Here is a 288,358-nt window from a genome sequence, read left to right as displayed (position 1 = left end):
AATTAGTGCACAGTAAGAAATATTTTTTTAATATTTTGTACCCTGCTTATACCACACCTGAATTTAGCTGATCTAATTTCACCCACTCAGTGTGTTCATGATAATGTGTGGCCAAATGAGACAACGATCAAAGAAACACATGTGCTGCTTCTCTGCAACATCTTCACTGAGAAAAAGACTTGAGAAAAGGTCACTTGCACTCATCCCCACACTAATAGAGTTCCCATTAGAGGCGTTGGACTATCATTACTGGGGTTGTTGGTGCATTGCTTGTGTGCAGAATCCAGAAATAAATGACTGACATGCAAACCGAGGGAGTGAGCTCTTTTGAAAACAGCCTTGTTCACCTTAAAATACAAGTGAATACATAATGCCATACAATGGAGATGTGCTAGATAGCCTTAAATGTCATACCTGGGCCATTAAATTTAAAACTGCCATGAGGTGAGTCGGACAGCTTGGTGCCTGAAGACAGAAAACTGCTTTACAGTGTATTTAATCATAATCGAAATATATTTATGTCTAAATGACATATCACAAATCACATTATATTATAAAATCTAAAATGGTCAAATTAAGCTTTTTCTTTTATTCAGTTAGCCTTCAGATAGCAAACGAACAGCTTAGTTTATTTAAAAAATTTAACAGATTACCAACATATTATGACGGTGGTAAAAATTGTCAAATTAAAGGTAGGTAGGTGATTTTGGAGAGGCTAGCAATAGCAAGCTAGCTTTGAAAGCGTAAAATCTCACCCTCCCTGCAAATCACTCTCCAAAGCCACACCTTCCCCAAAACACATGGTTGTGCACAGGCAGAGCAGAGGCTAACCAGCAACACGAGAAGTGCTCTGAATGCAATGCTGTCAGAGAACCTCATGTCTCATTCACCAGTGAGAATACAATTACAATACAAAGCCCATTATATTACAATAATAACACCTTCCATTCACGCTCAGTATGCAATAGTGTAAAGGAACAAGCTGATGGCGTATCATGTCGAACAGGGTATGTGGAGGAATGCAAATACATTCATTGACAGGCAGGTAGGACAGCCTATCATAGCCTTCAGACCGAGGAATATGATTGGATAAACATTTTATGGTCCTATGCCTTCCAGACGATATAAAAGGGATCTTATGAAATTGTTAAAAAGAACATTATTTTGTGGTTTTGGTGTAATACAGTGTGTTTATGCGGTTTAAGGTAAAAAAAAAAGGCTTATACTGTCATTTTATGCATTGTTCAGCATATCGCACCCCCTAAACATAAAACCATGTCTGCATTTGTGATCAGAGAAATAAATGACAAACAAATGCTACTCTACAGTACACTGCTCAAAACTCGCGTTTGAATCATCAGTGCCAAATTCTTCAAATATGAAAACGTACTTACAGACTGTGAGTCAGAAGCGCCAGACTGTCCTTGCAAAGCTGGAATTGCCCCACTTAGAAACAGGCTTCCCAGAATCAAGAAACAGTCCTCCGCAAAATGTGCTGCAAATGTTCTTGCAAATTTAGGGGCCCTATCTATGCACGAACAGCTTGTAAACCCCACAAAGAGAAAGGAAAACTTCAAATCGCATCATATGACCACTTTAATAGCCTACATATAAATACATTTAGACCATTTAACATATGATTGCTATTGGGATCTGAAGAAACTTTCAACCATCATAACAAAAAAAAAAAACATTTTGAACCAAATCACCTACCCTGCCTCTAAATATTTCCCTGGATTTGTTTTCATTTAGACTTTAGTTAACAAGGTTAGCTTAAATGAAGGTAAGATAACAGCTTAGCTTATATATTGCATATTCTATATATTACAGAAGCTAAAATTTTCACAATTACACAATTGTAAAATTGTGTAATTGTGAAAATTAACCATGGTTTTATTTGTAGTAACAAAAATAAATAAAATACATGGTTACTATAGTTAAACCATGATAACCACAAATTAACCATGGTTTTGCTACATTAACCATAGTTTAACCATGGTATTTGTAGTAAAACTGTGGTTACACAAATGGCAAACAATGCACCAAAAATCATGTTTAATGGTTAATTTTCATAAGGGACAGAAGCTGAATTTTGTTTAAGATGAGAACCACTAGGGTATAAGCACAAATCCTAGCATAGCTAAAGATAAAATACAGTTTGGTGAACTCAGTGAATCCCTTTTTGAAACCTCATTATAGCATAGCTAAACATGATTTTGTGCATTCCAAGTTATTGTTCATTTTTGATTATCTGATTAAGCTTACATCAGAACTTGATTTGTTTCACTGCTCTTGTCTGGGTGCAGTTTGTGTCTGTTTACAAGCTCAAAGACATTCATGTCATTGCTGATAACGACAAGCAAGAACAAATATTTTGTGCGTGATTGCCTGATTACCTGATTTACACAATTTTATTCATCAAATAATTCATAAAAAATGATGCAGGCTGCATTTATGATATTCAGCCTCACTGAATTTGCCCCAGAGTCTTTGCCTCAGAGGCTCTCTCACACACACACACACACACACACACACACACACACAATCACAGTTTTTAGAGGTTATTAATATGGATTACATCAGACACTTACTCAATTTCTGAATCAAATGCTTTGCTCACTGAGTCCTGTAATGAAAGAAGATATTTTAGTGCTTTGGCAGAACACAAAGTCTCAAATGCATGTTCTTTTGACAGGCAAATATTACAGATGACAGCAGATCTTGACCTTCTCAAGTAATATGACTTGAGGACATCAGATCATATGTATAGATTACACATTTCTCTATTTGTATTTGTTACTCTGTCTCATCGAGCATGTCTCTCTAAACACTGTTAATGTCTATATCAAAGTATGCATGTCCCCAGTATGCTTTATCGCATTAACTCATAATTACCAAGATGCTGCTTTGATTTGATATTTTACAGCTTATATCTCCCCAAGATGCTATCAGCTGCCATGTTCATTGATCTATAAACGTCTCTTATATCCCCTCCAAAAGAATTTAATAGAGCCATCAATTCCCTCCCCATTTACAGCACTCATGGCTTCATTATTATTGGGTAGTATGTGATTTTCATATTTTTCTACAAGACAATGATTATGAGCAGCTTCAGACCCCAGAGGCCATGAGTAATGGAAATGGCACAATAACAGGTAGTTAGTTCAGAAGCAGGAGACATCTGTGAGTTTAAATCAAACAAAACTCTCGGCTCTTCTGATATTACACACTACACACACACACACATATACACTCACCTAAAGTATTATTAGGAACACCTGTTCAATTTCTCATTAATGCAATTATCTAATCAACCAATCACATGGCAGTTGCTTCAATGCCTTTAGGTGTGTGGTCCTGGTCAAGACAATCTCCTGAACTCCAAACTGAATGTCAGAATGGGAAAGAAAGGTGATTTAAGCAATTTTGAGTGTGGCATGGTTGTTGGTGCCAGACGGGCCGGTCTGAGTATTCCACAGTCTGCTCAGTTACTGGGATTTTCACGCACAACCATTTCTAGGGTTTACAAAGAATGGTGTGAAAAGGGAAAAACATCCAGTATGCGGCAGTCCTGTGGGCGAAAATTCCTTGTTGATGCTAGAGGACAGAGGAGAATGGGTCGACTGATTCAAGCTGATGATGTTGAACTTAATGTGTATGCGTAGGTGCGTGCGTGCGTGTGTGTCTGTGTCTGTCTGTGTATGAGAATATGTGGCCGCAGCTTGTCACATAGATGCATTCTGACAGGAAATTGAGGAAGACATGCTGACTGTCAACATTTGACTGTCAACGCAACAAAATAAGGTCATAATTATCTGCTGAAGAAGTTTATTGTGCTTATAAAGAGTATCAAGACCAACCCCATTACTCCATCTAATCTACTCTAAGAGCAAAAGAGCTTATATCCATTAGGAATCATTTGCTGTTCACTTGTTAAAAAAAAATAATAATAAAAAATTTTTTTTTACTGTGGATTCCGAAAGACTATAAAAGAGAAACAAAACGAAAGAGATAAACCAGTTCCTGTCTCTCTGGTGGTGTAGCTCACTTCCTGTGCCTCTGCTGCTTATGTTTGACTCTCTCTCTCTGTTAAGACTGTTGTCCCCACAGATATGGATTTTTTGATGGCACAGCCACCTTATAAACTTCTTATCTTTTTGTGCATGATACGAGGTAAGAGCAGCTTGAATTTTTATTTATATCTAAGAAAAGGTTTACTAGCTTTTAAAATGATCGGTGTTGTGGTTAGGAGGTCTATGACATGACACATATTTTTGTCCTATTCATTTACTTGAAATGCATTCAGAATGCCATTCATTCAAACAATGATGTAACAAATAATCCTATGAGCTTGTTTTTAATCTCTGTTAAAATAAATAAACGTCAAAGTTCTGGTTTCATAATAAAGACAAAATATTGAAATATTGGACAATACAATCTTTTCTCACAAGGCAAGATTTGTTCAAGCTGTAATGATGATATTTATGGATAAATGATTAATGGCATTTGTAATATAAAATAGATACATGTATAACCTTTTATCTTGAAAAATAGTTTGAACTATTTTAATATATTAAATAATGATTAGGATGCATCGACATGCATTTAAGATGTGAGGAAAATACATTGCTTTTTCCTTGATGGTTACATTTTTTTCAGTCAGTAAATATGATCTTTTCTTGACCTCTCCAATAAGTTGTCTATACATAAAATGAAATACAATTATACTACAGATGACACTGGTGATTTTCTAATGCTTCAATAACACATGTCTTAAAATAATCAACAACACAATCAGACTATCACTTATGAAATTGGTTTATCAGGAACGTATGGAGTGCTTATACAATATAATGTGAACGCAACTGCTGTGGTGGGACAGAATGTCAGTCTGCAGTGCATTGTGGGAGAGGAGCGTGACGTCACAATTATCCAGCTGGAATGGATTAAACAGCATAAAGAAAATGAGAAGAGCGATCAGAAGATTGTTGTGTTTCACCCTCAGTTACCAATACATTATTTTCAATCTGGTCCTCATCTGGAGACAGTGACCAGTTTAAAAACTAGGAAGTTGCAGGGCTCAATCCTGACCCTGTATAAAGTTTCAGTGTATGACAGTGGAAACTATATTTGCGAAATTACATCTTATCCTAATGGCTCAATTAAAAGAACCACAAAACTCCAAGTCACAGGTAAACTGCTTACTGTTAACCTACATTCTCACATTTAATTCACATTTAAAAGAAAATAAGTTTGATCTGTCTGCTAATTTTAGAGCCTCCAGCATCAGTGAAGATGTCATATCCATATGGATTCATAAAAGAGGGAGATCACGTGAAAATAACTTGTTCAGCTATCCCTCCACCACTCCGTTATAAACTTGCAAGGTCAAAGGTGAGTCAGGTGGAAAAAATACACATTTCTATATGCCCCAATTTATATAACTATTGTGCTGATCTCATTCGTCTCATCAGAACAAGATTTTTTGGCTGGATAGCCCAAATGGAGAGTTCACTTTACCACATGTCACTAGAAACGACAGCGACGTGTACATCTGTTTACCCGAATGGGACTCATTAGTACAAAATCAGCAAGGTCTCAATGCCACCATGGAACTGACTGTGAATTGTGAGTGTTTGTATTGAGAATATAAATCAGTTGCCCCTAAAAATATATTTACAGTTTTTTTCAATTGCTTAAGCACAATTTTGAAAACAGGGCCCGGTTTTTCAAACCCCTTCACACAATTAGCACAACACTACACCAAAGTAGCACAACACCTCAGATCATTTGCAAAATGAAACACTTTTGTCAAAACTATACAATGTCTTATAAAAACCTTATTTTGTTGCCATAACATAAACACAACCATCATATGGTCTGACTCTGTTTGAATCAGTTAAACACTCCTGTGCTCAACCTAAAACACTTTTAGCGTTTACACAGAAAGTGTAAAAATAAATTCACCAACACCACATGACACCAATTGTGCAGACTGATGAAAATATTAATTTATTTTCATGTACTCAAGTCAGTCAATACTGAACATTTCAACAAAACATTCATAAAACATTTTCCAGTTTTCATATTTTACAGTATTACTGAACGTACCATTGTACTCTAAGCTTACAGTAATACTGTAACATAAATTACATATCCAGTTCAGTACCAAAAAAAAAAAACTGAACATCTCTCCGCCTAGCTGGATCTGGCCACAGGGCCTCGTCAACATCACTGGCTATATTTTCATTTGCAAGGCAACGTGGGAAGAATCTTTTCGAGTGACGAATCCACCCTTGTATGGATGCTGGTTCAATTTGATCACATGCTTCCTCCATAGCTTGAATGAGGGGCATCTGGACATAGGGCTGGAGATCATAAACCTTCCACCACTATGTTGAGAAGAACTCCTCGATGGGGTTCAGGAAGGGGGAGTATGGCGGTAGGTATTGAACTGTAAATTGTGGGTGTTGTTGAAACCAGTTTTGGACCAGAGCAGAATGATGGAAAGCTACATTGTCCCAGACGACAATGTATTGCATCTGGTCCCTTTGGTTTGCTGCTGTGATGATATTGTGCAATCTGTCTAAAAATGTAAGAATGAGTTCAGTGTTGTAAGGACCCAAGTTGGCATGGCGGTGGAGGACCCCATTCTGTGTAATGGCAGCACAAAGGGTAATGTTACCCCCACGTTGTCCTGGTACATTGACAATAGCCCTGTGGCCGATGATGTTTCTTCCCCTTCTTCGTACTGTTGTCAGGTTAAATCCAGCCTCATCAATGTAAATAAACTCATGCGGGATTTCCTCCGCATCCATTTGCAAAACTCTCTGAAATACAGCAAAAGATCACATTGTGTAGATCAGTATACTGTAGGTCTGCTATACAGTAAAATTACATGTACATTAAAAAGGTTATGTGTGCAGTACACAATTCTACAGTCAGTGAACAAAACGTACCACCACATATTCACGCCACAGGACTTTCACCCTGTCTGAATTTCTTTCAAATGGCACTTTATACAGTTGTTTCATCAGAACTTGATGTTTTTTAAGGATACGGGCTATTGTTGACAGAGAGACCTGTTGGACAATATTGAAAATTAGGTGATCATTGACAATATGGGCTTGAATTTCTCGAAGTCTGATTGCATTATTGGCCAAAACGAGGTTTATGATCTCTCTCTCTTGCTCCTGTGTGAATATGGGGCCCCTCCCTCCTTGGTGTTCACGACATTCAATCCTATGTTGGCCAAACAAAATACACAGCTTACTATAAAATGATACATACAGGAATATATACAGTACCAAAATATAGAGTACATATACAGTACTGTTGATATAGTACATGCAGTAAGCAATGGATTTTCTGTTGACTGAAGATAAGTTTCTCACCTGTGCTCTTGACGAAATGTCCGAACTATTGATGCCACTGTGTACCTGCTTAGGTTAGGCTGTACTCTCAATCCAGCCTCACTCAGTGTTAGTCCGTGGTTTATTACATGGTCCACAATTGTAGCACGAATTTCGTTACACAGATTTGGTTGTCTTCTTCTTTGTGCATGTCCTACCCCTCCTCCAGGTCTTCCTCTCCCTCTTCCTCTTCCTCTTTCTCTTCCTTGGCCTCTTCCTCCACCTGGTACTCTCTGGATTCCCCCTCTCATCCGCACTCTCCCTCTTCCTCTGACACCATCCATTTTTGTTGAAGACAGGTGAACTTACCTGTTGCCTTTTTATAGTGCTTTAACCTGATTGGTGTGTCTACAATTAAGCACCAGTGTGTGTGCACACCTGGTGCCTGTGTTTAACCATTTGGTTCATGGGTGTGCTCAGTTGAAAGCCTTTGTTTTGAAATTGCAAGGAAATTACATCATGATAAATTTCTGTGTCAAATGCATACAAGTGTGTTTAGTGTTTTGCAAATCACTGTGTGTAATGTTTTGCAAAAAGTGTGAAGCTGACAATGTGCTTACAGTTGTGCAAATCTAGGCCGGTGTTTTGCTCCCTGAGTGTAAGGTTTTGCTAATTGTGGGAAAGTTCTAATTTTAGTGTGTAAGCAATTGAAAAAAAACTGTAAATACCATTACCTGTTGAATAAAAGCTCTTACAAATAAACAAATCCATATTAAATCATCCCTACTTTTTCAAAAAGTTCTCGATGGCATTGAGTGTAACACAAGCAGCCCTTTAAACGCCAGTGTGGGTGAGGATGTGATCATTTCTTGTAAAGCAAAAGCATCACAGTACTTGCAGTATAAGTGGATGAAGGTAATATTGTGAAATATTAAGAGATTGAAATGACATGTTATAGCAGTATTGCTTTAAATAAACCATTTATAGTCTATTAACTGTCTAAAATGACAAATCCATGTGATGATTTTTAGGGTGACACAGCACTGTCTCTGTCAAACACTTTGTCTCTGACCTCCATAACATCTGAGCAGTCAGGAACATACAAACTGACAGCTGTCTTTCTGAACAATCAACTCCAGACAGACATGCAGTTTTCTCTCCATGTTCTCTCAAAGCAAAGCCAAGGTAAGAATTTTTATTTTTATTTTTTAACTGCGATCACAAGGCAATTTAAAATTCCTTTGTAAAAAAAAATAAAGAAAGAAAGAAAACTCTTTAAAGTGAATAATAAACAGTGAAGTCCCATTTTGCCCAAAGGAAAGCACACCGCACAAACAACGGAAAAATAAAATACCACTGAAGCCTTTGGGAATTAATTATACATTTTGGAACAGAGGTTAATTGATAAATTTCCATCTTTTGAAGACTTCCGGGACTGTTTTAGGAAAAGCTGTAATGGTGTTTTTGTGTGTGGGGGTTAGGTTTTACCTGCACTGTGGGAACTAAATGTCCCCACAAGGATAGTAAAACCTGAAATCATCCACATTGTAACCAGCCAACGGTCCCAGTGTGGAAAATGCCCTAATAAACATGCTAAAAAATCTTAATGAAAATGTAAAAATGCAGAAGGTTTGTATGATGGTTCGATTTAATGGTAGGGGATAAACAGTATCATTAGCTCACAAATGTGTGGACTGTAAGAAAAAAAAAAATATGTAGAAAAACATTAATATGCTGGTGACATTCTGCCAGGACATTATCTGTTAAATAGACCAATATAAATCCTGTCATTATTCACTCATCCTCGTGTCATTCCTAACCTGTAGGACTTTCTTTCTTCTGTGGAATATGAAAGACAATATTGTAAATTAGTAGCTAACCAGAAAGTTTCCCAATGACCTCCATGTTGTGGACAGTGGACTGAAACTATAGGTTGGAATGATATGAGGATGAGTAAATTATGATAATTCAATTCAATTCAAGTTTATATGTATAGCGCTTTTTATGATACAAATCATTGCAAAGCAACTTTACAGAAAATTAATTTCTACAATATTTAGTAGTGGCTTATAAGTGTTGACTGTCAGTTTATGTGCATATGACAGCAATTTTCAGAAAAAATAATACAAGACATTGCCAATAATAGTTTAAATTTTTTACTAGACTAACCCTTTCAAGTTTACTGACATTTCCTTTAACCCTAAAACACAAAACAGTGCAATTCATGATTTAAATATGGGTAAAACACTGGAGTAAAATCAATACAGAAAGTTTTGTCCTGTTTTACAAAATCTTCTTAGATTGTCTGTGCATCATATACTGTTCCACTGGCACACATTTTGGTAAACCCACAGGTGGGTGAGCATTTTCTGTGCATGTCAAACTAAATATGAAGAGAATAGAATAGAATAGAATAGATTAGAATAGAATAGAATCATTGTATAAACTCTATTTACTGTAACTATTTACTGTAGGCTAATGCTATAATACAATACAATATTCTTTTCTATTATATTATATTATATTATATCTTTTTCTAAAATACTTGACATATGTAGGTCTATATTATTATTGTAATATGTACTGTAGAATGTAATTGTAATATATCTTAATTTACATTATGTATATATCTCATTTTCCCTTCCATTATGATTTCTGCTGAAGAAATGACAACTTCTTTGCCAGTAAGAACCACCAAACATCTGAGCAGCTTCACCTCCAATGGGACCAGCTCATGGAGCACTGATACCACTGTGTCTACAACAGAATCTGGGCACTTCCTAGCTAGCACAATAAAACCAAATGCCACTATGACAAGCCTACAACCCAGACACAGCAGTCATCCCACTGGCAGCTCTTCTGCTCCACCTGTTGGCAATGTGTCTACATTACATGCAAGCACTGTAAAATCTACAGGTACCTCTACAGACAGTTTGAGCACAACTCCAGATCCAGCTACCAGAAGAGAAAGAGTATCCACTGGTATAACACAGAAAAACATCACCACTGTTATAACACAGAAAAACATCACTGTTACAGCACCAAAAGGTAAATCACACACAAATTACTCAATAAATTCAGTATTATAATGTAGATTCATTTTAAATTAACTTAATGAATTTAATATTTGAGTTTGTATAATACAAAAAGAAGAATATTTTGCCAAGCCCTGCCTAACAGTTAACACACAATAGCACAAATTTTACATAACATTAATATTTAATAATATTGAATTATTTCTAGATTACATTTGATAGATTTCATTTTCATTTAAATGACTAGTTTGTAAACGAGGCAATCAACTCTCATTTAGACTTAATTCTATTCTGATAAGAAACACCAACTTTTCAAGACCAAACAATGCATCATGCGACAATAATTATTAAATAAAGTAAAATAAACTTACTGTAAAAAAAATTCGTATCATTTAATTTTTTTCTAAGTAAATAGTGTGAGCAGTACAGCATATAATGTTTTATATAGCCTAAATTCAATCAAAATCAACTTATCGTGTATTAGGCTGTAACTGGAATATTCCCTTTGAATATTGTTTTAATCTGTTTCATACTTAGGAATTACAAATGGTCATGTTTTATGTTGATTTTAAACAAATTCAATACACACAATAAAGTAATCTGACATGTTTTTTCTCCAATGCATGTTGGCCACAATTATTGGCACCCCTAGAAATTATGAGTAAAATATCTCTGAAGTGTATTCCCATTTGTATTCATAATTATTTAACACACCAGGGTGACTTTATGAGCATGAAATTGTCCAGCCATGACTTTCTATTCCACAGGATTATAAATATAAGGAACACAAAGGCCAACTTCCCTTAATCATCCATCACAAGAAATAAAACCAAAAAATAGAATTCTGATGTGCAGAACATTGATAAGCTTCACAAAATAGAAAGTGGCTATAAGAAAATAGCTAAAGCATTGAAAATCCCCATTTCCACCATCAGGGCAATAATTAAGAAGTTACAGTCAACTAAAGATGTTACAAATCTGTCTGAAAGAGAATGTGTGTCTATATCGTCCTAATGCACAGTGAGGAGGAGAGTTTGGCCAAAAGACTCTCCAAGGATCACAGCTGGAGAATAGCAGAGATTAGTTGAATCTAAAAAATATCCTCCTCACTCATCCAAAAACAAACTGCAACATATTCAGCTGTCAGACACGAGTGAAACTTCAAATGGGACTGGCTTCTGGTCTGATGAAACAAAACAAAAAAAAGAGCATTTTGGCATAAAACCAACCAGATGAGTTTGGTGCAAACAGGGATAAAAAAAAAAAAAGTCCCCCGTTGTGGGCCTATTTTTCTGCCGGAGGTCCTGAAGATCTTGTTCATGGCATCATGGAATCTATCAAATACCAACAGATAAAAAAAAAAAACTGACTGTAATCTTATAATGGGCCATGGTTGGCTCTTCCATTATTACAATGATCCAAAACAAGCATAAACATCAACACAAAATTGTGTCACTGAGCTCAAAATGAATCTTCTGCCAAGGCCATCTTAGTTCCCTGACCTGAAGCCTATAGAAAATGAGTGGGGAGAACTGAAGAGAAGAAACACCAGCATGGAGCAGGGAAAGGATCTGGAGAGATTTTGTGTGAAGGAACGGTCTGTGATTTCTTGTCAGATGTTCTCCAAACTCATCAGGCATTATAGGAGAAAACTCAGAGCTGATATCTTTGGTAAAGAACGCTGGGTGCTAATAATTGTGGTCGTGACCTAAAGAAAAACATTTATTTCATAATGAGATTTTCCCACAACTTTCCATTGTTTTATGTCAGTGATAGGTTCGAATTGTTGTGAATATTATTGGAAGGCACTGTATATGACGACAAGCTGTTTGATTTAAAATGTGTGATCTAGAGAGGACCGAGAGCTGTGGGAATAGAGCAAGGACGGTGGAATAAATGATAATGAGTGGCATGTGCGCCACTCACCAGTCTCGAGTCCCACGGAGGGGAGGTCCCACTGCTATCAGCCCTGCCCCACTTATCACAGATTGATATCAGAGTTTTTGTTCTCAAACAAACATGCACATGACAGTATAAACAGGATATCAATTTGGGTCAAGATCTGAGCTAATTATAAAACCAGGGCTTTTATTGGTTGACTTGTCTACATATATCTTGTGTTTTTCTTTCAGCCTCAAAAAGCTCAGTATATATCGCCATTCCGATTGCGTTGTTGTTACTTGTGTTGATTCTGCTTCTATTCAGAAGACACCAGAACCAAAAAAAGTGAGACAGCACATCCTCTGTCCTTTTACATAATCACATCCTACACATTTTCAGTCCATTTATCTACATTTTTGCTTTTTCTTTTCAGAATGGATATGCCACCTCCATTCAAACCTCCCCCTCCACCAGTGAAATACACATCAGTGAGGAACCATGATGTCTACATTACTGATATTCTAGTGTGACTGTATCATGTACTTGACAGCCCACAAACCGTGGGCCACAAATATGCTGACATGGACGATTTTTGCCTCAAGGCCTCACCAAAAAAATTGTTTCATCAATTACTCATCCTTGTGAACTTTTGTTCAACGTCAAAACGCAAATGAAGATACTTTTACAGACAGAGATTTCTGTCTTTCCATTGAAAGTCCACGCAACCAGTAATTTGATGCTTCAAAAAGTTCATAAAGACAATGTAAATGTAACACACGTTTAATTCAAGTTTTCTGATGAGGCAGTCACTTTATATGATGAACAGATTTAATTTAATTTTTTATTCACATGTAAACATCGATCAGTACATAGAGTACATCAAACATATTATTTTTTTTTTTTGAAGTTTTATGGATTTATAATTTTGGGGTGAATGAACTCTGTAACATTTTATTTTGTTATATTTTTGGTTATTGCGAAATCACTCTCATTTTCATGTTTTTGTGTGTTTTTTAAGTATTTTTTTCACTTATTTACTTTGTGTTTCTGAACTGCATCAGATCTGTTACTCTTATAATAATTAGATTTTGTTATTTTTTAACTGAAAACAAATGTGACTGAACTTTGCTAACTATGCTTTACCGACATTAAATATATTATAGAATATCTTGAATATCTTGAGTTTTACTTGGCACACACACTGCTCCCACATCAGAACTATGTAAAAAATGTTCCCTTAAATGTGTGAATTTTCAAAAACAAAAGTGTGTGAGGGTGGGGTCAAAAACCAGGTAAATTCCAGAAATATTAAATATGAGTTCTTAGAGTTTAATAATTCACACACACACACACACACATATGTGTGTGCCAACACTGACCTCCTGTTGTGGCTGCGTGCTCAGTTAACAAAGCAAAGGCTATCATTGTTTCACTGATTGTTTCAGGCCTCATAAAACCTCAGTTTACACCTCAGATAGTCGAGACAAACCAACTGCCAAAACCACATCAGACAATGACCAGCAGAGACGGTGTGTATCATTAACCTACAAATACAAATTCCAGCTCTGGTCACTATTTATTATAACTTGCATAACAGCACGCCTGGTGGTTGTTTATACGGTGCTAAGAACAAAGCAGAATTTAGTTCTGTTCATGCTGTTTTTACACCATCCGGCATTTTCAAATGCAGTTTACACCTGAAAACAAGCCTTCATTCAATGTGGGAGAAGATGGAAATGAAAGGCATTTCTGATTAATGAACACAGACATGTGACTATTAGAAAGTATATGTGTGTTAAGACAGAGAAAACTAGAAAGAGAAAGAGAGAGAGAGAGAGAGAGAGAGAGAGAGAGAGAGAGAGTTGCTTTTTGTACTGAGTTTTGTGCATTGTGGTTCTTTGCTACAACAGCGACACATTTATGCAGAGGGACGCTTCCTGCTCTTGCTTTTGTGGTCGGAAATGGAAAATTCTGAAAAAAAGGATTGATTGTTACAGTGTTAAAATCATCTGTATCATGCGCTGTATACAATCAGGTATCCAATGTACTATTGTACTTCATGATGTATATACATGTAGGTCATTTACCATTAATGAATGAAAAAAACAATCAGTTGTGTAAAAAAAACTTCTATTGCCATTTATCTTTTTCTGCCATATGCACATAAAACAGTCACCACTGATAAGCTGCTACTAAATATTGGAGAAACTTGCTTTGCAATGATTTGTATCATAAAAAGCACTATACTAATAAACTTGAATTGAATCCTTGCCTCACAGAATAAAGTACAGTGCGTGAAAATTCAGTTATACAGAATACAGAATGTAGAAAATTTCAAATCATGTGTTTTTTTTTGTTTTGTTTTTTGGAAAAGTGAATACTGAAATCACTTGAATATTATAATAATTTTTAATTATGAGAACATTTGTTTTCATAATAAGTTTCTCTTTTGACTTTGACATGTTTGCATTTTTTTTTTTTTTTTTTGTTTAATATTGTAAATTCAAATGATGATTTATTTATTTTTATTTTTTTATTTATTTATTTGTTGTGTTTTACAATAAATTGCTGTACAACAAAACATTTGATCTCATGGATGTAACCAAATATTCAAGACTGGGGTAACAATGGTAAAATGATGAGAATTGGTCATGGAAAACCCCATATTAGTCAAGTGCTAATCTAAATATTGCAGCACTCTCAGTGTCTGTGGTAGATACGTTTGATTTTGTACTTTTCACCTAATTATACTTTTTTTTTTATATAGAGTCTGCTCACGCTAAATAAATGCAAGATAAAACATAAAGGCAATATACTTTTTAATGGAGAAAATCAAGATAACAAACACAACAGATTTAACAAATTTCACAAAAAGTAATAAGGAACTTTTCAAAAGCAAATTCTTTCAAAAACATTTCACACTTACATTTAAATAAATACACTGACAACCATAAAAATTAAATTCTCAACAATAGAGAGCGGTTCATGACACTACGCAATGTAGACTCCATGTGTTTCTTGTGATGTGAATGCTTGCAACGAATAAGGTAGCTGCCACATTTCCTGTTTGTAACCGAAAACGTCAAAAGACGATAAAAATAGCACCAACATTGGTGCACTTCTTGCTGAACATGCTCACATACAGGTGAAAGGGTTTGTCAGACAAGGATATATTGGACATTTGACCCTATAAATTCAGGATGGCAGGTAAAAGGAAAAATGCTTTATTGCTTTTGTATTGTTCTCTGCTGACGGTATTCTAACACACTGAGTTTAAATGAAAGCTGTTTAGTTGTTTCAATCAGTAGTTCATCCTTCTAATGGCAGACCCAAAGTGCATTTTTTCTTTCATAATTGTATTTTTGCATGTTTTCTTTATGGTTCTCAGTCATTTTTTGTTCTTAAGGCTTAGAATAGTGATGGATTTAAATCAAACCCTGATGTATTAAACTGATAAAAAAAGAATGATACAGTAATTCATCTGGACAAAACAATAACAAACAAAAAATTATTAATGATATGAATGATAATAATTATTTGAAGTGACATTGTAATGACATCTACGCAAACTCAAACAACTTTCCTTACTGCAATAATTTTCTATATAAATAAATAAAATTTTAAATTGAAATATAAAAATATTTATTGAAATTAACTAAAAAAAGAAGGAAACGATCTGTAACTTTTTTATGTAAATAAAACAATATTCAGTTGAAATATTAAAATATTCATTGAAAGATATTTTTGAGAAGAATTAAAAAATAATTCTAAAATAAAGATTGCACCAATCGCTTGTTGTTGTTTCAGTTTATATTGATAAAATTTCAGGCAACATAATGGCTATTGTGTAGCGAAATTATTATAAAGGGTTGTGATATAAATATTAGATTAGATGTAATGCGAAGCCAATGCAATATTCATTTAATCATGATCTGTTAATTCTCTCTTTAAAACCAGAAAAGTGCACAACTCATTATGTGGCCATTGGTCTGACATTGACTGGACTGCTGATATCTGTGTGTTTCAATGTTGTATTCTATTTATTAAGGAGAAAGAAAAAAATATATTCAGGTATGCTTCATTCATTTGACTTTTATAGAACATATAAAAAGATGAATGAATTCTGACAAATCTACAACAACAACTTGAGGTCACAGTTATAACCTTTTTTACTTCATTTTTATTATATTTTTTTAAATCAGCTAATGAAAACATGTTGGAATATAGAGATGAGCCATTACGTCAAGATTCACTTCGGTCTTACAGGTGATAACAGCATTGTTTGAATTACAATTTTGTTTTTGTTTTGTTTTTTTACAAAAAATGGGGAAAATGTTTTGACTTAAATTGTAATAAGCAACAGCCCTTTGAATCATTTAAATACATTTGGTTATGTTTTATTCAGGTTTGAGGATGATGAGATGGAAAGACAGGAAAATCCCATTTATGGAAATATCTGTTTAGATGGTGGAGGTAAGTATAGTTCATAAATACAGTAATCCAGTTTATGCCTACTAGTTACTGCTTATAATTATGCTGTTATGATGCGCAGAACCTTTTGAAATGTCTCCGGAGGTGTGCTATGAACAAATGTCCCATGCAAACACAGCAAAGCAGCAATTAAAGGTATGGCCATCAACAAATTTAATGGAAATTGCAAACATCTGGAGGCATTCAATGCACATTATTAATGTACAATCATGTTTACATGCATTTTTACACTACTGATCTACATTAGTTCACATAAAATATATTTTAAAACAATGCGTATTAATCCATTAACCATAAAAACATGGAACTTTTGTACGCTTAATCAATTTGCAATATCCATCCAAATACCAATGCCCTTATTTATTTATTTTTCCAATTATCCGTTTATTTGTTTGATGGTTTGTTTATTGGTTGGTTCGCTGGCTAGCGTTGGTAATTTGATGGCCAACCTTTAACAAATCACACATTAATAATTAATAATTTTTTTTCAGGGTCTCGGTCTTGTCTTATGCAGCAACCATTAAATTGAATATTTTGAAAGTCAAACCTGCTGGTTGTTGCATAACTTGTAGTATTTTTCTAACACGTTTAAAATTAGAAAGCGCGTCTTCATATATTAGTCTGTATTGTGTGAAATTTTTCATAATCACTTCAATGGCTTACTGGTTTAAATTTAAGACGTTCACAGAGAAGGGGTGCGTGAGAATGCATACTTGATAACTATTTTAGGCATGCACGCCTACGCTTTTTACAGAATTCTAGACACGTGTGTAGAAACAGGTCTTTTAATGAACGCAGCTGTGGTCAGAGTTCTCAGACCACTCTACAGCAGTATGTGTGTCACAAGCTACTTTGTTATGCCACATAAATAGCTCGCCAACTGAACATTCATGTGCAATGTTGTTACTTCTAAGTCAAAGTCACCACCTCACCAAAATTGAGATTTAAAAAAAAAAATTATATTGCAGTGTTTATTATAAATGATTCATCTTTGCACATTATTTTTTCCATCAACCTGTTCACCGATGAGAATGCAGGACAATAACAACTTCTCTTCAGTAACCTTGTCATTGTAAAGACAACAATCCAATTAATTTCCAATGGACAAAATATTTTTCTCGTTTGAGAAGCCGTTTCACTCAGATATGCATCACAACAGGAAAGAAAACACGATTATAACTTCTGTTTCATGCTGATTTTAAAATGTGGAATTGAGTTTTATGGTGTTTTCGCACATTGTTTCGCACAGCTTGTTTGGAGCATGTCTTTCGCAAATTGGCACAAGTTCAGTTCATGTTTATACAGTAATAATGCTCAGATTCACATCAAATTGATTGGTCCAAGATCACCTGAACGTGATAGTCTTGGCCCAACTGCAAACAAACAGGTTCAGTTTTGCTGTATAATAATTAATAATAGGAATAATAATTATAAGCTGTATAAAAATTAATAATGGGAAATGTACATAAAAAGCAGAAGTCTGATTTTCTAGGTGAGCATGTTGAGCACATTAGTTATCACAGTTGAAAACCAAAGAGCACCTGATAAATATTATATATATAGGAATAAAGTTTGAATTAAGTTTGTGTGACGAAAGCTATATTTATAGACTTGAGGGTTGCTTTACTTATACATGTGACTTGCATTAACACAATTTTGTGCGCTTTGAAATATTGTCGTATGAAAGCAAACTGAACCAAATAGAAAATGCAACCATTGTCACAATTTGCTGTTGCGGAACACACACAGCGAACAATCTACAGGTCTAAAAACGCTTTTAATCTATTTCAGCACTAAAATGATTTCAGTCATTTACTGGCTGAGACTTAGCTATACTACTAGTATTGTGCAACTTATTGCGCAATTCTTTTGATGGCCTTTGTTGTGTTGCAATTTAACCTGAAAGCCAAACTGAGACACGGTACACTGAGTTAATCTGTTTTGTTTAGTTTTTTCCACTGCATTGAATGTGTTACATCCTGAAAATACAGCTTATGTTTGTTATTATCTCACAGGTCCAGCAGGGGGACGTGTCCTATGCCTCTCTGGATCTGACTGCCAATAAAAAGCGTAGGAAGAAGAGAAAATACCACAAACAGGCTCAAACTCACCAAGCCCAGAGACATCCTCAACCTGCATGCCAGCAGGACTGCATGGATGAGGAGGACGAGGCTGATGTCATCCTCCCGTCCCGGAGCAGCAGCCTCATGGTTTCACGTGATAGCATCTACCTCAACAGTCATCAAGTAGCCCTGGAGGCAGAAGAGAGGGAGAGGGAGAGGGAGAGGGAGAGGGAGAGGGAGAGGGAGAGGGAGAGGGAGAGAGTAAAAGAGGAGGATATGGAAAGAGAAAGAGATGATAATGCAGCTATAGAGTTTGAGATGCACAGAAATGTGCATGAAGACTTTGATTACTCCCTCAGTAGATCAAGACAAAGTCTAGAACAGGACAGTTAACAGTTTTAGACTGTTAGACTTTAGCGTCTTAAAAGATGAAACATAGGCTACTGTGGGGTGGTGATATTTAAAGCTCATCGCTAAAGTAAATAAGTCACACCCCAAATCTTAATTTCTATCTGTTCAAAAGCATGCAGAGGAGACCAGCTATCTGTTCTTAGGTTGTGCTCAATCGAGACACATCTAAATCAGTTTATCATTTCAAATATGCTTTCTTGTTTCTTGCATTTGAAGGTTGGTCTGTTTGTTGTTGTATTCAGTAGGAAGAATATGTTAACAAATATTAATGTTTTTTTTTATTATACTTTTCAGGATCACATAAATGTATATTTGTGCAAATGACGTTGACTGATGACTCAAGTCATTTGATGTACGCCAGGGGCCCCCAGACTTTTAATATCACGTATTCGTCCCCCGCACTTTTTCGGTCACGTGTGTTCGCATAGGGGTTTTAAAGAGCTGGTGTGAATAAATATTGATTTAAACTCAAACACACAAGATAGTCTGCGCATGACCTGATATTTTATTCGGACCCAGGCGAGATGAACATCACTGAGAACTAAACACTCCTGCAGTGTGTTTAGCTCACTGGAGGGCGCTCTCGCGCAGAAAACTCCTAATATGGACAAAACGTCCAGCTATCACTGTATTTTCACAGAAAAACCAGAAGCGTTTGGAAACATGAAGACATTCAACATATGATTGTGACAAGATATGGTTTATTTGTTTTTCAAGTCATCTCCAGGTAGCCTAATAAGCATATAATAAGTAGCCTATATGAACAATGCAGTGCTGATTGACATAGCATTTATTACAGTATAGAAACTATACTGCCTTATGTGGTTAAAAAATGTGTTTGTAGTTTATAAACAAATCATTAGCCTATTCTTGGTTATTGTCCAGCAGTTATAGATTTAATATGCCTTTAAATACTACCAGTCAAATTTTTTAAACAGTAGGATTGTTAGTTTTTTAAAGAAGTCTGTTCTATTCACCAAGCCTCCATTTATTTGATCTAAAGTACAGCAAAAAAATTACAATTTTGAAATATTTTTACTAGGCTATATTAATTAATGTTTTTCTATTTGAATATTTTAAAATATAATTTATTGTGATTTCAAAGCTATTTTTTAGTATCATTACTCGATCCTTCAGAAATCATTCTGATGTTCTGATTTGCTGCTCAGAAAAACATTTATATATATATATATTTTTTTTTTTTTTTTCAGGTTACTTTTATAAATAGAAAGTTCAGAAGAACAGCATTTATTTGAAATATAAATATTTTGTAACATTATAAATGTCTTTATCACCACTTTTGATCAATTTAAAGCATCCTTTCTAAATAAAAGTATTCATTTCTATAATCTCTTTTTCTAAAAATGTAAATTATCCTGACTCTAGCTTTTGAATGGTATAGTCAGTGTATAATGTTACAAAAGCTTTGAATTTCAGATAAATTCTGATCTTCGGATCTTTCTGTTCATCAAAGAATCCTGAAAAATGTACTCAACTGTTTTAAATATTGATAATAATAATAATTTTAAAAGGTTTCTTGAGCAGTAAATCATATTAGAAAGATTTCTGAAGGATGTGACACTAAAGATTGGAGTAATGAAGCTGAAAATTCAGCTTTGATCACAGAAATAAATTACATTTTAAAAGACATTCAAATAGAAGCAGTTATTTTAATAGTAAAACTATTTCACAACATTTCTGTCCCACTCACTTCTGAAATGATGGCTACGCAGATGTACCTGTGCACAAGATATTAAGCCCTTTTTTATAGCAATTATTCAAGAGTTGTTGCAATATTTATATGGCTTTGTCCTGATATTAAAGGTATTGATGACCCTATTTTTGTATCTAATTGTTTATTTGAAAACTTTGAAGAATGTTTCTCATTTAGTTTTGCTAGGAACTGTTACATGAAGAAGAAAAAGGAGATGGATTGCAAAAGCTTTTCTTACACTCATTGGCCTTTTGTTAAAAAGAAAATAAATAAATAAAGTTAAATGTAATTTCACGTACAGAAGCGACAGGCAGGGAAATGCACCAGCACAGGCTCACTACAGCAGCGAGCTGAGGACATTTTGCAAATTTCCGTTGCAAATATTCATGACGGGTTAAGGCGAGAAGGGATACAGCTGCGGCTACTGGGCATGCGCACATCAATTTTGCCTCATTTTTTGTCACACTGAACATCAGTAATTACTGTTTTTGCATTATTGTAAGGGAAATGTTTAGGGTTTGGGGTAGGTGTGAACGTTAATAAAGCAATATAAAAAGCAGACATTTTATTTATTGTTAACTTCTGTCCGTAGCGGTATCCCTTCTAGCCACAACCGTCATGAAGTTCGCTCCTGTGGTCACGTGATGGTAAACATGGCCGCGCGCAGTTGAAAGTCATGCGATAGCTCTTGAATATCGTTACTTATTTACATCTCGTTGAATTAAAATTTATTTGCAGTTATATAGACGTTTATCTTGATATATACTGCCAACGATATTGTTATGGACCCTGCCGGACAACTACGAAATGTATGTATAACAACCAGCGCGTACAGTCCTTGTATATATGAATGTGACAAATATTTCATAATATTGTGATTTTATTGTTATTTTGTGATCTATTTACTGTTTGTGTGTGTGTGTGTGTGTGTGTGTGTGTGTGTGTGTGTGTGTGTGTGTGTGTGTGTGTGTGTGTGTGTGTGTGTGTGTGTGTGTGTGTGTGTGTGATCTAGTTGCGGGACTTTCTGCTCGTTTACAATCGCATGACGGATATCTGCTTCCAGCGATGCACAAGCAATTTCAACTACAGAAATCTGACAATGGATGAGGTAAGGCAAATTTATTTAGATTAGATTAGATTTACAAATTTTATGTAAAATGAATATGTAAAAGGCAACATGTTAAGCTGTACAAAGTAGTAGTCCAATGGACATTAAAAAGTGCATTGAAAAATATTCCCGTGTGCAAATGGATCATTCAGTAATCTGTATGTACAGACAGTAGTGCAAGTAATAACAAGTGTAACAGGAAGAAGTGTGAAGTACAATGAAAGTTTCATTTATTTTTTTTAATTAATTATAAAGTGATGGTGATCAGTTGGAAATTATATTTTCAATATCTGAAGTGTTGCTAATACAACTCTTTTACATTAAGAAAACATAACAGTGTGTTCCCCATCAAACCTTCATTATCATTTTAATCACTATGACGGTTATATAATGTCTTTTGTTTGTGTTGTTTTACCAGGAGCGATGTGTGGACAGTTGTGCTGGCAAGTTAATAAGGACCAATCACCGTTTAATGGGCACCTATGTGCAGCTGATGCCCGCGATGGTGCAGAAAAGGATGCAGGAGATGGAGAGCAAGGCTGCAGAAATGGCTAAAGCTGAAGCTGCAGCACAAGAGAGTTCATCAGCATTAGAAAATCCATCTACTGCCATTCCAGCCACAACAATACTTGAGAGCACACAGATACCTTCAACTCCTAATAATCCATCAGATAACAAAAGCTCATTAGTGACCGATGTCTCAGCTTTTGGACAAACACAGTCATTGTTAGATGTGCACACAGTCCCAAACAACACACAAACCTTAACAAATGAGTCTTTAGAAGGACTAGTAGTGCCATCGCCAGTGATCTCAACATCTTCTAGTGTACTTAAAGTAGATGGAGATCCCGTCTTGAGTGCAGTAGAAAAACTCAATCTGAAGCCCAGCAGTGTAACCACCACATTAGTTCCTGAAGCACGGTCTGAAAGGGGAGCAGGACCGAGCCCCCAAAATCCATCTTGATGGCGATGTGCAGAAAAGAGACATGGACAATAACATATGTTTACAAGATTTTGTTTATGCTGCATATTCAGTCTTAACACCTAAAAGTCACTTAAGACTTTTAAGATGGTTGAACATGGAATGGGTTTCATAAATATTTAATTACCTCTATTAAAACATTAAATAACTATCTACCTATGTGTCTTTAATGAAATTGCATCATGGAAAGATAATTTATTTGACTTCTTTATTTATTAATAAATCTGTATTTGGTATTTTTAGGATAAGTGTTTTGTGAATTTAAAGTGGCATATGAGTAAAGATTATACATTATAAGATTAAAAAAATATTAGATAATTATAATTGTCAACACTTAAGCTTTGTTCTTGTTACTGTATTTTTAAAATATATTTTTGTTTAAGCCATTATTTTATCACATCACATAAGTATTGTATGAATATATATATATATATATATATATATATTACAAATACAGATAACTTTTTAATTAACATTTTATTTATTTTTATTTGTTACAGTACTCATGCTTGTGGATGTAGATATTAAATTATTTCTGTTGGTGAATTTGAATAACATTAATTTTTTAAATAAATAAATATATATATATGTGTGTATATATATATATATATATATATATATATATATATATAAATTGTAAGCATTTGTGATAAGCATTTTTTTTAAATAACCTTACAACCAGTTTAAGGCTGACATTATACATTAAATACATTTATTGTACCTCTTTTTGTCTAGCCTTAAAATATACCATGGTAACCAACATTTTTTTTTTATTATTAATATATTATGATATTTCATAATAAATATAAACCAGGATGTGGATTATTTATTTATATATTTAATAAAATTATTTGATAACAAGTGGCTACTAAAAGGACTTTTTTTATAGTAGTAACTGTTGTATTTATATGTGTAGTAGAGCAGTAGACCTTTATTCAGCTCTAATATTGATGTAACAGCAACAAAAGAAAAGTACCATGCTTTTATGTTTGGGCTGATTTTGGGGAAACTGATGTATATTACAGAAAGTGTTGGGCTCGTTACTCCAAAAAATTAATTCATTACTTGTTACTAGTTAGTCCTTTCATTATTACTTAGCTTATTACTTTCTGGCATCAGTATTTAGTTACAATACTATGCTCCACAGAAGTTATAATTGTGCATCTATGCATAAAAATTTTTACTAACAGTTTTTCTGCCTCATCATTTGACCAAAATCTAAATTGGATCACAGTCAGAAGTTATTACAAACACTCAGTGATGATTGACAGTGACTTTTAAGTAAAAGTGTTGTATTAATTTTCATTGTTGGCTTGAAGCTTATTGTATCTATAATTTATGTTTCCCATATATATTCCCATATATATTTCATTAAGTAATTTAGCAAAATCACATAAGTTCATACGATTTTTAATTATAGTAATATATCGGGATCAGAGGGGTGTGGGTGGGCAAGCAATGTAGCCTAATGCCAGAGTGAAGTAACACCGCATTTTACGCATGATGTGTTCAGATCAGCTTTTCTCCTGACAAAATCAGTGTAATTGCAGTATTTCCATCCCCTGAATATAAGCTTTTCAATATTCCAAGCTTTCCTGGTGCACTGACTGGTGACTTCATGTGCCTGTACGAATCGTGAAAATAAATCTAGGAATTATTGGATTTCAAATCAGTAGGGGTTGAGGCATCAAAAGTAACTAGCCTAAGTAACAAGCTGTTTTATGAAGGTAACTGTAATATTTGTACTGATTTCTTATCAGTAATTAGTTACACTACTAGTTACGGCAAAAGTAATAATATTACTCTAACTACTTGTACTAGTTACTTGCTGCGCTATTACACCCCACAATACAGCAACGGTTTACCATGGTTGAAATAGATTTTTAATTAATCAAATTAAGACACACGGATGAGAGGGAGTACGTCTAAACACTGCGCAGTGGTCCGAGTAGCAGTAAAGGAGGCCATCAACGTCGCGGCCACGCCAAGTAATGACGTCACGACGCCTAAACCCTATTCATAACCCCAGGCATAATCCGGAGGGTGAGAAAATCGTGTCCCGAGGCGCTTGTTTTCTTCACTCTCCAGACGGGGGCGCTGCGGTGGTGTAATTAGCGGGGAGTGAGTGTGTGTCTGTCGGCGGGGAGGAGATCACAAACTCGGGCTCTAGTAGTAGGGTGTGGACGCTAGAAGAGTGTCGGTCCGGACTGTCCCAGTCATCACCGTTGGTTCACTCCAACTAAAAAGCGGCCATATAAACAGGTAATGATGGTTGTTATGATCGATTGAGTGTGAGAATCGTGTGTCCAGTGACTGTGGGCGTAACGTTATATGTCTGCTGCTAACGTTAGCGGCATTAGCGCTCTAGCTTACAACAGTACAACACTACTGTTGTATAGCCATAAATAAAGTGTGGAGTCAAAAAAATATTTCATTGTGCATGATTAAGTAAGATATAATTCATATTGTGCGTTTTTTTCTTTTGGTTCACCCATAGTTAAAAGTCTTTAGTCACTCTTTTGACTGGAGTGTCCGTTAGCTGCGCGGCTAATGTCACTTACTGAGAGAAGAACACACGTACGTTACCTGTATGTCTGTCTGTCTGTAAATCTGTCTGCTGCAATTATCTAGCTAGCCATCTGTCTTGCCTTCTGTCAATCTTGCTTTCTTTCAATCTTCTTGAACAAACACTCGCCCGCTTCATTTTGAAGTGTATATCTGTAACTTATATTTGAGTCTGTCTGTCTGTCTATCTATATGTCTGTCATCTTATTCTGTTTGAAGACTTTCTTTTCTCTGTCTAAACATACCTGTGTCTGTTCATCCATATACACACCCTTCTAACTTGTTTGAACCATTCAATCTGTCCAGCTGCATTGCTTTAATTATATTTCGATATCTTGTTGTCGGTCTGTCATTTGAAACAAAATCTGACATCTACCTGTCGTCTGTTTAAACTCTCTTTTTTCAGTGTAGACCTGTCTGTCTCTTTCTGTGTGTTTAATTATTTTCCTCTTTCTGTGAGTATTAACTATCATGTGTACCTGGCAGTGTCTTTGTGAGCGGATGCATATTTAACTGAATCAATAGCAGCCTGCTCTTATCTAATTTGTCTGTCATTTTCTCTAAGTGAACGCAGTTCTGAATACAGTTCCTTTATGACTGTATTTGTTCTGGTTTTGAAAAAAAAATCTCTCCTGTATCCCATCTCAATTCACTTTGCAAAGTATTTCTTTCTTTAATTCTCTAATAAAACAGACAAGTAGTTTTTCATGAGTAAGACGGGTCTTTGCGAAGACCTCTTAACTGAAGTATGAGTGATGTCAGAGTATTAAAGAAACGCATTCTGTTGGCAGAGGGTTGTTTTTGACTCTGTAAGGGAGTGATATGTGTGTTATAACAGGCCAAAACCTGTACAATTACACAAGTATTCATCAGCTATCAGCATTCAATGAACAAATATTTAAACCCTTTGCATAAACCTGAAGTGAAGAGTTCATCCAAAAATTAATATTTTGTAATTTATTAACCCTCATATCATCCTAAACCTGTGTGACTTGTATATTATATGTATGTCTGTTCTTTTGTGGAGCATTAAAGAAAAATAGTAGTGTCCATTATTAAGAAAAGGCATTTTTTTTTCATCCTTTTAGTTTGGTTTCACGTGGTTTTGAAAAATGTAATTTAAGTTAATGACTCTAAAGAATGTCATGTGTTATTTTCTTTACAACAAATGCATTTTAAACGGTACGTTTCAATTTAATGTATTAGTAGTTCATAAATATAATTTATAAAGTCTTCTTTGGAAATAGTTTTATAAACTTTTTTTTTTTTTTTAATGAGGAAAAAATAAAGTCTTTCCAATTATATAATGAATAAATTAATAGATAATTGAACTTTTCATTTCTGGGGAACTGTTCTTTGAAACTACTTGTTATTTTTGTGTTTTAGTCACTGTTCCCTGGTGACCTGAACTGTGACAGTATGTTATGTGCAAGCTGTGTTCAAGACAGCTCATCTGAGCTTCCTTCTTCTCGTTTCTCTGCAGTGTAGCGCAGACACCAGACACTTGCCCTGAGGCTGTGAAGAGACTGTCCCATCTACCCTTCCCGTGGCTGGATGTTCTCTCAGACCCTCGCCTGTCATCTTTAGGGTACAGCAGCATCAGACGCCTCTCCCAGGACACTCCTGGTAGGGGACGAACGATTCCGGTAGCGTGAGAGGAGAGAGGGTGCCGAGATGGATGACATCTTCACTCAGTGCCGTGAAGGCAACGCGGTAGCCGTCCGCCTCTGGTTGGACAACACAGAGAATGACCTAAACCAGGGGTGAGTGTGTTTTTGACCATTGTATGAATTTGAGTCATAATATGAATTTAGTCAGAGCTGTTATTAGGTAAATTGTAGTGTGCTTGTAGAGACATGTTTGTCAAAGTTGAACTTGGATGCTGTCAGTAGGGAGTGGATTCTTTGGTGTCCACGCACCCCCTCCAAACTTTGGGAAATTCAAAATGTATTGTGAAGAAACTGTCCTGTTTGTGAGGATCTTCTGTCAGGCCTTGTCCCTTTGTTCACCCCTTACTTTTATCTGTCTCCTAATCCCTGGGCGCAGTGGAGCAGGGACTCAGAAAGACAATGAGGGTAGATTGTATCACTTTTCATCTGTGTTGTGGATTTCATTCAGTTTTTTAGCTTGTCGTGGCATACACAACTTTAAGATCTAAATCAGATGGTTTTGAGGCATTGACGATTTCAGTACTAGGTTATAATTCCTGTATAATTCTGCTGTTACTATTTAACATTTGATACCAGAAAAAACAAGGTCTTTCACCCATACAAAACATGCCGTCATATTGTGTTCTAAGTGCTTTTTTTAAGTTGTGCCTCATGGTTTCAGTGGTGTTCTGGGCAGTTGCTAAGTAGTGACCTAGGTCAGAAGAGATCATTTTCATGTATATATAATACGGGTATGCAAAAATAGTCGAATGATCTATCTGTAATTATTCTTTGAAAAATAAAAACACTAATAAAATTTTACTACGTGTTGCTTGGCTGGTGGTAAATGCAGGAAATGCATGATAAATCCTAAGCACGTAAACTAAAAGTTAGTTATAACTAGTTGCTCTGGTGACGCTGTGGAGCATGTTAATAAGTTGATTGTATTTGATTATAGAATGTCATCATCTGCCTCACGAAGTTCAGAATTATTTTTATCTTACTAAATGATCTTACAAAATAGAATTTACTTTGGATCAAATGAATCAGTGAAACGGAGTTATCATAATATCTCCACCACAATGAGAAATCACATGAAATCCAAACAGTAGTCGACTGAGGAAAGCTCATTCGTTGTTTAAGAACAGAAAACACAAAGCGCTGTAAGAAACTCTGCTTGGCACACATTTATCTTTGTGTCTCTGGAATGTTTTTGCGTCAAACATTCTCATTGTTATCGGATTGAGGAGCCAACTTTCATATGGATATTAATGTTTTTCTCAACATTAACATTAGTAGTCGACCGATATTGTTTTTGTCTGACTATGCTGATACCTCGGAAAGCAGGGGGCCGATAACCGATATGAACTGATATAATTATAATCTTTTGTATTTAAGAAATTTGAAATCATTTGATAATGTAATAAAAAATAAATGTGAAAAATTAACATACTTTATATTTTGGATGACAAAATATTTTTCGCAAATAAATAAATATTTAATAAAAATATAATTTAAAAGGAAGTAAACACTGTAACCATAAGGGCACATTTAGTATTCTGGGATGTTTGTGTGCACTGGGAATCATATTTTTCAAATAAAGCCAGGGTAACCCTCATTTTACATACAGCATGACATAACAATGACATGAATTTGACAGCGGGCAAAAGCATAAAGCACAGTTTAATTTGAAATCATGAGTTTGAAATTTTAAACATTAAATTCACTCGGACCAACGTCACACAGAGAACACGCGATCATGCTGGATAAAAATGCACACTTCACAAGATCTCACAGCTGGATTCAACTAAGTTGGCAAGGTTTGTGAAATTAAATGTGCTTTAGCCATTCAAAGATTTGTTTAAATTATATAAATGCATATTTGCTTAATGCTGACAGCAAAATGAGAAAGTATTATTATGTTTGCCTTTCTGTTACTAATAATAAATAAAAGCAGTCGTCAGAGGTGGAAAGTAACGAATTACATTTACTCGCGTTACTGTAATTGAGTAGCTTTTTTGTGTACTAATACTTTTTAAAGTAATTTTTTAAATCTGTAATTTTACTTTTACTTAATTATATTTTGTTTGAAGTATTGTACTTCGCTACATTTTAAAACGCATTAATTACTGAGTAAAAAAAATAAAAATAAAAAAAATAAATCGCTCCCTGGAAACCACGGCGCAGTAAATAATGGGCAGGAGGGCAAACTGGCGCTAAAATCACGAGAAAGATGCAGACGGACAAAATAGGCATTAGTGGTGCAGACACCGCTGAAAACGAAACCCTGTCATATTCTGAAGTTTAACTCGAAGGAAATGAAGTGAACCCCTGGCCATACTGTATGTATGCTCTATTATGCAGTGTAAGCTGTACTTGCCTAGGAAGACCAAACTAGCAGCTTATAAAATCTCGACAAGATATCAACCCTTCGCAAGAATGTAGAGGTAAGCTAAATATTTGCATCGTTGCATTGGTGGTTAAAATGAAGCTTTCACATTTTAGCAAGAGGTTTTGCACAAATTAGCCAAAAAGACAGTGGTGAGGAGTGTGCTATTTTTGTTTTAATGATGTGCGCGCGCATTTATAGTGCGTTCTTTCACTGTGTGATTCAGTCTCCTAAAATGCATTTAGAATGATCACAAAATTGAAGATATAGGGGCAGAAAATTCACATATTTATATACTTTCATATATTAAATCAAAATCACACAAAGAATGCCATCTTTTCCTCCAAAAATCATCATGAATATATACATACATATATATAACAGTTCAGTAAACAAGTTAATTAAGAGACTTGCGTTTTAGACACCATATTGTCTTTTTTAGCTCTATTTCTACAACAGAAAATAATTCCAAACACAGCCACCAAAGCACAGTTTTGCGTCTCTGAGCAACGTGACAGTGTTTCGTTCCTGAATGAATCAACCGTTTAAATGATTCGGTTCAATCGCAATGACTCACTTATTAACAGTGACTTGCTGACACATACTGGCCATTTTAATTTCACATTTAAAGTATCTTTTGATTTTTTTAAATAATTAATTTCTTATCATTTCAAATGAGTATTCAACTTGTATATCAAAACATTATTCATGCATTTGTAACTGCAGGTTAAATGCATTCTTGTCCTGCACTAAACAGTGTGTAAATACATCTAAATGCCACTTCCAATGAATCTTCTGCATTTCCTCTGCATTAAAAGATGAGTTTGTTGATACTGATTTGCCTGGTAACAGCCCAAATGTTTTATTATTCTAAATAACTGATTCCTTTAATTAAAAACAACTAGTTTGAGATTAATAGGCCTATCCCAGGGGTGTCAAACTCAGTTCCTGGAGGGTCGTAGCCCTGCAGAGTTTAGTTCTAACCCTGCTCCAGCACACATATCATGTAGTTTTCAAATAAACCTAAATGATTAGATTAGCTGGATCAGGTGTGTTTAATTAGGGTTATATCTAAACTGTGCAGGACTGTGGCCCTCCAGGAACTGAGTTTGACACCCTTGGCCTGTCCCATTTTTGACTCCCTCCCACTGTTAAAATGTAACTAAGTAATTTTTACTCTGAGTAAATTTTAAATGAGCTACTTTTTACTTTTACTTGAGTAGATTTTTAGACTGGTACTTTTACTTGTACTTAAGTAAAATTTCAATAATGTAATGGTACTTTTACTTGAGTAAAATATTTTTGTACTCTTTCCACCTCTGGCAGTCGTTATAATACTTTTTGTATAAATTAATTCCGTTCTATCTGATTATTAGACAGACTTCTATCCGTACTAGACAGAACTGTTAATGACAACAGTAAACAAGAGAGAGTTTGTGAGCACTGTGTGCGCTCAGGTGCTGCCGCTCTCAGCGCCGTCAAAATAAACGTCCTGCCTCGAACACATCGGCCAAGCAGAAAAACGTATCGGCCAATGCCGATATTTGAAAAATGTATAAATAATGTATAGATATAAAGGTTTACCACTTATTAACATGATGTGAGACAATATAAACACGACAAACATAGTCCGACTAGAGTGTATGTAAGTTCTGCACTGTAAGTGGCACAATTTGCTTTACTTTATCCGTTTGCTCTGCTTGCGCTTGAATGCTTTTGTTATATTTTTAGTTTACACACATTTTCAACTAAAAAGAGAAGCATGTGATATAACGTAACATTGATGTGTGTAATGCCTAATCATAAGCTTCCTTAGAAATGGTGACAAAAACGTGATCATTAAACATCTTTCTCGATAAATGTCATTTAAAGTAACAAATATTTGGATATTTGTTTTTTTTATGAGCCCAAATATTCAAATACAATATTTAGAAAAATGGCCATTTCTAATGTATGATATTGTGGTGCCTAGGTATGTTTAGGCTATTTCTTAGTTAAAATTATTTTCAAAGTTAAGTTTCACGAGTTTTAGGAAATGTTTTCAGTATGTGTATATTATATTTAGTATCCAAAGCTTAAAATAGGTTTTAATTTTTTTTAATTTTATTTTTTTTCTGTAAAATCCAGGGAGGTTTTTTTTTTATGTATAATTTATTCAGACAAATTAACATATAACATAATACTGACTTTTCCTTTTGGATTTAGTTGTGCAGCCCTCCTGTGAAACAATGTCGTTAGCCTAGTTTTAAAGAAATAAGTCCTGAAATATGCGTCTTACAAACTAAATGAAAAACATTCCACACGTGTTGAGGAACAGAATTCCATTTCTAGCCCTATATGGTGTAAAGCATACACAGAGTTGAGCCATGCACCCTCTTCAAATACCTCCACCTTTGCCAAACTCCCTCTCACAAACACCCTTGACCCTCCTTTCTTCATGAATACATCCCCGAACAGCTGGGAAGCATAAAAGAAAGGGAAAACGTCCTGGTCGATCTCCAAGAACCTTTAAGGATTCTGATCTGGATGGATCTCTTGCTGTCAGCCACAAGATGTATAACTGAAAGGAATGGGTCAGAGACAAATGGTTCGTCAGTGCCGAACGGGTCAGAGACGAATGGTTCACCAGTGCCGATTCAGCACAGAATCAGCAGATTGCAAGCAGCGGCTACTTTAGTTGAAGCGTCTGATGTAGATCACCATCTTAGGTTTCTCTTGTGCTCTTCACATGGCTGAAGTTGTGACTTTGAAATTATGTGTCAAGGAAATGTTGGACTAACTAGAGAAACTGCCAGCAGGGGGGAAACACTAACTCAACTAGCACAAAACCAAAAAAATAAGACCATAAGCTTAGCGTTCCCTACTCTAAACAGCAATGGATCCTCTACAAATCTGCCGGTTAGGCCAGTGTGAGTTGGAGTCTATGTCTAATTTGTGACTCAGAAGGCGGGGAGGAGGGAACGGTCTGGGCTAAAATGAAATGGTTGGGATGAATAGTTTCCATACGATGAGCTCACCAACCAAAGCATGCTGACTTGAGCCATACGGTCCTCTCTGTGTCACTTCTCTCTCTCGCTCTCTCTCTGTCTCGCTTTCTCCCTCCCTTCTTACCAGTCTCAAAGTGTTCTCCTTTTCCAGAAATAGAAAAATTCCAGCTAAGGGATTCGCCTTTCGCTTTTGCCTAATGTGGGTTGCCTAATACAATGATTTTGATCCTTTAAGAAGAGTGGATGTTTGATTCAGTTCTTCTGAAGGGCCATGAGGAGTTTCAGCATGGCTTGAGATTTTACAACCTTAACGTGTTTGTGGGTGGAGACAGGAAATAGCAGACATACACGGGCGTTGTTTATGCTTAGATCATTTGAAGAATGCTGGTAATCAAACAGTTGCTGGTAGCCATTAACGTCCATAGTAGTGGAAAAAATACTATGGAATCAATGGCTACCAGCAATGTACAAGCATTCTTCAAAATATCTTCTATTTCTTTATTTTCTTGTGTTCAACAGATGAATGAAATTAATACAGGTTTAAAATGTATTTTTGTATTTAACCTTCATACAAACAAGAAATGTGAAATCATTGTCAAATAATCGTCTCAGACTCCAATAATTAATATTAATATCTTTAACTTCAAACTATAGACAGACATACACTACCAGTCAAAAGTTTTTGAACAGTAAGATTTTGACAGCCACATTGACAGCCACCCAGAGAGGCTGTTTTTATACCCAGTCATGTTCCCAATTGACCTAATAAGTTGCAATTTGGTCCTCCAGTTGTTCCTTATATGTACATTTAACTTTTCCGGCCTCTTATTGCTATCTGTCCCAACTTTTATGGAATGTGTAGCTCTCAAGAAATCCAAAATGAGCCAATATTTGGCATGACATTTCAAAATGTCTCACTTTCAACATTTGATATGTTATCTATATTATATTGTGAATAAAATATAAGTTTATGAGATTTGTAAATTATTCCATTCCTTTTTTACTCACAATTTGTACAGTGTCCCAACTTTTTTGGAATCGGGTTTGTAGAATACTTTGTTACATTGTTTGTGTTTCAAGTTGTTTTGCAGATCGGATATTTGTATCAGCATCCAAAATTTTGCATCTGTCCTTCTCTAGTAGTGAATGCCATCTAAGTTGACTGTGAGTCTGCTCTCAAATTGTGACTCAAAGAGGAACTGACCCACTTTGTGGCTGTTTTTCATTCTTGATGTTTGGACGGGAACTCCGAGCGGTTATTGATAGTAGAAGAACAGAAGACTGAAGCAAACTAAATGCTAGGTTACGGCTGTGTTTGTTTCTGTGGCTTTAAAACAGAGACTGAAGCTGCTGAAGCTCAGGCCAATGAGAAGCATTTTCAGTGTTTGGGGTGAATTATTTACTGCTAAAAATATTAGCTGTATTTTAACTTCTTGTGTTTAGCTATACTGTCTAAAAATAAAACACTTATACAGCCCGTTTTAATGTCTGTTTTTAAATCGGAAGGTACCTCTTAAATGTTAACAATATTATAAAAAAAAAATGTTTTTGTTACATTTCCTGTCACATATGTCACTCTGGCCCACTTCACAAGCCTGTTAGCTCAGATACAGTTTTAGACTGTGGCGCCTCACTGATGTGCGGTTTATGATCTAATTCAGTATGAGCTTTCACTCAACCAGATTGTTGCTGAAAGGTAGAAACCTGAACTCAGATGTGGAGTTGTACTTTTAAATCATCACTGAATGAAACCCCAGAACAGTTTTTGCCCAGAGGAAGCTCTGAATATCTGCTTTTCAACTCTTTGATCATATAACTGCAGGCTCTCAAGACGTAATCTTTCAGCTGTGTGACTCCAATATCATTGTTTACATAGTCTGTCTTTATACGTTTGTAAGTCTGTTGGCATAAACGTTCATTGTGTGTGTGTGTGTGTGTGTGTGTGTGTGTGTGTGTGTGTGTGAGAGAGAGTGTGTATGCTGGATAACAGTGCTTGCTTCACGTCCTTACATGGACAAGAGAAACTAACTGGATATGAATTGTCCAGAACACTCACAGAGGTGAAGGGAGGGAGCTTCTAGCAGTGGAAGAGAGCGTGGAATATTATTTCCTGTGTTTCCAGCTCTGGTTTCCGCTGTCCGTCCCTCCGCTGTGTTGGAGCACTGCTGAAAGTGATGTGACAAGTGTCACCACAGATAGCTCTCTTAGGACTCTCCTTTTTCTTCTTTTTCCCTCACTTACTTTATGCTTTCTTTCTTGTTAATTTCCTGTAGTTTTGCCGTTTAGCTTCCATTCTTTCCAACCTTTTTTTCCTTTGTTTCTTTTTCTCTTCCTTCCTTGAAATGTGCAGTTTGGCCAGATATAAAGCACATTCTGGAATTCCCAATGGGAAGCTCAGGACTTACTGTCCAGAGGACTTCCTGTCTATTTGTCTTTAACCCCTTCAGTTTTGACTAAGCCACCATAAGACTGTGTGTGTGTGTGTGTCTGTGTGTGTCTGTCTGTGTGTGTGTGTGTCTGTGTGTGTCTGTGTGTCTGTGTGTGTGTGTGTGTGTGTGTGTCTGTGTGTCTGTGTGTGTCTGTGTGTGTGTGGTCTGGTCTGATCTGATCTGATCCGGCCGGACATTCTGAATAGTTCCAGCAGCTAGCCTAAGTTTAGCCGCACTACTGGCTTTATCATTTACCCAGATACTTCCTACTGTAGTGCACACACCCAGCCCTTCAACAAACACTTCATTATTGAAGACAAATGCTTACAACTAATTACTGTGGGGATGAGCACGAGCACAAGCTGCATTTCCTTCATTTATTTATAGCAAACTATCAGCAGTTGCGTTCCGTGGTTTAATAGTAAAACCCCCATGTGGTTCATTCACATGTGCTCTCAGTAGCAGCACTAATGCACAGGCTCTGATCTGATCTCAGTGTTGTTATCGTAACTTTAGGGTCACCGTTGACTGTAAGTGCGAGTTTTACTGTGGTTTTGAAAAGGAAATAGGAAAGCCTGAGTACAGATCTCGGACACAAACGGGAGGGGGGTATACATGATCTGAAGGAAAGGGCCAGTTAACTGCTGTTTATAATTAACTGGCTGGAGACAGACAGCTGAGAGCGGGATCACCAGCCGGACTGGAGACAGTTTACCACCAAACACTGCAGCAAAAAACTGTGTCTTGATTTAAAGTCCACCCAAATTACAAAACTTCTGTCATTATTTCCAAACATGTATGCACTCAAAAAATATTTGGGCCTAAATTTAAGATGTATGCATTTTAATGCATATGAAATTTCCATGCTGTTGGATTACACAGTTTTAACATAAAAAAATAAACTTCATGATGCACACATAAAATAAACAGGCAAGATATAAGACTGTTTTAACATGAACTATTATGTTAAAAATGTATAATCTAAATTAAACGGATGGATACTTTAAATGCAGTGATTAGTGATTGTTTTATAATATATTACATTTAAATTCAAATGCATAAAAGTAGAATTTAACTTTTTTTAATAGATATGCATGTGATGATAATGATATGCTACTGACACTAAATATGCTGACGTGTTTATTTCTTGCAGGGATGATCACGGGTTCAGTCCGTTACACTGGGCGTGCCGTGAGGGCCGTTCAGGTGTTGTGGACATGCTCATCATGAGAGGGGCGCGCATCAATGTCATGAACCGCGGCGACGACACACCCCTGCACCTGGCTGCAAGCCACGGCCACCGGGACATTCTGGCCAAGGTGCGAACTGATTGTAGCAGATAAACGCACACACACACACACACACACACACACACACACACACACCAGCACCTGAGCAACCACAGTGACCACAACAGTCACGGGATTGTGTAAACAAACACACAGCTGCTAACAGCAGTTCAAAATATCCACACATGCAAACTTTAAACCCTCGAAAAGGAATACGGAACTGACAGTTTCCATTTTATACCTTTTAGTTCCATTAAACAGATTTTGAATGGATGTTTTATTATTTGCTGTTTTGGGTACTGAATCATATTGTGGTTTGTGTTGTCTAGCTGATCCAGTGTAAAGCAGATACCAATGCAGCAAACGAGCACGGCAACACCCCTCTCCATTACGCCTGCTTCTGGGCCCACGACCTGGTGGCAGAGGTTGGTTTGAAGCTCCCTCTGCTGGGAAAAAAGAGAAACTTGATTGTTTAGATGTTGATTTCCATGCAGTTATAATGAATGGGGACTAGAGCTTTCAAACACCATAACATTATCATAAAAGTGGTTCTTGTGCACTATATTTTTCTGTAGTCTCCTGAATCTATAGGATAATATATGTGAGTAAAATACATAAAATGATTTTTCTTCTGTAAAAGAGAGATATTTTTTCAAACGTTTAGGTTCTTGTAGTTTGGTCTGTTCCTCACATAAAGCTTTAGTAGGTTTTCAGAAAACCTGGAATATAGCACACCAATATAGTGCTAGTCATATTAACCACATATGTGGTATTTTTATTGACATAGTTCCAGTTCATTTTTAGTGTATCAATAACAGTTTTCTTGTTATTATTAACTAAGAATAAAACTATTAAAATCACTTTCGTTGATTGAAAGACAGCGGAAATAATGTACAATATTAGATGGAAAAAAGCAACAAAAGAAATTAGTTAATGAAATAAATGGATAATTACAAAAATAAATAGAAAAATAATAATTACAAGTGCAACCAAAATTACTAGAATTAAAATGGAAACTAAATATATAAAAATAATAGCTAATTCAAAAACAATAACATAAATAGTATATAAATGATTCTCGAAAAGGGCAACCACTACATTACCTTTTTTCCTTTAACGTTTGAGCAGAATTACCTTGGAGATGTTTAAACATTTGACATTCAGTGCTGTTCAAAAGATAACAATGTTATTTTAGTCATACTAAATATGTTATCATTCATATTCTCTCCAGGATCTGGTTAATAATGGTGCTCAGGTGAGCATCTGCAACAAGTATGGAGAAACTCCACTGGATAAGGCCAAACCACCGCTCGCTGCACATCTGAAAGGTAAACTCTCTTCTTTAATAATGTAGCAAATGTAATGTACGCAGTAGATTTGTTGGAAGGCCTGTTTGCTCACAGACTCAAAGGTCTCTTTCTGTTATATGTTCCATCGGCCATAATAATTCTGTTGTGTTTATGAATCAGAGCTGGCGGAGAAACAGGGACAAAGCCTGGCCAAAGTTCCTTTCAAGGACTCTTTCTGGAAGGGAACCACTCGAACACGACCACGTAAGCACCCTCAGAACGTCTGATTCTCATTTACATTCATAATACTAAAGCATTTTAGTGTCATTCAGCATTACTGTGTATAGCAAGGTTTGATTGTTGTATATTTTTTCCTATGATGCCTGCAGGTAATGGCACACTAAATAAACATGCTGGCGTAGATTATAAGCAGCTTTCCATGCTGGCCAAGATCAATGAGAACCACTCTGGGGAGGTGAGCTCATCTACCAAACCACTACTCATTTATTCCCAGTGTTTATGGCAACACTGATGTCTCTGCTCTCCTCCTGGCAGCTGTGGAAGGGCCGCTGGCAGGGCACAGAGATTGTGATCAAGATGCTGCATGTGCGGGAATGGACTACAAGAAAGAGCCGTGACTTTAATGAGGAGTATCCTAAACTAAGGTGATGAACCGCCAGTACAGTGTGCCTGCATTACACAGATTAAAAGACAGAAGTTTACCCAGAAATTAATAGTGTCATCATGTACTCGCATCATGTCGTTCCAAATCAGGGTAAATATAGTTAACTAAAACCTTAAAAACTGATAACTGAAATAAAATATTAAATACATTTTCTTTCAATTATTTAGGTAACATTTTAATAATTTAATTATTTGCCATTTTCATTTTAACTTGATGTATTGAAGTATCTAAAATGAAAAAAAAAAACTTAAGTTAGACTCAAAAGAGTGATTAGTTCACAAAGTAGGCTGATTTGGAACTAAAGTTTTTCACTACACGATTGTCAAGGACTGAAGAATTTGCGATAATAAATTGTGATCTATTCCCGCTAAAATGTCATTTAAAAAAGGGGAAGATCTTAGTGAACTTTTGAATCTGTGAAACGTCTCCGTCATGTTAGTGGTCTGTGGTTTCTGTGTGTTCATGTGTCTCTCTCCACCTTGGTGTTTCCCCTGTTGTAGAATCTTCTCCCATCCAAACGTGTTGCCCATGTTGGGGGCGTGTCAGTCTCCACCCGCCCCTCATCCAATCATAATTACACACTGGATGCCCTATGGCTCCCTTTACAATGTGCTTCACGAGGGGACCAGTGAGTAAAACATGTTACTGTCTCACACAGACCATTTGTTTTTGTTTTGTTTTTAGCTTCATTTGAATGTTATTGAATGTTAGAAATATGCTTAATTGCTCTTTAAATTCTGGACATGACAAAAGAGGAAGTCTTTTTCCTGACTGGAGTTAAACCTAATTCTTAAATTTAACTTGAATTTAAGTTAAACCCACTCAATCCTTCTCCTGTATCTTCCTCATTCTTTTATCCATCTAGACTTTGTTGTGGATCAGACGCAAGCGGTGAAGTTTGCTTTGGATATAGCGTGTGGAATGGCTTTCCTGCACACACTTGAGCCCATGATCCCTCGGCATTATCTTAACAGCAAGAGTGTCATGGTGAGGAACTTAAAGCAGACATTTCCTGCTAATCTTGGTTTCCAGGGTGTCTATTTTTGTTCTACAGGAGAACATGTGTATAGTTACGGGCATAGCTCTAGATTCATTTCCACAGACTTTACATACTCAGGGTCAGCTGGTGATTGCAAAACACAAGTTCAAAGTTTGTTTATTTGCTGTCATGGTTTGTGAAACCGATTCAGCGGAACTTGCCCTCCATAAATTTAGTCTCAGTGGATAAACCACTGTGAACAGAAACGGTTCTCAGTCTCAGTTCTCTGAAGTGTCTGTGCATCCCGTCCCTAGTTCAGAGTTTCAAATTGTGGAGTAATGCAGTGAAAGTACATTCTTTGGTAGTGGTTTTCTTATTGCCTCTTAAGATTTTGGTGTAACAGACATCAGTGGTCTGTAATGTCCCATGAAAAAGTCAAAATGTTAAGGTCACGATCAGTTTAAAAGCACAATGGTCAAGTAAAGCCAAGCCTCAACCAAATGACTTCTCAAAATACTAATAGCTGTACTGATTACATTCCATTACACACCATCAACTCTCTGAAGCTTTACCTAACTGACTGTTTCATGCTAACATCCTAATGAATCTGTTCTCATTGGTTCATTGACATCAGATTGATGAAGACATGACAGCCAGGATAAGCATGGCAGATGTGAAGTTCTCCTTCCAGTGTCCCGGCAGGATGTACTCTCCCGCATGGGTGGCACCTGAAGGTACTGTCCCTTTCCTTCACACTTAAAGATTTTACATCATCCACTTTATTTGTCTAAGGTATGATCACACTAGTGAAATTTCTATGAATTTTCTCAGGCAAAAAAAGTAACATTTTCTATTGCCAGTGGTGTATAAATCAGTCAGTGCTGCAATACTGCATGACCAGCTTGAACCCATTGTGAAATTTGCATGGGGAAACATTTAGTTGTTTTTACGATCAGTGGATTCCTTTTGAAATGACTGGATTTTGCCTGTGGAATTTAGCATGAACCGAGGTAAATGTGACCACACCTTAAACGGGACATTTTGATTCACTGATAGCTTAACATCTCGCTTCACGTCTCGTCTCAGCCCTGCAGAAGAAGCCAGAGGAGATTAACCGGCGCTCTGCAGATATGTGGAGCTTCGCTGTGTTGCTCTGGGAGCTTGTCACCAGAGAGGTGCCCTACGCTGACCTCTCAAACATGGAGATCGGCATGAAGGTGAGAAGATTATATGACTTTGGAAAGCAAGAGCTGAACCAAAAAGACCTCAGGGTCAGAAATGTAGGGGTGCTTGGGGCAAAAATTCCCCCAAAATAAACAAAAATGCTCCCCAAATTCAAGATACAGTTAAACTAAAATTATTACGGTCATCACCATTCTTGTGTGAGTGCTGAACAGTTAACTAATTAAGCACTTCAGTCATGGAGTATATTCTTTGCTTGCTTTCTGAACAAAATGTATTCACAAATTTGTTGCTAAGATAATCGGTTTGAAGAGATATGTAATAAATTCTGTTAACCAACATTACCAATAATTATTACAATATCAAGGGCAGTAATTGACAATGATTTTTATTATAATATTCCAACCTTTCACTGTTACTTTTCTGATTGGTTGATGTAAATATTTAACAAAAGTTCAAATGCACTAGGAAATCACTTTAAAGATGCAAATATTGACCCTTGAATAGTTTACCCAAAATGATAATTTGCTCTCCTTCGGGCAATTTAAGATGTAGATAAGTTCATTGAAAAAGAAATGTAGTATTACATCACTTGCTCACCAGTGGATCCTCTGCAGTGAATTCAAAGCAAAAAAATAATAATAATAATTTCTGACCCTGGCTATCCCTTCTTTCTTCATTAGGTGGCACTAGAGGGACTGCGGCCCACCATCCCGCCAGGCATTTCACCCCACATCTGCAAGCTTATGAAAATCTGCATGAATGAGGATCCTGCCAAGAGGCCCAAATTTGACATGATTGTGCCCATCCTTGAGAAGATGCAAGACAAATGAGACGGCCCTGCTGGAGGACCCCCACAAACACTGAGTTCACAGTATTGCCTTAAAATTCACCACTCACCAAAGTGCTCTATGCCACTGTAGCCCTCTGCTAAAGAAAAATGCTTTTATGGAAACACTGTTGAACATTTTAAAAGCCACATTCTCATTATCGCCTATATTCTTATATGCAATCATTGAATAATGACATGTGTTTGTGCATATAAATGTTCATCAGTCCATTTCGTGTTGTGTTTCGTGAGTGTTTACAAAGCAACATTTATCCTTTCAAACCTCTTTTCTATAGCCATTAAACAGGAAGTGGTGGCGGCAACAGTCCTTCGAAGCAGTGAATGTAAAGTAAAATCAAGTTTTAAAATCCACACCCACATTTTATCCATCCTTTTGCTTACTTGCTTCATTTCACTCCGTTAAAAAGACATCACAGATCATTTCATCAGCTCAAAATCTAAATAATTTGCAAATGTGTGTAAAACAGTCGCTGTTAGTATTTTTAAAGCATTGTGTCATTGTCTTTCACTGTGCGTTTTCTTTGGATTGTCACTGAAAATGAAAGTCGATAGGCTGAGTTTGCCTGAGATTTGTTAAAAAAAAAAACAGTGCAATAATGCAATAGCTAATGCCAGTTTTATGCCTTACGCAACAATTAACCAAAATATGAAGTGCCCATAATATCATGATTGTACTGTCCCTCTCATAGCAGGGAGATACATATTATAAAAACATGTGATGTTAGATTAATGTACCATAAGTTCAAAGAAAGAGCCATTTACACACATCACATCAAATGCGAGAACTCGTTTGCCACGTGCATCACGAGTCATGTCTTCTATCCTTACTCCAGAAATCTACGTATTTACTTGATCCATACAAATGCATGCTTGCTCCGTCCTATGTTATGTAACTAACACTCCCACCTGCCCCTGTATTCTAATTTACTTTACATGTTAAGCATGTTACATCTGAGAAATTTTTATACTGTATACATATATTAGTGTTTTTTTCATGGGCAATACATTAGGGAGCCTATGAGTGCCTTTATTTTTATTTTTTCTAAACACTACATCTATTTACTTCTTTATTTTTCTGTTACTGTGTTCCTTTTTTCAGCTAGCCATTGGGTAATAGGAAACCAAGAGACGAAAACAAGCATACTTGACATGCATAAATGTATCCTTTTTTTATTTCAGTGTTTCTATTTACGTTTTGAAAAGCAAACAGCGATGATAATGACAAACAGACTGATTATCTAACTTATGCTTACTGTTTTCTGACCCTGTGTTAGGTTTTTAATGGAACTTTATGTGGCTTTTCTTTATTCTTTATTTTGGAGATTTGGGCTGTTTATATTTTATTATTGTGATAACGAAAGTTTACTAAAAGAAAATAAGAACAAATAAAATGTCTTGGCCATGCTGAATGCTTCAATCTGTGTTCATGAATTAGTCAGAAAATAAATTATTGGGTTTTTGACATGACAATATCGAGCAGTGACAGCTGTATGTTGCGATGTGATGTATAAGCTGCTTCTAAATAAAAGGCGCTTTTAAATATTAATTTTTGTATTATGGGAAGGAGTCGTGAATTGCATCTTTCTTTGCCTTCTATACATTAATAAAAGAGTAAAATTTGAAGGTCATGTTTTTGGAACAAAATTTATTGAATTTTACACATACCAAATGGCAATATTATGTTTAAACAAAACTGCTTCACTTATAGCTTTAAATATTTTAAAGCATGTGACACCATTTTCAATTTCAGTTCATAAGAATTTTAAGAGAATTTTGAGAGTCTTTTAAAATATTTTTTTTTCACCATATGCAATCTCTGAACAGTCTATTTTTTAATAGTTGATTAGAACCAGCGTCGATTTATTGTACTACATGGTAATATATAAAATATCATCTTTGTTACGTTCATTTTTACAAGAGCGATCGGCCTGGCACGTGACTTGTCAGCTGTGTTGTCAGTATGTCACGTGATCCGTCAGCTGAATGTATATAAACTGCTCGGGACGTGTATCGTCAAAAGAGTCAACTGACGGACTTCTCAAAACACAGATCACTATTCACGACTACCTTAAAAGACGAGGATTCGCGGTATTCTGATTCTTGTTTTATTAATACATACAGCCCAAGCATACCACTACTTATATTCAATAATAAAGACGGTTTCCTGGAGTCGTCGACCGAGTCTTCCTATGTTCTGCCGGGAGACTGAGGAGAGTTTACCGCAGTGTAACGTTAGTTCATCACGCGTTTAGGATGAAGCGTCTTGTGTTCGGGGTCTGCGCGGTTCTCACAGTCTGGACATTATTTTCGGCGCCGTCGGGTTCCTCACACCCTCTTGAAGGAGGAACAGAATCGGCGAAGCTGAGGTTCGTGGAGGAGTTTGATCGGTTTAAGCTTGGGTTCGGCTGGCATAACGTGTCCTGCGCGGTGTGTAAAGCGATCTTCACCATGCTTGACATCGCGCTGCTGGTGAGGCGAACCTTTACTTTATCTGGTTATTGTCTGTTAAAAATTCCCCTGGCATTATGTTGAAATGAAAGTCGCATAATTTGCTGTCATTTGCAAAATGCGATCACAGAGTAGGGTAGACTGAGACACGGCAAAAATTTATATAACATTATATTTCAGATACAAAAATATTGTCTTAAATACCTTAATGTTTAAGTATTATAATATCAGTTTATTATTATTATCGTTATTATTTATAGCCATTTTATTTATACTTAATTTATATCTTGATTTTATTGATAAACCGATTATTTTTAATACACTATATTATATATATACTATATTATATATATATATAATATGTGTATAATGATTTTATTTTTGTATATTACCACTTTGTTTATTATAAGAATTATTATAAGAGTTATTATAAGAATGATAAAGTATTTTATTTATATATATATATATATATATATATATAACTTTTAATATGTATTTGTATAATCTTTAAGTACATTTGTTTACTAATATATATTTTACATTTCTAAATAATTTTATAATAATTCATATTTTTATGCTTTAACCCAAACCATATTAACAGAGTGAATCAAACATGGAGCGTGTGGCACATGCTTTGGGAGAGGCCTGTGTTCGACTGCATCTGACCGAGCCTCAAGTATGTCGAGATATCACTGAGCTCTTCCGAGACGATGTCATCCGTGCGCTCCAAGAGTCCTTCCTCTGGCCCTCGGAGGCTTGTGCTGTACTGGTTGGACCTACATGTGGCCATTTTGATATTTATGCCCCCTGGAATGTGTCCCTCCCACGGGTCCCCAAACCCCCGGTTAAACCGCCCGATCCTCCTAAACCGGGGTCTCCACAGAGCAGAATCCTCTTCCTTACAGATATCCACTGGGATGCGCAGTACGCTGAGGGCAGTCTCGTGGACTGTAAGATGCCACTGTGCTGTCGGAATGAGTCTGGAAGGGCCAGTTGGAAGCACACTGGAGCCGGATACTGGGGCACGTATGGTGACTGTGACCTGCCTCTGCGCACAGTTGAGAACCTTCTCCAAAACATAGCCAGATCTGGCCCATGGGATTGGGTGTACTGGACCGGAGACATTCCAGCACACAACGTGTGGTCTCAGACCCGGGCACAACAGCTGAACGAGCTCGTCACCATCACTAGACTCATACACAAACACCTGGGGCCTGATGTACCCGTTTACCCAGCGGTTGGGAATCACGAGAGCACACCGGTGAATAGTTTCCCACCTCCGTTTGTACATGGGAACCGGTCGTCCCACTGGCTTTATGACACAATGGCAGAGGAGTGGGCATCCTGGCTGCCAGAGGACGCCTTAAAGACGATACGGTAAAGTACTGATAGAAAAGACTTTATAAAATTGTATAGTCCTTATAATAATTGTTCTTAATGTTATTTATTATTTTTGTGAGTTTTATTTAATCATGTGACTGTTTGATATGTATGCTCCTGGAATGCATCTTATTTAATAATAAAAATATATACTGTATGTGTGTGTGTGTGTGTGTGTGTGTACTGTGTGTGTACACATACACAAACACATATAATCATGTGGCCATTTGTTATATTTTGCCCCTTTGGAATGTATCTTATTAAATCATTATTGCCATTTTAATTTTTTTTTTTTTTTTTTTTGTAATATAATATGTGACCCTGGACCACAAAACCTGTCTTAAGTGAGATTTATACATCATCTGAAAACTGAATAAATAATATTGCCATTGATGTATGGTTTGTTAAGATCGGACAATATTTGGCAGAGGTACAGCTATTTGAAAATCTGGAGTCTGAGGGTGCAAAAATAAATCAAAATACTGAGAAAGTCGCCTTTTGAAGTTCTCCAAATGAAGTTTTTTAGCAATGCATATTACTAATCAAAAATTAAGTTTTGATATATATATATATATACAGTAGGAAATGTAAAAAATATCTCCATGGAACATGATCTTTACTTAATATCCTTATGATTTTTGGCATAAAAGAAAAATTAAACATCTTATTTTACTATTATTGTTATTGTGGTTATTACCATTTAATATATTTTTTAAACTATTTTATTATTACTACTATCATTATTATTATTTTCTACATACACTTTTATTTATTTATATATATGTGTGTGTGTGTTTTGTCTTCTCTAGGCATGGAGGGTTTTACACAGTGGAAGTTCAGCGTGGTTTGAGGGTGGTGTCTTTGAACATGAACTTCTGTGCACGAGAGAACTACTGGCTGATGGTGAACTCCACAGACCCGGCGGATCAGCTGCAGTGGCTCATTCACATACTGCAAGAGTCCGAGAACAAGGGAGAGAAGGTACAAGAAATTTACAGAAAGAAACCAGCAAACATCTTATCTTGTATTAAGGACACAGAAAACAAAAAGATGTTGAAGCTGTTTGCTTGCTGCAGCAGTTTAACAAGTTGCAGCGTTAGTGTTTGTGGGTTAGGTTTAAACATTCAGGCAACTGATCTCGCATCAGACCAGCTTGAAGCGGATGTGTGACCATTGGTTTTTGTGCTGTGTGCAATTTAGCTGTTGCACATTTGTTTGAATTTGGCCATTATATATTAGATGCCAGTGATCCTTCTATAGCTAAATGTTACTTCAATTATTTTGTAACAGACTACAACTTTTATTTTTATTTTTATTTTTTAAAAACAAAACCGAAAATCTTGGTTTATCTTATTTTAATTAGCATTTTATTTTTTTTATTTTTGGTGGGGTGGGTAGTTTAGTTTTAATAACCAGATCTAAGCAAAGCTCTGTCCATCTCCTCTGGTCTTTCTCAGGTCCACATCATCGGTCACATCCCCCCGGGACTCTGCCTGAGCAATTGGAGTTGGAATTACTATCATATAGTGAACAGGTCAGTCACTTTTCTGTGAACACATAGCATGGCCAGTCCTGCTGTACAGTCGTGGCCAAAAGTTTTGAGAATTACATAAATATTGGAAATTGGAACTTGCTGCTTAAGTTTTTATAATAGCAATTTGCATATACCCCAGAATGTTATGAAGAGTGATCAGATGAATTGCATAGTCGTCCTTTGCCATGAAAATTAACTTAATCCCAAAAAAACCTTTCCACTGCATTTCATTGCTGTCATTAAAGGACCTGCTGAGATCATTTCAGTAATCGTCTTGTTAACTCAGGTGAGAATGTTGACGAGCACAAGGCTGGAGATCATTATGTCAGGCTGATTGGGTTAGAATGGCAGACTTGACATGTTAAAAGGAGGGTGATGCTTGAAATCATTGTTCCTCCATTGTTAACCATGGTGACCTGCAAAGAAACGCGTGCAGCCATCATTGCTTTGCATAAAAATGGGTTCACAGGCAAGGATATTGTGTCTACTAAGATTGCACTTAAATCAACAATTTATAGGATCATCAAGAACTTCAAGGAAAGAGGTTCAATTCTTGTAAAGAAGGCTTCAGGGCATCCAAGAAAGTCCAGCAAGCGCCAGGATCATCTCCTAAAGAGGATACAGCTGCGGGATCGGAGTGCCACCAGTGCAGAGCTTGCTCAGGAATGGCAGCAGGCAGGTGTGAGCGCATCTGCACGCACAGTGAGGTGAAGACTTCTGGAAGATGGCCTGGTGTCAAGAAGGGCAGCAAAGAAGCCACTTCTCTCCAAAAAAAACATCAGGGACAGATTGATCTTCTGCAGAAAGTATAGTGAATGGACTGTTGAGGACTGGGGCAAAGTCATATTCTCCGATGAAGCCCCTTCCCGATTGTTTGGGGCATCTGGAAAAAGGCTTGTCCGGAGAAGAAAAGGTGAGCGCTACCATCAGTCCTGTGTCATGCCAACAGTAAAGCATCCTGACACCATTCATGTGTGGGGTTGCTTCTCATCCAAGGGAGTGGGCACACTCACAATTCTGCCCAAAAACACAGCCATGAATAAAGAATGGTACCAAAACACCCTCCAACAGCAACTTCTTCCAACAATCCAACAACAGTTTGGTGAAGAACAATAGATTTTCGAGCACGATGGAGCACCGTGCCATAAGGCAAAAGTGATAACTAAGTGGCTCGGGGACCAGAATGTTGAAATTTTGGGTCCATGGCCTGGAAACTCCCCAGATCTTAATCCCATTGAGAACTTGTGGTCAATCCTCAAGAGGCGGGTGGACAACCAAAAACCCACTAATTCTGACAAACTCCAAGAAGTGATTATGAAAGAATGGGTTGCTATCAGTCAGGATTTGGCCCAGAAGTTGATTGAGAGCATGTCCAGTCGAATTGCAGAGGTCCTGAAAAAGAAGGGCTAACACTGCAAATACTGACTCTTTGCATAAATGTCATGTAATTGTCGATAAAAGCCTTTGAAACGTATGAAGCACTTGTAATTATATTTCAGTACATCACAGAAACAACTGAAACAAAGATCTAAAGGCAGTTTAGCAGCAAACTTTTTGAAAAATAATATTTATGTAATTCTCAAAACTTTTGGCCACGACTGTACACCAGAGTTCACTTTCATCTGTTATAACCCGTGGCTGAATCAGCACAGCTGCGTGACTGCAGCTTAAGGGGTCATAACGGCTCCACAGTGTCTTTTATGATCACAAGTGTCATAAAGTTGTAAATATGAGTCATGTTGACTATTAACTGCCTGGTTTCGAGATAATTGTATTTATTTGCCATATGTACCCGGATGTGTATGTAATGCAGTGGTTAATGGTTTAGCAGTCAGTCTGGTTCCTTGCTCTATAATTCTCTTTTTTTTTTCCCAGATATGAAAGCACCATAACTGGTCAGTTCTTTGGACACACGCATGTCGATGAGTTTCAGATGTTCTACGATGAAGATACATTGACACGTCCACTAAGTGTGGCTTTCATTGCCCCAAGTGTGACCACTTATGTCAACCTGAACCCAGGTACTCACTAAACCATATTAGTTGGTGTGTGTGTTTGTCTTTTTTTTTCATTGTAAAATCAGTTTATTATTACTATTATTATCATTATTATTGTTGTTGTTTGTTTTATTTTTATATATATATATATATATTATTATTTTTTATTTATTTTTTTTTTTTTAATTTACAGGAATGTAATACTTTTATTCAGCAGCTATGTACTAAATTAATCAAAAGTGACAAAAAAAGTTACAAATACTGTATTTCTATTCATAAAATAATCATTAATTGTATAGTGCTTTCTACACTATACAATATATATACAATATATTTGTCTATATATATATATATATATATATATATATATATATATATAATTTTTATTTTAGCATTTAGTTATTCACACAAAATGGTGGCTTATTGCTGTAATATGCTTTTATGTTCAGGATATCGTGTGTATTACGTGGATGGAAACTACGCAGGCAGCAGTTGGATGGTTTTGGATCACGAGACTTTTATTCTTAACCTGACTCTTGCCAATAACCTGCGCTCAAAACCTGACCCCAACCCGTCATGGAATTTACTGTACCGTGCATCTGAGGCCTACGGTTTGTCCACACTCTTCCCTTCAGACATGGATGCTTTGATCAAAGTCATGAAGAATGATGACCGTGTCTTCCAGCGCTTCTGGTACCTCTTTCATAAAGGCCACGTCTCAAAGCCCTGCACAGACACTTGCAAGACGTCACTAATCTGCTTCCTGCAAAGTGGACGATACGACCTTCTAACGCATTGTAAAGTGCTACACGGAGATGTTAGGAAGACAATGTGTTGAGAAAATATGAAACTTGCCATAGAGTTCTAATGGGTTTAATACCACGCCGACGTCACAGACTCTTGATTCATTTAGCACTTTCGTTTGAACTTCTTTTTGTAGCATTTGTTACTTTTTGTCCTTGAGATCATCAAAAGTTGACTTGATATGGACATTGTTGATATTAAAAGCCATAAGCCATCTGGTCAAGATAGGGTTAAAAATCTGCAGTTCTTGTGAAGATGTGTAATTTAGAGCAGAGAACCAAAGTATAATTGGTTGAAAGTGGAACAGGTAGTGACTTCACTGAATCATGTGGTGTGTTAGTGCCTCAGAAAAACCACAGCTGCTCAAATGTCTCGGTCCTCATTCTCACTTATGTTGTTCAGTTCTCATTCTCACTTATGTTGTCTGGTGTGTTTTGCGTCATTCTCGAGTGATCTGTGGTCTGTCACTTTAGAGGTGTTTTGTGTTCTCACTTCCTGCATTGACATGTAGTTTGCACACTGGAGTCTGTTGAAGGCCAGTTGTAAAAGATAATGGTTTATTATCGTTAAAAACACAATTGATTTAATTTGTAATGGAATGATGTTATCTGAAGAGACTGTGGTCGTGTGTGTGTTGTTTTTTTTTTTTTTTTTTGTGAACTGTCGCACTTGCTGAAAATGAGTTTGCAATTATAGCGGGATTTTACGATTGTTTAATGGATTGTCTGAAGGTCTTCATTAAAGAAATATTTTCAAGGTGATTTGTTTGTAGATTTAAGTCATGTACTGTTCAAATGTTTGTCATGAATATATTTTTGTTGTTGAAAAAGCTATTTTATTGAGCAGCAATGCATTAAAAGAATCAAAAGTGACAATGTTATCACAAATTTCTGTTACAAATAAATGCTGTTCCTTTCAAAATCCAATACATAATATAATTTTCCAAACAACGTATTGCAGTGTCCAAAAAATGAAGGATAAATATAAAATATAAAAACGACATATAAAAATGTTTTGTAATTTAATATTGCCATTTTTACTTTTATAAATATTTTTAAAGCCATATTTTTATCAACTAAATACAGAATTTGTGAGCAGGAAATATTTTCTGAAAAAAAAAATAATTTAAATGTACAGGTGCATCTCAAAAAATTATCATGGAAATGGTCTTTATTTTTTGTAATTAAATTTTAAAAAGCACACTTTATATTCTAGATTCATTGCACACAAACTGAAATATTTCAAGTGTTTTTCTGTTTTCATTCTGATGGTCATGACTTACAGCTTAGGAAAATTTATAATTCAGTATTTCAAAAAAATTGAATATTCCATTCTGAGTTTGATTAATTTTGAGTATTAATACTGGGTACCTGTTGGGCTAGTTTAGAACATGCAACCACAATTATGGGAAATACAACTGACTTGACAGTTGTCCAGAAGACAATCACTGACACCCTCCACAAGGAGGGAAAGCCACAGAAGGTCATTACTGAAAGGGCTGGCTGTTCACAGAGTGCTTTATCAAAATATACAAACAAAACAAAAAAACTCTTGAAATATTTCAGTTTGTGTGCAAGAAATCTAAAATATAAGAAAGTTTGCTATTTAAAATTAAATTACATAAAATGATATGTAAAATGATAGTCACATTTTTGAAGATGCACCTGCATTTAAATGATTCTCATTATTTCGTATTAAATCGATTTAAGATATGGCATTCAAATTCTAACTTCAGAGTCTGTTGAAACTGTAAATTGGGTCTGATGACTGCTGTAACTCAGTTTTTTCGAATATAAATATTCGAAATCATTCAATGCATAAAACCTGTATAATGGGATGCAGGACAGTACCACTAGGGGTCATCACAGATCATATCTAATGACAGCATGTACTCAAGAAATATTTAAACATATTTTCAATGTGAGCAGGTGTTTGATATGTAAATACTTTCCTTCTGTATAATTTCCCCTTTTTTCATATAAAAAGACAACCAAGGAAATACAAAGTAATTAAAACATTTTTACACAAAAAAAAAAAAAAACATTTCGATCTTATATATCTGTAGATTTATCTGGAGTATTTAAATTGGCTTCAGTTTGCAGCTCATCATAACTATACCTCAAGAGACACATTTACTTATAAGAAAAGACTAAAATGGTAAACATCATCCACTGTCAGAAAATGTACTCAAGAGTCTGTGAAAGACGTCTTAATTAAATGCTTTTCACTTACACATTAACTTCTTTGGAATCTAATCCAGGATTAAAATGCACGGATGTAATTTTTACTGGAAAGTTTTGAATTTCTCTCTGAAAAATATTAATAGTAAATAAATAAATATATATATATATTTTTTATCAGACTTTTTGTCCAGTCAAGCAAAAAAAAAAACACATTTTATAGCTATAGCTAGAAGGCTGATTTGCTGTAGCTCGACGTACTGTATATTATTATTATTATTATTATTGAGAACATTAAGATGATAGTTCGACCTGTATTCTACTACTGCGATTCTTTCTAATGATGCAGTAGCCTAACTTACTGCAGGGGAGAAAAAAATCCTCGGTCTATCTGTCATTAGGTCCTTCAGACATAAAATATTTTTGCGGTAATGTGACCAAAAATATTTAAGACCCATCGAATCTGAATTTAAGACATTTTAAGGACTCCCTGGAAACAGGTGATGTGCTCGTCTTTCCCTAACATTACTTGCTAAACACTACCATAATATGCTGCTGTTAAGTGGAACCCTAGCTAACTTGTTTCCCAGTAACCCTATTAGTAATTGGACTATTACCAGTAATTCATCTTGTAAATAATTAAACAAAAATAAAATGGAATTAACAACAAAAACATTTGCTTGTAATCTAATTATCCTTAAGTCAATCTTATCTCCATTATGTACGTTACTGCCATCATGCTTCCTCTTTTCCCCCTCTTGCATTTTTTTTTCCACTTCTGGCTGCCAGAGGGATAAATCTTCTTCATGGTCAAATTAGCAAATGCACGAGTAGGCGCTGTGCTAGTTTGAAAACGGCGGCGTGGCACATCACGAGGAATAAAGCAAGCACATCCTGCGTAACGTGAGAGGGGTCCCCTTAGGGGGGATGCAGATATATTGCTCCATGTTATATTAAAGACATTTCCATTTGTTCAAATGGTCAGCTGTCGGGCCCCCTCAAAATGCTGTATTGCCTGCCCGAGAGCCGTTGAAAAATTGATATTTAATGGCTCTGGCCTGCCTATTGCTACTCCTCTGTGTAGGCCTATTACTTTGCTGATCATAATATTGAAGGTTTTGTAGTGAACATTCAACACAAATTATAAAGAAAACAATTGTAGGATGTTGCTTCTGGTATGTGTGGAATGGGGGCAGATGAAGCATCTTTGTGACCCAGTGGACAGTCTAATGTGGACCATGTGGAACCAGCAGTGGCTGTAAATATTAGAAATGAAAGTCTGAAGGGCACACAGAACACTACGTTCCCTTTCAGTCGGTCATGTTCTGCATTATGTCCGAAAGAGACTGACGAATGGGTTCTCGCCCGATAGCCCAATCACCTTCGAGTGGTAACAAAACAAGCCAATGGTACACAGAGTACCTTGGTCTACGGAATTTGCACCGCAAGGTCCGCCCCGGTGTGCGGGTATTTAAGGAAGAGTACGAGCAACTCGCACTCAAGCTTTCGCTTTGGAGCTGAGCACATCGCTTGGTGCTTTCACCTGAGTGTTTACTAGTGAGTCAGCTGATGTTGGTGTGATGGCACGATTCAGCGGTTCGTCTGGGCTTCCTGCATTCAGCTCCCGCGTTCCGCTGAGAACTTCAGCACCACTGAAAGAGCTTTTTTCTCTCACTAAAAGAGTGAACGGGTTGAATTTGCGTCTTTTTAAAGATGTCATTTCGCCCGTGTGTTTCTGGGTTCAGCACGCTGAGACTGCGTTCGTGGATGACTCATGTTCTCATTGCGGGGACATGACCATCTCGACGTTAAGATCGAGACCGATTACCTTAAAAGGTATAGAGTCCCCTCTGCCGCACCCCGTTCTACCTCCTTCCATTTAAGATGCTAATGCCCAAGTGCATTTTCGAATGTATTTGTCCGCTGGATTGGTTTGCAGCAATCAACCTGAAGGACGCGTACTTTCATGTCTCCATTCTTCCTCGACACAGACCGTTTCTTCGGTTTGCTTTCGAGGGGCAGGCATTTCAGTACAAAGTTCTCCCATTCAGATTGGCCCTGTCTCCCTGTGTCTTTACGAAAGTCGGGGAGGGAGCCCTGGCTCCTCTCAGGGAATGAGGTGTCCGTATCCTCCGTATCCGTATCCTCGACGACTGGCTGATTCTAGCTCACTCTCAAGTGCTGTTGTGTGAGCAGAGGGATCTGGTGCTCAGACACCTCACCCATCTTGGTCTTCGGGTCAACTGGGAAAAGAAAAAACTCTCCCCTGTGCAGAGGATCTCTTTTCTCGGTATGGAAATAGACTCGGTCGCCATGTTCGCGCAGCTTACGAACGAGCACACGCAGTCACTGTTGAATTGCCTGAGACAATTCGAGGGCAAGAGAGCGGTTCCACTGAAACTGTTTCAGAGGCTCCTTGGGCATATGGCATCCGCAGAATCCTGGGTTCCTCCAGCACTGTTGATATCCAGCACTTGCGTGCATGCCCTATTGGTCAGCCAGTTTGGGACTAGGTGCCTCCATGTGTTGTGATTCCCCTTTTGGCCAATCCCATGTGTATATTTCCATAGTGAGTCTCTTAGTAGCATGTGTCTTTCCCTTGGCAAGCACCTTGCCAGCTCTGTCATTGAAACTTCCACCCTGCTGGCTGGTACCTCAGAGTTCATGTGTATCACCAGCTTTCGGTTGATACCGGCCTTTGTAAGTCCTCCTACAAGCAGGCAGCCTGCTGGCATATGTCCATCTGGAATATGCCACCCAGTGTATTCTGTGTCAGCTATAGGCCCTAACTCATGCTGGTCTCACGATAGGGTGCTATCACTCACACAGGTCACTGGAAGACAGCCATGTTGCATTTTGTAAGGGACCCCATTCGTCAGTCTTTTTCTGACAAAACGTAGAACGTGACCGACTGAAAGGGAAAGACTAGGTTACATATGTAACCCTTGTTCCCTGAAGGAGGGAATGGAGACGTTATGTCCCTTTGCCACATCACTGTTCCGCTGAATTGCCGGGTAACTGGGCTCAGCTCCTCAGCAAAGACTTGAGTGCGAGTTGCTCGCGCTGCTCCTTATATACCCACACACCGTGGCAGAGTTCGTGATACAAATTCCTAGACCAAGGTACTCTGTGCACCATTGGCTCGTTTTGTTACCACTCGAAGGTGATTGGTCTCTCGGGCGAGAACCCATTCGTCAGTCTCTTTCTGACTTAACGTCTCCGTTCCCTCCTTCAGGGAACGAGGGTTACATACATCCTAGATGTTCTGTATAGATTTATATTTAGTAAACCTTTATTGATATTTTGTTAAAATATATGCCTGCATTGCTTATTTTTCTACTTGCATATTTTTTTTAAATAGTTGCATTTCTAAACATTACAATGTTTAATGTCTATGTTTGCTATATTTTATGTGTTTTTATTCTTGGACAACACATTTCTCCATTTTCATGTAAAGAATATTACATGGTCATGTCACAGCTGGTGTTTATCTTAATGTTTCATGCTGTCACATTTGTTTCTTTAAATATCAGTAAGCTTAAACAGAATTTATACAATATCTAGACATTACGTAGAAAAACAGCCAAAAGCAGAAGAATAATGTTGCTTTTGAGGCATGGGAAGAATGCCGAATATCGTAGCCTAAGTGTCAAAGCTGAAGGAAGAGATTCGTAAACTGAATAATATATTGCTGACTGGAGAATGGAAAGTTATGCATCTGCATAATCACAGACGCGTCTAGTTGGTTCCTAACCTGGAACTATCAATGGAACACAAGAAGACCTCTGTAAACAACACTGAAACCTCACCCACCCTACCAAGTCCTGGAGGCTCATTATTAGTTCATGACAAAGGTAATGTTTATACTTTTCTAAGAATCCTGTGCATGTTGTTAATTTGTGGTTAAGCCTTTTCATTATTTTATGAGAATTTATTATTTTCTTAAATTTGGATAAAACACAGATAAAAGAAAGTTTATGTCAAAATATTTAAATTTATATGACAGACTAAAACCAGAGAGCAGATTCTACAGGATTAAACCCAAACTGTCACTTGAACCATGTATTGTATACTGTGGAAGATGGAGGGGGCTGGACTGTGACTCAGAAACAGATCAATGAGAAAGTTGATTTCGACAGATAAGTCTAATGTTTTTTAAATGGCTTTATAATAGTGAATATTTTTGTGGAAAGTTTATGTTCTTACTTTCAGACTCACATAAAGATAAGTATGATAAAATCAGCATTTCTATTCACAGTAAGTGGGAAGATTAATAAAATGGATTTGGCTATCTTCAGTCAAGCAAAGATGAATTCTGGCTTGAGAATGATTGTAGTCATACCCTGCTCAGTGATGTTAAGATTTTTTATACACGTGGATCAGTCTGCTTTTCTGCTTTAAAATAAAACTTTTTAAATTCTCTTTAGGAGAAAATGTGATGACAATTGAATTGATGGACTGGAAAGGAAAGGAGAAACATCCTATGCCATTTTTTCCTACCTTTAACACGTTAATGCCAGTCTGTGCAGGTTTCTAGGAGTTAACAGTGATGAGAAGTGATGGTGGTATAACAGGTAATGCTGAGGGCTTTCTCAATTTCTCAAATGTTGCTTACTTACAGGTGTCATGCAGCCAATCTTAATGGGAGAGTTTTACAGAGGTGGAGAGTACAAAGCCAAGTAATGGTGTGGTCTTGGGGACCTGGAGAGGACTGTGGTACTCTCTCAGATGCACAGCCATGAAAGTATGGCCCAGTTCCTACATGGACAACTTAGGGAGTGGAGGAGGACCTACTGAGTAGCAAGACAGCTGAACAGTCTCATCATGCACATATGTGTATTTTACAGTATACTAACTATAAGATTTACTGTGGTTTAATAAATCTACCAACCAAATGACTGGCAATCCTGTGTGCCAAATGCAAGAAAGAATCTTATATGGACAAAGGAAAAATCTTACCTTGGTAAACTGAATAAATACATTGACATATCTTTACAAAATATTACAATTTGATATTAAGTAAAATACTATGCTTATTATTATATGTGTAAAATGGTAAATTTGCATGCATTCATGCATATGATGGCATAACGTATGCATACCATAATAAAGCAGCATGTAAACATACTGAAAGTCTTGACTGAGATTCTAAAACTGCATCAGACTATTTTCTCTTCCATTGTATATATTTAGCATAGCTGATAATAAAAGAAACATTCATAAAATAAATCCATAATTACTGTATGTATTTCCATCTGTTCTCCAAAACCCTGAGAATTTACATTTTCCAGTGTACAAACAAATCCAAATGTGTACAAAATATTTTTTTGGATGAATACTGTCCATGTCCATGACAGTGGTTTGCAAAATAATAAAAAAAATTCAAATTAATAGAACAAAAACATAAATAAAAATTAAATTGATCATAGGTTTCATTTGAAGTCTTGAAAACATTAATATGAAACAAAGAGCTTACAAAATCTTATATGCATGTCCACATGGAGCAAAATAACCTCCTACTATTAAATACAAGCACTTAATTCTATTAAGACTTTTATTTTGAAGTTTGAGTTTGCTTTAGCAGAATGCAGGAACGCAGGTTTGATCAGGTGAGTTTATGAATAGTCAGAACCTCTACTCCATTATCCTCACCCAAGTATCCAGAAATGTCCATCATGTGCTGCTCTGACTCTGTGAGAATATATGGGGAGTTGCTGTAGTCTGCAGAGAGAGGAAGGCTACGACAGCGTCCCCTGCTCTGCTCTGAGGTAGAAAATGTGGAACTGCGTTGCCTTTGGCCAGTAGATGACTTAGCCTCTCGTAGCTTTCTGGCTAGTATGTTCCTCTGGATCGGAGAGGGACCTCTTCTGCTCCAGTTCTGTTCTGCCTGTTCACGTTGGTCCAGTGCAGAAGATGGGCTTCGAGCCATGCAGTGACGATCCATCAAGGGCTCTTTTGTTGGTGTCACTGGAACTGAATCTTTCGAATTTGACTGAGACCGGGGAGTGTCAACCCATTGTCTTCTCCTGTGGTCCACTGAGCTATCAGTTATTCTAGGACTGGAACAAGACCAGACCTCAAGTTCAGGAAGTGTATGCTCCCAGGGTCTACTTCTACAGCTCTCCTCTGGTAGCTTGCGAGGAGTCACCTGGGTCATGCTTCTTTCTCTGTAGGGTCGGGAAAGGAGCAGCTGCTTCTGGTTGTTCTCGTGGAAGCTTGAAGTTCTCCTGAAGTTGGGATTCTTGGAGTATGGCATTCTACTGCGCTCTACCATCTCCACCCAGTCTGCCGTACGCTCAAGACGATGAGACCTGGCACTGAATGAAGACTTCGTTGGACTCAGCAACAAGTCCACCTTTTGTCTGTCTGATAAAGCGTTGTTTTTGGAAGGCCATGTGGGTTCTGGAAAGGGAGACCTTATGCGGAAGTGACTGCTGCTTGACTCTTCTGGGCTGTCAAGTTCTTGGGGCACTGGAATTAGACCAGAAGGGGTTGAAGCCATTGTCTCTAGCATGGTGTTGTCGACTGGACTCTGGGACACATGGTAGACTTGAGTGGCCTCTTTTAAGCCCTTCTTTTTCATCTCCTTGAGCTGGTGTTGAGCCAACCGGTAGCCAAAAATAGGGGGAAGAACCTTTTGGCCAGAAGGAGACATCCTATCCGGGTCTTGAGAAAGGGGAAGAGGAAGGGACATGTTCTGTTGATGAGCCAACACACCTCGGTCTGAAGGTCCTTGCTTTGCAGGCAAGGTAAGTCCCTTCTGGAGGGGAGCTGCCTGGAGACTTTCTGAGAAACTGGGTCTCTGCATGCTGTGACCATAGATAGAAGCCTCATCAGAGTACTTCCGACCACTGGGAGAGTGCAGAGAGCCACGTTGCATGGAGCTGCATTTTGGAGCACGGCAGAGTTTTCTCCATACTGTGATAAAGATGGTGGCCAGGATCACAGCCAGGCACAAGAAGACCCCAGCTACTACCACTAAATTCCCAATTAGGGGAGAGTTCACAGCTGGCGGAGGGGTGAGAGGTGGAGGCAGGAGCTCCTCTACATAGAGAAAAAACTGTTTATTCTGAAATAATTTGTTCTAAAAACAAAAAATTTAAATCGATGAAAACATTCAGATGGTTACCAGTGCAATCTTCTAGCGAACAGTGTGACTGCTCCATAACCATCCCAGTGCATTGGATCCCACCACTAGAGGGCAGCAGACATTCACGAACACGCTCTCGCACCCCTTCCCCACACGTCACACTACAACCACTCCATGGCTGCCACGGTCCCCACATTCCTTTAGAGCAATGATACAGTATTATAGAAACAAAAATAAAAAATACATTGAAAATAATGGATATCATGCATACACACACCTTAAGCAGCATTAGTAAATAGATTTTGTCTCAGGAAAATGTAAATGATGCTTGACTGTCAAAATCCTTGCTAAGATGCCAAGGTAGTTTCTAAGACATTTCCAGAGTGTTCTTGGTTATTTTTAACTGGTTGCAATACTACGTTTAATACTTTAGTTTAGAGGTTAGGGCAGGGCCGGGGTGTCCTGTGCTACCCCTGGAGGGCCACCTTTCTGCAGAGTTTAGCTCAAACACCTGCCAAGAAGTTTCTAGTGATCCTAAAGATCTTGATTAATTTGTTCGGGTTAGAATTAATTTAGGCTGGAGGTAAACTTGGTTGGAAAGTTGCCCTTCGGAAGTAGGACACCGCTGGGTTAGGGTTAGAGGTTCAAATCAGGGTTAGGGGTTCAAATCATTAATCCGAAGTATAAATAACAGAAATAGTAATAAATGCTTTGTTCAGCACTACATAGTGAAATTAGCTAATTAATTAGCAAATACAAATAATTTGCTTTGTGATTCTGTCAGGCCTTAATCATTAAACTAAGAAATAAACAAACTGGTGCTGAAATACAGATTAAATTAGCTATGTTTTGTACATGCTTAGATAAAATCAGACTCACGTGTATGTCTTTGCACAATAACACAGGTGTGTGTCAAACTGGGAGCCTTACTGTAGACAAGTGTGAAATGGAAGCAATACTTATTCCTGCCGGGGTCAAAGATGGAGCAGTTAAACTCAGTCTCATTCTCCGCTTGCGTGAGGAAATTGAACGCCAGGTGAGAGGGAGCAGCCATATCATTATTCTCTTCTTTATAAAGCAGAACTTTTCCATTTGTAACCGTACAGGGAGGAGTGATTCGACGAACAGTCACGGCTCCCTCACAGCCACTTTTGTAAATGTTATCCACAAGAAGCTTGTAGGAGAAGATGCTGGACAGGTAAAGGGGACCAGAGGATTTTAGTTCTCGCTGGGTATGAGGGGATTTTAGGGAAATCTGGATGAAATCACGCTCTGTCAGAGGGGATGCACATGGCATCTCCACATGTTGTGACCTAACTACTTTAATATTGTGCCTTATCCGGTTCTGCACCTTCTCAAAGGTGTTCCTCCCTATCTGGACTTGTTCCAGGTAACTGACGTCAAGGAAGAGAGTTGAAGCTTTGTTGCTCGAACAAGGATGGAAGTTGTTGTTAGTGTACACTCCAATCCTAAAGTCATTAAAGCTCCTGTTGTTGCTGCCACGATCAACAACCAGGTGAAAGGTGGGCCAATGCACATGTAGAACTGGACTCCACCACCAGACGGCACTCATGTTAGACAAGGCGAGGATGTGCTTCTGCTCAAGTCTGAATCTGAAATTACCTGCATACAGGAAGCAAGAGCAGTTGAACTCCATTGACCCTTCTGACTGGTTAAAGGGAAGTGACCTAGAGAGTACTGTAACATTCCTGTCAATGTCAATCAATGACACTGTCAGCCTGTGGACGGTGAAGTTGCTTTCAGTGCTGTAATCCACAAACACACTGGCATTGCTCAAGGCGATGTGCAATGATGGCCAGAGATGGATACCAGCCATTGCTTTAAAAGAAATAAAATATAAATTAAAATCGATCTGTAAACCTAAAGCTTAGGAAGCAAATTTGATGAAAAGTTTGTATCTGTGCTATTACCAAGTTCCCTAAAGTAGCATAACATAACCAGGAGTGAAATTTTAGTGATTCTTAACCATGCAATATTTTTTGCTTTATCTATGTGTTTGCTAAATGATTCTGAGGGGTTGTTAGCATGTTGCTATGCGGTTACAAGGACGTTCTATTTACTGTCCCAACACTTAAGAGCCCACTCTCAAGTTGTCCTTCTCTGGCTCAGGAGCTTTTTGCCCCTTTTATTTTCCGCTAAGGAAAAACATTATAAGACTGCCAACTACAGAACTGGAAGAAATTTCACAACATTTTCTTTCTTTTCTTTTTGGCTTTATTGACACTTTTATTGACGGTGACTAGGACAGAAGGTAATGGGGAGATAAGGAAGAAATAATCTTTAGAATACACTAACTCACCAACGCCATTATATGCACCACAGTCTATTGTGACAGAACACGAGCCAACCATTTTTTTTTTTTCAGACATGGATTAGACCCGAGTGCCAACCTCCCACTCTCTCTCGTGAGGCCAATAAGGAAGTGACTAAAACTGCAATTCATCGACTGGCCGCTTGAGGCTGGCTGCAAAAGAGAGTCAGTCCCATAGACTCCCCATGTTAAAATGCCCAACTTTACAGCAGGAAAAAACATGTTTACAGCCTGGTTCAAAAAATGATTTTGGTCTAAATAGCTAATTTTGCCCTTCATGACAACTGTGAGGGGGGTGAATTTTTTTATAACTCATCCGTTTAAATTATATTAAGACTTAAAGTTCTGCATAATTAAGGGCGTAGCCACTTGAGTGACAGGTGGATTGCCGACACTGCCGTCGTGCTAGGTGGGTGTGGCTACAGCAACTAGCTCCCGCCTTTTTGCCCATTTTTGATTGTCCGGGAGAGTCGCACGGTGACGCGCTGCCAAGATGGCGACGGCCCGCTCTACACACTTCAGGCTTCAAAAACACACTTCAGGAGTCTACGGGTGACGTCACGGACACTACGTCCATGTTTTTATACAGTCTATGATTAGACCTCATGGTTGGCCACTAATATTACTGTAGATTTTCACATTTAAGGTTGTGCCTTTTGAGCCAGATGAAAATATTATGTTATACTACTTAATAATAATGCAACACTGAAACACATTCAAGTTCCTAGGTTAATTTTTCAAGTTTTAGTTAAGTTCTACAGCTGTACAGTACTGTTGTCTATTCCTGCAGTATGAGAACTTGAGAAGGCTTTGTGATTTATGAACGCTGCATGTGTGGGTCACTTCCTGCAGAAAAAACAAACGCATCCAGGGGAAGAGAGCGCAGGAAAAGTCAGTGACCCCCCCCCCCCCCCCCATTTTCCTCTCCAACTGAACCTATTCACCACGGTGCACTTGAAACTGCCAATCACTGACCTTCATTTAAACTCTATTTTGTATGAGAATCAGAAAAGTTGGATTATATAACTGAGCATTTGTGGGGCTGTCAAGATTCCTGCGGATGTAATGAGAATCCAATGGTTTTACTACATCCGTTACATTGTAGATTTGGAGTTCCTTGCCACAGTCACCTATGGTTTGCACATTCTGCTGGACATTAAGGCATGATTTTCTATAAAGCTGAAGGCATAAGGCATACAAATAAAATCGATTTGACTAAGCTCCAAGACAGACTTCTGACTTCTGTTCTTTAAAATGTAAGGACATCTTCTCACCAAATCCCATCAGGAAGAGCAACACAAATGGGGTCACTGTAGGGAAACCCTGTGTCATTCCGACTTCTGTGGCCTCTTTTTCTTTGTCCACATCACCCCAGTCCACCTTCATTCACTCTGTCCTGAGACAGACACAATTCAGTCAGACACAAGGGATAAATTAAGTACATTTATTCTACCTCCATACAACACTTATTTGTTTTGGCAGTAGCCTGACTCTTTCATTAGACTATTAATCGGTAAGGTGGAAATATGTATTTGAATATCTTCTTGATAATCTCACATTTTAACACATAGTACATAAACTATTCATTACATACATACAATACAAAGCCTACAATTACACTTAATAAAAATATAGGCATAAGGCAAAATATCTATTAAAACACATTTTTCAGTATATATATATATATATATATATATATATATATATACTGAAAAATGTGTTTTAATAGACATAGACTATTATATATATATAGAATTATTAAACAATACTATATATTATTTTATTACTTTAAAATGAAATTGGGTTTAATAGATGTATAATGACATTATGATGTTGCTGGAACACAATTGGCAACATTTTAACACATTCCCGTTACTTTGTTACTTATAACTTCTTACTCATATTTTCCTGAAATCTGTTATCCTTATCTTATACAAAATAAAATAAAAACTCTCATGCATTACAGATATAACCAAAACCAGTCAATAGCTTACACTTAAATGCTAAAATTAAAAGTAAATAGCCTAAGGAGGTAGATGATAAAGTATTTTACTTACAAATCACATTGAGTCGGACGAATACGGTATGTTCTTGTATCCTGGTCGAACTGAATGACACCGCGTTACCGTCAGTTTTGTTTTTTAAACGTTAAATGAATGAACGTCAAGGAGCGACACCGCTCTGAGGCACGCTCCCACGAGCGCGCTCTCATGTTTGCAGACCGTGAGCGCGCGTTCCCTTGCTTCCTCTACTGGCTGTTTTTAGGGAAATTAAGTTAGGTTGCGGTCTGATCTCCAAAAAAAAAAAAAATTTCAGTGTGAATCACAAATTTCTCAGCGACCGTGCAGAGAGCTCTGCTGGCTCTCTATTAATGCAGCCAATTATATACTATAGTTCATGTTACCAAACATAAATGTCAGACGTTAGCGTTTAATCTCTTCTGCTTATATATATATATATATATATATATATATATATATATATATATATATATATGAGAGAGAGAGAGAGAGAGAGAGAGAGAGAGAGAAGATTAAACCTATCCTCAATAAATCTCATCACAATGAAGAGGTCTATCTCAAGAGGAGCTTGGCATTTCAGTCAAAATGTTAAGTAATATATTAAATTAATATATATTAAATTAATATATTAAACTATATCTAGCAACAATCTATGCATTATAATCGCAGTTGTCATTACTGGCTCACATGTTTCCATGTTTCCATTAATGCTGGTGAAAAACCTGCTATAACACACCGGATTGAAAAATGCCAGCAAAACCCGATAACACACTATAAATAATCAAGAAAGATAAATGAACAAATGAAAGAAAAATGTTTTTTTTTTTTGTTTATTATTTTTTTAGATATATTATTTTCACACAATGGTCCAAATTAACTGTGGAAGACTTTATGCTTCCATAAGGGGAAATGTAGATTGCTTTCATTAAGGGTCTCTCTGAATTATTTTGATGATTTGATGATTTTCTGGTTATTTTGCCTTTTTTTTTGAGTTTTAATACAAATTTCCTTACATTCTTCCTCATGTGTTTACACAACAGTTTGATGCATATGTAATGCACACATATGTTTATGCATTAAACATGCGCTGGAGTCACAATATCAACATAACTGATTTAAACAAGAAAACTGTCCTCAGCATCCTCATGAACATTTCTGTCATCTCCATTTCATTAAAGGCTGTGGAAATCACTAAGCATGTTAGGCACAGAAAAAGAAAAAAAAAGATGTGGTAATGTACGCAAGTACCGTAACCAGCATTTATGAAAGACCCTATTGACAAATACAGTGGAAAGTAGGTGCCCACTAAAGAGTTATCCGTTCTGAGAGGGATCCGTGGGCCAACAGGAGCTAAGAGCCAGCTGGGTTTGATAACATATCGGCCTCATGCGTCAGAACAGGTTGGGATAAAAACGCAGGCCTTCTACTGAATCGTCTCGGCACAAGTGACCCATTTTTTCAGCTAATAACAATCTGTAAAAGAGAGCGATACATCAAAATAGTGAGAAGGCACTTGAGGGATGAATTATTGATGAAATAAGGAAAAGGCTGTCTCCTGTACCTTTCTTTAGAAAGCAGAACTGACAGTCCCAACAGCTTGGCAAACTCTTCGGCTGTGAGGGAGCCTTTATCAGACACCTGGGAGAGGAAAAAGAGAAGGAAACCTCAATTAAACCAGATGGATGCCCACCAAAACCACTGCTCTCTGTTGTGGGGGAATTGCCAAAGCTAAAAAAAATATAAACAACACTATGTTGAGATTAAGGTAAATGTGTCACAGTGAGTTTATACAATGCATGTCTCACGCTAAAATTGAAAGGGAAAACTTGACAAAATGAATTTTTTATTAATTATGACAATTAAGCAGTGGTGGGCCGTCAGGGCCAGCAAAGCCTTCTCTGCTGGCCTAAACTCTATCAGAATCACTGACTTAGTTTTAATATATATTTGTCCATGAATGTGTATTAAATTATTTCCAATAGCCTTTTATCTTAATTTCATAGCTTTTCTCTGGATTGCGCTGCTTCAAGTAGTGTATATTTTCATTACAGCTTTTATCCAATCATATTTCAGCATTCAGGTTGCCAGGGTCAAAGAAATCTGCCTAAGGTCTTCGGAATCAACAGTGCAGGCGCCTGTAGCTTAAAATTAATGCCATTGAAATAGTTGCTTTAACCAATCATATTTCAAGTTGGCAGCAGATTGCGCCAGATTCACCTATATAACAAAATTAATGGCTGATTCAATATGAATAGAGCAATAAATGCCATCCCATGTCAATTGATCTTCAAATATGCTTGCTTTGTTTTTTTTGGAACATTCCTCTCCTTTACTCTTCAGGGATGGAAATGTCTAATCTAAAACACCTCTCCTTCCAGCTCTTTGACCTAAAACACCACACCCAATCACATCTGCTAGCTGTGTCTTGTCCAAAAACACTTTGAAGGTGGTTCAATTCATGTAATTTCTAGAATGAAACAGGAAACTTCTCTCACTCTTCTAGCCCCAACCATTTAATAGAAGAGGAAGAAATTGGCAGTACAAGTTTGTGGTTATAAGTCTAATCCAATATCCACTCTATGAACCTGTAATTAAACATGAAAGGAAGTTTCTGCATGATCTTTGAATGGCCACATAAGTGATCTCACAGATGAGGGGAAAAGGATGGCACGACACTCACGTTATCTCGAGCTGAGGCAATCATTTCCTCTTCACTGTGGGACTGGAGCTGAACCACCATAACGCCGCTGTCAAATACTCGCAACCTGACAGGGAAAGAAAATTTATGTTAATTCTGGTAGTTACTTAAAGGGATAGTTCACCCAAAAACGAAAATTACCCCATGATTTATTCACCCTCATCCTAGATGTATATGACTTTCTTCTTGCCGAAGAATACAATCTGAGTTATATTAAAATATGTCCTGGCTCTTCCAAGCTTTATAATAGAAGTGAATGGTGGTTGAGATTTTGAAGCAAAATAAACTGTGTCCATCTATCATAAAAAGTGCTTCACATGGCTCCAGGTGGTTAATAAACGCTAATATATCCATATTTAAAACTTTATAAACCTTAATCTCTAGATTCCTCTAGCTGTTGTGCGTGTGTTCATGAGAGAGTCGTGTTCCAGCGGATGACGTGTGATGTGGGAATATATGCTACTTTCATGATAACCAAGTTTTGTTTAAAGTATCAAAGGATGCAAAGTTTCCTTTGTTTAGCAAAGTCTCCTCTTGGCTTATATCAAAATCCTCCGACATTTTTCTTTACAAATCCTCGTATCATTCAAATTCATGACCAGTGTTTTGTTTTGCTCTCTATTGTGTGCATCCGTGTTTATCACTTTTCACTGGAGCTTATGCCGTGCCTACGTCATACGCTAAATGCCACTGTCTCATGTACTTGCATACAACAGTTGGCGGAAACTACAGATTGATAAGGTTTTAAATATGGATATTTTTCTTACACAAATGCATCCATTCTGTTCAGAAGGCCTTTATTAACCACCGTGTGCCATTATAAAACTTGGAGGAGCCAGGACATGTTTTTACTATAACTCTGACTGTATTTGTCTGAAAGAAGAAAGTCATATACATCTAGGATGGCGTGAGGGTGAATACATAATGTGGTAATTTTCATTTCTTGGTGAACTATCCCTTTAAGAACACAAGAAGAAAACATTGCTTCGTAATCTAACCGTATGCAACATAATTGTGGTTTGTGAGTCAAATTGTTGTTTTCTTTTGAAAGGTGGAAAATGCAGCCAACAGACAGAGGGCGGACATGGGTCCTGAAAACAGGAAGTTTGCCAGGAAGTGGCTGACCGATCCCACACTGACCTGCTTTGGCCTGCAAAGACTGGCTTGCACAGTCCACATCCACATTTGCTCACTTTAACTCACGCAAACACACACACAAATATAAATGTTCACACCCTTACCGTAGAGGAAGCTTCAGTGATTCAAACATCTTGCAGGCATTGACTAAGTCCTCAGGAGAGAGAAGCTGAGAAGAAATTAGCGAGAGACAGATTATACGCCTTGAAAAGATCCATCCAGAATGTTTCAATTAATAAAAAAATAAAAGTATAGCCTGAATGCACTGTAAGTCGCTTTGGATAAAAGCGTCTGCTAAATGTAAAATAAATGTAAATATTTATGTATATTTCAAAGAAATGACCCTAAAAATTACTTTTCCTTACAAAACATATTTGTGCCCACATCTTAATCATTAAAAAAAAAGTTTTTAGATGTCAATATGATTCTTTTTTTAAAGAAATTAATACTTCTATTTAGCAATAGTTTCAATAATTCAGTTGATCAAAAGTGACGGTAAAGACATTTAGAAGTCTTAAGAACTTTATATTCATTAAATAAATGTATGATGGTTTCCACAAAAATGATTTAGCAGCACAATTGTTTTCAACACTGATAATAATAAATTTTTCTTGAGCAGCATATCAGCTTGTTAGAACAATTTCTGAAGGATCATGTGACACTGAAGACTGGAGTAATGATGCTGAAAATTCAGCTTTGCATCATAGTAACAAATTACATTACTCATTACATAACATTAAAACTATATTGTAATATAAAACTTACAATGTAGAACTTTAAAAAATGCACCTTAGTGAGCAAAAGAGACTGCTTTCAATAATACACTCTATGTATATATATATATATATATATATATATATATATATATATATATATTAAACATAAATATCATTAGGTTTTGAGGAGTCACACAAAATGACATTACTGACCTTACTGTCAAACCTTGATCAAATCATCTTTCATATGACCTTTATTTGTCAGACAAAAGTTTTTAAACATCAATAATCCATTTTATTACATTTCATAAACATTTTAATATATATACTTTTCAATTATTTAAATGGTTAAATTCAATGCTAGCATACCCCTGAGATGAACCTGAGGGCTATTTATACTAAATGTGACAACATTCTGCTAGATGCAAACTAAACCAATGCCATCACACTCTCTACTCTGCCATCATCAGCTTCACTCTAAATGCTGCTGGGAAGAAGATCAGGATCTGATCTGATTAACTCAATAACAAGACATACCGATGTGTCCAGCTTCATCTTACCTCCATTCCACGGGCTCGGTTCACCAAACAGTACACTTCAGTGAGGGCCATCATTCCTCCACGCTCCTATAAAGAGACAGAATAACAAAGAACAGCAGATCAAGAGTAAGGAAGGAAGAGTAAGCCAACCTAACGTTATCATATCATTTATGTATGCAGGTGGCCATGCAAATCTGTTTGGTAAGCATAAGAAATATATAAAACACACAGTTTATTACCTCCAGTGGGGCCTGCAGTATGTCTCCCAGCTGTCTGGCGAGTTGGATGTGGTATTGTGTGCCTGAGCCGTGTGTCTCTCTGGTCACTGGGTTGGCTATACCCATACTCAGCAAATAAGACTTGAAGCGGATAGTCTTTTGCATGGCAAAGAAAACAAACATGACAAATTTAATTAATTAATTATTGGCTAATGTCAAATATCTCGGCTAATCGCATGATAAAACACTAGTGCTTCAGGGTCTTAAAGCTCACCTCATCTTCTGTGATGTCACCCTGTTTGTCTTTGATTTTGTTGGCAATGGATTTGGAGACCTCCACCATTTCTTTGGCCTGCAGGAACAGATAAAATTGACCATGGCTGTACGGTGCATGATAACAGGACGACCCACCAACCTACTGAATGACTGACCTTTTCCATCAGTTTACTGAGATCCTCAAAGGCCTGAAAGAAAAGAGAGATGTTACAATAGAAACATGAAAGAAATGATATACAAAACACATCTTTATCAAGTACTGAAATCACCTGTAAATTACTGGGTGTGCCCACACCTAACAGGATACTGTATACAGGATACAGAACACTGTGCACTCTCTTCTTCTCTTTCACTATAGCTGTGCCAAGAAGTTAATCAGAGCTATGAAGTCATCTAGCATTAAAAACAGGGTCCCGCTTGCTTTCAACATCAGGGGCCCCTCACTGCCTGATTGTGGCCAACAGCTTTCCTGATTATCTCAAGCTGGGATTCCTGTGCTGTGTGTCAGATATGACTACCTGTCAGTCTGTTTCTCTGTCTTACCTCAGAAATGTTTTTATCTGTCTCTTTTCTCTTCTCTTCCAGCTTCCGTTCAATACCCACAATCCCCACTGCACGTGTTCTTCCTGCCTACAGAAGCACAGAAAGCAAGAGAGAAAAAAATGAGCCACATTCTTTGTTAAACGTGCACACGCACAAACAATAATTCAAAAACAGGGAAACAAATCACAAAGGAACAGGAAGGGAAGGGTTTGCCCAGGGGTTACTGCTTCAGGGCCACAGCCTGTTCTTTAAAAGAAACAATCATAAAAAAAGCAAGCTAACTATTATGTATAATAAATCCACATATCCAAAGTAAAACAATTTTTTTTAAGTATTTGAACAGTTTTATGTCACAAATGACAAGTGGCAAACAACATTACGCACCATATGGATGTAATAAATACTGCATCATTATTAATTCAAAACTGAATTAAAAGGCAATTCACAAAGATTAGGAAACTGACCAGGGGCCACTAGTATAAATATTTATTGAAAATAATTTGTTATTTTCCAATTAAGAACAGCTGACAAAAATGTATCTGGTAGTTATGCAACTTTATATACACATATATATATATATATGGTAAGAAAATTTTTAAATTAAAAGTTTGTTTTTGCAATTTATTGAACCCAAATTAATCAAATTAAATAAATAAATCATGCCACTAATTGAAAGAAAATAAATAATAATAATTCTTGCATTATTCAGTTATTCACAAAATAATATTTACGATTTAAAAAATATATTGCTACACTAAGTTAAAACTAAAAATCTTAAAACAATTTTCAGTAACTGACATAAAATAAAATAAAAATATAAATATTTGAAGAAAAACTTTAAATGAAAAAATAAATAAACAGAAAAGTTGTTTTAGCAACTAACTGATGTAAATAAAGTAAAGTAATAGTTTTTAGGAATTTACATATTTAGGTAAAAATTATTTTAGTACATTGCCAAAACTAAAACAGATATAAAATGCTGATTTAATAAAAAAAATAAAAATAAACAAAGTTAATGTAAAATGAAAGCTAAATAGAAATATTAAAATGAAACAAATTAAAATGTCAAAAGTACATAACACAAATGCTAAAACAAACTTAATTTAAAATTAAACTTAAAAGTATGATAATAAAATTTAACCAAAATGTTAATAAATATTTTAAAATCATAAACTAAAAATATATATTTATAATATGATAAAATAACCAACTAAAATATACTAAAATAACATTAGATATGATAACCTAAGCCATTTTATTTGCATTTTTTTATATGTATCCAAAACTATTAATAATATACATTTATACAAAAGAAAAAAAAGTGTTATTATTATTATTATTATAAAAAAAAAACTATGAAATTAATAGAAATATCAAAAACAAAATCCAGTTGCATCATTCAAAGTCGGAGTTTAAGCTGACCTTGGGTCCTACTCCTGTGGGGATGGGCTGTGAGACAGGTGTATTCTCCCATCGTTTCTGAGTCATCTCTTCAGTTAGACGTCTGTAAAACTACACTCCACACACAGCACAAGTTACCTTACTTACAGCTTCTATCACTTCTGCTCCGTTCCTCTCGAAAATGTCATGACTGCTTATAGTGCCACTTCAAACTGTAAGCCAGATTTAGTGGGGTAATAAGCTCCATGTACGTGGAAGCAGAATTAATCTATGCATTATCATCAGCTGAAATATTTCGGTGACATTACTCCTTAAATAACTGACCTCAATCTGCCCATGTTCTTTGAAGGACAGCTTTATATAAGAGTACTTGCTCTGCTGGTAGGGGCCCGGCTCCTTATTTTCCGGGACAGGATGCAGGTGAATGACAATCTTGGCACTGCGGGTTGGAAAGGTAACGATTCATAATTTCCAATATTATTATGCCATGCTACACAAGTCAGATGCATTAATCGCACACTAATGTTAAAGCGCAGTCACCTCTTTCCAATGCCTGCTGCTTGCTCCTCAAAGAATATGACTTGTGACAAGGGTATGCATATACAGCATTCCTACAGAGAAATTAGAGATTTCAGACTTTACAGACAAGCGTAAAAGTGTAAAAAGAAAAAAAAAATCTGACATAAGGTTTAAAAAATTGACATAATGTAAGAGCAGTAAAAAGATACATTATTTTTCTGGTCCCTCCAGAGAAGGCGATGGGTGCTGAGAAGAACAACTCCCACATCAAGTTTAGCCTGTCAATGAGGTAACACTATTATAAGGAGCATTATTATACACTGTCTATTCAAGTAATGCATATCCTATTATTGCATTTTGTAAAACCCAATTCCCGATTCTATAATGTATTTCTAACAGCACTAATAAGCAACATGAAAACAACCATGTAAAATATAAATGTGTTTAGCTGTAATGTTTACATCATTGTCAGGTCAGTATCTTACACATGACTGTCATGTCAAAACTTTCAGTAGAATCCAAACTATCTTTGGAAAAATATATTGAAAAAAATACCTTGTCTTCCCCATCGTAAAGTCTCACTCCTCTTTGCTGAATTACTAACGTTTCGTCCATCTCAAGTAGCCCATTTGTCCAAAAAAACCTGTCCATGTTTATCAATGTAATAAACCAAAAGTGAATAACAAAACTAGAGCATATATTACATGAAGCTTCAGCTGTTTACTTCCGCCTAAGTGTCCGGTAATGCGCCTGTTTGAAAAACACTCCAATCCCAACAAAACTTCACTCTCCGCTTTGCTTTTAATGTGTGTTATAAAAATCCATATAAATAAACCATAATAATAATAATAATATTTGTTTAATATTAAATAAAATATAATGTCAACTGCTCTTGGGGCGTATTTGGAAACAGACTCTTTCATGCCGGGGTCTTGACAAAGGAAGTCGCACACGAACTGCAGCCTTTAGCATCTCTGCTAAACCTTACTGTCTATGGTAAAACCCAACGAACAGCGACGATATATAAAAATGATCAAAACTAGCGCGTGGACAATGACCTTCAATCATTTCAGCGAAACATGTAAATGTGAAAACATGATAAAAGACTTGCATGTATGTGAAGAATGGTGCATTTGAGCAGTGTGTGATTTAGCATTGGACTATTGTTGTTCCTCACGTCATGCCAGCCTGAACTTAAAGAGACCGCCGCTCTTCTTTAATACATGCTGAACCTCTCCGAAATGATTCTTGGTTCACTAATAGGATAAATCATATCCAAAAAGTTGATGAATTCTTACATTGATGCTGTGAATAAGTATAACAGGGTTACTGCGTTAAGCACCAGCAGGTGAATGAAGAGTTGTCAGTGAGATGCTGTAGGAGGAATTGGTAATCAACACAGTGATCGGAACATCGGCACAGAAGATGGACAAGAAATCCTTTGATATAGTATTGGACGAAATTAGAAAGGTATTGGATTAGTTATATTTACCTAGGTTTATATATTTTTATAGGTTGCCTTTTCTGGAAAGAGGCAGTTTCGGTCTGTTTGGGTGATTATGATTATTGAATATGCAACAGAGAATAACATGAATACTGTCATTTTTGTTTGTTCTGAAGTGTGTTTTGACAGATCAACGTATCAAAGCTATAGAGCAGGTTCATGGGTATTTCTCCAGTGAACAGGTATGTTGAACTAGCAACAGTAGAAAACTGTAATTCCACAGTTTCTTACATCTGCTTACATGTCAAACTTCCTTCCTCAGGTGATTGACATGCTGAAATACTTCTCTTGGGCAGAGCCACAGATAAAGGCAGTCAAAGCCTTGCAACATGTAAGAATTCTGCTTCTTATTTATTTAAATTTTTAGTTGAGCTAAATGACTTTATTTAACAGCATCACATGTTTTTCCTGTAGAAAATGGTTGCAATACCTACAACAAAGGTTGCAAACATCCTTAATTGTTTCACATTCTCAAAGGACAGAATTATTGTACTGGAACTCATTGCTCTGTAAGTTACACACTACAGAAATTATGCACATCAACAAATATCCAAACAAATCAAATATCATGCAGCAATGCAATATGTAATATATACTTTACAGAAATATTTCAGATGCCCAAAATTTCCGTCCTGTGGATGATGCGTTCCGTACTCACCTCGCTGAGAAGCGGTGTGCAAGAAGAATCCTAGAGCAGGTAAAACTTAGACGTTCATGTGAATTTGCAAGCTGTATGCTATGGCCAAGTGTAGACTATACTGAATGAATGAGGATTTAATTGCAGTACATGTCTGTAATTGTTTAGGTGTGTAAGGTGGGATGTAAAGCTCCAGTGGCTATGATTTCATCCTGTGGGATGATCCCAGGCAACCCTTACCCCAAAGGCAAACCCAGCCAGGTCACTGGAACATTCCCTGTAAGTTCCTTCATGTAATAAATCTGTTAAATACCCTTTAAATGCATATTGTTTCATTCAGCTCTTTAAAATTAATTGTGGCTTTTATTGGAACTTTATAGAGAATTCCTGCCAAAAAGGATGGAGACGATACAACCCTGGATGGAAAGGGCATTGCTGCACGTATCCTTGGACCAAGCAAACCAGTATGTTTTAATGGACTTGTGTTATTGACCAAACATATTTGTTCTTGGAATATCTTTCAGTAACACCTAAGGATTTCTTATTACATCCATTTTTCTTTTTCTGTAAGTCACCATCAACGTACAATCCACACAGACCTGTGCCATACCCCATCCCACCATGTAGGCCACATGCAACTATCGCTCCAAGTAAGACCCTTTTTTTCACATTAGAAAAAAATGACCAAGAATAAATTGTATGAGTAATAATCTCCCTAATGTACAAAAATAGTAGACTATGCATATGCCAGCAATATGTCTGTAGGCAATATGGAAGTTAATTTGGGGGACTGGATGCAGAATGTTCTCACCTTTTTCTCCGGATGCTGCCCAGGTGCATACAACAATGCAGGTCTGGTGTCAGTGGGTGGGGTCATCACTGCCAGTGTGCCACCCCCACCCTACCGAGCCACTCCCAATTTGGCAGGTACAACGTACAGTTGCTGTTGCTAGCGCTGTGTGCTGCCTTAACTGCTGTGACAGCACTGCTGTCTCTAGACGCTACCTCACCATGGCATGCTCTAAATCTGCCTGCAGCACCTTTAGCATGCATTTTGATCGTGCTTAACACTCTCTCCGGGGTTTCTTTACTGATCTAACAGAACTAATATGGTAATTTCCATATGCCATAAAATGCTTATAGAAAGCACAGATTTTAGAATGCGTATTGAACACTTGCCATGCTCACTAAACAGCATTTTAGATTTTCCGGAATCCATTCATGAAAGTAATGTTCTGGGAAAAAAATGGCTACTTTAAGGCACTTAAAGAAAAATCAAAATACGCACATCCAAAAAAGTCTTGACCAGGTGCAAGATCAAAGGATGAATCAAGAAATAGAAAAAGGATCTGCACACTGTTATGCTCCCTTTATTTCAAGAAGTTAAAACCAGCAGCGTTTTAGTCAAAGACCTTCGTCAGGCAAACACTTTATATAAGGCACTTGCAATAGAAGTAAACCACACAGTTTCAAGTTTGAGAGTAAACGTGCAAAAATCACAATTTCTTAAATCTTTGTGGTGAGACTAATATTTTAGACTTGACTCAGTAATATGCCTAAATTTAACATCAGTTAAATTTGACAAGTTGATTTTTTTATTCAACCCAGAAAATTAATTAGTATAGGTTTACAACAACTTTCCCTAATTTCTTTTATCTCAAGGGGGCACTATGACATGTTGTATATTGTCAGTCCATGTTTTCAGCATGAATGCTTGCTCTGCTGCATTGTGTTTCTTATGGTGCAGCTAGTGGATTGGGAGATTTCCTAAATTCTCTCTGGCTTTCTAATGCGTCTTTCAAATCAAACACTAATAAACTTAGTCATGTGGTACCTTTGTCTTCATTTCATAGGACTTTCTTCCTTCTAATATTTAATTGTGCTGATTGTTTCATATTTTCAGGTTACAGCCAACCTGTTGGGCAACAAAATCCAACCTCCAACATCTCTGGCACACCTGCTATTTCTCCTCATAATTCCACCGCATCCACTCCTGCCACCTCCCAGCCTCAGCCTACCACACCAATCACTCCAGTTTTTCCTGGCATGGTCCCATCCCAGAACCCTGTTACCCCCTCCCCTACTCCTGCCCCCTCGCCCTCAGTAATCAAAGGGCCTCCTGCCCCAGCTGGCTCTCCCCAAGTTGCCTCAAACTCTAGTGGCCACACCACGCCAGTTCCTTCTCCGTTCGCTGGCATGCCCCCTTCTGGTCGAAACACCCCTTCAGTCATCAGAAGTCATACCCCATCTGGAACACCCTGTGGAACACCTGGGCCAAGTGCAAGCATCCCTCCTTCTCCCTTCCACAGTGCTCCCCGCTCAGAAAGACCTACTGGTGGACTCACATCTACTCCCAGGGCAACTGATGATCCCTTGACTCCTCATGGAGCTATGGGATTACACTCAAAGAAGGGGTACCCACCCTCCTCAGATTCCCAGTCAGCACTTTTGCTCCCTGGCACTCCCTCCACCCAGTCACATTCAGTTATCCGTAGTTACACACCCTCAGGGATGTCCTCCCTCACTCCTGGACGCTCTACTCCAAGCATGCAAGGTGTTGGTGGATTACCAGTGGCGTCCAGTCCTAGTCCTAAACCCTCTCCTGGACTGACCTCTCAGACAGCCATGAGTAGCCCTGCTGGAGCTTTGTTTATGGACCAACATTCTAGCTCCATGGTCCGGCAAGGTGGAGGTAGTGGAAGCAACAGTCCTGTCCCTTCTGCTTTTAAAGGTCCCTCCTGTTCTAGCACTCCTTCTCTTAGCTCTCTAGTTATGCCAAGCTCTGCTGTTCTTGCCCGACCCCTTGGCATTGCTCATGGTGCTGCTTCACCACAGTCTTCTTTGCCCAGCACTGCTGGTGTATCTGCACTACACAGTCTTTCCTCGGTTCTGGGCTCTCAGTCTGGAAGCAGCCCTTCTCCACATTTTCCAGTGTCTCCTTTCTCTGGAGCCCAGTCCTCCATTTCCACCTCATCCACTTCTACTCCTCCAGTCTCATCTGTATACTCTGGCCTGGCCCACTCTAGTGCTCCCTCGCCCTCCCCCTTTGGCCTGGGATTGACCACAGCTCCCTCCGTGTTCCCGGGTCTTCCTTCCGGCCCAAACCCTGCCTTCCAAGGTTTTGGAGGCTCAGGTCACACTGCAGCAGGTAGTCCGGTGCTGTCCTCCTTAATGGGGCTTCCAGGAGCCTCTTCCTCAGTAGCCACCGTTGCACCTCTCCAGGCAGCAGCAGTCGCAGCAGCTGCTGCAGCAGGAATCTCCTCCTCTTCTCCTGTGCTTCCTGGATTTGCCTCTGCATTCAGCTCTAACTTCAACCCCGCCCTTGTTGGCCAGGCTGGGTAATTTTTTTTTCTTCTATTTAATTAAGTTGCACAAATGTATAAAGTATTAGGTAGAGAGGTTTGAATACTATTCTAGGGTTGAATTATGGCTGGGCTACCAAACCCTGCTCCCAGAGGACAGACTCCAGTTCCAACCCTGCTCCAATACATCTGCCTGTTATTTTCAAGTAATCCTGAACACGGCTTATTAAGACTTGATTAGCTGATTCAGGTGTGTTTAAAAAAACACCTGCCAGATGGTAGCTCTCTAGGAGCAGGGGTGGCTACCCCTGATTTAGGATTATTTGAAATAAGCAGAAAGTGCTAAACCAGGGGTGTCCAATCCTGTTCCTGGATATCTACCTAACTGCATAGTTCAAATCATCTGTCTGTAATTATCAAGTGCTCCTGAAGATCTTTTCTGGAAGGTAGACCACTGGGAACGGGATTGAGCCCCTCTGTGCTAAACTAATATGGATCATCTGCATTGTCAATCGTATGGAAAAATCAGTTCCAAAACCAATTGAGCTGCCTATTCAGCTAGCAGGCTTCTCTAAAATGTAGGAAGTTTAATTATGCTTAATTATTTTAAGATGATTATGTATATATTTCATTCAATATTGAAAAGTATCTAAATACATTCCAGCCTGTGTTATGTATTTTATGTGTATTTAAGTATCGTACTGAAAGCTTAGCAACACGGTAATGGGAAAATTTATAGGAAACAAATGAGTATAAAGTAACTTTTGAAGTTCTGTCTCAGGATGCTGCCTTAGAAGGCCGATGTAGACTGCAGTTAGCAATGCAGGTCACTGGGTTCTTGATCTGGTTATGTCAAACACTTTCTAGTTGACATGTTCTGCAAAGTCTATGTTTTATTTTCTATGATATGTGTTCCTCGAATATATGGTATAGCCACAAAACTATTTTAGGGTCATTTGGCTGATTAACTTGAAGTTTAGATACCAATTCTGTCAGCAACATATAGAACATGTGAATTATTGCTGTCAAGAAGTAGTGAGCACATATTTGTGATAGCTTTTCAGGTAGCACACTTACCTTTGAATTTAGTTTTACATATTATAGTGAAACTACAGAAGTGCAATCTATTTGTGTTAGTAAGATGATCATTAGAATTGAATTATTAATAGGCTAATGCAATGCTGCTTAATGTGTTAATTAGGCTAACTGGTAGTCTCCAGGCCCCTGGAGGTGCAGCTTTTCCAGGGTTGCTGTCTTTCCCCCCAGGGATGCCCAGCTTCTCCACGACAGCATCCCCTGCTTCCCTCTCTGGTCTTCACAACTCCGCCATGCAATCTGCTCTTTTGCAGGTAACTATATATTAATTGGAGGCTGTGGCTCTTTATTTGATCATTAAAGGGCTACTGGAAATTATTTCTGTGCCTGCTATTATGATTACGAGCAAGATTTTTAAAAGAATTTACTCTATGCAAATGTTAATGTATGTTTTGTGTGTGTGATTGCAGGCTCACTCTGCATCAGCGCTTGACAGTTACCCTCCCCAGCCAAATGGATTCACCAACTACCCTGCAGCCGCAGGCTCGAGCTTCCCTTTGCAGCCAGGCCTGCATCCACAACTGGGTTGGCAGTAACTCATTGTGAGTTACAGAGTGCAGGCATATCGAAAACTATGTGACATTTTGTGTGAAGCGTGCCTAAACAATGACGAACATTGTGGACTGTGGTGCTCTGCATGAAAAAAGATGTCATAATTGTCATAACACAATTATGGGTAAAATTCAGAAACTAATGTGGAAACTCTACTCTCCAATAATTTCCTTTAGAAGATACAAGTCTCAAATCAAGACGAGCTTGTGGTTTAGCGCACTGCATTAGTAGAACATAATTTTGATTGACTTTTGAAGGCTGGACTGTATTTGAATTAAATGAATACTGTTCTTTAGTATTATTAAAATTTTTTTTTGGTTTGTAGAAGTAATTAGGGCTTAACTCTGTTTAAGCATCATAATTAAAAAAAGAATAAATGCTAAAATTAATTTTAAATATACACCATTAGAGTAAATGTGAAAAGTGCGGGTGTCTAAATTTTACAAAACTGTTTTTCCCTATGTCATGAAAGTAGTGAATTAATGGACCTTTTCTACAAATGTCTGTCAAATGCTGTACATGTGAATACCCTTTGAGAATGGGTAAGTTAGTGTTTGATATTTGTACTGTAGCTGTTCTTTTTTTTATTACTATTATTATTTTCCTAAGTTACCTTGCAATCTTCTCTAAAGAAGTTGAGTTGTGACTATAGTGTTACGTATTTTACACTCTTGTGCAATTTTGGTGATATTAAGGACAGAACCATGAATTTTACATGTATACAATGTAGATCCTAGAGTCTACAGTACTCACATTTGTTTTCATTTTATATTATAAAATATAATAAAGAATATGTTAGGTTTAGTCTAGTATGTTCGAACAGCATCATGAAATAAAAGTTCTTTTCTTAGATTTTCTTTGTTGTTTGTCGTTATTCATAGCAGTAGGTATGTCACTTTACCCTTCACCTGTTCAGGATTTTCCAGAATGACCACTAAACCTACAGCAACTTTCTAAATTGAGATACATGCAATGTAAGCAGACACTACAGACAAACCAAAACAAGTTCAAAATGATTTGCTGCGCGAATTCCAGTAATACCAGATTAAATATAAAAGATTATTGAAATTAGTTAATTGCAGTTGGTTTTTAGAAGGCTGCTATTGCTGGTTATGTATTTATAGAAATGTGATGTTAATTTACCATAGATAATGTACTGGAAGGAAGTTTGTGTTGTATTTGCTGATTTCTCCTTTTTTGATTGTTAGAGAAAACCTGACAAAGTAACTATTGTGTTTGCTGGTGAACTTTTTCAGAGAACTGAAAAAGTTGAAAATAGATGATTTTTGATGTTGATTTACCCTGCTTATACTTTTGGTCACACAGTGGGATTGAAATAATTACTTTAATCTTTTCCACAACATGAGACTCCTGCCATTACTAGTTTCCACGCTTCGATCACTTACCTGGTGTTTGCAATCCTACCTATGAGTTCCTGCATGTAAGCGATGGATGAAATTCCTCATTAGATATAGGTAATACAAAATATTTATATAGTAAATACAGTTATAAAAGGATTAGAAAATATAAAAAACATTTAGCCTCAAAACCCCCCATAGTTTAGCAGCAACGTTTGATTTCTTTAGATAATCATGCTTTACTGATATGCAAAGTTTAAATAACTAAACGTTTTTATACTATTTTATAAATCACTTAAATGGTTTATTAGTTGTACTAAGAGTAAAACAAGAAAAAATTGTTGGAAAAGGCATTCAAATCTTGAGGGAAAAGCACAATTGCTTGATAGCTGAAGAATAAAGCATCTACTGTAGGTCAAAAGCAGACACAGCTGATGTTTCAGAGAAAGCTTGATTAACAAACATCAAGCTCATATTGCACAGTGGATGGTGTCATAAGACCATTAGGGTCTCTAAAGATCTTCTAATTGCATTGTAGACAAGGCCACACCCTTCATGGGAAGTGCTTTTGCAGTACAAATATATCCCTCAGTCACCCACAAAGCCAGCGCCGTCTTCTACACATCTCGTGTAGCAACAAACCCACATAGAAATGGAGTCTATTATGGAGCGAGGAACCCAGAGCAAGCAGAATCTAATCAGTAAGATGTTCTCAACTTTTTTTCCTCTCTCTCTTTTGTCTATGAGCATTGGACTTTAACAAGTAATGTACTGAGAATATAATATAGTAATTGTCTTAACTAAAACTACTACAGGAGTGTTGAGATTGATTGAGGTTGTATTCTTTAACTATCATCAGTTAGATTTGTCATTTGCATTAGTGTTTGGTTTGCAAAGCAGTCAGTTTCCCACACCAATACACAATTGTGCTTGCATGAGGAAAGAGGAAGAATGAAATATGCAGTAAATATATGAAGTCAAATAGCTGTTTGTGTTATTTATATTATTCATAGTCAGAAACTGTTTAGATATAATCACCAGGAACAGACGAGAAAGGTTAACTAAGTTTATGTTGTGTCAAATTATCTAACAGTACAGTAACTGCTGGACTATTTAAAGGAACCTCAAAAAAGCTAAAATGGTGAAAAAGAAATGGTGACAGTCACAGAACACTTTACCCCTTTTTATGTAATTAAATGTTTTTAATAATTTTGTACTAAAATCTTGATGTTGGATTCACAAAAAAGATTCACAAAAGTCCATGCTGAGCATAAAAGAGTATGATAGAAAGGGCATGAACATAAATATGGCCTTGGTTTGAAATTGTTTGGTGTGTAGTATGTGTGTGGAAAAATTAGCGTTAGGTGTTCACCACCCACCCACTCATAAAAGACCACCTAGAGCTGATTTATGATGAAGAGGGTCTTCCTGATGAGACGTTTATCTGAGCTACTGCCGATCCTGTAATTGGCAGATATTGAATTTTTGGTGTAAAGTGCTTTTATTAAGGGTTAGGGGTAAAAATAAGGTGTGGTTACATTATTGTAGGTCCTCTATGCCCCGCCTCTCTCAAAAATGTATTTTTCTACAAAGTCCCTCCTTCTGACAAGCGCAGTCTGCTCTGATTGGCCAACTGACACAGTGCATTGTGATTGGTCGAACACCGCAAGCACTTGTCGGAAATGTAATGCCCCTTTCCATAATCCTGAGCTTCATCTTTCACAATAAATGTAAAGACAGTTAATAATGTCCTTAGTTTTACCATCAGTTCAAGCGCGAATGAGGAACAGAGCCGCGTGACAGACACAGTGATGAAGCTCGTATTTGTTTGCAGTACACAAGCCACGGACGGTTAAAACAGCTGACTCCGCTGTGTGACCCTCTCTCTCTCTCTCTCTCTCTCTCTCACACAACGCGCAAAACTCCACATTTAAACAGTCAATAGCAAATACTTAAACTGATAACAAAACATACTTTCAGTAGCTGATTCAGAAGGGCCAGGTCGTCGTGGCAAAGTCAGAATTACCTCCTCTCCTAGGTTCATAAAACGGTTGTCCTTAAAATGCGTTGCTGTTCTGTTGTAACTTGAGTAATCCTAAAGATTCCTAAATGCATCTACTTTCGGAAGGTCATATAAAGTGGTTTTGCTTTTGCCTAGATACACACAGTTGTACAATCTTGTAACTCTCCAAAGAGGAAGGAAAACTTGAAATCACATCATATGACCCCTTAAAACTAGGATGTGGGGAAAGTCCTGAAACTGGATGGTTCCGTTTTTCCATAAGACTATAGCCTTTATTAGTATAACTTCCATGTGAAGCATCAAATCACATTCAGTATGCACTGAATAAAACATGTAATTAGCATTGTGTTCTTGAACAATTTCACCTATTTATCTTCATGTTAGTCGTGTGCTGTTTTTGAGAACAACACCATTTTTTGTGACTGCAGGTGAAAATAACGGGAGTCTGGGCTGCTTTGGGTGGTTCCTTGTGATTACCTCTGCATTTTTCTCCATCTTGTTATTTCCAATCAGCATTTTCGTAAGCATTAAGGTACAAACCACAACAGGACAAACGAAAAATGTTGTCATGTTGAAAAATACTATTACTAGGCTCTCTTGGACTCATGTTATTTCAGTATAATTTTTGTCATTTTTATTACTATTTTGAATTCATTTTATTTTTATATTTTTCATTTTTATTTTTAAGTTTACCATACAGACGACTGGTTTCTTTTCGTTTCATGACTCTCATAACACAGCTGGCTTTCTTTTCAAATAATAAAATAAATTGCATTTATTCAAATTTAAACTTAAATCAGTATTTTATGGTCACATATTCATTTGACTATAGCTATTTATAATAATACATTATTTTACAATACAATATTTTACAAAATATGATAACTAAATACTTAACTTAAGTCTTGCACTTTATCATGAAGTTACATTAGGAATGTTTTACACCCGCAGTTGTTGTTCAAATGTTTTATAACCCACTTTATATGTTTGATTACTGTTTTATAGATTGTGAAAGAGTATGAGCGTGCCGTCATATTTAGACTGGGGCGGATAACAGCCCGAAAAGGCAAAGGACCAGGTAAACAAGAATGTTCAGTATTTAAGTATACTGCCAGTCTCTAAGATCTTCGATTCAGTAGATCAAGCTAAACAAATACTGAAGGCTGAGGAGATTAACATAACTTGTTCTTAAAACAATAATGTGACCTGCTAGCTCAACTCCTGTACATGGAGTTTAGTTCAAATAACTCATTAATGATATATGACACAGATCATATAATAACAAATATAATTCTAAAATGTTACCTGTGTCTAGGTATCTTCTTCATCCTCCCCTGCACGGACACTTTTGTCAAAGTGGATCTTCGAACCATCTCATTTAACATCCCTCCCCAGGAGGTAAACTAAAAATAGATACTCAATAAATGAGAAGTTAATATCGAGTAACTTACAATTAACAAACAATAATGGCAAAGCAGAATCAATTGCTTTTCTTTCGAACAAATCTTTTCCTTGAATGATTCAATGACTCGGTCATAAAAGCAGTCTTGTTTCCTTCTTAAGAGTCGCTGAATATGAAGTTTGAGTCTGAATTCGGAATAACAATAAACAGTGCTCTTATTTGTGCCACGTATATACTGTATGAGAAAATATTAAGAGCAGAATGCTAGTATGCTATTTTGCATAAAATTGTCAGTAAACTGTAGTCTGATGTTTAATATAAAATGTCCATGAATTCATCCACTTAAGACTCGCAATTAGTATTTACTTATGGCATTTACTAAGTGGCCACATTTTGTTTTTTTGTTTGCATTTAGATCTTGACCAAAGACTCAGTGACAATTTCTGTGGATGGTGTTGTGTACTTCCGTGTAAATGACCCTGTTGCCTCAGTGGCAAACGTGACTGATGCAGATTACTCCACTCGCCTACTGGCCCAGACCACCTTGAGGAACGTCCTGGGCACCAAGAACCTGTCTGAGGTCCTTTCTGACCGAGAAGGCATCTCCCAAAGTATGCAAGTGAGTGTGATAATGACAGGTATAATTGTATCGCTTGAATTGTCTGATTCAAGTAGCTGAAAGTTTGTCCTATGATTCTCCTCCCTGCTGTAGATGACTCTAGATGAAGCCACAGAATCATGGGGAATCAAGGTGGAGCGGGTGGAGATTAAAGATGTTAAACTGCCAATGCAACTGCAGAGAGCCATGGCAGCCGAGGCGGAGGCGGCCCGTGAGGCCAGAGCGAAGGTGAGTATTACTGCCACACATTACTAATATATGCAAATGTAATTTACTGCTAATTTAATTAACAATTGTGTGATGCCACACCCTAACAGAATGGTTTGTGATGAAACAGGTCATTGCAGCAGAGGGTGAGATGAATGCATCCAGGGCTCTGAAGGAGGCGTCTCTTGTGATCTCAGAGTCTCCATCCGCCCTTCAGCTCAGATACCTCCAAACACTCTGCACCATCGCAGGTGAGAAGAACTCTACCGTCATCTTCCCTCTACCCATGGATGTCATAAGCCACTTCATGAAGAAATGATCGCTGAATATTCCCAAATTGTACACAGGTTTACAAATGATTTATTAAAAAAAATACAATATCAATATCATATTTTAGAACATATATCAACATGTAACAACTTTCAAATGTCAATTTTATGTACAGTGTATGCATGAAGTTAAATAAACTGCAATAAAAACTGATTTTATATTTTTTAAACATTTAAAGTCATTTTCACCCACGTGTCTTCCAGCTGTTCTTCATCTAACCTTAAACAGCGATTCATTTTGATCCCAAAAAGAAACTAAGAACATCTACACTCATCAAAGTTCATGGTTCCAGATTTTTCACCTCTCCTCTGTTCACACAAGTGTTTTCTAAGGTTCCACTAGAGGACACTATTGTGCCAAAGAGTTAGAGGAAATCAGCTCCCAGTGTCTGTCCATCCATGTTATGGTGGTAGTTCTAAGATTCCTGGGTGGTTCTCCATCATCTCTTCTGTCAGTATGATGGATTCCTCATACACATCCAGACGGAGACAAAGAATAACACTAAGGGGGAAGTATGTGTCGATGTGTTACAAAATTTTAAATAACAAACATAATAATAGCAACATTGAATTATTAACACTTAAAAATGTACATTTGATTTGCATTCAGTTACTACTACAGAAAGCTTGATATATAGTGCACAGGTCATGTGGACTACTTTTTTGCAAGTAACTAGATTCATCCCAGTGACTAGAATCTTTTGAACAAAATTACCAAAAGTATTAAGAAGCGTTCACTGATTTGTTCAGGGAATAGAGTTGATTAAATTACTCTAAAAGAGTAATTACTAATTTTCAACAGTGTAATTAGATTACTGTACTAATAAGGGCTACTCTCTCTAAAATGTGTTGCATTCACTGATCTATATTATAGATCAGTGGTTGCATTACTAATTACTAAATACTTTCTTAACCTCGACCAGCTGAACAATACAGGGATAGATATGAAACTGCTCTTTTAATTCTTTCAACAACAAAAAAAAATATATATATATAATTAAATAAGTTATTATTGAACTGATCAAATTAATCAAAATTGAGACAGTAATATTAAAAACATACATTTCAACATTAGATGTTATATTGTTCTATACAGAATTGTTCTATAGTCCATACACTATTTGATGTAATTACATCACATTCGTGATTAAATTGCAGAAAAACTGAGAGTAATCCCTTACTTTTACTAATTCAAGGAGGGTGGGGATAAAAATTGTTTTTTGTTTTGTGTGTGTGTGTGTGTGTGTGTGTGTGTGTGTGTGTGTGTGTGTGTGTGTGTGTGTGTGTGTGTGTGTGTGTGTGTGTGTGTGTGTGTGTTATTAATAATATGCTTGGTCAACCAATGAAATGCTCCTTCACAGTCCTTACTCGAATGCTATTGGCGACTTGAATGAAAAATAGTGCTGAAGTAAAGGAAACTGATTCTTTTAAATGGACAACAACACTTTTTGTACAGTTTAAGTGAATTGCCATTGTGTGGCAGGAGCTATAGTATGTTTTAATTATTCATTAATTATTCAGATTTTGACATTTATGTTCTACAGACAAAAACAACGGCATTTTAAATTGGAATGACATGACTGAATCACAGAATTTATGATTTTGCCTAAACTTTTTCTTTAATAAAACCAGATGTTTTTCACAAGTAAAATGGATGCAGTTTAGGAATATAGACCTAGGGGTGGCCTACTTACCAGATCAGGGTGGCTGGTATGAGAGTTAGGCCTGCAGCCAGCAGGAAACTAAATCCAGAGAACCAGGACAGTGTAGCTGCATAGATGCTGCTGAACATTGTAAATGCAACACCAACACTCAGCATCTCCACAAAGGCTACACATGCAAACATGGCACCTGTACACAAACACACAGCCACAAGGAACAACCGTACAGTCATCAATAATTCAGAGTTCAAGTGAATTGGGAATGTTCTATTTTTTGGGAACGCCTGGATTTGCTTGCTGGGAATGAACAAAAAACTGTAACAAATACAATTTAAATTAAAGTTTTTCTATTCTATTCTATTTTATTCTATTCTATTTTACTGTGATTTTTACCTTGCTCAGATCCAGATACTATTTTGGACATCATGGATCGTAAGACAGGAGTTGGCATGATGGATAGCAGCAAAGGCAACCTCACTGCAATGAATAAAACATACACAATTGTTCCACCTGGAAATAGACCATCCAGCCACCCGTTAGAAACTCCATAAATGGCCAAACTCAGTCTTACCCAGGAACATGAGCAGAGTAGACTTCGCAAACGCTGCCATGATGAGGCCGGCTGCCACAGACATCAGCCCCAGTAGGATGATGTAGGCGTCAGGCAGATAGCGGGACAGCAGCGTCACACCGGCGAAACTCACCAGATAGATGGCAGTGGAGAGAGCCGAGCCATAACCCACAAACACCTCACTCCAACACAGAGGAGTGTTCAGCTCATACAAGATGAAGATGGACATGCCACCCTGCAGGGCTACCTGTGAGAGACACAGTAATGATAATTATCATCATCATCATCTTAAATAGGTTTAATCACAATTCTTCAACTTTGAATTCAAACTTAATTTTATATATATATATATATATATATATATATATATATATATGTCTATATGTCTATGTATATATATATATATATATATTTATATTTATATATTTTATGTTTGTAAAACATTTCTTATCAATATTGAAAACTATACTGCTAAATATTTTTTGTTCTTTTTTTTGTGGAAACCATGATGCATTTTTTTTCTAGCATTGTTTAAAGAACAGAAAATTCATAAGAGTAGCGCTTAATTGAAGTAGAAATATTTTCAATATTGTCAATATAACTTGTTTGGAAGCATCCATTATTTCTTAAATTTGTGGGAAGTCGTGGCCTAGTGGTTAGAGAGTTTGACTCCTAACCCTAGGGTTGTGGGTTTGAATCTTGGGCTGGCAATAACACGACTAAGGTGCCTTGAGCAAAGCATCGAACCCCCAACTGCTCCCTGGGCGCCGCAGCATAAATGATGCTCACTGCTGTGCATGTGTGTGTACTTTGGATGGGTTAAATGCAGAGCATGAATTCTGAGTATGGGTCACCATACTTGGCTGAATGTCACTTCGACTTTTTTTTTTCTTTTTTTTTGGTTTGGTGCCACTAGAAGCACTTCACTGTGACTTCTGATGCCAGAATGATCATAATCACCCTGAAAAAGGCGAAAGCAGCCAGCATGAGCAACAGCACAATGTTCCTTCTCCGCTTCGAGGCCGCAAATAGCAGGTAGACGCCCTGCAGGCGTACAGTAAGTGCTTGAGACTGGCTCAGTCGAGGGGCTTCAGAAGCCCAAGATGAAGACAAACTGGGATTTGGAAGAACCAGGGACTCCTTCAACACCACCAGCACATAGAAGAGGTTTATCAGATGCAGAAAGGCCGCGGTGAGGAAGGGCCAGGTGAAGCCGGCAGCTTTGATGTAGAATCCAGTGCACAGAGAAGCTAAGCCAGTCAAAACCCCTAAAATCATGTCCAGCCGAGCCATTCGGACAGTCTTCTGTCCTTCTAGATCTTCTCCGCAGAGGTCGGCCACATAGGCGAAACATCCACCGATCAGAGTGGTGGGGCCGCCCATCAGGCCCGAGAGGAAGGAGGAAGCTAACAGGTAATTGAGACTGAAGGAGAATCTACTGACCAAAACATAGCAGAGGGCGAACAGAGTGTCGCCCACCAGAGGAGGAACGATGGCAACTTTACGCCCGCAGTAATCACTGTATGAGACCAGGAGCAACGCGGAAATGAGGCTGGGAATGAGAAAGCACAGTTCACTCTTGAAGAGAAAAATTGACGTCTCCTTCTGCACTGCCTGAGAGAGGAGAGTGAAAGAGAACATGAAATAAGACACTGCTAATTCAAATATATCAAATGACAGGCAGCTTGTGAAATGAAAAGGAATTTTCTGACACACACAAGGACTACAAACAGAAACAAGTACAAAACATGAGCTCAACTAAAGCAAATATAACCGGTTCTGCAGAACTCTTTTATTGAAATATGAACATCATCAATGTAAACTTTAGCTAACAAAGCAAACAGTTTAGCCTCATCCTCAATCTATTTCACCTTTTTAATATGTCTTTCTCTGAGCTGTTTCATTTGCTGGCATTTTTTTAAAATGTTATTTTAGTAGTATTTATCTTGTTTAGTAAATCAGTAATTTACAGTGTATTTTCTAGGAACTCAATTGGAAGTTCAATAAGAAGCTCAATTGGTACATATTAAATCAATTTGTAATTAAAAAACAAAACAAAACAAAAACAAAGAATTACTGTCCTTAACAGCTGTCTTCATCAAAACAGAAAACAATTACCAAATACTGTAGTTTATTATTCATCAGAAACAATCCAATTCTTCTTCATTTTTATACCTTTTAAAGTTATAGATTCAAAGTTAAAGGTGGCTAATTTGTTGTGTTATTTAACTGTCACACACCATCACACAGATCTACAAAACACATGTGATAAATGGCTTCACATAGAAACAGAAGAAGATTTTGAGTCAGAGGTGGCCATGACTGAAGCAGCTAAAGGCTCTGACCTGGTGAATGGTGACATAGCTGTGGTTGTTTGAGCAGTGAGACAGACTCTCAGCAGGGTAGGTCGTGCCACTCAGCTCAAACCACAGCCTACGGTACACATACTGCTGCAGCAGAGGGTAGATCATAAACATGGCAAACGCATACAGGCCAACTGCCGGCTCGATCAGAAGCACACGGCCCATCCCACTTCCTGCTCTACACCGGCAAAAAAACCGGTAGAGATGCTTGAGAAAACAACCACTAAACCAATGGAAACCAAAAATAAACAGTAAGAAAGGAAACTGATCATGTATTATGAATATATAATGAAAGTCTCTTGGTTACAGCTATAGATGGACTTGGTGATTCTTACCTGCAAGTTATGATAAGAGAAATCGTTCCATATTTTTTTCTTTCTTCAAATCCACTCAAAAAGTCACAGGGCACGGTGAAAAGAAAGATCTGTTTATCCGATCTGATTATCCATTTGGGACTTCAGAGCCTGGAAGACTGAGACTTCCACTCCTCGCGTTTGTTTGTCAAGACTACAAATCCTCAAAGGAACACACACCCTCAGAACACGTAAGAGTGTTCGTGTAGCAGAATGAGGGAAGAAGTGGAAACGAGTGAGGAGGAGAGTTGGAATAAGTACAAGAGGTGCAAAATGCATTTGGCCAATTAGAATGTCACTGTGTTTGGTAAAATACCAAACCAGTGGCATTTATTCACAGCAAGTGAATTGAAATAACAGAAGAATTCTGTTCTTCAAACACATTGACTTCAGAACTTTGACTAACGTTCTGGCAAGGTTCCCTCTGAAAAAACTTTCTTCCAGTAAAGTTATTTAAATGTTCATCCAAAGTTACCTGCTCTTAAATAATGTTCTCAAACTGTTGTGATTATATTAATAATAGTTTTAGGGTCATTTTTCTTAATTATTATGCACAAATAAGCAAAAAAGCATGTCATTTTTAAAATATTTTAATATTCATCCCCGCCCCCCTAGTGAATACAAATGAGTTATATATAAATTCTTTCCATTCCTTGTTATTATATTCTCTATGCTACAGTTACAGTATGAACCATTACAAGTTAAAAACATTCACAGGGAAGGAATGATCCGCCAAGACAAACATGCATCGATTACTGTGCACTACAACACAATAAATACCTTACAAGCAAATGTAAATCCAGTCAAAAAAGACATAATAGAAGTCAAATGCTAGTAAATAGACAGATGGACAAATTTCATTCAGTACAATAAGTGACTCCATTACTCCTAGCTTACATTGACCATGTCTGTGTTTTCAGGGGCAAGTTGACATTCAGTAGTTTAGATGTCCACAGGACAAAGAGCCAGTGCTTCTCAGAACGTGATTCTGTTGTCTTTCTCATTCATTATAATATATGGAGTAATGTCATAGTGAAGGTCATCTTGAGGGGCATAGAGAAAAAAACTAAACAATGAGCTCTTACAGGAATTTGAAATATACAAACAAACACACAGTTTCTCTTTTTTGTATATAAATGTAGATTAGTAACAATTTTGCACTTTATAATAAATCATAGCAGGTGCAGACTGAGGTTGCTGAGGTTTTTTGTTGAGACATTAATTTAGTAAATGTGTTCTAGTAAAACCAATCAAGTTAAAAAAATAATTGCTGAAAAAACTAAATAAAACATAATAAGCAAACAAGTATAAAAAAAGATCTATTTATTTTCTTTTATCAAACCAGATATTAGGAGCATATTACCTGTTTGTTAGGTGGCTATAACATAATAACCTTTTCATTTTTGCTACTTTGCACAATAAATGAAGGCACATTCCTGAAACATTTATGTAATTGTTGTAAGTGAATCAAAACTATTCAGAATTTTAGACAAGTTACTAATGTAAAATGGTTTGCTGTTGTTTGATAAAAAAATATATTTAAAAAAAGGTGCTATTACATTTATTATTATTATTATTATTATTATTATTATTATTTTAAATGGGTTGGTAATGTGCTTGACGGGAAACATCCAGAAAACCCCTTAGCATCTGTGCCAGAGTAGCAAAAAATGATCAACAATAAATAATTTGTATCACAGTGACAGAAACAAATTAAATTAATTTAGAATGTAAAGCTACATAATTAAAAAATGCACTAGAATTAGAATAAAACATAGATTTCACAGTAATTAAAAACATTTAAAAAGTAAACAACAGTGTCTCAAATGAATAAAAACATCTACAAATTCATACTTGCTGTGTGTGTGTGTGTGTGTGTGTGTAGATTGCTTGTCTTGTATAGCAGAGTATTGGACTTCTGTGTATGCTACCCTGTACAAGCACCAACTGATAATACTTTAGAAAAAAAATATTATAAGTAAAGAGTTTACAAAAATTCTCATTCGTATCAAAAGTGTCAAAGGTTGCCCATTGAAAGATGTATCAATTGTAAAAAAAAAAAAAAAAAAAAAAAAAAAATTCAAATCCAAGATTTGGCCTCTGTTTTGAAATATCAAAACCCACTTTAAAAGAGGAATGTGTTGTTATTTTTCTTAAAAATAAATAAATAAATAAAAATTGAAGACTGTCTTTAAGACAGAGCAAAATATTTTCCCTGAACTTTACCCTAAAACAATTAAAGACAGTTACATTCTGTTCTAGTTCACTCATACAGAAAAATCTCTCTCTAGGTTATGCTACACTCTACAGAGGTAATACAAGAGTTAACCAGCATTACAATAAAGATTAAATCCAAACATACATTTAACTGCCATATTGTACCTCTGTAAAACCTTTACACATCTGTAACATACCTACAACACACCTCTGACAGGTGGAGCTCATTAAGACAGTCCTGTTCTATTAGTTATGGGTAAAATATTGTCCTCAAACACTAAAAAAAAAAAAAAAAATCATTAGAGGCGGAAGCTATCATCCCCAGGAGTCTGAGTATCGATGCTAACATGACAACTTCCTAAAGTTGTCAAAATCCTAGGATTCACATTAAGAATGGAAGACTTACATCACATGCACAAGTAGCAAAATGTCCATTAAATTACAAAGTACTAATAAAAATTACAACTACAATTTACAACAACATTTCCAGTAGTCGGTACCTATACGTTTGCTTGATTTCCCTGTTTTATGTCATGCATGAATTTTGTCAGTAAGTAACGAAGAACAGGAAGAACAGACTTGATGCTGAAGACTTCTTTTGTCTTGTTAACCAAGCAACCGGTAAAATCCGGCACAATGAATCTGTGCCAGTGAAGGTTTCATGTCATGTGGGCAAGCAAACTGCTCTGTGTATGAAGAAACACTTGTTTGTAAAAGCTGGTTTTGATATTAGCTGGATTAGTCTTTCGGAGGGTTCAGGAAAGGGTGCCTTCCACTGGTGCATGAGCAGTTTTTTTTTAAGACAATGTGAAGATGCCTTTACACTGCAAAAAGTCATTTTCAAAAACAGGATTTTGTTTAGATAAAATTATCTAAACATTTTAAAATATTTTTTATTATGATTGTGCTATTCAAAAGCTTGGGTAGATTTATTTGATTTTTTTAAGAAAATAATTGTTTTATTCAACAATGATGCATTAAATTGATCACTTAAAAGACATCCATAGTCGAATAAATTAGATTTGTTATAAATAAATGAAAAAAAAAAAATCTCAAATAAAATAAAATAATAACAAATGATTTTGAGCACCAAATCAGCATATCAGAATGATTTCTGAAGGGTCATGTGACACTGAAAACTGAAGTAATGACGCTAAAAATTCAGCTTTAACATCATGGCAATAAGTTACATTTGAAAATATATTAAAATAGAAAACAGTTCTTTTAAACTGTAAAGATATATCATAATAGTATTGTTATATTGTTTATTCTTAGTAAACAGTGGTCTGCATAAAAAATGTTTTTTAAAACATTACTCCAAACTTTCTGTGTGTGTGTGCAGGGGCGTCGGACTGGGGGTAAAACCAGTACTGATTACCAGGGCCCCAAAGGAAGAGAGGGCCCTTGAAAAGTCTGGAATATATATTTTGAAGGGGAGGGGGCCCATTAGGACTGCCTATGCATAGGGCCCGGGATCTTTTGCAGCGCCCCTGTGTGTGTGTATATATATACAGTATATATATATATATATATATATATATATATATATATATATATTTATAAATTGCCCATGGGGATAAGATAGATATCCTATAAATACCGTAGTGCTCATGTATATATGTCTTGACTAATTTGAAACATTCTGAATCAAAACTTGGGAGATTTGTAAAATCAGAAGACATCTTGCATATAAAAAAATAAACCAGATCACAAAAAATGCTGGTGCATTTATCTGTAGGAAGAAGGTAGGGCAGAAACCTAAAGTGCTTTTTGTTGTATAAAGTTCTCTTATGTAATTCAGAAGAAACTACAGACATTAGTGTTGGAGTCCAACAGCATGTTTAAGAGTCAAAGACGAGTTACTCCATGCACACCAAGCATTGTTGGCAGCACATCATTAGCATTAGCATTAGCATCATTAACTTTTTCATTCTGATGCTACGTGTTTACGTGTTTAGTCCGATCATCTGAGACAAAAAACTTTTCCATGTCTCAAAGACAACAAACGGAAGGGACATAGGCTCTGGCAGTTGGGATTGACAAAATCTTCATATATAGAACTTGACGTTTTTCAAAGAACAATGTGCGGCCTGCACACCCAAAAAAAAAAAGCGCTGCTGTCACAAGGGACAGTAACAGAAAATGGGCAATGCGACTGATGCAGCTGAGACTCAGCTCATCTGGGTGAATTGTTGGCGTTTGGGATCCGTGCAGGGGACGAGCGTGCTGCTGGTGAGCCTCTGAGGGTGGGTGTCCCTGGGGCCGGAGACGCCACCTTGTGAGTCGGCGTACAGGGGCCAGGAGAACAGGTGTGTGTGGGGGTCCCTGGACCTGGAGAGTAAGGATATGGAGGGATATCAGGACCGGGGAAGAAGGCTCTGTGGATGGGAGAAGAGGAAGGCGACAGATGGGGACTCATCTGGAGAAGCCAGAGCAGCTCTTCATTGTTGCGGCTCAGCCGTTTCTTCTCGTTTGTCTCCTTCTCCACATACTCCTGAAGGTTTACGTTCTCCTCAGACAATTGTCTATAAATACAGGATGAAACAATCAGGATTAGTCAAAAGTCTATGGCTATGCAGGACCTTGTTTCACTCACCCTCAGGTCATCCAAGATGTAAATGAGTTTGTTTGTTCAAGAGAACAGATTTGGAGAAATTTGATATTACACCACTTTCTCACCAATGGATCCTCTGCAGTGAATGGGTGCCGTCAAAATGAGAGTCCAAACAACTAATAAAAACATCACAATAATCCACAAGACTCCAGCCCATCAACTAACATGTTGTGAAATGGAAAGCAAATAGTTTTTTTTTTCACCAGTATGTGTACTAGTAGTGGGAATTGAACCCACAACCTTTTGCGATGCTAACACAATGCTCTACCACTGAGCCACAGGAACACATAATAACACTTCCTCCAAAGTTCATACTGTGTTGTCCACTCACATCAAAATCCTCTGATTTATTTGTTTAGAACTGTTTTTGCTTGCATATATTGCTTGTTTCTTTGCTTGCATATATCTCTCCTGATTCAGGCCAGATTACTTTTTCACTGGAGGAAGTCATATTATAGAGTCATATTTTAGGATTTCAAATGTTTTAATGATGGATTTGTTTCTAACAAATGCTTAGTTTTTGCACTTCACAAGATGTTAACTGATTAACTGGAGTCATGTGGATCAGTTGTGGATTATTGTGATGTGTTTGTCAGCTGTTTAGACTCTCAGTCTGACGGCACCCATTCACTGTAGATGATCCACTGCTGAGGTTTCAATCAATTTACAGCTAATTTACATTTTTAAATGAACTACTACTTTAATTCAAATTCATACCTTGACACAACAAGATGGCGGTCAATGCGGGCCATCAGGTCTTCGTTCTGCTGCTGAAGCACCTGGACCCGCTCCTCCAGATAAAGGTTCTTTTGGGCCTGCTCGAAGGATCAAGTTAACACAAAGCTCGACATTAAATTTTCACACAAACTTCCCATCCTTGAACAAGAGGGGACTGTAATGTGTTTTATGTGATGAAAAAACAATTTGAGAATATCATAAAAGCTGAAATGAAAAAGTAGTAAAAAGCAGCTCTAAAATGGATTTCCAAAATTATAAATAATATAACATCCAAAACAGCTGGAAGGAAAAAGAAGGTTTTAAAGTGGAAACTGATTCAATATCCAAATCATAAATAATATACTGTAACAAAACAACAAAATGGACTTTCTAAACACAGTACAGAATAAATACAATACAATACACTATATACAACACTCTTCAAGGTGTGAAGTGGAGGGGGAACTCTGTCCTCTTCTTTACTTTAAACTGCAGAATTCTCCTGCACAGTGTGTTTAGTCTGCACACCCAATCATTTGGAGCTTACCACTTTCTCCAGATGACAGATCTTCTTCTCCTGGTCATGAATTTGCTGGTTCTTCATCTCCAGAACCTCCTTCAGACTCTTCAGGTCCTCCTCAATATGCTGATACGGGGCCAGTGCATCCTGCAAATACATTTACAATACTTACTCTCAGTGTTATTGTGCCTATATCCAAGCATCCCTTTATTAATGTCTTAAAGAAACACACCACAATCTGTTCGTCAGTGCTCTTGCTCAGGGCCTCTTCAAAACGCTTGGCTTTGTCTTTCAGAGTCCGGTTCTGGAAAGTCAGAGTGTCCACCTGGTCCTAAAGGAAATGTACCTGTTACTAATGAATTCGCTTTGGACGAGTAGCTTGATTTAGTAAACAAATCACCTGAAGTGAGAGGCGCAGTTTCTCAAAGTCCTCTTCTAGACTCGCCTTTTGCTGCTCATGGGCTTTCCTTAAGTCTAAGGGAAATGACATGAGATGGAATACAGAATTTAAGTTCTTCTCCACATTCTGTCAGCTGGTTTGTAGTGGTATTACTAACTGGACCCTCACCCCTCATGGTCCTGGCATGCTCCTCCTGCAGTGTTGACATAGTGATGTTGTGCATGGTCTTCAGGTCTTCAAGGGCGGCCTCATGGTTGGCAGTCAACTCTTCGATCTAAACACAAAACACACAGTTAAATATTCATATTCATGCCATCTTAAATGTATTTCCCACCATCCTCAGCCAGACGTTCTGACCTGTTCCTGGTGCTGTGTGTGCAGCTCCTCCACCTCTGACTGGTGCTCCGCTCTGAGATGGTCTCTGTCTGAAGCGTGCCGTAATCTCAGGTTCTCCTCTAAGGTAGCGAGTTCAGACTCCTGCTGCACCTGTAACTCTCTCAGCTCCCTCTCAAAACACTCATCCAGCTCTCTCTTCTCCTTCTGAAGATGCTCCCAGCGAGCTGCATTAATGGCTGGGCAATATGAGGAACAGAGCAGACGGATTTAGATAAAACCTGCTTTTGTCTTAGTAGTTTATGGGCACACATATAATTAAACCTCTTTGAACTCACCCACTTCATGCTGAATTCGACTGAGTTCTTGGGTCAACTCTCTCTCCTTCTCCTCAGCACTTTCATTCTGAAACACACACACACAAATAGAAATATGCATTTACTCATATCCACTTATAACAATTAAATATAACTTAAATAAACTTTTCTATCATGGTGGGGATTTTCCATTGAATTCTATATGTATTTCCTAATTACACCACAACTTTTATTTTTTTTGCATTGCATTTTAAAAAATGCATTATTTATGAATTACTTATTTCTGAATTATTTCATTATTTATACATATTTATTATCAGTATGTATATATGTATAATATTCATTATAATTACTATTACGTTTATTTATCTGCTGTTTATTGATCTAGCTTCTGAAATGAAAGTGATTTCAGGATTTACCATTTTTGTAGAGACATTTGGTCCCAACAATATCAGGGTAAACAACAAATAAAACATTTAGAAATGTATATATTATGCCCAACTACTTCATGGTTTTTGTGATTTTACTAATTAATAATTAAAGAATCACAACTATAAACAGTGTTCCAATGTACCCTTACACACAAAACAAAAACTATACTTTTTCATTGCTGCTTGCTTTTGTAGTGACTAATGTGGACTACATACTGTAGTACTGCATACTGCATTTAGTATTATTTTTACGGCCTAAATAACATTAACATGTAAAAACCCAAACAGTGTTATGTTTGAAACTGACAAACAGTATTAAACACATAGACATGCCTGTAAATGTAATATAACAAAAAAAGAACTGATGCAATTCTGCAGAAACATTATCACTCTTGTGTGCATTTGACAGTACAGAAAATGTATAGTATACCAACCTGAGTATGAAAAGCATTTAGAAATAACACATGCACTATATAAACTAAAAATGCTTCATGTTGGCAGGTGTGGGAGAAGTTGGCTGAAGGTTTTAGATGTGGATATATATTTTAAGCCGTTGTGTTTCTGACCCCACACTGACCTCTTTAAATTTGTCTTGAGTTAGTTTGAAGAGGCATTTCAGAAACAACTGTGCATCTGCAAGATGAATCTTAAAGCCAGTCATTCACCAATGGACAGCAGGGGGCACTGCACTTCTAAAAAATGTCTTTATTTACATCATCTATTCATTTAGCAAATGCTTTAATCCATGGCGAATTACAAATATGGATGGCAAAACGTGTAATTCCTTTTTAGCAGACAGCGATATGCTTGTGATTCTGTGTATGTGATTCAACGTTCTGCTCTTGCACACGGTTACCTCATCCTTACATTCATGTTAGATAAAGGCTGTAGTTTGTGTTTTTGTTTCTTGTTGTTGAGTGCCCAGTGGTTGAGATAGATGGATGTGTCAGTTCAAGGCGGCAGTATTTCAGTAGTGATAACCTAGTGGTTGAGGCTTTGGCAAGGTAACACAAACATCTCATGTTTTGGTGAAATGTGAAGGCTGTAGAAATCACTTTGCCCTTGAGCAAATTATATGATCGCAGGGTTTGTACCATAAGGGATGTTGCTGTAGTTAGTGTGCTGTCAATCATGTTAGATAGAACATACTGTATCAGCTGAAAAACAACAAATTTAGAAGAAAAAAAAAACCAGCATCTTTATTGCATTAATTCTCAAAAATAATATAGTATAATATAATATAATGATGTCTTTTATGACTTTGAATAATGAAAATAATAAAATAGAAATAAATTATTTATTTAATAGTTTTATGACTTTATTATGATTGTAATGTAATGTAATTATAATAAAGAAATAGTATGTCAATATAATAATATAATACATTATATTATAATACATTATATTATATTATTATAATAGCTTTAAGACTTTAATAATAAAATATTTGTTGTGATGATTTTTTATAATTCTAAAATGTATAAATTAATAATACTGAAAAAAGGATGTGTCGATATAATATGATATCATGTTTTTATGACTTTGAATGATAAAATATAATAGTTGTTTATTTAAATAATTATAAAATCTGTAAAGTAATAATAATAATGAAGAATGCACACGTGTGGCCAAACAAATTATTAGCTGCCTGTGATCTTTAATAAAATACCTTGAGGGAGAAGTGCTGAGTGCAGATCACAAAGACCTCCAGTCTCATGCTGGTTTTCTTTAGTTCTGTCTGAAGAGCCTGTAGTTGCCTGGCCTGTTCTTCACACCGACCCTGCAAGAGCTGCAACTCTTCAGGCCTCTCTACTTTCTCTAGCTCTTTTTCTTTCTTCTGCTCTTCATATTTTTTCTTCTCTGGGTCCGGAGAGCCAGTACGAGGGAAAATTTGCATGCTTGAGCCTTGGACTGCCACTGTTGCCCTCTGTTGCCTCTGAAGGACTAAAGAGGGAAACACGAAAGAAGAAGCACATAAAATCAATTTCATTAAACTCATCTCAGAACGGCACAGTGTGAATAAAATGGCCTCCATAATGCAAAGACACCCCAGAGAGTCCTGTACGCTTAACAACCATGAAATAATTTACATAAAGCTTTACCATAATTTCTATACCTAACTGGATTACTTGAATCAATTATAAGTAAAGCAAAGGGACTATTCAAAGACTTTTTTCATTATGTAAAATGAGGTATGTGACCCAAAGCTAATGGAACAGTGGCTAAACAAATCATAACAAATCTTATAGTTTAAATAAAATAATGGAAAAATGTTACTCTATATATTTCCTATTCACAATAAATGTATTGTATTACAAAGGATATACGGATTAGTCACACAAAGACAGTTGAGGCCCTCATGGAAGTTATATATAGACATTATCAATTAATGCTATTTAAATAAATGTATACTTGTATACTAAGTCAAGGATTTTGCATTAATGAAATGTAAAATCAAGGCGTGATTTATCTTAATCTGCTTCAAGATGAGCAAGCAACCCAAAACACTCATGCTAATGCTAACAGCAGCTAATGTTTTGCTAACTGCAGCCTTGTTAGCATTCATTCAATGATAGATTTCATAAACACATTGAGCCAAATGGAATGACAGGATGATTTACAGCTATCATTAGTGTACAAACTAATCTTCAGAAGAAAGACTGAATGTTTCAGAGCTGCTAATTGCTATGACAGAGTCACTGCTGTCCTCAGTGTTGAGTGTGCAAGCAATTTGCTTGTAAATGGCTAGTAGCAATTTTTTTTCAGTGGCCTTTACTGACGTATTAGGCATTGAATTAACCTCTGTATACATCTTAGCAAGCTATAGCTGTGCTATGTACAGTGGAGACTGCATAGGAATGTGGAGATGAACTACCATTCAAAGATTTGGAGCTTTTTTTTTAATTCGTTTATTCAGCATGGACACAAGTGACAAGAAAAACCTTTATAATGTTTTAAATAGATTACTAAATGCTATTCATCAAAGAATACTGAAAAATGGTGCAGCATCATGATTATATTTAATTCACATTCAAATCATTTCTGAAGGATCGCGTGAAACTGAAACTGCAGTAGTGATGCTGAAAATTTAGCTTTGCAATCACAGGAATAAATTACATTTTTTAAATATATCATAAATTATTTTATTTTTTTATAAAAATATTTCACAAATTTACTGCATTTTTTATTAAATAAATGCAGCCTTGTTGAGCATGAGAAACCTTTTTCAAAAACATAAAAAACTGCAGTAATGTACAGTATATAGTGAAAATCTCCTTAATATCTGACAAAGTCAAAATCGAAGAGCTTTAATCTTAATCAAAACAGTAACCATAAACACACTCCTGTACTAAACTGATATTCATTTAAATAAATATTTTTTTTTTACATTATACTGACAATCCAGTCCACCACACACATACACAAACCAACCGCCGGCCTCTCAGAGTGACTTAATCTTTAGCCTGAGAATCAGTCTCTATGACAACAAAGAGAAAATCTGCTTTTTCAGGAAGCAAGGTGGGCGAAAATGATGTTAGGATGTCGATTCCCTGCTCATCAGGAAGACAATGACAGCAAGCGGGCAAGATGCACTCTGAAGCCTCCTGACACTGTATGTTTACATTTTTCAAGAAACCCAGCATTTTTTTAAATGTCCTTTAGGGGAATTCAAGCTCTGTTTAGGGTGTCTGACTCCATAAAACCCATAATTTGCACCTTAGTACTGTTGTGGTAGATTGGGTGACTATATACTGAAAATTGTTTCATTTAGTCCATGACAACATGACAGCAGAACTTGACCCTAGTGGCCACACTGATTACTTCCTATATGAAGTTCTCTTTCATTGAATGTGGTGTGTGTGTGTGTGTGTGTGTGTGTGTGTGTGTGTGTGTGTGTGTGTGTGTGTGTGTGTGTGTGTGTGTGTGTGTGTGTGTGTGTGTTTGAAAGAAAGAAAAGTAATATCTTGGGTTGATCTTTGTTCTGGTTGGTTACCTGGAGACTGTGGTTTAGGAGACACTACAGCGAGTCTCTTAGGGGAGGACAGAGATGAACGGGTGCTGTCAGAACTCTTCTGGAATTCCTTACGGGATACTATGGATAAAGAAGGACATCGGTTACAGGAGTTAATGGCAGTGCTCAGGAGATTACCTGAATTAAAGATATTCGCTCAGGAAGCATATAAAGGGCAAAGGAGTACAAATCCAAGAATGAAATTCGCAACAGTAACCACCACCCCCTTTTCCGTCTCTTTTCGTATCGCTCTCCTCTTCCATTGAGTCATAATAAGGTCTCGGCGGTGCGTGAATCGATTCCAATAAGAGGCAGTGAACCACAAAAAAACGCAGCTGCTAGGGTCCACTTGCCACACGGGCTGGACGATATGACTTTCTGAGAGGCTACAGGCATCCGTGGACAAACAGAGTGTAAATATATTAAATTAAAATAAATAAATAATATTCATCTCACAATATTTCTAGTAATAACCCTGATGTACATAATAATATAAAATGAATATTACAATAATAGTGCACTGCACATTTCAGTTTATCTATTAACTTTACTTGAAAACCAAAAATGGCAGTTAAGGTAACTTAGTATATTACAATTTTCATAAATGTAATATATTGAGCAAACTTAACTTGATTTTTTCTGAAGTTTGCAAGATTTCAAGTAACATTAACATATTATAACACTGACAAAATATAAAGTATATTTACATATATATATATACAATGTTATAATTGTATATACTTGATGTAATTTATATATATATATGTACAGTAATTTGTTGTGTTATGCCAAAAAATTAAAAATGAAGCAACTTTTTTTGAATTGACACAATACAATAAATAATACATTAACTATACAATATTAATATAGTATATTCTTTTAAAAAAACAACAAAAAATTATTTTATATATATAGACATCTTCAATCATTTCCTGTATATATATATATATATATATATATATGAAATTATTGAAGATGCTGCTGGGATCGGAGCATGTTTCAAATCTTCCATCTCACAACACTTGGGTGCCTATTTTTTGGGGTTGCTGCTTTTGGCTTACTTTCACCAAACAGAGTGCACACACAAACATCACACTGCAACAGGGGTCCCAGGGCACCTAATTACTGCCAGCTTATTTCAACGTGTAGCAGACAGCCATAGACACCCTTCTAGAATCCCAGTGGACTCCCTCCTCCCTTGGATCCCACTGCTAACTCCACCCTCATGCTGAGACAGCACCTACAGCATCAGAGACATCGGTACATCATCGGTGGATGCATGTGAAGATGTTTGACTCTAGTATGGTGGTGTACAGCCGGTGTTGTATAAATTCTGCTTCCTTAGATCCATGTGAGTAATGCGAGAACTGGACAGGATTTCTGAACTGTTTTCAAGCAGCCGGGTCTCATGAATTTTTGTCATCGCTCACTACCTAGACAGCATGATAACAGTAGATCGGAAGTCCATGATGGGCCAGCTGCCCCTCGCAGCCGTTTTGTGCCTCCAGGGTGCTGGAGATTTTGTCAGGATGACAAAGAGGGAAGCAGCAGGCAGAGATATAGACTCTCCGAGCTGTGGTTAAGGATCAGCAAATGTGGCATCGAAAATGGGACAGAACTGATAACAACACTAAAGAGGGGGACAGGTTAAAAAGAAAAAAAGAGAAGAATGTGGAGGAAAAAAAACTTACAGGGCATTTTAATAGCCTCATTATGCTTTAGGCGGGAGCAAAATGATTGGTTAAATGAGAACAGGCGAGTTCTGATTCGACAGACTTTACTTGGATGATCGCTTCTAAATGATCATCCTAATTGAGCTGAGATAAATAAGTGATTGTAAGAAAGTGTATTAAATTATTTACTACAAGAAGTATGCTCCAAACAAGATTCATTCCACCAGGATGCACTACAGCTAGAGTGATCTTTAACCAGTACTACAACAATCGTGTTTAAACATGTATGCACTACAAGAGCTTTGCACTACTAGAAGTAGTTTATAGTTTTTTCAACCATTATGCATTACACAAATATGTACTTAGCATACACCATAAGAATGAACTTCTGTAGTTTACATTACATACGTACAATATGTCTCTCTATTAAGTATGCACTATAATAAGTTTGTCTCTCTATTAAGTATGCACTATAATAAGTATAATAATATGCAAGTGTGCACTATAAAAACATATGGACTTTAAACAAGTTTAAACAACTTGTTTAAACAAGTATGCACTACAAGACGTATTCATTTAAACCAGTATGCATTATATGCGCTTCAGCTAGTATAAGAAATAGATTTTAAATAGTTTGCAATAACTGGCACCCCAATAAGTATATACTTCAACTAGTATGCACTACAAAAACCATGTGCTTCAAAAAGTGTCCACTTTTGTAAGAATGCAGTACAAGACGTATGCTCTAAGCAAGTCCAACGGAAAACACTACAACTACTGACTGTGATCTTCAAACAGTACTACAGTATGCATGTGTATCAAGCACAGCACACCAAGTAGACAAGCCTCTTTCCCTGTGCTGGGCTTAAAGGTCCCATGACATGGATTATTTCCTTTTCTTTAAATGCTTTTTAATGTTTCCTTAGGTGTACTTATATTGTTAGTATGATTTTTACATTTAAAATTTAGAAATAAAAAGCATTTTTATATCCAGATATTAGCCCTCTGGCTTGAATGCTCTGTTTGAAGGGGCGTGTCTGCTGTGAGACTCCGAGTAAACGACAACTGTTGTGATTGGCTGACATCTTTGCATTTGAAATGCGTATTACATGTGGAACCCCTCTCAAATATATATATATATATATATATATATATATATATATATATATATATACTGTTACAGCTGTCGAGATTAACGAATCGTGGATTTGTTGATTATATAATTATTTTTTCGATCTTTTCCCATCACATGAAAGGCTGCAGTGATGAGCATTGAATAGACAGAGTCTGTTTATCGCTTGAATGCAGTGATCTCGTCATTATTGCAACACGTTTTCTCTCACAAAATGCTTTCACCACAACTAACAGCAAACACATGAATGCATCACATGAATACAGTAAGAGCTCCGTTGTGCAGCATAACAGCGTCATTCATTGTAACGCCAGTTTGGGCAAGTGTGTGAGAGCTCCGAAAAAAAGGGAGCGTTCTTTGATCGCTCTCTGTAGTTAAATCACAATTTAAATAACAGATTTGTTTCATGCTACTAAGAGAAACAACGTGAAGTTGATCGTTTAGTCACTGGCTTGATTCACTAATGCATAAACAGTATTAAACGATTTAGAAAGAAAGTCTGTGTGAACTTTAATAATTAGCTACACATCAGAAATCACTGATCACAGATCAGGCATTAATGAACACTGTTACTCACTGTTTGTGCCGGTGCTGTCGAATCCATATCATAAAAGTCTGTTTGTAACGCATTTGCTGACATTGCGACTGAATTATATGTAAATATTTGGGCGGGCAAAGCAGAGCAAGGGGAGGTAACAATTCTCCTTACAACGTCACAAAGAGGAGATTCCAGATCAGCCCGTTTGAGCTTCCATTTTCTCAAAGGCAGAGAAAGATAGCAAAATCTCGATTTGCACCGATTAAAATTTCTAGAAACTTGGGGACCAGATACAGGCTAGGGGAACTCATATTAATGTTAAAAAACCTCAGAAAGTGAAATTTTCATGTCATAGGACCTTTAAGATGAACAAGCCTGGATGGCCTGAGAAAGGATGTTTGTTCTCAAAGCAAAGTGAACATTTCAGTCTTGGCTAAACATAGGCTGAAATGTCCCCCAACAGGATTGTGCCATTTTTCACACACGCAGAGGAGATTAATGACTCTGTAGAGGACATGGACAGGGAGGTAGTGCTGTTTACTTATGCCTGACAAGTATGCTCTCAGCTGTGTGCCGGTGCAATAGTTGAGGTCAGCCTTCAAACTGGAGCTGCTATCACAGAATTCCTCAAGACATTTGACAGGTCACATCTGGTGCTACAGAAAGCATGTAGCCTCTGTATTCTGGTGATCCATCTGAAATAAACTCAACCTGGATTCAACTTTCTTATACAGTGTTTACTAGCTAAAGTATTGATTGAATTGATTGAATACTTTATTGAACAACAACAATCAACACAAAGTGTTCAAAAGGATAAAAACATAAAAAGCCCATAGGCTTATTTCCATTGTGGTCTTTAAGATGGAAGATGAGTAACAGTACATGTACTAACAACATTGAGGACAATGAAGAAAAGGAGCATAAAGAATACATATAAATAAACAAAAAACACTAATAAAAACACAATAAAACAAAAACAAAACAAAGACTAAATTCCCAAAAGACAAGCGGACACACAAGCAGACAATATAGTATTCCTACTACTTCAAGGATTTCTATTTCATTACTTTTTTCTTTTTTTTCTCTTTATAAGTTTAATAACCAATTTTTTATTGAAGATTTAAAATGATAATAGGAAGAGCTCAACAGGTTAAGGTTTAAAGGTAAACCATTCCATAAGACAGCTGCAGAGTATAGGAAAGAGTACTTTCCTGTCAGGGTTCGGGGCTAATCACCTGCCTTTTGGGGTTGTGAATGTGTGTTTGGATGGTTTGACAGCGTCTCCCTGTTTGATTTTAGTTTTCCCCGCCCTCCTTGTTTCTCCGTTGTTAACCTTAATTGTTCGCAACCTGTTCTCAATGTTCTACTAATTTGTTCCCTTTATAATTCCCTGTGTTTCTCTGTCCATTGTCAGACTGTTGTAACTCTTACCAATAGCTCGAGCTGGTCTGTGTACTCACCTTGTCTTGTCTTCAGGCTCCAGTGTCTTTTGCTGTTTTGCTCTGCCTCTTGTTCTCACGAATGCGGTACTCCTAGAAGATTCCAGCTCTCATTTCTCTGGGTCTCGGCTGTCGAACGAGCTAAACTGTGGAACGATACTCATCTGCCTTGTCTCATTTGCTTTCAATAAAGCTCAGTGTAACCCGCAACTGAATCCAGCCCGTTTCTCCTGACAGAACCGTCTGGCCAATTATGGATTCAGCGGGATCTGATCCACTTCGCTCGGCTCTCGTACAGCAGGGAGTAAGATTGGGTCAGCATGCCATCCAGCTCAACACCATTGCGCAGGATGTGGACGCTCTTAGTGCCCGAGTCTTCGAACTCCTCACGTGGTTGGATAGCCTTCAGCGAGAGGTGACAAGCCACACTGATGTTGTCAAGTGTCCAGAGATCTCTCCTGTCTTGTCCACAGATATTGTCAAGTGTCCAGAAGATGTTGTCAAGTGTCCAGAGATCTCTCCTGTCATGTCCACCGACGTTGCCAAGTGTCCAGAGATCACTCCTGTCATTTCCACAGATGTTGTCAAGTGTCCAGAGATTCCTCCTGTCATGTCCACAGATGTTGTCAAGTGTCCCGAGATCACACCTTCAGAGGTTGCCCCTACCTACTTTGTCTGTTTGGCCATAGAGATTGTTCCTGTCTTGTCAAGTTCTCAAGTGTTGTTCCTGCCGGTCACATCTGGGCCATGTAAAGTGTTCCTGCCTGTCCTGTCAGACCTACAGAGGTCATTCCTGCCAGTTGCATCAAGGCCGTAGACGGTGTTCCTGCCTGTTAAGTTATGGTTGTTAAGTTATCCTGTCGGTCTGGTTATGTCCTGAGGTTGACTTTGCCAGTTGGGTCATGGCCGTGGAGATGTGTTCCTGTTTTCCTTGTCAAGCCCGCGGAGGTTGTTCCTGCTAGAGGTTGCGACCACGGGATCATACCAGACCAGCTGTCTGCTGCTTCGGACGAGTCCCTCGGAGGATGCTCCTGCTAGTTGTCAGCCATCTGAAGGGGCTATCCTGTCTGTTTTGTCCTGTCCTTTCTGTTTGTCTTGTCAAACCCATCGAGGTGGGCCCCTCTCTGGAGCGTCGGGTGACGCTCCTGGGAGAGGGGGTACTGTCAGGGTTCGGGGCTAATCACCTGCATTTTGGGGTTGTGAATGTGTGTTTGGATGGTTTGACAGCTCACTGCGTCTGCCTGTTTGATTTGAGTTTTCCCTGCCCTCCTTGTTTCTCCGTTGTTAACCTTAATTGTTCGCAACCTGTTCTCAATGTTCTTCTAATTTCTTCCCTTTATAATCCCCTGTGTGTCTCTGTCCATTGCCAGACTGTTGTAACTCTTACCAATAGCTCGAGCTGGTCTGTGTACTCCCCTTGTCTTGTCTTCAGGCTCCAGTGTCTTTTGCTATTTTGTTTTGCTCTGCCTCTTGTTCTCACGAATGCAGTACTCCAAGAAAATTCCAGCGCTCATGTCTCTGGTATTCGGCTGTCGAACGAGCTAAACTGTGGAACGATATCATCTGCCTTGTCTTATCTGCTTTCAATAAAGCTCAGTGTAACCCGCAACTGAATCCAGCCTGTTTCTCCTGACACTTTCCCAAACAGCTCTTAAAGCGGCAGGGCCTGTAATCTGTGGAACTCCCCCTGGTGCAGTAATTCTGCGTATCACTAATTTTTTTTTTTTTTTAAAGTAATCACATAAATATTTGGGTGCCAGATTATTTCTTATCTTCTAAACTAAACACAGTTTAAGTTAAGAAACCCTCTCCTCCACTCTGAGCCACCCAAGACTTGAGAAATGGTTAGGATGAAGATGAGTTCTAGGATGTAATTTAAGGATCACTCTGATTAGTTTATTTTGACAGATCTGTAGCTTGTCTTTAAGACCTTTAGTAGTGCCTGTGTACCAAGATGTACAGGCATAGTCAAGATGACATTGAACAAGCGCATCAGCCAGGATTTTTTATGTTTTACTATCTAAGAGGCTGGATATTCTTGCCAGGAACTTAGTCCTTTGGCTTACCTTTGAGAGAATTTTTCGAGCCATAAGCTCCCCTGATAGTTTGTTATCTAATATACAGCCCAAGTAAGTAACTGCTTCCTTGGCTGTAATTTCAACAATACCTACGACTACCCTGAACCCCATAGCCTTTTTCAGTTTATCTCTGGACCCAAAAAGAATTGATTCTGTTTTGCCAAGGTGGATAGACAACTTGTTGTCTGTTAGCCAAACACTGAGGTTAACAAGTTCTGAACTAAGCAGCCTTTCCACCTATGATTTGTCTTTATGAGAGACTAGAATAGCTGAGTCATCTGCAAATAAAAACATATAACAATTTATAGCTGACGACATATCATTGACATAGAAAAAAAAGAGGACCCAAATTACTCCGCTGGGGGACTCCGCAAGTTAATTTAAGTGGTGAGGACAAGGACCCTTCCACATCTACCACCTGTTCTCTGCCCACCAGGTATGACCTTACCCACTGAAGAGATGCAGGAGAAAATCCTAGGGCTTTTAGTTTGTTCAAAAGGACATCATACTGAACCGTATCAAAGGCCTTTTGAAGGTCTATTAACACCATGCCACAATAATTCCCCTTTTCTACCTCTTTCCTAATAAAGTCTGTAAGATAAAGCAGACAGGTATCAGTGGAGTGGGCCTTTCTAAAACCTGATTGGAAGTCAAATAAAAGGTTATGTTCTGCTAAATAACTGTCTATTTGCTCATAAATGATTGAACACAAGATAGATACAGGGCGAAAATTTCCAGGATCAGATTTGGGCCCCTTTTTATATAAAGGTATCACTCTTGCCACCTTAAATTTCCTGGGGAAATGATTTTTTTTCAATAGATAAATTAATAAGATAGGTTATGACAGGAGTGATTTTTTCAGCAGCATCCTTAAGAAATCTGACAGGGGTGTTGTCAAACCCAGTAGCCTTGGAAAGATTTAGGCCTTTGAGTTTTTTTAGTACCAGCTCCTCTGTTACTTGTTTGAAATAAAAAGTATTTGGCTGAACTCCCTTTTCTTCATAAAACTTATGCACTCTCTGTGGATCACTAAAAACACCTGACGCAGATGGAAGCTTCTGCACCAGATTACTTGCAATTTTTGTGAAGAAACTATTAAAAGTATCTGCCACCACTTTTTTATCATACCATATGAACCCATTAATATCTAGGCCTATTTTACCTTGTTTCTTGCTCAGGGTTCTCTTTTATCCCCAAAGGCCTAAGAGTTGACCATAATTTCTTGGGATCCTTTTTATGCTCCTCTATTTTAGACACAAAAAAAAATCATTTTTCCCCTCATCCACCATTCGCTGAACCTTATTTCTAAGAACTTTATATTCTTTAAAAAGAACAGGCAGTTTCGTTCTTTTAAACTCACTTAAGATTTTATCCCTCAAGTAAATGGTGTCCAAAATATAATTATTTATCCAAGGCTGTGATCTTTGTTTAATCCTGGTCTCTTTTAATGGGGCTATCTTGTCAAGTATTTTCAAGAAAATAGATTGAAAACAATCCCATGCTGTATCAACATCACATATGTTAGTAATTTCCATCCAATTGATATTAAGTATGTCCTGAAAATTATTAACATTATACCCTTTTAAACTGTATAGTGGACCTTCTATATTCAAAACATCAATATTATTATCTGCCATTAAAATGACTTCCTGGTTTAAAAAATCATGACAGCCTGCACTAACGTATTCCAAGGTTTGGATGAAGTCATTTTGATTTGGAGGTCTATAAACAGCACCACACAAAATTGGTTTGCTTTTTGGAAGCAAAATATCAATCCACACAGCTTCAAGGTTAACATTGACCAGGTCCTGTCTTATATTAAAATCAATATCAGACCTCACAAATATGCAAACCCCACCCCATTGTCTGTTCCGGTCTTTGCGAACGATAACAAAGTTTTCAATTTCAATAATATAATATATATATATATTCAGTAATATAATTATCTAACCATGTTTTTGATAAACATAGTATACTTGCCTTGATTTTCCTGGCCAGCTCACGTACCTCCGTGAACTTTGGCAGTAGGCTGCGAATGTTTAGATGAAAACAATGCAAACCATTCGATGCAAAAACGGATATTTGTTCCTCAGTGAAGACCAAGTTGTTACTTCTCACAGTAGTGGCCTTCAATGTCGATTTTGTATCCGATACTGGTGCCTCAAGACAAACACAGTGCGTGTCCGCATCCTCACCTCCCCCGGGTAGCAGTCCCGTCAGTGTTGTATGTCCTCCAGGTGCCAGAGACTCCGTTGACTGCAGCCTTCCAGTCCTCGTCCCCTCCAGCGCCTGGTGTCTACTGGCGTCAGGTATTTCAGCCTCAGCAAGGCAAGGTGTACGCTGGCGCGTTTGGCTGCCGCTGCCGCTGCTCACTGGGACTAGAGCCCTCATTTGGATTATTTTATACCAATCAAAGTTTGACCAACCCCTCTGAAAGGACCTGAAAAGCCATCTTTCATCGCTTTCACGAACTTGATTTGGAGTTATTTGGATTTGTTATACCAATCACAGTTTGACCAACCTGAAAATCCCTGTATCTCCGTTTCCACAAACTTCCATGAACTTGACTGGAGTCCACCGTGAGAGGTTTTCTTGACGGCTGCTCCATGATCTGGGCTGTCCTCCTGTATCTGACTGTTTTCCGTCTGTGGGACTTGTGCATGGCGCTGGCTCGCATAAGCGGGCTATCGGCAGACAGGCTGCCTTGTCGGCCAGCGGTTTGCGAGGCTGCGTTGCATTCGTCCTTGTTTGGCATGGCGTTCAGTTATTCCTCTTCACAATTCCGTGGACTCAACCCTGCATTCACTCCTGGACTTAACATCTCCATTGTAAATAAACTCAGAGTTCTGTGTCGCTCCCGTTATGTCCATCGGAGTACACGCAGATGCTTTGTTTACCATCAGCAGCCTGAGCACTGCATTCCGTCGATCTGGACACGTCATCAGAGCGCTGCCACCAAGAGGCTGTTTCATTCCAAGCAGGACAGAAAACGCGGAGTGGATCACAGCCTACTCCGGCCCCTACAGAGACATTCTGTTATCACAAATCCAGCGTCCCCTGTAAAAATTGAATTTTTAAATGCACAATCCCTTAACAAGGCATCTTTTATTCATGACCATATAATCAACGAGCAGATACACTTCATGTGCCTAGTTGAAACCTGGCAACAACCAGAAGTTTATTCTAGTCTCAATGAAGCCTGTCCCTCTGGCTACACCTACCTCAGCAAGGCCCGCACCACTGGCCGAGGTGGTGGCCTTGCCGTTGTGCACCGGGTAGATTTTGAGTTGTCCTCCCTTTCCCTGCCTGTCCATTCCTCTTTTGAATGCCTTGCATTCAAATGTAAACCGCCACTTTCCACTACAATGCTTCTGATTTACCGGCCTCCAAAACCGAATCCAGCTTTCATTTCCGAGATGTATGATCTTCTCACCACACTTTACACAACCCCAGGGAATATCATCATACTTGGTGATTTTAATATTCATGTAAACGACTCTTCTTCCTACTCTGTAGCTGAATTTAATAATCTTCTTGACAGTCTTAATTTCACCCAACATGTCAATGTCCCAACACACTCCAGAGGCCACACTCTTGATTTGTTGATCACCAACTCTACCTCCATCACCAATCTCTCGGTGCACGATCTGGGCATGTCAGACCATAAGGCCATCACATTGGAGTTACCCACTCTGTTCCCCATCAGTAAGCCCAGCAGAAAAATCAGTTTTAGGAACCTTAAAAATATCAACCCAGTCACCCTGACTACTGACCTCTGCCATCTCTTTGCTGCAAACCCCCTTTCAGTCACTAATTCTGTGGATCTCTACAATTCATCACTCAGCTCACTTCTGGACCGCCATGCCCCAGTCAAGTCCAGAACCGTCACCTTCACATGCTCAGCCCCCTGGTACACCAAGGAGCTGCGGCTACAAAAGAGAACAGGGCGTGTCCTCGAACGGCGTTTCAAGGACTCAGGACTCGCTGTTCACAAGCTAGCCTACCGGGAACATCAGAAGGCCTACAGCAAGTCCCTCAGTGACACACGGTCCCGGTTCTACTCCCACATAATCCACAATAGCCCTGGAAACTCCAAGCAATTTTTCTCAACTGTAAATCATCTCCTCAAACCCCAGACTCCCCTATACTTCGATAATATGCAGGAGCGGTGCAACAGCTTCATCCGATTCTTTAAAACAAAAGTAGGAAAGATACGCTCCATTCTCTCCAGCCCCCCCACTGTATCTGCTTCCCAGCCTCCCCCCCCCCCCTTCTTCACCCTAGTTTTTCTACCCCCCCCCCCCCCCCCCAGTAATATCCACTGACCCTCAATCTGGGACTACCCAGCTCCTCTGCTGTTTCAAGGATATCACTCAGCATGAAATGGAAGTCCTGCTAAGGAAGATGAAGCCATCCACCTGTGACCTGGATCCATTTCCCTCAGCCCTGATAAAAAGTCACTCTTCTGCAATAAGTCCCATGATCACCAATATCATCAATCAGTCTCTTCAGTCCGGCCATGTCCCCACGTCTCTGAAAAAAGCGGTCATCAAGCCACTACTCAAAAAGCCCAGCCTTGATCCAGAAGTTCCTGCTAACTACCGCCCCATCTCCAACCTCCCTTTCCTGTCAAAGGTGTTGGAAAAGGTAGTTTCCGACCAACTCCACAACCATCTCATAACTAACAGTCTTTATGAGAAGTTCCAGTCTGGTTTTCGCTCTGGCCACAGTACAGAAACTGCCTTGGTCAGAGTCACTAATGACCTACTGATGACGGCTGATGCTGGATCTCCATCACTTCTCATCCTTCTCGACCTCACTGCAGCATTTGACACCGTGGATCACCATATCCTTCTACACCGCCTCCACTCCTCTATTGGACTCTCTGATACTACCTTGGCTTGGTTTACATCATATCTCATGGACAGAACAGAGTATGTTTCCCTGGGTGGTGCTAAATCGGACACACACTCTGTCACTTGTGGTGTCCCTCAAGGATCAGTCCTTGGCCCCACCCTCTTCGCACTGTACATGCTCCCCCTTGGTTATGTCATCAGCCGGCATGGAATATCTTTCCATTGCTACGCTGATGACACTCAACTCTACATTAAAACAAACCCAAGCCCCTCTGCAGCCCTCTCCACAATTTCCACCTGCCTGGAGGAGATAAAGGCGTGGATGACGGCTAACTTTCTGCAACTCAATAGCTCAAAAACGGAAGCCATTCTTGTTGGCACTCCACATCACACCCGGTCATCCACCATCACCAGCATCACCTTCTCCGGCCATGACATCCATCTTTCATCCTCAGTCACAAACCTTGGTGTTAGAATGGATCCTCACTTGACCTATGAGGCCTACATAAAACAGCTATGCAAAACCTCATTCTTTCACCTCAGGAATATTGCAAAACTTCGTCCCATACTCACTCTCCCTGATGCAGAAAAACTTGTCCACGCCTTTGTATCCTCCAGGCTGGACTACTGCAACGCACTCCTCATCGGGATCCCAAGTAAGAACATCCAGCAGTTGCAATACATTCAGAACTGTGCTGCGAGGATCCTGATGGGGGTGCGGAAGTACCACCACATCACACCCATCCTAAAATCCCTCCACTGGCTTCCTGTCCAGTACAGGATTGAATTCAAAGTTTCCCTTCTGACCCACCAGTGCCTCCATGGAACTGCCCCCTTATATCTCAAACAACTCATCACCCCCCTTTCCTCCTCACGCCATCTCCGCTCTGGACAGGCCTACCTCCTCCAGCCTCCGAGGACTAGGCTTCGAACTATGGGCGATCGCGCCTTCTGTTCAGCTTCACCCAGTCTGTGGAATGCTCTCCCTGTCCATCTAAGGGCCCCACAAACTGTTGACTCTTTTAAAAAAGGACTTAAAACCCATCTTTTTAGAAAAGCCTATGGCTAAAAGTGCTATTTTTATGTCTTTGTTTTCTTTTTACGCTAATTTTAAAGTTTATAGTATATAGTTTGTTGTTTTATGTGCATTGTAGCACTTTGAGGTCATTGAATTGATGTAAAGTGCGTTACAAATAAAATTTATTATTATTATTATTATTCAGCAGCACACTGCAGCCCCAAACTCATCCGCCTCGGCACCCGATATTCGCTGGTTCTTGAGTTTACAGCTGCGTTCACACCAGACATCTCCCGCTGCGACTCCTGCAGCTGTCCGTGTCCATTAGCCGCATCCAGCAGACCCAAAGACAGCCCATCCACCAGGTCCACGCTCTCGACAGCAGCAAGTTGCAGGTGGCTGTTCGCTTCCTCTATTTGTGCCTTTGTTGGAAGGTTTCCTCTGAGTGCAGTCTCTGGACCAGGGCATCGGTGTATATCGCCAGATAGCAACAAGTAAAGTGAGATTATCAAACCGTTGTTACTTTGGCGTTTGCTCACGGTTTTACGCTTTTGCCCAGTGTGCGGATACTTGGCCCAAACGCAGGTATAAATTACACCCCTTCCAAAGCCGAAATGTTTATAGCCTGTGCTCGTTGTTTTTGAACTTATACTGATATGGATTTCAACTCCTTGGCATTGGGAGGAAATATTTTTCCTGTTCAGATTAACTTCAATGCTATCAGATGGATTTACACAAAGGCTTGATAATAAAGCATACAGTAAGAGAGCTGCAAGCACACCTGTCTCACCCACCCCTATTTTGTTTTGATAAAAAGCTAAATGTTTTCAAAGTACATAGCTGTGTAATGCAGACTAGTTGAAATGAATACTTCTAGTAGTGGATACCCTTTGTAGTGCATACTTGTTTAACCGCATGCTTCTTGTACTACTGGTTGAAGATCACTCTAAATGTAGTGCATTTTGTTCGAATGAATCATGTTTAGTGCGTACACTACTTCTTGTCGTGCATACTCATTGAAAAACAAACTAGCAGAATTTCACACCCATTAGTGCATTCCTAATAAAGCACATACTTTTTGTAGTGCATAGGAGAACAAATGCAAACTTATCAGAAACAAATGCAAACTTATCAGAAAGTTAAGTATCATTTGAATCTATCTGAAATTCATTAATACAGTGTACACTATATTTGTGTAATGCATGCTTGTTGAAATATACTTATAGTCGTGCATACCTCTTGTAGCTCATACTTCTTTAAACACATTTGTAGTACTAAAGATCACTTTAGTTGTAATGCATACATCTTGTAGTGCATATTCACTAAAATGCATACTACTTAAATATTTATCGAAGGGCAAACTGTAATATAAACTATTTGAAGTCCATTCTTATTGTGTACACTAGCTGGAGTACATATTTGCATAATGCATACTAGCTATTATAGCAAACCTCTTGAAACACAAACTTCTTGTAGTACTGTTTGAAGATAACATTGTATTCTAATGCAATTAGTTTTGTTTATAGCATACTTCATTTAGTGCATACTCGTTCAAGTGCATACTGGCTAAAAATATGAAGGTTCGGTCCACTTACCCACAGGAGAGCTTTGAGGAGGGGGCAGCAGGGAGCGGCGTGTGGGTGCAGGAGTGTTGGGGGGTTGAGGGGTGCTTTGAAACAGTGCTCTGGATCCATCTCCAGGAGGCGACGTGGTGACATGGTGAAGTGGTGGCGGCTCATCATTTACACTGTTGGGACCTGAAAATTACCCCAAAAAAGAGCCAAACTTCACACCCAGCACTTCCATACAAATCAATATTAGTTTGCTTTGAAAATCTCTGAATGTATCTTTTTATGTTTGCCAGTTGAACTGCATATAATTCATTGTGCATCATACAGTACTGAATACTGCAGGCCATTGTCTAGTTCCCTGATTTACTGTGAATGCTTAATCAGACTGTGCTCATCTCACTTGAGCACATTATTCATCATTTGTGGTGGATGAGAATTCATCTTACTGCTCATTAACCCCACAATTGAACCCAGGCCAACTGTTCATCCCACTCTATGCTTGATCAATAACCTCAGCACGGCTCAATAAGACCAAAGACTGCAATAAAACGAGAGTGCTTGCCACGTAAAAGAAAAAACTCAAGACATGGCATCTATTCAACAAGCCATAACCAATTTCACAAACCACACAGGTACTTTTATATAACTTGTCCTTTGAAAGACACTTTCCTCTCTACTTTAGCTTACTTTCAGACTGTAAGGCCAGACCATTCTCGGGAGTCTGTATAGAATGCTGTTCTGCCGCTGATATCGCTCTGATTTATGAAGTGCTGGGAGAGGACTCCACCAACAGAAAAGAGTAGACAGATGCAGAAATGCTGACAGTACACTGTCATAAGTGCTTTTAAATACCATATTTTAGTACTTCTATGTAACCTGTGGAGAAATTTAGAGACAGCAGCCGACAACTGCCATTAATTCAAAGAGATTTTGTTAGGATGAACTACCCAGCCTTTCAAAAGGAATTAAACACAGCCACACAACAGAATCACTTATTTTCAGTTATGGTAAGACTATACTGCAGTAAATGCAGGTTGAGGGTGATCTGATAAGGGTGGTAAAGATCTGGGAGAAAGTTTTGGCAGCTTTGGAAACAGTAGGAAGTGCCACACAGCCCTCCAACTCTTGCAGCAGGAGAAGCTGAGGTGCAGAGCAGCCGAGAGATGCGTTTGATTGGCTGCTGGGAAATAAACCTAGCTGCTCATTGGTGGATTCTCTGTCAAATCTCTGTGAGAACCAGTGAATTGTGTGCATTGTGTGGAACTGGGTTAGTAGCACAGAGACTCAATCCTTAAGATTTTTTTTCCAGTTTCATCAGCGCTCTGGATTTACATAATCACTCAAATGATGGGAGCATTATACTTGTGTGGGTTGGATCATATTGAGCACCTAAAATAACTGCAATTAAAAGTCTGTGGAAAGCCTCACATTTTGTATGCATCACTTTTCGTGAACAAGGTATACATTTTGGTTTTAAATTTAGTGATTAAAATAGATAAATACATTAAAATAAACAAAAAATAACAAAAACTTTAAAATATATATATTTTTTATTTATCCTTTTCCGCAAACGGACAGAAAAGTTTGCAACTCTATTACAAAATTTGGAAAAAATGATTTTGTTATTTTCCAGAATTGAACATTAGATTTAGATTTCGCCTAAATTAATAGTTTAAATGTCTTTTAAATTACAACTATAAATTAAATTAAATTAAAATAAATATCTTAATAACTTTGGCAACACAATCTGAGTCTGAGTTTGATGAATGGAATCAGCAGTAACAGTAACAGTTTATTAAGAAATATATTTTCTGAATGTTTAAAAGTCTATCTGTGACAAAAAATAACTGGCAGTGCATTGTAGAGACAAAGAATTACAGGATTTACATTCTGATTTATGATGCTAAGGGATTTAGCTTCTGTCTCTCTCTAGTTCAATGAACATTTCCATTCACATATGCGAAATACTTTTTGTATACTGAACCCAACTATTATCTGCAGGTGTGTTTATATCATTATCATTTTCTAGTGTTTACTAATATGTTTTTAATTAAGGGAAATCTCAAATGAATTTGATTTAAATGTTTGTTTAGTTTAGCAAAAATAATTGGCCAGTAAACACTGGTAAACATGGAACATATGGTCAAAGATCACATTAGTTTTTCTTAAAAAAATAAAAAAAATAATCCCCATAAAATAAAATGCCACACATACACACACACAGATTTAACGTCCTGGAAATACAATGAAGCAATTCCCACATGCTGAATTTAAAATGCTGACATTAATGAAGACAAATGTTCAACCAACATGAGTAATAAAAATATACAATTCAGTTTGAGCTGAATCATTTATCATACAATGCACCAGAAAGGAATGCAAAAATAACAGAAGACTAATTTAATGCAGCGCTGGTGTGGATAAAATTCAGCTTGTGAAGCAGGCAGAACCAAACAATCAGCACTTCTCTTCTGGTCTCCTGGCCAGTTGAGACATACGTAATGTGACAGGACAAGAAAAGAAAGCAAAGAAAGTATTCTAGAAGAGACGGAGCAAAAACATTATGTTGGAAAGGAGGAGAAGATAGGAATGCACCCCATGTTGGGCGCCACTATTAGAGAAATAAATGTTGGGCTAGGGAAGAGTTAAAAGAAGGGGTAGCTGGTTAAATCACCACTGACATGACCACTAGAGAGAAAAGGAGAGAGACAGACAGAAATAGAAGTGAAAATAGATAGCAAATGGATGCAAACAGAATGGCATGGCTTATAGAAGGACAGAGGAAAAGTGACGGGAACAGATGCTATTCCTATTCTAGTAACATTTAGACGGCACAGAGAGCGAATCAGAATGAAAAATCATGCCTGGTGAACACAGCAGTGACCCATTAAAAGACCACACTTGCAATGCATTATTAGCACAGAGCATCAGAGGTGCACCCGAGGATGTCAGGAAGTAAACATTATGCAAATCCAGCCCCTCCACTCACAGCCATATGTCAGGATGGGTGCCACTTCAGTACTAATACCATAAGGACCTGAGAAATACTGACTCACTGCTCAGCACTGCTTGCAGGAAGTGGACAGATGGGTCAAAATGAACAACAAAAGTAATATTTTAGCTAGTGTGCACTAAAACGTCCAGACATTATGCGATGTGCAATAGGTAGTGTCCTACACCTACAGCAGTAGAGTACTAGCACGAACAGTAGTCTGCAATAGGAAATTAGGTAGTGTGCACTGTATTGTGGTATGTGTGATTGTACAAAGTATTGTGCACAAAAACTTGCATATCAAGTATATTTGCATATTTCACAGCACTAGTACAAAAGTAGCGTGCAGCAGGACATTAGGTAGTGTGCACTACATAGTTTAACAGAGTATGAAATCACAAAATGGCGTGCAGTAAACAATATCATGCTAACTGTGCAGTAGATAGTGTTGTACAAAACAAGTACATTAAAATACTATTTTTGTAGTGAAGTGCTAAAATAAGTACTGTGCACGGAAATTAGCATATTGTGTACCTACAGTATGCTCTACATAGTACACTACTAATATACTAAATCTAGTGTGCACTAGATAGTGTACTGCAAGTACTAGTACACTGGGTAGTGTGCACAATTACAGATAGTGCTGTATTGTAGTACGGTGTAAATGCACAAAAGTATTGTGCACTACAAAAAACATGCATATTCTGTAGTGTGATATGCATAATAACATTAATACATAAAATGTAGTGTACACTAGGTAGAATAGTGTTCACAAGGCAATGCAAAATAATGTTATGTACATACTTAATAATGTTAAGTAGTGTAGTACGGTGTGAGTACACCAAGCACTGTGCACTAAAACACAGGCATATTAGGTAGTGTGCTCTACGTAGTACTAGTTCAAAAGTAGCATGCAGTAAGACATAAGGTAGTGTGTACTAGGTAGTGCAGTAATACAGTAAATCACAAAGTGTTGTGCACTAATACGCTAATATGCAACATTAAGTAGTGTGGACTAGAAAGTGTAGTACAAAACTATCACACATGGTAGTGTGCACTTAAGCATTAGGGCACAATGTAATGTGCAATAGGCAGTGTGTTCTATATAGTACAGTACTAGTAAGAAAAGGTAGTGTGTAATTTAACATTAGGCAGTGTGTATGATGTAGCATAGTAGAGTACAAAATCACAAAGTGTTGATAAAACAATATCAAGGGAAGTGTGCTCTAGATATTGAGTAGTACAAAACTAGTACACTGGGTAGTTGCCACAAAAATACAGGGACAAGCATTTAACCTTTTTCAGGCCAAAAAAGTAGATCAAACCATAACTGGGCGACCCTCTGTATTTCAATCATGGATCCAACAAAGGTTGCAAAGAGTGATTAAGTAGTGTGCACTACTAGTAGGGTGCACTATTGTTTGGGGTTTTTCTTAATTTTTTTAAGCACTGACATACTTTGAGAAGATACTTTTAATTTATCAAGCTGACCACGATAGAGATTCTTGAAGGTTAATGTTTTCTAATTAAGAAATAAAGACTGGAATAGCAGAAGCAGCACTAAACAGGCCTGGCAGAGCTTTGAGAAACACACTCTATCTTGCTCTCTCTCTGGGAGGCTTCAGAGGGATAACGGAAACCGAAGCTTGCTGAAACAGAGAACTGATTATTTGCTTGGGATTTTGAGGAAGGAAAGCCTGGTCTGACTCTTCATCTAAAGAAAAAAATCCTATAAAAGCTTTCAGGGAAATAGACAGAATGGGATTAAGGCGTGAGGTAAGCAGAACATCATTATCAGGCTCCTATGAGGTTAGCAAAGAGGAGTGAGCAGCTCAGTGCTAATGTGGGCTGGCATACTGCCATTCAAAATCATCACTGTGCCATATTAATATTTAAGAGTAATACTTAGCAGCTAGTTCTAGGCCACATACATTTGAATCTGACCTATCTGAGCTTCAGATGGCACAGCCTGCATAATGTGAAGGCAGGAGTATACCGACAGCCCGTATGGGTAAAAACAGAGAAAAAGTTCCAATGTGAAATCTGACAATCAGGGAGATGCGGGATTAAGAAGCACACTCAATATACATACAGATGAGACAAAGATGTAACAAACCTGTAGTGAAACAGTGTATACTTCAGTGTGTGAGAATGTTCCTGTGTGTGTAAGTGTGCATGTTTGTGTGAGGAACCATCTGTTCTCAGCAGTGTGCATGAGTCAGAGATGGGCTGGAGTGATGGCATCTGTGCTCTCACACCTCCCCCTTCACTCCCTTTCCTCACTTCCAACACTTTTTCTGTTCTTCTGTGTGTTTTCCTTTCAGACTAGATTGTGTAGTGCACACAAGTAAGTGTGTACTACAAAACAGCACAATAGGTAGTGAACTAGAATTGTTTTTAAATTACAATCTGTGAAGTATTCAATTATGAGACATGCATTATCCTTGTCCAAAATAATATGTGAGATTAAATAACACAATCTCTTCCATCTCTCTTCTTCATTCTGTTGGTTTTTCTTGGGTGGTATTGTATAAATGGAAGGAAACAAACTGAGTTTCAGATGACGGTGAAACTTTGTATTTAGCACAGATGATTCGAGTAAAGTCCCAGCGCCCAGCTAGACTCTCTAGTGAGGTGATGGTGGAGATGGCTATAGCAGAGCTGAGCTGGAGCATTCTCTGAAGCTGTACTTTTATAGGAATTTATAAAAATTCCTTCATGGACACAATGTACAGTACATTAAAACTGCATGCAAATGGTGTTTGGATAATTCACTTTTAGTATTTTTTTTCTAAAGATTGTTCTAATCTCTAATATTGACTCACTACCAGTGTTTTTTTTATTTTATTTTTATTTTTTTTTACTAAAACTAAAATTATTTCAAAATTGCTTTCTCCAAATGAAATAAAATAAAATATAAATACTATATTACAAACTCGGAAATGTTTCCTGTGATACTAAATACATGAATATAAGTTAAAGTATTACACTTACTAAAATTAAATAAATAATAAAAAATAAATAATAAAACTTGAAAATATACAAATAAAATCTAACTCAAAATGTTAATACAAACTGTAAATAATACTTAACTGTAATATTATTTTAACTTTGAGATAATATTTTAGTTCCTATTAACATTTTGAATAAATTTAAATTTTTTAATTCTTATTTAAACTGTATTTAAGTTTCAGTTATTTTGATGTGTTCAAATGCCTACATATTTTTTCCGCTTCAGTTTCAGTTATTTGATCCATCTATTCAAACAAAATGAAAAAAAAAAATATACAAATAAAATAAGTTTAAGCTTTTTATATGCATTTTTTTTCATTTTATTTAACATTTATTTGAAGTAACAAAATGTGTTTATAGTTCTAGTTTTCTGTAATAATTGTTATAACTCTGGATAGTATCAGTATGCAAAATGAGATGGAGCCAATATTATGTCATGTGCAAATGGTAACATGTACTACAAAATGAGCAAAATAGGTATTTAGTGTTCTACAGAACTATTAAAATTCATACTCTACCAAAACTGGAATACTAGGTAGTATCCTATCAATTAATATATAATGTACAGTACAATTAATATACACAATATATTGTAGAGGTGTATTGCAAGTGTACTAATTAGTAGTTCACTTGTTAGAAAAGTAAATCTGTGGGTGACTAGGTAGTGTGTATTACAAACCAATCCAAGCACACTACTGTAGGTAACACTAGACATTCCACTATAAAAGCAGGTATATTCACTTCAATACTGATATTCTATCTCTCATTTTCTCCACACTCTTGTCAACTGCTGTGCAAGTCGTGCAAGTTTCCCAGTGCAAAACACAATGCTGATTTCAAACAATATTACAGATTGTTCTCAGATTATTACTTGTCTTGGTAGGACTCAAAACCTCTTATATGGACAAATGGCTGAACTACAAAACCATTATAGTTACAGGAAGAATCTTTTACGGTCAGACACAAATAAACCTCATCTAAAAAATGAGAGATCATACAAATGAAAATCAATAAAAGCAGCATCACCTTGACTGAAGGTCATTGTCTTTGCATTATAGTGTATGTGACTGTGTCTGTTATCTCCTCGGCTTGTTATTTACTTTGCTGTTGCTGCAAAGGTCACATCTGAGATTGGAGCTTGTTAGTGTGCCTCAAGTTGATAGTGTTACTGCACACTGTATGAAATGTATTTTTTATAAGCATCTTAACTAGAACAACTTCAAGCTTGTGACTTGAAAGTTCAGACTCTTGGCGATTTTATTTGAGGAGATCTGAAATATCCCAGAGACCAGAGGATGAGTCATATTCGAGGAGAGGCTGTCACTGAACAAATCCCCTTTAGATAGTGAACTGAGACTCCGACGAAGAAGAAAAAGCAAGAATTAAGAGTTTTTGGCCTAATCCCGCCAGGCTGCAGCATGAGATCACATCCATCAATCCTGCATGCAAGCTGGGAGCTCACACCAACAAACTGACAGTTAGCAATCTCTAGAGATGAATTACACCAAGACAGATAAAAAAGAATAAAAAAGAGGATATGTTGCACTAGCCAGAGAGAAGGATAAGAAATGTGATATTTGAAATAGTTGAAAACAGCATCTTTTATTGCGCTCTCTCTGAGACTGAAGGTGGGACTGCAATCTCTCTCTATAAAGAAACTCTGTCTGGGTCTTTGTTCAGGTCAGATGATGCTGGGTTTCTCAGAAGCTCTCAGTCAGAAGCCAACAGCTTCAAACGGAGTGTTGCCTTTCAGCACAGTGGCTATATAAGTCTGCTAGTAGTCATTCACTACTGATACAAAGAGGACAAAGTCAGACAGAGACAAAGATAGACGAATAACAGATAAATGTGTATTGCGAATTTGGTTCTATAGCAAAGTCCATTTACTGTACAACATACTGTAATAGTTATCACTGTAATATATAATTGTTCACTTCTTCTTAAAGGAATACTTCACAAAAAAATTACAGTTGTGTTGTTGTTGTTGTTTTTACTAACCCACACATCTAAAAACTTCCAAAATGCTAAGACTTTCTTTTTTTCTGTGGACATGCAGCTCTTTTCCATAGAATAAAAGTGAATGATGTGGCCAAACATTAAAAATGCTTTACGATATAGCTTTACATGAGAAACAGAGTAAATTAAGAATTTAATGTATTTTCATTAAAATATTATCTCTGCTATACTATGTTGTTATTGTAAACTAAAACTGTTAAAAACATTTTTTTTTTTAAAAAAGGGGGAAATTAAGCTGAAATAAAATATTAACAATAATTATAATAATTTTATATAATTCTTATAAACATTAGATTAAAAAATGCAGTGAAAATGAGAAATTATGGATTGCTACTAACTAAAATAAGTTATAGTAATAACAACACTAAAACTAAGACAGAAAAAAACTTTATCAAAGCTCTCTCTCTCTCTCTCTCTCTCTCTCTCTCTATAGCCTTAATAAAGTTTCTTTTCTGTCTTAGTTTTAGTGTTGTATATATATATATATATATATATATATATATATATATATATATATATATATATATATATATATATATATATATATACATATATATAAAATGACAAAGGCATATAACAAAATTCCCAATCCAATCCTTAATTTTCAGAGCTCCCCTTCTCCATTTACTTTCATTTTATGGAAAAGAGCTGCATTAGCATTTCACTTAATATCTATTAATGTTCTCCATGTGATCCAAGTAATTCATACAGGTTTGGAATGACAAAAGTGATTAAATGACTAGAAAAACAGAGTTGTGTTTCTTTGGGTCGACTATCCCTTTAATAGTTTCCTCCGATATTTCGGACAACATCAAGCCATGACATGAGACTAACAAAGGCCATGTGACAGATATAATCTCTTAAAAAAAAAAACAATCACTTTGCTGACTCTACACGAGGATGAAAATGAGAGCCAAATATTGATATGCAGCTCTTCCTATATCCAGCAGCTCAAACACTAATGACAGCTTAATAAGTCCAGTAGCATTTGCCACCATCATTCACGCTCTCCAATTCAGCCAATTACAAGCGGACTGGCCTCAATCAGTCAGACCTGAGAAATCGATAACTGTCTGTGACATCCAGTCACAGGAATCCTAGGTCAATATGTCAAACTGATTCAACACCGAGCCTAAAGCAACAGTCAGTCATTATACCAGTAACATATACGTACAGTACGTCCTGCAAATGCCCTTGTTTACCTAAGTGGACAGGTGATAATGACACAGGGGGAAAAGGCTCTTCATAAAATTCATACACTTATATTATAATATCCCACAGTTCTATTTATACAATTAAAGATCATCAATATCGGCTAACAACAGTCACATTCTCAGTCACAGCTAAAGGCTCATCATTTTATCTAGTGTTTGACTGCTTTTTGTATTTGGTCTAGGACTCCAGACAGTCAATATGCAGTTGAAACGCCATCAGATCTCTAATCAGCCCAGTAGCACATTCAACACTTCAGAGTGAGAGAGAGAAACACTCATTTGCACTTCTGACTTACATATTACATAGTGTGGAAGGATTGTGAAAATATGATGGCTATAAACCGATTTGATATGTAAATGCATTGCAAGTATGGATAACACAGCTGTACTGAATAATATGAACACAGAGTGGAACCCTAAGCCCTAATTTTAATGAAGAATAATGAGCTTCGCTATGGAAATTTCAGTAATGAGTTCTACAACAGACTCACAGTATGTCAAGACACGACTATGGTGAGATAAATGATGTGAGAAATTTTGTAGATACAAAACACTGTTTGGAATGACCCCAATTACATCTGCAGTGGCCCCCAAATTATTTTGACACTTAATAATGCCTGCATGTCGTGGTTTAGATAACAATATATCAAACTAAGTGTTATCTCCATACATATATATATATAAATAAAAAGACATACGTTTTGCTAATTAGTTATATAAACCATTTTCAATACATTTTATTTTAAGGTGTACTTAACAAAGTGTTAAATATATAATTAATTACAGAGTAATATTAATTAACAACATGTGCTTAACTATAGGTAAGGATTAGGTTTGGTTTACAGTTAGTTTATTTGTAATTATGCATAATATACCATTATTAAAACGGTAAGTACATCCAACATGTGTAACAAGGACATTGTTAAATAAAGTGTTACCAACATTTTATATAACGTTTTAGCATTTTAAACAAACTTTACAAGTATGCTGTCCATTTTTAAAATACATGTTTACAAAATGAATGTATATAAAACTGTCTTGGGGCCGCTGCAATGCACAGAACATGGCACACCGACTTCTTCCCTCTTTCTTTCTCTCATGCATCTGTTTGCTCCATACATACAGGACTGTGAACTGTGAGGGATTCCTCTTCCCAAGTGATTTCAGGATAAAAAGACTTGATGACATGACTCATCTAGGGACGCATGTAACTCTGGATGCCAGAATCTGACGCCACGTCAGCTGTTACCAGGAGAAGACCAGCCAACATCACTTATGTAGGTCGTATTCAAAACACATGCGGTGCATGCAGATGCCAATTTTCAAAGACAACCCCTTCTAAGAGCAGACTAGAATCTACTTCAGCAGAACTGAGCAGCTCTGATCATACTGAGGATTATTCGTGTTGACTCATGGAGCTAGTTATTAAAGAAGCCCACTTGGATCAAACACAAAGATTCTTTCATGACCTAAAGCAAAGACCAACTAAAAGAAAAGTCTGGTTTTGAAATAAATAAATAAAAAAATACTGTGTTTTTGGTCTATTGTGCTGAATATCCCATGATACCACATAAGAGCAAAGGAGTTATGAGCACAATATATTAATGAAAGGGGACATGCATGCTGCTTGTAGGTGGAGTTAATAAAATGATGCAAATAGCATTATAATTAACTCTAAAAAGTGGAGCATTACCCTTTTATGTAAACTACTACAGGGATCTCGCTTAACAATGCACTCAGCTACAAGATGGCACTGCAGATGGTATATTAAACTGTAGAGTGTACAGATGTTCATTGGTCCAAAGTATGACACAACAAGTGAAAATGCTTCTATTTTAAATTTGTTCTATTTTACTACATTCAAATGAAAAATTAACATGAATATCATAATGCCTTTTGCTTCAATGACAACTGACAATCCTTAAAAACAGATGTATCAGTTTTCACACATATATTCAACATTGATAATGATAAGCAATGCTTCTTGAGAAGCAAATCAGCATATTAGAATGATTTCTAAAGGATCATGTGACACTGAAGACTGGAGTAAAGATGCTGAAAATTTAGCCTTGCACAACATTACATTTTAGAAAATATTAAACTAGAAAACAATATTTCATAATATTACTTTTTTAAAATATTACTTTCAGACCCCACTGTAAATTGTATTCTACATTTATTAATCTGAATGCATGCGTGTTTGTGTTTCAGTAACTTACGGTAGGTGGGGCGGCAGGGGTCACTCCGTGTGCTGTCGGTCGAGTGGTTACTGGACACAGAAGAGACACTAGAGCTTCGAACAAACCCAAAGGTGGGCAGACGAGCCGGCGGGAGGCGCGAGTAACCGGGAGGACGCAGGACAGAATGAGCTGGCTTCGGCAGGAGGGATTTAGCAGCTAACCCAGTCGCCACTGGCTTTTTTTGATCTGAGGGCAAAGAAGACTATGATTATTATTCAATTCAATTTGTAAAAAAAAAAAGAAAAAAAATGTTTTGGGAAATAAAAGTCACATACTGTTTTTCTTGTATATGTCAATATGGAGGTCAACTATGCATAATATATTCTTTTAATACTGCTGTGGCAAAATGAGGCATACATGATCACATGACTAATTCAATTGAGAAACAGATGGAACACAAGGAACAAAAAAGTGAGTGCTGTGTCCTGAAATGAACTATGTCTAAGCTGACGGGCCTAAAAGAGACTCACAGTAGGACAGAAAAAGAAAGAACTGTAGTGTTTTTACGACCTCTCTCTGGTGTGAGGTAAAGATCGCATTAAAAGAGCTCCTGAAAGAATCATAAAGAGGTCGGCGGCTGTCTGCCTCCTTTGACCACAGCAGGTCATGGCCATTAATCAACATCTATACCACTGTAGTATTCACATGGAGAAGAGCGATGAGTCACATTTCTCATCCACTCAGGGAGTCTAATTTAATACCAGACGTTTGCCAAAACATATCATTTTAGATGGCTCATAAAATCCCAATATGAGCTTGAAAAGATTTAATATAAAACTGAACAGAATAATAATTTTATCAATTTATTAATTATGTGAAATGTAAGTGTGTGGATGGTTTCTGGCTCTGGGCATACTCGCAATCTTTGTGCATAAAGTATAATTTTGGAAAGCACAGGAAAAGTATAATTTTGGAAAGCACAGGAAGTAGAGTGAAGTCGCAAAAAAAATACATAAATATGCACATGCAAAGAGCTACCGTGGTGTGAATTTAATGACCCACTTCAAGGCTTGCTTTGAACTCCTAGACTCCCCCATCCCAATGTCATAATTTGGGGCAGGTGGAGAGAATGATCCCCTCCTGCTCTTAGACATAAAGCACCTCAACTTTCCTGTCCCCAAAAAGCTGTGACTGCGGCAAAGCGTAACACATACTAAAATTACAATCTATAGTTTCTCATTTTGTCTGTCGAATTCTCAGATGTTTATTAGACTGCAGTATCAGCGATATCTTTCAGAGATGCACTCTTCACAAATGAAAACACGCATAAACAATCAAGCAAATGCACACATCCATCCCTCTCATCCATTCATCTCTAATCAAAGTTGCCCCAGCTCCACCACTCCCCGCAGCAACCCCCCACCCCAACCCCTGGCTTCTCCTCCATGTGAGGGTGATCATTAAAGATAAATGTGTTGCTGTTCTCCCCCTCTGATTTTTTGTTTCTCCCAAAAATCTCTATTTTTCTCTCTTTTGCATTCCTTCCAGTTCCTACTTCCCTATATTTCCAGACTTGCCAAGATCACACTAATTAGTCACCCATCATAGCTGTGATTTAGCTTATTTGTTTAATTTTAATCATGCCATACAATAAAAGTGAATGGTGACCACAGCTGTTCCCGCTCATTTTTACTGTAACGAAAAAAAAGAAGCTCGCAACATTCTGCTAAACAGAAATTGACACAATTTTCATCTATGGGTGAACTGTCTCTTTAACACCAAAGGGGTGTCATTTTCCCAATCTGTTTTGGGAATAAATAAGAAATGTGTGTGTGTGTGTGTGTGTGTGTGTGTGTGTTTGTATGCAAATTAGGGGTGTAACGATTCACTCGTTTTCTCGATGCATCGATTACAAACCCTGTCGATTCATATGCATCGATCTTGAAACATGATTTTTGAATCGTGAATCGCCGATCTTGGACCGTAATCGATTCAAAATGCTAAGAATCGAATGAATCGCGATTTCTATAGCGATTCAATGCTTTCAAAATGTGTACACATTAAATTACTACACGCATGAATTAATGGAGACCTTGAAGAGTGTTCGTGAATCGTGCCTCTTATCTGTCCTTCACGCGCTCCACTGTTTACCGCCTGAGACTGTCACAGGATTGCGCTCGCGCTCCGTTCGTCTCTGACGCAGCTGACGTGTGATCTATAGGACTCGTGGCCAGTAATGCTAACGTGAAGTAGTTTTACTTTTCTGTAGTTTGTCAATGGCTCTCTGCATCTTACCGACGGAGTTACCGGAGCCGTCGACAGCTGTATTTATTGCATGGACGGAGCAGAAATGTAAGTGTCTAAATCATACGCACAGTTCCATTGAATTATAAATGTGTTAAACAATGCGGATGAACCGAATATACAAAGGAAACTTTTAAAATTAACCACAGCATTAACAACGACCTTTAAAATAAGAGCTCGAGATTTATCTGATAGTATGCATGAAAGTAGCGTTTGTTTCATTAGCAAACAGACATCTGGCGCGTTTTCTCTCAGAATCATTCGCTGATGGAGAGGAAAAGTTAAATAGAGATGAAGACGTTTTCACACTGAAAGAGAAGCGATCTCGCTCTCATAGACGTGCCAGGCTATATCTGCAGCTAAACTGAATAAAAGCAGAATGAACTGATGAAACCCACAAACAATTTATGAATGATTCAGTGCTAATTGACATTTATTACAAGTACAGAACCTATAAAGTATATTTTCTACCTTATTCTGTGCAGAAAATTTAAATAATTGCTAATTAAATGTAGCCTAGTATATAAAACAATCATAAAATTGCCATTAGGAAAAAAATATCGATTACAAATGATTGATTATTGTCCAGCAGTGTATTTGATTTATTACAGCTAGTTAAAAGTAATTTAAAAAGAAGATAATTCCTTGTAAAAAAAAAAAAATATTATAATTATTATTATTATTATTATTATTATAGGCTACATACATAAAATGATTGTATTTGACATTTCTGTCACTTCTGAAATTATGGCTACGACCCTGGTGTGACAAAATGTTAGCTTATACATAATACTCTTTAAGCTCTTTTTTAAAAACTTGGCTTACATACATTTTTACGTATGCCATGTCGCATAATTAAACTATCATTTAACAATGGACAAAAGTTTTTTTTTTTTTTTCTAACCTATGGTTCTCTAACCATAAATGCTACTGTAATTTTCCCCGACTAAGCATTTAAAGAATTTAGTAGAAGCATTTAAATAATCCCATGAATGCACTTAAAGAATGCAGAATCGTTATAATCGAATCGAATCGAATTTAATTGTAAATCGAATCTAACTGAATCGTTCTAAATTTGCAAAAATCGTTCTTGAATCGAATCGAAAACCTAAGAATCGTAATCGAATCGAATCGCTGCCTTGCCAAAGATTCACAGCCCTAATGCAAATGTATTATTATGGCTTGCAGCTCAAGAACTCATTGATTTCTTACTGAGTGTTAAAATGCATGAATACAATACTAGAGCACTTTCATCAAGCCCTCACTTAAACAATGATAGAAACCGCATTAAAGGTGCCATGTGCAAAAATTGAGGTAAAAATATCCAAAAAACGACCTACACGCATCAAAAGAATGAGAAGAAATAAGGGCGATGATGTCATTAAAAAAATGTCAAGTTATAGTGCTGCAGAGATATCAACCTTAATTAGCATTAGCATTACTAGCCCCGGCCCGACAGGTGTCGTAATACCAGTTTCGGCCATGGGAGGCGGTATGCGGGCAACATAACCACCAGCCAACCAAGTTATAACATAGAAATGTATCGAAGGCTGTTCTATAAACGTGCTAATGTTAGCGATGGCTAACCGTAGCTGCGTTTGATAATTAGCTAGCTATAACTTACCCATTTTTTTATATCATAAGTAACCTGCTCTGTCTAGTCTGTTGGTCTCCGTGTCCTCTTTGCTTCGTGGTTTTTCTGTACGTGAGAAAATTGATGTGCGGCGTGAAAGCGTGTGAAAAGAGTCAATTGCGTGTGTCTCACGGTAAATGCTTGAGAGTTGGCAGCTCTGGTTACGTTGGTTGGCGCTAGCTTGGTCAACATCAGCTGTCCGATGTTGACCAATGATGTTGACAGAATGCTGTCTGTCAAATTAATTTAATTCAAATAATGTTTATATACAACTCAATGTAATATGAACAAAACGAATATGAACATATTCACTGGTAAAGGTGAAGGGGAGTAGCTTGAAGATGTCATGTTTCAAAATCACTTGACATCACCCAACGTTCCTCTGGAGGCAAAACGTCTTCTTATAGCAGCGGTTCTCAATTCCAGTCCTCGCGCCCCACTGCTCTGCATATTTTGCAAGTTTCTCTTTGTTAACACACCTGATTCAGATAATCAGCTTGTTAGAAATGAACTCCGTGCATGAACTGTGTTCCAATTGTTCATTGTTCCCTACTCTCTGAGCAGGGGAAATCTGTTGAAGTTTACCTCACATCGAAACATTCATTCACTGATTTGTGCTGTGCAGCATCTTTAAACATGGACAACTGTGACATCATATACCTCTGTAAATCAATACAATTTAAATTCACGTCTTGCACACTTCAATGCACTTTGATTGGAACATATAGCTACGTTCGCTTCGAACTGGAATCATGGCTGAATATCCTGTGATGTCCACTTCGCAGGACACTTATGTTCAAATAGAACAAATGTCTGAAGCGCTAAGAGAAACGTTCAAAATGTGCAGAGCAGTGGGGCGCGAGGACTGCAATTGAGAACCGCTGTCTTATAGGCTTCGGCTATGGCTGTAGGGTTGTTTTGAAGGTAGGGGCGGAGCATAGAGACTATGCCGTTTCTCGTTTGTTACTCTAGAGTAGACCAATTCACTTTATTGAGGCATACTGCCCCCATCTGGTATGGAATGTGGAGTATGACTTGATTTTTTTGCCAGACATGACAGATGGCACCTTTAATGAAAAACAAAATACTATGTCATGTATGTCATGTTGATGAAGACCCAAAAATACATTGTACAGTTAAAAAGATGGTACTCTGTCTGTCTCCATAGAAGTTAACCTCTGATTTTAGTGACTGCTATTTAAAGACATCAGGGATTCTTCGACATTGTTCTCCAGTTTATTGTACTTCACAGCATTAGGCAATTTCCAAGAAGATTTTGATCACAGTGTTTCAAAAGAAGCCCAGTGTCCAGAATTAAATGTTTCCATCGTTTGAGAGTAGGAATAAATAATGTAGCATGAAATGACCAATAACTACAGTGGGTACAAATTTACCAATTTTAACAAGTCTAATCACACCAGAAGAGGTTAACCTACTTGACTTTATATTTTTATATTGCTTCAGGAGTAAAACTCAAGCCTACACACTAAACTGTCTCTTTATCTATTGAAGCATCAGCATCTTTACACCATAACATTTATATCATGTTTCAACCACAGTTAATAATTGTGACCATGCATAGTTATTGGCATGAATTAACTGTTAATTGCTTTGCACTTCAAAGCATCACAAACAGGGCCAAACAGCGAGAAATTGCATGCATTAATGGAGACTGTCATGGGTTTTCAGTGAGATAGCAGTATGCAGATAGACAGATACCCTCTAGAAAAAATGAGGAGGGTGACGGCAATGCTGGTAGTGGATTTAAGATGAATTAATTCATATCTTCACCTTGGCAGGCAAAGTTGTAGGAAATGAAGTGCGCTTTAGAAATGGAGAGGAAATTTTTAAGCTCAAACAGAACTCCCTCATGGCACATGATGAATGTGAATTTTATTTACTGAATGGCAGGAGGTAAAGTGTATTTTACACTGACTAGAGGCTGAGATGAGTTTATCTCTAACAATCACAAATGCATAGCTGACAGGGATGAAAAGACTTCATATGGCATTCGCTTTCTTCCTTCTATTTAAATCTATTCATCTCAAAATACTCCAGTCACTTCTGCCCTTAGTATGAAGCCTTGGTGTTTCTATCAGTCAAAAACAGTTTCTGCTTTGGCTTGGGTTTCCACTGAACTTACTCCAGTGTGGAACATGAAGCATTAAATTTTACTTCCTGAAAATATATGTGTAAGGTGTAAAAACAATACCATTTGACTAATTTTACCATGCAAAATGAACTATTGATCTTACCTTGAGGTTCCTGAGGTGTCTGAGTAGTAGGATTTACTGTCTGCATTGGCTGACTGAGGGTCAATGGTGATTTCGGCTGGCCTGTTAGGACCATCCTGTTCTTGGCAGATGGAGTGGGATACCTGTTAACAGCACCAACGCCAAGTTGGGGTCTTAGGCCCCGTGGTAAATGAAAAAGACTCCCCATATCCTGTGCTCCAATAAGGGGTCCAGAAGGGTCCTCGGCTCCAGAAACTGGAGACCCATGGGCTAATGGAGATCTGCCTGCCTAAATTGACAAAAAATATTAACACACATTACAGCTGCAGTCATTAAACTGTTAAAGTTCTACATAAACGTGTCTACTGAAGAAAAGAGTGTCAAAATGTAAAAGCTTACTAAAATATTGACATTCCGTTCACAAAGCATTCAGGGAGTAGTCTGTTAAAGGGATAGTTCAACCAAAAATTAAAATTCTATCATTAATTACTCACTCTCATGTTGTTCCAAACACATAGACCTTTGTTCATACAACACAAATTAAGAAATTTTTGATGAAAACCAAGAGCTTTCTGACCCTTCATAGACAGCAAGGGAACTACCACATTCAAGGCAAATAAACGTAGTAAGGAAATCATTAAAATAGTCCATGTGACATCCGTCATTCAACCGTCAGTGACAGGGAAGTGAAGAATTGTTGAATAAAGTTGTTATTGCTGAATAAATTCAATATTTTTTTATTTCTCTGCACACAAAAATTGTAGCTTGTAACATGGACTATTTATTTTAACGATTTCCTTACTACCTTTCTGTGTCTTGAACATACTAGTTCCCTTGCTGTTAATGCAGGATCAGATAGCTGTTGGATTTCATCAAAAATATCTTAAAGGGGTCATGTGACGTTGCTAAAAAGAACATTATTTTGTGTATTTAGTGTCATACAATGTGTTTATGTGGTTTAACATAATTTTTTTAACACATATTGTACATTATTGTTGCTCCTCTATGTTCGGCCTTTCTGAAACGTGTCGATTTTACAAAGCTCATCATTCTGAAAAGCGAGGTGTACGCTTATTTGCCAGCTATCAAGTGAGTTGTGATGGACTGAATGCCTCAAGCTTGTGACGGAAATGTTACACCGTTTACCATACTGTGATGCCATCTATCAGCACTATGTGACAAAACCAATAAAACCCATTACAAACTAGGCATTTGTTGCATTCAGTGGGGACATAATTACTGATTATAATGACTTATACTGTCTTTTTACGCGTTACGTTGCGTATTGCACTCCGTATTGCACTCCGTAATCATAAATCCATGTCTGCATATGTGATCGAAGAAACGACATACAACAAGCCTACTCTACACTGCTCAAAACTTGCATTTGAATCATCAGTGGCAAATTCTTTAAATATGTAAACGTACTTACAGGCTGTGAGTCAGAAGCACCAGATTGTCCTTGCAAAGTTGGAATTGCCCCACTTTATAGAAACAGCCTTTGTGCACAGAAGCATTGTAGGCTACTGGTTAAGGAAACATCCTCTGTAAAAAGGGCTGCACACATCTGAATATTTATGTTGAACTCTTCTGGAACAGTGTTGTAAATACAACTTAATCACTGATTTCTAGTTTTGTCCTCATTTTGAAGGTCAAACAAAGAAGTTTCGCTTTCACAACAAAACACACAGCACACAACAAATACACAACATGAGGACGGCAGCAACAGCGATAATAAAAGTTATGCCTTATTTCTTTGTTTGAACATTTGGATGGCATTATGCAAATCTTCCCACATTGTGACATAGTCATGTGGGGGCATGTTAGAATGAGCCATTTTAGGAGGGCGTGGTTGACTTTTAACTCTTGTAACATTCCAAAGAGAAAATACAAATTGAAATTGAAATTGCATAATATGACCCCTTTAATTTGTTCCAAAGCTGAATGAAGGACTTATGGGTGTGGAACAACATGAGGGTGAGTAATTAATGACAGAATTTTCATTTTTGGGTGGACTATCCCTTTAAATACTCCACAACACGCGCACACCATAGCATTATCAAAGCACATGGTTTTACTGATTTAATCATGTAATAGAGCTTACATTTAATTATATTTAACAAGAAATAGATATAAAAGCATTTAACCAAAGAACAGCATATTGCTAAATGTTTGGAAGGATTGGATTCCTTACCGCGGCAGACAGAGGCTTGCTGAGAGACCCATAGAAGCTGTCCGCTCTGCCTGCCATTTTATGGGGCATGGTGTTTCTGGATGGCTTAATACCAGACACCATGAGTCCAGGCGAGAAGAACCGGACCTTCTGCATCTCTTGTCGATACTTATCATAGAGTAAATTTGAGGCACTCAGCACAGTGGCTTCTCCTTGATCTCTGACCTCTGGTTTGGCCTCTGTGGTGCTATATGTTGACAGTCTTGTAGGTGAGGATGACACCTCGTAAGTTCCCTCAAGAGACTGGGGTTTGACCTGCGGGGTCTTCCGAATGTATGTAATGATTTTGGGCCGGACACTTTTCGGTTTTGGCAGGCACTTGCTTGGAGGGGAGGTCTCCATTGAAGCCTGCTGTGGTGGAGTTTTATGGATGCTTGTGTTGATAGTGGTTTTAACTGGGGCTCTTAAACCTGAGCTGTACCCAGCATAACCCAGGTGAGGAACTCGAGAAGGTAAAGTCTTGATGGGTGATGAAGAAGGCTGTCTTTGAGGGGACCTTGTTGTCTTTGGGGATGGAGGTGTCGAAGGTCTAGTCGGACTGCTGTAGGCCCGCCGGCCAAAGTGAGTCTTCCTTTCTAGGCTGGAGGGACTTTCAGCACGATCTGCTGAGCTTTGCCTCTTCAAGTGTTGGGCTTCTCGGGTAAAGGTCTGGTTGGGAGGTGTTTGTGAGTTTGTGTTGGGATCGCTTTTGACTTCTGTAGTTGGCAGCACTTGTGAATGGCTCTGACCTGTCTTTGAGAAGTGGGATTGGTGCTGGTCTGCATGAGTGTCTATGCTAGGGTATCCTGAGGATAGTTGCTTTTCAGTAGAAAGAGGGCGGACTAGCTGCCTACAAGAAGGTAGCACCCTCACTATACCTTTTGGCACCTCGGTTGACATCCTTTTCCCAGCATTCTGCTCTGCTTCCATTTGGAATTTTTGCAGCTTTACTGCTCCATTTGAAGGATATACTAGCTTACTTCTGTCATATTGTGGTTCCTGAGGCAGTGTGGTAGAGTTATGGTTTTGGTCCAAATCCCTGGCAAGCTCCCTGTTTCTCTCTGAGTGGATGTAGGACTTGGTAGTAGCTTGATGCTGGTTCCTGCCTTTGCCTGAGGTAGACTTGGTGGACTGGGAAGAGAGAGGCTGTGTGCGGCCTGCACTGTCCAGGGCACTGGCTAAACTTCCACTGAGGCTGGTCACTGCAGATAGAGAAGATGAAAAGACATTGCTCTCAGAACCACTGCGTGCATCTCTCAGGGTGCGGTTTGCACCAGAGCGAGAGCTAGAGGTCCTGAGGTCAAGGGGCTGAGAGTTCTCATTTGCATCCCCGCCCACACTATGGTTTTCATTGTGGTCTTTCCAACGTGAGCCAACAGTGGTGCTGATGGCTTTGGAAGAAAACTCTTTGTCACTGAAGTTCTTTGCTCCCTTCCTGCTTCTTTCACTCTGCATGTCTAACTGTTCTTCTTCTACAACAAATGTTTCTAGCTCTTGACACTCCAGCAGATCAAACTCTTCAAGCACAGGGTCTTCAATCCGAGCATGTGTTCCCCAGATAATGATCCTCTCCTGGGCTTCGGAATGCGACACCAGAGGGGGTAGTTGGCTGCGATGCTCTCTGTCATCTGAATTAATTTTTTTGTCTTTGGTGATTTGATTGGCATTGGCGTCTTCCACTGTTTCTGGCAAAGGCTGCTTGTCGTCGTTTTGTATTTCTTCTTGTTGGTTGACTTCACTGGCTTGAAAATTGCCTTGCACATTCATGTTGTACAAGTCTGAGCTTCTCTCTCAAAAGCTCCTCGATAATCCTGGATCCATCTCAAGGTCTTGTTCTCTCACTTGCCTTTACCTAGACTTTTAAAGTTTACAGTATGGATAGAGTGCAGAATCACAACCTAATCTCACATTCTTTGCATTTCTACTCCAAGATACCGCCAAAGGACTGAGCTGTGTTTGTTCTTAACAGGGCAATGCACTTGATGACATCACATCAGCTTTGAGCACCTTGAAATGCCTTGTTCATTCATCTGGTGCCAAACCTGCACAGAAAAGACATCACATTTTGTAAGCAGGGCAGAGTGTGTATCAGCAGAACCTATCCTAAATGGGCTGTTTATTTTCTATCACAAGATTTGCATGTATTTAGATGAATTTTTAAATTCTCAGCCTTTGGGGTAAGAATGCACAGAAGAACTTCATTCTTATTTGACTGAAGGTTAGATCCCTAAAAGCAAAACACCATTCTTATTATATTGAAGGTAAGAAACATGATTTATAATTATTGTATGGCTGTTTGCAGCTTCATTGCATTTTTTCAATGAATATAAAACAGTTTAAAGGCATGCAATACTTCTGTAAACTGAGCAAAGAAAAAAGGTGTGCATTTACATTTGTACCTTTTCTTCACTGAGCAATGCATAAAACTTGTTTGACTCAAATAATAGCTAAAAATACTGGAGACAACAAAAAACATTATTGCATATTTGGCAACATTTTCAATAAGTCAGAATTATTGGCTCCTCAACAAAACGAATGGTCTCAGTGTAATATTTCCTCAAGGTTCTTCACATATTTCATGGCATCCTCTGTTAAATCTTCAGTCTTCGTGCCCAGTTGAGACTGACTACAGCAAACATATTTTCCCCCCAGTTGGTTTCAGTAAGCTACTAGGTTTCTTATATTAATTATGAATATTTCCCAGAACAGGTAAAATGCCCCCACCACCAATATTCTGTGAACAATATTCTGGGGGTGGAAACCAAAATTAAAGCATTGTATTGTTTCCTACACCTAATGTGTTCCTCTTTAAAGAACCACAAATTGGCAAGCCAGTGTAATGAATAAGTATATTGATACAAAGTAGTAAAATGTTTGGCTCAGTACTTTAATAACAGAAGGCAGTATCTCCTTTTGTCTAATAATTACATTTTCAAATCTCCACTGCTGAGAATTATGTATAGCCAAATTAAGGAGAGTGTGAAATGACTTGTAATAAAAAAACACTGCTCGCATGGGATAAAAAAAACAAAACCAAAAAACAGTCAGTCAGTTGGGGGGTAGAAATAGAATATACTTTTTTTGCATTCTATAAAACATTGACAAATCAGCTGTTTGCCAATAATTATGATTAAGACATGAAAACAGAAAATAAATGCTGTTTCGTTAAGTAGATACAGTATGGCCCAAACCAGAAAAAGGAACAAAATTGGACATTTTGCCAATAAAGAAAGAGGGTGGGCTATAGTGACTTAAGTGGGCTATAATCAATCACAACAGATTTGTAAGAAGAGAGAGTTTGCCTTTTTATTTACATCAACTATAATGGTTTTTGCTCCTACAGACTTGACAATTTATGCTGGAATAACAGAAAGAAGTGACCACTTAATAATTTCAGGTGTAAGATGCAAGTGTACATGATTGTGCAGGTAATAAGATAGGAGGTCCATGGAAGACAGACAGCCCATACAATCCATATCACAATAGGTTAAATGGGCAACAATAGCCAGCGTCGTCGCCAGGAGTTCAAGGCCCAGTGAACTGAATTTGGGGCTATGGGGCTTCCCTAAAAATCAGAGAGAGAGAGAGAGAGAGAGAGATATAGATAGATAGATAGATAGATAGATAGATAGATAGATAGATAGATAGATAGATAGATAGATAGATAGATAGATAGATACAATAGCAAATAAATATTATGTCATTTTGCAGGAATGTAATGTGATGATTGTATGAAGTAACATTTATCTATGGCAACATTATTAAAGGCGACATAGAATGCAAAAATCACTTTTATAAGGTGATTGAACACAGTTGTGTGACCGCAGTGTGTGAAAACAACCAGCTTATAATGGTAAAAAATCTTATAATCTTATATATCTCCCCACACTAGCAGTTCCAGACTATGACGTCATACTCCGTGAAAGTCCCGCCCATTTGTGACGCTCTCTGATTAGCATATTCCCCTGTCTGATATTGGATTGTGTATTCCGCCTTTGATTCTCTGCGCCTGCCCTGACTTCTGCTTATTTCTGTTTTCGATTCTGGATATCCCTAACAAACCTGACGCCGTTACTGATTACTGCCTTCCTGACCTTTCTGTTAATAAAGAACAGCAATTGGATCCGAACGTCTCTGACTATCTTCGTAACAGAAGACTTCGCCATAACAGGATCCAGCAGCCCGTAATCCTCTTGTTACTGAGATATCTATTCCTACTTCAAGGTCAGTATGTCAACTCTCCAGCTCTATCATTGACCTAGTAGATCAGCTATTGCACCTTCATCAAGGAGCCCTATCTATTGAAGAATATGTTCAACAGTTCTGTGAGATATCATATCAAGTACAGTACTATGATGAAGTTTTGTTTAAGGAATTTTTGCGTTTTGGACTCAATGAACCAACTAAATCACTGTTACCTGGATGGGAGTTTAAGGGCAGATTAAGGGACATCATGGACTATGCGCTGATATTATGTGACTCTCCGTTCACTGTGGGAGAGGCAGAGGACAGCGTTGAAGCCCCAAAGTCTCTCCACGAAATGGCTGCCAGCCCGGAGACTGTTCACAAAATGGCCGCCAGTCCAGCGTCACGGCACAAGATGGCCGCCAGTCCAGAGCCACTGCACAAGATGGCCACCAGCCCAGAGCCATTGCACAAGATTGCCGCCAGCCCGGCACCACTACACAAGATAGCTGTCAGCCCGGCGCCTCTGCACAAGATGGCCGCCAGCCCAGCGCCTCGGCACAAGATGGCAACCAACCCGGTGCCACTGCACAAGATGGCCGCCAGCCCAGTTGGTCTTCCAGAGTCAGGTCAGGTCCCCGTCGACTTTCCAGAGTCAGGTCAGGTCCCCGTCGACTTCCCAGAGTCAAGTCATGTCACCGTTGATCAGGTCCATGCTGATTTCCCAGAGTCAGGTCAAGTCACCACTGACCGTCCAGAGTCAGAGCAAATCACCATTAACACCCATGAGTCAAGTAAAACCACAGTTAAACTTCATGATTCAAGTCGGGTCCCCGTTGACTTCCCAGAGTCAAGTGAGGTCCCCGTTGATCAGGTCCCCATTCAAATCACCATTAACACCCACGAGTCAAGTCAAGTCACCATTGATCTCCGTGAACAAAGTCAAGTCACCAATGATCTTCATGAACAAAGTCGCCACCAGTCTTCGTGAACTAAATCAAGTCACATTTGATCTCTATGAGCCCAGTCAAATCACCACGGATCTTCCAGAGCTTCATTATGTCTCAGCAGCTCTTCCAGGATTTCATCACGTCTCAGCAGATCTTCCAGAGATTCAACATACCACAACAGATCATCTAGAGCCTCGTCACGTCTCAGCTGAACTTCCAGAGCCTTGTCACGTCTCAGCTGAACTTCCAGAGCCTTGTCACATCCTGCATCCTGCATCACGTCTCAGCTAAACTTTTTCAACTTTTATTTTCAAAGGAAATGTATGGGATCAGAATCCCACCAAATGTATTGCAGCCACAGATCGAAAAATAATAAGCAAAGATCAAATATTTAAAAACACGTGTAAAATAATAATGCACAAAACCGAACAAATGCAATGTTTTTTTAATAAGCGTAAATCAAAAATGTAAACACATTTAAAATGATATTGCACAAAACTGAAACTTTTCCAAATCTCAAACAAAATCAGGTTTCCTGCTCACATGTTATTTTTTTGTGTGCTTGTGGTCTTTTCCCCTTTGCTCTTGCGTTCCTAAATGTTGCAGTTAGAGTTTCATGTAAATCAGGGCAGGCTTCAGCGTCACCATTGGCCCACAAGTTCTAGATTGAGATTCCCTTTGTGTGTTATGATATTTTCTGCAAGCTCTATGTAGTCTGAGTAGGCCGATATCTAGCCTGTTAACACGTGTCTTGTTAGTTTGGTTTAGTGAGCAATACTTTATATTTTAGGCAGTAGGGCTGCACGATAAATCACACACAATATTTAATTTATATTTTCAGTAAAGCCGGTTCTGTAATCAGCGGTAAATCTCCATCACCTGCGCGCTTTTACATGGAGCAGCATTAGGCGCGTTCGAAGAAGCCACTAGAAGAAGCCGTCACCCCTTGTGCCCCGGACTGAAGAGAGGGTGCGTGTGCGGTTGCCGGACTCCGCCTCTTACCTGGACCCTTCCTCCATGAACACTGCCCGACCCACATGAACGCACGACGAGGACAACAGATATCCTGTTTATTTTGGACACTCTCCTCTTTTAGCCACTTTTATTCCCTCCTTTTGTTTTATTTTCTGTTAATAAAAGCCTCTTCGAGGCCTGACGCCACGCCCACTGTGTCTGTCGTTGGCTCCTCCCATTACACAATGCATTCTATGGCACCTTTAAAATAAATAGCAGATGGCTCAGTTTTCACAAGCAAAAACGTCATCTCAGGTCAAAACATAGAGAAAACACGCATTTTCAGATTTATCTGAATTATTGTGGACAAAGCCTATATTGGAGGCTTGTGAAACATCCATAGACAGTTAAAAACAACAATATCAACAAAGTATTGGTAGAATTGGACAATAGCATTATAGTAATACCATGGTATTCTTCAAATACCTTGGAATGTGTACTATGAATAGAGTAACACATCATATATAGTAAAAGTACAGTCACATCGCTATTGCATCTGTTATTTTGACTGTACCATGCTAGGTCACAGTTTCTGATTTGTAAGGTTGTACATGACTAAATCAACACTATTACTGTGTGAAAAATGTGTCTGATTAAATCACGAAGAAAAATGCATCTTTACATGTAGCTCTATAAATGTAGATGTGTACGACAGTAGTAAAAGCAAGCTGTTTCAAAATTAGCGCAACAGAGATTCTCAAGTCTCAAAAAAGGGAATCATCTAAGTTTGGGGAGCTAAATTCACACCAGTGCAAGATGAACACCCCCATTCACTCATGATGAAAGAACACAGTAACTGTGAATGACAACCCAGGTCTATGATTAACCTTTGAAGAGCAGTATGTATCAGCCTTCTCTGTAGAGGGTAAAAACACCAGCACAACCCTAATGACATATTTACCCTCAGGTTTTCAAATCCTGCAACTTTCTACAGCTCTTCCTTTTCATCTTGAACATATTTTTGTACCTTGCAAAGAGATACACAAGGTGAGAAGAAGAATGTTTGTTGATATCTCTCAACTTTGATCTCTGTCAGCACAACTTTTGAAGCCAATTTAATTGTACGTTTTATTATTTTACTTGTATATTATTCATTTTCAATGTCACAAAAAAAGAGACACCAGCAAGATATACACACTTCTGTAATGTATACTGGCATTGCAGAAAGACTTCTAATACTATTTAATAATAAACATTTATATAATAATTAATATAATAACAAAAATAATCTAAATTTTAAATATATTATTTATATATTACATAATAATAATATTAATAAAAAAAATAATGAGACATTTAAATACCAGGTGTAAATGACAATGCTAATCGGAAGTGTAAACATAATAAATGAAGAACAGTAATTAACACTTTCCGGTTTAAGTTATTAAGAAAAAATGGATATCACTGCAGGAAAATCTTTTGTGTAGATAGGCATGGTGTCACTATGTCAGCTCATATGATGTTCTTGTGTTGCTGTATCTCTGCTGTTGTTAACTGAAGTAACAGCTGGGCAAGGAAGGTTTAGATAGACGAGCAGGTTTGCTATGGTCTGGAGGCTTGTTCTGGGCCAATGGGTGTTTCTCAAGCCCCCTTTGGAGCTAATTAACCTAAAGCCTAAAGATAGCACAGAAGAATTCACGACTTCAGCATGAGCCAAAGAGTCTGTTTTCCACTTCAGGCCTGTCAACATATTCATTTAGCAGTTTATCATTTCCTCAAATATAGTTTATGTATGGCCGAAGTAGAAAATACACCCCATTATAACATATGAAAATGTGAAATGTTGCTTTGGCAACTAACTGAAATAAGTAAAGAAATAAGTTTAAACACCAAAAATACGAAATACATCATACAAACAAATAGAAATATATAAAATCTGGCAATATTATACATCAAAATAAAAATAGTTATTATATATTATAATAAATGTATATAAATGTGGGGGGGAACAACTTCATAAATCATGAAAAATTCTATGTATTTCTATGCATTTATTATTTATTTAATTCATATTCAATTGTTTTATGCTGCTAATACTAGCAAAATCTGTCCCTCACAGCAAGTGGGCACAAATGTATTTATTTATTTTCTGAGGAAAAAGGAATCAATGCACCATGAGGAAAAGCATCCTCAGTGTTGTGTTGGACTCGATGTGCTCTGTAAGCAGAAAAAACAGCACCAAACAACACCACGAGGCTCCTCAGAGCAGCCAGACGAGGCAGGAACAGATGCCTGTGTCAGGGTGAGCCTGCCAGCCAATCTTGAAAAGAGGGTTTATCAAGTGTGAAACTGGGGCATGGTGGATTGTGACAGGACGTGGCACCAGCTCTCCCGTCCAGCACTTAGCTCCTAAAAATAACAGAAAATGAACAGCAAGCACCCTCAAATTACTCGAACAAGACAAGGAGCTGAAGCTGAAGCAGATGGGCTTAATTAAATAAAAAACACAACTGCTTTGGGAATCATTGATGCTTCGTGGTAATCATCGGCATATTTGTGCTGTTGCTTGGCCACGGCGGGGGCGATCAGGGACAGACCTGAAGAGAGGAAGCGGAAGGCGGCTCAGAACACAGGCTTAATTCAGTGAGACTAATGGTACTTGAAAGCCCTTCTCTTCCTGTCATGGATTGAGGATGTGTGTGTCAATCAAGGTGCAGAGCAAAAATCAAAGGCCACTGAGAAAAAATAAGAAGTATGTGGAAGAAGTGGAGTTAACAAGGAAGACGAGAAGTATGTTTATCCAAGATGTGCAAATATTTACCATATATTTACTTTGTGTTCCACAATATAAATTAAAACACATTCATTATAAATATGTAAATAAATTGTTGTAAATAAATATACAAAAACAATAAAAATCGCAAAAGAAAAAAAACATGTAGATTAAAATATCTAAAATATTAAATGCAGATATAAATTAAACACAACTACAACTAAAAAAGTACTCTCCAGGAATATACAACATTTTCAAGGGCCAAGTAAAAATTTTCATACCAGCTGTATTGACTCAGGTGACCCCTATGAGTTCAGACCTGATGAGCAACTCATTTACACTGATATTAAAAAACACTTCGCACAAGTGACCCGAGAGATTTCGCTTATGGAAAATTCATGTCCTTGACGTATCAGCAACTAGAAAATGTTGATAGACTTCCACTGAACGGGATGCAAGATGTTTCTTTACAGTTTGTCTGTCAAGCTCCTCTCGCTCCTCCGCTGGGGCAGGGTTTGACAGTGCCTCAAAACATTGTGACAACTGAGTGAGATTGTAGTCACAAACATTTTGAATGCATTTTAAGGAATGGCTGGAAATTTGCTTCACTTCATTCAGCAATCATCAAACTCTCATTACCACAGACACTGATTCACTTGCCTTAAGGCTTATTCACTCCAAAGACAGTAACTGTAAAGATAACAATAAAGATATAGTTATAAAGTTATATCTCTTAAATCTGATCTTCGGATCTCAACACCAGGTGTAAATTAGGCACAAGAGTGGCAGCTGTGACACACACATCTGTATTCTGCTTTAAAGATGCTGGTAAAGAACTACAGGTACAAAAGAGATCATTGGAGGACTGTTACATAGCAGAGTAAAAAATGATAGTTAATTTGAGCTGAAAAGGTGTGATGGAGAGTGGGATGTAGTGTGGAAAGTGGTGAGAAAAAAGGTAAATATATGGATACGCAGAGAAACAGGAGTGAAGTGTTAAATTGGGGGGTTAGTACAAAGTAGTGAGAGTCTCACAGCTGTCACATCACCTGCACATGGAGCACCTTCAGTTCAGCTCCATTCAGAAATGCCCCAAAAAGCTTCAATTGAACTGCAATTGGGAGAGATGATGTGGGAGCTGCTGGTGCAGACAAGGATCTCATCTCAAAGCTAAGCTAATACACGCTCACATTTATACACATTCACTTTGAAAGGAACCAGAAGGGAAGGTCCACCTAAAACTGAATGTTGGATTAAATCCTTCCTTTCTTCCAAGTAACACAAAAAGAGATGTTTTGAAGAATGTCCATGCTGCTCTTTTACATATATTGAGCAGAAGCTATCATGCTCCCAAAAACACCATTAAAGCAATCCATATGACTCATGTGTACAGTAACCTAGATCATCTAAAGCTATATGACAGATTTGTGTGACAAACCAAAATAAAAAAAAATAGATTAAAAAAGTTTAATCTATTCTGCTACAGCTTTTCTGACTCTTATTACATATATTGTATTTTTTTCCTGAGAGTTGTCTTGGTGTTACAGGTCAGGAGCAGGGTGGAGACAGCTGCAGGCAAAAGCAACATGGTGAATAAAATCAGCACATTAACAACACAAGTGATGGATGACGCTATTCAGCCTCAATATAAAGTGATTAAAACAGGCTATCGGTCACACATACAAGATAGGACTGGATGTCATATATGACACAACATGGCTGTGTTACAAATGTCTATAATAAGAGTGTGTTTTGTATGTGCATGCTTTGTGTATTCTTAATTTGCACGTGTGAATCCCATGGGCTCTGACCTCATCAAGGAGACACGGTTGTTTATTTGCAGGAAGGTTATGAAATGTGATGGAAAATTACTAGAAAAAATAATATTCTAGAAGACGATCAAAGAACTCGACAAAAAATTTTTTTTTGACAAGAATACAACAACCTAATTTACAAACAAACAAATAAATAAATAAATTAATTAATTAATTCTATGGTAACCATGGTTTAAATACAATGGAAGTCAATGGGAACTGAAAATGTTTGGTTACCCACATTTTTCAAAATATATTCTTTTGTGTTCAGGTTTCATAGAGGTTTCGAATAAAATAAGTGTGAGTAAACAATGACAATGACATACATCTTAAGCCTGGTTCACACGGGACGATTTAAAAATTGTCGGCCGATTTTCCAAACCTGAGAGACCCCACACACGGCGATAAAAAATCACGGGTCTAACAGTTTTGGTCGTACAGTGTGTGGTGTGCAGCCACACGGCAAAATCAACACATCACACACGAACCGATTTGACTCCCGAGCATTCCCAGGTCAGGCGGGAAATCTCGCAAAATCCCTCGAGATCAAACGTGACTTCAGAGTAAACAATCATGCCGGATGAAGAGGATGCAGTGGCCATAGTTTGTGCTTTGTTTGTAACCGAAAAAAAAAACATAAGAAAAACAAGAAAAGGCGATGGTCAAAGAAGTGGAGACAAAGTCCACCATCTCTGACGTCCACCGGACTTTCTGGTGCGCCAAGCCGCCGGCTGTTTTGATTTTGTTTCCCGGTACTTCCTCGCTGCCTCGTCACCTCGCTTTCTGATTGGCTACACGCCACAGTCCACAGGCTGCGTGATCGTTTGTCCTCGGGGGACACCACACACGAGAAGAAATCGGGCTAAATAAATCCAACATGTTGGATATCCCCGATTTGAGATCGGAGCGGTCCCGACGTCCTTCCGAGCGGAGGAGAGCAGTCTTAAGACACCACACACGGCAGGAATATCTGATCAGATTATTTTACTATAATCGGAGCATCCTTAAGATTGTCGGAAGGTGTCAATCGGGGCTAAAATCGGACTAATTATCCTGCCATGTGAACCAGGCTTTAAAGCATTTAAACGAAACGTATTAATCATGTTAATCACTGAACAAAAAAATAACTGTATTGTATTCTGGAGGAAATTGATGGTGGTTACCATGGTAACATTCATTAAAGGTTATTGTCAGAAAGCTTGAGGGAGGAGGAAAAAATGAATTCCTTGAGCTGAATATTATCAGGAAGGATGATATCAGACAATGAGATTATGCAGTAACACGGTCATTATGAAAATAATTCTTGGGAAACTACAGGTCTAGTCCCGTTGCCATGACAACCCTATCTCACAGACTGCTGGAGAACTCTTTCTTCAGTGTGTGTGTGTGTGTGTGTGTGTGTGAGTGTAAGGTGAGGCAACAGCCCGACTGTCCCGATCATTGCTCAACATTTGTGGTTTTTTTTTTCATTTTCTCTATTCTAAGACACTTTACAGATGAAGAGGACAGCTGAACATATAAATAGGCCCATTAGGTAAATAGGTGACAGTTATTGCTGAGTTCTGGCCAGTCATTGAACAGGTAATGTCTAGTCCTTGGATACGGTGGCTGGGATAGAAACAGGTAATTAGTGCCACACACACACACACACACACGTTTGTTCTTGTGAAAAGTGGGGACATCCCATAGGCGTAATGGTTTTTATACTGTACAAACTGTATATTCTATCGCCCTTCACTAACCCTACAGCTAACCCTCACAGAAAACTTTGTGCATTTTTACTTTCTCAAAAAAACTAATTCTGTATGATTTATAAGCATTTTGGGGACATGGGTTATGTCCTCATAAGACACCCTCTCCTTGTAATACCTGTATCATACCCATGTCATTATACAGAGCTGTGTCCTGATATGTCACAAAAACAAGAGCACACACACTCACACACACACTTGAGGTGGAGCATGCTCACTAAAATGTCCTTGGCTGTACTTTGCTTATAACTCAAAATAGCTTGCAGCAGCTATGTGATTTGAGTATCTTTATTTATCTGAGTGGAATGATTATTCAGCCCTGGAGGAGTCACCTGGAGAGGTACGGCACGGCCTCTTCATTTCTGATGGAACTTGGTCAAGGAGCAATATGATCCTATCAAGGTAAAAGATAAGCATCATAGTCGCTCTATTGAGTGTGCTGAAATCCCTTCTTATTTCTGAAAATTCTATGCAACTTTTTGTCAGATTCCTTTTTAAATCAGATATGATTTAAAAAGGAATCTGACATGAGAGGTTTGAAGAATCTATCTACTGTACACATACACACACCAGCACACACACACACACACACACACACACACACATATATATATATATATTCTTATAATAAACAAATGAAAGCAAAAATAAAATACAAATATATAATAATTATAAAAAATGTATACATACTTAGCTTTTAACTTATACACAGTATGCATAAATTAATTCATATAAATAAAAAAAATCAATTTGTAAGTCTAATTTATGTCACTTATATAGTATGGCATGTACTGTATATACAGTACAGTAGACATACCATAACAATAATATGTACATTTGGTACATGATACATGATACCAATTTTATAGGATAGATAAAACTATTTAGATTTCTGACAATATCTTGACAATATTTAAAGGATATCTTTTAATATTTTTCATATTATACTGTCCCTGACAAGCAAAGGCAAAAGACATTCGCTTATCGGACCAAACTGTCGTGCAGTTTGAAACCAAATCTGATCGTTGGGCTTTTATCTGCTTTTGGTAAATGACCGTCTCCAGAACAAAAGGCTGAGTACGGCAGCAGACCTGAGGAACAGAAAGCAATATTCTGAGACAAAGATGAATTATGCAGGACTAAGGAGACTGACACCGAGGCATGGAGCACTCAATCTGTCTCAGACAAACATAGCAGATGACAATGACAACTCACCCACAACAAATACTCATAAACAGCACTACGGTCTACTAAGTTTTTTCATTATTCTTGTTCAGAATCAACAGGAAATATGAACATACGCTACTTTAAAATGATGAGGGCATAGGCAGAGATTGAAAAAGAGGGTGAAGGAGATAGTCAAAGAGAGAGAGAGAGAGAGAGAGAGAGAAAAGAGAACGGATGAAAGAATTAGAAAGCCACTTAGAAGAAAGTCTGTTCATCACACAGCCCTCATAGAAAGTGGATAAACACAATGTGGGGTGGGAGATTGAATTAAGGGTGAGAGAAAAAAGAATTGAGACTTTCTAAATCAAATTACTCTGCCCCCAAAAAAACGAGTTTGTCCACAGGAACAATGAGTGGGACAGAGAGGCTTATTATTGCTTGGGTGGAGAGCTGCTGGGCCAACAATTGCAGATCACTTCCAAATCCTCCTGACCTGCAGTATCAAGCCCTGCTGAGTCTACCCACAATGCCAGTCTTTGTAATTGACACACTACACACACACAGGCTGTCAAAAACTAGCATAGCTCATGACCCACACACAAAAGAACCAATTTTGTAAACAAATTAGTCTTCTAACTTTTAAAGGTACACATACTGCACACTTTACCATTAGTGCACCAGAAGGGTTTAAGATTTGGCTAGTAGTTAGCATGGTTAACATGCTCAAGTTTAGCCCATCTTTCTCCTTTGATACCCATTCAAATGTAACTGTGAGATTATTATTTTTATTTTTTTTTGCTGACAGATTGTATTAAATGTCCTTCTATATCACCTTTAAAAAACTATACAATCATTGTTAAATGCTTAGGTTTAATTAAGGTTATATCTGATGGTTTGACTGTGTTACAGTATATCACATGTGACAATTTGGCAAGCTGTGCTGAGGTGAGAAATGGCATATTGCTGTAAGGAAATTCAATTTTGGGACAACTGATCATATGAAAAGCAAAAAATCTCTGTTCATGATTCTACATATAAAACTTTTTTGCAGAGTATAACCAGGTGACACTGATACTAAGGGATAAATTGGTGCAAAATCTAGGAGTTCTGGACATCTTACACACTTTCTAGTGCCTGGATCAACATTTACTTTTTCTAGCCCAATTAGAATGAGTAATATGAAGCATATGTTCCCTCTAAGCTACACGTGTGCACGGCTGCACACTTCTTATATCTTGACCGTGTAGAAGAATAATATGCCGCTCACAGGACACACACACAAATTAGTTGGGAAAGCCATGTGATTGAATTCTAATGCTCAGGCAAACTGCTATAGAGCTGATGTCTTTTTTGAATTTGAGTTTTTTGAAGAATTTCTTGGAAAGTAACAGCACTGCAAAAAAAGTATATTTGAAGCCATTAAAATGTTTTCCATATAACAATATAACTTGCAGTTTAACTACCATAGTATGTTACTGAAGAACCCCCCCCCCCAAAAAAAACAAACAAACAACAAAAATATAGTAATTTTGTCACTCAACCATCATTGAAATCATTCACTGTTATTAAATGACGTTGTCAAGCAAGAGGTTGAGTTAAAACTTTTGCTAAATAATTAGAGCACAAACTAATGTCAGATTCTTGCTCCAAATAATAAACTCTTAAATAATTTTTTTATTGGCATTGATGGTTCTATGAAGAACGTTTAATATCTATGGAAAAAAAATCTATGGAAAAAAAAACATTCTTTTCACTGTTAAATATAAAGGTTTCAGAAGGATTTTTTTGTAGTCATGCCATATGAACAATGAACTATGTTGGTAACTATGGAACATAGCAGACTAACAATGGTTTTGGGAAAAAACACTGATCTGATTGTGGGCGATCTGGGTGGGTGTGCGTCTGATGCTGAAAATTTGTAGTGGTGCCCCAAAACTGCAGAAACCCCTGCAGATTTCCCACTAATTGACCCAGATTCCCACCTTAAATGTGAATTTGTTTACTGCAGGTTTGTGAGTTGTATAATATCAGTGTTTCTTGTGCTAAACCAGTGCAGTATGGAGATGCAGAGAGGGATCAGATAGAGACAGGTCTTGGGAACAGAACTAAAAGCAGCTTCAGCACCTGCAGTGCGGCTAGGTGGACTCATCGTTTTGGGCTACATTCAGCACAAATGCAAGCAGTATTGCCCCAGTTCTCCAGGGCTAACAGGTGTCGCTACTGTTTCCTTAAACCTCTCTTGCGCTGTTTAGTTGCATGTTGATACGCCAGTGCAGTGGAGATTTATATGTCGAGCTGTGGTGCACATATGGGAAATACTGATTTGAATACGCCTCGATCCTATTCTGCTTCTTTATTGCTCTCTTTAATACTTTCTTCTACCCTTTTCTCCTACTACAAAACACACAGGTGGAACTTGAGAGCTTGGAGGCATGTTGTTCATTCAAATCTCCACAGGTATCTGCACAACTGAGAGCAAAACACATCCCACACTCCTCATTAGCTTCTTGTGCCGCTCAGATTTGGGGAACAGTCATATTGCGGTGGTAGAATAAAAAAAAAAAAAAAACAATCCCTCCCATTGTCTCTAACAAGATTTCTGTCTTCAGCTTCTAAATGAATCCCTCCTGCTGAGGGTTACGAGCCAACTGCCTACTGCACCCCTGCCACCAAATCCATCCTAATTATGTCACATGTAAATCCATTTGTCAGATGCATAATCTCCGATCCATTTATCAGAAGGTCAGGAGATTCTGAGGAAAATAGACAGAGTTATTACTCTGTGACTCTCAAATAAGATTTCAGCAGAATAAACAGATCCTGCGGACTGAGGAAGAGATGTGAATAATGAGCAGATATGCAGAAGACGGGAGAATCATTACCCCTCTTTGAACACCCCCGCACCCTCCATAACAACATAGGTCTGAGGAAATCCACTTAGCTACCACCTTTGTCATTTCAGGCTAACCAAAGGCTGATGAGATGTGTGACATGCAGTGTAAATGTCTTAAATGGTATCTTAGGAGGCTGTATTTTGACAGTAATGATGTGAATGAGATATAAAAGAGATTGTAATAAAGTTCAAGAGAAGAATGTTCTTATAAGCTTGTCAATCACAATTCTTAAGGGTATATAGAGTCTCTTACTCTCTTTTTCATAGCAAAATATTACATCTTTCCATACTTCCCATATTAAGTATATTAACAAATGGGCTTTCAAATGATATTCAACTGGATGCAAACAAGAAAACAACTAATTGCTGTTATTTCTATTCATCTATTAAAAAAATTGTCTTCATTAAAAAAAATAATACCGTTTTCAGCATTTATAATAAGAAATGTCACAAAAATCAGCATATTTAATGATTTCTGAAGGATCATGTTACACTGAAGACTGGAGTAATGATGGAAAAATGTCAGGTTTACATCACAGGAATATATTACATTTTAAAATGTATTAAAATAGAAAACCTTTATTTTAAATTATAATAATATTAAAATAATATTAATAATACACACTATTGTATATATGACTATTGTACATTTTACATTACAATTAATATGACCATCAAAGTATTATTTAATTTGGTTTGAATTGCTGGTTTAGGTTTATGGAATACTCAGCTTGGCCAGATTTGGAGACCAGCTAAAACCAATGTAGGCTGATTTAAGCAGCTTTCTCAACAGAAACCACAAACAGTGCACAGCTCTGGCAAAGCTCTTGAAAAGCCCTTGAAATTTTTGAGGCCACAATTGACATACAATATCACCAAACACAACGAACAGAATAAACTGAATGATACATGCTGAGACACAGTGAACAAACCCCACTTAAAAACCGACCAAATGACTGAAAGACTACTATTGAGCTTATACCTACTGACTTTATTCTGTATATCTCTAAATCTTCCCTATCTTCATCCCCCTACATCCTGCCAAACATCTGACAGCAAGAAACACATAAAGATAGCAGAATAAAAGTCACAATAGCATATTTCCTGTGGCTACACGCATAATGCAGAGACATTGATGAGAAACTGACGTACAGACATATCACTACATTTAATTACACGTAAATTCTTCAAGAGTCAACCAATATACAGCATGTTTATGTTTCCATCCTGAAGCAATTATGCCTGCATGCTTGATAAAACACACACACACACACACACACACATGCTCAGACGTCACTCACACATCACACACAAGCTTGCGGCAGCTTATCACGCCAGCACTCCGTGCTTAATTGCATTGCAGCTGGTTCACACACAAACACTTGGTGTGATTGACATTTGACAGAGCAGGAAGTCAAGCACACACACATATAAACACACTTACAGCGCAAACCAACACATTGACCAAACAATTACCACCCCATACACACCTCACAGTGATAAAACGACATTTAACCTGAGACTTTGCGCACACACACACACTAGCACATTAACAAACACATCACGCACAAATATGGCCAACAAATTCACACAAACATAGTCTTTGCCTCTCAGTAAACAATCATATTGTACACATTATATCTTCAATTTAATAATAAATATTAGGACTCTTACATTTAAACAATTCATTAAATGTTTTAAGTAAATTTTAAGTAAGGAAATCGCATGTTTATATATAGATGTGCAGTGATTACATAATAGCATTATAATATACAGTACCTACTTCTGTCTATGCTGTTAATATGAGCCATACAATATATATATATTATTATTATTTTTTTTTTTTTATCACTCACTGCTCTTGACTGAATAACTTCTGTAGTGTGAAGCTCACTTTGCTGATACAGCAGTGTCCGTCAACAGTGGTGGGTGGGGCTTGTAAAATGTAATGTTACATTGTTCAGATTCTGCAAACAGCTTGTTATGAGACACTGATTATGATGTTTTTATGGGGATGAAAAATAAAAGGAGTTGGTTGATTTTCAGCATTTAACATTTATGTTCAAACCCTATGTCAACAAAAGTCAAAACCAACTGTAAGATGAAGTCAACAACAACATATCTTGGTTCTGTTAAACAAAGCAAAACCAATGTTACTCATGTGTTTGGCAAACATAAGGCAACAAATGTGTCCATTTTCAGGCTTTCCTGATGTCTAGGTAGTGTTTACGCCCCCCTATTCTTGATTGGCTACAATAGTGTTGTGTTGCTGTCGCTTTGCCAGGACTATGTGAAAGTGACATGTACTCCTATATTCAGAATTTGTGCTCTGCATCTAACCCATCCAACTGCACACACACGGCAGTGAGTAGTGAACAAACAAACACACACATAGCATTTTTTGCTGCAGTGCTCGCCCAGGGAGCAGTTGGGGGTTTGGTGCCTTGCTCAAGGGTCTCACCTCAGTTGTGGTAAGAGAGTGCTGGTCATTCACTCCACACACCTACAATCCCTGCCGGTAACAAGACTCGAACCCGCAACCTTTGGGTCACAAGCCTGACTCTCTAACCATTATGCCATGACTGCCCCTACAAACACCACATTTTTTTAGAACACACACCTAGCAAATATTCACAAAATTGTTTGTTTGGGTGTTGATTTCAAAAATCATTGGTGTTTCAGAGGAATGGACTTTGTAATACCTATGTAAAATGTTGCAGTTATTGAACTGTGCTGATCCTTTTGGGGCTTGAAATGAACCCCACTATCTCCCCTCCTCAACCCTCTCCTCTCTTTCTAAAAAAAGCTGAAACAGTAATTAATCCTGCAATCTCCCAGTACAGGACAGGACAGGATGGGACAGGGCTCCCTGCACACAATGGGGTTTTCATGAAAAATGGAACAAAGAAAGAGTGGAACCCTTCCCCCAATATCCTCTCTTTCTCTACCTCCTTTTCTCTCTCTCTCTCTTCCCCTCACCACCTCTGCATTTTTTTTACTCCCCGACCAAGCAATGCACTCACTCACTCTCTCTCTCTCTGTCACAGGGTGAACAGGGTCGGCTCTTTGTCTAGACTGCATATAGAGAGAGTTCTACACACAAATACACAAGCATGCATTTTTTTTAATCCCAACACAAGGCGACTGCATCTGTGCATCGCTGCCACAAGTGCTGTATCTTTGTCCTAATGTTAATTCCTCTATCCCAGCAGACACACACACACACACACACACACACATCTGTCAGTCGAGGTCCTCTGATCACATACTGCAATGCAATAGAGACTCCTATAAAAAATATAGACTCTATAAAGAGTAATCCGATCTCAAAGACAATTGTTAAATATTTTCTATATTTTGTTATGGTTAAAGGCAGGGTGCATTTTTCAAGCAGATCATTATTACTGGTATTTTATTTTATTTTCATGTAAATATGTTTATTTTGAATTTGCATTTTGAAAAAAGTTGAACTAACAAGGAGCAATAGCATATACATACATTAAAATTTTCAAAGATGAATAAATGCTGTACAAAAACCTATAATAATAATCATATAAAGGAATAAAATAACAAAATATCAAATATTTATGTGTACATTTCTCTATCAAATATTCCAATTAAAAATGTATTAAAATAAATGGTATAAATCCATACATACATTCTTGAAATTAATGAAAATAAAAGAAATATATACATAAAATCATGTTGTTATTATTATTGGATTATCAGATTTGTGATCATTTAACAATGTTAAATTTCACAGTTTAATTCCCTGATATTTCCATGTTATTTATGATTGTGTGGACCTTAAATATAGTATATTATTGAAGCTACAATAACGATAACGACTGCTTGTAAAACTAATCCTGTATCTTCATGATGCTAAAATCTTTATTTCACACCTTATATTAGGTCCGAAAACATTCTATGTCATCACAAAAACAGCATATACACATGTTCTATTAAGAACAATGGTTGCAGTAATGAGGTGTGAGATTATACATCTTCTTTGATAGCTATTTGAAACAGTAATCACTAGACAAAGGTCCCTGACTCTGTCCTAGGAGGATGGGAAGAGTCTTATCCCTCCCTCGGCACAGGTGGAATGTAAAACAGATTGCCTGAAAGGGTTAAAATATTCTGCAGAGCGTCTAGAGAGTCACCGAGGGAGGAAAAGGGGGTTGGCAGCAGGTCTGAGCCAATATCTGCACAGATTTATCAGGATTATTCCACTGTCATTATAGTGTCTTGCTTTCATTAGGTATAGTCAGCCACAAAGTTCATTTCATTTTAGGACAACCACTACATCTAGTGAGGAAATTTTGATTCATTTTCTCTGTCACTTATGTCATCTTTCACTTATGTCATATGTCATCTGTCATTTATGCTCCTCTCTTGGTTTCTTTCTCCTCTTTCAAAGGTGAAAGCAAGCTTTAGTGTCTTTCTTTGACTCTTTCTCGTTCTCTCCATCACGCGTCAGCCTTGTAAACAGAAAGGCATGGTTGAGTACACATACAAAGCATCGCGCGAAACAGCGTGAAGGGGAGGAGTGACAGGATACTGCAGAAACCCCACCTCATACGCACGCACACGAACACACACACACACACACACACACACACACACAAAAACACTGCGTCCTTTCTCATCTTCTCTTCCGTGTCCAAAAGAAACTATGAAGGAATGTGATGTTCTGGCCATCAGATGCACCTATAACAAGAGAAATCCACCTCTCTTTAACTTCTCAGTTTGCACCTTTAACCTCTGATTCACCATCAATAGAGACCAATCAATCACAATCTCCCATAAATCAGCATTTTTGCATCAGGTTTTCCACACTTGTTACTTTGACAAAGGCAGGCTTTAATATGAGCAGAACTGGTTTTAGATGAGTGTGTCTGTGGTCAGAGTTTTTCATTACCACACTGACACCTGGACCATGACAATAGGCCGAAGAATTACAGTGACGTGATTAATGAGACTGAGAGATGCAGCTTCCTATTCAGACGCTAGGCAGAGAGGCTGTAATTAATGTACGGATTTGTTGTTCGGTTATCATCAGTTATTAGTTGTGTTCAGTTTTTAATAATGGTTCTTCTTATTATGCTCTATTTTTTTGGAAACTGTGACATTTTTTTCTGAATTCTTTGATTAATAGAAAGTTTGAAGCATTTATTTGAAAGAAAAACTATTTTTAACATTGTAAATGTCTTAATTGTCAAATAAATATTATAATTATTTTTAATCTTACCTTAAACTTGTTTGTATATATATATTTATATATATATATATATATATATATATATATATATACAGTACAGACCAAAAGTTTGGACACACCTCATTCAAAGAGTTTTCTTTATTTTCATGACTATGATTCACACTGAAGGCATCAAAACTATGAATTAACACATGTGGAATTATATATGGAATTATATACATAACAAAAAAGTGTGAAACAACTGAAAATATATCATATTCTAGGTTCTTCAAAGTAGCCACCTTTTGCTTTGATTACTGCTTTGCACACTCTTGGCATTCTCTTGATGAGCTTCAAGAGGTAGTCACCTGAAATGGTCTTCCAACAGTCTTGAAGGAGTTCCCCGTGAGATGTTTAGCACTTGTTGGCCCTTTTGCCTTCTGTCTGCGGTCCAGCTCACCCCTAAACCATCTCGATTGGGTTCAGGTCCGGTGACTGTGGAGGCCAGGTCATCTGATGCAGCACCCCATCACTCTCCTTCTTGGTCAAATAGCCCTTGATGCCTTCAGTGTGACTCTACAATTTTCATAGTCATGAAAATAAAGAAAACTCTTTGAATGAGAAGGTGTCCAAACTTTTGGTCTGTACTATATATATATATATTTATTTATCAAAAGCTGACATTCTAAGACAAAATAGAGAAGAATTATTAAAAAGAATATATATATATATATATATATATATATATATATATATATAATATTTGTCCCACTAAAAATAGCATAATATGGGTTCAAAATGACATGACAGTGAGAATATAATGATCAAAAAAATTTATAATTTTTTCAATAACTATTCATTTAAAGCCATCCGTGATGGTGTGATCGTGTGAAAGAGGGCGAGGGAGGAAGAGTGGGATTCTTATAAATACTTCAGGGCATAAGAAACCATAGGGTGATGCTACTGTGAGGTGGACTAGGAGTATCTAGCTCCTCAGGGGGTAAAAAAATGTTCCACAACCCTGAACTGACCTGCTGTTTTATATAATAAAACAGATTTTCCAGCACTGACTAAGTTCATTCTCCACGCCGCGCTCGAAGAACATGTCGAATGGATGTAGCACAAGCAAATAGGAGTGAGCGGCTGGGTTGATGGTTTGACGTGCAGCTGAGCTATCAAGGTCACTGTGGAGAGAGGAAGTGAGGTGAGCCGTGGGTTGCCATTACCGAAGCGCCCCTGGGAAAATACCGGAAGCTTTCAGTCAGCACTTATGGGCTAGTCTCAATTTTCTTTCGAACAGAAAATGAATAATAACCTCAGTGAGAAATGACATGCAGGCTTTACTCTGCATAGACGACAAATATACATGAATCCGTCTATGAAAAGGCTCGGACAAACAAAGCACTCTTGACTTATAGATTATACACTAAGCACCTGTCTAAACACAAAAACAACCTACACAGTCATAATACTCCTCAATGAACAGAACTGAGTGCTACATAAGCACATAATCAAGTCAACTGAGGATAAACATTTTGTCTATGCGCTATGCTATATGTAATTATCAACGTTGAAAACTGTTGAATTTAGAGGTCCCCCTTTGTGTATAATGTGTATTCGAATGTTAAAGTGATTCTAACCCTCAGATTTCAAGACTCAAGAGTAAGTGCTCCAGTCCTGCCCACTCATCGGGACATTTTTGGAGATTACAGAGCGGCTTCCCGCATCGGTCCTTGCCAGGCTTTTAAAGATGAAAGGCCATGAGATTCTGCAGAGATAAACAGAGAAGGTCCCAAGCTCTTCAAATCGCTTCAATTTTTATTTTTTTTCATTTCATATCCAGTCCTTAATGACACATCACATGCAAATGAGAGCGTGGTGTCTGGGAGCACACTCCATAGGAGTCATTTTTCATAGAGTCAAGCGAGCCAGTTTCGCTGTAGGCAATGCAATGCATCAAATTGGTTTACAAACCACACTGAGAGTTTTAAGTTACATAAAATACAAAACAACACCATTACATTTTTCATGAAATTAAAATAATAAAGCCTCGCGTTTGAGGCAAGGAATGGATGATGATGCTTTTCTCCATATGACTGGTAAGCAGTGTATGTAGTTGTTTGATGAGATAACTAACGTTAGCGTGACTTATTAACCATTAATTGAAAGGCCTTAATCACAAAAAACCTTTAGGCACAGGCTAAGCATCAGAAAAAGACTGTTATTGGCTGATGTTTCATTACAGGCCTTGTAATCTGACTAGAAAAAGTCTTACAATATCTTAGGATTTCTACCCGTATGGCTTACTACTCCTTTTGAAGCTACACTTACACATTCAATAGAATTATCTCTATTAGTAACAAACCAAGGCTGATAACAATACTTAAAAACTTAACTAGTAGAAGTAATAAAATCATGCACTTCTTAAGAGATTGAGGTCATTTAGATCTTATTTATGAGTACCTTTTTTTATTACAGCAAATACATAAATTTTGGAACTTCATTACTGTGGACATTACATAAAATCCCACTATTATTGTCAAAGTTTGGTATATATATTTAAAGATTATTAAGCTTTATTTTTGCAGCAGTGCATAAAGTCATAGACTCCCATTCATTTTCATTCTGAATGTTTTATTTATTCAGCATATTTATTTATTTTATTTTATTTATTTATTTTTTATTATTATTATTATTTTTTTTCAGATTGCATATCTGAAAAAGTCACCAAGTTTTGAACAACAACAAACAAAAAAAACAAAAAAACAATATATATATATATATATATATATATATATATATATATATATATATATATATATATATATATATATATATATATATATATATATATTGGTCAAAACATTTTTTAGGGTTAATGAGGACATGGGTTTATGCGACTTAGGCTAATGCAATTAAATCAAACCAGCTGTGATATAATCTTTGACATATTTACAAAAATTGTGCACTATGAATTGACAAAAACAGTAGATAGTTTTTTTCTGTAGAACTCACAGAAAGAAAAGCTAACATTTGTACTAATCAGCAAAATCTTAAATAGCTAAATATTGGCTATAAATTTATTTTATCTATGCCTGAACAAACAGATACATGTTAAAACACCTAATTTAATAACTACCATGTGAGGATGAAGAACAATGAGTTTCTAGAGGATTATTAAAGAGGAACTAGACAACTGGTGATGATAGCAGAACAAACACATACAGTATAAAGTACTAATGCTTCAGACACCACTTCCTCTCAGACTCAAGAACATTCATCATCTCATGTAGGTCACATTTAGAAATCAATCCCAGGCAAAAAAAGCAACACTACAGCTTCCTGACTCACTTTGCATTACAAAAGCAGAGCTCAAATCATGCATGTTTGACTATACTAAATAAATTAAAACCATGGTAGAAACCCAAATAGTAGCGCAGGGGGAGGATAGACTGATCCAGTTGAAAGATCAGAGCCTTCCCGTGCGTCTGAGAGCTGCCAGATGAAGACAGGCCGAGGAGACAGAGAGCAGGGTACTTTATTAGACTTCTCTGCAGGAGAGGGGGATTTAGGACAGGTAAAGTGTGGAAAGTGAGATGTTCTCAGCGGGTTAGAACTATTGTAAATCTGTGATCCACACCCAGAGGACAGGAACAGACGTTCTGCTGTGTTACCGGAGGATTTGTAAAAGTAGAGCGAAGGATTCACATTGATGGCAGGAAAAACATCCCAGTAGAGACGTTTTCCAGAGGTAACAGACAGGTCACACTCACAAGCTGTTTATTGTTAGACTCAAAGCTTAATATGTCAATAATCACCGGCTTCCCATTTCAACAGACAACTAGAACTCTCACTTGGATTCCTGTCCATCTATATTAACTGACAAGTGGATCACAATTCTGTTTGGGAGGGAAAGCCTAATCGACAATTGGAATAATTTATAAAAACACCTCATTATTCTTCTCCACCCATTTCCCTTACATCAAACCTCCTTTACAGTTCAACACGTCTATTAACCCCTCGAGACAAACTTCAGCTTTTATCAGATGTGTGTTTGTGATGCTGTAACCTTGACAGGGTTCTTCACACGTTCCCTCCCTCTACTTCCTATTTTTGCTCTATCTGCCAAAAAAGGGCCATAAAAATTAATTTAAGGGGTTTCTGTAAGTAAAACTTTATTATACAAAAACATTTATTCCTATAGGAGCAGATGCCGGCATGCACTGATAGTCAAGTTCATTTCCAGGCTAAGCAAGTCAGTTCTTAGCTGCGCCGGAGGCTCTGCCTTATTTTGATACATCCCATAGACAGCAGCGGCTTTCATCTAGACCATTTAGAGGGATGTTTACATCTTGATCTCATCATATTAAAGCATGTATGTACATCGAGTTTAGAGCTTTGAGGGGATGTTTATACTTTCTTATCTCGCCACTTGACAGTAGGAACGTGTCTGTGCATGCATGTTCTCTATCTATCTATCTATCTATCTATCTATCTATCTATCTATCTATCTATCTATCTATCTATCTATCATAAGCTGGGATGCTACATCACAACTAATGTGGAAAATTACAGCAGAAATAAAAATGTAAAAATATAAAAACAGCATATCTAAGTCTAGTAGATTATTACAATATTTCAAAATATTTATAAATGTGTCTATAATAGGAAATACAATAATGCAAATACATATTTAAAAGTTGCAATATGCAAAAAAAAAAAAGTCAGTCTGGAATCTGCCATCACATTTTTTATTAATGTTTGTCTATTTAATGCGCTTGAACAGCAAAATAGCATCAGCTCAGCCGTACATGTTTCTCCATCACAAGTCACAAAAGCCCATAATTCCGTGTATGAACACTCACCTTAGAGAGCCACAGGTTCAGTCCGCCCTCATTCAGCCCGCTCACCGCCCTCTCTCTCCCACAGCAGACCCGCTGACTGCACGATCTCGCTTCGGCGCGATGCTTTGAGTGAAGCATCTCTCTCTTGTGCTCACCTCTCTCTCTCTCTCTCTCTCTCTCTCTCTCTCTCTCTCTCTCTCTCTCTCTCTCTTTCTGATCAGGGATGCTGCAGGTGCAGTGTGATATCCGGTAACTCTGCCCCCTGCCGGCCAGTGCGGCGAACTGCAATCAGACCACAGTTGCGCCACACGCCGTCACCAAGCGACAAATATGGGATCAGAATCCCGTCAAATGTATTACAGTCACAGATCGAAAAATAATAAGCATAAATCAAAAATGTAAAAACACGTGTAAAATAATAACGCACAAAACCGAAAAACAAATGCAATTTTTTAAATAACAAACAACGCGGTCATGGATCGAAAAATAATAGCCTAAGCGTGAATCCAAAATGTAAACACATTTAAAATTATATTGCACAAAACTGAAACATGAATTAAAAAAATTCCAAATTGCAAACAAAATCAGGTTTCCTTCTTATATGTTATTTTTTTTGTGTGGTTATGGTCTTTTCTCCTTCGCTCTTGATTTCACATTCTGCTCTTGCGTTTCTAAATGGTGCAGTTAGAGTTTCATGTAAACCAGGGCGGGCTTCAGCGTCACCATTGGGCCACTAGTTCTAGATTGACAGCGGCTCCTCTAGCCAATCAGTTCAAGGGGGAGTTGACTTCACTCCAATGCGACTCGTGGCTGCTGTGGCAGGTGTGTGAAGATGGGTCAGCAGGCAAATGCTGGACAATCTCAGGTAATTAGCCATAAATGTTTTGTTAGTGGGTGAAAGTTGAGATGTTTGTTTTGTGAATTATGCCAGTTTTGAGGATATCGGTTTAGGTGCAGATATTTTACTGATTGATTTAATTTATATTGATCGTTTTACTCAGTATTTCATTTATATTCACAGGCAGTGTCAAGACTGCTTTTAGAGAGACTCTTGTCACAATTACAGAGATCTAGATACATTCACTGATGCATGGAATGAACATTCTATCCATACAGAGCAAAATCTGTCCCCCAATCAACTGTGGGAAATAGGACTTGCACAGAATCAAGCCAATGTTTCATGTGACATAGAGATATCAGTGTGAAAAAAAGCGGCGGGGTGTATAACTGATGTGGTAAATGTGATTAAACACCTTTGGCATAAAATTAAAACAAAACCAATGACTTTTTTTGTGTGTTTTTTATTATTGTAATCAACATTGTCAAATACCTACTGGAGTGGCAAACCTCTACACCAAGGTTCTCTTGGAAAACATGAAACTTATAAATGAAATGCAACATCAGTACCTTAAAACAGATATAAAATCAGTTAATGAGAGCTCTACAACAGAGCAGCTTGATTTGAACAATTTGAACTGCAAATGCAAGTTATATATCTTAAATCAGATATAAACTACAGAAACAGCACTCTAACGGAGGCTCACTAAAAAAAAAAAAAAAAAAAAGAAACATTTCAGAAAAGAAAATGTAACTTAAGTGTCTTAATGTAGATCTAAAAGTACTGCAGACCATGTTAAACTGTAACACTAAAAGCTATGATTTAAGAGATCCAGATCTCAAATCCAGCAATATATTGTGGGTGATATTTAAACCCTGCTAAATACTCCCCCTGATTTTATGGCTTGTACAATGATGTATATGTGTGCTACTGGAACAGAGGACTGGGAGAATCAGGTTTTATAGCAATACTGTAATAGGAAACATTGAAAAGACTGTACAAATCTCATTTTCTAAAAGTCTCGTTTTCCTCTATCTCAGTTCATTATACCATTTTTTATGAAGAAAGTTATATCTAGGACAGCCTGAGAGTTAGTGTTATTCTATTTTAATTCACCTTTAATTTCTTGAAGGAAGTCCTGAAAGTAGTTTATGGTTTTGCTCTCTACCGAAGCCCTTGATGTTCCTCTGTCACTCATTTCAGGAGCAACATTGCTGAGAATATAGTCTGCATCTGGCTTTACTGACAAGATGCGCATAAACTATCGCGTGCAATTTACTGCTAAACTACTAAAATATAAAGTATTGCTTACTTAACTAAACTAACAAGACAAGTGTTAACTGGCTAGATATCGGCCTACTCGGACTACATAGAGCTTGCAGCAAATATCATAACACACAAAGGGAATGTTTCTGTCACCCACTAACAAAACATTTATGGCTAATTACCTGAGATTGTCCGGCATTTGCCTGCTGACGCTGGTTATCCATCTTCACCATAGACAGTAAAAGAAATGGACACAGTGACCCCATTGGATTCAACGGAGACAAGTGAAGTCAATTAGAAGAACGCACTTCCTGGGGGTCGAGCATACTGCGCAGACTCAAACTGAGCTTGATGAAGTAGATGTCATGTTAGCAACCTGTCTGAAAATTGTCTTCTAATCGCTGTGTCAAGAAAAAACTGAATCACTCATCGAATCTTGCAGAGAATGTGAGCGTGAACAGGAGCAGATTTTGGTAAGTATTTTGATAAATTATCTCCCTTGACTTTATGCCTCCACGTCCCCCCGATTGCCTCATAGACAGTAAAAGATTGCCTGCGAGCTTCTCCTCCTGTCCATACGGTAATTTCTCTGCTGTGTGACAGAGAGTCGCAGGTTATGACGCAATCGTTAGCCTATTTTTTACAAAAACTGCTTCTACGGGGCCACAACGTAAGATACAAGGTAATGGAGCCTTTTATACATTTTCGTGTTTCTTTAGAAATAATTAATGGACAAATGGAGTCTTTAAACGCCTCAGATGTAAAGTTATTCGCTGTCAAAGTGATGCAAAATGAATGGGAGTCAATGGAATGCTAACAGCAGGTGGGGGTCCGCTAGCCAATGGCGGCGCCCGGGGAAGCTCCAATAAAACATGAAACCCTGCCCCCCTGATCTTCACACATCTGCCACAGCAGCCACGAGTCACATTGGAGTGACGTCAACTCCCCCTTGAACTGATTGGCTAGAGGAGCAGCTGTCAATCTAGAACTAGTGGCCCAATGGTGACGCTGAAGCCCGCCCTGGTTTACATGAAACTCTAACTGCACCATTTACATTTATTCATTTTGCAGACGCTTTTATCCAAAGCGACTTACAGATGAGGACAGTGGAAGCAATCATAACAACAAAAAGAGCAATGGTATATATTAGACATTTCTATACATTTAGAAATGCAAGCGCAGAATGTGAAATCAAGAGCGAAGTAGAAAAGACAAAAAGCAACAAGCATATACAAAAAATCAAATATGAGCAGGAAACCTGATTTTGTTTGTGATTTGGAAAAATTTCAATATATGTTTCAGTTTTGTGCAATATAATTTTAAATTTGTTTACATTTTTGATTCACGCTTATTATTTTTCGATCCATGACCGCATTATTTGTTATTTAAAAATAAAATTGCAATTGTTTTTCGGTTTTGCGCATTATTTATTTTACACGTGTTTTACATTTTTGATTTATGCTTATTATTTTTGGATCTGTGACTGCAATACATTTGACGGGATTCTGACCCCATAGACAAAGACCGATAAAACAATACGTAGAACAAAAACATATTTTGCAGCTAAAGGAATGTGTTTTAAAAGCTTAAAGTTTATTAAACTACATTTTATTTAAAGTAACAAATGTCATAAAACATAATGAAAATAACAAACATAAATTCCACAAATGTATTTTATTTACAGCATCAGGTGGAAACTGTATATAGTAGCCTGCTGTGTTATGCTTAATGAAAGCGCCACATTTGAAATGGTCCAAAAAAATGGGTAAAAAACTATTGGGTAAAAAAAACTCAGATCATCTTATTTATTATTATTTTTACTACTTGCCTCATTACAAATGTATTATTCATATTGTATTTTTTATTAATGTGTGTTTATGTAACTATTCAAGCAGTTGAGCATTTATATGAATATACATGTAAGCAATTTCATTCTATATTGTAACTGGAAAGTTTCAAGAGCTCAAAACAACCATGTGAAATGTATTCACAAACAGCAACATAGTCATTTCTGATAAGAAAACATTGTAATCTACTAAAATCTGTGTAACCAAAAACGTGAACAACACCTCTACACATACATTACTTTTCAGCATTAAAAAGAGCATCATTTGCCATTTACAAATCACTTAATCAATGGAATTTCAACAAAGAAAGATAGAATATTGTTTGATTGATTGACTGATTGATTGATGGATGGATTGAGAAGCATCAAGTCTGTATGATGCATCAATGTGCTGCTTCAGCAGGTAAGAATAAGGGAAGAAGTTTAACTAGAATGTATAAATATATAACATATAATCTATAATCTTAATTATTCTAATCTTTGGTAGACTACCTCTGGGATAAAATAAATGATTCCAAAACTCTTTAGATTTATTTTTTACTTTGTAAAATATTTCGACTGACATAAATACAATGCGATATACGTCCAAACACTGTAAATGACCAAAACATGCATCTAGATATCAACTTCTCTCCAAATATCCTAAAAAATGCCTGCTTATGCAACATTAAGACACAACAGGCAGACTCCATCTGCATAAAAGACACAGTAGCCAGCACTGTGACGGATAAAAGCAACTAACACCGGTGACTGCCCGACCACTACAGCAGGTGGCAGTACTACCTGAAGATCTAATCAGGGTGGACCAGAAATAACCTACAAATTCTGGATCCGGGCAGTTCAAACCAGTCGGAAAAGGTTCTTAAATGGGACCTCAGACAGGAGAAAGTACTACAAATTCAAGTCAAGCATGATTTGATTTCTTTTTCTTGTAAAGGCACGTTCAGAAGTAAGACAAAAGGCACAAGTTCAAACATAAAATACTGCAGCTTACAGATGCCTACAATATTTATAATTTTTTTTTTTTTTTTACTCCACAACCATTCAATAAAAGGTCCTGTGCCTGTTTTGGCTTCTTCAAGATTTCTGAAGTAGGAAACAAAACCATTGAGTTGTGAGAATAATCAAATACTTCCACCCATGTGTAGTGTGCACTTTACAAAGCTCTTCTTGACAAGGAAACGAGATTGTTAAAAGGATCATTGAGCTCCATCTGATTCAATTCCAACGGCCTGTGCTCCTCACAACCTCCCGGCGGTGTGCTTTCATGCAAAGTTTGAGCAAATAATGTAACACTGTTCCATATTAGAGATCTTCGTCAACTCGAGAACCGTTACAGAGGAAAGCCTCCTTTTCCGGGGTCACACTGTCCCTGTTTAGACTGCAGGTGGGTTTGTACACACTCAGTTCCTCTTCCATACTGGAATGGGCCAGTGTGGCTTCAGTGCTGTGCCAGATTCCATAGCCAAAGTAGATTATGAGTCCTGGAGAGAACAGAGGGATAATAGAACAAATTATTGACCGCATACGTGCCAGGAGGCCCACCAGAGGACATTTATTTAAGTAGCAAAACTTGTATTTACAAGCATTTTTTTACAAGCATATACTGGTTCATGCAGGAGTATGTGCTGTACCTATAGACATCCAGATGGCAAATCGTACCCAGGTACCCCTGTCCAGCTGCATCATCAGGTACACATTGACAAACATGCTGACCACTGGGATGAATGGAAGTAAAGGAACCTGTTGGAAGACATGAAGAAGTTACTTGTTATTAAAAATGACTGGAATGTGTAATTATATGCAGTGGTCAGTAATGTGTAATGGTCAGTGAGTGTCTAAATGTTTGATTAAAAACCTGTATGAAAATTAGAAATGTCTTGGCAAGTTGAAGTACAACAATTACTATATATATATATATATATATATATATATATATATAGTAATTGTTGTACTTCAACTTGCCAAGTCATTTCTAATTTTCATACAGGTTTTTAATCAAATATTTCCATTTTTTATATTTTATTTATTAAAGTAAAAAAAAAATAGTATTTAAATATCCATAAGCTGTGGAGTTAAACTATTTAAAAGTAAATCACCAAGTTAAAATATATATTGGAAAAACAATATATTCTTAATTGTAATATCAGGACAGATGTATTCCCCTGCCATAAAAAAAAGTAATATTTTAAAAAGGTCCATTCAATTAACTGTGTGTATAAATCACATTTTTTAAACAAATGAATAGATCTCGAAACAAACAAACAAAACAGCATCTTATCAGTGAACCACATAATAACAGAAAACAGTATTTGGCTTCCTGCGTTTAATAATTAATCTAACATTAGATTCAATGAAACTAAATCTATAAATAGAAAATCAACCCATGATTTAGATGTTCATGTGCATTATGAGGTCTAACCTTAAAAGAGAGCTTGGTTTTACTTTGAGGTTGTCTCCAGATGATAAATGTGACTATGACACAAATGCTGAACAGGACACTGAGGATGACAATATTCCACACTGCACTTCCACCCAGGACGGCCAACAGACTAAAGCTGAAGATCAGCAGACCTGGAAAAGATGCCGTTTAGAAACCTCCAGAAAACAGCTGAAAAAAGTATTAAATCTGTCTTAAAGTGGATTTCATACCAAGCAGACTCGCACAGATGTTAACAGTGTAGCCTGAAAGGTTGGAGGGTTCAGTGATGTTGGGGAAGAGCAGTGCTTTGAAGCTGAAACGCTCTTCTATGCCGGGAAGAATCCCCATGCTAGGTGTACTTATGGTCTCGCTCATTTCCATCTCGTCCTGTGTGTTGGCTATGTGATATGTTTGAGGAAACTGCTCGGGCTGGTACCTGTAGTTCACAATATTATTTTGCAATCAACAGCCAAACTGTAATGACACAAATTTAGAAATGCCTTAATTTCACATGCATCTGCCAACCTGAGTACTAGAACACAGGCAGCGACCAGCGTGTAGGCCAAAAGAGTTCCTATAGACATCAGATCAACCAGGTCCTTCAGGTCAAACAGGAAAGCCATAATAGCTGCACAGGAATGGAAAGGATCGATTTATGGTCATCTGTTTTGTTGATAGGATGATATTCACAATAAGCAGTTGAATTCAAAGCTTTATATTCTACGTAGAGAACATGCATACTGTGTAGTACTATTTAGGCCAACATTACTTTTACATTTCTAGGTAAAGAAAATATAACAAGTTCATAAGCAGTGTTCTTCAGTGAGCAATTAAACAAATAAAAACTAATATTTTTGCAATCAGAAGAGTCATTATTAATGAATTTTCAGCTGTTACAAAACATTTATCAACAATATTAAATAGTATAAATTAAATAGATAAAAAAGACACTTTACGCAAACAGGGTATTACATAATACCACATTACTTTTAACCTTCAAATGGATCAAGGGGGGTTTAGAAATATTTTATCAATAATAACAAATATATGTTTTATGAATTCCTTAAAAAAAAAAACTGTGTCATTTTTCCTTTTCATAGGGGATAACCTGTATTAACCTTTATTTAAAATAACTTGTATTTATTTCCTTTGGATTTAAAGCAAAAAAAAAAAAACACAAAATGTCATTTTCTCTAGAGACAACTGCAAGATATTATATAAAAAAATGCAATATAAAATTTAAATACATTATAAAGAAATTATAGAATGTAAAATAATATTTAATTTAGCCTTCCTTGCTGAAGGCTTAGTGATTCCTTAAAAGAGAAAGAAAGAAAAAGTGTCCCGTATTTGGACCCTATTCAAGGAAAGTGCTAAAAGCATAAGATGGTTTCAATGGATGAAACAGAAATACACAAAACTATTCACAATGTCAACAGACTCTTTAGTATGGTAAAACTGACATCATGATATCACGTCATGTTTGCACAATAAACCAAATAATTCACAGCAAAGTCTGTCTTACAAGTTTATGTTCCAAGAAACTACTAGAATCATTTAGAAAAAAAAGGAAAACAAGAAATACCCTTTAGTTCTAGCAATTACATGTAACTGCTGTGTGTTTTATAAACAGTGAATTTACAGCCTCCTTCCTATCGATGTGTACAGGCAACAGCAACAAAAGCAGCCCACTGGAGCTCCACCCTCCAATCCCACACTGCCCTCTGCTCTTACCAGCAATGACCCCGGAGGCCAGAGTGGACACGACGGGCGTCTTCTTCTCGCTCACTCGTGCCAGAAACGAGAAGAGCAGACCATCTCGGGCCATGGCAAAGATTACACGTGGGAGGGGGAACAAGGACCCCAAGAGACTGATCATGGGATGATCAAAAAAAAGGAAAAGAGCAGAAAAGAAACACATAAGCCAACTGGGCAGCTGCCAGAGGTGGTGTCAAAGGCAGAAAGGGGATACATCTGTTAAATGTACAGTTAAATGAATCCCCTCGTAGCTGTCGGGGACAGGCTGTGCCACCCGGACCATTCCAGATAAAGGTTCAGTGTGACGAAAATGCTGTTTTTCCATGCAACATGCTCTAGGTGGATGGATGCGCGATACTGCGAACGTAACGCGACGTCAGTGGATTAGTAGCATTAAAATTCGCTCACCTGCGACAAAGCCTGCTGTTATAGTGGCGTGTATGGGTGTTTTTGTTCTCTCGTTGATCCCAGTCATGAATTTGAAGAGCAGGCCATCGTCAGCCATCGCCCAGATGACACGGGGCATGGGGAACATGGCGCCAAGCAGGCTGCCGTGAGAGATGGAGAAAACAAACCATGCCATGCAAAAAAGAGACACAGACATAGTGCATTCATACACTGCTGTGGTGTTATTATGAGAAAGCAACATGCCACAAACAGGCCACCCCCACCAATCAGAAAGTGACATTAGACCAGCCAGAAAGAAAAAGAAGAAAATATTTGCAGGAGCATAAGGATCAATCTCTTGGCATGAATTTTTAATCATTAAAAGGATTACTTTAAAAGATGAAGCATGTCATTTCTGAAGTACAAGTGGCATTGCAAAAATAATGATAGTTTCCATATTTACTTCCCACCCTTTCCACCTCAGATGACCGCTTAAACAGAGAAATATTTTGAAAGCACCAAATAGTCATAGCATTTGCTCTTCTTGGAAATCAGCCTAGCCTACAAATACTTCGCAACACTTCTAATTTAATTGGCTGGTTTAACACAACGTCGGGTGGATTTTGATAGGCTGTTAATATTTTTATTGTTCGTCGGCTGGAAAACATCATTCTGAAAGTGATTTCAACAATTGTTCCTCTGTGTCGTTAACATCATAGTTGTGGTATGGCCTTCCCTATTCTCACAGAGGTAGAAAGATTCATTTAAAATGTTATAATTACAGTTATAAACATTATATTTAAGTTATGCATATAAACACATTATGTATGTATACACATTTACAGAATTAGTTCAAATTTGAATATATTTGTTTTAAGTTTGTACACTCATTAACAAAAATTTTTTTTTTGTCAACTGAAATTAATTGCTCAAAATAAATAAATATGGCATGACAGAACTTGACTATTACTGCAAGCATTATTTGCAGCATTTAGTAGCAAGTAAATCAGATACCCATGAACAGAATTTCATATTGCATTTTTTTTTGGTTGGTTGGTTGGTTAATTTTGGTATCAAATTCTATCAGATAAATCCTCTCCTTAACAGTAAGAAAAAAATGTATGTGGTTGGTTACACATTGTTTAAGCAATCTGTTTGTGTCTAAATCGGCAACAGTTCTCAACAATAATAAGCTGCAAAGTGGACCAGATTTCATGCCGATAGTGAAAAGTATAGGAAGATATTTAAATATATAATATTTACAGTATTTAATACTGAAAATACTGCAGTAACTGGGAACCAAAAAGAAAAGTGCCAATAAATCTACTTCAGCTCTGCAACTACTGAGGTTATCATTAGTGACTCAGAAGTTAGAAGAATAATAAGTTAAGGACTTGGACAGATCATGCAGAAGACTTCTTCACTTAAGGGGTAATATGATGCTGCTAAAAAGAACTTTATTTTGTGTAATGCAATGTGTTTATGCGTCTTAAGGTTCAAAAAACACATTATTTTCCATATAATGTACATTATTGTTTCTCCTCTATGCCCTGCCTTCTGAAACGCATTGATTTTACAAGGCTCATCATTCTGAATAAGCGAGGTGTGCTCTTATTGTCCAGCTATCCAGTGCATTGTGATTGGCCGAATGCCTCAAGAATCTGACGGAAATGTTACGCCCCTTAACATGTCGTCTCCCTGGATATTGGTCTATTTCACGTCAGAGGGAGTGTAAGGCATGTTTATAAACCGAATATCTTAAATAATCTGTGGATTAGTGCAGCGGTCCCCAACCTTTTTAGCGCCAAGGACCGGTTTAATGTCAGACAATATTTTCACGGACCAGGCTTTAAGGTATGACGGATAAATACAACAACAACAACAAAAAATGATACGACTGGCATAAAAACTGTGTTAATATAATATAAATATAATAATAAACATGATAACATCGCGCCAACAACATAACATGAATAAAATTTTCTCTGACCCCTAACCTAACGCTCACTGACTCTGGTCGCTATGGTGACGTTTAAACATGCCTTAAAATTAATGCTGCATTCCAGGCAGATTTTTGAGCCCATAAGTCACGATTTCAAACCACGACTAACGACTTTGTACCGTTCCAGGCAAGTCACGCCAAACTTCCTGAGTGCAAGGAATTGTAGCTAGATTATTAATTTAATTAATTTAAAATCTATTTTTCAACGTGTAGCCTACCGCTTGCATAAACACTGCATCCGTAGGCAATATTATTCGTAAGGGCTGCCATCATTTGTTTCACGTGCTGTATGATGTCGGAACTCTGAGTACATCGATCTAGTACGAGTTCCAGTGTACTTTCACGGGTTTAAGGTTGTAAAAACACGGGTTATGGGTTGCCTGGAACACGGCATAAGATACTGCAAAAATCCTGGTCCTTGAACTTCTGGTCCAATCAGCGTAGGGCTGTGCCACTGTGTTTTGTGTTGAAAATGTAAAATATATATATAATAAGTGAGTACATCATCCATTTTCCAAACCGTGCTTTTGTCTTATCCTGAATCACTACGGTACACCTATATTAAGTGTTTATATTCTGACTATTTTAGTCTGGTTGGGGTCGCCAAGGCTGCAGAGTGCCACAGTACCTGCGTGACTCGCCATAGATGTAAACAGAGAGAAGTAGCTCCGGCTACAATGTTCTTCCGCCAGACGCGAGCGGCAAAATTTACCAACTGCAGCTTTAATGTAAGTTGTTTATTCTTTCTTGTGCGGCCCGGTACCAAATGACGCACGGACTGGTACCGGTCCGCGACCCAGGGGTTGGGGACCACTGGATTAGTGGATACTGGAGACATGAACCGTTTCAAAGGATTCAGTTTGATTTGGTGAACCGGTTGGACCGGTTCACTAAGAAGATCTGGTTAAATAGAAAGATTTGTTCAACAACAGCGAGAATAAAAGGTACGCCTTCTTTCTTTGCATGAACATTTGGGTGGCATTATGCAAATCTTCCCACATAGTGATGTAGAAGATTTGTAGATGGGGCCGTGTTAGAATGAGCTGTTTTAGGGTGTGTGGACAATTATTAAATTTTATAAAGAATATCTCTTTGGATTTGAGACTTTGTAACTTTGTAACTTTACAGATCTGCACCAAGAGCTTGTAACACTCCGAAGAGGAAGGAAAAATTTTAATTGCATCATATGACCCCTTTAATAGTGTACACACAATTCATACTTCACAGTACAAACATTTCTGAGCAACGACATCTAGTGCGAATTCATGTAGGTAATTTCTATAAGACTAATTACTGCCTGACTTTTATGGACAAAAAAAAATTTGTGGCATACAGAAATTCATAGCCTGGATTGAGTGTTGCATAACTGAGAAACAGGATTCATAACACAGCTCACCAAGTTTCCCTATATATTTTTAGCTAGGGGTTCATATGAGCTGCCTCAGATAAATATATACACACACTATCCTGCAATCCAGTCCCCGACTGCACTCTCTGAACCTCCCTGAGGTTGTCCGAGTAGACTTAGTAAACTTTAATGATTGGGCTGGTCAACTTTGGAACTTTTTTGCGCTATCTAAATGACTGAAGTCTTTTAAACTGCAACCAGGCTTGCGGTTAATTACATCCATTCTTTTCAAGGAACATGGCTAATTGTTAATTTTATGTACATTTTAGTGCTCTACCATGCAGGGCTATTTTACTCTAGACTGGGCTGTAGTGTGTGTTCAAACAATGCCTGACTGGTAGGATGAGTGCTTACCTGGTTGACAGGGCGCAAAGGGAGCCTACCGCCACAGCGTACGTGGCTCCTTCCCAGCCAACGTACTTAAAGGCCGCGGGAAGAGGGCTGTTCTTATCCAGCATGTAATACGGCATCATCATGGTGAGGGCTGCCGATACACCAAAGTATGCTACAAAACAGATAAGGAGGGAGGAGACGATGCCAATGGGAATGGCTCTCTGGGGGTTCTTCACCTCCTCACCTGTGACAAGAAACAAGATATTATGATTTGTTAAAAAGAAACAGTAAAAGGTTGCAGGCTGGACTCAAACCTGCATCATCCATTTAATCAACTAAGCTCAACATGTCAGTAGCTAATTGCTGTGTCACAGTATAAATAACAGGGGTGAACCAAAGGAAGCCAAAAACAGACCTATGCCCGGACTATCAAATGACACGAGTTCTTAGAAATTTTATTTTTCCATAGAGAAAATTAAGGTTACAAAATACCCGTTTATTTTCAGCCCTTTACATCATTGATATGTGGGTTTTTAATTTTGTCCCATCCTATCCCATGACATGATTATTATTGTGTGAAACTGAAAACCGATAGTTGGTAAGTAAAAAATTAGTGATTTAAAAAAAAAAAGAACGAAATTAAAACGTTGATTCAGCAAGAATGCATTAATCTGATCAAAAGTAATATTAAAGACAATGTTACATGTTCAATGTTATGTACATTTAATTTTGCCATTATGTCAATTAAAAGCACACTGCATGTGAAATCTGTCATTTTAAGAAGCCTTGAAGCAAGAAAGTGACTCAGCTGCTGCAGTTAGTGGTGCGAGCATGTTCGCTTTTGGCAAAAGTTTCTGTGGTTTGACCTTGTGCAGAAGTGTCTTCATGCCATCAGTGCCAGAGAGAGCAAAGGAACATGGCTATATCACCACTCCTGACCAGCATGTTGGAAGAGGAGGGTTTACTGAATCTGAACCAAAGCTACAGAGAGGGAGATGAGTCCAGGCCAACCCTGAAACACTCTAGCCAATCGTATTCAAGGGTTTGTGGGGGAGTGAGCCACCATAAAAGAGGGGGCCCAGAGGCAAACCATAAGCAGAGATCTACTGAGAATATCCATGCCATACTATTATAAACAAAAAGGAAACTCTAAATAACTTTGACCAAAGCATCATGAACGCAAGCCAAATATTTAGGTAGCATAATAGCCTCACTGTTGTTCAATCTTACACTTATTAAAGGCATTTCTGCATACAAAATAGGCTTCTTGCACAATTTACTCTCACTAACTTCATGTTTGTAGACAATGCTTCGTATATTTGAGCTTTTCAACAGAATTTTAGAAGAAAATGGTGCCTTCTTAATATTAAACATTGTAGTTTAGAGAGTCTTTAGTTACCTGTAGTTGCAATACAGTCGAACCCAACGAAGGCGTAAAAGCAGGTAGCTGCCCCTGATAAGACCCCTGTGAAGCCGAAAGGCATGAACCCACCTTCACCCAGAATCTCTTTTGATGGCAGGGGCTGTGTAGCACTGCTCAGAGAGAGTAATGTAGACAAATTATAACATGCCATTTGAATTTGAAAGAGGAAGTGTGTCATTTCTGCAAAACTATGGCACCAAAAAAACAAAAACAAAAAAACAGCAAAAATATGCTAACATGTGTAAGTCCGCTGAGGTCAATCATTATTATAATTTTTCAGTCTCAATTTTATAGATATATATATATAAATATATAAATTCTCTGAGTCATGAAACATGACTCACTTAATGGTGGAATTGGTTCCACTGAGAATCTCATCAGGGTCCAGGTGCCAGTTCTTCAGTGTACCTTTAACCAGTCCAGATACAACCATGAACAACAGCACCAGGATGTTGATGCAGGTGAACACTTTGTTGACCATGGCTGACTCCTTCACGCCGAAGGCCAGCAGGCCTATAGCAAACAAGACATAGTTCAAAACACTACGGAACAAAGTCAACACGAACATCCTCTAAATATTTACATTCAAAGGCATTCATTATCAGAATGAATGAGTGTGTTTTGAAATTATTATTTATATACATAACAAATTACGATACTCTAATACTGGTCAGTCATGGCTCCCTATGTGATTAGTGCTCTAGTCATGTTTTACCTGTGAGAGTAAGGATGATGAATACTGAAAACATATCTGGGTACTCCGCCAGAATGCCCGGAGCATTCATGGACATATACTGTCGACAAAAATGTTCAATTTGTTTTCCAATCAGCTCATCAAATGTGGCACTCCAAGCTCGGGCGACACTTGATGTACCTGAGAAGGTTTTACAGATTGAGTAACATCATATAGCAATGAAAGAAAACATAAGGAAATGTAAAAAACTATACTATACATCAGTTTACAGACTCTAAACTTTATTTTCATAGCATTACACAATTAAGATAATATTAAGTAACAATATACAATAATAGTTGAAACCAAAAGAGGATATTTTGAAGAATGAGTGTAAGCAAACAATTGGTGGTCCCCATTGACTTTCATAGTACATGTGTCCAGCTTTGGAAGTCAATGGGGTCCATCTACTGATTGGTTACCCATTTCCCCAAAATATATTCTTTCATATTCAACAGAAGTAAGTTAGTCATACAGGTTTGGAATAACTTGAGGGTGAGTAATTAACAGAATTTTCATTTTTTAGGGTGAACTATTCATTTAAGAGATATTGTGTCGTCTCACCTATTACATACGAAAGTATAAGGTTCCAGCCAGTTATAAAGGCCCACAGTTCCCCAACAGTCACATAGCTGTACAGGTACGCTGAACCCGTTTTCGGCACTCTCGCCCCAAACTCTGCATAACAGAGGCCTGCGAGCACTGAGGCCATGGCTGCGATGAGGAATGACAGGACGATGGCTGGTCCTGCGTTTTCCCGGGCCACGGCTCCAGCGAGGACATACACCCCAGCTCCCAAAGTGCTGCCCACACCAAGAGCCACCAGGTCAAATGTGTTCAAGCATCGGGAGAGTCGCGAATCCTCTGAGTTACAGTCGACAACCTTCAACCTTAGCAGCTGTTTCCCGAAACGCAGAAGCTTTTTCAAAACCATCATTGATTTGATTTGGCGACAGCTTCTTTTTGTGCCTCGTTTTATCAGAGTTCCTCCTTTCACAATATTTCTGGTTCGCCCACAAACGCAGAGGATTCACAATGTTCAGAATACTGTTCAGAAGTGACACTTATCTGTAGGAAAAAGAGAGTAATGAATTTGAGAAAGTGGCAGTGGCAGTTTATACGTCAAATGTATGATGTCAAATGTTTAGTGATGCACAATAATATTTATCAGTGACCACATGAACATTTTCTGAATCGTACTTCACTTAAACTTTATTTCCAGAGATGAACAAAAATGCAACAGCAATCATATGGCGGTAAATGCGGTTACCCCTTCCCAGTTTTACCAAAGTAACTGGATATTTTCCAAATATTTCCTACCAGATATGAGGGTTTGCACTGCAAACACTGTACTCTTTTTTTTCATTGCTTTTTAAAGCTCCAGGACACAAACCAGCACATTTGTGGTGAGAATAGCAGCTGTCCAGTGATTTAAGGGCCTAAAAACACGTAGAGCACTGACCCATATTCACTTCAACTTCAAGCCAAGCACTAAAACTAAACCCAGTACAAATCTGATGACACTGCAAGAGAAAACGACACAATATTCTGAACCGCAACCAAGCCTCTTGAATGGAAAGCAAATTGTGACTCCCGAAGGCCAAATGTCAAAATGTACTGTACGTACAAATGGGCAGCCGTTCTCCAGTCAATAAGTTCATACAGCTGCACTCTTTTCCCAAGTGTTGAGTAACATGGAGAGAAATCCATAAAATGTGACTGGTGGCAGAGCTGGAGAGGCCCACTGGGGATAATCCATCATACTCACACAAACTGACATGTATTACGTAACCAAGAGCAGAACTTAATGGCAAAAATACATGCAACTGCACAAGAACAATTAAGATCTGTTTGCAAGCTCTGTGAAAACAGCCTGTTCTGAGAAGGTAATTTGTTAATGAATGTAAATGAATCTCTCTATGCATAAAGCTAGCATAACACTAAACTGTGAAGCAGTAAATTTGATCTTTACTCACATGGTAATAATAATTATTATTATTACCATTATTATAACTTTTTATCAGTAAATAACTAAAAGTTGTTACACCACTAAAATCTTTTTTCAGCAGTATGAAAGGTAATTGAGATTCTTCATTGTTTTGGCTAAATATTTATTAGTCTGAGCAATATAAATAAAATATAAAAATAATTGAAAAACACACACACTAACACACTTCTAAACACACTGATGTGTGTACTCATACAGTAGCTTGTAGTTACCAAATATAGTTAGCTAGGTTTTCTTAGAAACACATAGCGTAGCTAATCACTTTTTCTTTAAATAGTAGCTTGAATGTAATTTATCTACTGGTAATTATGTGTAACTTGTCTCTTGAGAGGCTCTGATTTCAAAATATGTTCCTTAACACAGAGTTTGAGTCTATAAATGAATCTACTATGAATCATGACCCAGTTTTCTTTCTTTGGAGAAATCTCACATCTAAACAGCAAAGGTGACATAAGGAATCACTTCCTCTCATGCCACAATTAAATGGAAAGTTCTTTCGGATGTCTTAGACCTTAGAAACGTGGAAGCAGGTTAATAGAGTCACTCGAGCAGTACTGCACATTTAACTGTTGTCATTTTAACCACGCAAGCGTGGTATGAGGGCCTGACTGGAACAAACCGGTTGTTGAAACAGCAAACATAAACTTTAGTCAAATTTCCCATATCTAAACCGGAAGTTCATTAAATTGAGATTAGCAGTGTGACTTAAGAAAACCAGAGTATAGGTTTAAAGCTGTGCACAAGACAGAATCAATAAAATGTCTGTCCGTTTTTGTTGTTGTTGTTGTTTTCTTAAATGCACAATTGTTTTTTGATCAAGCTTTAGCAACTAGTATGACCATGCACTACAGGAGACTTCAGTGTTGTAAGCCAAAACTTATGATTTGTGTGAACATGAACGAAAACACACACACACACACACACACAAACACACAATGGGGGCATTTTTTATTTGAATCCCTGTTGATTTTATAAGTTTGCCCACTTACAAAGAAATTAAGGGTCTGATTTTTATGGTAGGTTTATTTTACCATATAGAGAGAATATCAACCAAAAAATCCAGGAAAAAAAAACATTATATAAAGTTTAGAAATTAATTTGCATTTCAGTGAGTGAAATAAGTATTTGATCCCCTAGCAAAACAAACCAGATTTGCACACATCTCAGGAGGGATTTTTGATCCACTCCTCTTTGCAGATTCTCTCTCAATCCTTAAGGTTTCTTGGCCGTTGTTTGGCAACTCAAAGTTTCAGCTCCCTCCTAAGATTTTCTTTAGGATGCAGGTCTGGAGACTGGCTAGGTCACTCCATGACCTTAATGTGCTTCTTCTTGAGCCACTCCTTTGTTGCCTTGGTGGTATGTTTTGGGTCACTGCAATCCTTGAAGACTTATCCATGACTCATCTTCAGTGTTCTGGCTGAGGGAAGGAGGTTCTCATCCAAGAGTTTACAATACATGGCTCTGTCCATTTGCCCCTCACTGCATAGAAGTTGTCCTGTACCCTTAGCAGAAAAACAGTCCCAAAGCATAATGTTTCCACCTCCGTGCTTGACTGTAGGGATGGTGTTGTTGGGGTCATAGTCAGCATTTCTCTCCCTCCAAAGACAGTGAGTCGAGTTAATGCCAAAGAGGTCAATTTTGGTCTAATCTGACCACAGCACTTTCTCCCAAACCTTCTCTGAATCAGTATATGTTCTTTGGCAAACTTTTAATTTGGCAATTCTTGAGCAGGGGGACCTTGCGGGCCCTGCAGGATTTCAGTTCATTGTGGCGTAGTGTGTTACCAATGTTTTGCATGGTGACTGTCGTCCAAACTGCCTTAAGATCATTTACAAGCTCCACCCATGTAGTTCTGGGCTGTTACCTCACCTTTCTCATGATCATCCTTACCTCATGAGGCAAGATCTTGCACGGAACTCCAGACCGAGGCCAACTGATGGTTGTTTTTTATTTCTTCCATTTCCTTGTAGCCCATTCGAGCCTTGTGCAGATCTACAATCTTGTCTCTGACATCCTTTGACAGCTCTTTGGTCTTGCCCATGGTGGTAGGTGAGTTTAGAGTGGAATATACAGATTGTGTGGACCGGTGTCTTCTGCACCTAATGAGCTGACATTAGGAGTAACTTCTTAAAGTGACAGGACTAATCTGTGTTCCACAAGGGCACATGACCAATCTGTGGGAGCCAGAACTCTTACTGGTTTGGAGGGGATCGAATACTTATTTTACTCACTCTGAAATGCTATGAAATTATGAAACATAATGAAATTATGTTTGGGTTTCTATCCTGAGTTGAATCAGTGTAATCCAAGCACAAGCTGTTCCTTAGGGTCTGCTGTCCAGTTGGACCTCATTCAGATATCCCAGCATTCCCTGAGTGAGCTGGTCTAAACTGCTCTTTGGTGTGACATCAGACATGTAGAAATGTCTGCATCTATGGCATGCTGTAGGAATGCTGACAGACCAACAATGCTATGAAGGTATTTTTAGAATAGATTTATAAGTAATGATTAAATGGAATTGCAACACATGGCAACAATTTCAAGATGCCTCACATAAAGACCAACAACACTACTGTAAACAATTTATGTTACATATACTTCATGACATGAAACTGAGGTGTTTTACTCACAAACATTTCAGAAGATCTCTAATACCACAATTGTTTTTTAGAGAGCACATTAAGCAATTTTCTTCTTGACTGGCATCATCCACATGACAATGTGTTTGCAGCACTCGGTCTGCAGGAAACATCTAGGCTATGGATTTTTCCATACATCTGTAAATAAATCCTGATAGCTTCAACTGACAGCAGGGTTGGGTAAGGTTAACAGTGCCATCGATTGACATTCCAGCTCAGTCAGGACTAGCGAGGTGACCATAGACACGCACATGCAATTTATCTGACTAAATTAAGCAGGTGGGTAGAGCAGGGGTGTGTTGCCTGGGCACCAATCAGTGGGCGACTTTCTGTTATGGTATTCAACGTGCAGTGCAGAGCAGTGAAACTTTGGCCTTGGGATGCTTGTGGCTTTTTATTTTGCATTGAATCACAACATTACTTAAAGTCCCATCAGTATGTGAACTATATAATCTTTAACTAGATTACTGCATTATCTTAAACTAGATATGTGATCCTATTTTAGCATCAATATGGGCTTGAGTACTGACGTCACAAACGTTTAGTTTATCATAACCACAACACAAGTCCTTCTAGAAACAGCAAGATAGGATAGGGTCAAGGGCACAGAGTCTAAACAGAACTTGTGTTTTGTTGATGTGTCCAACGTCTGTCCAATCATATGAGAATGTTTAGAGTGGGCACAATGCACATGGCACCATCTGACTACCCTTAGCCTATAACTCATGACTGTGATTTGATTTTGGAATGTATGCGACAAATATTCTTCAGTTTAGTTTTTTTGGCAGAAATGTCTCAAATCATTTAGGAATTGCTTGCAGTCAGCCGCCGGTCTGACAAAACCCCCTCTGACCTTCTAAGTCTTTATCTGACCTTTCTAAGATATGAAAACAAGTTCAGTTATGAACAAATCATGCAAAGTGTGTCAAGATACCACAAGACTCTTTCACTCAAATAACTCAATATTATAAGAATGGACGCATAGGCTTGCAGGACCCAGTTTCTTCATTACCAAGAAGAACATCTTAACGTCTTAAGCCTTAGTTGTTTATGCTGACAACATGAAGAAGTTTCACTCAATGGTTAAAACAATTAAATCAGTCTTCCTCCATCAGATGAAGGCCCATGATAGTTTCAAAAAGGACGATACGTGAGACAGGAGGGTAGCTAAGTTGGACAGAATCTCAGCTTTCTGTTAATGGGCAAGTTCTCCACCCGTGACACTGTCATTGGCCTTCCCACAAACACTGAAGAGATATGCAACAGACCCTAAATCACAAGTTGAAAAGGACATAGCATGATTAAATAAAATGCAATGCAATAAAATAATTGCCCTAATAATCATGCATAAAACTGTGTATATAATGGGCCTAAGTTGAACAGTGCTTGAATTTGTCCAGTTGTCTGCAAAAGTTGATTTGCAGCGTCAAGAACAATTGCAACTTAAGTTCTCATAGTCATGATGACACAATTTCTCGCTATAGACATTGCAAATGTGGTAAAATGATGCTTTACATTATAATAATCCATCCATTTGTGATCAAATTAATGCCTTTTAACCATATTTATCAGTCTAATGGTTAGTTTATAACCATTTCCAATGTATTTTAATGCTTCTAATGGATCTAAAGTGAGTTAATCACTCACATTCATTTCAACTACACATCTGGGATTTAATCTGCAACCTTTCAGACAGCAGTCCATGATCTAAACCACTATAGGCTGCCACTCAGAGATTCCTCAATGCTTGTTTTTAGCATGTCACATGTGGGGTGTCAGGTAACGTGTTGTGTGTTGGAGACATAGATAGATGCATGTGACCTAATTATGAGAAACTTGCAAAAAAAAAAAAAATCAGTTTACAAAACACAGAAGACCTGCAGGGTGAGTCCATGAGGTCACAAGTCACAAGACGTACATATTCAAAACATTTCTGCCTCCTACTAAAGATAGCTCGTGTTTTTTTTTTTTTTTTAATTATGAGCCAGTAAATCTCATTTAATAAAATGAAATTCCTATTGGTTTGAAATGACAAATAAATGTAGAATTGTAGGTGTTATAAACTTCATATTACACCATCACAAAAAAAAAAAAAAATTTGGGATTCATTAAACACACACCCACATATGCTATTATTATCATTTTTGTGTGCGCGTGTTTGTAGTATCTCTATCTATAGCATAATGGTGTAAACGGTCAAAGATCATCAGCGCTGTCGTGTATGATGCCCTTGACTGTGATTTATGCAATATGGAAACATCTTACAATTTATTCCTCTGACCTACAAGCAGCTTTAAGAGGATTTTCTTAAATCTGGAGCATTAAAAGGCCTCTATGTTGCAGAAAGCATCTGGACTGAGGAAGAAGCATTTCACATACAGTGACTCAGATGTAAAATAAAGACCCCCTACTGGCCCCATTCAACAGAAAGCTTCTCCTAGTGGCAGCACGTTTGACTTGTTTACATATAAACAGCTCTTGGTATGGCATGCATTTAGTGAGTGTTGATGGAACAAGGTTTCCATGTTTGCAATGAGAAAACATTGCTAACACATAATAAAGCATGTAATCATTTACAATTATTTTCAGTACAGGAAAAAAATGTATGAAAACACCCAGACTGATTAAATTTTAATTTTTTTGTTATATAAATCATAAATGACTTGTCTGAAAAATATAATGACATTCTGATAGCAATAAATTTTATGTTATAGCAGCTCTTATGGCATGAGATGACACTCTCTTAAGAGCAGAAGAGACTCCAGCTCACTTATAAATAGAAAAAGATTTCAGTGCAGACCAATTTAAAGCATTTAATTGGCATCATGTGAAGTACAACAAAACATTTTTTAATGTATTCTTTAATCCTTTGTAAAGTTTTTCCCCCCTCAATTTTTATATCACTTATTTTGTTTTTATTTGCCAGTGTACTTCATTTGTTTACTTGGTATTTTTCTGTTCAGAGGATCGACTATATGATGCTGCTACGATTATTAAAAATGAAAAACAGAACGCTCACTACCTAGTGCTAACGAAGGTGCAGCGTCTCAAACCAAATCACAGGTTTAAGCAGCGGCAGTTTTTATAAACCTAAAAACATTTTAATGTCCTCTTTTCCCCTGCAGGATGGACTACATTACGAGGCGGGAGACCCCGTGCGCCCCGTCCCACGTTTTCCTGCCCTGCCTGAAAACGGAGCGCTGCACTGAATTAAACCACCATGTGCTGCCCGTCCGCGCGGCTTTCAGATTGATTGATTTGTAACTGTAGGCTAATAATAGTGAGAGAGCGTTAGTTAAATACATTTTCAGTACTGATGGACGTTTTAGAAAACGCCTTAGACTAAAAAGCAACTGGGTTGACTGTACCAGATGTTGGTCTTACCTTGCAGCTGGTCTCAGAGCAGAACAGACCGGATCTAGTGATTCTTCTTATGTTGCTGGAAAACTTCTATCATATTGTGTGCTCCAGCTCAGTCAGGAGTCTGTGGTTATGTGGGCTGAGTCTCCTGACAGGTGGTGTGAGTGCGTGTGTGGGTCAGCGATGTGTAAGGTACATGGATCAAGTTTCATTGCGGTTTTGTACATGCTCCTCCCGAATTTTACTATTCGCTGTAAAGAAACCGGCATGCAAAATGTCAAACTTTTTGTTTAAAAGTTTAAATCAAGGCAATAAAAAAAGAAAGTTTGCAGATCAAATGCAATTAATGTAATCATTTATGAAGTGATGAGTAAGCTGCAGCCTAGCTACACTAAAAACTTGATCCAAAAATTCTTCCGATCCAGATAAATATATTAAAAGCAATTGCCAAATACAAATAAAATCTAGCTTAGTGTAGAAATTGAAAGGCTATAATTTGTAGGGAAAATGGCAGACACACAATATGATAAATATGATCTAGGCTAAGGTAAAGATTCCGTAAACACCCAGATGGTTTGGAAAAAGTAGAATTTCATCAGAATTAGAAACTTCATAAAATCCACTCAGGCAAAAAAAAAAAAAAACAATAATAATAATTACTATACATGTATTTCTGCATAAGAAAATAACCTGCTTTTGTAAATCAGTTATGAAAAATAAAACGTGAGATACTAAGCCATAATTACGAGATAAAAATTCATGTTTATGTAACTGCACCTTCAATTTCTCAATGTCAAACTGTTATAATTATGATTTACCTAGGAGTACCTTTTTTATATCTAATGTGGCAGAAATTGGCATCATAGATGTCTTTTAGAATAAACCAAGAAATCCAAAGAAAAAAATGACTTATATTCCGAAAAATACGGTAATCAATTTGGGTAATACATTTTAATTTTAATTTTGCAACTTATAAAGTGTCTAAATGTTTTTAATTTGCATATTAAAACTAGTGTAGAAAATGGCAAATGTAAATCATAGAATTTTCATTTTGAACAAAATTTTGGACACATGTATGGTGAAATGTAAATTAAAACACAGAACTGCATTACCATTTTACGTATTGCATTGCCATTTTGCATATTTCAAATTGCTACCCATATGTTTCCATATTTATTTACCATTAGGGATGTTCAACACTGACAAAAAAAATAGTCATTGAGTTGTTTATTCATTGAATTTACAATGTGTTGTTTATAATTTCTTTGTTTATTGTTATTGGTGATTCCAGATTGCTGTCATACAAGTTACCATTTCCTCCCCCATTGAGACTGAGCTACAAATTCCCTTTGTTTTATTTTAAACATAAACATCAGGAGGAGAATGGCACCTACGCTGGAATTCATACAAATGTAAGGAACATATCTAATGAAACGGTGTATAAAGCATTTTATGTTGCCTTTTAGTGGAAAATAATCAAAGGCTTAGTTCAGTAAAAAACGAAAATTCTGTCATTAATCACTCACCCTCATGTTGTTCCGAACCTGTAAGACCTTCGTTCATCTTCAGAACACAAATTAAGATATTTTTGATGGAATCTGAAAGCTTTCTGACCCTGCATAGACAGCAAGGGCCCTGATCAAGGCACAGAAACATAGTTTAAGGACATCCATGTGACATCAGTGGTTTAACTGTTATTTTACAAAAATATTACTTTTTTCTTTTTTTTATAAAAAGAATACTTTTTGTGTGCAAAGTAACCAAAATTACAACTTTATTCAATGATTTATCCTCTCCTTGGAGAGTCTGCCGCCATTAACTAGAGTACCACTACGGATGCGTGTGCATTAATTTTCCAGTAAACAAGGTGCAGCGCATGCAGGGTTTACGTCAACAGCACCACACACATTCCCCATGGGTCAGAGAGCTCTTGAATTTCATCAGAAATATCTTAATTTGTGATCTGAAGATAACTGAATGACTTAACAGATATTTTATAAGCAATGTTTAAACTGGAATTTAATAATTCAATCTCAACCTGTTCTGCATGTTATTCTGTACTTTTTCATTCATTTTCATTTCTTGTCATTAACAGTCTTCCTGTGAAGAAATCCTGAACGAGCGTCAAAGGTTCAGATGAAGGCAATCTACGCTTCCAAGACTCATGTATGAACTACTTCTAGATTCCGTGTAAATGTTAGTTTTTTTTTTTCAAATCTCAACTTAGGACTTGGACTAAAAATGCAGCAAAAAAAAAAAAAAGTAGTTTCCTCAAACGGGCACATGGCAAGAGACACTAAATGCACACAAACACTTGGAGCCCTGATCTTAATTTGGATTGTATAGTTTCTTAGTTTAACATTGAAATGTCAGGCATGAGTGCATAAATCTTTGTTCTTTATTTTCAAATGCTGTTCAAGAAAGTTTTTTTATTTTTCGATGTCAATTGTAGATGCAGATAATTTAGCATGATTAAGAGTTTAGTAATCTAACTAGGGTTAGTTCACCCATAATATTATATGAATAATCCCATTCCAATCCTGTTAGACTTTTGTTCATTTTTGGAACACTAATGAAGATCCTTTTAAATGAAATCTGACAGCTCTACTGTATTGGACGTTGAAATGGTAGTTGCATAGGCTGTCAATTGAGTGACAGAAAGCACAGAGATTTCATTAAAAATACTTTTCATTTGTGTTTCAAAGATGAATGGACCCGTATGGATTTGAAACGGTATGAGGGAGAATAACTGATGACAAAATTCACATTTTGTGCTTTTTAAATAATGTTGTGTTCTATGGGAAAATGGTGTCATTTCACTTGACTATTGGCTATAAGTCTGTATCAATTGTTAATGATAACAGCCCTGTCTTTGTATTAATTTTTACCCCATGTATTTGAAAATGTATTCTTTGTGACCACTATTTGGTGCAACACCAATATTGTACAAGTACCTGTTCATGATTTCTTTTTTCTGCATGTTGCTGTTTAAACTAAAAATTGTTCTAGAATACAAACATTTTCAATGGTGCTTTTCACATTGTTAAATTGATGTCATAATATTTTTGTCTTCACCTATTTAAGGCAAATAAAAGCTACTGAATGCATTTTTAAGAATGTTCACATGAGGTAAAAATAAACCATGTTCAATTTGTACATATTGTGCTGGATTTATTTGCTACATTTATTTGCTAAAATTTTTTTTCAATCTCTGCATAACAGATTTTCCATTTATGGTACGGAAGAAAATGTTATTCTACAGAAATTTCTGTTTTAAATGTTGAAGGAAGTGTCCGTAAATTTAACAGAAAATGTCCTGGTAATTTTCTGCCAGTACATTATCCGTTTTTTTACGTAATTTTTTTTTTTTTACAGTGTACAGGTTCGAGTAGCAACGGGTTTCCCTGACAAGGGGGCAGTACTGAGCTGAAACACAACTATCCTCAGATAGCTCAGATGATGCGAACCCTGAAACAACATACAGAACTAACAAATATTGCTACAAGTGTGATTGCATCATATAATAATTGCTGTTAATAGTGTTCATCGTCTGGTTGACTACATAAATTGACAGTCACCACTAACTATTGTAGAAACTTAATTTTCTGTAAAGGTGCTTTGCAATGATTTGTATGGTAAAAAGCACTATACAAATAAACTTCAATTGAATAGCTATGTTCCAAGGCAAGGACTCAGCGCCTACTTGAGAGGACTTGTGCCAAGAGGAACCCAACCTAGTCATAGAAGCCAGGCTGGAACACTGCTGCCCTCAGACTGCTATTCCAGAGCAGGGACTGTCAACTTAAAAGCTCTGAGGAGGGGGAACGGTCTACGCAGCCCAAAATTAAAATGTGGGATTTAGAGGGACCTCAAACTTAAAAATACCCTAAAACCTGGGGAGGCAGCCCACTTGTGAAGTCGTGGCCTAATGGTTGTGGATTTGAGTCTCGGGCCGGCAATACCACGACTGAGGTGACCTTGAGAAAGGCATCAAACCCCCAACTGCTCCCCGGGTGCCGTAGCATAAATGGCTGCCCACTGCTCCAGGTGTGTGTTCACTGCTGTGTGCACTTTGGATGGGTTAAATGCAGAGCACAAATTCTGAGTATGGGTCAACATACTTGGCTGTATGTCACCTCACTCCTAAACCCATCCGGCTTAACATAGAAAGGGACATTCCCCAAAATCAAGCAAGGAATACAGCTGTCCTCAAACAACTATGTTCCAAAAGCAATGGGCCATCCACTTGAAAAATCCTAGCATGGGGGAAAAGCCCATAAAATTAGCATGTGGGGAAATGAGGGGAGGACACCCAACCTTACTACCCAGGCTAAGAAAATGCTTTGGAGGAGGAGCATGGTAATTATCTTCTGACCTCAACTCACGAAAGGGGAAGGAGCAGGACAGTGCTGGCTCACTAGCCCTGTCTATCATCCTCAGAACATGACAGGCCAGACCCCTTAGAGGTAAAGAACAACCGGCTAAGAATGAACCTCCTGAAAGCCGCCCACCAAACCCATGCCTTCCTGAACTCATAGACCACCCCCTTGATTGTTATGTCAAAGGAGTCCGGAAGGCTAATCTAACTACAGATGCACCATCATGGCCACCAACGCTCTCAAGCATTGGCAGCAGAAAACTGAGTGAGGTGTTGCACAACAGCACTCAAGGATCTAAACCAATCTAGATCACTAAAACCACCTGGGAGAGAAAGCTCGTAAGCATCTCTCCACAGAGCATCTAAACATACGCCCAGGGAGACTCCACACACACACACAATAATATGCATATTAAAGAGAAACAGCCAAGCTGAACATAGCTCCACCCTGTGATCTTGCAAGATCAGGGCTAAAACGAATTTGTCCTGCACCCCTCTGGAACAGAAACAAGCATGAGCAGATCCATTACATTGTAACTCATCACAATAAGCATGTTACACTGAACATCAGAATGTGCCCATGCCAAAATCAAACACATAGGCACACATTCCCTAAAATGCTGCTCGATTCACCAGGATGATGATTACACACACTGAACAAACAGACAGCTCCTGAAGACAACAAAAGTTTGTGACATGTTCTACAGGAGCCATTTTTTATTTCCGGGCACGTGCCTGTGACGTCACGGGCCATGTAGGTCAGTAGGATTGGAGTAATTTCACACGTGCATTTCACCGGTCCTGCTGGTGGCAGTCCTCATAGTGTCCACTAGAGGACACAGCGCAAGTTACCTAGAAAGGGAACCACTAGGGGAAAGACAATAGCAGATAACGACAAACAGTTACATGTTCATAAAAACTAAACTAACATTCTACTGTGCTCTCTGGCTTGGATTTAAACAAACACTTTTATAGAATCTGAGTATATATATCTATTTCTACCTCAAGTTAAAGCAAAGCTAGCTGACATGATGAGGTGTTTTATATTCAAACTCTTAACTGCATGTAAAAACAATCGTATCCTCAAATCTTTACATCTAGGAGCACTACTAATAGTGTAATTACAAAGGAATTTTGATAAAGTCACATTGTGAGATGTCATAATTACAAAAAATAATTTTCTGTGATCTATACTTTTGAAGAAATCATATATTTGTGTGTGTGTGTGTGTGTGTATATATATATATATAAATATATATGTGTATATGATATATATAATATATATGTGTGTGCGTGTGTGTGTATATATATATATATATATATATATATATATATATGTGTGTGTATATGATATACGTGTGTGTGTATATGACACACAAGCATATATATCATACACACACACACACACACACACACTGAGGCAGACACTAGCCCAGAGAACTCTTGCCCACGAGATCCATTTTCTGTAGTTTAGCTCCAACCTTGATCAAACTCACCTTTCTGTAACTTTATAGCAATCCAGAAGATCTTAATTTGCTTGTTCAGGTGTAACTCTGCAGGAAAGTGGATCTCAAGGTCCAGAGCTGAGAACTCCTGAACTAGCTTGTACTTTAAATCCAAAATGCCCAATATACTTTTAAACCCCGTTGTGTATAAAAGGAAGGAATTTATACTAAATATTATTAACTCTTTATTTAAGCAAATAAAACATTACAAGCTCCAGGAAAACAACAACAAAAAATAAGTACTTGTTACTGTAGCACATTGTTTTGTTTGCCAGCATGTCATGTTCATTTAATTAGAGGTGAGGTTGGCACATGAGCAAAACTCTGTTTTAAGATGGGCACAGATGCAGGATCAATTAAACCCATGGCTGTGCATAAATATTTTTTTATGTTTACAAGATGCATTATGTATCCTGCTCTCAGAGATCAGCTTTAGTGCAGCCTTGTGGAAGGGAAAGAGCACAGAACCCATGTGTGAGTTGAGTGGTATTTTTTTGCAGGTAATCAAACTGCAGTGATAGACAGTTTAAAAAATCCATTAAGAGACTCCATTCATTAAAAAAAAAACAAAAAAAAAAAAAACAAAAACAACAACAACATGTAAAAAGGGGTGACCTCTCCTCAGGAAATAGGTTACAAAAGTCTTAACACAGCAGAGTGCACTTCAAACACACTGAATTTCAACTGTCTTGAAGGAGAAACTTCACTAGATTCCACTAATGTGTCCCCAAAGGAAACCCTTCAGCCACACAAAAAAAAATGTACAATATTCGCAGTATTTACATGGTGTGGTTCATCCAAAAACGGTCAGTGAGGCATGCGTCCCATTGCTTTGCCTTTCATTTGTTCTCGAGGAGAGTCTTTATATCTTTAATACCGTGTTCTGACGCAACCGCAATCACGTGGTCTAAAGCATTGAGCCGTCCCAGAAGCCTAACCACTTCCTTTATGTGTTCCCTATGGAGAGAAACAATAACTGCATTAATAAAAAAAAATAAAAAATTGGGATGATGCTTACATTGCAAAGCCATTAACGTGAACATACACATGCTAAGATTAAAATGTTAATTGTCAGTAAGACTTTAATCATTTAGATTTTCAAAATTAATGTTAAAACAGTTTTTAACATTAATCATAAGAAATGTTTCTCAATCAGCAAATCAGTATTTTAGAATGATTTTTGAAGGATCGTGTGACACTGAAGACTGGAGAAATAATGCATCTGTCATTTCTTTGTGTGTCATCTACAGTAAGGTTGAGATGTTAACTCAAGGACATTAGAAACTGCTTTACCTCACGTTCCTCTTCTCCACATCTGATCCAGCCACGCAGCTGCGATAAAGACTGCTGGCCAGATGTTTCAAATATCTGCAGAAGTTCTCCAGCTGAGGAAGAGTCTGCTGTCCTTTCAGACTGCTGAACCACTGCACAGGAAAACACTCCACCACCTGAGGGCAGCAGTGAGAGCAATTCAGTGTTTTGAGTTGAAGGACATCATTTGTAAACACTATGTTTTGATGAATATTAATTCCTAACTCCACCAGAAAATGTGGAGACAAGTCATACCCTGCGACACTTCTCCATGTGTTCCTCGCTGACGTCTGTGGTCTGCAGGGCTGAGAGAATGTAGCGGTTTAGTGTGCTGTCCATGGCAAGCTCCTTCAGCACTGACGGAGACAGGATCCCATCCCATATTAAGATATTCCCAAATAACTGAACAGAAGAAAGAGATTCAGTTTGGAATATGCATGAACAATAGTTAAAACATTAAATATTTTCAAATATAAAAGGTTCAACTAAGATTAACTGATTCAAACGACAGCAGAAAGTCTTTAGAATGTTTAAGCACGACTAGCCATACCTTTAAACAAGACCAAAACTGTCTCTGGGAAAAGAGGTAAGGACCAGAGTTCTTGTTCTCCATTACACTGTCAGCGGAGAAAACAAAAATTACACATCATTACACACTGGTTTGCAAAACATTTAGTCACATTCGAAACAAGACGATGTGAACAAAGAACTACATGTACAAACGATGACACAACAGGAGTGTTTCGGCTTTTACACTCACTTTTTTGGAAACAGAGGCAAGAAAATGTCATCGTCAAGAGTACGTCGAATTCGCATGACTATGGTCCTCAGAAGCTCCTGAAAACACAGACACATTCTTGCCTTGAGAAATCAGATTTCTCTTAATGAAAGAATAATTTAACCCTGTAAATAATAAAATTTTAAATGGAAGTTAATTTGAGCTTTTATACAAAATATAATAAATACTGTATTTTTCGGACTATAAGTCCCACCAGAGTATAAGTCGCATCAGTCCAAAAATACGTCATGATGAGGAAAAAAACATAAGTCGCACTGGACTATAAGTCGCATTTATTTAGGAACCAAGAGAAAACATTACCGTCTACAGCCGCAAGAGGGCGCTCCGTTTTTAGTGTAGGCTACAGGAGCACTGAGCAGCAGAGAGCGCCCTCTCGCGGCTGTAGACGGTAATGTTTTCTCTTGGTTCATGTCAAATTAATTTTGATAAGTCGCACCTGACTATAAGTCGCAGGACCAGCCAAACTATGAAAAAAAGTGTGACTTATAGGAAAATATGGTAAATAAGTGTAATACACATTCTTGCTGAGCGTCATATTTGATAACTAGTTTTTTTGGCACATACAGATTAAAACTGGAGAAAATAGAGCTCATACTTGAGGACAACAAACACCTCAAAAGTGTATTCAGAAGTACAAACTGAGAAAAAATGTTCCATTTGGTGCAGTAATATAAAATTCTGAAAGCTCGTAATGTAGAGATCTTTATAACTGTTGTCACTCTTTATCCTTCAATAATATGTCTTAGTCTTGTGGCTTTAATGCGTTGCAGTCTCATCCATTCACTGACTTGTGTGTTGCGGTTGTCGCCGTGCAGCACAGTCGGATAGCCTTTAATCAGCCTCTGCATGAACGTGACCAGTCTGGACGTCTGACTCCTGGAGAGCGGATCCCACACCTGATCCATCAGCACTGAGGGGGTGAACAAGGTGCAATTTGGGTTTAAGATGCTGTTCTGAAAGAAAGAACTGGAGCATAATGATGGGATAGACTGACCTGCCAGCTTGGGAAGCAGCACTCTTTCCACAATAGCAGGAAGTAGGCTGTTATCTATGTCTTCCTCTTTCTTCAGGCCTCTCTGATCCCCACAGCCATAGAAAAGCAAAGACTCAAACCACAGCATGTACTCAAAGTTGGGACACTCCACCTATATAGATAGATACAAATGTGATCATTTAGGCAGTAGGCAGGCACTTGAAGATAAAAATGTTTAGGCGACGCAAAGCAGATCATAAAAATGTGTGAGTGGGGGGGGGGGTTCTCTGTACCTCCAGTGGAGACCATGAGATGAGCTGTAGTCGAATAAGAGGGTTGAAGAGTTTGGGCAGACAGAGTCCGATGTAGGCATCTCTATAGCATGTAAAATACAGCTTTCTCCAGGTCTCAAAGTGAGACTTTATGTTGTCCAGTGAGTGGAAATCCTCCGCCACATCCTCAAAAACCATCTTAGACTCATTTAAAATGCGATCTGGAAATAAAAATAATGAATTGTTAATTGAGAAAAGAATGAAAAAGCAGCAAAAGCTGATCTGGATATGCTGTGAGTTGAGTTGGTCACCTCTTTCTGAGTTGAAGCTGGTGATGTCAGTGGATGTCTCTTCATCATCACTGGACAGCCCCTCCTTATGCTCGGCTCTCTTGCCGTTCTGCTCTCGAGATTGTCTGCGACGAGTTCTGTTCAGGAGTATCAAAACTGAATTATACCACAGAAACTCTGCCTAGAGTAGTAGATCTGGCTTTTGAATTTCTAATTCAAGCTAATTTAGAAGCACTCGCTATTTAACAAGCAAATAGTAAAAAGGCAGATGTTTCACATTACTGTATGATCAAAAGTAGCCATTATTAAAAGTGGTATTAAATGTACTTTATTGATAAACAAGAGAAAGCTGAAAATGTACCATCTTGCTGCTCTTTTCCAAAAATGTTTGGCCATTACTAGTTACAGTACAAATCTAATTACTATATATTTTTTTAATATTTATAGTGAGGATTACATGCTTTGGCATATGCAATTATATGACACACACACACACACACACAGTGGAGATCAAAATTAGAGAACAATCCATAAATACTTGACTTTCACTGAAATACTGTTAATCTTCATCACTCAAAATTTGAAGCAATATTAGCTGTGGGAAACTAACACTGTTTTACTAACATGTTTGACAAAATAACCAAAGCATTTCAACAACAAAAAAACACAACTATATTTTGTGGAAAACGCAGTAATCAAAATTAGAGAACAGTAACCACTGTAGCACGAAAGAAGACTACAACTACATTTTTGAAGAGTTACAGCTGTCAGAAACTAGCAAGAAGTGTAGAGGCCCTCGCTTTGGATGTCTCTTCTTCCACTCCATAGATCTGTGACTCTAGTGGGTTTCTTAGCATTTTCAGTTGGGTATAGATCAGGACTCTTGGCCCAACATTTCATTATTTCAACGTTTTCCGCTTTAAGGAACACCTTTATCCATTTTGCAGTGGGAAAACTACAGACTGATTTGGAGATGCTCGCAGGGAAGGCACCGCATGTTGCTGAAGAAGGTTCTGATACATTTTTATTCTCCCTGCCATGTAACTGTATAAGAGGCCCAACTCCTGCTGCTAAAAAAATATCCCCCAAACCATGATGATTCCTCCTCCACCTTTCCCTGACTTCTTTACACACTCAGGGTTCAGTCTTTCCCTAGTTTGACACCGAACATAATGTTTCCCATCTGACCCAAAGAAATTAAACTTGCTCTTATCACTAAAGTGAACTTTGGACTAGTTCTCTCTCCACACAACATGCTCCTCAGCAAAGGTGAGTCTACCCTTTTGATTATTTCTGCTGATGAGAGGCTCCGTCACTGCGGAGGTGTGTTTTAAGTCCGACTTCTCTTAAACAGATCCTTACCATGTTCAGCGTTCAACTGGCGAGCAATTCCAGCTGCAGTGTTGAAGTCTTCTTGTGCATTTCTCTTATGTGGACGCCCAGACTTTTGGGGGGACTTAAATGAATTAGTGTCATTATAAAGCTGCAATATTTTAGAAATCACAGATTTGGAATGACCAGCTTCTCTTGCAGTGGCTGAAAGGGTTATCTCTTTGGCCTTCATTTGGAAAACCTGCTGTTGAAGGGTTTCAGTCACCTTAGAGTGGCCTGCCATTGTGCAATCTCAGTGAAAATTAGAGGAATGCTGCCAGTTGTTTTATGTCTCATTTAGGTTTTTTATACTGTGCTTCAGAATACAATTAATTCATGAAATATGCCTAAAAGATGGCCCTTCTAATCCTGTTAGGTTAACTTCAAACAGGACTAAGCAGTCACCTCGAAATTTAGAAATTGTAGGCTGTACTGTAATTTTGATCTCTACACACACACACATACATATATATATATATATATATATATATATATATATATATATATATATAATAAGTGACAGTATACCGTCTGGCTTCTCTTTCAGCTATCCTCCTTTGCTTGGCCAGCTCCTGATAGGCTGTGCGATCTCTACCGAATGAGTCCAAATTAGGTGCCATAACAGCCTTACCTGAAACAGAAAAAAATAATATTAACACAGTAAAGCTCAGCTCATCAACTCTGTTACAGCCTTTACTGACAGATTAGATAGTCATAACCTACTCATTAATATAGCATAGATGTTAATGCATTAGTCCACAAATATCAATAAAAAAAAAATGTATTCCATGCACAGTGCTTAAAGAGCACCCATTTCATAGAATGATGGAATTATGTGAGGGTGAGTACATATACAGAATTTTTTTTTTTGAGTGAACTATCCCTTTAAGTTGTTTCCCCTTTTTTCCTGACACCATCAGGATTAATTTACAAATAGAAGCTGGTTTTGATCTACCTGCTCAATTTTACTGGGGTGAGATTGAAACTCTCCTCCAAAACTCACCTGCTCAGCATCTTAGCAATGTTTCAGTGTACACACTGACCAATTAGAAGCCAGTGAGCTTTCACCATCCGAAAGCCACATACACTTTTACTTGTCTCAATCACACACACATACATACATGCACCCACAGGACAGTCTCTTGTGTATTACTCTGATGTGCAATTAATTACAACTATATAACAAAACAGAAAGGAAAAAAAACCCAATGAGGCCATTCAAATAAAAACCTTCAAGATGGACTGACTTGAAAGGCTGGAAAACTCCGACGATTCATCTTTAATATCATCCTGTCTTCTCTGGACGAGTCGGGACGCCCGCTGCCGAAGTAACTGGTGCATGGCGACCTCTAGCTCCAGAATAACAGGCACCTGAAAGATATGATGATTTTTGTGACAGCTGAACTGAAGACAAGTGGCCAGCGACCAAGACGAGGGGTTCAGTGTGCTCTGCTGTGGCATGGGAGAGAGAAAGCAGCAGAACCAGACCATATTTACCCATAATCAATGAGCTCTGGACAGAAAGCCCATTAGAGCTAAATCAAAACCGTCTTCCTCTGTGTTAATGTTTCATGTTATTTTCCTTATTATAAGCCGAAAAAAATAAATAAATGGCTTGAGTAGTTTGAAACTACTGTGAAAGACTTCCGGATAGCCATTGTTGGATATTTTTGACATTCATTTAATGCAGCGGTTCTCAAATCCAGTCCTCGCGCCCCTGTGCTCTGCACATTTAGTATGTTTCTCTTATTGCTTCAGACGTTTGTTCTATTCGAACATAAGTGCCCTGCGAAGTGGACATCACAGGATATTCCGCCATGATTCCAGTTTGAAGCGAAGGTATATGTTCCATTCAAAGTGCATTAAAGTGTGCGAGACGTGAATTTAAATTGTATTGATTTACAGAGGTATATGATGTCACTTGTCCATTTGCAGACGGGAGTTGTGCAATGTAAATCCGTGAATGAATGTGCTGAAGTGAAGTAAACTTCAACAGATTTCCCCTGCTCAGGGAGTAGGGAGCAGTAAACACTGTGTAGAGACCATGTCAATCGGAACACAGTACATGAACGGAGCTCACTAAAGAAGCTGATTATCTGAATCAGGTGTGTTAACAAAGAGAGACATACATTGGCTGCATCCGAAAACTTAGGCAGGTGACTTGCTGCCTTGCTGTCTAATCAGGCAATGACTTTGCAGGCAGCATTTTTGCCCGAAGGCACCTCATGAAACGAATTTCGGACAGACTTCTGAGGCAGCGTAATGGTTTAATGATCTACAGCAAAATATAGAAAGCTTTGGTGATAACTAAGTGGATATTTCATTACTGCAATATTAATTTCTCGCTAGAAATTGCATAAAAAGTGAAAAACGTTGATCAGAAACATACATTTACACACAAACTGACCACCGACCGCAACTTTCAGACGCCATCTTTATTTTTTGGCTTAACTCTCACGGAATGGAACGCACAGGATTGTGGGATATCAAAGGCAGTGAAGGATACATCTATGCTGCCTTCAGAAATCGGCCAGATGAAGGCATCTCAGGAGACAGGAAGTGAAGCTAACTTTGAATTCGGACGTGCATTGATGCCCTCCTACCTTGGAATGCGACCTCCGAAGGCAGCATTTTTCAGTTTTCGGATGCAGCCAATATGTGCAGAGCAGTGGGGCGCTAGGACTGGAATTGAGAACCACTGATATAATGTAATAAACAGATACAGACAAAAGAGTTCCCATATGGAGAAAATGAATGGAATTTTGTTGCAGTTTTCCAAGACATGTACCACAAATTACTTTTGATATTAACATGTAATTAGGACAAACTATCTTTAAGCTAATGTAATCATTAAGCTAACATCAGGCAGTCAAATGATAACCTAAAGGTAAAAAATATAAAGGCTTTAAAGGGCAGTTTAGTCCACTGGCGTGATAAAGGTTTACCTTTTTGACCACTTATTACTTTCATATTTTTAAAAATGGTTCAACTTGTTACATACCTAGCAGTTAAACAAATTGGAAGCCTCACACACAAAAAGGAAGTGTGACCTATGACTTTCTAAATAAAGTGACTAGTTCTTAGATAAATTAGTATATAAAAGATTTTTTCCCCAACTAATAACACTTCAGAGGATCTGTTCTCCATGCCCCATCAAAGACACTATGATTTGTCTCTTTATAGCTGAAAACAATTATGGAAACATATCTTAATGCATCTTGCTGTGGGAAAAAAAGATGCAAGTTTACAATATAATCCATAAACTGCTAAAAATGTGACCTGGTGCACTGCTATTATTTCTGTTTTTTATAAAAGATGATCATAAACTAAGTTAAAAAAATTTTTTTTTTTAACTAAAGTCTAACTAAGCACACAATGCTGAAACAAGCAACATTCAATACATTTCAAAATAAATCACAAAGATAAAAACAACAACAAACAAACTAACAAAAATACAAGTCAGTAAAAAAAAGCAGCAACAACATTAAAAGCAAATGCATTCATTCTTACCTTTTCACTGAAACACTCAAGCAAGTCTCCAACATACCCTCGCATTTCTTGCAAGAATCTATATTTGTCTGCAGCCTCCTGTGAGGAGCCCTCCAGGAGCTGGATGGTCTTTTTGGAGGCCTCCAGCTCCTCTTGGATCTGCTCAAAGCGCCGGGCATTGGAATCGTGCCCCTGACGCATGAAGCTCAGCCTGGCACACAGGGGAATCAAAGAAAGATTTATTATCAGTGATGTATGGGGAAGTCACTGGGGTCGCACATGTCCTGATGAAGACGTTCTGGTCTAATAAAAGCAATGGAGCCTGTAAAACAATTGCAGATTTTAGTATCTGCAAATCAGCTTAACATAGAGTTGAAACACTGCGATAGCCAGGAATAACCAGCATCAGTGTGAAGAGAATTGTGCCTTGGCACTATGAAGGAAGTCCAAAGTGAAGGAAGGAAGTCCAAAGCGAAATGAAAATTCATGGGACTTGAATAAAATTTACCAGGGAACTAAAAACTATAAAGTGTTGGTACATTCAAAATCTTACGAAATTCCAACTTGCATTTTGAGGGTTTACAATGGCGGTTCAGACCGTACCTGTCTTTGAGACGTGTCTTTACCAGATCTGTGGTTATAGGGGTCAGGTCACAAGAGGGAATGGGATAGGGAACCGAGGGCTCTGCTTTCAGAGGTTTGCGGTTGTCTGCTCCAACTGTGGCAGCGGCGTAGCTAAAGGGCATGGCATAGGACGCTCCATACGGCTGTGCATCATAACTGCCTTGGTAATACATAGTTGGGTCCTCGGATTGGGTGGTTTGGACCTAAAACATAAAAAAAAGGATATGACATTAAAAGGATCAGAGTGACAGATTTTTCAAAGTGTGTGTACATTATATATATATATATATATATAGAGAGAGAGAGAGAGAGAGACAGACTTTGTTTTTGAAGACTGCATTTAATCAAAAACACTATTTACTGTTTTCAATTTAATATATTTTTTAAGTAATTTATTCATGTTATGTCAAAGCTGCATTTGTCACATGATCCTCCAGAAATCACTCTAATGTTAATTTGTTTCTTATGAGTATGTTGGAAACAATTGTCCTGTTTAATATTTTTGTGGAAACTGATTTTTTTTTTAATTAAAGTTCAAAAGAACAGCATTTTTATTTGAAATAGAAATCTTTTGTAACAAATGTCCGTTTTGATCAACAATGCATCCTTGCTGAATAAATGTATATTTACGTAAAATAAATATATATTACTGACCCCAAATGTGTGTGTATACTGTATAGACAAAAAGAGAGACAAAAGTGTTACTGTTATTAAACTATATTGACAAAAATAGTCAAAAATATTCACAGATCTTAATTTCTTAACTTGATTTCTACATGCAATAGTTTCAATTTGTTAATATACACAATAAGTATTTAAGGAATTTGTCATATCACATTTGAACTGTTGTATTGAAATACTCATTGACGATATAAAATATACAGGAGTTTTTAAAGGGAAAAAAGCCTAACATACATAACTGAAATGTGGTTATTGTGACAACTCGTATACACACACACAATACTACACAATACTCAAGCACAATACTGACAAAACTGACCCACCTGCGGGATGCTAATGCCCTTCCTGATCTGCTCCTGCTCCCAGCGACTCACTTCCTCATCCTGCCCATTATCTAGAGCTTCATCGTCACTGCATTCAATACCTGAACCACAACACACATTCGAAACAAATACTATGGTCAGATCTAGGTTCACAGCACATCTTTTCCAGTATCTATTCATAAGAATTCAGTCCTTTTTGTGTGATTTATTCAATGTGACATGACATTTATTACAAGGACAACCCGTCCAGAGAGCGTGTGATCAGGGATTCCTTGAACTCAGCTTCAGATGAATAGCTCTGAGCTCATTAACTGACCTATCTCCTCAGCTATTTTCTGCCTCTGAGTCTTTATCTTGACTCCACTGAAGACGATTCTCTTCTCATCTTCGTCGTCACTGCCGCCGTTCTCATCTTCACGAGCGAGGCGCTTGTTTGTAACGTCATTTTCGACCAGCGGAGGCTCACCCCCGAGCTCTCGAGCCATCTGCCTCCGTTTACGAGCAGCATGAATGAAGGCCGCGTCGGGGATCTCGCCTGTTGTAACGTACAATTATTGTTGTGTAAACACAATGGCATATCACTTTCACAAGAATTTGATCAAATGGAGTGTTAAACAGCATTCAATGTTTAACCACAATACCCATAAGCAGGTCCGAGCCCTGTATGACTGTTCTCGAAGCATTTGAAAAGCAAAAATAACCTAATCCTGCTGCTGCTGGTCCGGTGACTGTGACACACTTTTGTCTGGGATGATGGGAGCTCTCACCTGGTCTGAGGGAGCTGAGAGCCGACAGAGTTTGGCTAAACGCTCCACCCGAAGGCCTTTGCTCGCCCTCATCCTCCTGTTCCTCAGTGCTGTCCACCTCCATTTCTTCTTCTCCATGTTCACTGCTGGCCTCCAAGGGCTCCTCTTTAATTGATAGATTCTGAGCAGGTCCGCCTGGACCGAAAAAAAAACAAAACAAAAAAACAGGTGAGCAATAATAGAAACTTACTTCGTAATCTTTAACTAGCTATATGTTTAATGGTAAAGATTTCTGAGGGTCTGTAATACTTTGAGGGTCTAAAAAAAAACTTGAACAAATGGGGTCATACGCTGTAAAAGGTTGGGTAACACATTGAATGCAACTATTTTGAAAAAGAAAAACTGAGATAGTATTTTCTTGTAAAACTCCAATAATCTTTGTTTTATATACAAATTTTTTACTTTTTTTTTTTTTTTTACAGTGTACACAAAAAAAAAAAATTATAAATGCATCTCTGATGAGGGTGCACATATGCATTTATTTTAGGGGTGCACGATAAATATCGGCTGATAATTAATGCGCATCTCGTCCTTGTTCCGGTTCTCTGATCAATGGTAAATTCAATCAGGTATGTGATTTCACATAGAGCAGCTGTTACTACACAGAGCCCTTGTTAACGGAGATACTGTGCAAAACCACACTGATAATGAACGTGGAATTGTGCAGCTTGTCAGTTAACAACAGCTCTGTGTAATAACAGCTGCTATATATATTATCGGCCGAAATTTATCGTGCACCCCTAATTTTTTTCTTTTATAAAAATGTACTAAATATGTTTTCCTGAAGAAAGAATGCAGTCCCCTGACTCTGATCTATGAACATGAATGATATCATGAAGAAAGAATAAAAAAACAACAACAAGAAAGTGTTGTACCGATGCGTGTGTTTTGATCCTGCGTGGCACTGCCGGTCTTTTCCAAATCCTCCTTATATTCTTTCTTCAGCAGCTTGACAATCTTCTTGCTGTGGTTGGATTTCTTCACACGGAACATTTCAGCCTCATCTAATAGTGACAGATGTATAATGATATTCAAGAAACTATCTTTTTTATACACACATTCTGGCCAAAGAATTTACACTTTTTTTTTTATTAAGATTACTGTGTGTTTTTACTTTTTTAACTATGATTTTTTTAAAGCAGTTTTAAAACACTAGTATTTCCATATTTGCCATGACCGTTGACATTCCTATTCTCCCCGATCACAGTAATTTTAAGATATTGGTGTTTAGCCAATCAATTGCTATATTCAAACATATGCAGCGTGCTAATTGGCCACTATTACTGCCTAATATAATATGCTAAGTAGCTCGTGTTTTTTCAGCGAAGTGACTTTAATGACACGAACGGTTTTACAATTTAGACTGCAATTAAGAATTTGGTAAATACATTGAGAAACTCTAAAAGAATAGTTTGTGAAAGTTCATTTTCATATCTATATTCTTATATATGTCTTCAATGGCAGCTCATTAGGCACCTTCATCATCGTGGAAGCTCAGCAGACTCGCTTTCGGCTCCTCTCGGTTCTCCTTCTTTCTCTTTTTCTCTCTGTTGGACTTGACAGCACCGGGCTGAACCCCGTTTCCGTGACTGTTCACCGCGTTTGCCCCAGGAGCGGCACCGGTGTTGGTGGACTCATTCGGGCTCACCAAGTCTTCAGCCCCGGGCCCGCCGGACTGATGCTCCTCCTCTCTCTCCTCATTTTCTGAGTCATTCCTCCGTCTGAAATTGCACCTCTTGGCTTTCTTAAACATGGTGATGTAGTGCAACACCTCTGGGAGAGTTAGTACAGACTGATGTTTAGATTTATGCAGGGCGCCAGCGATGATAACAAGTCCACCATTTTGCCTTTGGCGGAAACGTGTATGTTCCTCTTCTTCTTCTGTGGTTTTTATTTGGCGGTTTGCAAACAAATTATATTACCGCCACCTGCAGGACTGAGGTGTCAACTCATTGGGACATACATTTTTTATAATAAATACACACACACAAACAAAACAAACAAACAACCAACAACAACAAAAAAAAAACCCAAGGGAGAGAAAGAGAATGGAAATATTGTTGTAAGGCAAACCAAATGTTGAAAATGAACAATTAACCCCCTGATATAAGCCATATCTAGAATGGAAGAGATTCAGAGGCGTTTGTCTTGCAATAAATGAGCAGAGCACTAAGAGCTATCTGTGAATACATCAATGTGCTCCACAGACACGCTGCCAAAAACATCAAGCCTTTCTACTTTCTTTAAAGCCACATTACCAATAACTTTGACTCAGACAGTTCAAAACGAGACCACGGAAATTATGAAAAAAAGTGACCCTCTTCTTTTCTGTGGCAAATGAGTACAGTCTGGGTTCAAAGGTTTCACACAAGCTTAAAGATTGTGATTATTTCAACGTATTTTACTTCAAACGATGTAGCATGTTTTGAAAAAGTCAAAGCCAAGAAATACGAGCGAAGGAGGACAGGGGATAACATTTCATGCAGGGGTTTGAGATCTGGCCAGCGAGAACAACCAATGAACACAATCAAGAAAAATAGCTACTAAAAAAGATCCATCCGAGCGCGCCAGAAGAAATGACACTAGATTCATCTCAAATAACATTTAATTTAAACACCATTAAATCTCAATCATTGAGTAATTAAGGAGTGCATTCAGATGATACATAATGCATCTGAAATGCCAACATTGTCCTTGAAAACTTTTACTCAGAAATCGCTAATAAACTTTATAATGATTAAGAATTGGCAAGTATCACATTTAAGTAACAAACTGAATAAATTATGAGATTTAGAAAGACTAAAGTAGCATTTTCTTGTAAAACATTCTAGCCTAATAAACAGGGTTTTTTACAACTTTGAAAAATCAATAGTTTTAAACATTATTTTCAGTGTAGAGGAATAACACTCGAGAGCAATGCATAAATATTAACTAATAATGTGAAACATATCAAAATGGGGATATTAATGTATATCAGCTATTTTATGACTCTAAGTAATGCTCATCATATCAAAATTCACAGTCTGAACTCAACTGCCCAACCCTCAAAGCAGCAACCAATCACGTTCCTTTATTCAAATGATTGACAGGTCTTCCTACCACCTGTATGAAATGTCTTGATTCCCTCTTGTTTTGACCCAGAAACATAAAATGACTGATTCTAGTTTACATTTTTGTTACCCGTATGTTCTTATAACATTACACAATAGCAAAAAAATCTGGGTGTGGTTATATTTGTTGTTTGAGTTGTTTCATAGTTTGGCAAGTTTTGGAGGAAAATGTGTCATCTGTCAGGTAGGACTCGGGACACAGATGTTTAGGTAAATTCAGAAGGTGTTTATTAAAGAAGAGTTCAAGTGCTCAGTGTGAATGAGGTTCTTCGCGCACAGTGAAGTTCCGTTCTTCCTGTGCGGGCAATTTGGTGTACACGTGGAACGGATCAATCTCACAGGTGAGTTAGTTCGGATAGCAGGTGTGGCTGTTTAATAATCAGGTGACTGTGAGCGTTGGTGATTGGTGGGGCCCGGGCTTGCCAGATCCCTGACATCATCATCTAGTTGTCAGAAATCATTTCTGTCTTGTGTCTATTCTGATCCTGTCCCGCAGTGTCATTGATAAAGACAAATTAATTCCTAAATAAAAGGTGAATGCAAACAGAGAGGTAGATCTTTCCATTAAGCCGTTTTTCATAAATAACAGGTTTTAAAATTTAGCATCCGTTTTATTTTGTTGTTTATTTACCTTTATTTATTGATTTATTTCATCAACTCCAGGCAGCAGACATGCCACACTTGCAAGTTCCCAACAAAGATCAGGTTCACCTTAAGTGCTGTGTGATGGTCAAAGGTCAAGCTGATAGAGGAGTATATGTCATAATACTTAGCAATTCAATTGGAAGTTCAAGTATTATGTTTGTTACGGACCGTATAGAAGGTGCATAGATAGATCAACCTTAAAGTCAATATGAAACGCCATTTTTAACTCAGTAAATTTAACTTCAGTAATGTGAAACAACATTCAACAAGAAAAAGATTGGTGTGAGGAACCTGACAGTATCCATCAGGAATTAATTGGGGGAAAAATGGGTTTTATGTATTTGGAAGGTCAAGAGGAGTTGAAAGAGTCATTTCAGAAGAGGAACATATTGAGAAAGTATTACAACATTTTTCTTTGGAACAATATGCATTGATGAATCATTACACACCATAAGACAAAACAAGAAAAAGTCTCAGGTTACGAATGTAACCTTGGTTCCCTGAGTAGGGAATGAGACACTGCGTCCTCTAGGGGTCGCTATGGGGAGCACCTCGTCGTGACCCGTGTCTGAAGCATACAATGAAAAAACGCCAAAGCGTTGGCCGGCGACAGCCTCTGATGTCACTACCGGCACGACTATCAATAAGCATCCGGAGCACGTCATTTACTTCTTCGTCTGAAGCTTGCGTCCGAAGCATGGCTTAGGAAACTAGAGGACGCAGTGTCTCGTTCCCTACTCAGGGAACCAAGGTTACATTCGTAACCTGAGACGTTCCCTTTCAAGGGAACTTCGAACTGCGTCCTCTAGGGGTCGCTATGGGGATAGCGCTATTGCAGCCACTCTCTGTTTGCTTCATTGTCAAGCACTTGCATCAAAGTCAATGGCACCCAACCTGCATGATGTGTTGTAAGTAGTAGAAGTGGCTATCAACTCCGAAAAGTCAAGGCCGCTAAAGTCACATCTCTTCGCATAACTGTGCACACGAAGGCTCATGATCGGCTAATCTTCCATTCAGAAATGCGGTGGCTCTCACGTGTAAAGGTTTTAGAGCGAGTGTTCGAACTGAGATGTTGAATTGATAAGCTGTGCAAAAAAAGACAGTCTCTTCCTTCCCACTAAGACCGGTTGTGTGTATTTTTGTACAGTGGTTACTAAATTGATGTCTGCATTGCATGCTTTCTTTTATATTGTAAACTTGTATAATATTGATTATTTCTTTTGTATTGTAAAACGATTTACTTTTAAGCAGAATAGACATTGTTTTATGTTTCTTGCAGAAAAAAAAGATTGCTGATCAAATTGCAAACCAAACTGTTAAGCCACTGTAATTATACTACATCAAAATGTTAGAAGTTCAATGCACTTTTTTTTAACTTAAAATTAACATTTATCACCTCCAAATGTTGATTTAGAATGTTACAAGTGTGGAGCAATTCGGGTGAGGAAAGACGATCATATGTCTATTCTCATAATAATAATAAAACAAACAAAAATGTAACCATAGAAAGGCTTTCATGTGAGCAGATTTAAACTAATGCCAACTAGTTACTGATCTGATGCGGACACGGAGCTGAAGCTTAAGGTAACGGAACAAAAATCTTAAGAAAAAAAAATGTTTTGCAGAATGCTGAACACTTTTACAATTTATATATTTTTTTCAGTTTATGTTGTGGATGAATATAGACGAGCCGCACCTGATCATATATTAGTTTTAGCTTGTCAACATCTTGTCTTCGTTGATGAAATGAACACTGATTATGACACTCAAATCAGACTCTTTCCTCTGATCACTGTCAGTGTTTGTTACAGTAAATATTTTAGATTTGTCAATCAATCAAACTGAACTGAGATCTGCTGTATCACTGTAACTGTAAATATCATGTGGACCAAAGTTGTTCTTCTCTTGTTTTGGGCTCATTTTGGTGTATCAGCTCATCTGGTTATTCACACATAATGCTGAAATCTGTAAATATTCCCTCATGCGTCATTTCCAGTGTGTGTGTAACAGCACAGATCTTCTCCAGACTCACTGTTTTGGACGATGTCCTGCATCTTCTTCCAGACTCTGAAGGGCAGGTTGCCCAAGTAACGCGGCACATGAATCAAAGCTCCAGAAGGCATCTGTGGATCCGGCTGTGATGAGTTCTGGACTCTGGAAGAACATTCAGGATCAGAACTGCAGTGGCTTTGGATCAGAAGCAGAGAGAGCAGAGACACCAGCAGACTCACCTTTCCATCGTGACTGGAAACTCCTGCAGAACAAACACACCATTGATAATCAAGAACTCAATCAATCAATCAATCAATCAATGGATGATCTGAAATCAGACCTTCAGAAAGCAGACGTCACTGGCTTTCATCATCTCCTCCATGTCTTTAATTGTGTGTGAAAGAGCTGAGATGTGTCTGTTCATCTCCTCCAGCTTCTCCTTCATCATCTGTTTCTTCCTCTCCTTTTCCTCTCTCAGTGCAGTGATTGTAGCTTCTTCTTCATCTCTGAGAAACTGATGAAGCTTCTCAAACTGCTGTTTAATCTGACGCTCTGTGTGCTCAGCTTGAGACTGAAATCAAATCACATTCACTTCAAACATCTCCATCAACACACATCAACACATCACATCATTCAGATCTCAGAGAAACTCAGACACCGACATATAACAGATCCAGAAGCAGATTGTTGCTCATCATTTACAAAAATAATCAACTGGAATCATTATATTAAATATAACACATCATAATTGTTTTTAGTGATGCTACAGCTGTACTGAAAATGACTCTCGATTCTGTTTCCTCACCTTAATGTGTTGAACTGTTTTCTCAAACTCTTCTTTAATGTTTTTTATTGTGTTGAAGTTTCTCCTAAGGACTTCAGTGCTGTATTGAGCTCCTAGAATTGAACGAAATACAAATATATAAAACACCAGATTACAGTGAAGAGAAGAGAATACAGTGATCATACAGTGCTGTGTTTTGTGTATATCTCACACTGAATTGATTCAGAAATTAAAAGCAAACATAAATCAAACACAACCTGATTAAAAATAAAATACACTTTTTCAACAGTAGGATTTTGATCTCTTACCCAGTGACTACACTTTAGTACACAAACACAGAACAAATCGGAGAAGAGTTTATGTCATATGAAGTTGAGTAAAACAGCAGAGAGAAATACTGAGTGCATGAATGTGATGATATCTGTGTTTATGATTAATTGGTCTTTACATATGAAACAAGAGAGATTTGTCCTACCTTATATGAAGGAACAACTTCACTGATGGGTCTCAATGTGTGACTGACAGAGGTGGGTAGTAACGAGTTACATTTACTTCGTTACATTTACTTGAGTAATTTTTTGGGGTAACGAATAGGCCTACTTTTCGGAGTATATTTAAAGATGGGTACTTTATACTCTTACTTGAGTAAATTTTTGGGGGAAAATCTGTACTTTTACTTCGTTACTGTGGGCGACGCTCCTCTCGTTACTTTATCTTAATGCAATGAATGTTATAAATGCTTCAGTTTATTCCAAAGGCGCCGTCTACTTTTCTCTGGGCAATGAGCGATGCCCATTCGCGAATGATTCATTCTTTTGAGTCAATTCTGTTCAAAGGCTTGATCAAACCAATTGGCAAACGAGTGAATTGGTTCATGAATCAGTTTGAATGAGTCGTTCAGTTCCCTGCCGCACGCGCTGAACATCTGAAGTGGTTCACTCGGAGTTGTAACGTTTAAGAACAGAAAGAGCGTTGAAAACGTGGCTGGAACTGCACTGAATTGAAATCTGCAAAGGTTATTATTTGCTAGCGATGGAGATCCTTATTAGATGAACACCGCGTGTGCTGTCTACTGTTTAACAGGTAATAACTTGGGCTACATTCGATTTCAGTACACGACATTAGTTTGTTGTACGTGTGTGGCTTATAACAGAGGGGAGTCAAGTTGAATGAAGCTTCCAAAAGACAAAAAATAGCCGATTAAGATTTTATTAATTTTAATACAATCACACTGGTGCAAGTCAGCTGCTAAATTCAGATCTGTGATCGCTTGCTGGCGCTGAGCCAGAGATAGATGCGTTTATACAGCGCTGCGCATTATAACCAATCACACATGATTCTTTTGAGCTTATTAAAGCATTGGTCAATCAGAGGTGTTCAGATGAGTCATCGCTAAAATGCCGGTGCTTCCTTCACTCGCTCACTGACTGGAGACCTCTTTCTGGCGAATTCTCTCGCAGGAACAACAAAGTGCAGATGTGTGTACGAATCTTTAATTAAGATATTGATTTCACAGTGTTGACAGTTTCAGTGATTTTAATGGGAGTTTCTGAGAGTGATTGAAATCTAGACTGTCAGTGAAAATTATCTTTAATAATGTAAATGTTATTTGCTCTCTTTCTGAACAATGAAAGATTAGTAGCAATATTTAAATCACATTAACTTTCAATGTTAAATTCACATTTAATATAAAGTCAGTCGTATTAAAAATATGTTATGGCATGACACCTATATCGGTTACTTAAGTAAACAGACAAGCTCTTATAATAAATAACATAAATTGGAGTAAAGGATGATGAAATATATACATTTATACACACACACATACATTACATACAGTTTATCTATATATCTAAATAAAAATAGGCTCAGTATATATGACCCAAAGTAACTAGTAACTAACTACTTGAGTAGATTTTTTATCCGATACTCTTTTACTCTTACTCAAGTAACTATTCAAGACTAGTACTTTTACTTTTACTTGAGTAAATATTTCTAGAAGTACTTTTACTTTTACTTGAGTACAGTTTTTGGGTACTCTACCTACCTCTGGTGACTGACGTGTTTCTCTGAAGTAAAGCACACTAAACACACCGGCTGTATGTCCTCCAGACAGAAGAGTTTGAGTTTCTCACTGTGTAAACTGCAGATCTCCTCAGATCCTGATGAATGCCTCTCATTTCTCTCCTTCAGGAACGACTCACACAAGTTTTTTAACACTAGATTAATTGGAGGTTGAGCAATGGAGGATCTTCTTCTGCAGACAGGACACTCCTGAGATTTCTGCAGATATTACAGATACTGCCCATGTTTTAATTGAAAATATGCGTTACTTTTCACCCGGTCTAGGGGAAGCAACATCAAGTTCATGTTCATTTATTTATAAAGCACATTTAAAAACAGCCATAAGACTGACCAAAGTGCTGAACATTGAAATCAAACCATAAACACATAAAACAGAGAGATAACTAGTGGCTTGGTTATGAAAAGATTATTACACCTGTAAGAGAACTTTAAAATTGATTCTAAATTGAATAGGCATCTAATGGAGGCCCTCAGTATAGAGGTGATGTGCTCACATTTGTGACTATTTTAAAGAAATCTAGCAGCAGCATTTTAGACCAATTATAGACGAGAAATGTGTAACTTTTGAGTTGCAGTAATCTAAGCGTGAGGTAATAAAAGCATGGACAGCTATCTGTAACGTCGAAGCATTTAAAAAGTGTTTGATTTAGACAGCATGCGGAGTTGGTAAAAGCTGGAACCAATTACAGAAGAGATGCCCAATTTTAATGACTCATCAAGAAGGACGAGCAGATTTAGCACACAAGAAGGTCTGAAGGCCGATAACCCTTCTGAGAAAGAAGTTCATTCAAGTGTGCTATTAGTATACATCTTTTAAACTAAAAATAGGAAAGCATTCTTTTAGATTACTTTTTATGTCCTTCTCAGAAATGGGCTTTATGTACTCCTCATAAATATACTTAAAATGACATTTAAGTATACTTGACTTATACTTAAAAAATTCTAAATATGTTTGAGCTATTCCTAGAATCCGTGTTTTCATTATTATACGGTAGAGGGCGTAGATGATGTAAAGTTTACCTAAAGAAAACTTATGAGTATACTTGCAGTATAAAACTACTAAACTAGTAGTTTACTGAGACTATACTTCATAGTGTACAAAGTATTTAATTAGTAAACTATCAGTAAAACTATAAGTTCACTTTTAGTATAATTGCAGTACAAACTACAAACATAGATGGAAACTAATTGTGTACTCAAAGTGTACTACTGTTATACTTAAAGTATACTTTTATATACTAGAAAGTGGGCCAATTTAGACCCAAGGAGTATTGAAACAGTACACTTACACTTACACTTAAAATATACTTGAACTTTACTTAAGTATACTGGGTAAAATAAACTTGAAGTATGCTACTTTTTCATAAGGGAAGCTGCCTAGATCTAGGCTGGTAGCCTGAGAATGAAATGATCTGAAAACAATCACTTCTGTTTTATCTTATTTTAACGTTAAAACATTTTGAGCTAACAGCAGAATTTGACCTCTTCTAAGCACCTTAGTAAATTACTATGTGCTGAAGGATAATTTCTCTTAATAGGTAAATAAATCTGGGTATCCTCAGCATAGAACTGAAAAGTCACCCCATGTTTTTTCTTAGAATGGAGCCCAGAGGAGGCATGTACAAGGAAAAAGGAAAGGTGCCAATATCGAGCCTTGAGGGAGGCCACAGGTGAGAAGAGCAACAGAGGAAGATAAATAATTCTTGCAGATACAAGTTACTGAAACCATTAAAGGACCGTCCCTTTTAGGCCCACATCTAACTCTAATCTAGATATCAAAACAGAGTAGTCCACAGTATTTAATGCTGCTGATAAATCTAAAAGAACCAGGACCAGAGAATCACCAGTCGGTAGCTAAAAGGATATCTTTTAACATTCTGAGTAGGGCCGTTTCAGTACTATGAGTAGATTTAAAAGCAGACTGAAAATTTATAATACTGTTATGATTTAAAAAGAAGTGTGATTGGTCAAACACCATTTTTTCTTTTAAACTAAATATTCCCTGACTCTCTACTTTAAACCCGAGAAAATTCCCCAAATATAAAAAATGGCACCCACTTCCTAGTCTTTTTTTTAAGTTGGTCAATAAACAATATTTATAAGAAAAAAGTCAGATTAAGATCAATGGCCTTACAACTGAGGTTCAGCAAAGCAAGCTGTCTAAATCATTGTAACACTATTTATACGAGCATTAACAGCCAAAATAAATAAAATACATTTCTTATAAATAAACTAATCTTTTCAATTATTTACAATTAAGAAGCAGCAATGTACATCAGCAAAAAGCCAGCCTTCTCTTCACTGAACATCAGTAAGTATTTATACACCCTTCCTTGCCTTAAAGGGGTCATTGGATGCAAAATTCACTTTTGTTGTTGTTGAACATAATTGTGTGTTGGAAGTGTGTGTACACATCCACTCTTTAATGATAAAAATCCTTTCTCAAATCAGGTTGTTCTGAGATTCCTGTCAAGAGTGTAGTTCTGTACAGGCCCCTCCCACAATGGTTGATTGACAAGGCTGTCTTACCTTAGACCCGGCCTGAGTGAGCTGTGTGCTGTCCGTCATTGTGTCTACTCTGGTGCAGGGTAAGACATGAATGTGTCTTAAGCGATTGAGGTGTTTTGTTGTTAGTTGTAATAATGAATAAAGCAGTTTTTTTTTCAGTCATTTATTCCCTACATCTAAATTGCTGAAGACGCAGTGGATTAATGTTCTTTTATTTTTTGAAGGGGTTGCGCCGATCCCTGATCGGCCTAAATGCTTTTAAATTCACACTAATCATTCTTGATCCAGCTTCATCTACAGAAGAAGGGAGTGTGATGTTTTTTATTTATTTATTTAATATTATTATTATTTTTTTTATGAATCTTTGAAAATCACCTTTCCTAATAATGTGCTAGTTAGTTAGTTTCGGGGCTGAAGTTTACAGTCTGCTCGTCACCCCCAGGGGGGCAGGGTTTCATATTCATTTTTTGAAGCACCCCTGGGTGCCGCCATTGGCTAGCGGACCCCCACCTGCTGTTAGCATGCCATTGATTCCCATTCATTTTGCATCACTTTGACAGCGAATAACTTTACATCTGAGGCGTTTAAAGACTCCATTTGTCCATTAATTATTTCTAAAGAAACACGAAAATGTATAAAAGGCTCCATTACGTTGTATCTTACGTTATGGTCCCCTAGATGCAGTTTTTGTAAAAATAGGCTAACGATTGCGTCATAACCAGCGACTCTCTGTCGCACAGTAGAGAAATTACCGTATGGACAGGAGGAGAAGCTCGCAGGCATCTTTTAATAGATCTTTTACTGTCTATGAGGCAATCGAGGGGACGTGGAGGCATAAAGTCAAGGGAGATAATTAATCAGAATACTTACCAAAATTTGCACAGCGATTAGAAGACTTACAGGTTGCTCACATGACATCTACGTCATCAAGCTCAGTTTGAGTCTGCGCAGTATGCCCGACCCCCCAGGAAGTGCGTGCTTCTAATTGACTTCATTTTTCTCCGTTGAATCCAATGGGGTCGCTGTGTCCATTTCTTTTACTGTCTATGGTCACCCCCAAGAAGAGAGGGGCAGGGTCAGAAGAGCTCATTAGCATTTAAAGCAACAGGGATTTTGGCAGGATAAAATGGGTGTTTTTTACACTACCATTGAGAAATTTTAACCAAAGGTTATAGACTTTTCACTAAGACCCTAATGAATCATTTAAACTTGTGGAAAATGGGCATCCGATGACCCCTTTAAAGACCAATCCCAATCGAGCTATCGTAAGCAGATGATCAGCAGCCTCTCCAAAATGTTTTTTAAATAGAAAAAATGGTGCGTTGAACACTCTGTTCTGATGACGCATGAGTTGCAACTATGGCAGCTGAGAAGGCCATTCTTTGTGTCCTTTTAGAAGAATTTTCGGAACCTGATGAAATCTGTATAAATACATGTTTAATACTGCAAAATACACTCAATGCTAAAGTCACTGCCCTTGCCCTCCAGAATAAAAGAGAACATCCCAATCGAGTGAAAGGATTTGTGGAAACTGTTATTGTGATCCAACATTTGCCTCGCAGTTTAGGATGATAAGACAAACGTTTCAGGTGAAGAATAGTCCACTTCTTACCTCCGAGACTGTGTTATGATCTATATGACCTTATTATTATTATTTTTTATTTATTTTTGTGAGTATTAGGCTTATCATTATTGCTGATCACTGATGTTGTGCTATGATATTGTAATATTTATCATTATATAATCAGAGGAGTAGAAAAGTATATGAAAGTGCCACTCCACAATACAATAGCAAAATATGTAAATATGTATAGTATGATTATGTTACACTAATCAGTGTCTAGCACACCTTCCTAAGGAAAGGATATGGACCAGAAGACATTGCTATTACTAAATGATATTTAGACAGACTTAAAGATGTTCCAGATCTGTACTTGTGCTCTTATTATTGCAGTTATTTGCCTTGTTTTGATGTTAATTTTATTGTGCTAGCTGTCTCTTTAATATAACTGGAAACCGTAGCAAAATGTTGTGCACTGGTTTGAGCTTGAATTTACTCCTTGCTTTACCCACTCAGAAGAAGAAGGCAGAACAAATGAGCACTACTGCCAAAATGTGGACTAAGACACACATGAAATGACATTCAAAAATACTTAAATCTGAGCCGGTGTTATGGACTCCTATACGGGGAGTCTGCAGACCTGGAGCACACAGATCTAGGGCCCATAAGACAGTTTCACCCCCTGTTGTTCCTGATGTGTCCAGTAGAGGAGGCTGTACAATATGAGCCATCAGAACATAAGCAACACGAATAAGAGGTATGTTAAATAATCGCTAAAGTTATGGAGACCAATGGAAAAATTTGATGTTTTTATGCAAAGACCAAATGTATTCACATGTATCTGTCTGTCTTTCTGTCTGTCTATCTATCTATCTATCTATCTATCTATCTATCTATCTATCTATCTATCTATCTATCTATCTGTGTCTGTCTATGTATCTGTCTGTGTGTCTGTCTAGTGGTGGGGGTCAGAAGATGAGGACCTCTCAGTGTTAGCGTCTCAGATAGAGTATTTCATGATCTGTGCTGAAGAGGTAGAGTGGGACTACTCACCTGATCGCACCTGGAAACTGCAGAACTTTAACACGACCACAGGGCAAAGGGTTAGTTTATAAACAACAGCTTGCAGTGTTTGAATGAGATTTGTAACCAGATTCTTGTCTCATTCCTGGCAGTTTGTTTGTGGGGAGGGGAAAGAACAGACTGGCCTCCAGGTATCGTTTATTGAAAATACACTGATGCCTCCTTCAGGACAAAGAAACTGAGACAGCCTCTAGAGGAACACCTGGAGATTTTAGGTGACTTATTATAAACATAACTACAAAAAACTTTGTTTCACTTAATATTCTGAGCATCAGGTTTTTCTCATTTAAATTAATGAATGATAATCTGTATACGTTTTATAATACTTATTATCTGAGCTGAAGTAGGTCAGGTCTTTCTGATCACATTCATGAAAAAAGCTAGTCATCTTTACTCAATACAGGCACATGGAGTCAGGACTTCTTCTTAACCTGAGGCTGTCAAGTCAGGTAGAGAAATTTGAAACACCTACCATATGCCTCCTTATATCAGCTGTGAAATGTACACAAAAACACCTTCAGGGTTTCATTAAGCTGTGTGTCTTGAGCATTATCTGACTTACCTAAAAGGGACATTAGTTTATCCATTTACCCATTACACAAGTGACGCATGATATGAACATTTTGAATGTAAATGAAACTCATTACTGCAGGAAATATGACTAAGTTCAAGTGGATCATTACAGAGAAATCCAGCCCAGGCATATCTGACCCAAACTGCATTGCATTTGCCTACCACTCAGCTAAGGACTTTGCTAAGGTAAAGCTCTTAGTAATGCAAATAGACTTACAATTCCTTGCTGAATGTAACATAATAATAATATTATTATACTTTCTAGGACACAGCCAGTGGTCTGATTGGGCCATTAATATTTTGCATGAGGGGTGTACTGAACCAAAACAGACAGAGAACAGAGGTAGATAGAGAATTTGCCCTCCTTTTCATGGTGTTTGATGAGAATAAATCCTGGTGCCTGGAGGAAAACATTCAATCGTATTACAATAGCTCAGAACCTTTTCTGAGAGATGCTGATTTTCAGAAAAGCAATAAGTTGTATGGTGAGTGTCACGATCATTAGCTGATCACTCAGCACTCACTCAAAACCCATCAACCACCAGATGTCACCATATCATCACTTGGACACTAGCACCTCTCATACTGTTGCACCACACCCAAACTACATCTCCCATGAGTCACTGCATCACTATCACCTTGCCACACCTGCACCTCATTCATCAGCTAATCTCCTTGCCACACCTGCACCTCATTTACACACATATAAGCAGCACTCACACACAGACACTAGGCAAAGTCTTGTTTAGCCCCGTCTAGCATTTCCGAGCGTTTTCCCTGTGTTTGTTCTTCCCGTGTCTGATCTTGGATTGTTTAAACCGACTCCGATTCTCTGCTGCCTGCCCTGACCTCTGCTTGTTACCAATTATGATTCTAGTTATCCCTGACATACCTGATGCCGTTCCTGATTTGTGCCTCTCTGAACATTCTCTTAATAAAGTTCTGCACATGGATCCGAACGCCTCTGTCTCTTCGTTAAAGTGAGAGATCACAGGTCACAAGTAAATACAACATGCATTTTGCAGTAATACTCACACAAAAAAAGTCAAGTTATGACCACTAAGAAGCATTGTTTGATATTTGATGGATCGAGTGGAATTCACTATTTGTTTTACACATCAGATGTACATGTAAGAAAAAAGTACATGAATGGCACACTTCAGATAATTTCTTAAAGGCAGGGTAGGTAAAAAATTTATAAACAACTTTCTTCCAAATTTGTTTAAACTTTCTATATATATCAATGCATAATTAAAATGTAAGTACTCTGATAAAAAGAGTATAAAAATCGAGTGACTCTAGACCGTTTAATCTGTATTAAACACAGCTCATTATTTCCATTCGGGACGAAACATAGGATTGGCTTAGGTGACTGTCACTCTCTCGCAACCATGGCAACCACCCTTTTGCCACACATGACCTGCCCACTTGCGCGCGCACGTTTGATTTGAGGAATTCAACAGGCACGGATCCTAGGAATACCAAAACAATGGCAGAGAAACAGCAAGCAAAATTCACAGTACCGGCCTATGCAGTTAGTGAAGGCAAACCAGGCAAAAAAAGGAAGACAGTAACAGTACAAGAAAAGGCAATGAACAAAAAGTCTTTGGATAAACAAAGAAATAAAACGCGAGTTAATATCGGCGTGGCTTTCCAGCGATGGCGAGAACTGAGGGAACTCAAGGGGCTGAAAAGTGACTCCTTGATGGCTTTATTTCTGCTGGACAGGTAAATCTTTCTTTTTGTATTTTGATCATACATATTTTTTTGTTTATTTTTTCATGAAGCATGTGTCATTAGCACACGTAGCTGCGAAATATAGCTAACATAACATTACTTAGCGAGCCGTAGTAGAGGCTTTGGAAGGAGCCCAGAAGGGAGGGGGTGGAGTGAATGGAAATAATGAGCTGTCTTTAAAACAGTCGTGAGAGGTCTACAGTCACTCGATTTTTATACTTTCTTTTTCAGAGTACTTACATTTTAATTATGTATTGATATATAAATAAAGTTTAAACAAATTTGGAAAAAAAGTTTTTTAAACATTTTTTACCTACCCTGCCTTTAAATGTGTGTTTTTTGTCCACTTTTGGATATTTTTTGAAGTAAATATAATGAATTCATTTAATTAATGTGTGCAAATCCTAATTATCAGAGGCAATTACTAATTAAATGACAAATGCTGATGTACTAACATTACTAAAATGTAAGAGATTGTTATTTATTTGTTTGTTGTTGTTTTTTTTTTTTTACAATTACTAGATGGATTTCAACAGTTTCTATGGTACAAGATCTTCAGGCCCGTGTACCAGAAAACCGCCAAGGACTCTGATGCTGATCTCAGTGATGATGATGACCCAATAAAGTTCTGAAATCTGTCCTGGAGTACACCCAGTCCTGCACATTTTTTGTCTCCCTCATCTATCACACCTAATTAAACTCATCATCTCATTAGTGGAGACTGCAAGACCTGAAGAGTGTGTGTGTCAGATATAGGGAGACAAACAAAACGTTTAGTGCTGGGGTAATTCATGGAGAGGTTTGAGAACCACTGACATAGAAGGATCTGGATTATCACCCCGTCCAAAAAGAGGTAGCTGGTGACAGTTCTTTTGAGTACCTGGATCAAGATGATGCTCCCTCAACAAGCACATCCTCGACTAAGCTTCCATGTTAGAAGAGAAGAAAAGGCAAACACACTCTAAAAACAGTTTCCTTGAAGGAGCCAGAGAATACCCCTGGCTCAAGACTTAGCTACACTGCACAGCATTCCTGTTTTTACAAAGAAATGTTTATTTATCAACAAAAGGAAATAAATAAAATCCTGTTTCACTACCTCACTTGACAACGTGTTTCTTGAATCATAAAAGCTTAAAATGCAATTTTATTACAATTTTTTGCTATTTTTATTTTTTATTGTTTTGAATGCTGAAAAAATGTAATGCTTTTGGTTTTGTTACTTTTAGTTATTTCTGTTATTTATTTTTGTTTATTGTAAAAAAAACAAGAAAACGTATAATTTCCTGTGCTAACATGAAAACCTGAAATATTTTATAGCATACTTCAATAAATAAAGAAGATTCAATATACAAAACTATTTTATTTAGATTTTTTTTATATAAATTAGTATTAAGGTTCATATTTTCAGATTTTTATAGTATGTGTATGAATTCCAGTATTTTTACCATTAAGTGACATATCAACCATTTGGTAGAGGCCGTTATAAAAAAAAATATGGGATGTGTTGAAAAAAAAATACATTGAGTATGGTAGCAAGCGACATAAGCATACAAGAAATGCAAACAAAATTTTTTTCAAATGCCTTTGTCTTGGTGGGGCAGTTAAAGGGTTAAGTAACCATTGACCAGTTAAGATGTAAAGAAGTAAACCTTGCCAGTAAACATTTGACTTTAAAGTCCGCATGAAACTGCTTAGAATACAAGTCAACACCTGTGAATGTGGTTCCTCCAAACATATGCTTTTGTTTTTCAAAGGTAACAAGCCTGAACCCCCTGATCAGGCATTTACTCTTTACAGTGATAAAGCTGAAGTATTGATCACATTCTTAAAACAGACCATCAGCTCACTGGGAAAGAATGCAAACCGCATTCAAATACAGTTTGATAAACGTTTACTAGATAAACCTTTGTGTGTGTGTCAGTCTGACTGTCATATTGATATGGAGTGATATAGGCAAATACTAGTTCTTTCTGATTAGGTTGATCAATACGGCTTTGTTGTGCAATGATTTAATTGAAAACACCAGACTACTGTGAGTGCAGCTGTGACGAAAATGTGATGTTTCATGTTTGTGTCAAGATCTATAAGTAGATTGAAAGTAAGGCTGTAGCCTGAGTGACCGGGTGTTTACTGCTGAAAAAGATTATGACACCAACAATAAAAGCCATTTCTGGCATGTAAAATGTTAAAATCTCTGTTATTATTGCTAAGTGACAAAAATCATCTTGATAATTGCCAGGTAAAAAATACACTTCAGTTGTAATATCAATGCTTTTATTTTTATTATAGGACTACTATACTAAGAGAATAATAAGTGTATTATTTTGGAGCAACTTTACATATGTTAAGTGTTCTTTAAGATATGCTTAATATGAACTTAAAACTGATTATTAATTTTAAATTTAAATTTAGTTGTGTTAAAAGGGAACAGCTTCATGCAACTTTAATGTAATTTAATTGTACTTCTTTACATTATTTAAAATACACGTTTATGCTTCCTGAAGAATATAGCATATCAGCTCAGTGCATTAGTACACAATAACTATGTTATAAAGCTATTTTCAGTCTTCTAAAATGGTATATTAAAAATGACAAAAATCATTAAACTTGCATGACACACACACACACACACACTTTCACATCTAGAAAACATCTTGTGTGCATTACAACAACACATTCCTTGAGTGGATTTAAAAAGTACAGAACCACACATAAAGAAGTTACTGATAAACAAAGCAGAGGGGAAAAGTTTTTTTTGTTTTTTTTTTTACTACAAACTAAGTTAAACCTGCAAATGGCTGAACCACACACATTTAGCATTTTAATAAAAACATATTAAAATGCAACTGAATACATTTTTTACCCAATCTGTTTTTTTTTTCAGCAAGGATAAAATGCTTGTTATGGTTGGTCAGAATAATTCTTCAGTAGATGTGGTTTGTGTCGTGAGTTGCGCAGTATCGTGTGTTCAGTTACACATCCTTTAGCGTCACTGTTTCAGACACTTCGAGCTGTTTTTGTTGACTTCTGGCGATGACACAGTTTGTTTTTGCTGTCTTATCTGCATTTTGCAATTCAGCATATCACCTCCTCTCGTCCGTGTCCTCAGAATTAAAGAAAAACAAGTTCATAAAACAATGATTTTATGTAAACTTATTACAATGTCTTAGAGATTGTTACATCTTCATTCACCTCATAACTCACCTCCCTGCTAGTTCTAATATACAGTTTAGGAAATAACTCTATAATCAATAAAAGTCGGAAATATTGATTTTAGCATTGATGATATAAAGGACCCTCCGTTTAATGAGACGACAAATCTAAAAACAATTTCCTGACCAAAATCGAGCCCTAAACATCTGGCTCCTCTCCTGTTGACGGCCCGTGATTTTTCAATGCAGCGGCAGTCTCGCACCTGATTGGCTGATAGGTGTACTTAGCCTCCTGATGCAGCCAATAGAAACGATTCAATGCTTTCCCACACGAAACCGCTATAAATTAGTCAGTTGCACTGAAACGAGCTGTCAGTTGCCCAAGTGCCGGTAACTGCAGGAGGCACAGAGAGAGGAGAAGAGAGAGAGAGCAAAGGCAGCAAGGGAAGACCACTCTGCACTAAAGGGCTACAGAACTTATTTGCCTGCCTCTCAAAGGTATGCGTTTTATTTCATTCTTTATAGCTATATATTATTTTATGATATTTATAGCCCACTTTAAACAAATGCTTATGTATTTTAGGTAAAAGTACACACAATAGTAGTAATACAGTTAGTTTGTTTTGTTACACTTTAAGACAATTAATATTATTCTTTCAAACACTAAATGTTCATTTTACATTAAAATTCCATTACAAAAAGTGCTAAACTTTATAAAAATGCTTACTTTATAAAAATGCTAATGTGCCTTGTTTGAAATACAAGGCACATTAAAGATAAGTCTAAGATAATGTCATAATGTGTTATGTAGCTTTAACAGCTCTCTTTTTGATATTTTGCATGGATCAATGTGTGGGATCTGTTGTAATGTGTATTTTGTAGTTTTGGGACCTCTCTCCCTGTCACTGTTCTTACACTGTATTGCAAAACAGTCTGAATGAATTTGAAAGAACTGACTCTGAAAGTGAGTCTTTGAAGTGCCTTTAGAGGCTCATTCACACATCTTTATATAGAGTTCAAGAACTCAATTTTTAGGAATGTCTTCATTTTAGTTCTGTCTACAGTATGTTTCTATTTCATCCCATGCAGAAATGTTTAACTTGGTACACTAAAATAATTACAACACACAACTCTCTCTCTTCTTTTTTTTCTCCACAGATTGTGAGGGTTGATTCCACCAGACACTATCGACCCTTTTCCTCTTATCTGTCGGCTATCCTACTCCTTGCAGCCATGGCACCCACTCTAGCCACGGCATTTGCCCGCCGCTGGTGGATGGCAATAACAGCCATCATTGAAAACCTGCTCTTCTCTGCCGTTCTGCTGGGTTGGGGCTCCTTACTCATAATGCTGAAGTCTGAGGGTTTCTATTCATACCTCTGCACAGACCAAGGTAAGAATCCTACTTAAATACAATGTAACATCAAGAACAAGAACTCAAGAAAACTTTGCAGCAATTTAGAAGAGCCATTGAGGAACAGTTAACTTACGTGGTCCGCAAGTCAAGCTTGCGATCTTACCTATGAAAGAATTTAATTTAATGCATGAGTGGGTTTTATTTGTCACTATGCATATTGGCAAATTTCATCTATTCCTTCACTCCAATCTGATCTTGAAACAAAGACTGTATCTGATAGTACTTGAAAGATCCTTAATCCATCACTGACGGTTTTATTTGGAGTAATTGCCACAGGAGCCTCACAACCATAGACACCACAGACTTCCATTAAATCAGCTGGTAGTCACAGTAAAACATAGGAATGTTGAAAGGTTTTCCACAGGGATCCTGACCTAATCAGGTATATCTTTAAATTGAGAGGCCTACCGCCTGCAAGATGTAAATGAAGATGTTTATCATCTCAGTTAGACCCTCTGACCTGCTGATTAGCTTGTAATTGATTGATTGATTGATTGATTGATTTAACTGTCTTTGGTATTGATTAGCATCACATGAGAATGTTTCAGTCTTGTTGTGGCTGGTAATGCCCTTTTATCATTGTCCTGTTCTCTCTCAGGCACTATGGGCTTGATTTAATAAAAGATGAGGACATTGAGACCTATTTAACCACAAAAGCTGTTTTAAAATTCCCAGGCAGACAAGAAAAAAAGGGGGGTAGAGGAGGGGCAGAAGATGAGAAAGAGTTGTGTGTGAAGGAAACTGTAGGAGGCTTATCGTTTGGGTAGATCTAGGAATGCAACTTCTTCTAGTGGAGTGGTGGGCATCTTGCATGTCCATCTGTCTGCTTGGCATGGCATTTTTGCATGGAAAAGTGCTTATCGTTCCTTTTTGCCGCTGTCATAGTTCATGTTTTTTGATATTACTCAGCTGATTTGACTGTCCTTTCGGTCAGTGACTTTATTGTGATGCAATAAGACTGCCTCAGCAAAAAATCATGTGTTCAAGACAGTATTGGGCAGGCTTAAAGTCCACAGATAAGTTTTAAAGGACAATGTCTTGAAGCATTAGTCTTTGACCAATTTGAATGATATGTGAAGAATGTGAGGACTGTTTTCGAGAGTTTAGTACGTTAGCTGAGATTTCCCATAATGCAATCTTTGAAGTTGTCACGATTAAAGAGTTTTTATCACGTTCAAGCTTTCTCATAAATGAGGTTAGGGATACTTTATGTGTATGTATAAGCATGTGTCTCATTCACTATCTGTTCCTTACATTTTATCAGATCTGGCCACCAAACTAATAGCTGTGAATAAAAAGAACAACTGCTCCTTTTCACTCCTACTCGTGCCCTAATCTGTGCCCTAATCCCTAAACTCCCAAATGTTTGGGAGTTTATTTTAGTATTTCGCCGTTTCTAAATTTTAAGATCATTTTGAGAATTTCCATAAAAAAACTATTATTTTTACTATTATGATTTCCATGTGATTCATATTCAGAAAGGCATCATGTTGCAGTCGACCCATCAGAAAATTGCTGAATATTAATTACTTATATCACTATAAAAATATATTACAGTGAAGACAGTTTATTACAGTGATGTTAAGTAATAAACCTCTAAACTGAGGTTCAGCAGGTTCATGTATGCTCCTCTGTCAACCCTTCGATTGAATGCACAGACTACCGCCCTGTTTTTTTGCTGAGACCATCTCTTCAGGGTATGTTTTGCACATTTGCACATCAGTGTGGCCTACGTACACATTCTTTGATCCATCTTTTATAGTGTTTACAATGGGAACACCATTCACACATCAGCTTGGTTTAGAAAAGAAGCCTTTGTGGCTCTTGTGGAAGGCAAGAGTATTATCAGGATGACACTGGCACAGCTAAGTGGATAATTATAGCAAAGTCACTGTTTCCACACCAATATTACCACTGTGTGGTATCTAATTTACTCACACTTCTTAAGGAAAGTGTTATTTTTCTAACCACATTTTGCATTTTTCAAAGAAACGTCATACTTTTATCACCCATCAGCAGTTATAGGATGGGAAAACATCCAGATTAGTATGTCTGATAATGTAGTTTATATGTCTCTAGTGAGCACACAGCTATTAATGTAGTGCCACCTGGTTCGGTATCAGCAGTGTATACCTGTCTGTATGTGTGTGGTGAGATAATGTGGAATTGTACAATAGTCCAAAAGGATGATTATGAACATCGTTCCTGCAGCAGAACAAGATAAAGGAAGAGTAAATTCATCTTTCTCCTTTCTATCATTCCCAGCATTTATTTCAGGTTTTATTGAGACGACATAATGGTGATTCCTCACTTCAAGCATTTTAATGCTGGGTGAAGGTTTATCTCAGACACCTTGGAGAACAGCTGAGAAGACCAAATTAAACCAGAATTCATTCCAAGCTGGTTTATAATGATCTAGCCATGCTGTTCACTGGTGAAAATTGGTTAGTCATTTGGAAGTTCAAGTATTTTGTGCATTTTCACTAAGTGGACATTATAGTTAAGAGTTAAAGGGGGTAGCTCACAACTTTCTTTCTTCTGCGGAAAACAAACTTTTAAGAATATCGCAGTTCCCATACAACCAAAGTCAGTGTTGCTTGGACCCCAATGTTCTGCAAAATAGCTTCTTTTATCTTCCACAGAAGAAAAAAAGGAGTCCTCACATGTTTAATTTGCATGATTGGACATCAGGAACCAGGATTACAAGTAACTGATGTTTACGTCACAGTATAGGGCTCATCGCAGGGGCACACTTGACTGTTTTTTACACCAACATCTGAATTCTCTCACTTTCTCTCTCTTTATTGACATGATTTAGCAGAAATGGTAACCTGTTGAGTAGTGCAACTCATACGGTTTAGATATAATAGGCCACATCAGTTTGTGTTCAAGCTGGTTTTTGGAACATGGTAGCTGCTGTTCTGGTAATGGTTAACATGGGTCCCATTAGCTTAGCCTTTTACCTCTCCTCTTTCTTCTTTCCCAAAGGTAACAACTCGATGACAAACTTCTCCTTACCAGCTGTTCCTTCATCACTGTCAAATGATGAAGCATTTGAATATGACGAGTTCCAGTCTACCCAGCATGATGGTGGGGTGGATATGCTCCCCCTAAACCATCCAGAGGACAATCTGAGGATGAATGGATGGCTCATCTGTAAAGAACAGGATGAGATGCTCAATTTGGCCTTCACCGTGGGCTCCTTCCTCCTCAGCGCCATCACACTTCCTCTCGGAATCGTCATGGACAAATACGGCCCACGCACACTCCGTCTGCTTGGAAGGTAGATAGCATGTGCTTAATTTTTCAATATCATTACTATACCAGACACATGATGGATAAATTATTCATGAAATGAAAAATGTGATAAGTGTGTATCCTAAGGTCAGATCACAATACAGACTAATGACCAGAAAAATGTTGAATTTCCCACTATTAACTGACCTCTGAGTGTTGTATCTTTATTTCCAGTGCCTGCTTTGCCCTCTCGTGCCTTATGATTGCTTATGGGGCCAGCAACCCAAATGGTAAGAACATCATATATGCAATTTATGTGTCCATATTTTCAGGGAAACAGACACCAATGTTGTAATAGATACTGATAATATCCCATCATTTAACATCTGCTTGTTTCTTCTAGATCTGTCTGTTTTGATCTTCATCGCTCTGACCTTTAATGGCTTTGGAGGAATGTGTATGACCTTCACTTCACTTACAGTGAGTGTGTTAACTTATTTATGAATGTACACTTGTGTGTGTGTGTGTGTGTGTGCGTTTATTTTGTTTAAACTTGCTTGCCCTAAGTTGCTTGTAATGTTTACATTGCTAATTAACAGACTGTATCCACCATATAAATTGTAGAGGATATGTCCCATCTGATATTCAGATTAGCTAATGAGGTTTTCTCAGTGGTTGATTCTTATTGTTACATTGGGTGCCCTTGATCCTGCTATATCCATGCTAGTTAGACGTCTCTGGGTCTCTTTTTCCTCAGTCTCTCTTATTTGAGCATCTCTCAAGCGTGGTACAGCAGATTAATCATTAGACACAACTGCGTCTTACTGCAGAGTTTTTTCAGCTGACTCGCTCTTGTTGCTAAGCTGGTACCATGCATTAACTCCTGATGATGTACTATCCAGTCTCCTGAACCAAGAAATAATAACCTGTGGTTATCATGCACTCAGCATGATCTCAGGAACTATTTGACCATGAACTCACAAGAACACTCACACCCAAAGCCCAAAATTAACTTTTTGCCACACGTTAATGGGCATGAACTGAGAAAATTAAAAACCATACCTATTTCAAAATGATTACATTGATGGCTTAATTACTAATAATGGAATTCAACATGGTTGCATGTCCCTCTTGAAGTATGAATTAGTTGGCAATAGTTGCATTACAATTGATTTTGGAGAATACTTTCACATCAGTTCTGACAGGAATTCTCACAAAACACAACTCGCCCATTACAAACCTGCTGATCACACACTTTTACTGTAAGCAGTAATTTTCTTTCTTTCAATCTCCCAACCTCACTCTGGGGCTGTAGTTAGTGCCTCTAAACTGAAACTGCTTTCACTGTTGATTTGCTCTGCTTTCGTCAGTCCATAATTGTTGGCCATCTCTCCTTGGCTGTTGCCATTTTTAGAGAAAGACTGTGGATATCAGTTGTCTTCATATCAATAGCCACAGTCTGAATAGGATAAGAATATTACATTTTAAATGATAATTAATAAAAAGAACTTAAAAATACATGTTACGTAAAAAGAAAAAATAAACATGATTTTTCTAATATAAATTATATAATTATTAAGTGATAATTACAAATCAGATAAATTAATATATAAAAAATTACAAATAAATCTGAAAAGTTTTCTCTCTTGCCAGGATTGTTATGGATTCTATAGATGATATTAAAATAATAAAAAAGCTTTATAATTTTTTTTTATTTTTTGCTAAGATTGTTAAATGAATAAACAAATGAGAGTAATTATTAAATTAGGAATTTAACCAACTGAAATATTAATCTGTTCCCATGTTTCCTTCCAGCTGCCCAGCATGTTTGGCAACCTGCGTGCCACCTTCATCGCACTAATGATCGGCTCGTACGCTTCCTCGGCTGTCACCTTTCCTGGGGTCAAGGTTTGTTATAGCAACTATTTGAAAAAACAAGTAATTATAATGGTACATTATGTTCTTAGATAATAAATGTTTACATTTTCAGGTGATCTATGACCTTGGTGTGACCTTTATCATGATTCTGGTGGTCTGGGCGGGCTGTGCAGGCCTCGTCTTCATCAACTGCTTCTTCAACTGGCCATTGGAGCCTTTCCCTGGACCCGAAGACATGGACTACACGTAAGAAACACACATATACCCTTCTCACACACATCGAACATCTATGATATTTGACACTCGTTCTGTATTTGTTCATTCTGTATCCAGTGTCAAGATCAAGTTCAGTTGGCTGCGATTTGACCATAAGATTACAGGAAAGCAGTTTTATAAGCAGGTGACGACAGTGGGCAAGCGTCTTAGCGTGGATCACACTCAAAAACTGAAAGAGCTAGCCAAAGAGGGTCAGAATCTCTGCCTGTCCACCATGGATCTGGAACTGCAGCGTGAGGCCAAGGAGGAAAGTAAGTCACAATTTTTAAACGGGTCTGATACAGGAAAAAAAGACAGAAAATATGACAGGCCAATAATTCAAACTAACCCATTTTCCTTTTCTTCCATGCAGCTCAGTCATTCATGCAGAGTATTTTCAGCCCTCTCTTCATGTTGAGTCTGGTGACCATGTGTGTAACTCAACTGCGTCTCATCTTCTACATGGGAGCCATGAACAATATCTTGGAGTCCCTCAGCGGAGGAGATTTCAATACGGGTGAATATGCATGTTTGAATGTGCTTTCATGATAATCCTGATCTGAGAATGAAGCATAAAATATTATGGAAATGTGAAAACAAAAATGTGTGAACACACCAACAAATATTTCCAGAGCAACAAAAAAATGCTTTAATTATGATAATTCAGACATGTAAATGCAGGAAAAAAAATCCGCCACTAATGACATTATCAGCTCTTAATTTTTTTGTAATACAATTTTTGCAGTTGAGAGAATGGAATTGGGTAAGAATCTCAGTAGCACAGTAGAAACCAGTAGAGTGTGTCTTCCCCTTAAGCTTGTTACTCTAATCTTTAACCTTCTCCTGTTCTGACGTCAAGCGTAACCCACTCCCTGTCCACCTGTGTTCTGGGCAGTAATGCATATACAAGCATACATGAGCGGCAAAAACAATTAACCAGAGTAGTTATTAACTAACCTCTATTATCTATGACACAGTGTTATATTCTGCCTCTCTTTTGCTCCCCCAGTGAGTCTCTACACCTCCATTTTTGGCATGATGCAACTCTTGTGCTTGATGACGACACCAGTCATCGGTCAGATCATGGACTGGAAGCTAAAAGAATGTGATGATGGAGAAATCAATGAAAAAGAGCCCAACAAGTAAGTTATGACACACTTTTGAGTGATCTATGGATGTAGATTAGACTTAAAATAATCAAGTTTGAAGCTCAAAATTCTAAGAAAAAAATTTATGACAGCTGTTTAAAATGTGTGTCTATGTGCTCCTTGTCTCTAGGGATGAGCCCCAGCCCAAACGCAGAGACAGACAGATTCAGAAAGTCACCAACGCCACACGGGCCTTCATCTTCACCAACATCCTCCTCGTCTGCTTTGGCATCACCTGCCTAGTTCCCAACCTCCCTCTTCAGGTGTGTGCTGCGTACTTTAATTATTCTCACAATATGATGAGCATTTGACAATATTACTGGTTGACACATTTAATGTTGCACAAGGCATGGTGTGTTTATTTTTTTTTAAATAGTGTATATGTTTTTTAAAAATTCTTTATAAGTTTTTTTTGTTAATCAATTTTTCAGTATGCTGTAAACATAACACTGTAAAAATCTGTTTACCAGTGTTGTTATTGTTAAATATGACTAAAATGTTATATATTAAAATTAGTTTTCAGTAACGGAAATAAAGTAAAACAAATTTTGGAAGAAAAAAAAAAAAACGCAAAAAATGTAAACAAAAATTAGAATAGTTGCCTAGCAACTAAATAAAATAAGTTTAAGTACTAAAATGTAATATTATAACAATAAATTAATAAAAACATAAAAAAGAAGAAAGAACATAACACAATTACTAAAACTAAAATAAAAAACTATAGAGGTTAATTTAAAACATTAATATATACGAGTTAATTTAAAACATTAATAAATAATATAATACATGAATAATAACATACTTGTATACTACAATATGCTACTATTTTTTTTTATTTTTTGCTAATGTAATATTCATGGATATTCTGTGCATTTATTTGTATAGTGTGCACAGTAAACAGTACACATTGCAGCAATATTAAGAGTAGTATGTTAGTATGCTATTCTACTTATTGTGCAGAGGAAGGCTATTGCTAAATTTGGAATAGCATACTACTCTTATTATTTCTTCCATATGGAGTAGTGTGCAAGTATACCATATAGCAGAAATAGTAGTATGTACCACTTATTTCTTGCTATTGGTACCTGAAGTGTCTGCATAGCTGTACAGTACAGCATCTCCCCCTAGTGGCCTAATTATGGAACTAGCATGTCACCTGCCAGTTTTACCACAAGTAAGCGATTATAATGTTTTGATTTTGCCACCTTATGTCATCTCTCTCCAGATGCTCTCGTTTGTCCTTCACACCATCGTCAGAGGCTTCATCCACTCCGCCATCGGTGGACTTTATGCTGCTGTGTGAGTTTATCGACATTATCTGTAAAACATGATTCAATTCTGCTTGTGATCATCACTTTCGTCTGTAATAGCTGCAGATAAGAAATAATCTGTTTGTGTGTCTGCAGGTACCCATCATCTCAGTTCGGCAGTCTGACAGGAATGCAGTCATTGGTTAGCGCTCTGTTCGCTCTGCTGCAGCAGCCTTTGTTCATGGCCATGATGGGACCACTGAAGGGAGACCCACTCTGGGTATGACACACAACAGAGAGCTTTAGTAATACTAAATTGATGAAATGCCCATTAGGCATGTTTTGACCTCTGTATGTTTTTGTTTTCTGGTGTAGGTGAATGTTGGTCTGCTGGTTCTCAGCATGATGGGCTTCCTGTTACCACTCTATCTACTGTACTTCAGGACGACCCTGCACAAAAAGAGGAAGGAGAAGGAAAATAATGCTAAAATCTATCTCAGAATCAATGGCACTGACGTACAAGAGGCATTTGTATAAAGAAAGCAGATAAAGGGAAAAAAAGAGGCATGAGAATATCATCACAGCTACACAAAAACAGAAATGCAGAGACGATTAAACCACTTTCTCAGAGGTTTACTGAGTAACTCAGTGGACGAAAAGAGGAATGAGGGAGACAGGAAGCAACATGGGAAATTTGGCATCCCTCTTCTTTGACATTTGATTTGAATTTAAACAGATATTTTATATTACGCATGTACACATGTGATAAAGTTTCAACCCTGACTGTTGCTCCATAATCTAAACCAGGCGCATTTCAGTATACAGCATATTAGTATATGATTTTTTATATACATTGTTTATGCCAACTGGACGTTTTTGAGGAGGACTGAAGCCAGCCTTGCCTGCACAGATGATGTAAAGATGACAGTTTGTCTGTCTTGCCCAAGGATACCCAAACACCCTACTCATTCAGCTAAACTTTACAAGGGATTTCAATGTAAACCATTATAGCCCCAGTTTTCACTGTAGCTAATAACTGTGGTGCAATGCAATTGTATTCACTAAAGAGCACATTTTCCCTTCATAATGATCCTCAAAGGGCCTTTTACATTTTTCTATTTAATAATGTTGTATTTATGAAAAAGATCTGATCACTTTTGATCACAGGCACTTTATGAAAGCCACAATTTATGCATTTCAGTTTGTATATATGTTTTTACACTACATGTGCATGAGATGCATACATTTAAGAGGCTGAAATGCTTATGATCTGCAGTGAGTGACTGATCTGCAAGGTGATGGCTGAAAACTGAGGCGCAGATGTCAGGGCAACAACAGCACTTTTGACACATGTACCGTAAACCCCCTCATGACCCATAGTTCCCTTTTTCTGTCTTTCTTTCACTTGCATTCTGTGATATTTCAGAGTGTGTTAAGAATCATTTATGTGTCACTGATCATAAGATCAAAATATAATGGTCCTCTGAAGTAAAATATCATATAGAAAGCACAACTTAACTCACAAATGTGCCTTTTGTGTGGTTTACAGTGAAGTTAGTGTTGCTGATGATAGCTGATGGGAGGACTGGAGCCACAGATACTGTGGAAATGTTGGTAATGTTAGAAATAGTGTTGTGTAATGTATTTATTTCTTTAAAATCTAATGGACCATATGGACAATGCAGCCTTATTTGCAAAGGTTTTTTATATTAACTTGCATCTCAGTGTCGCACAGACTGTTTGTTTGTTTTTTCAAAAACCTTCATGTATTGTTCTATGTGGCATTACTGTTGAGGATTTTATTCAATAAAATGTGTAAGTTTTGCTGATTTTTGTCATGCATTATTATTTTATAGTGAAAACATCATAATAGTGTCTATAACATGCATTGTTCATTCATGTCTTTTTATTTTAATTTTTAAGAAATTGAGTCCCGATGTCCTCTACTGAGGACATATCATAACTTATGAATGAAATAACTATATATATATATATATATATATATATATATATATATATACACACACACAATTATAGACAGGCCTGTTGTGTGGAAAAATAAAAAAATATATAAATCTGTTAATATTTTATTCAGGCTTTGCTACAATGAGCAATGAAAGTAAATTATTTATTTATTTAAAATATAATTTAATCTGAATATTTGAATTCTAATTTCACATTATGTTTCTTATTGTGTAACAAAAACAAAACAGAAGTTTTGTTCTGCCTGTTAATAACAGAAATCATGCACTTAATTGTGATTAATTGTCAGACCTAACAGTACAGCGAAAAAAATACATCTTCATAGTCTTGTGGGGAAAAATTACATAATATTTTATTTTGTGTTTAGTACAAACATGAACAAGTTATTTAATTATTTAAATTATTTAAAAGATATTTTTTTATATGTATATATTCTTTGTAATGTCACACTTATTTTTTCTCAAGTTGTATAAATGAGTTTTTTTTTATCAATTAAAATATAGTCCTATAAGTGTTACTCCTCTCAGGGGTCATCATAATTCTCGATCCTTGAGTGGCATCAAGAAAAAAAGAAGCTGACTCTTCATTAAAGTTAGAAATCAGATCTTACAAGTCTACTGCACAAATACATCTGGGTTTGAAATAAATAAACAAACAGTGTGAATGGGAGACACTGTATTTATTTATTCAATGTTTTGAGAAACGCTTTGAAGGGCAGATCATACTTTAACTACATGAAAATAATCGGATGGTGGGATCAGTCTCCAGATGTGATATAAATAGACTGCACCAGTTTATCGTTACATAATTTGTGACAGATTGTAATTTGACTGATAGAGAGCTATGCGACCACCAGCTGTTACATCACAAAAGCGACCACCTCAGAGCTTCCATCGACGGTCGGCCCGGGGTTTTTATTTCTTTTATTTTTTTTTATGATGCATTATGGCTGATAACGATCACCCCCCCCCCCCCTCCATATCATCACCCCATGACGTCATCACGCCTCTGTCACAGCATCAGGGTTGGTCGTTAACGCCCCCCTCGGCCCCGATCAGGAAGTGAATCTGTGGGAAATAGAAAAACGGTCCCTAGAATGACATAGAAGCGGGTGAGGTGGGGTAGACCGAGACACCGGGACTAACGCAAGACTCGACTCCTATTTGGATTCATCCAGGTGCTAAACCTCGTTATCTTTGGAAGGCAGAGAGCACCGGAGAAAATGCTGATTAAAGAATTGTAAGTGCAGCGTTATTTTTGGATCTGACTATGATGTGGGAGCATCCTCTGTCCGTCCATGCAGCGCAGGTACCAGAGGCCATGGCGACATTGGAAACTTGACTTTCCGACAGTCCACATCTAAAGCCCTTGGTTTTATGAATATTTTTGATACATTTAATATATAAATGGCTTTGATGCATATTCATCAATTTTCCGTGGCCTACAGTACACGTTATGTGTTTAAAACGTGCTTGTGACATTTTAACTGGTGCAATTATATATATATATAAAAAAATAGATGCTTTAAATATATATTTTGGCACAGATATCCAATCAACCGAGTTTAATTGTCTCTTCATTGTGTTATTGATACGCTCGAGAAGGTGAAACGGAGACACCGCGTTCCGATATTAAATGGAAACTGTGTAGCCTATTTTGTACTAATACTCTCAGAAACATCCCGTTCATTCCTCACCATGTGGCCACGAGTTTGGCTATATTCACATTTTCGTTAAACCGTCCGCGCTTTTCAGAACAACGTGGATGCGTTCATCTTGCGCATGTTTCATTGAACCGCGCGACGAACTATAGCTAACTTAATAATAAACTCCAAACCTCCCCCCGCCAGTCACCTTTGAAATATTAATAACCTTTCTTTGCACACAAACACAAAAGGCACCGGCAGAAAGGTTACTGAAACCATATGAGGCTTTATTCATCTCCAGACAGTGCAGATGATAGTAATATTTTCTGACGTCCTTAGTAAAAAGTGTGTTTATTGGATTTAGATGGGTTTTCTTTTAGGTAGTGTACACATTTTTTTAATTAAGTTACTTAAAAATTATTTCTGTAAGTAATTTTCAGGGAGTTAGCAACTCAAATCGTCTTTTGATGCGTCTATTGTCAAATTATAGCAGAGGCTTTTTCAACAAAAACTAGCGATACATTTAAAGTTGTAATCCCAGTCTAATAAAATGAAAAATATTACCATAATTTTGTTTTGTTGATTTAGCACAAGATACAGACAGCAGCTGTTGCCATGGTTACTTCCTACGCAAAGTTTGTTCGCTTGCGCTTGCGACTTTGCGCACTATGAAGTAAACTTCTTTGGTTACTGTGTAAACTTAGGGCACTTTCATCTGTTTAGGCTGGGACACTAGCATCATACCCGTTAACGAGAAATCCATCTGTTTTTTTCTCACAGCGGGGACACAGGCTACATTTGTACTTAAAGGGTTAGTTCACCCAAAAATTTAAATTCTGTCATTAATTACTCACCCTCATGTTCTTCCAAACCTATAAGACCTTCGTTCATAGCGCGGGAACATATTTTATCTCTGGGGTTCTGGGGGCGGGGCTTGATGTTGCAGGGCGGGGCCATGGTGGTGATTTTTTTTACAAAATCCTAATATTAATCAGCCTAAATTCTTTTGGATTAAAATACAAAGAAGACAGCGTCATATGCAAACCAATATATATTTGTGCTTTTGTGATTTTAGTGCAAGGATATTTTTTCTTTAATATTTCTATTTAGGGGATTTTACTCAATTTGAACATCAGTGATACGCAAACGTTTTGGTTAGTACAAAGTGCAGATGTACATGCGAAGTAAGAGATTAATTCATCATACACTGATTATAGCTTATAGCTTTTTTTAGAGTGCTTACACTCACACTAGACTGAGTTCAGTGATATTTGATAATGTAAATGTTCTTTGTTCACTGTATAATTAATTTGTCCATTGTTTGAACGTTTTAAACGTGGTCTGGTTAAATACAAATTCAGTCTTGATTAAATATTTTATCATAATATATAAAAATAAAACGTTATGATGTGCGTCGTTAATAGATTACATTAGGCTAATGGTTTTAGTGCGTTTGACCAGAGACTAGAGCACAAGTACAGAGCTGTGCTTATGTGATTGAAGGTGGCCATCTTGAGAAGCGAGAAAGCTTCAAAAGATGGCTCATAAAAAGGACGAGGATGTTACTGTTTTTTCACCAGAACACAAATTAAGATTTTTTTTTGATGAAATCCGAGAGCTTTCTGACCCTGCATAGACACTATTTTAACAATGTCCTTACTACCTTTCTGGGTCTTGAATATGGTAGTTGCATTGCTGTCTATCATGGGCGTCATGCACTCATTTCATGCTTGTCATGTGACACACAGCAGCCATGATAACACTGTATAACTGATATAAGTTGTTTATAGGATGTCTTATTTTTATTTTTTACATTTTTATTCAAAATATTTTCCAAACGATTCTCAAATATGTGTAAGTGAATATGTTTTGCACCTTTATAGATTGTAATTTGATCAATAAATGGTGATGGCCAAAGTAGATAGAAGTACCAGATACTGCTTTCATGTCATAAAATGTTTTTAATATGATTTACTTTGTATTTAAATGTAAATGTAAATCTATAATTCAGTCCGCGAGCAAGTGAACAAAACACTGCGTTTCAGCAATGAACTATCTAAACGTCTCCGATTGGCCGTTGCATTCATAAGCTCAACAGAATCGTGTTTGATTGGTTATAATGCAGCACAGTGAACCCATAATTGAATTTATCAGCTGATGTTTGTGCCGCACTGAATGATCTAATCACACTGGTGTGATTGTATCAAAGATAAAAAAATATTATTTGCCTATTTTTTTTTTATTTCCTTTAGCACTTTGAATAGACATGACACCTCTGCTGTCTATGCAGGGTCAGAAAGCTCTCGGATTTCATCAGAAATATCTTAATATGTGTTCTAAAGATAAAAAAAGGTATTACGGGTCTAGAATGACATTAGGGTGAGTAATTAATGACAGACTTGTAATTGTGGGGTGAACTAACCCTTTCAGAAATACCTCTTTTCTCTTTAATTCCACAGTGGAGGGGTTATTTTGCGCACACGCACATCTTCTGTATTACTCAGCCACAAACAAATCTCATCACTAGATGCATGTAACAAGGACGCGATGCAAACTTATTATCATGTATCATACACTCCTCATTGCCGGCATCTCTCTGACGTCACTTTCAGCCACGTCATGAACAAATAACAAGAAATGGCATGTTTTTTAGAGGATCTGGTTCTCTTGGATCTAAAGTGGATGCTTGTACACCTCAGGTCCCTCGGGGTTTGCTGTCCATGGCACTTTCACTAATGCACAAAAATAACTTTCAACATTAAAAATGCCCTTGGGTGAAGAATTAGACAGGATTTTAACAGGAATTGAAATGTGGTTTGAGTTTTAGTTTTGATCAGATGATTTCATACAGATTAAAATCCAATCCAAATATAAATAATAATAATAATAATAAAGTTTATGGACATGTTATGCATTAAATTGTACATATAAGGATTTTTTTGCTTTTATTACACATATGTAGTCTACTATTTGTAGTAGGCTATGTGAGCTAAAGCAGTGAGCTCTTGTTCTGTGTGTCTCTTTCTCACTGCTGTAGTTCACCTCCAGGATTCAGACACAATATTTGCTGGCTCTCCTACTTAACTTATATGTCATAAAACCGTTTTAGTCACACGTGTCATGCCAATTTTACAATCTATATGGGAGTTTTTCAACACTTCTGGCCTGTGAAATTTTAGAAAATAATCGCATAACTAGTTTATTTAGTTTGTCTCACTAACAGCATCCAACAGTGTATAAAAATTCATGTGAATTCTGCCATTTGTCTTCTTTTTGTTACAAAATCATTTTCAGAGAAAAAATAAAAAAAGGAAAATAAAAATGGTTTATGATTATTTAAATTTAGATGATCACGTCTTAATTATGTAATGATTTATATTTTCATCATGTATTTTTTATAGTTTAAGACTGAAAAACTAGCTTTAGGACAGGGGTAACATCATCAAATCTATGGATTAAAAAACTTCAGAAATAAATTATGAAATGTCATATTATTATGTCTTAATCTTTGTCTGAATGCATTATGTTTCACAAATTTAGTAAAAAAGGAAAGCTGAACTTTCAGGTGAATCTTGAATTTCAGGATCTATTTGTATACTTGATTGTGTTGTAACTGAAACAATAAGTAAAGCCTTTCTTATACAGCGAAATGCAGCCATGCGGGCAAAGGCATTTATAATGCAGAAAGTTGCCTGGGTGTCATGGAGGCAGAGTACATGAGACACCAAATCCAGCACGGTGAACGCTAGTCCCTGTCCAGGACACAGGCAGCACTCAGGAGGGCAAGGTGACTCCTGCTATTAACAGATGATGATAACAGCAAACAGTAAAACACACCTGTGTGACCATGGCATTTGATAAATAGCGAGACTTCCCTGTTTATGAAGCACCTAATATATGGGAAGGATAGAAATTCCCTCAAGCGCAAAATGACTATACTGCAAAATCATGTTCATAATTTGTATTTTTGATTTGTTTTCCAGTAAAAATATCAGAATTATCCTAACCTGTTATTCTCATCAAAGCTTGGACTTCTTTCCCAATGATCTTGTCATTTATTAAAGGTGAACCTGGTCCTTGACCTCCTGACAAGCTCATGTGTCCTGTCACAGAAGCCCTCATAAGTCAGATGTAGACAGTCCTGAGGTGTGTGTGTGTGTCAAAAGGCAGATAATGAGAGAGCTGTGCTGGATTGGAGTGTGGTAGTGGTGTTGTATTACTCCTGAGAAGTATTGATTATATATGGGTGCTGCACAGAGTTTGGTATACTGCCAACTACCATCCAGAAACAGTACACATACAGTATAGCAGTGATGTGCTTGACAGGGAATAGCTTTTATAGGTTTGCTAATATGAACAGGTTCATTTTGTATTCTTGATACTTTAGCTGCTAAATATAACATGTGTTGAAGAGATATAGCCAAGGAGGTTCTGATGCAGCAATTGTGTTATAGTTTCTCTATTTTTTTTTTCCAAGTGCTGTTAAGTTTATTAGGAATATAAAGATGAGCTGAAAAAGACAGTGGAATGACCAGATTCCCAAACAATACTGTGCACTGAGAACTTTTTTTCATATTTTTATATTTAAGCTATATATATATTTTATATATATTTTATGGTACTTATTTTGGTGTAACAATACAGTATTTATATATTTTTATTTGTTTTTAACTTAAAAAAGAAAAAAAACTTTTTATGCACTATACTGTTAAAAAGTTTGGGATCAGTAAGATTTTTTTAATTTTTTATAAATTAATAATTTTATTCAGCAAGGACACATTAAATTGATCAAACATTTATAATGTTACAAAATTTCAACTTCAAATAAATGCTGTCCTTTTGATGTTTCTATTCATCAAAGAATCCTGAAAAAAGTGTAACTTTTCACAAAAAATTATAAAAAGCACAGTTTCTAACATTGATAACACTACTAATAATAAAAATAAATAAATAAATGAATAAATTACATTTAATATTTCTAAAATATATTAAAACTGAAAACATTTTAAATCTTTATAATATTTCTCATTATCGCTGTTTTTTAATTTGACTGTTTTTGATGATAAATGCAGCCATTAAATAATAACAATAAAAAAGGTATTTATTCCAAACTTTCCACTATGTATGTTGTGTTAATAATTTAAGAAATTGTCAGAATAGTGCCCAAATAAAAATCCTATTCATTTCTGCAGTTTAAAGAAATGAGACATGATGGTAATAGCTATAATGATAGAGCAAACATGCTTATTACTGGTAGATTTTAAATAATTTGTTTTTCTTGCTCTCTTGCAGTCGAGTGATCCTACCGATTTCTGTGGAGGAGGTAAGTGCAAATTGAGTGTGTTTGTTTGTGAGTGTATGTCTGTGTACACCATGAACGCTGGTAATGACACTGAACCCAAACTTTGTTTTGGTATGTGTGTATGCAGCGTCAAACACTGATTTGCATGTGTTGAGTTCGGATGACTCAGTCTTAGCTGGTTTTGACAGCAGAGGAGTCAAGATGTAGTTTTGTGATGCTCTCCATGTGCACTTAGCCACAGATCTGCACACCACTCTGTCATTCAGTCTCTTATGAGTCAGTTATCTCAGCAAGAGGATGATTCTTTCTCCTCTCATGCTGTTTGATCCCGTACAGCCCATGGAGAAACACTAATGCATAATTTCTCTCAGTTTGTGCCAATTAATAGTTGTGCTTTTGGCCGTGTCAGCAATTTTTTATGCCACATTTTTGCTTCCTCTCTGTCTCTCATTCTTTTCTCTGCCCCATTCAGACAGCATTCCCTGTGTCTCCCAGACTCCTCATTTCCCATGATCCTCTAATCCTCTAGCATGTCATTCTGTTCAGTGATCTGGTTGTGAATATCTAAAGAGTTACCTGAAACCTCCTCCTTCAGCTTCTCTTTCTCTCAGCTTTTCTCGTCATCTAGGCTCAAACACATATGTGATCTGCAAAGAAATAAAATTGCCAACTGCCAAGACTGCCAACTGCCAAGATTATCAGTTAATTTTGAGCATTAAAGGTGCAGTGTGTAATTTTTGACCACAAATCAGAATCAGAATATGCTCAATTGGCCAAGCATTCTTTTTGCCTGAACAATGACTGATGGTTGGAAATTGCTGTTTGGGCAAGTTTTGCAAATATTACACACTGCAACTTTAAAGGAATAGTTCACCCAAAAATGAAACAGATTTAGCAGAGATTTGGAGAAATTTACTTTTTAGGATCACTTGCTCACTAATGGATCCCCTGCAGTGAATGGGTGTTCCCAAGTCCAACCAACTGATAAAAACAACATAATAATCCTCAAGTAATCCACAGTCCAGTCCACTGAATAATGTCTTCTGAAGTGAAAAGCTGCTTGTTTTTAAGAAACAAATTCATTATTAAAGGATTAGCTCACTTCCAGAATAAAAACTCACTGATAATTTACTCACCCCCATGTCATTTAAGATGATCATGTCTTTCCTTCTTCAGTCGAAAAGAAATTCAGGGTTTTGAGGAAAACATTCCAGGATTTTTCTCCATATAATGAAATTCAATGGGAGCAAAGGGGTCCTAAAATGCAGTTTCAAGCAGCTTCAAAGAGTTCTACACGATCTCAGCCAAGGAATAAGTGTCTTATCTAGTGAACTGATCTGTCATTTTCTAAAAAAAAAATGGGAAAGGTCACGCATGATGTAGGTGGAAGCACTGACCCAGCATTTACAAGCAAAGGTGCAAAGAAAGTCAAATGCCCTTCACAAAAAAGAAAAAAAAAGGTAAAACTGATGTCAGATGATTTTGATTTTTTTCCCACCCTACCCTACCTTTTTGAACTGGAGTACACAGATAAACTAACTGCGCGTGACCTTTCCAAAGTGATTACGCAATTGCGTAAAGTCGTGGACACACATCGCAGAGCTAGTGCAAGAAAATCATTTGTGGTTAAAAAAAAAGAATGTATTTTTTGTTTGTTCGTTTTTTTTTTTTTTTTTTTTAGAAAATTACAGTTTCACTAGATAAGGATCACTTGTTCCTGGGCTGGGATCATAGAGCTCTTTGAAGCTGCATTGAAACTGCAGTTTAGACCTTCAACCCGTTGCTTCCCATTGACGTTCACTATATTGGGAAAATCCTGTAATGTTTTTCTCAAAAACCTTAATTTCTTTTCAACTTTCAATAAATTCTTTATGGATGAAATGAGTAAATTATCACAAAAGTTTGATTCTGTAAGTGAACTAAACCTTTAAAGTGACCCTATTATTCCCTTTTTAAGGTCCCTTATATTGTTTTGGGAGTAATCCTACAGTAGGTTTACATGCATGCAATGTCAAAAAAACTTTTTCGTTTTCTCAAAATATGCATTTAATATCACCTAATTTTCCAACAATTCTCAAATGATTTGTTGGAAGCAATTCTAAGATTTAGGACCCTATTATATGCCGAGTGCTTGGTCTAAAAGGGTAATGCCTATTCTCTTAATGAGTAATAGGTGTCATCTCCCATTCCCTTTAAAAACCAGTTGCATTCGCACCATGGCAGTGTGGCGGGGGAGGCGTGGTTTAGCGAAGTCTGCAACGGGAGAGCGAGTGAAGAGACGAGCGGCGGTAAGTGGTTCAGGTGAGAAACAAGTAACAGCTGGATCTCATTGCAGACTTCGCTAAACCACGCCTCCCCCGCCACAGACAGGTTTGCTATTTATCTGTCAGGAAGGTCTCAAAAATACAGCACACAAATTCTAAGTAGACCATGCATGTTTGACGATTTGCAAATGCAGATTCAACAATAGATAAATACATGTAACATCATTCATAAATGTGTAATGTAAATTTTAAATAACTTAATATATTTAAATATTAGCGTAAACATTTAAAATTTATTTAGGTTAGATGCATTTGTGTGAGCATTTGGGGAAATATTTATGATTTTACTTGTGTATTCATGAATTCATTGTGCTGAGCATTTATGAATTTTGTTTTGTATATGTATAATTTTTGAGGCTGATCTGGCTCCATATAACAGGAGCACTTTAAGACGTTTTTAAATTCACACGATTGCTTCTGTCTAAAATTTGAGTCCTCATTGAGTCTATCCATAATATTGCTTTCTAATCTGAATCAGTAGAGAAATATGCACATATCAAGCACTATTCACAAGCCAAAACAGTCCAAAACAGGTCTAAGCAAATATGTCTGTGAATTTTGATGTGAGAGGACAACAGGGAGGACAACTTTTCCACTGGAGAAAGTTTTACTGTGAATTATGAACAGAATTTAAAATGCCTTGATGGATTTGGGCCAGATTATACAAATTAAAGGGCTGCTTCCACCTTAAGAGGCACTCATTTTTATATACCTCTGCATATTCTGAAAACTAGTACTGTCTGCCAAGATCCATTTGGATAATAGTCCAATCAGTTCAGTCACATAAAATATGTCTAGGACAAGACATTTTAATGTAAGCCCTTCGTGTCAAGTCAGCGTCTCCTCCTTGCACACAGTGGGAGTTTAAAAGGTTAAATAATCAGCTTTTGCATTGCATTGCATTCATTAAGACTGCACAAATAAATGAACGTTGAGCTGCAAGTTTTGGCCCTTTGTGCCTCCCATTTTCATAAAATTCCCAGAATCACCACTGATCATTAGTCTGCAAGTTTGCAGATGTGAATAAATAATGACAATCTAATTTCTTTTGAGCACTGAGAGCAGAGAACAGCTCTTGTCAGAAAAGCTCACATGAATTAAAGCCCATGCAGATACATTTTATTTGGTGGATGTTGTTTAAAGCAAGAGGGTAAAATTCTATTCCTGGAGTCCTTTCATTCAGCAGGGAATGATGGATTAAGAAAGCTTACTTGCTTAAGGGCAGCTGGGCAGTTTATGCCCCCTTATGACACTCCCTCATTTCTACCCTTCCTCCTCCTCCTGTTTATAATCATACCGCACACAAACACCATAAGCTGTCTGTCATTGTAGACTGGCTGGCGCATGAGATATCCTTTCCCTCTGTTAGCCTGTCAGTTAGTCTGAGCTCACATCTTTTAACCTGTCCATCACCATCAGTGAACTATAACCAGGGCTTAACCACACTCTCATGTAGTCTACACATAATGAAATGCTGCTCATTCAAAAATATTACAGTTTTTAGCTCTGTCACTTTAAAAAAAGATGTATGGCACACCAATACAAAAAAATAGCACATCCGCTGCAGACGAAACCCTGTCCAATGATGTGTGTCTGTGTGTGTGTGGTTTGCAGAGCGAGTGGGACGATAATGTGTGATGTAGGTTGGATTTTCGGTGCTGCAAAGTGACGCAATCTGCTACTGGCGTCTGATTGGCTAAGAGGACAGAGGAAATCTCTGATTGGTAGAGGAATGACGACACTGCATGACCATATAGAACCACACACATAGTTCCACATACTACACAGAAATCATAAAATCCAAATCTATTTATGGATTGGAGTGTGTCACCTTGCTCTCCTCCCTCTTTCTTTTTCTCCCCTTTTCTCCTCTATCTGTCATTTTTTGATGCCAACTGGTATAAATAGGCTTTGTGTCATCATTTTCTTTCTTCTGTTCTCTCTTTCTCTCTCTCACACACACATGCTTATGTGTGATGGACAGTGTGTATAGGGATGAAAGCCCACATTTGAACAGCTGGGCTGTTTCTAGGTAAGATTCAGGAGGTGTTTTAGCTCAAGTCTTTGCTGCCGGCTCAGCTTGACTCTGAGTGAAGGCTGCTGACAGTGTATGCGTGTCAGGACACTAAATCTCTCATTCTACACACACAATCTACAATCTTTAAAATTAAGGTTCTTTACTGGCATTTATGGTTCCAGGAAGAACCTTCAACATCTATGGAATCGTTCAATTGGACAAAAACGTTCTTTATAGTGGAAAAGCGTCTTTATATTATTCAAATGTTTTAGAGAAAAAAAATGGTTTAAGAACTGTTCGCTGAATTGTTCTTTGGGAAAATCGTCCTTCTGTTGCATTGCTGACAAAACACACTTTTGGAACCTTTATTTTTAATATTTTTATTTCTAATTTTGCTAAACAATATCTTCAACTTTACTCATTTTATATCGTCATGCCAATTCAAGTTTAGGGTGCATGTGCCAAGTGTATTTTGTAAATGCTTTTTTACTGATTTAATTATTTTTGTAATAAAGCAGCAAGATTATTGTATGGCTATATAAAAAAATCTAGTCTAAATGTCCAGTTCAGTTGCACTTGAAAATCATTAGTAGATTATAATCTGAATTTTGACAACACATTGTGATATCAGAAAATCAGTCATACTGCTAATGGTACGATACTAACAGAAAACATGCTTCATTTCCATACAGACATCAGTAAAATTGATAACTTGCCATTTAGTAAGTGAGTCAGATGTTGATTCAGTAACCGTGGTTCGGTGAAAGACTTGTCAGATTCAAACCACTTACTTGGTTATTACTTTAGGATCTTACCAGACTACACTAGCCATGCTGAATAGATGAACTCGTCTTTTTTGTAGTGTTTTTGCATAGTTCAGCAGAAGGAGAGGGAAACACAAACACACACACACACACACAGGAACCAGGACCCAGGATTAATAGACTGTAGTGTTCAAATATACCTCATATTTGAAGACAGACATGCTTATGAAGTTTGAGATTGATGAATGCATTTTTGTGTGTCCCACAGTATCAGGTTGGACAGCTGTACTCAGTAGCGGAGGCCAGTAAGAACGAGACGGGTGGAGGAGAGGGTGTGGAGGTGTTGAAGAACGAACCCTATGAGAAGGATGGAGAGAAGGGACAGTACACACACAAAATCTACCACCTGCAGAGGTGCTCACACTTACACAAACCCACAGACACAAGAGTGTAAAATAAAATAAAATATGCTAGATTTATGTTATAGTGCACTAAAAAATAGGTGCATAATTTACACATCCTCAAGATGTCCCAAACCAGTATGGCATTTGAGCTTCCACAAAAAAATGGTCTTTTGTTAGTTCCTCACATAAAACTATCAAATTTCTTTAGAACACCTAGAATATGAATGTTATGGACTATTTTATGTACTTTTATGATACTGTTTTGACATTTGGGTGCTTGACTTTATTTTTTGCTTCATTTTCTGTTAACTAACCCTTTAAGGTAAAATTTACGTGTGTAATTTAAGTAAAAAGAAATGCAAAAATAATAATTGTTTTCAGACAGATTTACAAAACACCTCCCTCGTCTGTTATTGGTCAGACAAACAGATAGCCCCGCCCCAAACTTACACCATTGGTTGAGCCACTATTGCTATGTTGACCTGGTTAAATTGCTCAAACAAACAGAGCAAAGTTTTGAAGAAAGAATTATATTAAAAAGACATATTTATGTTTATTTTGTATATAGTCTACTTCTAATTGAATTTTTTTCTTTTTCAGTAAAGTCCCGTCATTTGTACGAATGCTTGCGCCAGCATCAGCACTGAACATTCACGAGAAAGCTTGGAACGCCTACCCATACTGCCGCACAGGTAACACACACACACACACACACACACACACATGCTTAGAAGCTAGATTTCTTTTCATGTGCTCTTTGTTTCTCTTGCTTTCTTATTATTATGTCTTCCTATCTATTTCTCCCTGTCTCCTTCTCTTGTCCCTGTGTTTGCGGGCACTGAATAATTCACTGTTTGAGCTGAGCAGGAGTGGAGTTACAGCACAGGAAACTGAGATTATACTGACACATTCCCTTCACATCATTTTCACAGCCGCATAGACGACAGACTCCCCATTCGCTGAAGAATGTTATCAAGATTTTTCTAAATCTCACTGCAGTGCTTAAAACAAACTGAAGTCTACAGTTTGGTTTTTGAATAAATGGAAAAAGCTGACATGGCAAGTATTGAGCTGTACTGAATTTTCTAATTATTTAATAATATAAATATTGAATAAAAAAATGATTTGTCTGAGATTATAGGCCATCTGTCAGCAAGATGCTTGAAGAAAGAAAAGTGTTTTCCACTATTTGTCCAAGACAGGGATGTCTACAGATATTCAGTTGAGAGCCAAGAGCTCTAGCTTCTACAGTTCCTATGGGCATCCGATGTCCCTTTTAAAGTTGCAATAAAATGGAAGTAGTGATAGATCTTTTTTCTTTATTGTGATATTCATCTGAGTGTAACAGATTATTGAAAGATAAAATAATCCATCAGTTGGTAATTGGATTTCAGGTTGTGGGGTCAGTTGTGGAGGGACCGGGGTTTAAATTACTGGAATCGAGATTGAATCGAGATTTTATAAAAAACTACAATGTCAAATTTAATAATAATTATAATACTACAGCATGCCTAGATGAATCGTTCACAATAAGATAAATAACATGCATCTAAAAAAATAGATAGATAATAGATTTAATTTCATTTCATGATTTTAAGTAGTCAGAATTGCCTATTCAAGACTGCTTTCAAATATAGAATCACAAATCATAGAAATTACTAAACTGACATTTTCCTCATAAAACAGCATTGGAGTAAAACATCATCTTAACAGAGTTGCCTCAAGTGAACAGAATTCATTACTGAGCTGATTTATTGTTTCGCACCATTTTTTACTATGATACGGAGCCCCGCACATGACATGCAGGAAAAAATATTAGGCTAAATCATGCGCACGATTTACTAATTCGTTCCCTCACTGTACTAAAACGTGCACACGATTACTATTGCGTTCTCTCGATTTACTATTTCGTTCACTCGACTTATAAATTGTGCCCACGATTTCCCAATTCATTCACTCGATTTGCTAAATCGTGTGCACAATTTAGCAAATCGAGGGAACGCAATAGTAATCGTGTGTAAACGTTTTAGTACATTAAGGGAACGAATTAGTAAATCGTGCGCACAATTTATTTATTTTTTCTTGCATGTCATGTGCGGGGCTCCGTACTATGAAACCCACAAAGCTTATCGTTGTTTGATGAGAATTTATGAGTAATGATTCACAGTCTGAATAGAACTAATCTTAATTTTAACTATTATTTCAGTATCTTTACTTCCAGACTAAGTTCACATGGGCTAAAATGAGGTTAAGTCTTAAATGAGATGTGATGTTTTCATAAACAGAAATGATCTAATTCATATTTTATTATCCTTCCCCCACCACTATTGTCTGTCCTGCATCACCTGTCAGTAATTACTGTAAGTATACACTCTTTACAAGTACACAAATGTGTATTTTTCTAGTTATACTTGTCATTTGAATGAACAAAAATGTTGAACATGTAGATGTACAGAAAAAGCACATACAAACACTCACTGTTTGTGTGAAAGAGGAGACAGTAACTTTAGCTGGAGTGAAAGGAGAGAGGACAGCCGTCAGTATGTCACTGAAGAGTTTATGGTTTATCAGTTTGTTCATTGAGTATCTGTGTTTTTAGAATGAGTATATGAAAGAAAACTTCCTCGTCAAGATTGAGACGTGGCACAAACCCGACATGGGACAGCAGGAAAATGCGAGTATAGTTTGTGTGTATGAGCGCCACAAATTTGTCTAACCTGACAGTCGAGTTCTCAAGCATGATTGTTGTGTTCATGTGTACAGGTTCACGGACTAGACCCAGACACCTGGAAGAAGGTGGAGGTGATGTACATAGACATCGCAGACCGGAGTCAGGTGGAGCCAAAGGTGGGCTTCACTTAGATAAAATTGCTACCTGTTACTTTCTAATCTGATCAGTGCTGTCTGTCTATAGGACTATAAACCAGAGGAAGACCCCACTAAGTTTAAGTCTGCAAAGACTGGAAGAGGGCCGCTCGGTCCGGATTGGAGGGTGATATATTTTAAAGCACTTCTTCTAATGGCTGTGTGTTTGAATACATACAATTTGTGTAGATGTAGTAAGTGCATGCTTGATGTATAAGTGGGAAGCTTATTTATGAGAAATAATATGCAAATGCTTAATAGATTTTGGGTCTGTGTAGAAAGAGCTACCTAAAAAGACAGACTGCCCACACATGTGTGCCTACAAACTGGTTACTGTCAAGTTCAAGTGGTGGGGCCTGCAAAACAAAGTGGAAAACTTTATTCAAAAGGTCAGTGGGATTGATTAAAGAGTTTGTTAAAGTTAAAATCAAAAATCAGATTTTACGGTATTTAGTGCACGTTCCTGGTCTGATTGTCTATGATTCATCTGTGGATATTATTCCTTAAAAAAAGTTTACTGAGAGGACTTACATTTTTGGCCCTCATAAAGGCTGCAATTTTTGCCTTATCCAACTCAAATTATTTTCATTTTTTATCATCAAAAACTAAATTTGTCATTTGCTAACTGTATTTCATGAGTTCTGATTACCATTTTATGTTGACTTATAATGTCATGTAATGGCATCTTGTGGATATAATTTCAAACTAGGGCTGGGACAACGCGTCAAGGTCATCAATGACGTCGACGAAAAAAATACGTCGACGCAAAATATGTGCATCGATTCGTCGACCTGTTTTCTCTAAAAACGTTTGCAAAACGTTTACCTTATGTGCGCTGAATATACGCGATGGCTGGATCAACATTCTGTCCAACGTTATATAACCAATCCAGGGGTTTTTCTGCATTGATCTTTTTTTTTTGGCGGCTGTCAAAGCCTTATTTGATCGGTGAGTGACAGTGACAGAGCGCGTACGAGAGAGAGCCCCGGCTGCTCGCGCACTCACAGTCTTCAAACAACACGAGCGCTTCTTGCTCTCTCTCTCTCCCTTGTGCATATTAATCAAAATCATTAAACACGATAGAAAAAGGGCGAAACACCAAAGTTTCACGCGCGCTCGCGCACTCACAGTCTTCAAACTACACGAGCGCTCTCTCTCTCTCTCTCTCTCTCTCTCTCTCTCTCTCTCCCTCGTGTATATTAACCAAAATCATTAGACACAATAGAAAAAGGGCGGAACGCCAAAGTTTCACGTGGAGCATTCGGAGATTTTTTTTTCTCAATGACAGGCTGCTGGCTCCCACTGTTAATTTTATTTATTTATTTTTTTTGGAAAAGCACTCTCTGTATTAGCTGAAAGCCCTCAAGTTTACATTGGTTACTGTATTCTTTTAATTGCTCTAAACAAGTATTTTGGGTGAACTTTTTTATTGAATGCTAGGCCCTATGTGTTCAGTAAGCTTGTTTCAGTAAGCTATGTGTTTTCAAGGCTTCAAGGTTTTATTGAATGCTGTCTCTATACAAGTGCAAAGTAATGCATTCTTAGTTAGTCTTTTATTTTGTAATTTTAAGAGCAATAAACATATATTGCAATGTTAAGGAATTCATGTTTTTTTCATTCAGATATGTAAATCAACATGTATAAATTGTTAGTAGTCAATTAATGGGAAGATAATCGAAATCGAATCGGGCCGAAAAAATTAATCGTTAGATTAATCGATGCATCGGAAAAAATAATCGCTAGATTAATCGTTTAAAAAATAATCGTTTATCCCAGCCCTAGTTCAAACTATATAAAAGTCATCTTCCAAAATGAATTTTGTACCTCTGTCTCCCTTTAACAGCAAGAGAAGCGCTTGTTCACTAATTTCCACCGGCAGCTGTTCTGTTGGATTGATAAATGGATCGAGCTGAACATGGACGACATCCGCAGAATGGAGGAAGAGACCAGGAGGGAACTGGATGAGGTCAGATGAGACGTCCTCTAGTAGATTTACATTTACTCTGTCTTTGTCCACTTTCAGTTATTAAGTTTGAACTAGCCTTTATATGGTAATGATGAATTTTAGCCAGTTAGCCAAACAAACCATTTGCCCTGAGATATTTTGTTGTCGAATTTAACAGAGTACTGACAGCTCAATTCAGTTTTTGTTTATGTTCTGGTGCATTGAGTGTCGCCTTCGACCTGCCACACATTTTCCCACCGTACAAAGACAATTATGTGTAACAGCGCAGATGAATAATTGAATGTAGCCCATAATGAGGTCTGGTCACTGCGAACAAAAGGGGCAGCAGAGCGGAGCTGGTCACAGTTCAGCGCTCTCAGGTGCCGTTTGGGGAATGAGTGACATCATGTACTGGCGATATCCCCAGCTTCACATACTTTGCAGGACTATCCCAGAAATCAAGTGTCTCCTCCTTGACTTCCACAAGTGATCTGTAATCTGTAAATAAGAAAAATCTGTATAAGTCCTTCCTGAATCATATTTTTAACCCCTTCTTCTTTTGCAAGGAGCTGTTTACTTTATGTACTGTACACATGCATGCTTTTCCATTGCTGTTTTCCAGATGAGAGTGAAGGATCCAGTGAAAGGCATGGTGGCTCTTGAAGACTGAGGCTGCTCTGTGTTCCTGGATGCTGCTTTTCAAAAAGGTAATTCATGATCTTTAGCGCCCCCTAATGTCATTATCTGAAACAGCAAGTGAGAACTTCAAAATTATTTCATATTTCCTAGTCTATGAACTCAGTATATAGGCTATGTTTGGGATAGCATACGCACATTAAGTTTTTTGGGAGTATATAGTTTATGGCTAGGCTATGCAGATTTTCTGTATGCATAGAATAATCCCACAGTGCATTGCACTTAACTTGGCCTTTCATTGCCATTTGTAACGGCAAAACATTTTTTAGCCACAATCTCTAGAAAAAATGTAATAAAAATGTAAAATAAACATGTATTTTTAGGTCGGTAACTGTACGCCACAGCCGATAATGTCACTTGATGTTTTTTTTTCTGTATTTTTTAAAGATATTTGTTAGGCTCACCAAGTTTGCATTTATTTAATTAAAAAAAATACAGTCAAAACAGAAATATGAAATGCTATTAATAATTTTAAAGACCAGTTTTTTATTTGAATAAATATTTTAAAATGCAATTTATTCCTGTGTTGGCAAAGCTGAATTTTCAGCATCATTACTCCAGTCTTCATAGTCACATGATCCTTCAGAAATCTTTCTACTATGCTGATCTGCTCCTCGAGAAAATTCTTAGAATTATCAATGTGAAAAACATGTGCTTATTAATAGTTGTTGTTTTTGTTTCAGGATTCTTTGATTAATAGAAAACTAATTTTGTTGTAGCATTAAACAAAAATAATAATAAGAAAAAATAAAAATAAATAAAATGAAATAATAATAATACTTTTGATCAATTTAATGCATCCTTGATGACAGAAAGTATTTATTTCTTTTTAAAAAATCTTACTGACTCCAAACCTTTGGATGGGAGTATGTACTGGACCATATTCAATCATTATATTAGTAATCTCTTCTGAACATAACTGTGGTGTTTAACCTTTAGAGTAAATTAATGTTCTTGTTCTCTCTCTCTCTTTCTCTCTCGCTCTCTGCCATGTCATTTCCTGTGAGTCTTTCTCAGATCAGACGTGAACTTCTGGAGACCAGTAGCATCTCTCTCCTCAATCTAATCAAAGCAACATGTCTTTTTAATCGTGATCGAAGTCCTTCATCCAGCCCTTGTGTCCTGAGCAGCCTTCATATCCTCCTTTCAGTCTGACAGTTGAGCACATTGACTAGATCAATAGGCTTTTATTCTGGTTCTATCCTCATGCCCAGTTTCTGAAGTCTGCCTACTTAAACAAATACAGGGACGATCAACAGTTCGTCATTTATGATGTCAGATCATTACCTTAACATATGGAGCTCGGCAGAATTGATTTATAAGATGAGTTTAATGTAAAGCAGATGATATTTGTGTGTATATATTTTCAGAATATCTATTGGCAGTGGAATTCTTGTGACAGATGTATAAACAGGGTTTTTAAGTGATTGTTCTCTGAATAATTTTTCACACCAAGCCGGTTTTCTTTGCTTTGTTTTAATCTGTAGTGATTTGTTTTTGTTGCTTTATTTTATTTTACTATTATTTATTTTTTAACCCACTTTTAAATCTGTTTACCAGCTGATCCAGGATATAAGTGTGTCTCTTTATAGTGGAGTACTGTACAATCACAGTCGTGTCATCCGGAACATTCATTTATTTGTACGATGAATTTTGGATTCATTTTGACTGGCAGCTGCTTGATCACCTTAAAATGTCAGACTGCAAGCACTGTTCATAATTTAATGCGAGACAGAGTTTATTATGACTCATTGAACAGTATCACATTTCTGAAATAAGTTGAAGTTTAAAAGTGTTGTTTGTTAATCAGTCAATAGTAATGTTGCATTGTCATCTCTTCCACAATTTCATTCTGTGTGCTATTTTAGTCAAGTTATTGTATTGGTTTATTTTTTTTATAAAAAAAGACAGGTGTATAGTAGGTGTAGCTCGCCCTCCCTTGGCTGTTTTTGATTGGTTTACAAGATCAGGCTCCGCCCTTTTCTTAAGTCAGTGGCTGACTGTCTTTAAAAGAACTTGAAGAGGCAACGCTAAACCTTTATTCTCGACATCTTTCATAAAAGCTTTATTACTAATATAGAAAAAGTTTTTTCCTGACTATTTTGTTCGCTACCAGATAAGGTGCTTAAGGAGGATATTTTACGTCATGTCTCACCTCCTTTCTGTTTTGTTGAAGGATTCATTATCGTACTTCCCCTTTTATTACTTGTCTTGAGGATAAAGACACATTTATCCAGATGTTAGCAATAATACCTCCTTCCACAAACCCTTCCAATCAACATACATGATGTGAGATAGTGACTTTAGTAGTGTATGATCCATCCCCTCTCAGAATGTTGCGTCATTAGGACTTCAATACAAATATACTAACTTCCAATCGCTTCTTACCTGGAATCAGGTAAGGAAGATGAAATGGGTTAAGGGTGGGTTTTTAAATCAGTCTTTTCTTAGTAACGTGATGTATGGATGTATGTGCATTTGAAGTTCTCAGTGTTTCTTGTTTTTTGCTCGAGGGATATCCGACATGTAACTGGAATGGAGGTTTACACCCTTGTGTTTCTTTCAGCCAATGCTCAGGACCCATTGATGCACACCTAAATTCACTTTGACAAGAGTTCAATTTTTCTTGTAGAATTGAATCGAATTCTTTGAAATTCATAAAAATGCCATTGAGTTCTTAATAAGTGAATGCAGGTTTTATGGTGTAGACTGTGTTAAAACATCCTTACTGTCATAATACAACCACCAATACACCAGAACTGTGTTGGTCCTGAGTCTAATCAAAGTGATGTATGGATGTATGTATTGAATTGTATATAATATATAAATATATGTAGATTAACATATAAAAACTATATAAATATAATCCCGACTATCCTGCCAGGATATCAGCACATACAGCCTTCCATCAACCTAACCAGAGTAACTATATCTAGTGGTTTAGTAATGGTTGGGAGTTATCTTTGGGTGAAGTTACTATTTTCTGGAATGTGGGGATTATGATGACCTAGGGAATTAAAAACTAAATTTGAACTGTTGATTTGACCAGTCTATAATGGAACTTTCAGATAACTCCGCCCATCACTGTCACTGGCCCCGCCCCTCCTCCCTGGCCGCTCCTCTTTGGCAGGATGGTGTCTAAATATGTTTTCATTCATCGATTGTTGTTGTATTTTTGCTGTGAGCCATATAAATCTCTCACTTTTAAATTCATTTCAAAGCTTACACTGTGAACGTAGCCACGAACTTGAGAAAAGAGCCTTCCAAGGGGTTTTGGATGAGGATGCCATTCTTCTCTCAGGAGACTCGAGTGAAACTTGTCCTTGATCAGTCCAAGCTGGTGTTTGAATGACAGACAAGTGGCTTATAAAAGGGAACTATCCACATGAACTGATCATCCACAGTGTGTGTTACCATTATGTGAACAGATCATGGTAAACAGGACTTTCTCATAGATATGTTGTTGTTAGATTTCACAATATGTTGTCGAAATTAAAAACCCAGTGATTATAGAAATACATTTTTTTGAATGAATTTATGTTTAACCCCCACCTTGTCATGTCATTTTTTTTCTTTTACTGTGAATTTGTGCCTTTTGTCATTTTATCTTCCAATAAAACTACATTGGAGATGTGAAAAAATAAATATACTTTTAAAAGGAACTGTTTTACTGCTTTACATATCCTCAAGTTGTAAAAAATATTTAATATTTTTTTTTTCCTTCTGTATATTGGTACATTTTCTTCTCTGATCAAAGTTATATGCTTAACACCAGAGTTGTTCCACTAGTGTTTAGTGCACTGACACATTGAGCTGTGGTGCTCATGTAGGTGACGCGTGTTTGAATCTGGCTTGCAACATTTCCACAGTAAACATGCTGGTTACTTAAACATAACCCATTCAGCGACACAACTCAGGACAAACACATAAACAAGCACAAATGACAAACCCTCCTCCCTTCATCAAGTGAAACGTTCAGCCTAATCAGGATTTGAAGAGATGAAGCCAGATTAAGCTAACCCCTTCTTATGAGGCCTTCAGAAAGGGGACTGTGTTTGATTCAGACATTTGGATTTCATTTTCACAGTTTAAAATGTAGGCCTACATATACTATATGTGACATGTTTAAATACTTATTAAATGTATTTATTAATTATATTCAGTAGCAATAAAACTCGATTCGTTCAGCTCTGAGATAAAGCAAAGGGCCATGGGATCTCTCGTCCTAGACGTCCTCATTTAGATATAGGCTGGCATGTTTATAACAAATAAATTATTCTTTCTTTAAACTGACCGTAGAATAATAATACAAATCTTATGTGTCCCTTACTTAAATCACTGTGTATGCATGAAACTATCATCACAGTGTCCAAAAACAAATTTATGGACTTTAAATTAAGTATTAAGTTAATAATGTTGTACATCTTTTAAGTATAACAGCTCCTGACAAAAACTCAGATTTCCAAATATACAGCTACACTACTAATCGGTATGAAATTATTTAGACTAACTGTCAGTGCAGAAAGGGCAAATATTTTTAATTCATGTTGCATATAAAAACTGTTTTTTTCAGTGAACAGAGAACCCTCTGTTTCATGCCCTAATCAAAAGGATTGCGATATATAGCCTACCACATCGATTTAGACACAGGTCCTTTCATGACCTAGCCAAAGCTTTCAGGCGTTATATGATGAAACAGTAAAGTTCTGCAGCTTTAAGAGCTTTCTGTGGATTGGCCTGACAGCGAAGAAGTAAAGGGGTGTAAACACGTACCCCAAACTCTCACAGTCCTATAGCACCTGTTGAGTACTGAATAGATATTCAAGACACCCGCAGAATCTCCACAAGACCGAGACTGAAAGGTACCTACGATATTTCATTCAAAGTTGAATTTTGCTTTCGTTACGGTAGGCTTTAGATTCCGGAACATTTTAACCTGTAGGCTAAGTCGCTAAATATTTTCAGTTTATTCGATGACTGTTTAAATATAGCCCACTTTTTCATATTTGAACGTTATGTGACAACAACACATAAAACTGATACAATGGGAGAAAGATTAGACTGTTATGCTTTTTGAGAAAAAAAAAAAACATTTTTATGCATTTACTACCTCCTATTCGAGCCTTAAACAAGTCTTTAAGTCGAAGTGGCCTATGTCTAGTAGCCTATTCTTTTTATTATAAAATAACATTTCGATAGGCTAATCATAGAAGTTATATTACAGCTAACGTTACCTACAGCACAAAAATTGCGAACACTTTTGCCTGTTATCAGAGGGCAAAGCAACGTTTCAGTGAGCGTTCAGTGAGCATAATAATAATCAGGTAACCTCCTGATTTTTAATCAGTTAAAAACCTCGAATGAGGCAGGTTTAACTCTTTTAGATTAGATTAGTTTACATTACCATGGATGCTTGTTTATGTGGTTTTTGTCTACATAGGTCTGAGTATGAGCGCATACAATGTTGGATCCAGGTATGGACATCAGGCTTTCAGGTAACAGCATCCTTGATCAGTGAACTGAACCTTCACTTCAAAATAGTCAAGAGTGGTGTGATACAAAATGCAACTGAGAACTGAAATGGATGGAAAGTAACTTTAAAAGGAGTTCAGTGTGTAAAGTCTGTTTTATTGCCCAGCATTACTGCTTCTTTTTGCATGGAAGCAATGTGCATGTTGGTGTTTCTCTCAAAAGTTTTATAATTTGGCACAAGACCGGTTGCTTTGCCCTTATGTGCCTGCTCTTTTTCTTTCTCTCTATTGTTGAATGCTTCTTTGCTCCTAAGAATTCGCACGGAAAGATAGTTAGCCTGCATTTGAGAACTACATTGTTATTTTAGACTAATTTATTAGTTTGCCTAGTACAATTTTCCTGGTTTAAACATGAGGAAAAAAGTAAGGTGTACAGATGACCACAAATTATTGACAAAGATTTATGTCGGCACATGAACAGACTTTTTTTTAATTATTTTTAATTTCATAATTTTATATCAACTGTTCATAAATATTTAATGTATAATAATAAACATTTAATTTGACTAATTATTACACATTTTTAATAATACAAATGTCAATACTAGAAGTCACAGATAGCCACAGTTTAAAAGCAGTGGATAGCTGTGTTCCTCAAGTAATCTGGAACGTAGTCTCCCACATTGTAGTTTAATTTGTTTGGCAAGAAGGTGTTACGATCGGCGACCCAGTGAAACGCAGGAGATGAGAGATCCAATCGCAGTATGGGTTTTAATGGGTAATCCAAAGAGAAATCAACAAGCAGGGGTCAAAACCATAAATCCATCCGACAAATAAACAAACAGGAAGGAACAGGAACTCGGAAGATGAGGAACTCGGAAGACGAGGAAACTGGGTGACGGAAAGAAAGGACTCCATGCAGACAAACAGAAAAGGACTGGTTAATATAGGGAGGATGATGACTAACAAGTGAAGACACCTGAGTGCAATTAACAGGAGTGCAATTACTGTGATGAAGGGACAAGGCTTTGTGGGAATAGTAGTGCCTACGGTGAGGTGCCTATGGGGAAGTGAGACCACTAGTGGAGACTCAGGGAAACAGAGACCAGACAGCGTGACATTACCCCCTCCTCGACGGAGCAGCTACAACATGCTCCACCCGAACCCAAGAAGAGACCAAGGAACACAGAGACCAGGAGGGAGGTGGAGCGGCGGAGGACCAGGGGGAGGGATGGAGGGCCAGGTAAAAAGGGGAAACAGAGACAAGAAGTGCAAAAACAAAAACAAGGAGCCCAGGAGGGAGGTGGACCGGCAGAGGATCACGGGGAGGGACGGAGGGCCAGGTCCATAGAGGGAAGCAGAGAGAAAAACAAAGACAAGGAGCCCAGGAGGGAGGTGGACCGGCGGAGGATCAGGGGGAGGGACGGAGGGCCAGGTCCATAGATGGAAAAGGAGAGAAGAGGAGCAAAAACAAAAAACAACAACAAAACACAAGTCCAGGAAGAACATAACGTTCAGTCCCCAGGGCCGAACCGACAGGGCAGGAATCCAGAGAGGAGCAAGGTGGAATTGGAGCCATGCAGTCGAGACAGAAGCCCACCAGGGCAGCGCAGAAGACCACCGCATCCGTGCGGTCGAGACAGAAGCCCACCAGGGCGGCGCAGAAGACCACCACATCCGTGCGGTCGAGACAGAAGCCCACCCGGGTGGAGCAGAAGACCACCAAATCCGTGCGGTCGAGACAGAAGCCCACCTGGGTGGTGCAGAAGACCACCACATCCGTGCGGTCGAGACAGAAGCCCAACAGGGCGGCGCAGAAGACCACCACATCAGTGCGGTCGGGACAGAAGCCCACAAGGGCGGCGCAGAAGACCACCACATCCGTGTGGTCGAGACAGAAGCCCACCAGGGCGGAGCAGAAAACCACCCCATCCGTGCGGTCGAGACAGAAGCCCAACAGGGCGGCGCAGAAGACCACCACATCAGTGCGGTCGGGACAGAAGCCCATCAGGTTGGCGCAGAAGACCACCATATCCATGCGGTCGAGGCAGAGGGCCACCCGGGCGGCGCAGAAGACCACCACAGTGGGATCGATGACACAGGAGAGCCAGTCTGGTTATGCAAGTCTGAAACAGAGAACATGAGCATGAGTTCGGCTGAGACGTGACAAGACCCTAGAAGTTTCGCAGAGACGAGGGGAGGCTCTGGTAGTTCAGCCGAGACGAGGAGAGACTCTGGTAGTTCAGCAGGGACGTTGAGAGGCTCCGGTAGTTCCGCAGAAGCGTGGAGAGGCTCTGGTAGTTCCGCAGAGACGTGGAGAGGCTCTGGTAGTTCCGCAGAGATGTGGAGAGGCTCTGGTAGTTTCGCAGAGTTTAGACTGGATTCAGGAAGATCAATGATGACTTGACTCTGCTCATGAAGATCATTGGTGACTTGACTCTGCTCATGAACATAATTGGTGACCTGACTCTGCTCATGAAGATCATTGGTGACTTGACTCTGCTCATGAAGATAATTGGTGACCTGACTCTGCTCATGAAAATCAATGGTGACTTGAATTTGATCATGAAGATCAATGGTGACTTGCCTTTGCCCATGAAGAACACCGGTGACTTGAATTTGCCCATGAAGATCACCGGTGACTTGACTTGACTCTGGAGTGTCAACGGTGACTGGCCCTGACTCTGGAAGGTCAACGGTGACTGGCCCTGACTCTGGAAGGTCAACGGTGACTGGCCCTGACTCTGGAAGGTCAGCCGTGACTGGCCCTGACTCTGGAAGGTCAACGGTGACTGGCGCTGACTCTGGAAGGTCAACGGTGACTGGCCCTGACTCTGGAAGGTCAACGGTGACTGGCCCTGACTCTGGAAGGTCAGCCGTGACTGGCCCTGACTCTGGAAGGTCAACGGTGACTGGCGCTGACTCTGGAAGGTCAACGGTGACTAGCCCTGACTCTGGAAGGTAAACGGTGATTAGCCCTGACTCTGGAAGGTCAACGGTGACTAGCCCTGACTCTGGAAGGTCAACGGTGACTTGACTCGACTCTGGAAGGTCAACGGGAATCCTGACTCGACTCTGGAAGGTTAACGGGAACCTGACTCGACTCTGGAGGGTCAACGGGAACCTGACTCGACTCTGGAGGGTCAACGGGAACCTGACTCGACTCTGGAGGGTCAATGGGAACCTGACTCGACTCTGGAGGGTCAACTGTGGCTGTCATCCTGTGCAGAGGCGCTGGACAAGCAGCCATCTTGTGCCATGACTCTGGACCGGCGGTCATCTTGGGCTGTGGCGCTGGGCCGGTGGCCATCTTGGGCAGTGGCGCTGGGCCGATGGCCATCTTGGGCAGTGGCGCTGGGCCGGCGGTCATCTTGGGCAGTGGCGCTGGGCCGGCGGCCATCTTGGGCAGTGGCGCTGGGCCGGCGGTCATCTTGGGCAGTGGCGCTGGGCTTGCGGCCATCTTGTGCTGTGGTGCTGGGTCTGGCAGCCATCTTGGGCAGTGGCCCTGGGCTGGCGGCCATCTTGGGCAGTGGCACTGGACCGGCCACCACCTTGTGCTGTGGCGCTTGGCTGGCGGCCATCTTGCATCGTGGCGCTGGGCTGGGGACCACCTTGTGCTGTGGCGCTGGGCTGGCGGCCATCTTGTGCAGTGGCGCTGGGCTGGCGGTCCTCCTGTTTGTAGACCCCATCCCACCGGGAGAGACAGGTGTGGCTGGGGTATTCCACGGAGACCGATGTTGTAAATAAAATACAAACTCCCAGAAATTATAGGCGTCCAACTGCTCCATTTCAATTCGAGGAACCGGGTCATCCAGCCCGGTGTTGAAAATGTCCTTTAGGGCCGCATCATTATATCCCATCCCCTCAGCTAGGGACCAGAACATTTGTGCCATGGCACCCACCTCATTGCCCTCTTGGCGGAGGGTGGTTAATTTTAAATATTTCGCCTTCCTCTCCACCATATTGGCTGGGGAATGGGAAATGAAGTCTCACACCGCTGGATCTCGACATTGATGGAGTCCTTCTGTTACGATCGGAGACACAGTGAAACGCAGGAGATGAGAGATCCAATCGCAGTATGGGTTTTAATGGGTAATCCAAAGAGAAATCAACAAGCAGGGGTCAAAACCATAAATCCATCCGACAAATAAACAAACAGGAAGGAACAGGAACTCGGAAGATGAGGAACTCGGAAGACGAGGAAACTGGGTGACGGAAAGAAAGGACTCCATGCAGACAAACAGAAAAGGACTGGTTAATATAGGGAGGATGATGACTAACAAGTGAAGACACCTGAGTGCAATTAACAGGAGTGCAATTACTGTGATGAAGGGACAAGGCTTTGTGGGAATAGTAGTGCCTACGGTGAGGTGCCTATGGGGAAGTGAGACCACTAGTGGAGACTCAGGGAAACAGAGACCAGACAGCGTGACATTACCCCCTCAGAAGGATATTTCAACTCTGATAGATTAACATTTAACTCAATGGAAGTAAAAAATAGCTCTCTCATATTTAAATGAAAAATGCTAGTTTGTTAAAGTTTGGCATTATGCTCTCACATTTTAATTTAAGATATTTAAATTTAGACCCCCCCCCCCCCCCCACATTGTTTGCAAAATGTATCTCTTATTTAGAGTCCAAGAAATATTCCCAGTGTTGAGGCCAGTTCTTGCATAAAGCGGATTAGCTTCTGTGGACATTTACTTGCGTCGTTAAAGACCTTCAACAATACATGCAGTGATTTGGAGATCAGGCCTGTTAGTGATTTTTGCATTTTTTATTCCTGGCCTCATTCACGTGGCTCTCCACTGCTCCAGATTACACTTCATAATCCCAAACACTCTCCAAAACGCATGCTCTTACACAGACTCGTCCATTCAAGCAACAAGATGCAATGAGAACATGTAGATCAACAAAAAGGGTTAAATTTAATCGCAAATGTTAGATTTCTGAGGCTTTCTAGGTTCAAAGGATAATGTTGAATTGTTTCTGAGAAGACTGGAGAAATAAGAATCTTGGAACTACAGCATGAACAAAACTTGGGATATCTGCATCGGCTGAACCTAAACCAGCTCTTGGACACTTAGACATTTGAACTTTTTGGGACCTTTTTTGGACATTTGAACTTTTTTTTGGGAGAAAACACAACCAATACGATAGAGCATCAAATAACAGATCTACTCACTTCTGCTGATCTCTTGGTTTGGATGAATCAGTCTTCAGATTATCAGTTGTTTTGGGAGAACAGCAAAAAGATGTCTGACACATTTGATGTCCCACGTGTGCGCTCTGATAGTACGTCCACAACGGCGACTCAGTCTACTTCATCACGGATGATTCTTCACGAGCGGCTTGCTCAGTTGCTCGTCTGCTTAGAAGATCTCAGCTCAGATGATGAGGCAAATGAGGAAGTGTCCCGCACGCTAGACGAAGCCTTTTACCTCTGTGGAAAATACACCAACAGAGAGTCCTTCAGGTGTACTTAGTCACTGAAAATTAGTTTTAGATAGACTTGTGTTTTGTTGGTGATTTTGTGTTTTTAACTTTACATTGTCTTTTCAGATACTTTCCCACATTTCTCAGATATTGAATTCAGAGTTTATATGAACCCAATTCATTTATTGATTCATTCCTGCTCTGTTTGTGTCTTCTTCTCTTGTTCAGGCTGCACATGGTCACATGGAATGTTGGCACAGCGGAGCCCCCAGCTGATGTGAGGTCATTACTGCAGCTTGACTCACAGCCAGCCACTGACCTCTATGTGATTGGGTGAGTTAACATCACTTGAATCACATGATCAGCAGATTTATACTCAAAAAAATATGTTAATTTACTAATATATACAATACCAAGTTTGGGTTTGGTAAGATTTTTAAAATTTATTTGAAGAAGCCTCAAAAATACAGTAAATTGTAAGTAATATTGTTAAACATTATTACAACTGTTTTCTATTTTAATATATATATATATATATATATATATATATATATATATATATATATATATATATATATATATATATATATATATATATATATATAGTAATTTATTTATGTGATGGCAAAGCTGAATTTTCTGCATTGTTACTCCATGATACTGAAAATGACTAGTCTCCAGTGTCCCGTAATCCTTCAGAAATCATTTTGATGAGTTGATTTGGTTTGCTTTAGAAACCTTGTATTATAAATGTTGAAAACGTTTTGCTATTGTTGTTTGAAACAGAAATCATTTTTCTGTCACTTTCGATCAATTTAATGCATCCCCATTCAATAAAAGTATTACTTTCTTTAACCGTTCTTGATCAGTATATATATTTCAAATATATCATTTTCAAATATATAATATAGAATCAAATATCAAATTCCAAAGTTGTAAATGAAACTAAAATTACTGGAGTATGTTCTTTCAACTTTATTATGAAATGTATTACCAGTTTCACAGTGAAAATAGTTTCAAAGTAAATCCTACACCAATTTGTGTGTGTGTGTGTGTGTGTGTTTATAATATATCTATGAGACAGAATGAATTTCTCTGTCAAATGGTAAGTTTACATTGTTTTGTCATACAAGATGAGCAGATGTGTTTGTGCTCTAGTCTACAGGAAGTGAATGCCAATCCAGTGCGGTATATCTCTGATCTCATTTCTGAGGACTCATGGAGTCACCTTCTCATGGATACCCTTGCGCCAATGGGATATATAAAGGTACAAAAAAAAACAAAAACATTGTGCATCACAGCATTGCAAACTCAGTTTAGAGAGTGTGAAAGACAGAGAGGTGTTGAGTGTCCTTATACATACAATATGTTTACAATAGAATAGAGAGACAAAATCAGGATGAGCCGTCTCCTCATTAAGCTTGTTAAGCTCCATTGTTTGCTGCAGGCCATTGAAAACACTAGAGGCTTTGTTTCACATCAGCACATTTGTGTACCATAACCTCTGATTTGATGTGAGCCCGTCCCATTCTGCCTTTCATAACTAATTAGCTCTGATTTTCTAAACTGAATTCCACTTCACCAAAAAATCCCAGGAATTTGCAATACCAATCTCCTTATTTTCTTATGCCAACGTATCAAGGACACTTATCCATTCTAAGCTCAAATACATGTTTCCTCTTTTGTTTTCTTTCACTGTATAAGGCTTACTATAGCTTTCTTGCATAGAAACCATGTCAAATCCTCTTTCCATGATGCTGTCGGTTTTGATGTGGAGGTCAAAGCGGCTTGTGACGTTTGTGTTGCGAAATGCACTGAAGCTTTGACATATGAAAAGGCTTTTTGTTTTTGCTGTCCTCAGGTGACTTCAGTGAGGATGCAGGGTTTGCTGCTGATACTGTTTGCAAAGCAGGTCCACCTGCCTTTCATCAGAGACATCCAAAGTACATACACCCGCACAGGCCTATTCGGATACTGGGTATGGTATAGCCTTTACATCTTTACATTTCACAGATACTTACTGTTATACACTAATTTCAATTGATAGCATTTTCCTTTTAATAATATGCAGCTGGACTAATGCATTTTAATTTATTCTTACAGGGAAATAAAGGCGGTGTGTCTGTGCGTTTTTCATTCTACGGTCACATGCTGTGTTTTTTGAACTGTCATCTGGCGGCTCATATGAACTATGCCCTGCAACGCATGGATGAGTTTGAATATATACTGGACATGCAAGACTTTGATATGTACAACACTCCACAAGTGCTTGACCACAAGTCAGTGCTAAGTTGGGGTAAATTTGCTCATGGTCATGCATTCTCACATGCATCATGGTTCTCATATTGCTGTTGTTCCGTATCTCAGGGTAGTCTTCTGGTTTGGTGATCTGAACTTTCGTATCGCTGACCATGGGATGCACTTTCTCCGCTCCTCGATCAATAATGGCCGCTTTAATCTGCTGTGGAACAGAGATCAGGTCAGGCAAACACACAAAGATAGCACAAATACACACTCTTCTGAAAACAATGGCTCTTTAACATGGTGATTATACAATTTTTTTTTTTTTTAAGTAAAAAGTGCATCAATAGAAGTTAGTCGTTGTAGTTTCACTCAGTAGTTGTACGTGCTTGGTATATCATCATTAGCTTAACAACATGCAAATGTCACATGAGACATGTTATTCTATTCTATTCTACTGATTTCTGGCTCTTAGCTGACCATGATGAAGAAGAAAGAAGCTATTCTTCAGGAATTTGAAGAGGGACTGCTGTGCTTTAAACCCACTTATAAGTTCGACCGTTTCTCTGAGACTTACGATACAAGGTACATACACACTTATACATTATTAACACAATACAAATGCATTATTTTCAGTGCCTGAAAGTGGAAACAGTCTTAGATATAAATTTATCTTTATTGTGTTTCTTAGAAGAAATTCATGGTCATTCTTTCTCCACACAGAGCGCCAAAGACATGGTTTGGCTTTATGTAAGATTTGAAAAGAAATGTTTGTGTTTGTTGCTTGGCCTTATCTTTACCTAAACCCATTTATTACCCAGAATTCCTCTCATAGAGCACTCACCATCACATCCCTTTAAAACACTGCAGTCCTCTCACTCATTGTTCAATCTTTGCATAAACGCCTGTCAAATGCTCCAGAAAGCATTTCAGTCATATCTACGGTATACAAACTGTAAGAAAAATTGATGAGGAGGTTGAAGATCTTGATGAAGATGCTTATGCAGCATAGCAGTGACAAAGTACATGTTGTACCTCGGGTTCTGAGTCGGAAAGACCTCCGAACATCCTAAGCTCACACATTTTATACAGTTACAGTTTACTACCCTTAATGTAAATGAAGTTGCTCCTATCGTGCAAAGAAATTGTATTTCCCATCAAACATAAATGGCCCGAAAATAGGTGGTCTTCCGCACCACAGAGTATTTGAATCTGTGACTGTGTGCAAAAGTGTCTTCAGAACACATCTTTTCCACATTGAGCTGTCACCTGTTTGCTGAATTTGTCTGTAATAGAAGCAGATGAAGTTTGTGTCTCCAATGGGAAGATCAGCTCAAGCTTTGAATTTATTTTCAAGATTACCAATCAAGGTGAAAAAAGTGAAATAGGTTTTCTGAAAAAAGGAAATCATGTATACACCAACCACTCCATTTATCCATCCACACCTTCCATCGTATGTAATACATGACCACACATCCATGAAATGCTGTCGGTGTGTCACTGGGCTTTTAACGGCTGTCATGGAGAATTGCTTTGCACTAAGCTTATGTCACTAAGCACCTCATCACTGTAGAAAGCTTGTTTCACTTTGATATGCTGGCGTTTGATGCATTTGCATGCTGTTTCATATGGTAAAAACAGCATGTCAGTTTCATGTCTGCATGGAAATGGGAATTTGACATGGAATTCTCAGTATACAACCACAGCTCATCTATCTATCTATATATCTAGCTAGCTAGCTAGCTAGCTATCAAGTCTGGGGTCAGTAAAGTTTTTCATGTTTTTGAAAAAAAAAAAATTCTTAAGCTCACCAGGGTTGCATAAAAATAATCAAAAATAAAGAACAAACAGTAAAATTGTGAAATATTATTATAATTTATAATAAGTATATTCTATTTGAATATATTTTAAAATGTAATTTATGTCTGTGATGGCAAAGCTGAATATTCAGCATCATTATTCCAGTCTTCACTGTCACGTGATCCTTTAGAATCATTCTAATATGCTGATTTAATGATCAAGAAACATAGCTTATTATTTTTATCAATGTTGAAAACAGTTGTGCTCCTTAACAATTTTGTGAAAACTAATATTTTTTTATCTGGATTTTTTGATGAATAGAAATAATAGATTTACAGATAAATTAAATTAAATGTAATTTAAATGGCTGACTAGTATTAAGTTCTTAATAAAAAGTATAAATAATAATAAAAAATACTTACTGACCCCAACCTTTTTTAGTGTGCATAGTGTGTATATATACTATCTATATAGTTTAGTAAAGACTACAATCTCACTCTGCATTCATTAGTTCAGTATAATTTACATTCTCTATTTTCTCCTTCTATATATATATATATATATATATATATATATATAGTATATATATATTCATTAATTCATTCTTGTTTTTTTTTTTGCATGGTACAATGATTAGTGGTAAAAAGCGGAAACCTGCCTGGACGGATCGTATTTTGTGGAGGATAAAGCCCAAAGCTATAGACACTGAGGATGAGAATAGTTCGACAACATCGTCAGCTGATGATGATGAGTATCCTTTTAAGGTGACACAGAACATGTACACCTGTGATGTCTCATATGGGGTCAGTGACCACAAACCCGTCATTGGGACCTTCAATCTGGAGGTATGAATTATGTATGCCTTGAATATTTAATCTATCAGCTACAATGAGCTGATCAGATTCAAGTAAATGTGCTTGAATAATAAGAATCAAAATCATTAATAATTATGATTTTAGATACATCTACTTTTCAGCCTGCATGAGTATGTTTAGTCCAAATTTGTCTCGATCTCTTCATGCAGATGAGAAAAAAGGTGGAAACGCCTCTAGTCACACTTACTGTGGAGGGACACTGGAGTGCTGATGAAGGTGCCATATTCACCTACACCATTCTGGAAAACTTTGAGTCCTCTACCTGGGACTGGATCGGATTGTACAAGGTGAGAGGGAAACAGAGAAAAAGAGGTTGATGGATGAACACAAGCACAGAAAGAGACCAAAAGGAGATCTGTATCACAAAGCGGGTCAGTAACTATTGGTGATTTATATCTCTGTGTGCAGATTGGCTTTAAAAGTGCCTCTGATTACTCCACCTTCGCTTGGGTCAAAGATGATGAAGTAGCTGCCAACGGCGAAGTCGTGACGGTATGGCAGACTAAAAGTTTTAGTGTTGAGAACAGGTCTGCATTGAGAAAATAATGACAATAATATAATTTTATATCACTTTACTTTTAAACTCACATCTTAAAATGAAATTTGAAAAACTGTTGTGTGCATTTAAACTGCATGATGCTAACAAATTACTACACTAGGACTAACATGAGGGGTGCACTTCCTGTTTAAGGTCCAGATGAGTAAAAGTGAGCTCCCCCTGCCGGCAGGGGATTATGTTCTTGGCTATTACAGCACCAACATGCAAACCCTCATTGCCTTTAGTCCGACTTTCCAGGTGAGTTTCCACAAATACATACATGTACCTCTGTGTTAGCTTTAGGCTATACCTCTTTGTTCATCTGCTTTGTCTAAATCCAGATTCTCGAGTCTCAACATGCTGTAATGGAGGGTCTGGTACCTGAGAACATCAATGGACATGAGAAGTAACTGGATTACTTCTAAACTCTGGAGCATATGTTCACATATGTAAAAATGACAGCAAGAGATCTGATTTGAGATCAGATTTGCCTGTGTAAACAGACCTTTGCTTAGTTTGGTTTTAAAAGGAACAACTGATTCTGATAAAATCTGGTTTAATGAGTGTGGTTTAAAATCTAAGGCTTTAAAAATTCCCAAACACTCAGTCTAATCACTGAACACACTGCAGTACTCGTTTTCATTCTCTCTTTATCCACAGTACTTGTTAAATGATATGAGTCTGTTGTGAGCTTCTGTAAACACGCACAGATATTGTACACATTGGGTACTATTCTACATACTATTCTAATGTAGTATGTAGAACCTGTTTCTGCCACTAGAGGACCATAAACTGACTAGGTAAAGATCTACAAATTTAAAGGTCCCGTTCTTCGTGATCCCATGTTTTAAACTTTAGTTAGTGAGTAATGTTGTTGTTAGAGTATAAATAATATCTGTAAAATTCTAAAGCTCAAAGTTCAATGCCAAGCGAGATATTTTATTTAATAGAATTCGCCTACAAAAAACGATCCGTTTGGACTACATCCCTCTAGTTTCTGCAGTAATGACGTCACTAAAACAGTTTTTTTGACTAACCTCCGCCCACATGAATACACAAAAAGGGGGCGTGGTCTTGTTGCGCTTGCACGGAGAAGAGGAAGAGCTCCGTTTGTTTTTGTCGCCATGTTGTCGAAACGCTGTTATTTTCATCTCGGGAGTCCAATCATTTTTGTTTAGGCTTCCCAGGGACGCTGTACTTGGAGATTAATGGTTACAATTTATGTTTAACTCGGTTCCCGAAAATTATAATCCACATGTAAAACTATGTGCAGCACATTTTGCTGAGGACAGCTTCCTCAATCTCAATCAGTTTAATGCCGGATTCGCACAAAGATTATTCCTGAAAGATGGCACAGTTCCCTTTTTGTCTGGAGAAGGCGTTGTTTATGGACCACAACTGGTAAGTGTATTTTATTATTTAAGTTGGTGCGTTTAACAGTTTCTGTAACTTATTACACAAAGGGCAACGCTGTTTAGCTTTGTTTACTAGATGTTAGGGCTGTGCAAAAAAACGAATGCGATTTTCATGCGCAACTCGTCAGTAAAAACGCTCCTGTGATTAGAAGTACATCTCCAGCACATGCTCCTGCCTACTTGCTTCTCAAAACTAGTCCAAACGTGTTTCCAGGAGGGCAGCCTGCGCTCAGCTGCTGTCGAATCACAACACAGGAACCGCTGGCCCAATCAGAACTCGTTACGTATTACTGAAGCAGGGACTTTATAGAACAACGAAGTCATCAGCCCGTTTTTATGACAGTGAAAAAAGCATTATACAGATAGGTGAATTGTGTGAAAAATACTGTGTTTTTTTTCACGCGAAACATAAACTCATTTTATATTGCACACTGTAAACACAATCAAAGCTTCAAAAAAGCGCGAAAAACGGGACCTTTAATTTTATTTTTTTTGTTTTGTTGCAAATTTGATAGTAATATCACTGTAAAACTAATAAGACTGTAGAATTAGGACTATATTTCATGCCAAAATTGACACATGAATGTCGAAAAGGTCCTCAGTATTATTTTTCAGTAACTAAGTTTTATTATACACAATTATGCATTATTATATACATTATATATTACATATATTCATGTACAATATTATAACATACATTCAATGCATGATGTTACATTTATTTTGCCTATTATATCTGGGACTGATTACAGTATCTTACAGTTTTACTAAACATTGGTGCTGTGCTTTATACAGTATTTCACTGTATGTTTTAAATGTCAGTGCCTTTCTATATCATAATGTTTGGCTTTTCGGTATCTAGAACAACAGGTCACCTTCTGATTGTTAAAATGCCATTTTGTTTTTGTTTACACTGTCACTGATTTGATTCAACCCTTTATGATTTGTTACATGTTTTAAAATATTGATGTAATCAAGCAGTTAAATGCAAACAGTGTTATTGGGATTGAAAGCTATTTCATTAAAATGTTAACATCTGAATATCTGTTGTTGCAAATGCATATCTAGCTGTATACTTTTATTTATAACTGAGATGAGTTGAAATGATATTTTGAGGTAACTTGTAATTAACCTGGAATATTCTTTTAAGGTCTACCACACACATTTGAAGTTTAATTACATTGCTGACATTAATTAGTGTGACATGAAACATGATTTTAAAATCCAATCTCTAGAGTGATAATCAAACAAACTTCATCCTCAATCTATCTCATCAGCAGTATTATTTCCCTTTGGAGCTGAAGGTTTACATGTTTTTGTAGCTCACTATAGGGTGCGCTGTATGCTTTATTGTCTTGTACAGTACATAACACACTGTACTTGTGAAATTGATGCATATATGCAAACTCACTCACTCACTCACTCACTCACTCACTCACTCACTCACTCACTCACTCACTCACAGAATATTACATCATCACTCAGTTAGGCACAATATTCAGCACTGGTGATATTGTGTGGTATTACCTCCAGGAGCATTTTCATGGATAATTACAGCTATAAATCTGTCTGAGGCACCTGCAGAGCTCTTCGAGGAGGTGGTGGTCAGAACTCACTAAAAACACACTGTGAGTCAGTCAGTGATCATGAGCTAGACAGTGGCACTAGAACAAGTCTTTCTTTTGAAGACAGTAAATCTATATTTTGGAATGGTAATCCCAAAACATCTATGGGGGGTTTATTATTATTATTATTAACTCTCTTGAGTTTGTTAGATATCAATTTCAAGTATTAAGATGCAGTTAAGTATGAGTGTGTTTTTTTATGACAGTTCAGTAAAAATGTAAAAATTCAGCTTACATTTTATACACCAGTTACAGGGCAGGCCTAAGCAATTTTGGGGCCCAAAGCAGATTTTCAAAAGAGCCCCCCCATAACCGATCAAGATAAACTCAATGAAAATGGGAAATGTTGACTTGTCAGCTAGCTAAAATAAAACATTACAAGTATTTTATTTCAGTTAACGTTATTTTATTTCAAGTAACATTTAAAATATATATATTTTATTTAAGATGCCTATAATAACCCTGTTGTAAGAAAATTACCAAACTGTCTTAATCTTTCAGTATATGAACATATATTATTAAGCACTTTTAGCTATTATTTAAAACTTTTAAAAATGTAAAAGCTTAACCATTGCTTGCAGAAAAATGTAAGAAAATTTTGTGAGATTAATGCTTTAATAAACCAAGACCACCTGGATTATGAAAATTAAAGAGAATAATTTATTAATATGATTAATATTAATAATAATAATACAGAATAATCTATTTTGGGCTGGAATCTGGGCTGGCATGTTTTAATCCTGACTAAAATGCAAAAATGTAAACATGTTTGAATAAAGATATGGTATGTTTAAATATTTGTGCTATTTTATAAAGTGATAAAAAAATTCTGTTTGAAATGGCTGTTTGAAAACATGTAAATACTGTTTGACTTTCTTTGACCTCCATGACAAACAAGCAGGTGTCAGAAGATGCATTTGCACAGTACTGCTTTATTTATAGGGGTAACCATGGTAACTGTGTATTTCTGCTGTTCCTAAAGCGCCACCTGCTGTCAGAGTGAACTTACATTTTTATTCTCCATTTCTGCTGCTTTGGTCACATCAATGAGAAAATCTGACCGAAATTTTACACAGCAAAAGTGCAGCGCAGTGTTGTAAAACTAAAACTTCATTTTCAAACATAAACACTTGCGACTGAAACTTTATAAATGTCTGAACCCCCTGGAGGCCACAGGGCCATATGCAACCGCTTATATTGTTTATTAGGTCGGTGTTTCTGGTCAGTTTCCTGTCTATTTCTCATTTGAAAAAATGTTCATGGGTAGACAGCACAATTACCTTTTCTGATTAAATCAGTGTTCAGTTCAATGGCTACGTCCCAAATGACGCACTATACATTATGCATTATGTACTTATGCACTATGCTCAACCATATAGTTTAGCGTTCTTCAAATCTTGCCCTGGAAGGCCAGTGCGCAGCAGAGTTTAGCTCCAACCCTGATCATACTCCCCTAACTGTGATTTTGTAATGATCCTGAAGACATTGATTAACAGGCTCAGATGTGTTTGATTAGTGTAAGAGCTAAACTCTGCAGGAAAGTGGATCTCATGGGCCAGATTTGAGGATCCCTGATGTAGTGTATGAATTATAATGTTATTTTATCATTCATAATGGGAGTCTGATAGCCCCTACGTAATTAACGCTGTGGCAGTTAATCACGTTTTTTGGTTATTTAAGCGCATCTTCTGGGTATTTAAAGCAATATATATATATAAATTCTAATTTCAAACACAAATATACAATGAATATATGCGTAGGAAAATCAAACGTGCATTAACACCAGATATATAAGTTCAAAGCAAACAGGATTCCAGAACCCGCAACAACTTTTGCACATACAACTGCCTTATTTAATATTCATTTATATTACATTAAGTATTGAATTAATTTTTTACTTCAGTTAAAGTTTATTAGAACTATTAAACCTGCAGTTGCCCCAATGGATACTACTGTAATTCTTGATTTCGGAGGGAAGAAGAAGAAGAAGAAAACAGTGGTATTTGTAATGTGTTACACAGCCATGTGTATCATGAAAAGGGCTACACAAATAATCGTGAACTGAATTATAACAAAAACAACCTCTATAAAAATGACTTATTGCCTTTATATTACCTAATATTTAATATAAGTATCCTATACTAAGAGTGACATTAATAATAAGTACCATAATTCCATATTTCTACAGTGTACGTACAACCCGAATTCCGGAAAAGTTGGGACGTTTTTTAAATTTTAATAAAATGAAAACTAAAAGACTTTCAAATCACATGAGCCAATATTTTATTCACAATAGAACATAGATAACATAGCAAATGTTTAAACTGAGAAAGTTTACAATTTTATGCACAAAATGAGCTCGTTTCAATTTTGATTTCTGCTACAGGTCTCAAAATAGTTGGGACGGGGCATGTTTACCATGGTGTAGCATCTCCTTTTCTTTTCAAAACAGTTTGAAGAAGTCTGGGCATTGAGGCTATGAGTTGCTGGAGTTTTGCTGTTGGAATTTGGTCCCATTCTTGCCTTATATAGATTTCCAGCTGCTGAAGAGTTCGTGGTCGTCTTTGACGTATTTTTCGTTTAATGATGCGCCAAATGTTCTCTATAGGTGAAAGATCTGGACTGCAGGCAGGCCAGGTTAGCACCTGGACTCTTCTACGACGAAGCCATGCTGTTGTTATAGCTGCAGTATGTGGTTTTGCATTGTCCTGCTGAAATAAACAAGGCCTTCCCTGAAATAGACGTTGTTTGGAGGGAAGCATATGTTGCTCTAAAACCTTTATATACCTTTCAGCATTCACAGAGCCTTCCAAAACATGCAAGCTGCCCATACCGTATGCACTTATGCATCCCCATACCATCAGAGATGCTGGCTTTTGAACTGAACGCTGATAACATGCTGGAAGGTCTCCCTCCTCTTTAGCCCGGAGGACACGGCGTCCGTGATTTCCAACAAGAATGTCAAATTTGGACTCGTCTGACCATAAAACATTATTCCACTTTGAAATAGTCCATTTTAAATGAGCCTTGGCCCAAAGGACACGACGGCGCTTCTGGACCATGTTCACATATGGCTTCCTTTTTGCATGATAGAGCTTTAGTTGGCATCTGCTGATGGCACGGCGGATTGTGTTTACCGACAGTGGTTTCTGAAAGTATTCCTGGGCCCATTTAGTAATGTCATTGACACAATCATGCCGATGAGTGATGCAGTGTCGTCTGAGAGCCCGAAGACCACGGGCATCCAATAAAGGTCTCGGGCCTTGTCCCTTACGCACAGAGATTTCTCCAGTTTCTCTGAATCTTTTGATGATGTTATGCACTGTAGATGATGAGATTTGCAAAGCCTTTGCAATTTGACGTTGAGGAACATTGTTTTTAAAGTTTTCCACAATTTTTTTACGCAGTCTTTCACAGATTGGAGAGCCTCTGCCCATCTTTACTTCTGATAGACTCTGCTTCTCTAAGACAAAGCTTTTATAGCTAATCATGTTACAGACCTGATATCAATTAACTTAATTAATCACTAGATGTTCTCCCAGCTGAATCTTTTCAAAACTGCTTGCATTTTTAGCTATTTGTTGCCCCCGTGCCAAATTTTTTGAGACCTGTAGCAGGCATTAAATTTTAAATTAGCTAATTAAGTGGATAAAAGTGTAAAATTTCTCAGTTTAAACATTTGTTACATTATCTATGTTCTATTGTGAATAAAATATTGGCTCATGTGATTTGAAATTCCTTTAGTTTTCATTTTATTAAAATTTAAAAAACGTCCCAACTTTTCCGGAATTCGGGTTGTAATTGCATGGTAAATAGTGGTGCTGTGTGGATTGTACAGTTTACCACAACACTTCAGTTTACATGATCGGAGCTATGCTAATTTAAGAGCCATCAGTGGCATGAATGGGTGCTGCCCTTTCAGCCTGATCTAGGTGCCCCTGGACGGCGATTTCTACCAAGTGGAAACTCCTCAACTCAGTGATTCATTTTTTCTGACTTGTTGGTGTTATATCTTTCACTTGGACGTTATAAGTTGCAGTGAGAAAATAAAACTGGATAAAACAAAAACTGTGTCCGTCTTCATTTCAGGCTGAAAAGCAACAAAATGTGATTATTTTAAAGGGAGGTAGTTCTTTTCTACACCCACTGTAACTTTAATATTGTAATTGCTATGACAATTCTGGTAATTTTTACTTTATTCTAAAAATATTTTCACTTTATTTTTGTATTGCTATGACTTTATTCTAATAATATTTTGACTATTTTTGTATTGCTATGACTTTATTCTCATAATTTTGACTTTATTCTCAAAATATTTTGACTATTTTTGTATTGCTATGACTTTAGTCTCGTAATTTTGTCTTTATTCTCAAAATATTTTGACTATTTTTGTATTGCTATGACTTTATTTTCATAATTTTTATTTTAATATTTTATTTCTATAACTTTATTTTCATTATTTAGAATTTATTTTCAAAATATTTTTATTATTATTGTATTGCTATAACTTTATTCTCGTAATGTTGAATTTATTGTCAAAATATTTTGACTTTATTATTGTATTGCTATGACTTTATTCTTGTATTTTTTAAATAATTCTCAAAATGTTGACTATTGTTGTATTGCTAAGACTTTATTCTCAAAATATTTTGACTTTATTATTGTATTTCTATGACTTTATTCTCAAATTTGTTGACTTTATTATTGTATTTCTATGACTTTATTCTCAAAATATTTTGACTTAATTCTCATAATATAAAAAATGTTTTTTTTTTTTCAAGTATCACATAAATGCTGTCGTAACACTTCCCCCCCTCCTCATGTTTATTTGCTTTTTTGGGTAGCAACAAACTCCACTATAAAGTCTTCAACATTGCTAAACCGTTTTATTAGTGTTTAAAAGCTTGCGCTGGGAGCACTAGCGAAATTAAAGTGCTGTGATAATTTAAACTGAAGCAATTTAATTAAATGCATTAAGGAAAAAAAGTGTTAATTTGAGTAATTAAGTGAGATTTTTGTCTCCTGTTGTGTCAGAACAGCTGCTTGAGACCTCACAACCAAGGGAACGGTTACATGGGAATTCTTCTTCTTCCCTGGAGAGGACACTAGATTCTCTGCTAGGCCCAGGAGATTCATATTCCCTAACACATCCGACTGGCCCATGATGTCACCAGGTGCTGTAAAACTTTTTAACGGCCCACTAAATCAGAATCATAGTTTGGAGGCATTTAAGGCTAAGTGAAGACAGGGTTAGGTTATGGGGTGAAAGAGGGAAAACAGAATGAATACAGAGACATGGAGAGAAAGAGAGCAAAATGACCTTCCCGATGTCATAACACAAGCAATATCCAATCAGAATGCATCTAATGAATGTTCACAACAGATACATTAAAAACTCTTTGTGTTTTTGCAATGCATTAACTTCTAAAATTACAATAACTTTCGGATTGTACAAAATAATAATTTTCCCTTCTTATCTTAATTTGATTGATGAGATCACCCAAGATGTAACAACCAGGTATAAATGGAGTTTTCAGGCTTGAGGTACGTCCAAAAATAAACTAAACCATGTCTTAAAATGTTGGAGATATTGGCTGCTCTGATAAACCTGCCATATAAAAATAGCAATTCACATAGCAATACACTGCCCAAGCTCAAAAAAGGCAAAATAATATTTCTCTTGAGAGAAAACCTTGAAAGCAAGTTATTGCACCGTTAAAATGAGCTCTAATCTGTTGAGTGAAACAATTCTTTATGTAACCTTGGAGCAACAAGCAATATAGCTTTTATTAATGAAATCACTGTTCTTTGACCTCACTTCACTCAGCAGGATATGAGACAGGTCTGGGATCAGTCCAGCAGGACCTGAGAAATGATTGGGTCCGGGCATCTATGTTCTGACAAGAAAGACTTGTTTCTCTCAGAGGGAAAAAGGAAATCAGAGACTATATCTAGCAAAAGTTCTCATGAATAAAACATTGTGGGTAGGGTGAGGAAACAGACTCATTCTTGTAGGTCAGGTTGTGGTTGATTTCCACAGGGAGCAGCGTGCGCTTTATTAACTGGGCCTGCACTCACCTGCTGGAACTAGACCTGAGCACCCAGTGTGAGCGCCAACAAAATACTGCTGCAATTACAAATAAAAAAAATCAAGCCTGAAGCGTCGCTATGTTCCTATTGAAGCTTTTGGAAATAAGATGTCAAAGTCTGTGTGGCCTCATGTGAGTACTGTATATTTTGTGAGTGTATTCAGTGGGTTTTAACATTTAAGGAATAACTCGATTGAGCTTGTTGAGCCTGGATTGCCTCAGTCAGCAAATATATATACATAATAATTATTGAGAGTAGGCATAACTGACAATATTCACAGCTGTGTTGTAAATCAGTAATATCACCATTAGTGAAGTAAATACAACTGGTACGAATTAAAAAAAAAAAAAAAAAAAAAAAAAATAAAAGGATATGATTACAGAGTATGTTATTTTTGAACTTCCAAAATACTCAAGAGATGTCCCCAAGTGGCTTCAAATCTTTTTAGTGCGCCAAGCTCACCAAAACGTAGCTGTTCCATTTGAATGATATGAAGCATCTCATTTAACCATCTCTGAAAACAAGGAGCTTGTGAGGTTTTCCAATTGAGGAGTATAATCTTTTTGGCTCCGATTAAGCCCACCATTAGCGCGTGCTGATGAGTATGAGGGATAGTATCCATAACATCAGAATAGCCCAAAATGGCCAGATTGTGGTCGGGCTGAATGTTAACTCCATATGCGCTTGAAAACAATTCAAAAATGTTAGACCAAAAATCATAAAGAATAGGGCAAAACCAAAATAAATGTGCCAATGTCCCATCTGCCATCTTGCACCTATCACATTGAGAAGAAATTGAGGGAAATATTTTGTTCAATCTAGTTTTGGAGTAATGAATACGATGCATAACTTTGAACTGGATTAGTTTATATCTTGAATTTACAGAACAACTCTTTATTCTTGAATAACTTTCTTTAAGATCAGTAACTAACACTACATTATCAATAACTGTGCTTATTTAAATGGTTATTAAAAACGTCATAAAAATTCCCCAAATCCACTAATCTCTCTACTAAACCCCTGCTGCACTCTTATGGAGCCCCAGTGGTTGAAAAGCCTGGATCTATATTATAAGCCTGCTGAAGCGGGTTATATTAAGAGGCATCTAGAATCATGCCTCTCTGTCTTTTGAGATTTACATCCGATTTCATTATGAAACAGACAAGGCAGTAGCTATTGATTTATGAGTCACTGAAGTTAGTCTCAGAGCACAGCCCTGTACATTCACAGTTCTGCACCTGTCCACTAGATGTCACTGCTGCAGTTTGGAAAAAGGAGATGGGAATCTCAAAGCAATGAGGCTGTTGTCAGCATGAGCTGTTCTGGTAAACCCCATACTATTATACTGAACCGTGACTAAAGTGTATTCATAATCTTTCTACAAATAGGTACTCACTTCAAAGTTTGTGTTTGGGCGTTTGCTAAAGCAAATTTACAATATACAGTTTAAAATATACCTAGATAAGAAAAAGAAAACATCGCTCACTAATTTAAGATGTAAGGTGATCTGACTAAGGAAGCCCCAGTCTATGTGATTGTGAGGAGGAGAATGAGTAAATAATAAAAAAAGCAGTTAATATTGCTTTGTTTACATCCAGGTTTGATGTTAGCAGAACGCCTACATCTATAAAGACACTGCCGATCTATTTCAAGAGAAGAACTGAACTGAAGCTCACCCTTTAGAAAGCTTGAGATATGAGAGAAGAGAAGAAAAGGAGCTAAAATCTCACTTTCTGGACAGAGTCACGGACAGACAGACCTTTGAACTAATGCTTTTTTCAGATCTCTGTCTTAGTTACACCAAAGTTAATATCTAGCTCAATTAAAATGCCTGCTGCGATTAGCTGGATCTCTTAAAAGGCACTTTGAGCCAAAATGGTATTAACAGGCTCATTGATTCCTGGCATAACCATCTTTTAGTCGGCTCATCAGCACCGGTAATCACGCAACTCAGGCCATTACAAACTACATGGCTGCCAGTGACCCCTGACCAGATGCCTAATCCATCACTAACATTTAAAGCAAAAATGCTATCTTCAGGTACAGTGGTTCTGGAGGAAGCAGGGCAGGAAAGGGGACCTCATGTGGCTGGCTAGGCTCCAGGAACATGAAGATGAAGAGAATACCTAAGCTGATAACAGGCACCATGTTAAATCTCACTGTAAAAGATTTGGCATGTATTGGTGTAAAAATTCACCTAAAATTTCATTTCTGTCATAACAACTCACCCCCATGTTGGTCCAAACCAATATGACTTTCTATCTTTCTCATATGGAAAACTAAAATGAAACTTCAAAGAATTGTTTTGCTATAAAAACAACACAAAAGCACCCTAGAAGAATGTTTGAGTAACGAAAAGGTCAAAATTTAAATTGAAGTTAAACTCGACATATACATAGATTTCCCTGGGCGTTCATAAGAGGTGTACTGTGGCAATGCTTGAACCAGCTGTTTTGAGATCTTTTCAGTGAATCCGTTGATCGAGTTCACAAAACTGTGTGAATGATTCATAAACCAGTTGTAATTTTGAGTGAGACCTTTTAAATAAATAGGCCAATTCTTTTCACAGCGCTAGTGTAAAAGACTTGTTTGTGAATCAGACTGATTTGGTTCTAACTGAGTTCAGCTTATTAGAATAAATGCCATCAGCTAAAAATCGTGCACATGGACTACTGTTAACATGCTATTGCATCCTTTTTCTGGATGTGTTTTCTGTCTTCTGCAGAAGAAAGTTGTATGGTTTTGGAAAGACATGAGGTTAAGTACAGGTGCTTCTCAATAAATTAGAGTGTTGTGGAAAAGTTCATTTATTTCAGTAATTCAACTCAAATTGTGAAACTTGTGTATTAAATAAATTCAATGCACACAGACTGAAGTAGTTTAAGTCTTTGGTTCTTTTCATTGCGATGATTTTGGCTCACATTTAACAAAAACCCACCAATTCAATATCTCAACAAATTAGAATACTTCATAAGACCAAAAAAAAAAAAATCTTTTTAGTGAATTGTTAGTCTTCTTGAAAGTTTGTTCATTTACTGTACATGTACTCAATATTTGGTAGAGGCTCCTTTTGCTCAATTTGGTGTGGCATGGAGGTGATCAGTTTGTGGCACTGCTGAGGTGTTATGGAAGCCCAGGTTTCTTTGACAGTGGTCTTCAGCTCATCTGCATTTTTTGGTCTCTTGTTTCTCATTTTCCTCTTGACAATACCCCATAGATTCTCTCTGGGGTTTAGATCTGGTGAGTTTGCTGGCCAGTCAAGTACACCAACACCATGGTCATTTAACCACTGCTTTTGGCAGTGTGGGCAGGTGCCAAATCCTGCTGGAAAATGAAATCAGCATCGTCAAAAAGCTAATATTGAGATGCACCTGTAAATAACAATAGACTTCTTATTTCATTTTCAATGTGGATAATCCCTTTAAAAGCACATTTGTATGTTCCTTCTCCCAAAGTAATATTAACTTATTTAAAAAAAAAATAATAATAATAAAAAAATATATATATTCTTATATATATTCCTTGATTATTTTAACTTGTGTATGAAGGCAGAAATTATGTTTTATTTCATGGTTAAACTGATGAATAATTACCTCTTTTTCAAATTGAATCATGTTTTTTATCCACTTCCTACATCTAAATCATCACAGCTGCAATGATTTAGGCCTCAGTCTGGAAGCTGCTTGTAAATTTGACTAGTCATCTAACAATTGACACATTTATTATGAGGTGGATTTTCCCCGTTTAAATAATGCAACTGCACATACAATTGTAAAAACAAAACCGTTGTGTCCTGCTTATATACTAAGTCATGTCCCACATGGAAAGAACCTATATGTGGATATATTCGCATATATGAAACCTATATGCACATATATGCTGCATATATGCACATATATGATAATATATATGCGCATATATGCTGCTATATGCTGCATATATGCCATATATATACTGCATATATGCGTATATATACTGCATATATGCTGCATATATGCGTATATATATGCCACATATAGGCTAAATTGAGGTGCATATATGTGCATATACAGGAAATATAGGTCTCCTGTATTGCTTCTTCATATCCACATATAAGCCCTATACATACGATATGTCTTCTATATAGCTAATGGCAGGATCTGGTCATTTTGTAGCTCATATCCCATTTTTGACTGTCATACATGATGCCTAGCTCATATTTTCAATTATCAAGGCAAAAACTAAGAATTAACAAAAAAAAAATTATGCAAGATAATAGGTATGTGCTAACATGTGAAATTGGTATCGCATGTAATTGGCATGTTATGGAATTTAACTATGGTAGTATATTAACATGATATACAGAGCCGGACAGTAACGGAGTACATTTACTTGAGTACAGTACTTAAGTACAATTTTGAGGGATCTGTACTTTACTCGAGTATCATTTTTGGGGAGTACTCATGACTTTACTCTACTACATTTGAGAGGCAAATATTGTACTCTTTACTGCTACATTTCTATCCATAACCGTAAGTACCCGTTACTTTTTCGGCCCCATCCACACGGAGACGGAACCCCGATCTTTTTTTCCCTCGTCTCAAGAAATATCCACGTCCACACGAAACCGATGTAGTATACATGCCAGACCAGCATGTGGCGCTGTAATTCTGACACAGAGATACACTTAAAACGGAGAAGAAGACATGGATTTGCTGCGCGTGGTACACAAACGAACATGGAACAATACATTTATTAATCCGTGTTAATGTTAGCGTTCAGTGTTTGTTCATGTTTTTGTTGCTGTTACGTGATGTAGTGGTGTTTGACTAGGGGCGAGACGTGGGCTGATGACGCCATATTTTCAGAAAATGTACGGATTCGCCGTCGAGAAGAAACGCAAAGGCGGCGTTTTCAAATATATCCACTCTGGGACCCGGTTTCAAAACATCGGTTTCACTCTTCCAAAACGGCAGATATGTGTGGACGAAAATGCCTATCTGTTAAAAAATTTGTGCGCCGAAAAAAAAGAGGAAAAAATAAAAATCTCGGACACCCTATCAAACGTCATTGGATAGTGCAGGAAGGAAGTGGAGGAGGAGGAGGAGGATGATGAGGCGCGTCATGACAGACCTTCAAAGAATAATAAAGATATTTTTTTTCTGTTCAGTTTTTTGTCTTATATTTGTTCTTGTACTATTTGATTGTTCTTGTAAATACATAATGTATTTTGGACTTTTATTTATGTAATTTAGGTTTTTTGTCTTATTTTTGTTCTTGTACTATATTTTTTGTTTTGTTCTATTTTATTGATCTTGAGTAAATAAATAATGTACATTTCTACATTTTGGACTTTTATTTATGTTGCCTAGCAGCTATGAATTTTAATTTTACTATTATAGGTGAACATATATGTACATATAATATAGGAAAATGGCCAATTTTATATATGTCACATATATTAAAAACCTATATCAAAACCTATATTGAAACATATATGTTTATATAGGTTTTTTCCATGTGGGGTTAAAAGTTCAAATGTAAAAAAACGTGCAAAGTGAGACAAATAACATATAGTTTTATTACAAATAAAACCAAAAAATCTACCATGGTTACTATGGTTAAACAATGGTTCAACACAAATTAACCATGGTTCTGCTACATTAACCTTAACTATGGTAATAAAAAAAAAACAACAACAAAAAACAAGGTTACCACACTTTTACTATATTAAAATTGTTAATTTTCATAAGGGGAAGACCAATTAGTCGACCAGTCATTCAACTCACCTACTAGTCAATTTTGGACAATCCTGAGCCTAAATGCTAGCATGCTAAATGTAAGAACTGAAACATCACACTCAAAAGCGTAAGTTGAAATCAACATGAGGTTGGTTAAAAAAAAAAAAAAACTTTCAAGATGAATGATCAAGACAGTCTCACTTGCTAAGCTAGTTTAACAGCCTGCTGAGAAAAAAACCCCCCAGCACACCAGGAACCAAAACACAAAGTGCTGCTGACTAGCTCAGCTAACCTTTCTAGCAAGAGAGCGAGAAGAATGAGAGCGAGAAAAATAATAACAAACGACAAGAGGTGTAAAGTGTTTCAGGGATTTGTTTTTGATCGAAGCCACCTCAGTGAGAGCGAGACTGTGCAGATGTAGCAGCAGGAGCTTTGGGCTCAGTAGGGACAGGATGAACTCCCTGACACTTGCTGCAAGTGCCCCTGCTGGTTAACCATGTCACATGCACCGTCTCAACTTCTCTCAAATTAGCACTCTACAATAGTTTGTGCTGAATAGTAATTGCAGGCAGACAAGAATTTTGGGTGTTTTAATATGTTTCTTTAAGCTTCATTGTAGCTATATGTTTAAAAGATTATGATAACATTTAGACATTAATGGACACCAGTCATACCTCATTTACATCTACATTTTATTTAAATAATTAAATAATAGCTTATTTTCAGTAGAAAGCAACTCATATCAGTTTTGTTTGCTAAGCCAAGCATCACTGTTAGTTTACTGTTTCCTTATGACAATGGTAAGCCTACTGTTTCTCACATTAAGTGTTAGCATATTACTGTTTTCTTATGACAATTGTAAGCCAACTGTTTCTAACAGTAAGTGTTAGCATACTGTTTTCCATCCTATTATTTCTCATGCTAAAGGCTAGATTAAATTTTCCCCATGCTAACAGTTATCTTAAACAGGATTAACTTGCCCTGTATTCTTTATGCTACTGACATGAGGTGTACAAAGATATTTTTAAGTGTTTGGTTTTTTGTCTAGTGGACAGTAAAATGATAGAAAATTTACCATAAATTTAATTGCAAAGACCAGGCAACCATTTACAACAACCTAGCACTGAGGCATCAGGATTTTAGCCGTGTGCTATGCTAAGGGTTCTAGCAACACCCTAGAACAGGGCTGTCTGAACATGGTCCTGTAACAGAGTTTAGCTCCAACTTGCTTCAACTCACCTGCCTGGAAGTTTCTAACATGCCTAGTAAGACCTTGATTTGCTTGTTCAGCTGTGTATAATTGGGGTTGGAGCTAAACTCTGCAGGACAGTAGCCTTGAGGAGCAGGACTGGACACCCCTGCCCAAGAAACCCTAGCATCTACACAGCACTGCACATTTTTTTACAGACAACCTGAAAACTCAAACTTGTTTATAAGATGCATTGAGCTCAAGTTTGTATGGTTTGTATTCTAGGTTACACTCCAAGAGATGTGGACACGGTGCTGGAAGGCAGCAAGTTCAAATGTCCCTAGATTTCTTTTGATTACGAGAGGACCTCACCCTAAAATGCTCCAGGGTGTGTCAGTCTGCAAATATGAACTTGCTCTTAATGTAAAACCAGAACTTCAGATACTCTTGTGAGAAAAAAAAACTATTTTTCAACAACCTTTTTCAATTTGTGCTCTTGCAAAGTAGAGGAACAAAGGTGTCAAATGACTACAAACCATCAAACATTCACTTCATGTTCGACGCTCGCATCACCCACAGTGAAGGTTTGTGGCTTGCAGTGCCTCTCTTTGAAAAGCTGAGCAATGCCTTTGGGTAGATAATATATTTAAACACTCTGATCAACATTTTATAAGCATATAAAGCAGACAGAATAGGGGGGGTTGTCTCTCCCCCCAAGTGTCCCAGTCTATCCTCCAAGGATCATTAGGAGATTGTATTGTTCATATTGTTTGATATATCTTATCCCAGAGTTGCTCCTCCTGCTAATGAAGGCAATATTCTCACGTGGAATGAGAGGTTCCTAAGTCACCGGATCCATAAAACTGTGATGACCTGTAGATTGTCCAATAGCAAGGTGTCCTTCCAAGAGCTGTCGCTCACTCAACATGGTCACTAGGCCCCAATGAATGTGGGTCAGAGGAAAGGTTATAAATTAGTATGAAAACTCCCACTGTTCTTCCCACCCTGCATCCCAGTATGCTTCCTTATTATCTGTACAGTGCGGCTGAACATGAAGGATTTAAATTGCTTTAGACAGAGAGTGAAATGAAAGGGAGCTTTTTCATTCCTTTGATCACAAAGCTTCACACTTCTGTATCTTTCCTCTGTTCCTTTCTTCAGGAATCGTCAGAAGAGCTGCGTGGCCCATCATGAGCTGCAAGGATCTCATCAAGAAAACATCTAAGGGCGGTAATTATTCAATCCTGCTACTCGTTAAGAAATATTCTATTGCCAATTCTTCAGAGAGACAAAGACGGAAAGAGAGAGAAGGAAAGAGGAACAACTTTTAAGTGCGACCTGTGCTCTTCCGAAATCAACCAAAGGTGGCACTGGAACAGTTAACCCACAATTTTATTCACTTTGCAAACACACAATGCACATAAAATGGAAATAGAATGGTTAATAATGGACAGAAGATTTTCAATTAGTCTCAACCTCAAATGACACATCCATAGTCTGTCCTAAGTCAGGTTTTTATTGGGGGCTACACTTATGCTTTTGAACACAAAAATAATCATCGTATTTAAAGTTTGCTAGGTTAGTGCCATAAAAGTTTTAAAGATATTTACAGATTTGTTTGAGTTACTTGGTAGCAAATATACTAGTTATTTAGGATTTGTGTAATTATTGCAATTAGTTTTTTTTAAGCTTATTCTTTTTATGGTTATTCAGAAAAGTCAAATGACATTTATAATAATATACAGCAGCTCTTCCATTCACTTTTCCAATTAAAACCAAAATTATCCTATAAGTGTATCAAACTTTAACACTCACAATAGAGGGTTAAATCTGAAAACAGGAAAAACAGAGGACATACACTGTGAGTGGGACGTTAACAAAATGGCTGATTCAGCACTGAACGTGTCCAACAATTGTGAGAAACTACTTTGAAATGAAACAAGCTCACCTGCTATCGAGCCCAAATTGGAGGGGAGCAAAAACCTTTTTCCTGATCCGACAAATTGGAGCTTTTTGAGCAAGCACTGCTGTGTGAAAAGTACTTCTTCTTGTCCCAAAATGAAAACTATGAGGGATAAAGTGAGCAATTCATGCAGAAAGCTGTGGAAAGGTCTGTTTCAGGGTAACGGGTGATGCGTCCTACAAGCGGGCCTGATCGAAACCAGCGTGATGTTTATTTATATCCATGTGCTGAGGGGCATCATGTGAAATCTGCAATATTGAACAAACACTCTAGCTATCCAGCACGACTCATCCTCTCAAACTGCGATAGCTGTGAGCAAAGAAGTGCAAAGATTGCAAATGTTGGCTTGTTTCTGAGAAAGAGAATAGAATGAATGAGATAGCAATAGAACAAGATAGATAAGGCAGAGAGAAAGACAGAGTAGGGAAATCAGTGATTGAGATGATGGGTCCCATTAAAGAGAAATGGCGAGGAAAGACAAACTTTAAACTGACTTTGAAGCAACAGTCCTTTAAATAAATCATGTTGTGAGTCGCCCAAAATGGAGGCTGCATCCGGCACCTGCGTCTAGTTTTAATAATTCATTTCCTGTCATAATCAGACATTCCTCTAAAGGGTGTGTGTATGGTGTGCAATCTTGTTTGTGTGTGTGAGAGAAGGAGGGTGTTTATCTTCTTTTATCAGGTCTTTAAAATGTAAACATTAGATTGCAGAGAGAAAAAGACTATTGCTTGCTTGCACAGGATAGACAGCTTGAACTTACAGTGAACTGAAAGAAACAATGACGAGTCTGAATTCTGCAATTGTAACACTCAAATTATTTGAAAAGCTACCAAATAAGATAGACTGATGATGTCTATTATGCACACGCTGCATAGAGTCCTCTCTCTGCATGAGAAAAATATAGTTATTACAACATATAGTTCTATATAGTTGATTCACTGTGAAAAAAAATGGTTAAAAAAATAAAATCAAAATAAACCTGAATGTGAATAAAGGACAGAAATAAATTCAATGTTATAAAGGAGTCTTTTCCATGTTATATTTATTAATGGTGATACTACAGTTTTATGCAAAATAATAGTAGTTAGATTTGTAGCATTCTGAGAATTATGAAGGATTATTGCAGGTTGAACTCGTTGCTGCATTGGATGAACCATATTTTATCTATTCATCCAGCTATAGAATTTTCATTATCTAATATGGCAAAGAATGTGTGATTAGATTTAAAATGTTTGTTTCACTTTACACCTATTCATCCATCTTTTTTATTCATCTGTATATCCTTAATAAGCTGCCTAGCCAGCCGACCATGAAAAGGAAAGAGGAGGCAGACCGTAAAGGATAAATATAAGGAAGACGTTGAGAAACTAATAGGTTGTGTTTCCTTTCTATAGCAGAGAAAACAAATGATATATTTATCAGCCTATAAATAAGGGGCAGCCAAAGATCAATAGCAATATGAAACCAAGGGGGTGTGTTTATGGACCTGCCACAACAGAGAGGGAGAGTTAATCAGAAAGCTTATATTATGACCAGAAAGTTACCGAGGCTTTCACAGGCTATAACTGATTGGAGACTTTCAACTGTTCGTTACAGGCCTACCTTATTCCCTGGCCCCAGCCCTCTATCAGAAAACAGCCGGGGGTAATGACTGAATGGCCAGTTACTAGCAGTAGAGAAAAGGGAGTGAAAGAGGGAAAGATAGATACAGATTGAGAACTTTGAAAATAAATCAGGTATGAGGAACGGTTTGAAGTTCAGCCTAAAACCTCCCCAAGAGTTCACCTCCATCTCCAGAGTTGTGTTTGGAGTCCATACCAGTGCTGCACACTCAAAGGACTCCATACACTCATCTGAGTGACAAACACATCCTTAAAGATGGAGTATGTAATATTGATAGCTAGCGGCTGAAATGGTTTCGGCAGTCCAATTTCAAAATATTAGACATTTGTCGCTCATGTGGGTTGCCAGATTGAAGACACGCAACAGGAACAAGCGCAATTTACAATGAAAGGCAACAAGCCTTACATTGTAAGTTGATAAGATGATTTGTCCGTGTTTTATCATGCATCAGGTCATCTGGCTTGAACGATTTCTGAAACAGTTTGTTTGCTGGCTTCCATGGCTGCAATACTTTGTGTCTTCCACCAACTGTCGACCCAAGGTGTCAAAATCCTACTGGGTAAATTGGAAGTGGGTGAAATCACATAGACTAATATGTGAACTTAGCATGTTTCCTAAATAAAAGCCACTGAAGTTTGCATGTGCTTTAGTTTCTCCTGATAATTTAGGTACTTGTAATCTGTTTACATGTTCCACTCCCGGGACCTGTAATAATTGCACACATCATACAGTACACAGCTATTTCACTGGATGCAGAAATTTTTACACTGTATAAGGAAGCTTAACACTGTAAGAACAACATTTATACTGCATTAGGACACCTTATGAAAGCACAAGAATCTTCACACTGCATAAAGAAAAATTGAATTCAGAATCATTACACTCCACAAGAAACCTTCACACAAACAACTTCTGAACCTTTAAACTTCACAAATATCCTTTACATTGCACTAAGAAAACAGCACAAATGGAATTTTCACCGCATGATTAAAATTATAACTGCAAAAATAAACTTCAAATGGACACTAAGGTACTTTAAGAGGAACTTTTAAATAACATGCAAATAATCTTTACACAAACAACCTTTACAATGCACAGCAAACTTGTAGAACTCTACAAGTATAAAGGAACTTTACACAAAATGAGGATGCTTTACAGGGCATGAAGACACATATTTAAACAGCCTGGCATACAATTAAATATATAATAAGTAATAAATAAAGAATCTTCACATTACACAAAGAAATGTTATACTGCATGAACATTTCATGGAAAATATTGTATTGTATTAAAATAATCTTTACACTAGACAAAGAAAGTTTAAACAACATACTTGTAGAATTCTGCAAACTTTACACTGCATAAAGCAACTTTATACAGAACGAGTAACATTTATATGGCATTAAGACCAGAAATTTCCCAGCATGATATACAATTATACTGCATAAACAACTTAAAACTCAAACTCTCCAAACCAACCTCCAAACAAACCAACGCAGCAATAAAAATGTTTGCATAACCAAAGAACTTTCACACTGCATCAAAAGCCCATATAACTCAGACAAGCAGTTTGGGCTGCTCTGCAAAAAACTTACTTAAAAATATTCAGCTGATTTATGGTAAGGGCAGTTGTGCTCACCTTCAGAGTTCAGACTTCATAGACTATATAAAGTGGATTGTCATAAAATTCAACAAGCTGTAATGAGGCTGAAATGAGATCATGATTTATTCAATCTCTTGCTCTGCTTTAAAGCCATATTTTTCAATAAACGCCTTACTCTCTGTGGCTTACTATTGCATAATGAAATACTACTGTGCTTACTTCTTTAAAGGGGTCATATGATGGTATTAAAAAGAACATTATTTTGTGTATTTGGTGTAATGAAATGTGTTTATGTGGTTTAAGGTTCAAAAAACACATTGTTTTCCAAATAATGTACATTATTGTTTCTCCTCTATGCCCTGTCTTCTGAAACGTGTCAATTTTTACAATGCTCATCAGTCTGAAAATAATTCCTTATTATTTTTAATTCCTTACATTTTTAAAGCGCTTTTCTGGGCACTCAAAGTGCTTTACATAGAAGGGGGTTTCTTCTCATCCATCACCAGTGTGCAGCATTGCATCATCCACCTGGATGATGCGACGGCAGCCATATTGCACCAGAATGCTCACCACACACCAGCTTATTGGTGAAGAGGAGACAGAGTGATGAAGCCAATCAGTGTATGGGGATTGTCAGGAGGTCATGATGGTCAGAGGCCAATAGGCAATTTTGGCCAGGATTCTGGGGTCACACCCTTACTCTTTTTCGAAGGACATCGTGGGATATTTAATGACCACAGAGGGTCAGGACCTCGGTTTAACATATCATCCAAAAGATGGTGCTTTTTGTCAGTGTCCCCATCACTACACTGGGGCGTTAGGACCCACACAGAGCACAGGGTGACCACAAACGTGGCAGTTGTTGCATCCAGTGGGAACATAATTACTGATTATAATGACTTATACTGTGTTTTTATGCATTGCGTTGCATATTACGCAGCGTAAACATAAAACCATGTCTGCATTTGTGATTGGAGATACGACAAACAACAAGTGCTGCTCTACACTGCTCAAAACTCGTGTTTGAATCATCAGTGGCAAATCCTTTACATATGTAAACCTACTTACATACTGTGAGCCAGAAGCACCAGACTGTCCTTGCAAAGAGTGAGGAATGGCCAGCGACTTGAGTGAGGAACAGCTGGGGGCTTAAGTAAGGACCAGCCCATGGCTTGAGTGAGCGGCAGCCAGCGGCTATAACGAGGAACGGCTGGTGGATTCGGCCGGGGGTTGTGGCAACCACATGCGATGACTCTTTGTCCATGGGTGAAAGCTGATCCAGCAATCCAAAGAATGAAGTTGATGTATTTCCTCAGCAACCAGCACGGATCAGCTCTAGGCACGACGAAGTGGATATCGTGCTCTTTTGGAAGGCCAAACAAAGTAGTTTCGCTTTCACAGTGAAACACACAGCTTCTCCACGAAATGGCGCCGGCGGCAACAGTGAGAATAAAAGGTACGCCTTCTTTCTCTGCATGAACATTTGGGCAGCGTTTTGCAAATCTTCCTACACAGTGACATACTGTAGGAACGTGGGGGTGTGTTTAAACAAGCTGTTTTAGGATGGGGTGGACAAGTCTTAACTTTGATAAAGAATATCTTTGCAACTTTACAAATTTTCTTTATGCACCAAGAGCTTGTAACACTCAAAGAGAAAGGGAAAATTTTTATTGCATCATACTGTATGACCCCTTTAAAACCACTGCTATTTTGAGCTAGTTCGGTTAAAGTGTTTTTTATACAGGTAACTGTAGCTTTTCACTAGGGTCAGAATCAAGGTTCTGTTAATAGCACATCCAGTGTGCTTTAATGCAAAGCTTTGGACACA

General features: G+C 37.5%; 17 protein-coding genes and 1 long non-coding RNA gene across 25 annotated transcripts; 10 read left to right on the top strand and 8 right to left on the bottom strand.

Annotated features, from left to right (window-relative positions):
• The first annotated feature begins 4,009 nt into the window (after positions 1–4,009).
• LOC132132278 (cell surface glycoprotein MUC18-like) lies at positions 4,010–13,410 on the top strand. Its single transcript, XM_059544654.1, has 9 exons — positions 4,010–4,173; positions 4,827–5,192; positions 5,276–5,394; positions 5,475–5,628; positions 8,152–8,267; positions 8,384–8,537; positions 10,017–10,400; positions 12,520–12,613; positions 12,702–13,410. The coding sequence occupies exons 1-9, from the start codon at positions 4,113–4,115 to the stop codon at positions 12,796–12,798; spliced, it is 1,545 nt and encodes a 514-aa protein (XP_059400637.1). The 5' UTR covers positions 4,010–4,112; the 3' UTR covers positions 12,799–13,410.
• A 2,764-nt stretch (positions 13,411–16,174) lies between these two features.
• LOC132132592 (serine/threonine-protein kinase fray2-like) lies at positions 16,175–19,225 on the top strand. Its single transcript, XM_059545025.1, has 5 exons — positions 16,175–16,339; positions 16,471–16,534; positions 16,674–16,741; positions 16,821–16,894; positions 18,775–19,225. Exons 1-5 carry the CDS (start codon positions 16,177–16,179, stop codon positions 19,213–19,215), a joined length of 810 nt encoding a protein of 269 aa, XP_059401008.1. The 5' UTR covers positions 16,175–16,176; the 3' UTR covers positions 19,216–19,225.
• A 2,327-nt stretch (positions 19,226–21,552) lies between these two features.
• On the top strand, positions 21,553–23,019 carry LOC132132350 (mitochondrial import inner membrane translocase subunit Tim10 B-like). Its single transcript, XM_059544727.1, has 3 exons — positions 21,553–21,756; positions 21,960–22,055; positions 22,474–23,019. The coding sequence occupies exons 1-3, from the start codon at positions 21,730–21,732 to the stop codon at positions 23,017–23,019; spliced, it is 669 nt and encodes a 222-aa protein (XP_059400710.1). The 5' UTR covers positions 21,553–21,729.
• Positions 23,020–25,123: 2,104 nt separating this feature from the next.
• LOC132132174 (integrin-linked protein kinase) lies at positions 25,124–42,958 on the top strand. Of its 2 annotated transcripts, none has more exons than XM_059544481.1 (13): positions 25,124–25,299; positions 27,091–27,365; positions 36,210–36,375; positions 36,675–36,770; positions 37,577–37,673; positions 37,815–37,898; positions 38,024–38,109; positions 38,190–38,299; positions 38,820–38,947; positions 39,185–39,306; positions 39,933–40,032; positions 40,385–40,515; positions 41,164–42,958. In XM_059544481.1, the coding sequence occupies exons 2-13, from the start codon at positions 27,277–27,279 to the stop codon at positions 41,311–41,313; spliced, it is 1,359 nt and encodes a 452-aa protein (XP_059400464.1). In that variant the 5' UTR covers positions 25,124–25,299; positions 27,091–27,276; the 3' UTR covers positions 41,314–42,958. The 2 variants fall into 2 exon arrangements, with proteins under 2 accessions (XP_059400464.1, XP_059400463.1); XM_059544480.1 differs by having other exon boundaries at positions 27,086–27,365.
• A 360-nt stretch (positions 42,959–43,318) lies between these two features.
• LOC132132953 (sphingomyelin phosphodiesterase-like) lies at positions 43,319–49,694 on the top strand. The gene is made up of 6 exons (XM_059545575.1): positions 43,319–43,799; positions 44,380–45,155; positions 45,968–46,139; positions 46,616–46,692; positions 48,568–48,713; positions 49,139–49,694. Exons 1-6 carry the CDS (start codon positions 43,584–43,586, stop codon positions 49,525–49,527), a joined length of 1,776 nt encoding a protein of 591 aa, XP_059401558.1. The 5' UTR covers positions 43,319–43,583; the 3' UTR covers positions 49,528–49,694.
• A 7,519-nt stretch (positions 49,695–57,213) lies between these two features.
• Positions 57,214–63,369, bottom strand: LOC132132443 (thrombospondin type-1 domain-containing protein 1-like). The gene is made up of 5 exons (XM_059544817.1): positions 63,153–63,369; positions 62,370–62,491; positions 59,643–60,602; positions 58,803–58,961; positions 57,214–58,717 (listed from the first exon to the last, which is right to left on the bottom strand). The coding sequence occupies exons 2-5, from the start codon at positions 62,479–62,481 to the stop codon at positions 57,279–57,281; spliced, it is 2,670 nt and encodes an 889-aa protein (XP_059400800.1). The 5' UTR covers positions 62,482–62,491; positions 63,153–63,369; the 3' UTR covers positions 57,214–57,278.
• Positions 63,370–63,919: 550 nt separating this feature from the next.
• LOC132132878 (vacuolar protein-sorting-associated protein 36) lies at positions 63,920–71,982 on the bottom strand. Its single transcript, XM_059545418.1, has 14 exons — positions 71,719–71,982; positions 71,373–71,441; positions 71,185–71,255; positions 70,969–71,083; positions 70,666–70,755; positions 69,244–69,330; positions 68,856–68,888; positions 68,699–68,776; positions 68,446–68,580; positions 68,228–68,293; positions 67,056–67,120; positions 65,797–65,881; positions 64,678–64,754; positions 63,920–64,589 (listed from the first exon to the last, which is right to left on the bottom strand). The coding sequence occupies exons 1-14, from the start codon at positions 71,812–71,814 to the stop codon at positions 64,508–64,510; spliced, it is 1,149 nt and encodes a 382-aa protein (XP_059401401.1). The 5' UTR covers positions 71,815–71,982; the 3' UTR covers positions 63,920–64,507.
• A 126-nt stretch (positions 71,983–72,108) lies between these two features.
• On the top strand, positions 72,109–78,548 carry LOC132132877 (proline and serine-rich protein 1-like). 2 transcript variants are annotated; one of them, XM_059545416.1, is made up of 12 exons: positions 72,109–72,633; positions 72,784–72,849; positions 72,930–72,998; positions 73,082–73,176; positions 73,271–73,364; positions 73,473–73,583; positions 73,685–73,768; positions 73,876–73,954; positions 74,139–74,231; positions 75,208–76,642; positions 77,808–77,955; positions 78,112–78,548. In XM_059545416.1, exons 1-12 carry the CDS (start codon positions 72,589–72,591, stop codon positions 78,235–78,237), a joined length of 2,445 nt encoding a protein of 814 aa, XP_059401399.1. In that variant the 5' UTR covers positions 72,109–72,588; the 3' UTR covers positions 78,238–78,548. The 2 variants fall into 2 exon arrangements, with proteins under 2 accessions (XP_059401399.1, XP_059401400.1); XM_059545417.1 differs by lacking the exon at positions 74,139–74,231 and having other exon boundaries at positions 72,110–72,633.
• A 1,621-nt stretch (positions 78,549–80,169) lies between these two features.
• Positions 80,170–84,361, top strand: LOC132132668 (stomatin-like). Its single transcript, XM_059545130.1, has 7 exons — positions 80,170–80,312; positions 82,063–82,166; positions 82,640–82,712; positions 82,950–83,032; positions 83,452–83,655; positions 83,749–83,883; positions 83,993–84,361. Exons 1-7 carry the CDS (start codon positions 80,264–80,266, stop codon positions 84,179–84,181), a joined length of 837 nt encoding a protein of 278 aa, XP_059401113.1. The 5' UTR covers positions 80,170–80,263; the 3' UTR covers positions 84,182–84,361.
• A 110-nt stretch (positions 84,362–84,471) lies between these two features.
• Positions 84,472–89,299, bottom strand: LOC132132667 (solute carrier family 46 member 3). Its single transcript, XM_059545129.1, has 7 exons — positions 89,122–89,299; positions 88,769–89,009; positions 87,384–88,037; positions 86,424–86,670; positions 86,246–86,329; positions 85,886–86,042; positions 84,472–84,693 (listed from the first exon to the last, which is right to left on the bottom strand). Exons 2-7 carry the CDS (start codon positions 88,949–88,951, stop codon positions 84,594–84,596), a joined length of 1,425 nt encoding a protein of 474 aa, XP_059401112.1. The 5' UTR covers positions 88,952–89,009; positions 89,122–89,299; the 3' UTR covers positions 84,472–84,593.
• A 3,925-nt stretch (positions 89,300–93,224) lies between these two features.
• LOC132132726 (microtubule-associated tumor suppressor candidate 2-like) lies at positions 93,225–161,474 on the bottom strand. Of its 2 annotated transcripts, none has more exons than XM_059545224.1 (15): positions 161,355–161,474; positions 134,785–136,844; positions 132,612–132,879; positions 126,459–126,665; positions 115,030–115,191; positions 100,683–100,781; positions 98,358–98,632; positions 96,279–96,345; positions 95,965–96,179; positions 95,776–95,881; positions 95,608–95,681; positions 95,440–95,538; positions 95,235–95,354; positions 94,688–94,788; positions 93,225–93,881 (listed from the first exon to the last, which is right to left on the bottom strand). In XM_059545224.1, the coding sequence occupies exons 2-15, from the start codon at positions 136,567–136,569 to the stop codon at positions 93,533–93,535; spliced, it is 3,927 nt and encodes a 1,308-aa protein (XP_059401207.1). In that variant the 5' UTR covers positions 136,570–136,844; positions 161,355–161,474; the 3' UTR covers positions 93,225–93,532. The 2 variants fall into 2 exon arrangements, with proteins under 2 accessions (XP_059401207.1, XP_059401208.1); XM_059545225.1 differs by having other exon boundaries at positions 94,688–94,785.
• Positions 161,475–166,261: 4,787 nt separating this feature from the next.
• Positions 166,262–183,929, bottom strand: LOC132132041 (high affinity cationic amino acid transporter 1-like). Of its 2 annotated transcripts, none has more exons than XM_059544210.1 (12): positions 183,781–183,929; positions 176,314–176,817; positions 175,732–175,890; positions 175,361–175,529; positions 174,993–175,126; positions 173,615–173,837; positions 169,872–170,011; positions 168,231–168,333; positions 167,936–168,141; positions 167,706–167,857; positions 166,918–167,026; positions 166,262–166,767 (listed from the first exon to the last, which is right to left on the bottom strand). In XM_059544210.1, the coding sequence occupies exons 2-12, from the start codon at positions 176,684–176,686 to the stop codon at positions 166,589–166,591; spliced, it is 1,947 nt and encodes a 648-aa protein (XP_059400193.1). In that variant the 5' UTR covers positions 176,687–176,817; positions 183,781–183,929; the 3' UTR covers positions 166,262–166,588. The 2 variants fall into 2 exon arrangements, with proteins under 2 accessions (XP_059400193.1, XP_059400194.1); XM_059544211.1 differs by lacking the exon at positions 169,872–170,011 and adding an exon at positions 169,440–169,576.
• LOC132132042 (large neutral amino acids transporter small subunit 4-like) lies at positions 169,664–230,831 on the top strand. Its single transcript, XM_059544213.1, has 14 exons — positions 169,664–169,670; positions 220,967–221,201; positions 224,214–224,508; positions 224,697–224,752; positions 224,866–224,942; positions 226,278–226,370; positions 226,453–226,586; positions 226,674–226,867; positions 226,969–227,112; positions 227,605–227,737; positions 227,874–228,006; positions 228,969–229,042; positions 229,150–229,273; positions 229,369–230,831. Exons 2-14 carry the CDS (start codon positions 221,042–221,044, stop codon positions 229,528–229,530), a joined length of 1,779 nt encoding a protein of 592 aa, XP_059400196.1. The 5' UTR covers positions 169,664–169,670; positions 220,967–221,041; the 3' UTR covers positions 229,531–230,831.
• On the bottom strand, positions 189,812–202,454 carry LOC132132957 (PAX3- and PAX7-binding protein 1-like). The gene is made up of 18 exons (XM_059545583.1): positions 202,055–202,454; positions 201,454–201,582; positions 200,540–200,713; positions 200,089–200,307; positions 199,773–199,873; positions 198,748–198,971; positions 198,166–198,355; positions 195,903–196,026; positions 195,184–195,286; positions 193,306–193,421; positions 193,016–193,215; positions 192,744–192,894; positions 192,538–192,659; positions 191,711–191,787; positions 191,501–191,567; positions 191,206–191,352; positions 190,933–191,087; positions 189,812–190,596 (listed from the first exon to the last, which is right to left on the bottom strand). The coding sequence occupies exons 1-18, from the start codon at positions 202,329–202,331 to the stop codon at positions 190,479–190,481; spliced, it is 2,694 nt and encodes an 897-aa protein (XP_059401566.1). The 5' UTR covers positions 202,332–202,454; the 3' UTR covers positions 189,812–190,478.
• LOC132132606 (E3 ubiquitin-protein ligase TRIM35-like) lies at positions 206,182–207,626 on the bottom strand. Its single transcript, XM_059545046.1, has 4 exons — positions 207,131–207,626; positions 206,666–206,896; positions 206,565–206,587; positions 206,182–206,487 (listed from the first exon to the last, which is right to left on the bottom strand). Exons 1-4 carry the CDS (start codon positions 207,290–207,292, stop codon positions 206,313–206,315), a joined length of 591 nt encoding a protein of 196 aa, XP_059401029.1. The 5' UTR covers positions 207,293–207,626; the 3' UTR covers positions 206,182–206,312.
• Positions 226,976–227,880, bottom strand: LOC132132043 (uncharacterized). Its single transcript, XR_009428990.1, has 2 exons — positions 227,553–227,880; positions 226,976–227,149 (listed from the first exon to the last, which is right to left on the bottom strand). It is a non-coding gene; the product is annotated as an uncharacterized LOC132132043 (long non-coding RNA).
• Positions 230,832–232,015: 1,184 nt separating the features above from the next.
• On the top strand, positions 232,016–252,600 carry LOC132132954 (phosphatidylinositol transfer protein alpha isoform-like). The gene is made up of 12 exons (XM_059545576.1): positions 232,016–232,215; positions 237,914–237,944; positions 243,297–243,442; positions 244,033–244,124; positions 245,785–245,792; positions 246,032–246,106; positions 246,196–246,279; positions 246,347–246,424; positions 246,576–246,686; positions 248,141–248,263; positions 248,865–248,949; positions 249,956–252,600. Exons 1-11 carry the CDS (start codon positions 232,199–232,201, stop codon positions 248,910–248,912), a joined length of 813 nt encoding a protein of 270 aa, XP_059401559.1. The 5' UTR covers positions 232,016–232,198; the 3' UTR covers positions 248,913–248,949; positions 249,956–252,600.
• Positions 252,601–253,532: 932 nt separating this feature from the next.
• LOC132132245 (inositol polyphosphate 5-phosphatase K-like) lies at positions 253,533–265,988 on the top strand. Of its 4 annotated transcripts, XM_059544591.1 has the most exons (14): positions 253,533–253,800; positions 254,379–254,433; positions 260,074–260,178; positions 261,004–261,112; positions 261,707–261,823; positions 261,949–262,124; positions 262,213–262,324; positions 262,562–262,671; positions 262,810–262,836; positions 264,524–264,731; positions 264,911–265,048; positions 265,170–265,253; positions 265,453–265,557; positions 265,641–265,988. In XM_059544591.1, exons 2-14 carry the CDS (start codon positions 254,387–254,389, stop codon positions 265,707–265,709), a joined length of 1,407 nt encoding a protein of 468 aa, XP_059400574.1. In that variant the 5' UTR covers positions 253,533–253,800; positions 254,379–254,386; the 3' UTR covers positions 265,710–265,988. The 4 variants fall into 4 exon arrangements, with proteins under 4 accessions (XP_059400574.1, XP_059400573.1, XP_059400571.1 ...); XM_059544590.1 differs by lacking the exons at positions 253,533–253,800; positions 254,379–254,433 and adding an exon at positions 259,195–259,885 and having other exon boundaries at positions 264,524–264,650; XM_059544588.1 differs by lacking the exons at positions 253,533–253,800; positions 254,379–254,433 and adding an exon at positions 259,199–259,885.
• Positions 265,989–288,358: the final 22,370 nt, after the last annotated feature.

The sequence above is a fragment of the Carassius carassius genome, chromosome 49 (genome assembly GCF_963082965.1).
Source record: "Carassius carassius chromosome 49, fCarCar2.1, whole genome shotgun sequence".
NCBI classification, from domain to species: domain Eukaryota; kingdom Metazoa; phylum Chordata; class Actinopteri; order Cypriniformes; family Cyprinidae; genus Carassius; species Carassius carassius.
Note: the sequence above shows the minus strand (reverse complement) of the source record. Positions and strands in the feature narration are given on the sequence as shown.

Coding starts and splice junctions, on each gene's coding strand:
- LOC132132278 (XM_059544654.1), top strand. CDS start 4,113: ATGGATTTTTTGATGGCACAGCCACCTTATAAACTTCTTATCTTTTTG. Junction 5,629..8,151: donor CATGGAACTGACTGTGAATT/GTGAGTGTTTGT, acceptor TTTTTCAAAAAG/TTCTCGATGGCATTGAGTGT. Junction 8,268..8,383: donor TGCAGTATAAGTGGATGAAG/GTAATATTGTGA, acceptor GATGATTTTTAG/GGTGACACAGCACTGTCTCT.
- LOC132132592 (XM_059545025.1), top strand. CDS start 16,177: ATGCAATATTCATTTAATCATGATCTGTTAATTCTCTCTTTAAAACCA. Junction 16,340..16,470: donor AAAGAAAAAAATATATTCAG/GTATGCTTCATT, acceptor TTTTTAAATCAG/CTAATGAAAACATGTTGGAA. Junction 16,535..16,673: donor GATTCACTTCGGTCTTACAG/GTGATAACAGCA, acceptor TGTTTTATTCAG/GTTTGAGGATGATGAGATGG.
- LOC132132350 (XM_059544727.1), top strand. CDS start 21,730: ATGGACCCTGCCGGACAACTACGAAAT. Junction 21,757..21,959: donor CTGCCGGACAACTACGAAAT/GTATGTATAACA, acceptor TGTGTGATCTAG/TTGCGGGACTTTCTGCTCGT. Junction 22,056..22,473: donor GAAATCTGACAATGGATGAG/GTAAGGCAAATT, acceptor TTGTTTTACCAG/GAGCGATGTGTGGACAGTTG.
- LOC132132174 (XM_059544481.1), top strand. CDS start 27,277: ATGGATGACATCTTCACTCAGTGCCGTGAAGGCAACGCGGTAGCCGTC. Junction 27,366..36,209: donor GAGAATGACCTAAACCAGGG/GTGAGTGTGTTT, acceptor TATTTCTTGCAG/GGATGATCACGGGTTCAGTC. Junction 37,674..37,814: donor GCTCGCTGCACATCTGAAAG/GTAAACTCTCTT, acceptor TTTATGAATCAG/AGCTGGCGGAGAAACAGGGA.
- LOC132132953 (XM_059545575.1), top strand. CDS start 43,584: ATGAAGCGTCTTGTGTTCGGGGTCTGCGCGGTTCTCACAGTCTGGACA. Junction 46,693..48,567: donor TACTATCATATAGTGAACAG/GTCAGTCACTTT, acceptor TTTTTTTCCCAG/ATATGAAAGCACCATAACTG. Junction 48,714..49,138: donor TTATGTCAACCTGAACCCAG/GTACTCACTAAA, acceptor TTTTATGTTCAG/GATATCGTGTGTATTACGTG.
- LOC132132443 (XM_059544817.1), bottom strand. CDS start 62,481: ATGAAGGTGGACTGGGGTGATGTGGACAAAGAAAAAGAGGCCACAGAA. Junction 60,603..62,369: donor GCTCTTCCTGATGGGATTTG/GTGAGAAGATGT, acceptor TTTCTTTTAAAG/CAATGGCTGGTATCCATCTC. Junction 58,718..58,802: donor TTCGCTAGAAGATTGCACTG/GTAACCATCTGA, acceptor TTCTCTATGTAG/AGGAGCTCCTGCCTCCACCT.
- LOC132132878 (XM_059545418.1), bottom strand. CDS start 71,814: ATGGACAGGTTTTTTTGGACAAATGGGCTACTTGAGATGGACGAAACG. Junction 69,331..70,665: donor CCACAGGAGTAGGACCCAAG/GTCAGCTTAAAC, acceptor GTGCTTCTGTAG/GCAGGAAGAACACGTGCAGT. Junction 68,889..69,243: donor CAGATAAAAACATTTCTGAG/GTAAGACAGAGA, acceptor CTTTTCTTTCAG/GCCTTTGAGGATCTCAGTAA.
- LOC132132877 (XM_059545416.1), top strand. CDS start 72,589: ATGGACAAGAAATCCTTTGATATAGTATTGGACGAAATTAGAAAG. Junction 73,177..73,270: donor GTACTGGAACTCATTGCTCT/GTAAGTTACACA, acceptor TATACTTTACAG/AAATATTTCAGATGCCCAAA. Junction 73,584..73,684: donor AGGTCACTGGAACATTCCCT/GTAAGTTCCTTC, acceptor GGAACTTTATAG/AGAATTCCTGCCAAAAAGGA.
- LOC132132668 (XM_059545130.1), top strand. CDS start 80,264: ATGGAGTCTATTATGGAGCGAGGAACCCAGAGCAAGCAGAATCTAATC. Junction 80,313..82,062: donor GAGCAAGCAGAATCTAATCA/GTAAGATGTTCT, acceptor TTGTGACTGCAG/GTGAAAATAACGGGAGTCTG. Junction 83,656..83,748: donor GCATCTCCCAAAGTATGCAA/GTGAGTGTGATA, acceptor TCCCTGCTGTAG/ATGACTCTAGATGAAGCCAC.
- LOC132132667 (XM_059545129.1), bottom strand. CDS start 88,951: ATGGGCCGTGTGCTTCTGATCGAGCCGGCAGTTGGCCTGTATGCGTTT. Junction 86,330..86,423: donor TACTCTGCTCATGTTCCTGG/GTAAGACTGAGT, acceptor TATTCATTGCAG/TGAGGTTGCCTTTGCTGCTA. Junction 84,694..85,885: donor ATACCAGCCACCCTGATCTG/GTAAGTAGGCCA, acceptor CTTCCCCCTTAG/TGTTATTCTTTGTCTCCGTC.
- LOC132132726 (XM_059545224.1), bottom strand. CDS start 136,569: ATGAATGTGCAAGGCAATTTTCAAGCCAGTGAAGTCAACCAACAAGAA. Junction 126,666..132,611: donor GACACCTCAGGAACCTCAAG/GTAAGATCAATA, acceptor CTTTGCCCTCAG/ATCAAAAAAAGCCAGTGGCG. Junction 96,180..96,278: donor TCGAATTCAGCATGAAGTGG/GTGAGTTCAAAG, acceptor CATATTGCCCAG/CCATTAATGCAGCTCGCTGG.
- LOC132132041 (XM_059544210.1), bottom strand. CDS start 176,686: ATGATGGTTTTGAAAAAGCTTCTGCGTTTCGGGAAACAGCTGCTAAGG. Junction 168,334..169,871: donor AACAGCAGGCTTTGTCGCAG/GTGAGCGAATTT, acceptor ATTCCTGTGCAG/CTATTATGGCTTTCCTGTTT. Junction 168,142..168,230: donor GCCTGTGTTCTAGTACTCAG/GTTGGCAGATGC, acceptor TGTGAACTACAG/GTACCAGCCCGAGCAGTTTC.
- LOC132132957 (XM_059545583.1), bottom strand. CDS start 202,331: ATGTTTAAGAAAGCCAAGAGGTGCAATTTCAGACGGAGGAATGACTCA. Junction 201,583..202,054: donor GAGCTTCCACGATGATGAAG/GTGCCTAATGAG, acceptor TGTCACTATTAG/ATGAGGCTGAAATGTTCCGT. Junction 190,597..190,932: donor GTGGAGAAGAGGAACGTGAG/GTAAAGCAGTTT, acceptor TTCTCTCCATAG/GGAACACATAAAGGAAGTGG.
- LOC132132606 (XM_059545046.1), bottom strand. CDS start 207,292: ATGATCACTGTATTCTCTTCTCTTCACTGTAATCTGGTGTTTTATATA. Junction 206,588..206,665: donor GTGACGTCTGCTTTCTGAAG/GTCTGATTTCAG, acceptor TTTGTTCTGCAG/GAGTTTCCAGTCACGATGGA. Junction 206,488..206,564: donor TTTCCAGTCACGATGGAAAG/GTGAGTCTGCTG, acceptor ATGTTCTTCCAG/AGTCCAGAACTCATCACAGC.
- LOC132132042 (XM_059544213.1), top strand. CDS start 221,042: ATGGCACCCACTCTAGCCACGGCATTTGCCCGCCGCTGGTGGATGGCA. Junction 227,738..227,873: donor AATGAAAAAGAGCCCAACAA/GTAAGTTATGAC, acceptor CCTTGTCTCTAG/GGATGAGCCCCAGCCCAAAC. Junction 228,007..228,968: donor TTCCCAACCTCCCTCTTCAG/GTGTGTGCTGCG, acceptor ATCTCTCTCCAG/ATGCTCTCGTTTGTCCTTCA.
- LOC132132954 (XM_059545576.1), top strand. Junction 246,425..246,575: donor CGCTCGGTCCGGATTGGAGG/GTGATATATTTT, acceptor GGGTCTGTGTAG/AAAGAGCTACCTAAAAAGAC. Junction 246,687..248,140: donor TGGAAAACTTTATTCAAAAG/GTCAGTGGGATT, acceptor TCCCTTTAACAG/CAAGAGAAGCGCTTGTTCAC.
- LOC132132245 (XM_059544588.1), top strand. CDS start 259,617: ATGAATCAGTCTTCAGATTATCAGTTGTTTTGGGAGAACAGCAAAAAG. Junction 261,824..261,948: donor CAGGCCTATTCGGATACTGG/GTATGGTATAGC, acceptor TTATTCTTACAG/GGAAATAAAGGCGGTGTGTC. Junction 262,672..262,809: donor TCTGAGACTTACGATACAAG/GTACATACACAC, acceptor TTCTCCACACAG/AGCGCCAAAGACATGGTTTG.